Source organism: Onthophagus taurus, chromosome 7 (assembly GCF_036711975.1).
Source record: "Onthophagus taurus isolate NC chromosome 7, IU_Otau_3.0, whole genome shotgun sequence".
Taxonomy (NCBI): Eukaryota; Metazoa; Arthropoda; class Insecta; order Coleoptera; family Scarabaeidae; genus Onthophagus; species Onthophagus taurus.
In genome coordinates, this window is record NC_091972.1 from 14,245,992 (window position 1) to 14,534,349 (window position 288,358).

Here is a 288,358-nt window from a genome sequence, read left to right on the forward strand (position 1 = left end):
TAAAAATCACAAGTTTCACCTTTCTCTTTAAACTTATAATAGTAAAACATAAGATGCGATTTAAAGTATATTTTATTTTGTATAAACTAAGTAATAAATTAATAAATAAACTAAACTAACAAATAAAACAATAACTATTCGATCAGTATTACTATATCAGTACAATAACTTATTCTAAGGTAAACTATAACTAAATAAACTAAATTATGTAAATAAACTAATATCATGGAACATGGAATAATACGGTTACATCACTTTGCTCATTTATAAACGCACATTTATTATTATATATGCACATTTGTGCATTTATTTCAGTAGCTTTTTCAACTTGTACGGTTTTTTTTCGTAAGTCATTAAATAATACAATAATCCAATTGGCATTATTGGGCACAAATGCCGGGTAGTGTCCTACATCATTCAAAGATTTCAAAGATTCAAAGACAAATTGCGTGCGTAATCACTCAATTTTGTTTTATTGTTCTCTCCATTCGTTGTTTCTATAAACAGACCACATTTTTTGCAATTGTTGCTTAGAGTTTGCATGTAGTTTTCTATTACTTGCTTTAGCTGTGCTGGCTATGCAATATTGTTACGATGTCAATGTCAATTGGTAAACTTATGTTTTTATGGAAAGTAACGTTTAAACAATTATTGCAGTTTTTAGTCCTACAATAACTAAATTCTTCTTTAAATAGTTGTGTGCAAAGAAACGCAATATTTGAAATAGCATTCACTATTATCACGCCAGCAATATTCTGGCTTCCAAAATAATTTATTCCTGTTAATAGTTCAGCTCTTTTTTTATATGTTGCTTTACTAGAACCGGTTTTTAAAAATAATTTTAGGAAACTAAAGCAATCTGTGCAAACATTCTCAACATGATTTCTAAATGAATTGTGTGTACGGGCAAATGCTAAACTATGAAATATACTGTCGAATCCGCAAGTATTTTGAACAATATATTTTTTATTGAAATAGATATTAATGAAACTTACTTATGAACTTATGAAAGAATTACTAACTGAAACTTCCAAAAATTTTAATTTTTAAAAAGTAAAGTGTTCTTTATAGAGTAGTTCTAGTGAAAATATTAGCTGTTCCAGATTGCGTTAGCTATAATAAGTATATATTTGTAATATGGAATTGATAATAGAAAAACTATGGTCACAGCAATCAACTAGACATTTCGGCGGCCAAACCTATTTTTAGTTATAACTTCGTAATGCTGTATCCCATAATTTTGATTTTCTAGAACAATAACTAGAACAACTAGAACAACCCAGAACAACAAAGAAAATTTGATTTTTCCAAAAATGGGAGGCTAGCCAAAAAACCCGTTTTTTCAATGTAGAACAACTCTAGAACAATCTAGAACAACAATAAAAAATTTAAAAATAAAAAAATGGGGGGCTAACTTCCCGCACTCTCACCATTGAGGTCTTATATATAATCTAGAATGCGTATGTGGTGGTGATAGAAAGTCAGACATGTTGGATGCACCGACCTGAACTTAGCTATAGTTTCAAGTCTCTATTGTACCTTCAATTATAACCTCACAAATCTCATAAACATATTGTTATTTTTATTAACATTTTATTTTTGTTGAAGGTTTTCGAATTCTTTTTGTTTCAAATATGTTTTTTATAATTTGGTAGGTTGGAAGATTATTTACAACAATCCCTAAAATATTTCTGGTTACTTGACTTGAAATTAACAATGAAGTTCAAGTAAAGTTTATTATTAAGGAATGTTCAGTTCTTTTAAAATAAACTAACAATTATTTATAAGCAAAAGGTTAACGTGATCAATCAGAATTGTTTTAAATATTTTCTTCTTAGTTTATGTTAATTATAAGGGTTATTGTTAAAAATTATTAAGTTCTTTTAAAAAATTATATAATTAATAATTATTTATTAATAAAAAGTTAATGTGTTTTGTTTTGGTTATTATGTTCTGTCTTTCCAGTTTATAATAATGTAAATTCTTGCATAACGTCATCGTAAAGAGAAAAAAAATCTCTATGATATGAGCCTAACGAAAGGTTACGTGCCATTTAAAAAACTTCAAGTGCTGTCTTATTATGGCAAATAAAGTATTAAACAACTTTTGTATAAAATGTTTTTTTATAATGTTGATACTTACCAAGATATATACTATATTCTATACATAATGGGCACCTGTATAACCAACCTTGATATAAACATAAATATATTTATAAACATATATGTAAACCAAATCTGATTGATCGTAAAACCCTTTATTCGTGATAAATTTACCAACATTACTCGAAATCTATTTTGTCGTTTCGATTGATTGAATTAACTGGCGAAATAACCTTGCTTTTACATTATTAATAATATGTTTTCAGGAAAATATCATTTCTATGGTAAACACGTTTAAAATCGATTGGTTCCAGTATTCGACCACATTAAAGGAAAAAAAGAGAGTAAACAAATTTACTCTTTTAAAATTTATCTCAACATTTAGTTGGTACTGTCTGCAACACAAATTTCAAGGAGCTACTTAAATACAACCCCTATTTACAATGCCATAATAAGTAAAGTAGAAGAGTTTGAGATAAGTAAAGCTTGATTTTTTCATAGTGTTCCAAGCACTGATTTTTATACAGATTTTGCTTAAACTACTTAAAAATTACATTAAAAGATATTCCATGATATAACATAAATCATAAATAGCTGTAAGAATGCTGCAATATAGCCTAATTCAAGCTATCTACATTCTTTTTCAAAAAAATATCCAAAGCAAAAAAGAGTAATATTCAAAAACATTTTTAACCACTACTTCAGGCACACGCCCGTGTGTAATACGACCGACTAATAATGCAGATTTCTACGTGCTCGTGTGTGAGACGAGCGCCCTTATATGTTGTTATATCTATCCGACCAGACGCATTTGCCTAATGCAGGCGGATGTTTTTCATCTCGAGGAAGTACCTATTTACTATGATAACATATTTTCGTCATTTGTATACAGTATTGTGAATACCGTATACAATGGGAGCATGTAATTATCACGTACATAAATTTTGTGATTATATTTCTTGCGAAAGTTAGTTCAAATATCGAAATTTATCCGAAAGTGAATCCTAATAAAATTATTTATGCCTACTTCTATTGAAAATATTTAAAACGACGTTTATACATAGAGATAAAGAACCGAATAGATCTCATGACCTAGGTTGGGGATGATAAATATGGAAGGCAGTTAGTATACAAAGTAATATTTCAGTTCAGAAAGTGGCAAGGAAACTAACACAATTAGTGTTACTTTTAGAGATATCGCGAAGAGGAAGAAATAAGGCTGAGACTAAAAAAAAACATAATAAGTAACGTGCAGACTGTAAAATATGTGAGTGTATGACAGATAAAGACATGCAGATGGCAAGATGTTCATAAATAAGCTACTCAAATGACTAACAACTTAATGAGCGCCCAATCAATGAGAGATGAAAAATGATAGCAATGAAGGTCATATCGATTATACAAAGCCACAATCTGGGAAAAAGTGCTAATGTACTAACTTACTTCAGGGATCCAGGGATCAAATTTGGTTCTTTATTCCCTTTAATTTGATACCAAACACGAAACATTTCGGATAAAATTAAAGAAAAGTGAGATTAAAATCATTCAAAATGGTCGCCATTTTTAATTTTGATTTATCTTTGTAACTTCCTCATTTTTTAAGAGAAGCATATCGAGTTTGTAATAACACTATCGAGATAAGGTGTCTAGAGCAAATACAGATTTTGCAATCCTAATTGTGTTAGGAAGCTGTACAGTTTCTCCGTGACAGCTATTTGTTTTTTATTTTTCTCAGATGACCAGGAGGAGAACGCATAGCCAGCAGACTAAAAGCAAAATGAGTAGATCCTCGGGACGAGGAGCTGCACGAGGGTATCCGGGACGCTTAGAGACGAAGCATTGAGGAGGCCAATGCTCGATTTGAGTTGTAGCGCCATTGAAGAAGAAGATGAGGTTGGTGTTATCTGAGCTGAAATCATCCGAAACTTACACCACCCAGATTTCTATTTTTGAGAGTTGCGGATTGTACGTTTACACAATGAAGCAGTATATACCCTATACTTTACAGTACTATAAAAAACTTTTTTCCATTTGTTGGATCTTTCCGCCTGGAATACCTTTTTTATATCAAAAGAGTATATCAAAAGAGTGTTGAGTCTCGATTCAATCCATCGTATAGCATTCTTCGTACTTCAGCGACACTTTCCTCCTTCTCAACGCCACTTATTTCATATCTAATAATCTAATACCTGGATATTTCAGCTGTTTCTCTTCTATTTCCTGTACTACAGCTTTCAGCTTACTTCTGACGCTCTTACTTCATACTTTGTCTCTTCTGGGTTTTCCTACCATTTTACGCAGAACGCAGATACTTCATCTCTGTTCCTATTTTTGATTTGTGTCTGTCCAATATTGTCCAATATTTAGAGTATGTGAGTGTATAGAGAGTTTTGTAAATATGTCATTTTGCTAAAGTGCTTACTTCTTCCTTACCTATCAGGATATTTCATATCTGGTATTTCCATCACTATCTTTACAATATCGTCTACTACATTATAGACCTAGTATAGTCTCGCGTGCAGATCGTAGTTAGGTTATGTTATCCCAACCTCATCGGTTTTGTTTGATTTTTGACTTATTGTAAGCTACAAACAGTATCTAACTACTGCTAAGCTTGCTGCCGTATTCGAAGATAACGTTTTTTTTTTGGTGATTTTGATTGGTCTCGAATGATTAAAAAATTGAAACGATTTGGGTGGAAATAATCGAGGAGTTGATGAAGTCATTGCAGGATCGTTAGAGTTATTTACACCACAAGAAGAAAATGAGGACGATTAAGTGTGCGCTTCGTCTGAACTTACTCTAATGTATTGCAAAGAGGTGGAGAAATATCAAGAAATAGGATATTTTGAAAAGTTGTTAGACAAAGATAAGAAATTTATATTTTGCTTCATAAAATGATCTTTTCATTATCAACATTATCTAAGAAAGTTATTTAACAAATAGAAAAATCCAGCTTAAAATTAACGCTACCGTCTCACTCTCCTACAAGTCATCTACATGATCCTTAATCTATCCATTCCATATTTTTGTTCTAGACAACTCCAATCTTCTCCTATATTCCGGGCTTTCAACATTTATAACCCTATTCCTACAATTTCACCACAACGATGGTCCGTATCGGTTTTTACAGTCTGTAACTAAATGTGATTCCACACTGTACTTAGTGTTTCCTACGCATGTAGTGTATGGAATACTATATTTCTGTCACAAATCAACAAACACTTATTGCAGCTCAACACTAGAACAATATCGATCACCTTGAATGAAAAACTTTTTATAAACAAACGGCCTGTTGTTTTTAGGAGTCTCCACCTTCAACTTTAAATCAGTCATCACACTACAGTATGTTAATTAATTATCCTACCCGACGTCATCATTGCAGCTATGCAACCAATATCATAGTACTGGTGTTGCAATACGCAATTTGCGTATTTGGTTGCATACTTGCAATGATGACGATAATTAATTAACACAGTGTACTTTTCTGTATGAGTTCCAACCTCGGCTGTGTATCCGTCTCGATTCTCACTCCATGATATATAACCAAAGCAATAAATAGCTCCTCAACCTCGTTAAACCTCTCAAATATATTACGCCTTGTATACAATAACTTCCCCCGATTACCATCATACTTTCTCGTCATACGAATGCCAACTTTTTTCTTTTTTCCCTTTCATCCTTCCAACATCCTTCTTTTACTTTCAGATTCATGTACTTCGAGGTGAGTACACTAAAGGCTGAATCAATATCAACAGCCAAAATCCACCACGCTATCCGGGTCCAGGAAACGCAATGAAAAACCACATTCGTTTCATCCTCATGCTGAGTGTAGGTGAACTAAGTGTGTAAATTAAGTGGGTCAGATTATTTAGCAAAGCATTCTGCATCACTACATCTCGCTATCAAATACATATATTGGGAATTTATGAAGATAGATCTCGACATAGTTCAGATTAGTTCTTAAGTCTGTTAAATCACAAAAGCGAAAAAAATAGGAAAAAAGCAGTATATTTTCCACGAATGTTATTTTAGTAGTTAGTGACATAGCAACACGAAAAACTCAGTGTGGACTGTTTCAGACTTTTTTAGTAAAGGAAATCTCGAGGAGAAAAGTTTTCATTTTAAAAAGTTTGATGGGTGATATTAAAAAGTTTTGTAGCTAATTTAGGTAAATGGAGTCGTTTCTTAAAAAGCTGTTTTATACAAAATAAGCTGTAAAAAAATTCTCATCTCCTCATTATTATCCCATTTTTGCCTAAATTTAAACTTACTCTCCAAACTCCGCTAAGTGGATTTTAAAATTGTCGTTTCTGATTTTCAAATAGCTAATATAAAGGCCTTTGCGCAATCTGAAACGTGAACAACGATTTAAAACAATTATTCCGTCGAGTACAATGTGCGAAATGGTTTCGATGTTTTGTTTGTTGCATATACTCTCTGGTCTCGTTTGAATTCCATTGCGAATAAACATTGTTAAGTCAATTTATATTCATGAATAATTCAGATTTGTTGTGTAATTTACCATTAGGGAGGTGTTTGATTTGCTTAAAATATTAACAAATGCTTTAAATTTAATTAAACTAATCTAACTGGAACTGCAAAAACAGGTTAAAAAGACCAAATTTATTTGTCGAGATAAAAAACTATCAATTTTTCATGAAATTTGATAGTTTATGCACGATCTGTGCAAATCGATTACATTTGCATTTTTGGTAGCAAAAAAAGGAATAACAATCAATTTTTCTGTCGGGATTTAAAATTTTATTATTCCTACGATCAATAAAACAATAAAATTTAAAGATAGTTTATAAAATTTATGAATTGTATAATATATAAGGAATTAAGAGTTATTTAACACTTTTTCAAATACAATAAATTCGCGCCTTTTAGCTGACACCTATTGACAATTAGTTAAATTAAAATTAAAGCAGAATTTGTTTTATAATAATAATTCGAATAAATTAATTTTAACAATAATAATTATTATTATATATATCTCAATAAAATGTTTTATATGTTATAGATATACATAAAAAACTCTTTTTTTTATCATTTTTAAAGAAACCTTTTTTACCTACTTTTAAAACATAACCTCAATAAACAACGACGTCTCAAAACACACCTTTCAAAAAAAAAATGGAAATATTTTGTAAAAATTTACCAAAAATCGTACGTATTTCTCAAATTTTTCGATTTATACTAAAAATTTCTTTCAAAAACCTAGGAACTTCACGCTCATTTAAATGGTTCATTAAGTTCAGCAACATTAAAAAAGTTGGGTTGTCTCACCGATTCTATTTCTGAGTACCAAAAGCTTAACACCCTTCTAGAAACAACGCCGGAAACCTTAAATGATTGTTTCCCGGTTTTTAAAATTGCTCATAACGCAACAAATACAAAGGAAAATGTTTATACAGCCACTCAAAGTGTTATTAAAGATTTTCATGATGACAATGTGGTTTATTTAGAATTAAGGACGACTCCAAGAAATGGTGATGATTTTGATAAAGAAACTTATATTGAAACCGTTATAAAAGCGATTTGTGATTATAAGAATTGTAGTGGTAAAACTGAATCGATGATCATAAAATTGATTTTGTGTATCGATAGAAGACATGATATTAGAACTTCTTCAGAAATGATTGATTTGATTATAAAAATGAAAGGAAAATATCCTCATGTTATTAAAGGTGTTGACCTATGTGGAAATCCAAACGAAGGGAAATTTTTTAGAGGAATTTTTGAAAAGGCTCGTGAAAATGGCTTAAAAATAACTTTACACTGTGCCGAAGTAGCTAATAGTGACGAGGTTATGGAAATGTTCGAATTTAAACCAGATAGAATCGGTCATGGAACTTGTATTCATGGTGATTTTGGTGGGAATGAAATGTTATGGTGGAAATTTCAAGATTTAAGGATTCCTGTGGAATGTTGTCTTACTTCAAATGTAATTTGTGGTACATCAAACGGTTTTGAAGGTCACCATATAAAAGAATTAATCAAAAATAAAATACCTTTTTGTATTTGTACCGATGATAAAGGAGTTTTTAATACTGATTTATCCTGCGAATACTTTTTATTGAGCAAACATTTCGGATTGGATAAGATGGATTTGTGGAAAATTTGTTTTGAGAGTGTCGATTTAATTTTTGACAGTGATGAGGTTAAAAGGGAATTGAAAAAGGTTATGATGAATTGGATGGAAAAAAATTTTGATTAAATGATAATTTAGAAATTTTTTGTGTAATCATAAAAATGATCTTTTTTTATAATAAAATAATTCTTAAAAGAAATACTTTTAAAATTAAAATGTTATCTTACATTAAATAAATTATATGTATTAGGCAGACCAACCAACCATACACTGTGACCTCAAAGATGTATTGTACACTGATCAATAACATTATCAAATTTCACTGTGCAGTCCAATGCTCTTGACAAACATTAATACCTTGCTTGGTGAAAGGTCATTCAGATCTTTTGGGGAGATAAACTGCGACCCAAAAATCGAGAATCTGATACTAAACTGATGATTCTTTTTTTGATCGAAAGGTTGATTCTTCGGTAATAATCCTGCGATAGAAATTTTCATTTAGATTTTAATTTAAGCATATACGGGCTGCAAGAATGTGAAAAACTTTGTTTTCTCGAAATTTGTAATACCCTTTGGGGTGCAGCTGCTACAGCAGATGATGTTAACTGGAATCAAACGGTAGCCCAATCTTTTCTGAACATTTTGTTTTTCGTCTCTGTTACTAACGAAGATGCAGTGTTTTAAAGCGAACGCCTATGAAAACAAGACAAACAAGCATACAAAATCTAGGTAGCGTATGTCATTTGTTTCGAATAGTAAATTGACAGTTAAAGATTTTCGGTAGTCTTTTAACATAATAGCAAGCCGGTTGTCAGTAACTGATGTTGAGCGTATTGTTGCTTTAATTGGGTATGGCAAAAGTCAGCGATACGTTGGATATACCCCGAACAGTTCAGGATGCCTGGACCAATATGTGGAAACAGGAAATTTCACTAGGCGGCATGGTTTCGGTAGAAGACGAGTGACAACACCAGTTGATGACCGATTTGTTGTTCTAAACACTCTGAGGAATCGTAGAACGACAGCTGTAGAAACGCGGCATCGTCTTCAAATGGTGCGTGGGGTTGACGTAAGTGAAAGAACCATTCATCGAAGACTTGATGAAAGTGATCTGACTGCAAAAAGACCTCGGCTGCTCCAGAGACATCGGCGAGCACGTCTTCAATTTGGACGCGTACATATGAATTGGGGATTGAAACAATACTCTTCACTGACGAGTCCCGATTTTGTCTCCGGCCACCTGATGGTCGAGAACGAGTGTGGAGACGTCGTAATGAAAGGTTTGCGACCTGCACAATTTCGGAAAGAGTACCTTTCCATTTTACAATGCATGACAACAATGCGCCACCGCAGGTAGCACGTGTGATTAGCGAATATCTTGATGACGTAGGGTATTGAACGGATAGAGTGGCTAGCGTGCAGCCCGGACCTTAACCCTATCGAATATTTTTGGGACCAACTTATGAGACGCATTCGTCGTCGTCCTGTCCTACAGGACAACCTTCAAGAGTTACGAATTGCGCTTGAAGAAGAGTTTGCAGCAATTCCTCAGAAATCAATTACGAACCTAATCAGTTCGATGCCGCGTCGACTACATGAGGTTATTTTGGCACACATGTTATTAATTTTCGTGTTATTATTAATTGTTACATTAAATTAAATTTGTTTTCTTGTTTATTTGTCAACAGATGTTTACAATAATGAAGGACGTACGCAATTCTGTAATTCTAACAAAATGTAAGTGCTTCTGCAAAACTGTTTCGGGTGCCCAGTTTTTGTTTTCAAGGTCAGTGATTTAAGGCGCACTTTTAACAAAGATTAAAAATCTGTATAGGCTTCATTGTAAATTCCCGGCCACACCATCACAGAACCACCATCGAAACATTCGCGTTTCATAATTGTATAGTCCACAAATCTTTCATTTCAACGTCTTCATATTCGCTCATCGACCATCGGGTAATAGACAAAACCACTCCTCATCCGTAAAAAGAACTTTCCTAGCTCGATCTCCCAATTCACATGTAAGCGCGCAGATTGAAGATGCACTCGTCGATATCTTGGAAGCAGCCTGGGTCCTTTGTCAGCCTTCTTGCAGCCAGACCACATCTAGCAAGTATTCAGCGAATGGTTCTCTCACTGACATCAACATGCACCATTTGAAGACGACGCCGAGCTTCTACAGTTGTCGTTCTACGATTGCTTAGAACAATAAAACGGTCATTTGAAAGTTTTGAAATATTGTTTGAACGAGGAATAGAAGAATAAAATAAATAATCCAGTTAGAGCAGTCGGGATGGGACGCGAAAATTAATACTCTCCAGTAGTGGAGGAGAAACAATTACGTTATTAATAATTTTGTAATATGCTATCGCATCACGTTGACGGAGTGATAAAATATTGAAGCTACGACATACAGACTCGTAATCAACATAATCCATGTTAGTCCTGTAGCTGAGGAGTTTCAAATTTTTTTTTTGAATTCCTTCTATTCTACTTATGGATATAAAGTTGATAATGGGGATTAAGGATCTTCTTGTCATTTAAATCCTATTGAAATGAAAAATGTTTTTGTATTAACCATGGTGAGAATGAATCTGGCGTTCGTCATGTGTTGTATGGAGTTCTGCAGGGCGGAATTGTTTCTCTTTTACTTTTCAGTTTGTTTATTAATAAACTACAAAATTCACTCCCGTGTAACTATTACTTCCATGCTGACAAACAGATCTACATTTGGTATGCCTGCGATGCGTATTTCTATAACCGAATCGACAATTTAACAGTAATCTTAAAAGTTGTCACTTTGGACTTTGATAGGACTCTTTCCGTAGACGTGATCAAGGTGCCCAAGTTTTGAATTGAAATGATGAAAATTGAAAACAAGCTGGAATAAGTGCATCCGATTAGAATCACATTACATTACATCGGGTAGACGGACCAACCAACCTTGCACCGCGACCTCAAAGATCTATCTATACGAACACTAACACCTTGCTCGGTGAAAAGTCATTTAGGAAGCTAAATTCCTAAACGATTGAGAATCTGATACGATAACAGCAGGGGAGTGGCATAAAAAATGCACAACCGTCTCCTCATCCTCCGCACATAGTCGGCATTCAACATGGTCGGCTATGCCCAACAAGTTGAGGTGTGTCTATAATCGACAGTGCCCAGCAAAGACACCCATTAAAACTTTAATGGTGCTACGAGCAAGTCCTTTAGCGCTGCCCTCTCGTGCTAGCTCATCTGCCGGTTCATTGCCAGCAACCCCAGATCAGAGAAAGTCTCTAATCACAACTCAGTTGAACTCAGCCTGAACCGTTTTCACGGCCTGCGCCGTCTGGAGAGCGACTTGACTGTCTGAGAAAAATCGTACTGTCATGTTCTTCACAAGAAGGATGTTAGCACCCATATCAATAGCAAATACTTTCGCCTGAAATACGAAGTAAGCTTGCTTAAATCCAAAGTGTCTGGCAGTATACTCCTGCCCCGACCTCTTTCGGCGTTTTTGATGCATCTGTTAACATGCAAGTATCTGCCTGAACCAGAGAATTTTCGTTTTCGATTCAGGGTTTACAATCTGATATCGAACAAATTTACGGCTAGGTGATAACCTTCCAGCGTTTTTTATTTGTGAACGTAGCTCAATTTTTGCTGCCCCACTTTACGTGATCATGAACTTGTGCCTAAAGATGGGCGAGTTTCCTAAAATCTGCATTGCTAATTATCGTCCCATCTCCATAATATCTAACTTCGCTAAAGTATTTGAGCAAGTCATCTACAGTGCTATTTATCCGCAAGTGCAATCGTTTATATCGCCGCATCAGCATGGATTTATTAAGCGCCGTTCAACAGTTACTAATCTTGCCGTGATTACGGAAGTAATATGTGAATCCTTGGATAGGGGTGGTCAAGTGGATGTAGTGTACGCTGACTTTTCTAAGGCGTTTGATGCGATCCATCACAATTTTCTCCTCTTGAAGCTCAGTATGTTTGGCTTTCCCCTGGGCTTATGTATTTTATAATGGCTTTGCTTCAGTGGAATTTATTGCACAATCTGGTGTCACACAGGGCTCTAACTTGGATCCACTACTATATGTAATATTTATTAACGACTTATTAAACATATTTAAGTCTGGTGTATTGCCTTATGCTGATGATCTTAAGATATTTTCGATCGTAATTACTACTCCTATCCCTTCATCATACTGTATAGGTGGAATCTCCCTACTTTTGATAACAGACTATCATTTATACCGCACATAGAGGATGTCGCTTTTTGTGCTGAAAGGATGTTTGGCTTTGTAACTGGTTACTCTCTTGCATCAACTTTAGTGTACCCAGCCACAATATCCAGTATAGCTGTGTCTTCTATTTGAAGAATAGTAGAACCAACGTGCAGGCTAGCGCTCCACTACAGAGAATGTGCAGGCTTGTAAACCTGAGAGACTTAAGTTTGTATTTCTGTATAGTATAATATTGTCCTATAGTTGGTGCTTTGTTGGGTAATAAAGATATATATTATTATTAATCACTGGTAGTGATGAAGATTACTCCTAGATATTTGACTTCCTTTGAAAAAGGAATTTCTTCACCTAGGATAGTTAGGCGGATTAGTCCACCCAACTTTGGTTTCCTGGTGAAGGGACCAATTGTCTTTTGGGGGTTTATCAAGAAATTCCCTCCCTTACACCTTGCGCAAATAGTGTCTAGGGTAAAATGACAAGAACAAATTTCACATCATTTATTTAGTATTTTGCTATGGTTAGATATTAGAGTAGGTGCTCTAAATGTTCTCCTTTAGCAGCATCCTTAATACACCTTGAAACTCACTCAAGAATTCTGGAGCTATCCTGGAATACATAAACAATCATTTCTTATTTTGTTAACATCAACTTATGCTTATATGGCTTATTATTATATTACTGGGAATTATGATGATACTTTTACTGCGAGAAAAGTTTTGATCTGTTTGTAAACAAACTTATTCATTGTTTGAGTAATTCCTGTAAACATCAAAATGCAACGTTTCACGACAATTTCACTTCTAAAGATGGAGATTCATTTCTTGTATAATAAGTATTACTTTTAAAATTATTTATAATTAAAACAGGTTTAAATTTGATTCATTACTAAATCAAGAAAATACAATTTTTAAGGTTAGTTTTAAGTTACTTTAAAAAAACAATAAGGATTACCAACTTAATTAATATTTAACAATTTATTACCAAAAATCACAAACATATCCCACTAATCATTTTATTTATTTATAAATTAAACAAATTTAAAACATCAAAATCATCTTAAATTAAGTATTTAAGGCCCTTTTATTCTTCAAAATAACAATAAAAACAACTTCACAGCAGTTAAAATTTAGGTTGGTAATAATTTTAGTTCCAATCTGTTGCACGTCCTGAGACTGCAGTAAAGTGTCGCAGTTTTAACAGTTTGGGTGTTTTGTGCGAGGAGGAAAAAAATTCCGGTTGTTATAAATCAAAAAAGAAGTAATCGCTCATAGTCCCTTTTACATTAAATCATAATTGATAAAAAAAACTACGATAACATTAAAAAAGTGAGATTAAAGTGAAAATGAACAAGACGTGTGCTAGGTGTGAAAAAATGGTTTATCCAACGGAGGAATTAAAGTGCCTCGACAAGGTAAGAGTGCAAAACCAAAAAGGAAAAACGTTTTTTTATTTCGCCACAAACGTATTCTAACCTCAATTTATCAATATCCAAATTAATCCGCTTTGATCCTTAATTCTTTTAAACGAATTCATCAACAACATGTGTTTATCACGTTTCGGTGTTGGAAGAGTTTTTTTTTATTTTGAAAAAGGTTAAACGAGATTAAAAAAAGGCGTGTTAAAACGAACCCAACCCTTTCTGTGCGATCACATGTTTAAAAAAAATAAATAAAATAAAATGCTTTACTGAGACGTTTAATTTACGACGAAGAAATTCAATTTTATGAGTCACAATTGGGTTATTTTTCTTAATTTGTCTTCTCCTCCTGTTAAGTCATCACTATTTTTGTTGGTTGAGGACGATGAATTTCAATTGAATTGAAGAATTAAAGTTACGTGAAAGAATTTGTAACCAAATTTATGTTTTGTGAGATATTAAAAGGTACAATGTATCTCCATGACATTAATTTTTTTAGGTTAATTTTTTTAAACCTTATTAGGTATTTTTTAAATTGAAGGTGAAATTGAAATAAAAATGAGTCAAGGATATTTCAAATCTAAACCATAACGAATTGTTAATGTAAAATAGTTTTATTTATATAATTTTTGCTTGTTTTTAAAAATTCCCTCTAAGTTATTGAGGTTAGATTATGTTTATTCAAGTAAGTTTATTAAGTTCTATTAAAAGAATTTAATTATAAATAAACATTAGGATTAGTTTAGTTTTTTTTTTTATTTTTTAAATTCAATTGTGATTCAAACGAGAACATTTCAAGGTTTTTCATTCGCATTTTATTCTCCTACTAACAAATTACGTCAGCAAATCGCAATCTTGCTCGCTTTACAAAAGTTTCAAATTAAACAATATTTTTATTTGGTACACTATAATCGAGTTATAAATTCTTAGTAATGTTTAACCGCTTTTTTTCTTAATTATTCACCTTATTTAAATCATTATTTTCCAGAATAGTTAGTTAGTCATACCAATTAAATAAAAACAAACGGAATTTTATTCTAAAGAATTTATTTTTACAAGAATTTAAGAATATAAAAAGAATTTGAATCCGGAAATGATTTAAAATTTTTAAATTATCTTACTAGCGCCATCTTTCGTTGGCTAGGTGTTTCAAATCACAATATTTAAACGAATTTATTCGATATCTTCAAGATTCTTCAAGATACATTCATATCTGAAAATATTTTGAATTGTTCTAAATGTGTTGATGTACACAAAGTTATATTATCTTTTTGGACTTGTCGTAGTCTTTGTGGAAAAAATTGTAGTCTTACCCCTGAAAGACTGTATTAGCTCTACTGTGGTTGTGACTGTGGTTGTGACTGTGGTTAGACTATGACTAAGATAGGAAAGCCCGACAGACTTCAGTTATTAGTAAACTTTCACGAATTCAACGAGTAGCTGGATTGTCAATCTGTGGTGCGATAAGCAGAACGCCAACTCTAGCAATGGATATTCTGCTTGGTCTATCTCCTTTACATTTGTATATAGAGAAGATGGCTAGATCTACCATTTACAGGGTTAAGCAAGATGCTCATAACGATATGTCCTACCAATAGGCTTTGGAAGACACTATAAGCACTGATATTGTGCTATCAATGCACAATAGCTGCTATCCAGGCAGTCCTGTCCAAATTCTGTGGTGCAGGCAGATATTTGAATGTTCACAGATGGATCAAAAACGCCGTAAGAGCTCGGGGCAGGAGTAAGACACTTCGGATTAAGCAAACTTACAGCCTGGGTACGTACTGTACTGTATTCCAGGCGGAAGTATGTTGCTATTGACATGAGTGTTAAAATCTTTCTTGAGAGAGGTGTGAAAAACATGACAGTATGATTTTTCTCAGACAATCAAGTCGCTTTCCAGGTCAGGGTTCGCCCGATTTAAATCACTTGATTTAAAACACAATTTTAATCGATTTAAATCAAGTCATATTAATCAATAATTTAAATCAAAAGAAAAATTAAGATATATTCTTTATATAAAAACTGGTAAACCAGGCAACTAAAAACTAAGGCAAACAAAAACAATATACATATAAATAAAAACAAGAAGAAAACAATACTCAGGAATTATAAAGTTTATATATAAATACTAATTTTCTTGCTTTTTCCATTCTTCATTTGTTGCACACGTTGGAGTGGACGAGCCCAAATGTTGTGAAGACCCCTCTCTATTGAAACTGAAGAACAAACAATACATAAAAATTGTTTTAAAGTTGGAAGAAATTTCTCAATGTCAGGAAGGTTCTTTTGTGAAATCCACCACTGCAAAGCAGTAGCAATTTATATAATCTTCCTTGTAGAAAATGGTTCCAATTTCGCCTCTAGCTTAACTATTAGTGGTAATAATCCAGTATTAGCGTACGTATCCCTAATTTCTCTTCCATCGTCAATTCATATTTTGTTTTAGTTACATCTAAAATAAATACAATTAAATGGCAAGGCGTAAGTGGCGTTTGCAAGTTTTTCTGATAAACTTTTATTTATAATTCCAATTTTTCGTCAAATGAACTTCCTACTTCGACACTTCTGCAGCATCATATAGAAAAGATATTTAAATAATCTTCTACAGATTGTTTGGGATCAATATTAGATATTTTTTAGTATGTATATAGTATATTATTTTATATATTTAGGTATATATTATAGGTTTTCCATTGACTTACATGTATTTGCAGACAATCCACCATACTGTTCCACCTCACACTACTTAGATCTAGCAAGGTGATTGTTTCTAAAATATTTCACAATTTGGATCACATGCTCTTTGACTTTAGTTACTTCAAGGTCTTTGCAAAGCAAATTTAGAAAGTGAGCTCATCATCTATAAGTTATAACAGAACCACTAAAGCTTAAGCTTCTGATCTATATCTTCTCATACTTCTCATATTCGCAGCAGATCCGTCACAAATGACGTTACAGAAAGGCTTCCAAAACACTTTATTTTTTCTTCCTCATAAATGACCCTGAATGATGCGTTCGTATTTACGTAAAAAGATGAAAACCAAGGTTAAAGAATAAAAGATACGGTGCAAATATCAATGGTTTTTTGAATAAAATAAAGTAATCGTGGTTTTTTCCTATCCTGCTGTGGGGTTGCTGGCAATGAAGCGGCAGATGAGCTAGCACGAGAGGGCAGCGCTAAAGCGTTTGTGGGCTAGAGACAGCAGTATGTCGCAAAGTTTTTCTGGTATTTCCGATGTCACAGTGTGCAAATTTTTTAGACGTTACCAGAAGTTTGGCGGGCATGTAGATTGAAACAGATCGCTTTCGGCGTTTAGTATTCCAGGACGGCAACAAAATGTTAAAGATTAATACCTTATGCACATTTCTATAAAGAAGATCACGATCATGAACCTCTCAAGGATGAATAAGCTCGCATTGACTCTGGACAAAGGATTCTGCATCTGTTACTTTTGACAAAAACAGGTGCGGACAGCTTTTGGCGACAGAAACTCGACTCGTCGTACTTCGGAAATAGTTCAAGGTGCAAAATCAGCAGCAAGTAAACACTGGGTATATAATCCCTTGTTGTACCGAAAGTGCGAATATGTCGTTTTATGGTAGATCTGAGACCTCTTGCAGGTCCTACAGTGGCAAAATACTTCCCCATAATATCATTTTTTTATCAAAATGCCTCTGGGCTTCACTATCTTTATCACGTTACGTAAACCTGGGTACTGGTACGTTTGTGGACATGAGCAATGTACTCTTTCTTTTGAAGTCTAAAATCTTTATTTTACAGCTCAACATCTTAAATATTTCGTGTCGTCTTCGCACATTTATCTAACGTTGTGGTTCACCACTCAGCTTATTCCTTTTTGTGCAGCAAACAACTGGAATTATTCTGATCATCGGCGACATTTCTAGTGCATGCTATAAATATGGTGACTCAATAGAGTGTTGAGTCCACAAAGTAAACAAGCCATATAAGGGCCACAATTTATGAATTTCAAATGCATGTTATTGGCTGCACTCATCATCACATTTTTCCAAGCTTAAAAACGTTTGCAGAATGAACCTGAACGGTTTAAAGGATAACAGAATTTCTGAAAATGTAATTTATTTCTATTTACGGACTGGAATGTGTATTACTGTTCGTATGCAACGTAGCGACTTTGTATTTTCCTCAAACATAAAGTATATGGGATATAATAGAGATATTTCTACAGCCTAAATATTTAATCAATAGGCAAATCATCACAATTTAATATTTAGTTTAAATTTTTTGTTTGAAACATTAGTATTATTACTAACTAATATTATGTAATATTATTATTAATTAACGTTATTATTTGCGTATTATTTATTATCTAAAATTGTCAAGTGTCAATTTAATCTTATGGAAATAAACTTTATTACTATTGATTAATTTTCTATAAAAGTTATGATTGCAATATTGATTTAAAATTTTAAACAGATGTTGTTTATAACGGTGCGAAATATCAAGACTTTGTACGGTTGCTTTTCATATCTCTGCAAATGATACCGTATTAAAGACGCGGAGATGGAGAGAATTTATTCCATTTATCTAACGGAGATTCGATTTGGAACTGTTTTTTTTTTTTTTTAATTTATTAATCGCTATTACCCAGTAATAAAACGTTTTAAATCGAATATTGACGATGATAAACGTTTTATTTACCAACCTTTATTTTTAAAACGATTTATGTGCTATTTATTACATTTGATTTAAGATTTTTTTGTTGTTTTTGCAGGTTTGGCATAAGATCTGTTTTAAATGCAAAGAATGTGGAATGAGTCTCAATATGAGGAATTATAAAGGATTTAATAAGGAACCGTATTGCGAAGCGTAAGTATTTAATTTAAAATATTTAATTTGTAGCCCACTTCAAAAAAAATTGATAAGATTGTATTTTTAACTACTTTTAACGAGCATTGTTTAAAATTAGAATTTAAAATAAAATAAGCGATAAAAAGTAGACAATTTTGTAATGAATTAATTCAATTATGAATTACAAAAGTTTTTATTGTAGTACATTTTTTTTTGTTGGTATTATTTCCGCGTGTGTTTTATCCACTTAACACCTATTAAAATTCCATGCATACACAATTAATATCACTCAACTTCCTGTTTTAGTTCTTATTTGGTGAACAGTGAAAGTTAAAAAAAGAAAGGAAAACGTTGGATTGGGAATGAAAAATCTTTTCAAACAAGTCCTAACACGACAAATTTATGACACATTATCTCTTTTAAAATCGTCGTTTAGCTTAATAATTTTTTTTATAACGACAATTTTGTAAACAACGCAAGTTGTTGCGTTTCTTTTAATTATTAGAACGTATTTAAACCTAAGACAAACAATAATTAAGGCAGGTGAGACAAAATTACATGTTGTGTAAAGAATATAGGAGTACCACGATCAGAACAAAAACTAATTGGTATATTTGCAAACAGTGGTTACGACGAAAGGTTAGAAAGGTCAACATGCAAAATAAATTCTCGATGATGAAACAGTGTTAAATTGAGCCATCAAAAAATGAATGCAAAGTAGTGAAACTGTTTATCTAACTGTACCTGTACCAAATAAACAACGAGTACTTGTTTTCAATGCCAGTGTATGTGTTGTGAATAAGATGAGGATATGGATGACGAATAAGGTGATGGTCCATTAATTTCAATAACTACAACCGATATATTCGATAATTCTGCAATTATACTTCTGCATTAATGCAAATGTTTTATAAAAAATGTAGTTACTGATAATGTTGCTAGTGTGCCTAGAATAATACTGGAAAAATGAATTGTGTTATTACATTTTTCTAAATATTTAAATATGGAAAGAGTTATGAATAGTGTTTTTTACATATGCTAGAATGTACACTTTTAGCAAGAGTTATCCACTACTAATTGAAATCTGTTAAAATAGTTCATTAGAATCAATTAAACTATCTTTAAACAGTAAAATATGCAAAGAATATGGAAACAACATCAAAAAGATTAATAAATTAGTTTCTAATATAACTATTAAGTGTAATGCTTGGACATGTTAACATCAATAAAACCTACTTAATAATTCCAAAAATTCTAAACTAAACTAAAAAGCTGACTTCAAAAATGAATTATAACTATGTAATTCCAACCCTACTATAATTGTTTGAATCGTTTATTCGTTGGATGGATAGTTGACAAAATTAATGGATAAAAACATTTCTTAAGCTTTTAAGGTTAAAAATCTTTTTCCTAAGAAAAGAACCTGAAGTACGAGAGTAGACTGTTTATAATAGCTATGTCTTACTTAATTTGAACACACAGTGTGTTGATCTCAACTAGCCATAAAATCAATGTAGTATCAAATAGCATTGCTTTTAGGGTGATGAAATAATGAATTTAGCAAGCGTATGTTAGCTCAGGGAATACGCGATTTGGCAACTAGTCTAGAAATTATAGATAGTTTCTAGATTATAGATAATGGCAGGAAAATCAAAACGGTTTTGGCCCTTGAAACTTACTGGAGTAATCAGTATGACTCTAACGCTGGAAAATCTGATTGGATTAGAGGAGTAACATTATGTGACCAGTTTAGGAGTGCTGTAACATGAGAAGAACTATATTTCCAGAATGTTATTAAGAGTTATAAAGTGATGACGAAGGTACTGAAGAGACCATGTTGATGGAAAATAGATGGATGAAGTGGGCAAAGGAAGAAACGTCCACATCGAAGACATTTCTTGGCAGACCACCTAGACAAGAGATGGTATAAAAGTTAGGCATCCCAAGAGGCCTAATAATTTATAATAGACAATAATAGACAACACAAGATTTTGTCTTAATAAAAGAAGAAGAGGAGGTTTTTCCTACTGAGTTAAGACAGCAAAAGTGCTGACAAGAATAGACGAAATTACAAAACTTTGCAATAAGAAGTCTAAAACAAAATTCACATGGTACTTTATTCAGGGACAGAGTATCTTAATCCTAAAGATCCCTATTAATATTATTAATATTTTGATGAATTTTTCTGAAATTCCAATATTTTCCATCAATAATTTTTACAGATTTTTACTTAATTATATTTATATATTTAATCAGTTTTCCTAGAATGTTCGTGTATTAATTCCTAACAAAATAAATATTGATATAGACGAATATCGCTCGACACCATTTTTTTTTCAATTATTCCAGAAACAAATATTGATATTAATGTTCTTATTTTTCAACATATTTTAATCTTTTATTTGCTTATATAATATATTAATTAAATACAAATATTGTATTTTTTAGACATATACCAAAAGCAAAAGCAACTCCGATGGCCGAAACTCCCGAATTAAAACGAATAGCTGAAAATACAAAACTTCAATCAAACGTAAAATATCACGCGGATTTCGAAAAGAGTAAAGGAAAATTTACTCAAGTAGCCGACGATCCGGAAACGTTACGCATCAAACAGAATACAAAGATAATAAGTAACGTTTCGTATCATGGGGAATTGCAAAGAAAAGCGGAAATGGAACAAAGGAGGACGATTAACGAGAATGGAACGATAACTTATGCTACGGGGACTCTTAAGGAAGACCAGAAAAACGCAAATTTACTTCAACAGAGTATAATTCAGCAGCAACAGCAACAATATAACGCGATTCCTACTCAACAACCGCAACCACAACAACAACAACAACCACAAATGATCCAAACGCCGCAGACTCCCGTTCAACAGAACTCTCAGGGAATTGGGAAAATTAGTGATTATGACCCGCAAATTGGTGGAGGAACGCCTTATTCAGGTAAATATTATTTTTAATAAAAATGAAAATTGAAATTAGGTTATCTATGCAAAGGCGATATTTCAAGCGTCGATATCTTGTTATTATTAAAGATTGGAAAGAAAGGTATGATTTGAGATTACAAATCAATGTTATTGAAAAATTTTTAAAATTGAAAAAAAATTGTCTCTATGATTAATTGGTTTTCTGGGTGGTCTCTCTACTTTAAGAGCATTGCAAGAAAAAGTAATATTAAAAACTTTAATGAATGGCGGACTTCGAAGATAACAGACAAAATATTTTTAAGTTATACTATTAGTATTATCTATTTAATACGAAGAATCCAATAGGATCCAAGTCGGGTTATTCCCCAAGTTGCTCTATTTCATGTTCATAGATAAACTCATATATGATGTAGAAATCAAGGACGGTAGTTCTGGTTTTAGTTGTTATTCAATATTAGATTGTTGTATATTTTATAACTAGAACTATCTACAACTATTATCTGTTCATCGAACAGATGCAGTGATCCTGAGCGAAGCCCCGCCTATTTCCCCCCACTATTACACAATAGCCAGTTTCACACACAAAAAAATACGTATAAAGAAAGAAAATAAACGTAAACGACAAGGAAAAGAATAAGAAAGAGAGCTGTTCTTGGTTGACCTTTGTAAACCGGACTTACCAATAGAAAAATTCTATTTAAATTTTGCTCGTATTTGTGGGAGGAGCTGTAATTTCAAATTGCTGCATCTGTTTGATGAACAAACTATAGAATTAACACTAGACCTAAAACTTTTAGTACTAGGTCTAGTGTTAGTTTTATTTGTTATTCAGCACTAGATTCTTGTACACTTTTATTGAACTAAAAGCAGAACTAACACTAGATCTAGAACTAGAAACATTCGGATTTAGCCGTCTTAAGAGACGCGTGGCTAAACCCGCATGTTGTTAGTTCTAGGTCTAGTGTTAGTTCTAGTGCTAGTGTCAGCTCTAGTTTTTTGTTGCTATTCAACATTAATTTGTTATATATTTTTATTGAACTAAAACTAGAACTAGAAAGTTAAGGGTTAATATTTTTCTAATTTTAATTAAATTCTTATCTTTTAGCAAGAAACTCTCAAACTGTTATCTATACGAGTGACCATGGTGCGGTAAATAATCCGCCTCAACGTCACATCGGTTCTGTTCACGATATGGATCCGGTGAATCATAATTATGGTTCGTTGGGGCGCGTTTACCGCGCGATGTATGATTATGAAGCGGTCGACGACGACGAGGTAAGTTTCCTCGATGGCGATCTAATCATAAACGTGAGTAACATTGACGGAGGTTGGATGACGGGTGAGGTACAACGCACTGGACAAGTGGGCATGTTGCCGGCCAATTATGTTCAACTTGCTAATATTTAATCCATTTAGAATACAGAGAAGAATACGGTTTATTATTATTGTTTTAAAATAACACAACAAAAGATGTTCTTATTTTTTGTCTTCTATCTATTTATTCTTTATTGAATTTTTTTGATCAATTTTTTGAGGTTATAAACATATCGAAGTTCATTCCAAGTGCATTTATATACAATAAATATAAATAGAAATATTTAATTTTCAATAGGATATCATTCCCATTTTTACAATTTACAAGAAATCCACTTTTAAGCAGTTTTATAACGTTTTTACACAAATTAATGTTCAATAATATAAAATCTCTCAGAGTTCCATGAACATTTTTTATACAATTTAAATTTAATGTGTAAACTTTATATAGTAATTTTTTACTGATTGGAAATAGAATCTGAGAGGCGAATTAATATCATTTATTATTGAACATAAAATATATTTGATAAGAGTGCTTGCCAAAATGTTTAAAAATAATGTAATAATAAAGTGCCTTGTTGTGGGTTTAGAGATAATTGATTGCAAAAAAAAAATAGAAATAGTCGTAGAAATAATGAATTAAAAAAATTAAAGATAAAAGGGTGCTATGCGATCAATTAATAAGAATTAACGTCAATTAATGAATTAACTATTTAAAAAAAATGCGTTAACTTCACTTGATTTTTACTTAAATTTATGTAAAAACATGTTAAATTGAGTGTTATATTTTTTTGGTCTTATTTTTTTGGTATTTATTTTTCGATATTGTTTAAAACTTAGTTGATATACATTTTGTACATTTGTGTAATATTAATATTATAATTATTAATAATCTCCTTTTACATCACCTTTTTTTTTTTCTTATTCTAATCAAAAGAAAAAAATATGTTTCTTTATCTCTTTCTTAGTTTTATGTAATAAAACTTTAAGTTTTTATTTTTTATTATTATCTTTCTGCTTTAGTACATTTTGTACATTCATAGTTATATACATATGTTAAATAAAACGTATTAAAACATGATTTTATTTCTTTCTTTTTTTAATATTTTAGATATTTAAGGTATTAACCTTTTCAGGACCATGCTGGATTTGGTAGCCATATATAATATGTTTAGAATATTGGAATATGTTTAGAAAATAGACTTTTTATAACAACATTTATGAAAATAATGTCGGTTTAATAATATAATTTATCATCTAGAAGTAATGATACATTGAACTCTTAGGAAGATTTTTTGTAAAAGCAGAACACAAGAAGATCAAGAACATTTGAAAGCTGCAAATGTCTATGGTAGGGAGATGGGCTATCATGTCTGCTTTTTAACATTGCCTTGGAAAAGGTAGTACGAGATGCAAGACTCCAAACATCTTGAACAAGATTACAACAAGTCAACGCAGATCTTGGATTCCATAAATTTATTAAAGTGCAAATGTTGAGATGGAATGGCCATGTAACCAGAATGGACAGAAAAGGTACCACAAGATTTATTTTTGATCGCCGCCGAACTGGGTAGAAGATCGATTGGGAGGTCAAAGAGACAATTTGTGGACGGTGTGAAGGAGGACCTAAGAAGGCTGGAGATCAGGGCTTAGGGACGACAGGAATGGGATGGTCAAATTTGGAAGAAACTGTTAAGGCAGGCCAAGGTTCACAACAAGCTGTGGCGCCAAGCATGATGATGTAGATAAGTCTTGTGTTGGCTCATTTCTCGTATAATGTCAAATGTAGTGTTTGTGATAAAGTGCTCAAAGATTTCCAAGAGATCTTGGGGAGAAATTGATCTTACAACCTGGATTTGCGCCGACAAAATGGACGCCACTTGGCGAAAATAATCGAGTTTGTAAGGCAAACAACTTTAAAAACTGTGTATATACAAAACCATAAAAACGCAATCTTATGGTTTTGGTCCCTACACATGCCTTTGATATTATAAGTATTAACCAAATACGAAAATCGCGTATTGCAATACCAATACTGTGATATTGGTTGCATACTTGCAATGATGACGGCGGGTACGATAATTAATTAACACACTGTATGATAAAAACATTTTATTATACAGTAGTTTTGGACAAAAGAAGGCCGCGTATACAATTGCAAAATATTTAAATCCTTGGCCATCTAATTTTGAACTCAACCGAGCATCTTCTCTTACACTTATTTCATTATTACGAAGATTATCGTCAATAGGAAAAAAATCCTTGCAAATATTAAATTGTTTTCTGTTATAGAGCTGGTGAACATAGTAACCCAGCGAGTCAATCCAGTCCATTGCTGAACTAGATCATATCATTTACATTATTCCAGTCATTCAAAAGCTGTTGAATCGGTAACACTATAATAATAATGATTTCAAGAAAGGACTTCTAAAATTGCTTCAAACCCTTCAATTTCTACTGTTAGAATAAGTAACTGATGCAGTGGAAGAAGAAGTAAGGAAGGTGGTGAGAAACTGGATAAGCGAAAGAAATACAAATTTTCGACAGCTGAAGTCAAGAAAGATTCCTCTGAATACAGGTTGGCAATGAGAATGACGGCAGAAAATCTTAAGGAGTTGTTATCATTAATTTCAAGTAATATTCAACGTAGCGACACGTTATTCAGAGATGTTATACAGTCGTCACTGGACTGGATTGCTTGAATGAGGGCATTCCAGTGCTGGTTTACATTATTCCAGTGGAATTCCAGCTCTGGTTTCAATCACGACTGGAATTATGCGAACCGGGCATAAGTACGTTTTCTCTTACAGTAGATACTTTGCTTTTTAAAATAACAACATTTTGTCAGCTTGTTTCTAGTAATCTTTTTTGAGAGTTTTCTTCTGAACTATTTTGAACTTGATTGCCTTCACCGATTTTTCCTGTTGTAATTAATTTTCAAATTCATATTTATGTTTTTTCATTTCCTCATTATCTTAATTCTCTGCTTCATTACATAGCATCTATTGGTAAATGTGTTTTCAAGCCAACTACATCTTTACAGCAAAACATACCTTCATAAGGACTGCAAATCTACTCCAAAATGATGACCCCAATTTTTCATGATAGGGAAAAGTAGGAATCAAAATGCAAAACGCTAATAATTGCCGGTTTATGTGATAAATTCGGTTATTATTAATATAAACCGATTAATAAGTTGAACCATACTGTTAGGATTAAAAACATTTAATTTTTATATTCTATAATATATAAATTAAATAAATTTGAGTGAAATTTTATTTCATTTAATTTTAATAAATTAATTACAATTTGTATAATTTTGTAAAATTTTTGAAAATTCATTAAAATCTATTTGTCGTTCTTTCTGTTCGATTTCTAATCGATTTTGAAGTACCTTAACATTTTCTTCCGCCAATTCTAATTTATCCTTATAATTTTCTTCTTTCTCCTTACCCCTATGTCCGCTTCCGCCGCTATAAACCGAATTTTTATCATGTTTATCCAATTCTAAGCATGCAATTCTCGATTCTAATCGAGCATTTTTTTGCCGTTCACTTTTTAATTGTAATTGTAAATTATTTAAAATTTTTCTTTCGGTTTCTAATCGTTCATTGGCTATTTTAGTTAATTCTAATAAACGTATTCGTTCAGCTTCCATTCTTCCTAAAGTTTTTTCGTCGAATTTCGACGATTTTGGTCTATTAATTGAATTAATTTCATTTCTTGCATTACTAATTAAATCTATTTGTGATACATTATTTTTTTGGTTATTTAAATAATTAATATGCTCATTCTTTTCATTTAACTCATTAGTCAAATTATCTCCTCGTAATTTTTCTTTCTCAATGTTCGATTTTAATTCTTTAATTTCTTTTTGTAAACGAGAAATAGTTTGGTCTTTACGTTTAAAATCATCATTTTGTAAATTTCTAATTGTTGATAATTGAGCTGTTAAACTCGTTATTAAATTACGATCGTTTTCTTGTTGTTCGTTTATAACGGAAATTTTCCCTTTTAAAACAGAATTTTCAGTTTCAAAAACTTTTAATCGAGCTTTACTAGCATCTAATTTTCTTTTTAAATCTTGAAGATCGTTTTTGAGTTGATTGTTTTCTTTTGAAACTGCTTCAATACGTTTATCTGGTTTAATGTAGGGTTGTTCCGGTTTTGGCGATTTTTCTGAAAGTGATTTAACTTTTTCTCTTAATTCGGCGTTTTTTTGTTGTAAATCGCAAACCATTTGCGATCTTCCGCGCCAATTAGCACCGGAATTAACCAAACTTTGTAAATTTTCGAAAGTTTCTCCTATTTCTGATTGTAAAAATTTATTTGCTAATTTTAAATCATTTTTTAATTGGGCATTAACGTTTTTTGTTTCAAATAATTTCGCGTTTGTTGCCGATAACTTCTCTTGAAGCTGTTTTACATCATCGATTTTATCTTTGTCGTTTATTTTTTCTTGAGATTTCTTTTCTTTATCGCTTATTGCTTCTTGTATTTTCGGAGTTTCGTCTAAAATTTTTAATCGACTTTCTAATTTTGAACATCTTGTTTTTGAAACCTCTAATTCGGAGCATTTTTCTCTTAATTTTTTGCTTAACTCAACAATTTTTGCGCTTGCTATATTAGAAACCGTACTAAAACTCCCTCCAACAGATGCATCTTGAAATTTTTTTACTTCTTTAGTTAAACTGTCAGTTTTTGAAAGACTTTCTTTTAGTTGATTTTCACATTCTGATAAATTTCTTTTTAACATACCATTTTCATGTGTTAAGCACTAATAAATAATTAATTTTTATACACAATTTATTTTTAGGTAACTTACATGAATCTGATCCCGTAAATAAGTGTTTAATTCCTCTGGAAATAGGATATCTTTTGGTATATCAGGTACAAAAGTATTTGATAAACCTAATTCGGCGATATCTTTATCGGGGTTTTGGTTAGATTGAGGTTCCAACATTTTTTTAAATTAAAAAATAATTAATTTAAAGCGTCAATGTCTTATTTATTATTAATTTCTAATTTCAGGTTATTCATACTTTGCGAATTTATTTTATTATATAAAATAATTTAAGTCTTATTAATTAAAAATTTAATACAGTTAAATCATGTTTATCTCCAATTTGTTAACTTATATCCAAAAATCGATAAATTTGAAACGTAAACAAACCCCCATTGTTGCCAACCATTTTCATGAAAGGACTCAAAAGTTACTAGAAAAAAACACCTATCCTGAAGAGTTCTTGTTTGGTGCTCTATAAACCCGCATTTTGAATGTTAGCTGTTCAAATTTCAAGGTAAAAACGATAAGGACGTCTTCGTCGAAGTCGCGTATCATATATAAAAAGGCTTTTAAGGGTGTTTAACCATCAAAAATGGTCGATTTAAGCGGCGGACAAGACGGGCCTCTGGAACATCGATTTTCCAACTTGGTTTTTGTTGTTTCTGGAATTATATTTATTTCATTAGCAGGTAAGACAAATTTTTTAAACATCTTTTTATTAATTTCTTATGATTTCTGTTTTTTTTTAATGTCTACAATTTTTATATTTAAAACTAGTTGAGGTTAGTAAATTATTTAAAAAATTAACTCAACCTTCAGAATATTTTAGTAATTTTTACTACTTAATGGTAAAAATAAGATATTTTTATGTTGCTCTTAAGAATGTTGATTAAAATGCTATTTTAAAATATTTCTTTAAGTCTTAAAGTTTTGAGGATGTTAAAGAATTATCATAAAAGAATTCGAATTTCCCGCATTAAATTAATATATCATATTGACTAGAGTGGTTAATTATTCTTTCAACAACCGAAACCCAGACTGTTTTCTTCAATTCTATTTTTCAAAATGATTATTGAAACTGCATGAAAGATTTGAAGCATTGCTTTTCCATTATAATAAGGATCGTCCAAATGTCCTCGAATTAGATGAGCACCACAGACAAGAAACAATTACTATCCCTGTTGATTGGGAAGTTTTCATTATAGAAAGGACTTGGAAATAAGCAAAAGAAGACGCCCTAAAACTGAAATCAGCTCTGTCTTTAGCTAAGTGTTATGAAACTGTGGGAATAGTTGAACGTCGACTTGGTGGGCATTATGATAAAGTCTGTGCATGGTAGAAAATGGTTTTTTATGATATCGGGATCTTCCAGTAAGTATTTTCCGATGCATGGTGTACCCGATAAAGTCTTTACAGGGAATATGATATTCTTACATGCTATGAGTAGATGTGACGCTACTTCAGCACTCTATAGGAAGTAAGCAAGAGCAAGGAAAAATAAAATTTATAAAGACTTTTTCTGAAAACGCAAATTTTGCTGATGTGAGGGTCCATGGACTGATATGCTTCTCACAAAATCCATCCCTACACCGCTACAGCTATGAGCAGTTGCATAACAACATTAATTCAGGGTCTATAAAACACGGGGTTCATTATTCCAACATGTCTCCCAACTGCACGAGGACCTGTAAGAATGTGTTTGGTGAAATAAAGGAACAGCTTGACCTCGAAGCTGCATTGACTGAAAGAGAAGGTTTGTATGAATACCTAAACTTTTTTCTCAAGACGCGAATGAAAGTTAATAATCTTTGAAGTTTACTGATTTTGGTGTAGATGTATTTATTACTCACTCACAAATGATTAATTCCGGACTATACACGTATTAAAACTGCACTATTTACATTGAGTTGATGTTCCTAATCATTTTTAGCACAGGAACATAAATGAAATCGAACACTCAATTAGATAGAGTATATGGAATACATCTACAATGTGAGTCAGAAAAGAATTGGAAATCTCAGAATGGAGATGACTAGAGAGGCTATCTCCAAAGAATTGCGATAATTGCTGCAGGAGTTAATTTTTATTTTAAGTTTTATGGATAAACAGAACAATAACAATGTTGACTTACATTCCATTTATTTAATATAATTAAATAAAGGTATTGGCATCATTCCTACTTCGTATCAAATCAGAATAGCCTTAATAGCCTACCTGCGGGCACTGAATTTTAGCCATGACAGTTAAATCTATAAATGAACAAGGGTTATTCTGATTCGTATCTTAAGATTCTGTTGCCAAAAGGTGGCGACATAATCTATCCCAACAATTATTGAAGGTCTATTTGCTCATTACCTGGCTAAGTTGTAAATTGAATGGGTCAAGAAGTCATTATAGTCTTAGGGATTGACTTAATATTGGTTTGGGTGAGGCATAGTATTCAGGTACCACTACTAAGATCGTTGTTGGCGAGTACTTAGGTATTCGTTCGTATCCATTACTAAGGGTGTTAAGCAGAAAGACTCTTGTTGAGTACAGTGCTGTTTAATTTAATAAAAAATTGTTGGAAAAGAAATTCCTCACATGTATCAATGTCGGCGTTGTTGGGCCGAGTAACTGGATTGATAATCTCTGGTGCGATAAGCACAACGCTAACTCTAGCAATGATTATTCTGCTTGGCCTATCTCCTTTGCATTTACATATAGAGAAAGTGACTAGAACTATTATTTACAGGTTTAAGCAATATGCTCAAAACTGCTCCAACATGTCCTACAAATGGGCTGCGAAAGACACTATAAACATTGATATTTATTTATTTATTTATTACATATTCAGGATGCATACAAGGAGAACATCTCCAACAAAACATCCTCATAATAACGAAAATTAATATAAATATTGTGACAAACTAAAATACAAAAAAGCGTAAAGAAACGTCAAAGAGAGATACATGGTTGAAGGTCTGGTTATAGGAATTAAGAATTCGAACTAATGACGAGTTTTGATAAAGGTTGGTGTTAAATACGTTAAAACTGCACCTTGAACCTCAGCTCAAGCAGAAGCTCGGGGGTATCCAGCCTGCCATTAACAAGCTTGAAAAGGAAGATCAAGTCAGAAACAACTCGAAGTTGCTGCAGAGGCAATAAGTTGCAGACTACGCAACGTCTATCGTAATCGCAGTAAGGAAGATGAAATTTATGCGGCAAATAACGTACAAAGCGTTGTTGATACACCGCATTCATGGGGTTCCATATTACGTTGACAAATGCTAAATAAAGGGTTTTTATACAGAAAAAATCGTGAACTTCTTACTGACTCTGATAACAAACCCCAAGTTACGTAGAGATTTCTTTACCATATATTCAACATCATGATGAAATCGCAGTTTTGGAATCCACTATGATGCCAAAATCTTTTACTTTATCCGTGAACCGGATAGCAGTACCGTTAAAGTTGAGAGGATAACGTTTTCAAGTAAATGTAATTTTTTGGCATTTATCATAATTTAGGTAAAGTTTGTTGAGTACCCATGCAGGCAGTCAAGGTCCTCCTGTGGTCTAGGGCAGTCCAGATTAGACCCGATTCTTGTAAATATTTTATTATCGTCGGCATTGATTAAAAACTTAGAAAATTTAAAACAAGAAGAAATATCGTTTATGTACATTACAAATAGTAAGGGTCCAAGATGACTGCCCTGAGGCACAGCGGATGTGATAGGTTTGTAACCAGATACAAAGCTACCAATCCTGACCGCCTGACTTCTGTTAGATAAAGATAACATAATCCAGTGAACAAGATCATGTGGAATATCAAAGAAGAAAAGTTTTTGTACAAGAATAGTATGAATCTGAGGTTCAGGCAGATATTTCAGTGTTCATAGATGGATCAAAAACGCCAGAACGGGCCGGGGCAGGAGTATACTGCCAGACACTTCGAATTAAGCAAGCTTACTGCCTGGGTACGTACTATACTGTATTCCAGGCGGAAGTATTTGCTATTGACAGGGTGCTAAAATCCTTCTTGAAAGAACCATGGCAGTACGATTTTTCTCAGACAGTTAAGCCGCTTTCTAGGCCCCGCAGACAGTGAAAACGGTGTCGGCTCGGGTTAAAAAGAACTTTAAACACACTGAGTTGTGATAACAGAGTTTCTCTGATCTAGGTTCCAGATCACTTTGGGGTTGCTGGCAATGAGAGGGCAGCGCTAAAGTGTGTGTGGGGCCAGAGCCAACAGCTGGTATATCATTTGTGATGGCCAAACATAGGATTGGACTGTAGGGGTTGAAGAGAGACTTCGCCTACTGTGGACTAGTTCTCCTGGAATGAGACACGCTAAGTTGTTTATTAACATCTTGTTAAATCCGGGAATATTTTAGGACTTGCGACGATGTTGAATACCGACTATGTGCGGATGACGAGGAAACAGTTGAGCATATTTTGTGCCACTGCCTTGCTGTTAATCGTATAAGATTCTCGATTTATGTATTGTAATATGTATGGGTCGGTTAGATTACTTCTGCACCTGAACAGCTGAACTCTGATTAACGAGAATAATTCAGGCCTTGATTGACCTTATTATCCTGATTGACAAACTTATCTTTACCGTTAACGGAGCTAATGGTCCATTAGCGTTTGTTAACATTTTCAATCTCTTGCAGTAGTTTGTTCGGCATGTAGAATTAATAACAATATGCGTTTTGAATAGACCAATAATCTTGAGAGTGGCTGAAATTAGCGATTTTTTGATGTTTTGGTTCGGCAAAGACTATGTTGTAGTTTCTACTTGACACTAACACATTGTTCACTACTTAAGGGAAAAGTATTCCATCAAATAACATCGAGATGTGGAAGTGCCGTAGTAAGTTTGCTCGTTATGGCACTCGTAATCAGTAGTATTTTGCAGTTATGACCGCTCTCCTCGTGATATGAACAGCAAACTCAACTTATTTTTGTTTAAGAACGTCAAAATAGTTCTCTACTTGAATATTAAGTTTGAAAGTTCTGGTCTTCTATCGACCGCAAGGAAAAAGTGGCGCATTTCTCGATATCATCCATGAAGGATTACTGTTATGGCACTTCTTATTGAAGTTTGCGGTACCTGGCGTCAGCAAGAATGATCAAGTAACGACAAAAATTTTGATTGCTCGGTGTAAAGATAGACAAATTGTTTAAGTAAGAAAATCTTCCTTTTGATTTATCAGGATTTTATGCTTGATTTTATACTTAGTACTCGAAACCGGTGCCATCATTATTACTGATATTAATCGTCAGGGCAAAAGCTGATTCTGAATAAATATTATTTTTCTTATTATTGTAGCATGATAAAGTGACATAAAGGTTAGCTTTTTTAATTAATCTCGTGTTTATTCTAAAGGTAAAGTTAGCAAATAACATTTTAGTTTTGAGTTAGACGGTCATCGATCTTAATTTGGCAACTTACGACAAACTTTAACTTTTTATCGAATTCTTATCGAGATGTCAATTTCTTATAAACTTTTAGTAACTTTTAAATCCAATTTGTCGAAAATATTGTGTTACCGTTACACAGTTACAACATTTATTGAAGTATATTTTCTTATTTCAAATGTAATAAAGATCAAAACATATATTTTTCTTCGTAATTGCTTCAACAATTTATTATTTAACTTAATCGCATAAAATAATTTATGTTGACACAAATAAAACTCCTTATTAAGCAACAATATTACGTAACTAAATACTTGATAAAAAATGTTTGTTGATTTACTCCTAAAATAACATCTTTTATCTAGTTATTTTCTATTATCTACGTTCATTTTGTCTCTGTAAATAGAAAACATTGAGAAAATTTCGCTTTTAAAGTAAAGCGATTTTCTTATCACTGAACTAAACAGAATATGTAACATACTTGAAACTGGAGTGAGTGCCAAGTTGTTATCAAGTTCCACGTTGTCCACTTTATTAGAAAACGTTTTATTGAAAACGTATCAGTTTTGTAAAAGAGTTGAGTGAAGTAGAGTGTAAAGTTTTTCGAAAATATAATAAATAAAACATGGATGGTGAAGGTGAGAGCATATTGGATGCGGTTAATTCGCAAGAGGATGGACCCATACCTAAAATGCCAAAAGATTTCAAAATGCCCACACAAGAAGAACTTATAAAATTAATTTCCGAATTCGATATGAGTGACGAAGAAAAAAACGACTTAAAAAAGAATATTTTAAGCGGACAATTCCTGAAGGGTTTGGGACTTGATCAAAAATCTCAACAACAATATTTAGACTCGTCGAAGATTATTATTTTTTTGTCGTGCATAACGATAATGATTTTGGTTTTCGGTAAGAATAACAAAAAATATCCAATAAATAAATAAATTTTTACGTCTGGTTAAGATTAAAAAGATAAATAAAATGCATTTTTATAACTCAATATAAAAATAATCATTTTATGGGATAATTTATTAATAAAAAGGATATATTTCAGTTCAATTTGTCTCAAAATAACAAAACCCTCGGTGTAGGTCATTTCAAAGTTTTTTAATATTTCAAAATGTCTGAAATAATTGAAAGTGATTTGCTTGAAGAAACGCTTTCAAATGAAGGCGTTTTGGATAAAAACGATCCTGAATACGAAGCTAAAATTGAATTAATAAGAGAGCGTATATTGGAAACTCAAAAACTTTCGACAGGGATGGGTTTACAAGATATTCTTTATGTTTTATATTTTGTTTTTATATTTATAATCGGTAAAATCACACATACATAATTTAAACTCAATAATTAAAAATTAAAAAATGGGTAAGTTTTGAAATATTAATCATTTTTTTTTTATTTCTAGTATTTTTCGGATATAAACTGTACAGATCGCAAACGGAAAAAGAACGAAAGCGCGAAGAAAAGAAGAAACAAAAACAACAAAAGAAGAAACATAAATAACTTAATATTTTAATAAATTCAAATTCTTATAAATTTATTTATTAAGATTTTCTTTAACCATCCTTCGTCATCATTATCCGTTTTTTTAATGTTTTATGGAGTGAAATAAACGAATAAATGTATGTAACAGAAATAATCAGGTTGTTTTTAATAAATTGTTATTTGTTTTAAGTACTAAATATTTTAAATAAATGGTGCGTGGTGTACTTTTGTTATCAAATATTGATTACTTTATTTTAATCCTGAATAATTTGAACTAAAAATAACCCAAGGAGCGATTAACTAATCTTTAAATTGATATTTAATCTTTAAAAAAGTAACAAATTACTTTTTTTAGGTAGCGACATCTATTAAGTATTGTTAGAAACTGAAAGTTTTGATTATCGATAAAAGGTGGTACTAATATCAGTAATATAGCACAAATACTTCCGAATTTTCTTTTATGTGTGGGGTGATAGTACATTCTTATTCAATCTGGTAATGGAGAATATTATGGAAGAAAAAATTTGTTTGATCTGCTATGCCGACAATGCTGCGATAACTTAGAAGACGATCTACCAAAACAACTTTACAAATGAGCAAAGAACTGAATACGCTGGTCTCTCTTGATAAAACCAAATACATGGTGATAGCCAATTGGCCGTTGAAAACATTCCCATCGAGCAGGTCATGTAATTTGTCTACTTGTGCGTACAAATTTCCAGCTACAATGATCCTGTTAAAGACCTAAGATCACAAACTAATAAGGCAGTGGTAATATCAGGTGCCTTAAGAGACATTGTTTGGTATAACAAATAAATGAGAATCGCCAGCAAAGTTAGGATATATAAGACAATAACAATAATGGATAGAATCAAGAACGACGATATCAGGGAAAAGTGCGACATACAGACACGTAGACAGAATGCCAAATAACAGATTGTCCAAGGATGTCTTGATATACAACCCCCCAGACACCAGATCACCAAAAAGATATCCAGGATATAACAAGGAGACAAAACCAGACAAATAAAGCTAGAATCTTTTTTAACAAAAACATCAAAATAAGAAAAGAAATCCACAAATTCCACAACAATTCTATTTAAATGAAAAAATTGTCACAATTATTAACATGAATTTTGGTAGTTTCAAATTTCTGGTTACAATTTCTTGTTGTTGTTAGAAGACGAGGTTAGTGGTAAAATAAGGATGTTTTACTTCCTTTATTGGCGATACTAGCGGTGCTGATGTTGATGGTATCTGATTTTTATTCTTGCAATTTCCAAGAATCTTCTTAGCGGTTTCTATTTTGGTGTGGACGGAATGTTCAATATAACTTTTAGCCATCATCGATGAACGCGAAGCCCCCATGGAGCTTGGCATCTGAAATATTGCCTCCATAGTTTGCTTCTTGATTTTGTTTTGATTGTGTATGCAAGATGAAGCAGAAGGACAAAAAGTGAATGTTCAAAAAACAAAGGAGATGATGATCGATTCTGTAGTTAAAGCTAAGTTGAAAGTGCATGGAGGAGACTTGGAGTTGAAACATTCGTGTACTTCGGTAGTATTGTTGGGGAAGATGGAAAATAAGAACATCTCAAAAAGAACCAAACTTCGGTTGTTTAACAGCAACGCAGTCAGCCCTCCTGTATGTGTGTGAAACATGGATGTGTGGAAACATGGAAACATTAATCGTTGCCTGCGGCGTATTATAAATGTGGGATAGTTGGAGATGATATCCAATGAAGACTTGCCCAAATGAATCCAAATGACGTTGGATTGGGTACACGCTAAGAAAGCCTCATGGAACAGTTGAAATGTCAGCGCTTGACTGGAATCCTTGGGAAGATTACGGAGACGAGGACGTCCAAGAAAGACGTGAAAGAACTGTTGAGGAAGAAGAAAATACCTTCTTCACAATTTAATATTCATAGTTTTCTACAGAATGGATTCTTTTTGTTAGACTGGTGTTTTATTTTATAAATCTACATATTTTACTACAAATCATATTCCACATATTATGTTAACTAGTGGTGGAATGGATATTCGGCAACTATCCGGCCATTTTCTTTAAATCCGGAAGGATACCGCTTTATGTTTCATCGATAACTTTCAAAATTCGCTATAAAATTCATTTCTTGAAGGATCCTTGTGGAAATATCACCAATTATTAATTAAAGTATCCTCTTTTTAACGCAACAAGCCGTTTTGAAAAATTGCTTTTAATTTTTGAGATATACATTTTTGAAATGATCGACAATTTTTTCGAATTTTGCAATTTTCGCCGATTGAGTTTTAAAAATCTGTATAAAATCCATTTCTTGGAATATGAGTTTGAAAATTTCCCAAAGTGATAATAAAAGTGTCCTCTTTCCAATGAACCAACACGTTTTGAAAAATAACTTAGTTTTTAAGAAAATAATATTTGAAGTTTTGATAAAATTTTCGATGTTGCAATTTTCATCGATAATTTTCAAAATTCGCTATAAAATTAATTTAATGAAGGATCCTTGTGGAAATATCACTAATTATTAATTAAAGTATCGTCTTTTTAATCCAAAAAGCCGTTTTGAAAAACCACTTTCAGTTCTTGAGGTATACATTTTTGAAATGACCGACAATTTTTTCGAATTTTGCAATTTTTACCGATTAAGTTTTAAAAATCTGTATAAAATTCATTTCTTGGAACATCAGTTTGAAAATTTCCCAAAGTGTTAATAAGAGTGCCCTCTTTCCAATGAACCAAGACGTTTTGAAAAATAACTTTTAGTTTTTAAGAAAACAATATTTGAAGTTTTGATAAAATGTACGATGTTTCAAGTTTCATTGATAACTTTCAAAATTTGCCATAAAATTCATTTCTTGAAGGATCCTTGTGGACCAATTATTAATTAAAGTATCCTCTTTTTAATGCAAACAGCCGTTTTGAAAAATCACTTTCAGTTCTTGAGAAAGAAATTTTTGAAATGATCGACAATTTTTACGAATTTTGCAATTTTCGCCGATTAAATTTTAAAAATTCGTATAAAACCAATTTCTTGGAATATGAGTATCAAAGTTTCCCAAAATGTTCATAAAAGTGTCCTCTTTCCAATGAACCAACACGTTTTGAAAAATAACTTTTAATTTTTGAGAAAACAATATTTGAAGTTTTGATAAAATTTTCGATGTTGAATACACTATTGTGCAAAGTGTGAAAATATTTCCACTCATCTTTCATCAACTTCAACGTTTCAATTTTTTACTCTGTGTTATGGTACGTTCTTATCGTAGCCGAATGATTATGTGGCGCTCTGTTCTGCTGTAAGACAATATCCATTTGAAAGTGCCCTAGATTATTATTTGTCGAATAATTTGACCAGACCAACTACAAAAGTTATACATGATATTATTTACACAGTCTTTGCATAGAGTATAATAACATTAGAAGTTAATATCTATCACCCTTTTGGAAAAATTACTTTACTAAAGAATTTCGTCTGTGAATAGTTCTGTAATCTTGATGGGAATGAACACCACCGCCACCAATGTAATATTAGAGGAATAAAGGGGCACCCACCACCAACGTTATGCGGACGGGAAAAGATAGAAGTACGGTAGCGTGTACTTGCAGAAAAAGAGAAAAAAAATTATAGAAGATTTTTAAGATGCTGCCACCAGGCAAGTTACGTACTTGGCCGAACGGTTTAAGAAGTTAATGAGTAAAAGGAGGGAGGATCGTAGCCCTTGTGTTGAAATTGAAATAATACGAAACAAGAATTTATATAAAAAAAATATTAATATATTAAATTAAGGAAATTAAAATATATAAAAAAAAATAGAAAAATAAATTAACCAACAAAAATTAAGTTAAAATATTAAAGAAGAAAAACGAAAACTAATTGAACAAATTTTAGATAACGGAACGTTAACTATGGATACAAATACTAGCGATGATTATGAGTTTCAAGAATAATAGTAATTAATTATGCTTACTTATTCTACGCCACGACGACGCTCTTCCACCAGGTTTCGGACGCTTCAGGAACTGGCTTCAAGGCACAATTTCGATCTGAGGATTCGATTTCTCTAGCAAATTACCCAGCACAAACCACCAGCGTATTTAGAAGCCTTTCCGAATTTAGTATTGAGAATTTAAATTAAAAATAAAATGAAATGGAGCGAACTCAAGGGGAAGACTGTAGCTTCTATCTACCTTGATAGTTGGTACTCGACTCCCCGAGTCAAACTCGGTGGCGCATCAACGCCTCACCCGATAACGCTGACTTAAGCAAAATAATTATACAAAACGCAATTTAATATACAGGGCGGTTTGTTACAGTTCTTTTGCCCAAATTAAAGATGTCCTCGCTGCCAAGTCAAAATGGCATAAATGACACTTACTTGATTCTTTAGGAAACAAAAAACTTTTATCACGTCGTAACAGTGGCCATTTTGGCTTGGCAGCATCGATGTTTGTTGATTTGCATTCACTTTTTCATGGAATTTTTGTTTTAGACATATTGAGTTCCTCATTGCAGTTCTCAATAATTTATTTTGGAATGTACATATCTATTTCATGACTGGATTTTCCAGTGTTTTCCCAAATTTTGCATGCTTACATCATCAGTGGACGAATTAGTGAGGTGTATTAGTATATTCAGGTTTAAGCACGGATTTCCTATTTCTGCCATTTATTCCATAGTCTTGACCTAGTTTCAGGTTGACATTAAAATTTCCAGGTCACTCTTGCGTCTAAGTGTACTCCGAGATTCTTTATCGCTTCAAATTAATTTTTCCATAGATAGTCATGAGATAGAGAGATAGAGATATGATTCAAAACTCGTCAATTTATATTTTTTATTAGCCCAAATAGGAACTTGTAGATCTTCTTACTAATTAAGCCGAGGTTCAGTGATTAATGTCATATCTACTTGAAATTGGTTATCAAATCGCAGCGCTTCGGCTGCAAGCAACCTCTGCTCAGTTATCAAAAAGCAGTATGATTGCTGATAACTGAGCAGCGGCGAAAAATAATACTTATTGCGACTCGAAATCCTACTTTTTCATCATTACTATGTGAAGATTTCTGGTGGCCAAAGCATTGCAATGTGTTATCCATTTTTGTATCTATGTGGCATGAATTGACCAATTCAGTCCACCATTTCAATCGGACGTACAGTTTCACACAATACGTTGAACCCAATTTCATATTGCTCTAAGTCATTAAGGTTGCCCGCCGATGATAATGATTAATACCCTTTGTTATGAACAATTTTTCCACATTGTTTACTTCAGATCTTGATAAGTAAACTAACATACTTATACAATTTCTTTTATGTTTATTTAATACGGTTGGATAAGTATTGGAAAATAGATTTTCTAGATGATATTGGACCTAGATAACATAGATGAAAGAGGTTACTATTCATCTCTTTCCTGTTTATTAAAAGATTTCAAAAGGAAGATTTTATTTAAAAGATTTCAGATTTGAATAATTTCTTTATTTATATTTTTGTACACATATGAAGTAACATTTCGAAGATTGTCAGATATATTCCCTTTTTAAAATAATTGTTTTTCTTAAAAATATTTACATCTTTACGACATCATCATGTTATATTTTTGTATAATTTTCATTTAAATATTTCTTTTATTATTATTAATTTATCATTATTAACACATTTATGGACAGTCAGATTATAGAAGAATACATCTTTTACACTTAGTTCTTTTTTTATTATTATTCTTTACACTTATCGACTAATAAATAATTAAAAATAATTTAGTTATTTTAATATATATAGATAGGTTAAAAATTGCAGAAGCACGTCCAGCATGCAACAATCTTTATAAAAATCTTCATTATTTTCCCATTTATTTATTTTTTTTTTTTTTATTTTTTGGTTTTTTCTTTTTTGAAGTCTTTGGTCCTTTTACATAAAAGACATTCACACACATTTAAAAATATTTCATATAACAATTCTCATTATTTACGGATTAACCATAGTTTTTTACCGCTATATCCACAATAAGCGTTTTTTCTGTTGATTTTCGATAATTTTTTAAATCGCTCACGTCCACACTGTGACCTAAATATAAAATAATTATTTTAACTTTGGTTGAAACCAATTTTTTTTTAATCTTACGTGATCTTTTACATCATTCGTTTAACGTATGAGTTCCTGTTTTAGTCCCGATTAAAGCTAATTGCAACTTTTTTATATCATTTAACGTCGAAAAACCTTGCTCGTCAAATTCTTTCCATTTTATATAATTTTGACGCATATATGTTACTAATTCGGGATAATCAATGTAAGCTGGAATTAATAGAAAAAAAAATGATTTAATATAATTAACTTAATATTATATTACCATTCCAAGCTTCCATCATATCGTTAATGATATAATCAACAAATCCAATTTGCGCTTTTGGTATAGAGCAAGTGTATCGATCGAACATTGGCATTAAAATTGGAAGTCCTTTAGATTTTTCTTCGTCCGTTTGCTGAAAATATTCCTCCGTTATTCTTCTCGCCCACTCTACACATAAACTAAATGGCCTCGTTGGATTTGAAACGTCTGCGCATTTAATCATCATTCTCCGTATTAGAACCATGTGCGTTTCAGGATCTTGAGTAATATCATCTTTTGGCTCCTATAAAAAAATTAATTTAATCAAGTTTCTAGCTTTTCATAAATTATTACTTCTTCGTCCGGACCCCCACCAGATTTAGTGGAAAATCCACTAACAAATTTCGTTAAATGTTCAAAATGCTTCGTCATTTCAGTCGCTAGAATCATATCAATTATATTTTGCCTCGCTGTTTTATAAGTCTCCTTATCCAAATTTTTGAAAATATTCACTCTATCATCAGCTAAACATTTTTTTTAAATTAAAATTATTTCTTTTTTACCAAAACACCTCATTACTCACAAAAAGCTAATTGGAATGTAATAGCAGCATGATGATTCTCCAAAACAGTAACATCGTTATATAAAATAGCCCAAGGATGATGACTATTACAAAGAAAATTGCTCGAACGTCCCGGATGATCAACATCGTGACAAGCTGCAGCTATTAAAGCGGTAGCTTCATCAATTGGGTCCATAATTTGTTTTAAACGATCTCTTTCCATATACGCAGCAACGGCCTAAAAAGGGTGTCAAAAAATCTTTTTAAACTCTTTTTTAATAATAAACATTTATTTGTTATTACCTGCATTACATCGGCAGCATGAGTTGAATTATGATAACTATTTTCACTGCGATATTTCGATTCGATTAAAATCAAAAAATTGTGCAAGATTTTTTCGTCCACATTTAAAGTTGCGGCGACATCGAAATGATTAAAAAGCGTTATTCCTAAATTAGCCAAAGGATGTTTATTTGTTAATTCTTCTAAACGCATGATATCGAAATCCCAAGCTAATGCAAAATCCAATAATTCTCTTATTTGTGCCGGCACTTTAATTTTACTCAATGTTTTCGCAGATGACCTGTATATCGATGAATCATTACTACTTCTTCTTGAAGCGTAAGATAAAGGATTAGGATTCTTAAAACAAAAGATTTGTATTAATTTGTTTAAAAAAATATTTTTTAATGAAACTTACAGATAATAAAGCGCCTATTAAATCCGCAGTAACTGGTTCATCTGCTGATTTAACATATTGATCGACTTTCATTTGCGGCGAATATAACTCGGTACATCTTAATAAATCCACAACTTTATCTAAAGCTGTGGTTAATTGATTATTTTGACCTGCCATGTCTTGTGCTTGAGTTATTAATGTTATTATCTACAAGAAGTAAAGTGATTAAAAGTTTTAATTAAATTATAAGCAAAAATACATTGCATACATGAAATAATAATCATTATAATTTAAAACTAAAATTTTAAAAATTTTCAATAGAAGGTTAAAAAACAGAAGAGCAAAAAGTAGAGACAGAACTCCACTGGAATCCTAATAATAGATAGAATAAGTTCTGGGAAGCGAAAACAAAAACAATTAAGACTGGCCAAAACCTAAGAAAGACGAAATGTTGCAATGGAATGGCAAAGGATAAAATGAAACAGAAAAACAGCTTGGAATAGATTTAGGAAAACAAGAACAGTCGCAGATCAGGAACTATATCGATGAAGGAGGCTGAAAGCAAGGGAAGCCGTGAAAGGAGCAAAACTGGACACTTAGGAAGAGTAGGTTTTCAGGTTTTCACGGCCAATGTTATTAGAAATGAAACTAAAACTAGAAACTTATGCCGAGCGTCTATTAAAATATTGTTCGACGTTTCGGATGTTGTGTTGCAATCTTCGTCAGAAACAAGTCTAAAAGTAACAAAATCTATGGATTATTAATTATTAACTAATTAATGAACTAATGATAATGGCAAAATACATCAAGAGATATGCAAAAGGATAGCAAAAGCAAGTGGAGTTTATTGCCACATAAATAATAGTTCAATATGAAACCAAAAGGAAGAAGACGACGAAGTAGACAAAGAATTCAAAAGACTCCAGTGGGAAGAAGTAATACAGAAAGTGACGTGGAAAATGAGGAAAAGTGTCGCTGAAGTACAAAGAATGACTGACACTTTTGTAGCTCAATCTGCATAAAACAGATTCTTGGAGCAAAGGGACTACTTATAGCAGAGATCGAAGATGATTTCCAAAATGCAGATTTCCACAGAAAAAGAAAAACATTAGTGACGTTCATTGAGCCTAGAAATTCAATGTTAAGCAATAGCAACCTATTCAAGAAGGTGTAAAACCAGGTGACAAATGCATTAAAGATCGCAAGATGCCTAGGCAAACATTTTGGACAAACAAGTACATGCAAGCAGAGAGTAAAGTTAATATATACAATGTAATAGTTCGTCCAGTGCTAACTTAAGGCACAGAGACCAGAACAGAAACGTAGAGAATAAAGCAGAAAGTAAGAAGGGTAGAGATAAAGGACAAATTAATCCTAGGAATTCTTTACAAGACTGACAAACAAACACGGCCGGCATTAAGAGAAAGATACAGCATAAAGGATATTTTCGGATATGATAGAATAGCAGAAGACCGAATAGCTAATACATGCAAACGCAATCGACCCGCGAGGAAAAGGATATCAAGGCCACAAGGATATCATCATCCGTTGTACAACAGCAGAAATCGTAAACTAAGAAAATGAAGGAGAACATACAGTGTGTTAAGTAAGTATCGTACCCGACGTCATCATTGCAAGTATGCAACCAATATCACAGAATTGGCATTGCAATATGCAATGCAAGTATGCAATCTATATCGCAGTATTGGCATTGCAATATGCGATTTGCTCATTTGGATGCATACTTGCAATGATGACGTCTGGTACGATAATTAATTAACACAGTGTATAAGTTTGTATGAGGAAACTTAGATAGTTGAGTGAAAATGTTTTGTTCCACAGATTTCGAGATTCAGTCGGTTGGTTTTGAAAACTTGTGCTAAATACAAAAATCCCACAAAGTCCTGTATTGCATAAGATCTGGAATGCAATAATGCTTCATGGAAGCCAAAAAAATGAAATAGATGAGTTGAGTCGTATTAGATTCTTTTTAATTAATTTAAGGAAAATTGTAAGCAGTTTCGAATAAGTTATAGTTGATGAAAAACTTGATACAGTAGAACGTCAAAAATCTAAACTAATTAGGAATAGATAGCTTGATTTATAAAATTATTAGAATTTTCGAATGTATTAAAAATACAAAAATGTTTGCCTCTAATTTCAAAAGTAAAATTATTGCTTTTAAAACCATCATTGTTGCAAGTTTATAAATGTTTTCCACTCAAAGAGTATGATTTTCTGTTTTATCCAAAATGATATAGTCAAAAAAAAATTGCAATTTCTACTAAATTTTGATCCTTATCGAACGGTACTCTATCGAACTACTCGTATATAATTGTTGTGAAGGATAAATTATACCTATATCTAATTCCCCTGTAATTTATCACTATCAATCTATCTAACTAATAGCTCTATCAGAAGTGAATTTATGGGCGCCGGTAACCTAAGAAGCAGAGGGGGGCAATAATGAAATATAGAAATAGAAAATTAATAATTAAATGTTTAAAACATTTTTATTAGTATCACTTATAAGAAAAAGCAAAAACTAATTTCCTTGTATTCTATGCGAAAATATCTAATTACTAAATTGATCATTGTAACATCTGTTCTCTCTCCCCAATGTGCTGAAATTTTTTTAAACGCAACAGGTCGTTGGCGGAAAATTAATGATTATCTTAGCTACTGCTGGAAATAATTTAGATTCACCACAAAGATAAAATTGTTCGGTGCATTCTAGTTAAGTCATCAAATATGCTGGATTCGGAGATCTTAAAAATTTCGGATGCAGCAAACTCAAAGTATAGAATCTAAATATGGTACGAAAATAATCTTAATAAAGTATTCTTCTGGAAAGTTGGTGTCTGTATTTGGATTTTTTGACTTGTGGCATTTGGAATCGCATATTTATGGAAAGCTACGCAATTTTCAAAAATATATATGTATATATTTGCTCAACATGTCGCAGTTAATCAAACAACATAATCGGTGTGCTTAATGAAGCAATATTTTATATTCTCTTACATTGCTGTATTAATGGCGGGACTACGGCTGGTAGTTTTCCAGAATAATCAGCACAGAAGTAAAAAAAAAACGATTTGGATAATAACTGTTGTAATGAACTAAGATACTCTGCCAGAGATTGTGAACCTACATCATTTAATGAGAGAATTTTACAAATTTAGCACTTTAAGATCACGGCTTCTACAAACGTTATTGAAATAAAAGGAAAGAGTTACTTTCTATTCCCCTCCATCTGTCTCGCAGTAAAAAAGTCGATCTTGATTTTATTTTTAGAGCGATTTAAGCGAATCATAAATTAATAAAAAACAGAAATAAGCCATGCAAGGAGGGTTTCCTCCACTCGGAAAAGATGGTGCTGATGTGTATTCCAGACTGGACGTCGCGCCTTTATTTCTTTACGTAGGTAAAATAAAGGCGCGACGTTCTGCTTGGAACACACACCAGCCAGATTGGGCAAAACCCTCCTCTCCCCGCAAGGCTTATTTCGCTTTCTTTTTAATTTATAATTGGCTAATTACAACAAACTTTACCACAATTTTGTTCATCAAGCGGATATCGATCTCTAAAGTGAGGGGCCTTGATTTTAGGCACGGATAGTACATGAGAAAAAAAGCTTTTCTATAACACTGATGGTTTCTTTAAGAGAAGAATCGAAAATATAGATTATACGTCTCTTAAAGAAATTTCATATATCCATTGCATTAATAACACTAAAACATTGTTTTAACCATAGGAAACAATACGGTCAAATAATTTTTTTTATCTGCCCTAATTTTGTTGTCAGATTTATTAATTTATGGTAAACAATACGTCGTCGTTAAGGAATTGTGGGTTGGCGAGATCTAGTTTGATTCCACAGTAAGTATACGGACATACTCTAGAGAGTTGCAATAGGTCGAAGTGTTTCGAGAGAATTCAAATTGTGTTGTTTTTCAGATTCAAATCATCTCGTAAATTCAGTATTATTCAGTATTGGCCCGCAAGCAATAACATTTCTTTTCATAATTTGTTGCTTCACAAAAATATATATAAAAAAAATGTATTCTGTAAAATACTTTCTTTAACAAGATATATAAATTTTCTTAGATATTGCATAAACCATTTGATTTAGTACAATATCGGTAATAAATATACTAACTACAGATACTCTTACAGATAAAAATAACTTATAAAATAATGATTCAAGTGATTGATGCGTGGTATTTTTAGCGACAAATATGCATCTAATTGATGTTATATCATAGCAGGAAATATGGTTTTGTTTAAATATTGAATAAAGATACGAAATCGATCTATTACCTTTGTTATCGGTGCTTCTAAAGGTAACGCACTAAGTTTAGCCATAGAAACCCTCCGATTTTGGTAATCGCTATTTAAACTTCGAACATCCAAAGAAGCTTTTCTTAAACTATGTATGCTGCCACGACTCTGTCTTTGTTCTAAATGATGACCACTATGATCGAAAACCAAAACAAAATGCGTTGGAAGTCTAAAGAAAAAATTAAAAATAATGTATTAAATTAAAATTACTTTTGGATTGTATTAATTACCTTCCAGCACAAACAATTGGTGTAGCCTGACAATAAAAAGTTAATACACTTTCTGTCGCTTTTCTTTTCAACATTAACTGCCCGGTCCATGCTCGCATTTTTAATAATTTATTCGTCATCGACACTATTTGCGAGGGATCGGCTGATAAATATTCTTGTAACGTTTTACCTAAAATCTCTTCATATCTGTATCCTAAATTGTATTCACCAGACGAATTTATATACTAAAAAGAAATTCATTGATAGGTTTAATTCCATTTTGAATAGAAATGGGATATCACTAACTTGCATTCGACAGGATTCATCGGTGACCAGCACCAAATCTTTGCATTTATCTAAAGCGACGTAAAGAGCTTTCGTGGTGGCTTGTAACGCTAAATTTCTCACATCCGATTGCGTTATTTGTAGAAGTTCATTATACCAAACAGTAGAGTTCGTGTTTTCTGTAATACACTAACAAAATCATATTAGAAAAAACATACAAACAATGTTTTTGAATTAATTAAAAGTATTTGGATTGATCAAATTAAAAACTTACCCTATTAAATCCTGATTCTAAAAGTGAAGAAACCGTAATTTCATCTTTTTCAAACACCCTGTGGAAAAAAAAATACTTAATATTAAAAAGATACAACAATTTAATTTAATATTTTCAACTCACCCTTTTTTAACAACAGCTATTAACGCCACATTTGGACTATTCCGACTGTTTCTTATTGACCTGCAAAAAAAGAAAACAAATTTAAAAAATTCTAATCAAAAACATTAGTAGGAGTAAAACTAATTTATTTATAATAATTTTTATGATTACCAAACACGCAGAGTTAATTTGGAAAATTAAAACTAGATTAAATTTGTTTTAAAGTATTATTTACTTCATCATCATGTCTCAATTAATTTTTGAGATACATTTTTTTAAAATTCGTTCTTGTTATGGAAATATCAAACATACAGAGATGGATTCAAAAAATCATAATGACCAGATTAAGGAAAATAAAGAACTTATATTTGGGAGATCAGTACTAGATTAAATTTGCTTTAAAATGCTGTTTATTACATCATGATATGTCGATTAGTTCTTGAGATATGATTTTCTCAAATTTGTATTCAGGAAACCTAATCTTTATGATTATCCAAGAGTTGAATACAAAAAATCATCGTGGTCAGATTAAGAGAAGTGAAAAAAATATATTTAGAATATCAAATCCAGATTAAATTTGCTCTAAAGTACTCTTTATTTCATTACGATATCTCAATTAAGATTTGAGATACGATTTTTTAAATATCCGTTTATGTCATGTAACTATCAAATTTGCAGAGACGCATTCAAAAAATCATAAGCACCAGATTAAGGTAAATTTTGAACTTATATTTGGCACATCAATACTAGATTAAATTTGCTTTAAAATGCTGTTTATTACATCACGATATGTTGATTAGTTCTCGAGATACGATTTTCTTAAATTAGTCCTCAGTTAAACAGAATTATTATAATTATAACATGTGCAGATATGGATTCAAAATATCATCAAGGCTAGATCAAGAGGTGTTAAGGAAATTAAGTGACCTTTAACGTCACTTATTTAAAAAAATGTCACAATGACTATAAATATACAGTGCGCTGTAAATTTATGGAACTTATTCGATAAAACGACAACAAAAGTTATTTTGCTGCAAGAGCGAAACACATCAATTTTCTTTATTTATGCATGAGTTATGACGACATTTTTGCAAAACAACAAAATAAACCGTTATTCATTGATAACCATGAAAACGTCAAAATCATCAAAATTAGTGTTGAAAGAATTTATTATAACCACTATTTTCTGTTTTTTTAATTATTTTTTTTTGTTTTGCCTTGTTTAATTTTGCGTTAGTTCGGTATTTATTTGTTGTTTAGTTTTCTGATTGACTGTTATTGTTATTGATTGTTTGTTGTTATTTTTCCGTATTCTGGCTTGTTTAGCTTAGGTCAGTATTTATTTCTTTTTTGCGGATTTAAGTTGTACAATTGTAATACAAAATTTAATTTTTATTGAATGTGAGCATAAAACTTGAACACAACAAAAGGTACTTAATTTGTTTAAACTAGGTACCAAACAAAGGTATCAGCAACCATGAAATCAAATCTGCGAAATTATGCAAATGATTTTAATGAGAAACATAAACTCATATTAGATCCAGGTTAGAATACTGAATCTAACCAGTAGATCCAGTATTCTAACTGATCTATTTTCAGTAATATCCGGTCATAAACTTTGTTTCGTTACCTGTCCTCCTACATACCTTCGTAAATACACCTTCTTTTTATTATTTATGGAAAAAGTACCTGAAAATCCAGAAAATGGATTTTGAACGGTTTTACGGAGGCGAAATGAGATAAGTGGTAGTAACGAAGACATAATGAAAAGTGACCATGCTTCAAATATTTCAATGTCTGAAGACGAACTCGAGGACCATGAGGAATCGGTGGAATCCTTTTATGGCTGAAATGGATTTCATGGAAAATGGAACCTCTGTTACCCAAAAACACCAGGATCCCCATATACAACATAGTTATGAATCTTCCCGGTCTTCGAGGTAAAGCAAATAAAATTATATCTCCTACACCAGAAAAGATGTGGAATCTCTATTTTATGAAGACATGCTAAATCAGAAGATATGAAATGGACGAACGTTCAAGTACAAAAGAGTCGTCATAAATATACAGCAGGCAATAAAATAGAATTATTCGATATGGATATGGTGGAGGAAAGGATGGAACAGAAGATGAAACAGGTAGAAATATTTTTGGGGCAGTTATGAGTAACGAAAGATTTTCTGTATTATTAGCCAATTTACGATTTGACATAGATATGATTCCGCCGCTATCAGTTACATTTTTAAAAAATACTTTGAAAAAGTATGGTAAATCTTAAGATTTTCCAATAAAACCTAACATTTACCAACACAGGATGGTAAAAGTCCGAAATGTTCTGTGATCATCGTTCATTTCGAACTTTTACCACCATTAACTCGGTAAATCCTAGGTTTTACCGCAGAGACACGGTAAATGTCGAAAAATAGACACGTATAGACATGTTCGTACTCGTGGGCAGTCTGCAGCCCCCGCTACCCGTACCACCTCCCTTCACCATCCCCACTCGTCTCAATCGACGTTTCTTTTGATTTCCGTTTGTTTTTGATGTCCGAAAGCAATTTATGAATCGAAAACTTTTTAAGAAATAATGACGAACTTGTAGTAAGCCAGAACGATAATAATTTTTATATCGACAAGGACAAATACGCAAAGTATTAAAAAGAAGTAAAAGCTGCAAAGAACGTGAAAAGGAAGGAAGCCGTTCATTTCGACGACTTATTCAACATTCTCGAAGAATCGCATGTTGCTGTTAGATACTATGCAAGGACAAGGATGCTTAAGGAATGTAACCACAAGTATAAAAATGTAACAGTTGAGGCTATTATGACATATTTGAAGCTATGCCAAGCTTGTTAAAAAAAACAGAAGATAGTGAAATGAAATTTTCGTTCTAGAATGTAAAAGTGTCATTTCGCTATCTTGTATCAAAAATAACTATATTGTTTTATTCTCAAAACTAATATTTACAAACTGTTATTGGTAAAACTTAGCATGTACCAAACTCTATTGGTAAAAGCCAGAAAAATTATCTCTTGTATAAAAAAATCCTCACATTTACCAACTCATGTTGGTAAATCTTAAGATTTACCGTACTTCGGGCTTTGTTGCTTTTCGGTAACATACACTAACAAAGACAACGATGGTATCGAACTATTGGCTGAAGAGACATCACTGAGCAAACTTATTCAATCTGTTCTACGTTAGGCAAACCCAATTGTTGAAAAAAATAGAAATATAACTGCAGATAACTGGTTTTCATCAATCTATTTTTTTCATCATCTAACTTATCTTGGTACTTTCAGGAAAAATAAAAGAGAAATCCAAAAGAGTTTCTTCCATGCATTAAAAGAACAGAGCGATTCTCAATACACGAATTTACGAAAACTGATACACTGCTCTAATCTTAGTTTCGTCAAGTTTCATCACACAACAGCAATAGGTGATGACGGTAAAACAGAGGTAATTGAGTATTATAATAATACTAAGAGTGGAGTTGATGCTGATGAGAAATGTGCTATATATAGCACTTCGCGACGACCCAGAGATAGATGATGTCTTGTTTTTATGAAATTCTAGATATCTCTGTGGTAAACGCTTTTGTATAATTCGTGAAAAAATATAGGACAAATCGACAGACTTGATTTTATGAAAGTTTTGACAATGTTCTTTGCATAGCCCTACATAGAGAGAAGTTGTCAAAATGCTAAGGTGAATGAAACAACCTTTTTGAACACGATACTGATCTACTGGAAACCCGAAAATATTGCTATTTGTGCCTAAGTTGAGTGCATATAAAAACAAAGTATTTGTGCAAGCAAATAAATATATATATCAAACTTCTGTTAATGTTTTCCTTATAAATTGACGGACCTCATAACGCTTATGCGAGATAAAGTAGATATCTAAATGTACTTGACGTGTGTTTTTGATTGATTTATATTTAAAGTTAAAGTTTACCTTTTCCGTTGGAATTTCCGAGACTCCACATTAGCCTCAATGAACTAAATATTCACGTCAGTGGTTAAGGGTTAAATACATAACGATTCTCCATAGAATGAGATTTCATTAACTAAATGATGTGCTAAAGAGAAATTTTTGTCTGTATTACATTGCCATTACAGTGTATGCATGTTTAATCGCCTTATCTTGTTGGCAACATTGATGTCAAAGCGCACGGTTTACAATGGTCACATGGCGCAACGTCAGTTAAACCACAAAATGAACTAAATAGCTAAATTTCGAAATCGTAATGAATGGGAAATATAACTTTGAAAGAGTACCAAAATAGAGATAATAAATTAACATTAAGTTCTAATGAAAATTGTTAACAATGCAACAAAAATTTCAATACACACAAATTAATAAATTATGTAACGAAGTCAAATTTGAGATTAAAAAACTTTTTGAATTTGATCAAAAATCAAAAAGTTATAACTTACAATACTGATACAGCTTATTAATGTTTGAATAATTATTTTTTTAATAACCAACTCTTATAATGAATAATAAGGTTTCATTGAATTCGAGGAATATATCTAGTAACTTTGAAAATGGAGATATAATAAATAAAAAAAGGATTAATTTCAACTAACCCGTGTAGAGTTCGTTCTCGTCGCTTTTAACAGAGTTATTTTACACTGTATCCGCTCTCGAAAGCTTTCCATTTGTACCACTGTATTATTTAATCTATGTAAATATTATAAATAATATTATAAATGTAAATAACCAAATGTGTGCTTTATTAATTCGATTCATAACGAAGCAAATCTCGAAATAAAACGCGTATAAAAAACAACGGATTTTATCGCTTGTCGAGTTAAAAAATATAAAACCCTGAAAGTGATTTCACTAATACTTCTTCCCATTATTTTTAACGTGTTTTTATTTTGTAAAAGCACTTAAACCTTACAAATTCAATTCGAGAGGAATTTTCTTTCGCGCTGAGTATTTTTTTAACTTATTTTTATCGTCGTTCCATTTTCATAAAGGAATAATGAAGTTTTCCTTGCGCATTGTGGGCTTCATTGAAATAAAAACAAAGCAACAAATACGACGGGGACTTTGCCGCTTTTTGTGATTCGTTTTTTTTCGGTTCACTCTTTCAGTTTATTTCATAAAAGTGGCGGAGGAGACGGTGAAGTCAAAGTAAAAGGAGTTAAAAAAGTAGGATTCCACGTCGAGACACTTGTTGCTTACTCCTTCTCGGGTTTATCGATTTATCTGGCGGCGAAGCACTTAGCATTACTCCGACGACGACCGTAGACGTCACATCACACAGAAAATGTGTACTATGTACTATATAAACGCGTTTGTGTGACGCTCGAAAGGGGTTGGGTTTATTTTGGGACACTCAGACAGTAAGGCTGGCTACTTTGGGTGTGGCATAAGATCAATGTTATTCTATTATTATCATCTCTACTTTTATTTTGTAAGGAAATATTCATAATTTATAAGATATTTTTTTTTTTTAGGTTTAATATCAGTTTATTTATTAGAAATTAAATTAAAATTCTTTTAATTCCTGCTTAAACAAATGTTATATGAAAATGTATACTTTTTACATTGTAACAGTCCATTTTTAGATTTATGTGTTGTTCAGAATTGTTGTATTTTATAGTTGTATTTTATTTTACTGCAATAATAAATTCAATTTCTAATACAAATTTTAGTACACAAAAGTTTTTATAATTTTAGAAAGAAATAGAAACTTAATACATGCCTAAAATTGTGATAAACTTTTGTGATAGAAATTCTGGATTCAAACAAATAGTTCCCAAAACACCAGAGTTATATCTAAAAACAATTTATCTCGATAATTAAGGCCTTATCCCATCCAATTAGTCTCAGTCCTGCCAGGTGGAAATAACAATGAAGCAAACAGAACAAGATAATCATAAAAATGTTGAAAAAGACAAATCAGGAAATTTGAATACGAAATTGAATGTTATACGGTTAATGATATCCAGCGTTCCATGGATAAAAGAAGAAACAATGGTCCAAGTTAAGATATTGAGTACTCGAACCCGACTGCCAAAAGCAGAAATAATATGGAATGAGGAGGACAGCTATTTGTAAGATACCAGCAGCAAAAGCGGAAGATGTAAAGATCTCACAAGAGTGTTAAGAACTGTCAAATCGTAAAAATCTAACTTGACAATTGCTGATGAAAAAGCTTTACGCAGTCTATAATACCAAATGATAATACCACTATGATGATAGGCAGATAGGAATATGAGAACGAGATAAAGACTCTACTGTATCCAGACATTTACAGGAGAATTAAGAAGAACCACACGGATAAAATACATAGAAACATGAAAGAGCTAATTACAACCACCTGAGTACATGCGGTGGGTCTACGAAGGAAGCTCATATTCGAGCGATTGCCGAGGTACATTCTACAACTTTTACAATTTTGCCTGTGATCGACTTACTTAAGTTGGAAATGAAAGTTTTATGACTAACATGAGGGAACAGCCATCACTAGTGATCGTCAGCTTCTATATGGAGCTGTGAAAAAGTATAAAAAATAAGGGGTCAGTAAAATATTGTGGGAAAAATACTACGTAGAACTAACCAGACCAAACTTTGACTCTTCTAATTCTCAAAATATTGATTGATAGTATCAGAGTTGCTAAATTCAATAGGAATTGTATGGAGACTCATGGTACGTAAGTTTAACAATTGTAATTTTCTTTAAAATAGTGATTTCTTCGATCAGTAACTCTGATTGTTTAATTACAAAGAGCTAAACAATCAAGATTATCTTTATTACACGGTATACTGAGTGATCATACAACTGACATGTAACATGAGGAGTTGGATGTTGCGTCAACGTAATTTGTAGTTGCAGCATGCTTCTCAAAAAGTGTCTAAAGACAAAATGTATTATATACTGAAAAAATACAATTGACATCAACTCTAGTATCTCCATAACTTCATCATCATGAATGGCTCGACAATCGTTTGTGGGACTTGGCCTGTTCTACCATCATTCCGATCTGTTACAAGACATTCATCTCCAATTGACGATGCCAAGGGTTTTGGTGTCGTCCTCCACCTGGTTCAAGTACCTTGTCTTGGGTTTTTTTTTTGATTTAGATAGGCGATAATTTCAGGACGGTCCTTGCATATGTGTCTTGCAAAGCTCACTAGATATGTATAACGAAAGTGCAATACTATCACCAGTCATTATGCAGAGCCTTAGGAGTATAAAGAGAATCTCCGTTAACATCAAAAAATAAAAACCACGGGCGGCTTACCAACAACTCACAACCTATGACATTCTCAAAACTAAGCTAACACTGTACTTGCAATAACCAATACCAAGACATATCAACACCAGACATTTGTAACGCGCGAAAACTAAAATAAAAAACAAAACGTAACTCAAAAATAATAAAATTGAACAAGTTAGTATTCTTGAAGGTAATAAAATGTTACATATAAATTCCACTTAACTTAATGTATTACCAGTATAAATAGATCTAGAATATAACGTGCTTTTGCTAATGTAAAGTACTGAATGATTTTAATGCCAGAATTTTTATTCCATACATCGAGGCAATAATATTTCTTTGCAGTATTTTCCAAATCGTTGAAAACCCTACAGAATAGCGCTATCACAATTTTTCTGTTTTCCTTGGTTGCTGCATCGTTGAATTTCAGCGCTGTTGGAAGACAGAAGGGTTTCTAAGACAATATTCTAGGTCAGTTCTATCCGTTGCAAAAATTGAATCTTTGTTGTTTAATTGAGAGAAATGACCATTAAGAGCTCTTCTTCTAAATTAGAGTCATCATTACCACTAAACTCGCTAAACTTTTAATTGCTTTTGTAGCATTGAACTTGTTTTACGAACCAATTCACTGTGCCAAAGTACACGTTGATATTGCCAACGTAATGAAAATATATCTTCGTGTGTCTAATCGTTTAAACAAGTAACTCAACAATTTAGTATTTCACAACTTAAATTTCCACATCTTGAAATCAAATACGTGTCTATTAATGATGTATATTGCATTAGTTTAAGTAAAAAATTAGACAAAAAAAGAGTTTCTAAGCCATGAAACAGCTGCTTTGAATTGTTTTGATTGCGATATTATTGTTGAGGATGCTCAAAATTAAAGATAAAGTTTCACCATATTTTCGTCTTGATAGATAGAGAGAAAAGGGGTGGAGAATCGATATTAGAACATGAGATGTTTTGATGTATACAATCATTTACCATTAACATCGTATCAAAATTCGATGTCCATGATATGAACGCTGTTTTTGCGGTCACTTTTTGATTGAATGAGAATGAATAGAAATGTATGATTGGAGTTGGAGATTGAACAACGCTCCAATACGAAGTAATTAATCTCTTCAATGCAACATACCGTGGTCAATAACCAATTAGCTAAAGTATATAAATCGAGGTGTGACTAATTCTAAAAATCATGGACATGTATAAAATCACAACGGGCTTTTAGCAGCCTAAAAAACTGTCATTTGACTAAATTCGCTAAACTCCCATTTTGCAATTCACGATAAAGCCTTCGTTAAATATAGATTTTCTCGGACTCTGCAGCTAGGTAAATTTTGTCTTTTGTGGGATTTGATAAGTAAACATTGTCGGTTCAAAATTCAAATTGGGCAAGACGGTCTCATACGTAATATCCGCATACGATAAAGACCTTACTTTTTTTTTAAATACTGTAGTTTTTTCTCTTACTAACAAACTTTTATTCTTGTTTTTCTATTTACTGTATTTGCCTTGGTCTTTAATAAAAACCTTGATCTTTCGTTCATCTAACACCTGGTTCTGCCGATATGTTTATATCAACAGCGCCAAAAAATAAAGTACATCGTCGTACACAGAATACACTTCAAAGTTATCAAATCTCTATCGCAATTCCTCAACACAATTTTTTTATTTGCTAGGGACAAAATACTAAAGCAGGATGAATCACATTGGAGAATTTCTGCTTTCTGTATAGATTCATAACTTTTTTATATGATATGTACAAAAGTCTGAGAGAATGTAGAATTGATAGTTGACGATATATGAAAAGTGATGGTGATGGAAAGAGATCATATGGAATTTATCTAATTTGTAGGCCAACTTTTATATGTGTGTTGATTGTAAAGAACAGGTTAATGCTATAAAAAGCTTTAATAATACTACTTTGCAGCTAGATGCTACAGGTAGTGTGGTAAGAAAGCCTATTTCATCCAGTAAGCCCATCTTGTACTATACAGGTGTAATATAGCACACTGCCTTCAAAGAACAGGCTGCTTCTCATTGTTAAGTGCGTATTATCCAGACATGATCAAACAAGAATAGCATCATGGCAGTTATTTTTTAAACTACCACTTCCTGTCTAATTCTAAATGGTTTATTTTTACAAAAGATTTAGAAAGGCAAGTAGATTATTGGGGCAGATATGGAAAATAATGTTTGATGAATTGGTGAGGAGTGTGATCCAGAAGAGATATTGGTAGTGGGTCCTGAGGTTGAGCAGGGAGACTACGGGATATATAGTGAGAGAAGAGTCGAAACAGGAGAAGATGAGGGCAGAAGCAGGCAGAAGGGCGATAAAGTATGAGGATGGGCTGAAGCAGAGGAACGACTTTATGATTTTGGGAGAGTGTTGTAGGAAGATTAACACCGGTGTGGGGAAGTATGGACAACAAGAAAGAAGGGAATATTACACCAGAATAAGGTGAAAGTGTAAGTGAGAGGGTGAAAGAGATGCCACTGTTATATATGTTCAACTATAAATATATTGTACTCATATCCATAATAATATGTATCAATCAGTTAATACACATTACAAAGCCAAACACACAAACGTTATTTTTAAAAGGAATTCTGAGGCATTTATTAAATGTTTATGATTTTCAACGACTCGAGATTATTGTAAAGGAATTTGCACATTTAGCATTTTCATCCAGTAAAACTGAGAGAACAGCGTCTGCTTTAATGTATTCGAGTGAATCAATAGAAAAAAATCTCCAAGTGGATGAAGATGAACCCAATTTGGTTTAGCGTGAATGAACTTATAAGTGGGAGTACTTTATATACATCGTCCTTTTTATATGCAATTATGTGTGGTTTTTATGGTTAAACGTATTATGTGCGCCGTATATAGCAGAAAATTGATGAAGGTTTTTTTAATTCGGTTCCATAACGACAACACACGGGGTAGAGTTTGAAAATTTTGAGATGAATTGGTCCCATGAATATTGCCAAATGAATAAAAGATCAGGCTTTCTAGTGCAGTGTTTAATATTCTGCTATCTCTAAAAGCAACGAAGATACTGGCAAGTAAAGTAGGTGTAAAAATAAGGGTAAAAAATGGTTGCCGAGAGGTTTATTCGCACTTTATTGGTGATATTTTTATTTATATTTTCATTTTAAACAAATGTATTTTATTGCATAATATGAAAAGGAGATATTTTAGTTCACGAGGCAAACAGTTATGTAGTTATGTCATTATATTGATAATGAACAAGAAAATAGCTCAATTTTAGCTATCGATCATTTTAAACATAAATATGTCAAAATCATTATCAAATTGTTAATAAAATAATTTATATCTATTTATTTCAATTTTAAAAATTGTGTGAAACTTAAAAAACGACGGCTAAAAAAGCGTTTAGTAAAGAATTTCAAACGTTTAAAAATGTTTTTATTATCACAAAACGATAGGAGCGTGTTAACAATTAACTTTATCAAAAAAGTCTTTTTAAATAATACTTTTAAAGACCAAGAAAAGGGATAATTTTCATTTTAATTTTGAAATGATTTAAACTCACCTACATAGAGTGTCGTATTCCAATTTTGGGTTCCTCGTATCAACAAAAATGAGATCGTGCGATTTCGATTGGAATTCTTCTAAGGCCGTATCATAACAATCGCAAAATGTTATTTCGTGGCCGAGTTTTTCGGTTGCCCTCGATAAAGCTTCCATTGAATTATCATATTGACTGCTTACAATTAAAATCTAAACTCAAAATTTTAAAGATTTTAAAAATTTAATAAAAAAGAATGTTAAATTTATTAATAAACTTACCAATAATGGACTTCTATTTGGTGGTATCAAGTGATGTTGTCTGATATCATAATGACTTTTCTAAAAATAATAAAATTAATAAATTAATAAAATTAAATAAAAAAAATTAAAATATCTACATCTTGCTCATTATCGCTTTCATCGCTAGAATCCGGTGGAATAATCCTTATTTCAATCATTTGAAAATAATGAGTCGAGATGTTTTTAAAAATAACAGGAAAAGTTAACTAATTAATCTTTCGTAAAAAATAATGAGATAAAACACGTGTCGACACATGCTTATCGTTGGAATACAACTAACACGCGAACAATACTATCGATGGGAGAGAAAAGAAAAACGTTTCGAACCGATTTATTTTTGCTCAGGTTCGTCGTCATAATAATACGACAACACCTCAAGGTCGTTTTGGGTGAAACTCGATAAGAAATCGTTTTAATTAAAAATATAACACAGTTAAAGGTAAAAATAATTGGAAAATAATAATTACCAATTTGTTAATAACATAATAAATTTTAAAATATATTAAATGAATAAAAATATCAAGTTTTAAGTCAAATTACAGTTTGTTGCATTTATAGTTTTATTACTTTATAGATATGACTATTTAATTTAGTTATATAACATAAGAATTTTATTTGTTTTTATCTACATATCATAAATTATAGTCGTGATAATTTTCGTTCAAGAATTTCAAATCATTTTGAAGAAACAAAATAATAAAATAAAATGACATGTTATATGTAGTACACCCAAATTAAATTTCGTAAAATTACACATATCAAACCAATATAATTTATAAAGGAAATAATATATAAAGTCGAAACTTGACTTTGAGATCTTGCAGAATATGATTCAAATAGGAAGTTACCTCATACATGGATAACATCTTTATGTATGAGTGGCTTACAAAATTGATGTAGAAAAATAACCTAGCTGATACTCTATTAGAAATAAAAATACTGGTACTGAGAGAATGGCCTATACTCAACACCACGACGGAGAATCAAAAGAAACTAACTGCTTTGGATCATAATAACATTTGAGAACGTATCAATAACGATAAATTAATTCGTGAATATCCACGTATTGGTTTTACAACTACATGAATATTTAATTAATGCTATTTGGCCTTTTGAATGATGCGGTCGTGTATATTTAAAAGGTTATCTATATAAATGTAAGTGCAAAATAAGTATGACACATACACAATAATCAGTTAAGTTTCAAACTCTATTATCGGCCAAAAAATAACAAATAAAACATTTTGGAACATTAGCTAGAAAGCGTTATCAAAATGAAAATAAAAAAGATCACACCAATGTAAGGACTTAAAATCAAAATCAGGTGATATTAGAACAATAAAATCATATTAAAGATTAACAGGGTATATAATAGGATGACGTAAAAATGCTATACCTGCTGGAAGCAGAATGGTGACACTTTCCATGCAAATTTCTTTTTGTATGGGATAGCTATGCTATAGATCTACCCATTAGGCTAAACTCGTAAATATTACAGCAACTTTCGTGTTCAAATCGATGATTTGTCTTTCAAAAATGCCAATTCAAACATTCAAGCCCAACACTTTTGCTGATTTCGAACACGTACAATATAGGCTTCTCATTGTACCAATAATAATGGTGGTGATTGTAAATTATTTGTTGGTCGAAATGCTTCATTGCTAATCAAATCATTATGGAAAAAAGATTGTGGTGAATTTTTGCAAAAATTTGAACTAAAAGTTCTTCCAATACGTGATTAGACTTAAGTTTTTTCAATAATTAATATAAATGGGCAACTAATACACCATGAGTACTCATAGCTGCCAGAATCTAGTAAATGTTTCATTCAGTAAAATAATTATTTTTTATCAATTAGATTCATATCACGATAAACTTAGAGTTCGAGTGTGAATCAGTGCTGACTAACGTGTTTTCTATTTCTCCGACATTTAATTTTCGTGTTTATTGTCGTTTTTAATACAAAAACATCTGTAACCACGTTCTCCTTGCTACTCCTCCAAATGAGACATTAGTGCTAAAAAGTGTCATATCGCATTTATTAAAAATCGTTATTTTTTGCTGTCTTCATGACATGTTTTGTATAGAAAAGCTAACTACTGGCCCATGTAAGAACTGGTCGAGTTGATGTAATATTTAATTTTTGAGCATATCGTTGTTCAAGACGTTCAAGAACATTGCAGATCTGCTCATTACAGAACTGTAAGTGTATTTTGAAAACGTCCAGTGTGTGGAGATGGTGAAAATTGCTGGATGATTGTTGCCTTTCATTCTGCTCTACCCTTCTAACGAACTTTTCCTAATGTCATTGAATTGTATCCAAATTTGAAATCGATAGAAGCAGATGTAAGGATATGATGAATTGTTGAAATCCCTTATTTTTTATGGAGAGAAGATTAACGATTTCAGAACATTTTGAATGTTTCGGGATAGTATGCTGTTTATTAAAATGATGTCTGGAGAGAACGTCAGGTTGAACAGTGTCTTCTCCGAACTGCTATTTTGCGTTGAGTACTACTCTAGGATAAATAAAGTAATTTTATTGGGTATTCAGGAGAAAGGAAATGACGACTTAAGTCTATGACTTCTTCTTTTATCTTTTGACATCGTAAAAACTTTTCAAAAAAACATTATTTATATCTGTGGAGTTCTTAGAGTTATTTCTGTAAATCTGCACTGACTTCTTCTGCGATCTACTATCAAATCGAGAAAATTTTTGAATAATAGTAAAAGTTTTGTGAATGACAAAGAGTTGTTTGTTACAACTGAGTCATTTCTGTCGGGATGGATGCTCTACTAATTATGAAATATTGCAAATGGCGAACCTGATATTTGATATATAGCCTATTGGCCAATGTGACGGGTTCTGAAGATTTATGGCTGTTTTACACTACATGGGTGATTGTCCGTTAAATTTGCCAAATACCGCCTTTTTAGTGTGTTTGTTTTGAAACATCGAGATGTGCACGATTAATATTCTAGTACTTCACTATTGATCGTCGAAGATTTCAATATCATATAGTTTGAGTAGTAGATCAGGTATGCTGGATAAAGTCAATTCCAATTACTTTCTTTCTTACACAATTTCACATAGATGAAGTAATTGTAAGATTTTAAATAATACTGATTATTGTTGTAATATTATTAATTAACTGCCATGTTAATTCTGTCCTCTTTTTAGCATCCTGAAAAGGTATTGCATAAAGTTTCCTGTTATTAAAAAATCTTTTATGTTTCGGGTATAACTTGGGAAAATCTTCTTAGTAACTAAATTAGCCCAACTACGTCCAACAAAACAATAACAAAAAACGTTCTTTGATAACCATTTACCCTGAAATAGATGCAGATTTTCGTGTGCTCAATGAAAATTTGTGTTAAATGTGCCATCATTTAACAAAGTAACGCGTTCCAAAGTGTATGTTTAATTAAGTTTTCAACTGCTCGAAATTTCTTGTACTGCGTTTAGAATTTGCTCTTCTAGTTCAACTGTATGTCTTGGTAAACCATTAGCATTTCTTGTAACACGCATAGTTTCGCGAAACTGATGGTGCAATGCGAAGCACATTTCAAATAGTTGTTTGGATTAACTTATACCATAAATATCAATAATGAAAAATTTCTAAATCTCATTCATGTTTAATTCTGATCTAGGAGTTTTAAAGATATTGATTTTTATAATTACAATTTAAAAAATTCTTTTTCTTGGTACCAAAGGTAACAATAAGCCACGTTAAGTGGAATAACCAATTATAGAAGAAAGTTATTCATTTATACATATTTTTAATTTAAATTTTAATTTACACTAAATGTTAAATGCATGATATTAAGAACGTACAAATCATTTAAATTTATTCTAAAAAACTAAATATTTAGGATTTTTATTCCTTTCAAATATTTCTAATACCTTCACAATACTAAATCCTCGCATTCTCACAAAGAGGAGATCTTACATGCTTTATCTAGGAACAAAGCACCCACATCTAACAAACAATATAATAAATTCAACGAAATTCAAAAGGTAGCTCAAAAATGCCAAGAGGACAACAATATACAATAAGCGACCGTCTCGATAAAACCTTGTTTCGCATACAATTGGAAACTGACAACGAGCAGAAAAGCAACGCGATGACATTTATTTTCTAAATCGTATTTTCTCCAACAGACAACCCACTTAACGTCTATGTACATGCGTCAGTTCCCTAATGATTTATATGTATGAAGTTAAGAAGTCGTAAAATAAAAAATTATAAAAATCGTAAATTTTACAATTAACGATTCATTAATACATTTTTTAAATGTTCTAAAGAAACTCCAAATTAGACATATTTGAGTCACACAAAAATTTTAAATTATCTCTATTTAAAGTCTTTCATATTTCAAGTTTTTCATTATCAATTTTTAGTCTTCTACAAGCAATATTAGTCTTCTGCTAGTAGTATCTAGTATTCTGTAAGCAGAAGGTAATCCACTGCAACCAGTAAACAAACATCTACAAGCAGTATCTAGTTTTTGCCTATAAAACTAGCTTTTTGCCTGTAGCACTAATTTTTTGACAACAATATTTCGTCTTCTGCAGGCAGTTAATAGTGTTCCACTAGCAATATTTTGTCTTATATCAGCAGTATCTGATCTCCTGCTAGTACTAGTATATAGCCTTCTGCAAGGAATATTTCGTCTCCTAGCCAGCAGTAGTATAGTTTTCTGCATGTAGTATGTTGTGTGAAGCTTGAAGGACGATGAAATCGCGTCGTAGTTATGTGACACTTTTACCTGAAGCGTTTATAGAGTTTAAAATACAGTAATCATATTATCTAGGCTGCGATGATCGAAATCTTCGCAACCGTTCGATAAAAAAAATTGGTACGTTCCAGACAGTACGTCGCGCCTTTATGTTACCTTCATAAAGAAATAAAGGCGCGACATCCTGCCTCTGGAACACACACCAGGACCATCTTTTCCGATTGGACGGCTTATTTCTGTTTCTTTTAAATTTATAATTCGCTTAAATCGCTCAAAAAAATTGGAGAGACATAACTTTGAACAACAGATTACGGTATCCAATAAACGCAATTATTTGACATATTTTGATCAAAACCGCGTTGAAATCCACCCAGCCGTTTTTGACATAACGGCGTCTTACTAAATCGCGATTTTTCACGAAATCATATGGAATATCGAAAAAATAAAATATGCCCCTCATTAAGAGCACATCAGGCTACCATCTGTTCAAAATTAAATTTTTTTTGCCAGATAGTTTTTGAGAAAAAAATTGTAAAGTGGACAAAGTTTCCGGCACCGTAAAAAATCGGACACTTTTTTTATTTAACTCGCGATAAAAAGAAAACCGCGGATCCGAAAATTTTCAAATTAACATATGTTACGTAGAAATGTTCAGTAATTATAACAAACTTTGCCGCATTTTTTTTTATAGAGCGGTTGCGAAGATATTGATCTCTAAAGTCTTCTGAATGCTAGTCTTTTGCAAAAGGTAGGCAGTAGGTCTTTAGAAGCAGTAGACAATTTTCTGCTAGCAGTATCTAGTTTTTTCATATAATATTATCTTCCTGCTTGCAGTACTAGTCTTCTGACAATAATATCTAGTCAAGCTGTAGGTAGTGTTCTACAAGTAATTAGTAAGTAGTAAGTAATTTTCTATGATATCTACTCTTTTATTGGTAGTAAATCTTTTGAACGAAGTATCTAGTCTTTTGCAAGAATTGTCTGGCCTTTAGCCATCACTACGTAGTGGTCTGAAAGTAATATCTCCTTTTCTGCTACTCTTCTTCATGCAGTAAGTTGCATTTTATAAATAGTATCTACTCTTCCATTAATAGTATTTAATCCTCTGCCAGCAATATCCACTTTTTTCCAGCAGTATAAGATGACAAACATACGTTATATGTTATAAAGAAATTGAATTCCTGCCACAATGCGTTAAGATGATACTTTTGGATAACCTTTAGTCTTGCTGCTTCAACAACGTAGCAGAGTATCTTGTTATCATTAATAAGTTTATGAACTTCACAGTAAATTATTCCAACTTGAACTGCAAATCTGTTTTTTGGGCTGTTGGGCATAATCTTGTGACAAATTATAGCTTCATACCCTCTCTTAATATACTTCGTATATGCAAGAAAATAAAAATACACAAAGGACTTGGAGGTAGAGACGAATTGTGCAAATATCACGGAAAAGTAAACAAACCTATATAATTATAAACCACTGCTATGAACTATTTGAACAAGCTGAAATTGTTAATCAAAACTTTATCGAGTTGGGCAAACATAAAACAGCACTTATTTGCTGTATCTTTGTTCCAAGTAATGGGAGTCAATTTTGCCGCATAAATCTAGTTGATTTGGATGCCTTATAGCTGATTAGATTAATAGAAATTCATTTTACTTTCTATGAGTATCCAAGAAAAACAATTCAAGAATTAAAATGAGTTTTCTTTAAAAAAAAGTAAATATCAATCAATAAATTGTTAAGTATAGGATGAAATAATCACCAATACAACTTCCTAATAACGATAAGATACTTTTAAATCGTTGTTCCATTTTATTCGATATCGCTGACAAAAGATCCACACAGATAAAAATAAAAGTTGTTCAATATAAGATTCCGATCGTTAAGAATCGATTTCATACGAAATTATCCATGACGTTTAATTTGTTTTTAATATTTATCTTAAAGAAATTAAAAAAAATTAATTTTACCTTTAGTTTCATTCTAATCTTACGCAATTTTCTTATTCTCGTAAAGGATCGAACACTACACGTTATTAATTTCTTCGAACAAGATCGATTAATACTCTTCGTTTTGTTACTAACATCATCATTCGTTTGGCTCGAAGAACCCATTGTTAAAGTACTCGTAGTGGATGTGCTTTTATCGAATTGCACAGTTTTACGTTTTTTAATCAATTTGAAACTATCAAACGATACTTTAAACATTTCAATTTCATTAATTTTTTTCTTCTTTATAGAATTTTAAAAAAAAAAACGTCAATTAATTAGAAAGCGTCAAAATAACCTTCTTGAAACTTAAAAAAAAATTTAAACTCATTAAATTGTCAAAAGTCTAAAATCAATTTGTTTAATTAATTTTCAAATACATGTTAATTTTAAAATTTTTTTGCCTGTTATAGTCTTATCGCGATAAGGATTTAAAAAAAATTCAACGTTATCGCAATCTAAATGATTTCCGAACAACATTTTTTTTTATTAATTTTTTATTCCGATGTCGATATTCAACGCTGTCACAACTCACCTCGTAAGATTTTAAAATACTTTGATGACCGCCAGATTCTTTAGTAATAGTCTTTAATTTTTTTTCAAAATTTTTTTCAACACCCATACTATTTTCACCGTTAATTTCATTCGCGGTTAACTGTTTCACACTTAAATCATCCATTTTCATAGTTTTCCTACGATAATAACCGGGGCCGGTTGTAAAAACGCCAGGATCTCTTATCGATCTACAACACAACAAGTCCAAAAACGATGATTTCATTTTATTGAAATTTTATATAAATAAAAACGCGACATCACAATTAATAATTTCACTCAATTTTTTTTTGTTAATTAATCTTTTTCTCAAATTGCTTATTTTAAATTTTATACGTCTATTTGATGTAGACCGTGACGAAAACTGGGAAGAGTGATCGGTTTCTGATATCTCATTCAGATAACGTGGCAATTCGTTCGTTATCTGGCCGTGTACGAGTGGTGTTAGTGTGTGTGTTCTGTTGAACGATGTTGCTCTGGGATTAATTGATTTCGATACTACACGTCTAAAAAGTATGATTAATAGGAGAGAATAAAAAGGAAATGAGCACAACTAAAACTGTTTTAAGATAACCCATACAATAGATGATTTTTTAATGCAGTTTTTTAAATTAAGATAATAGAATAGATTTAAATCGATTCAAAATGATTTCAAATTATATTTGATTGAAAGCTCGAAGTAGTTTCAAATGATGTTTCGAAATCAAAGTAATATACGTATTCATTAGGTTGTAGCACTTATTAGTACGTCAAAAGCGTATTTATGAAATTAATTTGCATGTTTAATGTTGGGGCTATATGGAATCGCATGTTTATTAAAATAAGTCATAAACGTTGCAATATATTTCTATTTAACTCTCAAATTCAATATAACATATAACATAAAGTCAAGTTACTGACAAAATTTTCAAAATAAAGATTTGAATAATTAGCATTTTCAGTTTTAAACACTTTTAAAAAATCAGATTGAAAGATAAATGTTAACTTTGTAGAAAAAGTTTATTAAACAACAAAGTTATAATGTAAGGAAATATAAACAAAAGGTTTTTATCTGTATACAGGGTGTATCTGAATGACTGCAACAAACTTCAAGGGGTGATTCTTTAGTGAATTTTAAGGGTACTTTGATATATGAACTATGGGCGACATCGGCTCCCTTCAGGAGCTACACCCCTCCAAAAATGGCGGAAAATTTTGGTTTATTTTTTTTTCTCAAAAACCATAAACGCTAGGAAAGTGAAATTTGGGGAATATGTTTAACTCATAATAGGGCACGTTTTGACTATATTTGTACTTTCAACCTACCCTTCTAAACTACTAAACGTAACCACCCCTGTTCAATTTATGCCTAGATTTTTTGTATGAAGATGATAAATACATTGGAAAAATTTCATTTAGATAGATAAAACTATTATAAAACTTTTTTGTCTCTCTGATGTTCTTCGAAAAATTAATAATTTCTGAGAAAAAAAATAATTAAGCAAACATTAACTGTTAAGCTGTGGGTTGTTAATCGAAAGTTGGAATGAATTTTTAATGAAAAAGTCATGGTAGGCTTTGCAATCTTTGTCAGAAATATTTTTGACGTTTAAATGTCAGTGGTTTTCGTACTATTATTATTGTTTTATTTGAAATTTTGAAACGTCGAGTGAACGAGCGTAAATGCGATAGAACTTTATTTAAAAATTAATTTGAAAAACAATAATAATAGTAAGAAAAACACTGACATTTTAACGTCAAAAATATTTCTGACAAAGATTACAGAGCCTACTAATATTTTTTCATTAAAAATTCATTCCAACTTTTGATCGACAACCCCAATGTTTAACGTGCAGTATTTGCTTTATTATTTTTTTTCTCAAAAATTAGTCGTTTTTGAAAAAATTTTAGAGAGACAAAAAGTTTTAGGATACTTTCATCTACCTAGGTAAAAATTTTTTAATGTATTTATCATCTGCATAAAGAGAATATTAGCAAAAATGTAAAGGGGATGGTTACGTTTAGTAATTTAGAAGGGTAGGTTGAAAGTACAAATAGGATCAAAACGTGCCCTATTATGAGTTAAACATATTCCCCAAATTTCATTTTCCTAGCGTTTATGGTTTTTGAGAAAAAGAAATTAAACCAAAATTTTCCGCCATTTTTGGAGGGGTGTAGCTCCTTAGGGGAGCCGAAGTCGCCCATGGTTCATATATCAAAGTACCTTTAAAATTCACTAAAGAATCACCCCTTGAAGTTTGTTGCAGTCATTCAGATACACCCTGTATACAGCTATTTGTATTGCAAAAAATGGAAAACTGCGATCAGGAATGGCATCTATGAGATTTCGACAAAATTTTTATAAAAACAGGAAAATTCTTTGGGGAAGGTTTCGCCTTTACATAGTGCAAATAAGTGGTATTTCATTTTCAGGCTTATTTTGTGAACCTTTGCAAAATCAGCTATTTTACAAGGATGCCTTTTTCCTTTCTGACACACAAACATATCTTTGTGTTAGGAATTGTGGTCTTATCAATTTATATTTTACCTTCAACCAGTTTCCTTTCTTACACGAGATGTCCTTTAGCGTGTTTCCTAACAGTGATTTTGGAAGCTATTCTAGATCTAGGAAATCACAAAAATTCATTTCATTAAGCCTACATGTTTTGGCCAAGCAGAAAATTGTTAATCAATCATAAATAATATAAACAAGAACATACTTTTGGATTCTTTCTATCACACTATGTATGCTATCTACTTAAATGTAGCTATGATCGGTTTCGAGAGTTTCGCTCTATATTCATTATGTTGTGTCCTTTAGCTTGTTTTTAACAATGATTTTGGAAGCTGTTCTAGATCAAGGAAATCACAAAAATTCATTTCATTAAGCCTACATGTTTTGGCTAAGCAGAAAATTATTAATCAATCATGAATGATATAACCAAGAACATACTTTTGGGTTCTTTCTATCACACTGTGTATGCTGTCTACTTCCATGTAGCTATGACCGGCTATGAGAAACTTTAGCTCTATATTCATTATGTTGTGTCCTTTAGCTTGTTTTTTTAACGATGATTTTGGAAGCTGTTCTAGATCACGGAAATCGGAAAAGTTCATTTCATTAAGCCTACATGTTTTGGCCAAGCAGAAAATTCTTAATCAATCATGAATGATATAACCAAGAACATACTTTTGGGTTCTTTCTATCACACTGTGTATGCTGTCTACTATGTAGCAATGACCAGTTTCGAGAAACTTTTGCTCTATATTCATTATGTTGTGTCCTTTAGCTTGTTTTTAACGGTGATTTTTAAAGCTGTTCTAGATCAAGGAAATCGGAAAATTTCATTTTATTAGTCCTATATGTTTTGGCCAAACACAAAATTGTTAATCAATCATAAATGCTATAAACAGGAACATTATTTTGGTTTCTTTCTATCTGAGTATGCTGTCTACTTCCATTTTGCAATGATCGGTTTCGAGAAACTTTTATTTTAATTTCAATTCTGACTACTGCAAATGTTAGCTCTATCATTGTACTAGGAAGCTGATTTATATACTTAGTTACAATTTCTACACTGCCTCTTTTACCATTCAATTCTGCCCACGCATAACAGAATTCAGGGCTGGGTGAAGCTAAATCATATATCGTAAGATTGTACATGCAAGTTTTCCTGCTATAATACATAGGATCGACGTCTTTGATTGGGATTTGTAGCACACAAAACAGATTAAACGGTTTTGCTACGTTACAGTCTTATTTTCTTGTTACATGTTCCTGGTATTCAGTTTCTAATTCTACCGTTTTATCTAAACCATTTGACAAATACTTTCTTCTTGAATGCGAGTTCTACTGTTTTCTTGCAAACATTGAGAGTTTTTAGAAAAAACGATTTACACACTGACTTTGATTTCAGTTACAGCAACAACAGAGTAAAGCTTAGGATCAGATCTGGGCTAGAATCAGAAACGTAACCCAACACATTATTCAAGATGAAATTCTTTCTGTGCTAAAAATCATAACTACAATACTTTTTGCAACTTGAATTTCGATTTTTTGTTTAAATTTTTACCGTACACTTACTTCGGCATTTAGAGCAAATTATTTTTTGGCTGCTTCATTTTACGCTTTTCACCTTTTCTTTTTTTTAACTGATTTCGATCTGAACTATTCCATCTAAATCTTTTTTGTATCATCTGTATCAGACACACAGTTTTCACCACTCTCATAACTATCAAATTCGAAATAAATTTAAATTTATTCAGTAATAAAATTGAGTTACGATGGCGGACAATGTAACTTACAATGTAGTTAGATAGCTTCCTTTGGGGTCCTCTCATTTCCGTCATCTGATACCTACTTTTTCAAGTTTTTACTCTACTTTATTCATACTTCGTTCCTTCTACGGTCCTTGAAACGTTTTCTTTTTGGTGTTTCCCTAGTTTTTGACTTGATTATGCGTTTCTTGTTTGCTTCTGGCTTATTATTGAGTAAGCAGCTCTTTCTTGGCTCTTTTAGCTGTTAAGAAAATTTTCTTATGTTTCAGAAGTTTCGTTGGATCCTTCATTGTTATTTAGCTTCCTTGTCTGTGGATCTGTTTTCTCTTTATTCTTTGTTTGCTTCATTCTGGTTTTTCTGACATTTTCCAGATTCTTGTTTATTTCTATTTCTCTTTAATCTAACCGCAAACCAGATTATCAGATCAGTTTGATTTCTTTTTTCTAGCTTCTTTAATATTACTGACATCTCAATTGTTTTTCGATTTCTTGATTCTGACTTGTCTTCTTTTTATATTCCCTCTGTCGACCTTTTTGGCCTTCCAAATACGTTCTAATTTCCTTCATCATTTTAGGTTAATATTTCATGCAATCATCTCGAAGTTCTAAGATTATCTTTAGTTCTAACTGAAATCTTATGAGAGAAATTTTTATACCGCAGGCAATATCGCGCAATCATTTTTTATTGAAATTTGGAGACAAGGGTTTTCCATTACCACCACAGATTATCATTGCAATCTGTGACGACCTGATTTTGCTTTTACTGTTCGAGATAGATAGGAATTTATGATTGTTATATTCTATATATTATGTAGTAAACATATAGAATAGGTTTGTTTAAAACACAATTTATGTTGCATCATTACAACAAAATACAATCTTATTAGATTTCGGTTTAAATTATAGTCTGTATAATATAAATATGTATTTGCCGGTTTTCTTGGATTTAACATCTAAATGTTACAAAGTGAAACTTACATAGTTTGCAGTAGGCCTTATTACTGTTTTTTTAACTCCCAGCTTGTTATTGCTAAATAGGCTTTGTTAAATGTATTTTTCTTCTGCAAATTTCTTCTATTTCTGTACCAGCTAAATTTAGTACCACGCTTAGGTATATGAAGTGATCCGATGTCTCCACATTTTCTTCTTTTCTTTTTTTGAATAAGTGATACGTTAGGCATGTACTGTCAATTTTGAGTATGCTTGTCCTGAGACGTCGCCCCTACGACTCATGATATTAATATGATCCACATAGGCTACCAGTTGTAGGGTCTTATTAGTTAGTAGGTTTTCCTTTCTAATATCTATCTGTCTTACTATGTATTCTAGAATTAGATTGAATTAGGTAGAAGTTAACTTGTCTTCTTGTTTTAAGCCTTTTGAGATATTAAACATAGTTGGTTTAGGTTTCGTTACTGTATCTACAATTGTTGCTTTTGCCATTCTGATTAATGTATATGGTATCGCCAGTTCGATCTGTATTTACTACAGTTTATATCTATCCATTAAGGCATAACTCTGTTTGAAATCTACGAAGACTAGTTTATAGATTTTCGAGGATATATCATTCATTCCTGGGGTCCTGACTTCAGGTTTCTCTTGTATTGCAAGTAGTCTTTGGAAAAATTGTTTCCAGATGCGTTTTATGTTTTGAGAGTCATATTTAGCCCCTTTCGTCTCTTCGGATATTTGTTCTGGGTTGCACCTCTTCCATTTTTGCAATGAGGTCGTTTTCATATTTCCCTTTCTTGCTTCTTGCTCCTTTCATTTGTTTCTCTTGCTCTTCTTGCTATATCTACCTCTTATATTGTGTATTTCTATCTTCTATCACCTTTTTGTATTCTTCATCGAACCAAGTCACTGTCTCCCTCCTCTTTTTTTCCTATTATCTTTTCGTTGTTTCTAGATATTCTGGTGGTTAGATCCGCTACATGCTCCTCTTCTTGATTTAATACCCATCGTGTCTCCATCCAATTATATGTATGTGGCTTTATGGACACTCCAGTGTGGAAAGCACGTAGAGCATATAACCATATTTTTATTAATGGCAAAGTTAATTAGGCATTGTCCGTCTCCATTAGTTCTATTATACAGCAAGTACCCTCATATTGTTTCACAGAGCTGTTCTTGTTTGCCTACTGTGACTCTTTTTGCCGTATTGTTGCTGCACCCTAATTTTTATTTTCATTCCTTTCAAATTTGTAACCACCTTGTGTATGTTTTTACAATAGTTGTTTAACAATTTCTAATTTGATCGCACGATGGAGTTGACGCAGACCAGTTAATCGCAAATCTATTATCTTTCGTATAGAAAGAACCACTAATCTCAATTTACACCTAAATAAATGACCAAACTTTCAATAAAAATCATCAATTTGAATGAGGAAGTCATCTTTATGAGTGAAGGATCCCAACTTCGAGTATTTTTTTTTAAATTTCATTTTCCATCGATAGATGGTACACGCTTTGCAAATAATGTATTAGTGTCATAAAAATGCATCAAATTGAGATAAATTTTGACATTAATAATGTCAGGGCCATAAAAAGAATTGAAGTTGTTTATTATTTGTTTTTATTCGAAAAGAACATAGACGTATTTATCTTTAAAACCTGTTGATTTTTCACGGATGTGCGCTAACGTGTTTGTATAGAAATCGATTCCTTGCAATTCTAGAAGCAAAATATAAACGATGAAAGAAAAAAACTAATCCACTAGTGGTTCACTAGGGGGCTGTATCCGACAAAGGGGGAAAACTTGGAAGTTTTTTCCTCTTCGTATTACTCCACCTTCTCGTTTTTCCTCTCATTTTCTTTTACGTTTTAGTTGGTTTTCCCTAAGGCCACCTTCACGACCCCCTTCTTTCCTTGAGGTGACTCAATAAGTGAGGGGGTTTATAGGAGAACATCTGACACGTTTGAGAGGAGGATAACGGTATCGATTTTAAGTTTAAGACTTTTCCTGTAAGTTAAACGTAAAAAAAAATAAAAGAAAGTTTACCACTTTTTGTTTCATTCCCTTTTCTTCCATTATCTATACCACGTTTAATACCAGGTAAAGAAGCTTTTATTGTCGTGGTAGCCGAAGCTTAATTTCACGAAGCTTTAAAGCTCCTGCGTTATCCGCTTTTATATTATGCAAGCGAAACGATCTTTTTTGCTTATGATCAATAGCTTTATTTCATTAAAATGTTTTTTCTTTTTCGTTTCGTAGGCAACTCAACAAACACTAGGTAAAATAATTCCAACGAAATAGGAGACTTTAATGCCACAGAAACCTTTTAAAATGAAATATATGGAGATGTGAACAGGAAACTCTGAAGGGAAAATCGATGCTTTTGGCTTAGTTAGTAATTCAACGCTGTAAATCTGCTCGTTTCAGTCTAAATTATAGGCAGGAATTAGGTTTGAACGTCGAGATTGATGCGGATTACAGGAAGAAATTGAAGGATTTTCCCAAAATATCGATTTACACTCGGTTTTTGAAATTAACTTTTTCTTTTTGGGCTAAATTTAAAAATATCGTGTTTTATTATTTAAAATTTCCTTAAAAATCGTTCGCTTATAGAGCGATTTTACAAAATAATGTTTGATTTGCAAAGAAAAAGTGATGTAGAAACGGAAAGAAAGATAAAAATCAAACCTTTTTCCACTTGATTTGCTCAAACTACCTCCAGAAAGGGAAATTGTCCGTAAATTTGGGACAAGGGAAGAGAAAAGCTAACCTTTTCTGAACCAACCTGTTGCCCAATTCCTGTTCGGCTATGTTCGTTCCAGTTTCATTTATCACTGTCACTTTATTTATTTAGCAAGGTTCTATCTAAAACGCAGTATATTTCAATTATTGGCTTCACCCGAATATTTTTTTAATTAAATGTATTATTTGTAAAAAAGATGAATACAAAAAAGTTAATTGAAAATAGTTGGATTGGAAAAAAAATTTAAAAAGTGGATATAAATTGATTCCAAAGAGTGACTAAAAAAAAACATCAATTAAAACCGTTTCCTCGTTTCCCTTGAGCGAGTTAAATCGTTCATTAAGGTTCGTTTTGTTAATTAAAATGTTAATTATTAGATACGGTTTCGTTAAGGTTTTTTAAATCGTGCTTGATCTAAAAATAAAAGTCGTTACAACAAAAACAATAGCTTACGATAGTTTCCAATGTTTCATCTTCTGGGGTTAGTGGTAGAGAACTTTTTCTTGTGACTACCGTTCGGCAGGAATCTGAAACAATAAAAGAATAACAAATAGCAAATAAACAACATTATTTTCTTTTCTTATTAACGATCAAAATAAATCTTTCGCGATCGAATTGTTTAAACTAGAAGAAAGTATGAGTAAGGCAAACAAAATAAAAGTGGAATATTCCAAAGTACGTCAGCTTTTGTTAGCACTGAGTCAATGAAACCCACAAATGACCTTCATTTCTTCATGTGTAAAAAGTAAAAACTCCAATTAAAAATTAAATTAAATGTTTATGTATTCGATGTTGACGTAAATTTATTGTATTTACTTTATAACTCCTGAAGATGCAACAAACTAAGCGAAATCGGTAAAAGTAAATTGAATAAAAACGTAAATAAGTACTAAATATTTGTATTATTACGTTACATGATGATAAAAAACTTCACAAGTGATTCTAATTAATCTAAGAAAACTTAAAAAAAAGAAATTACGATTAATTTTAAACATTTTTTTTTCAAAATTTAATATACAAATTATATAAAATTCAATAATGTTTCTAGTTCCAGGTCTAGTGTTAGTTCTAATGCTAGTGTCACTTCTAGTTAGATTGTATATCGAGATTTTACTGTATATAATAAATAAATTTTACCTTTTACTTCGTCCATAATGTTATTGGTTGAAGCAAATTCATCAAAATGGTCCTCACTATCACTTATAACAGTCATTTCTTTTCAACTTTTTCATTTAAACAATTTGAGTTCAACAAAAATCCTTCACTTTTACTAATTTAATTATATTTTTATGTGTATATATTTTAAGTACCTATTTAAAAATAAAACAATAGCCGTTATTATAGTTCACCGAATTTTGCGTACAAATTTTACTATGTATGATAATTATTAACCAGCAGCGGGGAGAGGTGGAGATGATATTAAGTCCCTGTGATCCAACCTCAATCAACGCGTTCTGACTTAATTAAATTTCCACCGCATTATAACGGACACACGAGAAAGGCGAGTGTCTAGGTAACCCGTTATTATTATTATTATTATCACCATCATTATCGTTATATTACCGTTTGGTGTATTGATCGGGTATAAATTAGGGAGCTGTCAGGAACGTTTATAATATTATGAAAATGGGGGACGACGAAACTAATTTTCCGATCGTAAATATTTAATGTTTATCACTTTTATTTATCCATAGAGATTAATGGAGAGATTTGTAACGTTAAATTAAAAGAAAATAATAACAAGTGTTTTCAATCAAAATAATAAAAGAAATAAACTAATAATTATTAAAATCATGAAGTGGTCAACACTCAACTTTCTCGTTTTCCTGGAATTGACACACTGACAAAATAAGCGAAACAGTTGCCATTTATCAACAAATATCAATAAAATTAATTAAAATTATGCGGAAATTTCAAAATCCTTATGCACGCAGTTGCTTCTATTATTGATTTATAATAAAACAGCCAAAACACTAAATTAACGTTTTTGAATAAAAGCTTTTATTATTTAAACTAAACATGCCAGGAAAAAATGGTGTGATTGAAAATTGTTTAGTATAAAGCAACAAAACAGGAATCATAAGCTATTACAACCCAACTGGGATTGTTGCCAACTTAACGGATTTAAAATCTCCAATATTTTACATTTGACTCAATGAATCCCCATCATTTCATGACACATTTGATAACAATTAGGTTTTTATTTCAAAAATTAAAAACTCTTGATAAGAATGATATTAATAAAAATTGTTCATAATGCATCATAAATAATATCTTTCTAACCATTTCGAATTTTTTGTTATAAACTTTAAAATAGCCAAAACCTTAGATTGATGTTTTTGAATAAAAGTTTTTGTTATATCTCCAAAACTAAAAATGCTAAGAAAAAATGGTGTAGTTGAAAATTGTGTGCTATAAACCAACAAAACAGAATCCCTAAACGTTTATAACCCAGTTATGATTGTTACCAACCCAACGGATTTAAAATCCTTATCATTTTTTTGACAAATTTAATAACAACTTGGTTTTTATCTCAAAAATTAAAAACTCTGGATGAGAATGATATTATTAAAAATTGTTCATAATGCATCATAAAGACGTAATCCATAAACGATATCTCTCCAATTATTTAGCATTTTTTGTTATAAACTTTAAAACAGCCAAAACCTTAGATTGACGTTTTTGAATAAAAGTTTTTGTTATATCTCCAAAACTAAAAATGCTAAGAAAAAATGGTGTGGTTGAAAAGTGTGTGTTATAAACCAACAAAACAGAATCCGTAAACGTTTATAATCCAGTTATGATTGTTACCAACCCAACGGATTTAAAATCTTTATCATTTATTTGACAAATTTAATAACAACTTGGTTTTTATCTCAAAAATTAAAAACTGTGGATGAGAATGATATTAATAAAAATTGATCATAATGCATCATAAAGACGTAATCCATAAATGATTTCTTTCCAACTATTTCGCATTTTTAGTTATAAATCTTAAAATAGCCAAAAACTTAGATTGACGTTTTTGAATAAAAGTTTTTGTTATAACTCGAAAACTAAAAATGATAGGAAAAAATGGTGTTGTTGAAAATTGTGTGATATAAACCAACAAAACAGAATCCCTAAACGCTTATAAGCCAGTTATGATTGTTACCAACCCAACGGATTTAAAATCCTCATCATTTTTTTCACAAATTTAATAACAACTTGGTTTTTATCTCAAACATTAAAAACTATAGATGAGAATGATATTAATAAAATTTGTTCATAATGTATCATAAAGACGTAATCCATAAATGATATTGTTCTAACTATTTCGCATTTTTAGTTATAAACCTTAAAATAGCCAAAACGTTAGATTGACGTTTTCGAATAAAAGTTTTTGTTATATCTCCAACACTAAAAATGCTAGGAAAAAATGGTGTCGTTGAAAATTGTGTGATATAAACCAACAAAACAGAATACCTAAACGTTTATAAGCCAGTTATAATTGTTACCAACCCAACGGATTTAAAATCCATATCAGTTTTTTTGACAAATTTAATAACAACTTGGTTTTTATCTCAAAAATTAAAAACAGTGGATGAGAATGACATTAATAAAAATTGATCATAATACATCATAAAGACGTAATCCATAAATGATTTCTTTCCAACCATTTCGCATTTTTAGTTATAAACCTTAAAATAGCCAAAACCTTAGATTGACGTTTTTGAATAAAAGTTTTTGTTATATCTCCAAAACTAAAAATGTTAGGAAAAATGGTGTTGTTGAAAATTGTGTGATATAAACCAACAAAACAGAATCCCTAAACGCTTATAAGCCAGTTATGATTGTTACCAACGCAATGGATTTAAAATCCTCAACATTTTTTTCACAAATTTAATAACAACTTGGTTTTTATTTCAAAAATTAAAAACAGTGGATGAGATTGACATTAATAAAAATTGATCATAATACATCATAAAGACGTAATCCATAAATGATTTCTTTCCAACCATTTCGCATTTTTAGTTATAAACCTTAAAATAGCCAAAACCTTAGATTGACGTTTTTGAATAAAAGTTTTTGTTATATCACCAAAACTAAAAATGTTAGGAAAAATGGTGTTGTTGAAAATTGTGTGATATAAACCAACAAAACAGAATCCCTAAACGCTTATAAGCCAGTTATGATTGTTGCCAACCCAACGGACTTAAAATCCTCACCATTTTTTTCACAAATATAATAACAACTTGGATTTTATCTCAAACATTAAAAACTATAGATGAGAATGATATTAATAAAATTTGTTCATAATGTATCATAAAGACGTAATCCATAAATGATATTGTTCTAACTATTTCGCATTTTTAGTTATAAACCATAAAATAGCCAAAATCTTAGATTGACGTTGTTGAACAAAAGTTTTTGTTATAACTCGAAAACTAAAAATGATAGGAAAAAATGGCGTTGTTGAAAATTGTGTGATATAAACCAACAAAACAGAATCCCTAAACGCTTATAAGCCAGTTATGATTGTTACCAACCCAACGGATTTAAAATCCTTATCATCTTTTTGATAAATTTAATTATTAACAACTTGGGTTTTATCTCAAAAATTAAAAACTCTGGATGAGAATGATATTAATAAAAATTGTTAATAATGCATCATAAAGATGTAATCCATAAACGATATCTCTCCAATTATTTCGCATTTTTAGTTATAAACTTTAAAATAGCCAAAACCTTAAATTGACATTTTTGAATAAAAATTCTTATTATATCTGGATAACCATAAATGCTAGGAAAAAATGAAGTGGTTGAAAATTGTGTGGTATAACCCAACATAACAAAATCCATAAACGCTTATAACCCAGTTATGATTGTTATCAACTAAACGGATTTAAAATCCCCATCATTTTATGACAGACTTAATAATAACTTGATTTTTATCTCAAAAATTAAAAACTCTGGATAAGAATGACATTAATAAAAATTGTTCATAATGCATTATAATGACGTAAGCCATAAATGATATCTTTCCAACTAAACTGGTAAAGAATGAAAATTGTTAAGTGAACCAATATAATATTATCCACAAGTGCGTATAATCCAATTATGATTATTAACAATGTAGCGGTAGTAAACGCAGAAACATTTTAAACGTAACATAATTAACAACATAGTTTTGATTATAAAAGGTAAAATTTATGGAAGAAAATCATATTAATAAAAATAGTTCATAAAACATCACAAAGACATAATCCATAAACAATATCTTTCCAATTATTTGGCATAATTTGTAATGAACCATAAAACCCTTTTATCTTTAATTTGACGTTTTTGGATAACATTTTTTTTTAAATATAACACAGATTGATGATTATTACCACCCACCGGATTCAAAACATCAAAAATTTCATCAAAGTTTGTTACATTTAACAAAAACATGGCATTTATCTCAAAATTTTAAAACTGGAAGAGAATGATATTAACAAAAATTGTTCGCTTCATAATCAATGAAGCGTTTCTGGTTTGTGGCAACCTATCAGCCATATTAACCGCAGACGCAAATTTGAATTGTAATTAGACAGTTCGTTATAAGCTGTAGTAACAAAGTAAGCGACAGATCAGAGAGTCATCCATTGAAAAGTAAATGAGTAGGGTATTGTAAATTTTGTTGGCTAAAAAGAACTTTGTCCTAATGAGCATGCGAATAAGATAGCAATGAAGCATATAATGAACTAAATCAATCCAAGGAGAAAACAACATAATAAAAGGAGCTCGGCAAAGAGACCCAACAGTCAAAATAAAAACCAATACCTCGACATTTACATAGATGGAAGGATACATATCTTGGCACTGATATAAATACTAAAAGGAAACAGGTCGGTCAATGTGCTACAACCTAACATAAGAGCTCTGTTTTATTTCACATCTTGACATTACACTTCTTGTCGGACAATTCATTTCCGACGTATAATCAGATATTTACAAAGTCTAATCATAAATTATACCTCGAGGTTATTACAGAGAGAGTAGGTAGGTATTAAATATTTTAAAAGCAAGATTATCTAATGTGGGGCATTGTAACGTTACGCGTCATCAAAGTGGCACATGAAACATGAAACCATTTGAGTTGGATTTACTACAAAGACCATAATCCCTTTGTACCCGGGCAGTCATATATGGAGTGCGATCGATTGTCCGAGCAAATTGCGAAAAAAAAAGGTAATGCACCTATATTTAAGTGATTTTGAGCGATTATCTGCGAAATGTATGAAGAGAAGATTAAAGGCAGCGAACATTTTTCAACTATTAAACATTAAAATGGAGAATATTGTAGTATACCACTACAATAAATGAAATATGTAGTATATAAAGGAGAAAATGAACGATGAGAGACTCAAGATGAAAAAGTATCCTTTAATATTTGTACCTGCAACATTATACCTGATACTCTCGTTAAAGATATAAACATTATTAACAAAAACATTCAGTCGACCTTGAGATTTCCCGTAGATCTTGATCATTAATCGTCGAACGGGCGAACAAAAGGTCGTTAATATACATTTTTGTAAAACATTTTAATTTGTGGTTGTAGTATAAATATCGTTTGTACAGTTCAAACGTTTAATCTTTATAAGGTAATTTCCATGCCAAGTATGAGTGAAAAATTCAAACTTTAAGAAGTTTAAGTTTGCAATTTAAGAACTTTTGAAGTTTTATTTAAAGTAAATAGATCCTAGGCATATAACCTTTGGTTGTAATTGCTTCGTTACATCTAAATTTGTTTAAAGTATAACTTCATTCAACATACAAATTAGAAGTATGAAGGCGCCTTAAATAAAACATTTCTATTTACAGAAACAACTGAGGCTAAATGGTTGAAAATAATTTGTAAGAAAGGTTTTTAAATAATTGTAAAGGTTACCAAATAAAGGTAGGTTAATTATAAGAAGGGTAATTTGGTAGAATTTTAAAATTATTAGTTTTATAAGATGTATGGTAACACTCGGGAATAGGAGCACGTTGCAAAAAAAATTTTTAAACAAAAGTTGTAGCAAATTTTATTCTTAACGAGAAAATACGAAGATATAAAAATTTGTTGATTTTCGTTGTTTTACTAATATTGCTAATGGTAACACTCGAGAATCGGAGCATGTTACAAAACAACTTTTAGAACAAAAGTTGTAGCAAATTTTATTTTTAACAATATTGTTCTCTTGCAGTTTTGGCCTCAGATGCATAGATATCGACGGAAGTGCGAAAATATGAAAATTTTATAAATTTCGTTGTTCTACCAGTAGTTAATGGTGATAATCTGGAATCGGAGCATGTTACAAAAAATCTTTTAGAACAAAAGTTGTAACAAATTTTGTTTTTAGCAATATTGTTCTCTTGCAGTTTTAGCCTCAAATGCATAGATATCGAGGGAAATTCGAAAATATGAAAATTTGATAAATTTCGTTGTTCTACCAGTAGTTAATGGTAACAATCTGGAATCGGAGCATGTTACAAAATAACTTTTAGAACAAAAATTGTACTAAATTTTATTGTTAATAATATTGCTCTCTTGCATTTTTGCTCTCAAACGCATAGATATCGAGAAAAATACGAAAATATGAAAATTTTATAAATTTCGTTGTTTTGCAAGTTGTTAATGGTAATACTTGGGAAACGGAGCATACTACAAAAAAAGTTTTAGAACAAAAGTTGTAACAAATTTTATTTTTAACAATATTGTTCTCTTGCAGTTTTGGCCTCAGATGCCTAGATATCGAGGGAAATGTGAAAATATGAAAATTTTACAAATTTCGTTGCTGTACCAGTAGATGGTAACAATCTGGAATCGGAGCATGTTACAAAAAAACTTTTAGAACAAAAATTGTACTAAATTTTATTGTTAATAATATAGCTCTCTTGCATTTTTGCTCTCAAACGCATAGATATCGAGAAAAATACGAAAATATGAAAATTTTATAAATTTCGTTGTTTTGCAAGTTGTTAATGGTAATACTTGGGAAACGGAGCATACTACAAAAAAAGTTTTAGAACAAAAGTTGTAACAAATTTTGTTTTTAGCAATATTGTTCTCTTGCACTTTTGGCCTCAGATGCATAGATATCGAGGGAAAATGCGAAAATATGAAAATTTTATAAATTTCGTTGTTCTACCAGTAGTTAATGGTAACAATCTGGAATCGGAGCATGTTACAAAAAAACTTTTAGAACAAAAATTGTACTAAATTTTATTGTTAATAATATTGCTCTCTTGCATTTTTGCTCTCAAACGCATAGATATCCAAAAAAATACGAAAATATGAAAATTTTATAAATTTCGTTGTTCTACCAGTAGTTAATGGTAACAATCTGGAATCGGAGCATGTTACAAAAAAACTTTTAGAACAAAAGTTGTAACAAATTTTGTTTTTAGCAATATTGTTCTCTTGCAGTTTTGGCCTCAGATGCATAGATATCGACGGAAGTGCGAAAATATGAAAATTTTATAAATTTCGTTGTTCTACCAGTAGTTAATGGTAACAATCTGGAATCGGAGCATGTTACAAAAAAACTTTTAGAATAAAAATTGTACTAAATTTTATTGTTAATAATATTGCTCTCTTGCATTTTTGCTCTCAAACGCATAGATATCGAGAAAAATACGAAAATATGAAAATTTGATAAATTTCGTTGTTCTACCAGTAGTTAATGGTAACAATCTGGAATCGGAGCATGTTACAAAATAACTTTTAGAACAAAAATTGTACTAAATTTTATTGTTAATAATATTGCTCTCTTGCATTTTTGCTCTCAAACGCATAGATATCGAGAAAAATACGAAAATATGAAAATTTTATAAATTTCGTTGTTTTGCAAGTTGTTAATGGTAATACTTGGGAAACGGAGCATACTACAAAAAAAGTTTTAGAACAAAAGTTGTAACAAATTTTATTTTTAACAATATTGTTCTCTTGCAGTTTTGGCCTCAGATGCCTAGATATCGAGGGAAATGTGAAAATATGAAAATTTTACAAATTTCGTTGCTGTACCAGTAGATGGTAACAATCTGGAATCGGAGCATGTTACAAAAAAACTTTTAGAACAAAAATTGTACTAAATTTTATTGTTAATAATATAGCTCTCTTGCATTTTTGCTCTCAAACGCATAGATATCGAGAAAAATACGAAAATATGAAAATTTTATAAATTTCGTTGTTTTGCAAGTTGTTAATGGTAATACTTGGGAAACGGAGCATACTACAAAAAAAGTTTTAGAACAAAAGTTGTAACAAATTTTGTTTTTAGCAATATTGTTCTCTTGCACTTTTGGCCTCAGATGCATAGATATCGAGGGAAAATGCGAAAATATGAAAATTTTATAAATTTCGTTGTTCTACCAGTAGTTAATGGTAACAATCTGGAATCGGAGCATGTTACAAAAAAACTTTTAGAACAAAAATTGTACTAAATTTTATTGTTAATAATATTGCTCTCTTGCATTTTTGCTCTCAAACGCATAGATATCCAAAAAAATACGAAAATATGAAAATTTTATAAATTTCGTTGTTCTACCAGTAGTTAATGGTAACAATCTGGAATCGGAGCATGTTACAAAAAAACTTTTAGAACAAAAGTTGTAACAAATTTTGTTTTTAGCAATATTGTTCTCTTGCAGTTTTGGCCTCAGATGCATAGATATCGACGGAAGTGCGAAAATATGAAAATTTTATAAATTTCGTTGTTCTACCAGTAGTTAATGGTAACAATCTGGAATCGGAGCATGTTACAAAAAAACTTTTAGAATAAAAATTGTACTAAATTTTATTGTTAATAATATTGCTCTCTTGCATTTTTGCTCTCAAACGCATAGATATCGAGAAAAATACGAAAATATGAAAATTTGATAAATTTCGTTGTTCTACCAGTAGTTAATGGTAACAATCTGGAATCGGAGCATGTTACAAAAAAACTTTTAGAACAAAAAATGTACTAAATTTTATTGTTAATAATATAGCTCTCTTGCATTTTTGCTCTCAAACGCATAGATATCGAGAAAAATACGAAAATATGAAAATTTTATAAATTTCGTTGTTTTGCAAGATGTTAATGGTAACACTTGGGAAACGGAGCATACTACAAAAAAAATTTTTAGAACAAAAGTTATACCAAATTTAATTTATAGCAATATTGTTCTCTTGCACTTTTGGCTTCAGATGCATAGATATCGAGAAAAATACGAAAATATGAATATTTGAGGAATTTCGTTGTTTTACTAGTTGTTAATGGTAATACTAAGGGATCGGACCATGTTATAAAAGAACTTTTAGAACAAAAGTTGTGTCAATTTTTATTCTTAACAATATTGCTCTCTTATACTTTTGCTCTCAGAGGCATAGACAAACCTCTAGGCCTTGCCATTGCAGAGATACATCCGCTCCGTACCCTTATTGGGACACCGGATATATGCGAATAAGTAAAAAACGGTTGAATAAGAATATAAAAATCATAAAATTCTTTTAAAAATTTGAAAAACTAACCTTATTTTAAGATTATAGTTAAAATAAACTGCTAATCAAGTTTGCATCATAACTCATTTAAAATGATGGGCAGATCGATCAATAATAGAAACAATAATAATCAAACATCAATAATAATAGAAGACTTAGATAATCGCCTTTGAATCATATTTATCGCTTTAAACATCATAACTCATTCCAATTTTTCTTTTATGTCAATTACGTACAAATTACATTTGCATCGTCAAAAATATTTTACTTATTTTTCATATTAAAATTGTAAAATTAATTTAAAAATGTATCATTAAATCTTATTTAATTTATTAAATGCCAAAAATTATGTCAAATAATGTGTTAATTAAATATTAATCTAATAAAAAGCTTAAAAATCACTTTGTAGTATTCTGATAAACAAACAGATAAATATTTCAAGTTTAATTTTAATCCATTTTTTTGTTCAATTTTCGTCACAAACCGTTCTATTTTCAAAAAAGATATAGATTGAAGCCAAAAATATAAAATTAAACCTTTTCAGATAAAAATACTCATGGTTATAAAGAGAAAGATGTGCATTTCGAGACTCAATCATAAATCAAAATTTAAGGCTCAATAAAATTGTCGTTAAAATGTATTTTTAGGGTTGGCAGAAAATTTATTAAAATTATATATGTGTTTGAAACTTTAATAATACACTTCTTTTTAATTTAATATTTTCAACATTCAGCGACAATTAAAATTGAATTATTTAATTTAGTAAATTTACCTGGTGAGATAACAAACTATCAGATAACGCGTAAAAAATCGTTGGTCTGGCAACAATAATACTTTAAATACTTTAAAATCTGATTATTACACCCATTTTATTTACGTTTCAAAGTGTACCGCGTGCTGCCACCGATAAAAATCGTTTTTAACTTTTTATTTTCATCAAATTTAAAGTTAAAGATCTTTACAACCTTTTCGTAACAACAAATTTAATTTTAAAAAATCCAATTATTTTACCCATTAATGATAATCAAAAAAATTTCTACCAAAACAAAATATTAAAAAATCTCAAAACGAAACACTTCAACTATTATTAGATATTCAAACAAATTAGCACTTAAAAAAATACACACTTTATATTACATAAACTATAAAACTTAATTTTTTTATGAATTTTAATCCGATTTAGAAAACTTTTCCAACATTATTTTTTTTTATTTTTCGTTCTTTTTCACTAAAATATTTTCAATAAAATTCACAACACATAGTAAAGTCTTTAGAGATAGTTAGCACTATACTGAGCCCGTTTTTGTATCACGTATATCGGGTAATGTTTGTCAACTACGTCACACCGAATACGCAACGTTTATTAAGTCATTTGGTAAAACGATTAGACACGAAAATATTTTTTGTATAATAAAATCAAAATGCCCGAGATTAACGCGAAAAAAATAATAATCAAACTCGTTATAGATACGTTAAAAAAAAAATGAGAATCTTTTTTTCTCTTTCATTAAACTTTACTTCGAGCCATAAAAAACGTGATTGATCATAAAAAATCGAACCGTGAACGCTTTATATAAACGAAGATAAGCATCGATCTGATAATAAAATAAACCGGTGGCTATAAGCTATTGTGTATATAGAAAAAGCTATGTTAGAGGGTTAGATAAAAAAATATAAAATAATAAAAAAATAATGTTATTATAGGTTATTATCTAATCTGTATAAAATAGGTAGCAGCTTTCAATTTAATATAGCTTTTTTTAATTTGGAAAATTACTAATTGTAAGTAACGTAATTAGTAATTATTAAATAAATTTTCAATAAATAATTAGCAAATTGTAAATATATATAAATGCAATTCAAATCGAATTACTTACATATTATCGTAATAAATTCTTAATTATAAGCACATAAAAATGAAAAAAAAACCGAATTACTAATAAAAAAATATAATTCACAGAAAGAAAAGCAAAATGATGTTCATTCTGACATTATAAAAAATTAAGTTAACTATTTAATTATTATAAATATAATTAAAAGTAGCTTTAATAATTATTAGTGACTCTCTTGGGCCCGTCTCGTATAGCAAAGTTTTTGAAAACAAGATTTTATATTACAAATAGCCACTCTCAGTTCTTTATATTCAGTCGAGACCTATATTTTGTCTTTAAAGCAGCCACCGCTAAAAATCGGGCTTCGCAAAGGTAGGATGTTGAAAATGGCAATAATATACGAAATGCTCTTATTTTCAGTGGAAAAAAAGTCATTCACTCTCGCCCAAAATTCAAAGAGAGATTTATTACTAAATTTACTCTTGATTCTTCTGCAGTTGAGAGACCTTAACCAACTCGTAACTTGCTACCAATTTGGCGTTAGCAAGAAAATAGTTTTTAAAATTCTGTGCCAACATGGCTAAATGACTTGCTATTGTTACAAAAACAACTTTCACATACTGTTCTTCTTCCTTGTATTGTTACGGTTGTATTTTTCCTTAATGTTTCATTTGAGTGTTTAACCTTTACTTTCCTAATTCTTCGTTTTAATTTTATTTTGGGTTAGATATTTTATTTTGTTATCGGGTATTTTGAGTTGCATAAATTTCGCGATGATTTATTTTGTTTACTTTTTGTTTATTTTGTTGAATTTTTGTTTAATTAATTTTTCTTTTTCAGCGACAATTCTCCGAAGATCTCCTTTCATAATTTTCCTTTTTCATTTTCAATTTATTTTCCTCTAAACTTATTTTACTTCTTCGTTTCCCCATAAAAGATGGTGTTAATTCTTTCGTTGTTCTTGCTTGTGCGCAAGTATCAATTTTTTGTGAATTTTTGAGGATATTTATCGTCTGTGTAAGATTTTCTCTTCCTCTTTTCAAGTCAGATCAGTACGTGTACGCACGTAGAGTTAGGATTTTTGGTAAAGCCATTTTGAATTTTTCGCGTGGTGATTGGTTCCTAATCCAAATTTTTGGGATTCATCTACGTGTTGTGCAACTTATTGGTAACGTTTTTGCACGTCCAATTATCGGATTACTCCGGATTAAACCGTATTTTGAAACTTTTCTAAGTTTTCTGACTAAACCTCGAAGATCTGAGGTAAGATATTTTTATTGAATACATTTTATATTTTCCCTTACACATTCATACCTTCATTTATTCAAACATACATCCTTTTACCACCGAATTAATTAAACTATTATCATCATTTTTTTTTTTATCTTATTTTTCCATCCTTTCTACTTTTTTTTTTCTCTTTTCTAATTTCCTCGTGTTCATTTAAGGTTTTAATTGAAGAGCATAAATTTTGGCAACCTTTCTGTAACATTTTCGAGACAGAAGTTTGGTTATTTTGTGAGATTTTCAATCCATTTTCGAAGTTCTACCTTTTCGGAGGGGTTCTTCCTTGAGGATTTTGGTCGAGGTTGCATTGCCACCACCTATTAAGTTTTCCTTTCCCTGAATCGGAGGAGATTGTCGCTGGAGCTGGAAGAATTTGCTTGGATCGTCTACATGTGGTCAAGACAAGGTCAGACCTAAACGTTTTTTTTTTTGTTATATACCGCTTCCCGGTGAGCTTTTGTTCAATTAATTAGTACAATTTAAATTAAATTCATTAAAATCTAAATCATTTAAATTAATTAAATATATTTTATTATATTATAAAATTATCATAGATTGAGAATATTCAGTATTGTTGTCTGTTTAATCAAACAAAATAATTTTTTTATTGTAAAATTTTGGCGTACTTTTTTTTGTTTCACGAATTAGTTTTTTTTTATTTTCTTTCTCGACGCCAGACTGATATCAGGGGTACGGGTCGTACGCGTAATTCAATTCAATTTATTATTTTCTTTTTGCGTAGTTGTTTTGGTCATTTATTACAATTTTTTTTTTTTGGTACGCCAACAATTCGTTTCCTTTTTTGTTGCTTCACGTTCGTTGGACAACAACATTTTTTTTCTTACGTATATCATAATAATATTTTTTTATTTACATTATTATTATTTTTTTTTTACCGAATAAATATTTTTTTTTTTTGCAACTTAAAATATCTCGAACTTTTTTTTTGTGTTTTGTTATTTTTTTTTGTGTTTGTGTCCACTTGTGTCGATAGCATCATTTTATCACCTCACGTCACAGTTCGTGGACAACGCAGGGTTAACTGTGTGGCGCCTTATAAATAACCCTACCCGTCTTCACTGGGCCGGCCGAGGACCTGCGTTAGTTATTAAATTGCTAATCGACTGTATCGTTCCTTTTTTTTTGTGTTCATAAGTCGTCACAATTTTTGGCGCCCAACGTGGGGCCATATCATTTTTTTTTTGGAGGGCCATATCATTCTTTTTTTGGGGGCCATTTGGGCCACTTTTGCAGGCACAATTTTTTTTTTTTTTTGAAAGCGTTCTTTCAGGTGGACGATTGTTCTTTTGGTATTTCGGGGAAAGCACCGGAAATCTATTTGTTGATTTTCCTTTGTAGAGGTTTTGTTATTTTTTCACACAGGAGCCATGGCAAAGCCCTTAGATATTTCCCGTTTGACTCAGTCTATGTTAACGTACGAGCTTGCTGTAAGGGGTGTGAGTGATGTCGCCACGGTGAAAGAGATGCGTGGTGTGCTGAGAAGTATGATTTCCTTGGAGAAAACTGGACGGAAAATGGATTACCCCGCTCACCCGTTTTCTTTTGATGTTGATTTACAGGCTCTTAATGAGGGTTACGATGAAATTAGACCGTTGGTGGCTGACTTCGCTGATCTTAAGTCTTCGCCGTCTTACAGGAGGTTAGCTGCTCAGTTGGTGCATTACATTGGGCGGATTGAGCGATCACGTCCGGCCTTGAACACCGAGAAAACATCTCGAACTCAATTATTGGTTAAATTTCATAAGCTTCGAGCGGATCTGGATTCTCGAGCGAAAGCGGTTTCCGTACGTAGTACGTCAGCAGTTGGTGGGGTCTTGGATCTCTCGCTGATTGAATTGCCAACGAGTTCTGAAGGTTCTGGTTCCGACGACGACGATACTGATTCTCGAAACGTTTCAGGTGGTGCTTCTGGTGTGATGGTTACGCCAGCTAGGAAATCGATACCGGTGGCCAAATGGGGTTTAACTTTTGATGGTTCTTCTTCGGGGTTGTCCCTCAGTGCATTTTTATCTCAGGTGGAGGAGCTTCGAGTGGCTAGGAATGTTAGTGCGGGTGAATTGTTCGCTTCTGCGTATGATTTATTTAGTGGCAGGGCCTTGGTGTGGTATCAGTCTACACGTAAGCGCGTTTCCGACTGGAAAGAATTGGTCGAGCTTTTGCGTGAGGAATTTCAGCCCTTCGATTACGAGGAACGACTTTTCGAGGAAATTAGGCAACGTACACAAGGTGTGAGTGAGTCGATTGGCATGTATTTAGCCGTCATGAATGTGTTTTTCGAGCGGTTGGAACAGGCTGGTCATGCGCTGCGTGAGTCCGTGAAACTGAAGTTAATCCTGAAAAACCTTGCTCCGTATTATCAACATCATTTGGCTATGGTGGAGGTGAAATCATTAGACGAACTTCGCCGTGTTTGTAGACAATTAGAGTATAAGCGTGCGGTTGTGGAAACCTATCATCCCCCTCCGGCGAGATCCAAGGTGATGGAGACTGATTTGGCCTGTATGGAGGTGATTTCTTCACCGGGTTGTTCTTCGGCGACTGTAGTGGTCGACAAGGTCTGCGAGACAATTCAATCGCCTGTTAGAACACGTTCATCCATTATTTGTTTTAACTGTCGTAAGGCGGGTCATATGAAAAATTCTTGTCCAGAACGGTTCCAGAAAAGGTGTTATGGGTGTGGAAAGTTAGATTTTACTATTAGGAGTTGTCCATCGTGTTCGGGAAACGGGAATCGGCGGAAGTGAATGGTCGTCCTTCCTGTGAGTCATCAAAATCGACCGATCTTGATATCCGTATGCAGAGTGTTTTGAGTTTTATTGTCGATAGTGCAAGGGGCGATGAGCGACCTTATCTTGATGTCGTTATTTTAGGTCAGGGGTTTAAGGGATTGTTGGATAGTGGAGCGTCGCGTACTATTTTGGGAAGATCTGGTTGGAGTCGTTTACAGTCTGTGGGAGTAGTGATGCATACTGCAAGGGGTTGCTGTACTGTTGCTAATGGTCAGAAATGTGAGTCGTTGGGAAGTTGTTCTTTACCGATTGTACTCCGTGGTAGAGTGAGGATCTTGAATGTCTTGGTGGTTCCTGGAGTGGAACATGAGTTGGTGTTAGGTGTTGATTTCTGGCGAGCCATGGGTATAGTTCCTGATTTGCGTAGCGGAGAGTGGACGTTTTGTGATTCCATCGAAGCGCAAAGTACTGATTCTTTATCGAGTCTTAGCGACGAGCAGAGACGACAACTCGACGACATGCTTAATGATCATTTTAGAGGCCAAAGGAATGGTTTGGGATGTACCAGCTTGGTTAAACATGTGATTCGTACTTCCGCGGAACCTATAAAACAACGTTACTACCCTGTAAATCCTATTGTTCAGAGACACATTGACGAGGAACTTCAGAATATGTTGGATTTAGGTGTTGTAGAGCCATCAGATAGTCCCTGGAGTAGTCCAATCCTGTTAGTTAAAAAAAAAGATGGTAGTTTTCGTTTTTGTGTTGATTTCCGTAGACTCAACGGCGTCACTGAGCGTGATGCTTACCCTATACCATATGTGTCCGACACCCTAAATAAATTGAGAAACGCGAAATACCTATCCACTCTGGACATTAAGTCTGCTTACTGGCAAATTCCGGTCGACGAGAATTCCAAAAAATTTACAGCTTTTACTGTTCCGAATAGGGGTCTTTTCCAATTTACGAGGATGCCGTTTGGGCTCCATAATGCGCCGGCTACTTGGCAGCGTCTTATTGATCAGGTGATTGGAGCGGATTTGGAGCCGAGAGCTTTTGTGTATCTTGACGATATTGTGGTGGTTACGTCGACGTTCCAGGAACATGTCGAGACGTTGCGGGAGGTTTTGAGACGACTTCGGGTTGCTGGGCTCACGGTGAGTCGTGAGAAATGTCAATGGGTTCGCCCGGAACTGAAGTACTTAGGTTATGTTGTGAGCAGTAGAGGTCTTCAGGTTGATCCGGAAAAGATTAAGTCCATTATAGAGCTTCCTGTTCCTAAAAATGTCAGAGAAGTGCGTCGAATCCTTGGTATGATGTCTTGGTATCGGAAGTTTGTTCCCCAGTTTTCCACCTATACAGCTCCCATCACGGATTTATTGAGGAAAAACCGGAAATTTGTCTGGTCTCCGGAATGTGAGGATTCTTTTCGAGTTCTGAAGGAGAAACTTATTTCTGCTCCTATTTTGTCTTGCCCCGACTTTGATCGGCCGTTCATTCTACAGACTGACGCTTCAGGTTACGGTATTGGCGCGGTTCTGTCGCAGGTTGTCAATGGTGAGGAACATGTTGTGTGTTATTTGAGTCGGTCCCTTTTGCGTACAGAGCGTAATTATTCCACGACTGAACGGGAGTGTCTCGCTGTCCTTTGGGCTATCGAAAAGTTGCGTCCTTATCTCGAAGGTGTTCAGTTTCAGGTTATCACTGATCACGCTTCTCTTGCTTGGCTTCAGAATCTCAGGGATCCGGTAGGTCGTTTAGCGCGTTGGGCAGTAAGATTACAGCAGTATGACTTCCGTATAATTCATCGTAGGGGGAAGGATAACGTAGTTCCCGATGCTCTTTCACGTGCAGTTCCGATTGTTGATTGTGTGCAGGTTGAGCAGATTCAGGACAAATGGTGGAAAAGAGTGTATGAGTCGGTTTTAGGTGAGCCTTTGAAATTTCCTAATTGGAGAGTGTCCGACGGTCAGCTCTATAAGTATGTTGAGTCTAAGTTTCCTGGTTTGGATGGTGGGGATAGTTGGAAGTTAGTTATACCTAAGGAACACAGGTTAGAGAAACTGCGAGCGGTTCATGATGCCCCTACTTCTGGTCATTTGGGGATTTACAAAACCTATTTTCGTTTAGCTCAGAAGTGTTATTGGCCGAAAATGCGCTCGGATGTTGCCTCTTATGTTCGGCGATGTGAGACTTGTCTGGCTGTTAAACCCGAGCAGAAACGGCCGGCAGGGTTGTTTGCGACTCAGCCCGAGGTAGACCGTCCCTGGAGGATGATTTCTTTAGACTTAGTAGGTCCTCTCCCCAGGTCAAATCGTGGACATGCCTTTATTTTGGTCATAGGCGATTATTTTAGTAAATTCACTTTGTGTTTTCCCCTTCGACGTGCTACTGCCCCGGCGATCTGTCGACTTATCGAGGAGAATGTATTTCTTTTATATGGTGCTCCGCAGGTTCTCATATGTGACAACGGTGTTCAGATGCGTAGTAGGGAATTTGGTCAGCTGATGAAGCGTTATGGTGTGCGTATTCGGTTTAATGCTCATTATCATCCTCAGGCTAATCCCATAGAACGGACGAATCGCGTTATTAAAACAATGCTTGCTTCCTATGTATCCGATAATCATCGTGTATGGGATGATCGTCTTGCTCATATAGCTTGTGCTCTTAGGACCGCTCGTCATGAGGTCACTGGTGTAACTCCGTATTTTGTCAACCATGGTCGTGAGATGGTGTTGTGTGGTTCTGATTTTCAGCAGTTGGTAGATATAAATCAGGGTGTGTTGGATGTTAATGCCCGTGCTCATCAATTTCAGGAATTATTTAAGGATGTTCAGGTCAGGATTCGGAGAGCTGCTGAAAGATCGAAAAATAGTTATAATCTTAGACGACGTAATGTTGAATACTGGTTAAACCAACCTGTTTGGCGTAGAAACTTTGTCCTTTCCGATGCCGCTAAGTTTTATAGCGCGAAACTCGCACCTAAGTTTGTAGGACCATTTTATATTCATCGTAGAGTGTCTCCATGGACGTATGAGTTGAGGGATGAACGTGGTGTTGTCAAGGGTGTTTGGCATGCTAAGGATTTGAAACCTTCTCCCAATGTCCCAGAAAATGAGGATTGAATTGTTTTGTTTGATGGTTATGTAGGTTGTGATTGTCCTGTTGAGTAGGAAGGTTACCACTTTTAGGTTGATTCGCGTTGGTTTTGATTCTTTTGGAGTTATTTTGGATTCTTTTTTTTATTAGTATTTCTTTCGGGGATTCTGCGGTCAATCTTTTGTTGAAGTTTTTTTGTATAACTTTATGCCTTACGGGATTAGTTTGGTAGATTCCTTCTTTTCTTTTATTGTATTAGGTGTTAGACTTTTGTATGTTTTTCTGTATGATTTGGCTCACCTGGTTGGGGCCTTATAATACGCCAGAAGACCGGATGTTTCCATTCCCGTTTGTAAGCTATTCTTAGGAATTTTGGGTCATTTAAAGAAGTTTCTTTTGAGATTTCTTTATTTTCGTTTGATTTTCAACTCAGACTTGTAAAGGGTTTTGTGCAGCCCTAAGTATTCCCCTTTTATATCCCTCCGTGTTTGCTTACTATAACTTTTAAAAAATTTTACGCCTTGTCCCCATGCACGTACAGCACGTTAGTAACCTGGTAGTCCCCGTTGAGTTTTTGTTTGGGACGAAAATTATTGTAGCCTTCAGCTTTTTGGTACTTACGAGTACAGTTTGGTTTCCTTATCCATCTTTATCCTCGTTTTCTGATTTGGTAGTTTGTCATTGGTTAATCCACTTGGTGGATTTATGTTTACTATTGTGGGGGTGCCTTATTTTTGTAAGGGGTGGGTTCGGACCATCAACCCTTCTTTGTTTTCCCAATCCTTTTCCACTTTGTATCCTTAATTGTAGTAATAAACCTTTTTTTGTTGTCCTTTTAGAGTCGTTTTTTTTTGTTTTTGGAATATCTTCGCTTCACGAAGAGTTCTGTTTTACGGATTTTGGTTTGCGGTGTGTGGTTTGGAGCGTTGTGTGACCGTGGCTCGATCTCTTGTAAGCCGTATTGTTTTGTATAATTTTCTTTTTCATTTCTACCTTCTCTAGGTATCTCTTCGCCTTTACCGGTCTTGAAGACTGCGGTCAATTGTAAATCCGGGTAGGCCTGTTAATTGTTCTTTTTCTAATCTTCTCTTTTTATACTATCTTATGATTTCCATTTTTTTTTTTTTTTTTTTGTTTATGGACGCAAGAGATTTGAGTAGCCGTTGCGCGTACGTAGCCAAATCCACATTAATCTCCCTAATCTTTTGTTTATTATTTTTTTCTTATTATTTTCATTCTTATCCTTCCGGCCGATTTGCCGAAGACCTGGTGGCTTTGGGCAAGTGGTGGACCAGGTGGATGGTTCCGAAATCTTGTTGTTATATTTGGGGGTTGGGTTGTTTGTTTTGATTTCCTCTCTTTATCCCTAATTTGGAGACAGCTGTTTGTAGTTTGATTGATGAGGAGGAACTAGATAGCTCCTAGGTTGATAAAAGTTTACTGGGTAAACTTTCTTGAAGTAAGGGGGGGAATGTTACGGTTGTATTTTTCCTTAATGTTTCATTTGAGTGTTTAACCTTTACTTTCCTAATTCTTCGTTTTAATTTTATTTTGGGTTAGATATTTTATTTTGTTATCGGGTATTTTGAGTTGCATAAATTTCGCGATGATTTATTTTGTTTACTTTTTGTTTATTTTGTTGAATTTTTGTTTAATTAATTTTTCTTTTTCAGCGACAATTCTCCGAAGATCTCCTTTCATAATTTTCCTTTTTCATTTTCAATTTATTTTCCTCTAAACTTATTTTACTTCTTCGTTTCCCCTAAAAGATGGTGTTAATTCTTTCGTTGTTCTTGCTTGTGCGCAAGTATCAATTTTTTGTGAATTTTTGAGGATATTTATCGTCTGTGTAAGATTTTCTCTTCCTCTTTTCAAGTCAGATCAGTACGTGTACGCACGTAGAGTTAGGATTTTTGGTAAAGCCATTTTGAATTTTTCGCGTGGTGATTGGTTCCTAATCCAAATTTTTGGGATTCATCTACGTGTTGTGCAACTTATTGGTAACGTTTTTGCACGTCCAATTATCGGATTACTCCGGATTAAACCGTATTTTGAAACTTTTCTAAGTTTTCTGACTAAACCTCGAAGATCTGAGGTAAGATATTTTTATTGAATACATTTTATATTTTCCCTTACACATTCATACCTTCATTTATTCAAACATACATCCTTTTACCACCGAATTAATTAAACTATTATCATCATTTTTTTTTTTATCTTATTTTTCCATCCTTTCTACTTTTTTTTTTCTCTTTTCTAATTTCCTCGTGTTCATTTAAGGTTTTAATTGAAGAGCATAAATTTTGGCAACCTTTCTGTAACATTTTCGAGACAGAAGTTTGGTTATTTTGTGAGATTTTCAATCCATTTTCGAAGTTCTACCTTTTCGGAGGGGTTCTTCCTTGAGGATTTTGGTCGAGGTTGCATTGCCACCACCTATTAAGTTTTCCTTTCCCTGAATCGGAGGAGATTGTCGCTGGAGCTGGAAGAATTTGCTTGGATCGTCTACATGTGGTCAAGACAAGGTCAGACCTAAACGTTTTTTTTTTTGTTATATACCGCTTCCCGGTGAGCTTTTGTTCAATTAATTAGTACAATTTAAATTAAATTCATTAAAATCTAAATCATTTAAATTAATTAAATATATTTTATTATATTATAAAATTATCATAGATTGAGAATATTCAGTATTGTTGTCTGTTTAATCAAACAAAATAATTTTTTTATTGTAAAATTTTGGCGTACTTTTTTTTGTTTCACGAATTAGTTTTTTTTTATTTTCTTTCTCGACGCCACACTGATATCAGGGGTACGGGTCGTACGCGTAATTCAATTCAATTTATTATTTTCTTTTTGCGTAGTTGTTTTGGTCATTTATTACAATTTTTTTTTTTTGGTACGCCAACAATTCGTTTCCTTTTTTGTTGCTTCACGTTCGTTGGACAACAACATTTTTTTTCTTACGTATATCATAATAATATTTTTTTATTTACATTATTATTATTTTTTTTTTACCGAATAAATATTTTTTTTTTTTGCAACTTAAAATATCTCGAACTTTTTTTTTGTGTTTTGTTATTTTTTTTTGTGTTTGTGTCCACTTGTGTCGATAGCATCATTTTATCACCTCACGTCACAGTTCGTGGACAACGCAGGGTTAACTGTGTGGCGCCTTATAAATAACCCTACCCGTCTTCACTGGGCCGGCCGAGGACCTGCGTTAGTTATTAAATTGCTAATCGACTGTATCGTTCCTTTTTTTTTGTGTTCATAAGTCGTCACAGTATGTTTTGTTTCACATTTGCAAACATTTCTAGCTTTTTTTTTGTTTCACATTTCCGCTCCACAGCTCCAACTTTCTACAAAAAGCACTAACTTTATCACTGCTATCCAACATATGTGTGCCAGCACCTAGGAGTTGTAGATTCAGGGTATTTAATTTCTCGAATATATCGACCAAGTAACTCAATTTCATCACAAATAATAATAACCAGCTGGTCTCGCAATAAAATAGCAACGTCGAATCTTCTGCACCCATATCTTTGCAAAGTGCATTAAAGATTTTTGATTGTAGGGGTCTTATTTTTATACAATTTACTACAGTTGCAATCGTGGTTAGCACAACGTTGAGACCAGGACTCAACATTGTGCTAAATTGGAAGCCAGAGCCTCTCTGTAGATCATGCAAGGGGTCCAGACACATTGCGGAGGTTTTTGTTTCACAAGTGCTTGTACACTTTGGAATCTTCCAAACATTGTTCGAGCACCGCTCTTCTACTCTATGTGTGCTTTGAGGTCTATAGGTTTGCAGAAAAGTAGTTCTTCTACTGCCGATATACCATCACAAAATCAGATATAGGCAATGAAATTTATTGCTATCTGTTGCCTCATCAAGCTGATTCGAAAATAACTTGTCAAGAAGCTGATGCTGTACATCTTCGGCTATATCACCAATTCAGCGGGCAACAGAATCATTTGAAAGATTTATGGATTGCAATTGTTTGGTAAAATTATCTCCAAACATAGTTTCTACAATCTACATCGTAGCTGGCAGAATAAGGTCTTCACCAATGGTGTAAGCCTTTTTACATCTGGCTATTTATATGATACTTTGTAAGAGACAAGTAAAGCTTTTTTGTTCACAAAGTTTTTTTGATCGTCTTTTTTTATACATCGTATATTATTATTATTGTAGAGGGCGCCATAAAAATTGTTATTGAAAATTGGATCCCGAATACTGAAAGGTTAAAAAACACTGACATAGTGTGTAACACAATTATAAATAATTAAGACATTTAGAAAAAAACTTGCAACAAATTTTATTTTTAATGATATTCCTCTCCTACATTTTTGCTCTCAGATCATAGATATCAAGAAAAATACAAAAATATGAAAGTTTGATGAATTTTGTTGTTTTACAAGTTGTTAATGGCTGGTGAACACTCGGGAATCGGAAATGTTACTAAAAAACTTTTAAAACAAAGGTTGTAGCAAATTTTATTCTGAACAATGTTGTTCTCTTACACTTTTGCTCTGAATTTGATGAATTTTGTTATTTTACCCGTTATTAATGGTAACACTCGAGAATCGGAGTATGTTATAAAAAACTTTTTAAACAAAAGTTATTATAGGTTATTATCTAATCTGTATATAATCTGTATAAAATTTGGAAAATAATAAATAAGGTGATAGTTAATCATTAAATAAATTTGTAACACCACCAATACATAATTAGCAAATTACAAATATATATAAACAATTCCTATCAGACTAGGTTGAAAATATTTTAATATTATCGTAATAAATTCTTGATTATGAGCTGGAATTTAATTCCACCAGGTAAAATTTACAAATAAATATGAAACGAACATAAATCGGTCATGTTGTACATGTTTAATCAACAGTAATAGCAAAGTTACTAATTACATTATGTACACAAACTCAAATACGTATTTACCATTATTGCATAAAAGTCACACATGGCTGTAATATTAAGTACATAATGTGTAATACACAAATTAATTAATTGAACTCATTCGCGATTATAAATAATTAAGGCTTTTACATATCATTTATTTATCTCAATTCAACGTCACCATTCTATTTAAAAATTTGAGTTTAGATTTGGACTGTATCTATGTTTGTGTTTCTAGATGAAACATTGATATATCAAAGCATTTCTCAGGTTTATTGTTCGCTTAAAAGGGGATGCAACGTTTGAGTCCCGAAAATAAAGATAACTTTAAGATTTTGTTGCAATTAATAAGCAGCTCTTTTAGTTTTCAAAACGAATTTTATTTATTAACAGTTATTAAAATTGTAAAAAAAAATTGTCGTTAGGCTTGTAAATCGTGCAGGGTTAAATTGTGTGCAGGATTTCTCCTAAACCGGAAGTCGAATAATCAAATTTCGAGTACGATTACTTTTTTAAACACAAAACCTAGTGAACTATTTTTAGGTTAATAAAACGATGAGTAAACGTGGATTCAAGGCCTTTATCAAAAATACCAAGGTCGATTTTTTTCATTGTATACTGTATTAGTCATTTTGTTGAAATTACGCAAATATCTACAAAGAACTTGTTCGAAATGGAACAACCTTCCTACAGGAACATTATTTTAGATTATTTAAATTATTAATTACCATTTCATGGAATAGTAAAAAAAAATCTGAATAATTTCACTATTTTACTGTATTAAAGTTAATTAACACATAACTTTTCGAAACTAATTCAAGATAGAATTATCAAAACCATTTTTTGGCGTTACTCCTAATACAATGCGACGCGACGTTGATGTATTAATCACCTGGATTCGCTCATTAATCAACATTAAATTTCGTAAAAAAACATCGAGTTCTGCAACGTGTTGTATATGTGATGGTAATGCACTAAATGAGAAAAAGTGGTAAAAGGGTACATCCATTAACAGTGTGTTCGGGGATTTAATAGTTTTGTAACACTAGTAGTCCTATTAAAGCTTTTTAATCGTTAGTAAACAGTAATTAATGGCGTTTTATAGCAATATTGCGATTGAATTTTTTATTACTAATTTATTACATTAGTATTCGTGTTGTTATTTAAAGATAGCCTGGAACTACGGAACTACGAACTTTATACCTAGTTGTTTGGGTTTGCAGAAAATATGTTTCTTTCCATGTGAAGCGTCTATCGAGGTGCATACCTAGGTATTTAATATCTTCTGCTTGTAGTAATTGAAGTTTGGTGATGACAGGAGCCCAAGTGTCTTTACCCAAGATGGCATATTTCGATTGTGTATTATATATCTGAATTATGTTTAAATTATGTTCCAGATTTCTTGAAACAGATATTGCATCATTGTAGTCTCGCATGGTCTCGTCTCGTTTTCGAAACGAGACTCGAGACGATACTTGGACAAGACAAGACGAATTGGCAATTGTAGCCTCCAGGTTCATCATGGTGAGTATTAATAGGATAAAAAAGAATAAGTCCACGATGATTATTTATTATTTTTTTCTAATTTCGGTACAACAATGTTTCGCTTTTTCTAAAAGCGTCTTCAGGTACGACGTCAAAAACTAAGAATGATGAACACGTGAAAAAATGATCATGTGGAAAAATTTCTCTTACAAAAAACTACGACGGACCGATGATTAAAAATATAATTTTGGATTAAAGAAAAAAGTGAAATTTTTGAAAACGGCGTGGGTTTACCATGTCAGGTTAAAAACTCTAACGTCGGGTGATAGGTTAATAAAGTTTTGAAATGCTGAAGGCAGGAGTAAAAGAAATTGTGAAAGCTGAAGGCGTGTTATAAAAAGGGAATTTATCGTTAAAAATCGAAAAATTTGAGTCGTGTGCACATATCGACTGGTTACAACGGACTGTCATCGTGGACAATCATCGTGGACTTATTCTTTTTTATCCTATTAAGACAAGACGAGACTTTCATTGGTCTCGAGTATCGAGTCTCGTGCATGAAGTCTTGCGTCTCGTACGAGAGTCTCGCAGGTAAGTACTTCTGCAAATAATATCTGCAATATTTCTGTAAATACTTTCATATCTACACCCTGGAATTCCAGTAATGATATGTTGAAAGTACCTCTTGAAGGTAGACATGGACTTGGTGCATTGTGTTAAAATGTTGTTAATTTAAAATCATATGCTCTTGAGGACAAAGAATGGATACTGCTAGAAGAAGTGAATAAATTACTATTCAACTTTCAAGTACTTTCCAAGAAACTCGGAGGAGGGAAGTACGTCAAATTACCTATGGTGGTTGTATGTATCAATATACTAATAGATAATATTGAGAGCAAAATATTTGCATGGGACCGAAAGGCAGATCGAAACGCTGTCGAAGAGCATCTTATTGTTAGTTTTCAGGCTGCTCGAGACAAAATATTAAAGCATTTACGTAAAACTAATTAGATTTATGCTGCAGTTTTAATTCTCGATTCGTGGCAAAAGATAGAAGTTTTTGATATGACAAGATAGAGCCAAGAGACTTCTATGAAGAAATTTGAAGATGTATACAAAGCCTATTTCCATCAATCAGAAGGCCAACGTTCGAAAGTAACGACATTGGAGGAACGAGAAGATTCTAGAGCGGAAAAGTCGGATTTTGCAATTGATTTTGATGTTTTGTATGCAGTAAATCCTACGCCTTCCGAAAGAGAATGGATGGAGAAGCTTCAAAAATATTATTCTATGCCTCGGTGTAATAAAGACACAGATATATTACAATGGTGGAAAATTCATACTTCTGAATTTCCTATTTTAAGTTTAATGGCACGAGATCTCTTAAGCATACCGGCTATTTCAGTTCCGGCGGAAAGATTATTCTCACGTACTGCATTAACTATACGAAAACATCGAAATCGCCTTAATTTATTATTATTATTATTATTTGCGACCGACAGGGCTCAGGGCTGTAATTCTCTCTTCTGACTCTTACATTATAGCAAGTATTTAAGTATTCCTTATTGCACTGAAACAATAAGATTATGCATGACGAAATTTCGATACTTTTATGAGACTCTCGTACGAGAAACGAGACGAGACGAGATTGGAGGTTGTGAGACGAGACTTGATACAAGACTTATTAGTTCATCGGTGAGACGAGACTAGACTTTATCAAAATCTCGTCTCGTTGGTCTCGTGCGAACCACGACGTCATTGTGATGTGCCAACACTGCAGTGTCATCAGTCATCAGCATATGTTGTAACAGTGGTACTTGTCGTTGTTGGCAGATCTGACGTACAGTAGATACATTAGAGGGTCAAGAACGGTATTGTGAGGTAATCTTGTGTTTCACAAGAAAGTACCTGCCTGTCAGATATGATTTCAGTCATTAATAAGGTCTTTGGGGAGATTTGGTTTTACCTGATCTGATTTCTCCTGGATTTTTTTCCTGGTTTACAAATTATAATGGTATCAACGATGTTCTTGTTGTCTAACTCCTTAACTCTGAATCTCAACGGTTCCAAGCCAGTGGTTGAACTACTTCAACGTTGTTTACCGTTACAGGGTGGTTTAATTATTTTATTTATTTTATTCGTTTTTATTTGTTACTATAGTTTCTTCATCTTCTAAAAATGAAGAAAATGAAAAATTAAGAATGTTTTTTTGTGATGGAATGTTGACCACTCATGCTGAGGTTGTGATTTCTGCTGGGGTGCTGTGTTGTTGATGAGGTTAGTACTGCGTCATTTGAGGTTGGTTTTGGTATCATTGCTGGAAAGCTGCTGGTAGCATGATCATATTGGGTTGATCCTGGCAGTGAGGAAGAATAATAACGAGAGTTGGCAATTTGCCATCACACTTTTCTTCGTCAGCAGGCTCTCGTATAAGTAACCAATATCGCAGTACATCGTTGAAGATCGATAATAACTTTCTTAAGTAAAACATAAATTTTACGATAAATTTAGAACAGTTTCTTAACTTAAGCATACACCTTGTCTAACATTGGTAATTTGCATCTATGAAAAAATAAATGAATTTCCTTTATGGTTTCCTATATCCTCCTCTTTCTAACTCCAACAGTTTCAGAAGCTTTCTTAACAGCAATTCTTTTCGAAAATCCTTCATTCTCCGATTATAACTCTACTTAACTTTATTTTTGACTTCTATTAATTGCTTTAGCACCTGGGATTTTAATGGAAGCAATAAAATCATTTATTATCCTTTTTAAATAATTAGATTTTCATGTCAAAATCAAATTAAGGTTATTTTATCGTGAATCACGTGTTTGTGATATCGTATAAGAAGGGTTGGTCATTTTCCAATTTTCCACAAGAACGTAATTTTAATGCGAATATTTCCTGTTAGTTTGAAGATGCTTTAATGGTATATTCGCTACTGGAGCTAACTCGATTTTATAATTTGATATGAAATTCAAAGCCTCGGTTGTCTTTTGAGTTACTACGAACTGCTCGGAGTGATCGGTTTTCGATATGGGGTTGAACCCTGATACCTTTACCTGTCCCTAACTACCAATAAATCTGTTAAAAGCTTCTGCTTTCAGGTATCTAATGCTTTTAAATGGCTAAAGTATAGTTAAAGTTAACCGTGGTGTTACAAACTACAAAAACATTTAATCGAAAACACCTATAATCACAATTTTAACAAAATTTCATCCTAATATTCGTCATAAAATTATTTAGGAGATGTTTGGATTTTCAATCTCGAAGCTGTTCGGAAGATGCACGTTCGGATAACGCAATTTGTATTGAATCGGCATGAAATTAACTACACCTTGCACGGTTATCGTTTAGATGTTAAATTCCAAGATAGTATCCAAGTATGTGCAAGTATCCAAATGTATTTGTAGCAAAAATCTAAAATCTCTGAACGACCAAGCAACTAACTTAAACATATGTTTAAAAAAGATTTTTGTGCTGTAGTCTAGAATTTGAAAATGTTTTATCTGTATCTACTGACATCTAAGAGACAGTAAATTCCCATGTTCATTTTCATAATCTTGAATAAGTTTAAATTTTTCAAGGCAATTAATGTTTTCAGAAATAAAACACAATTTCGTCAAAGGGGATTAACATTACTTCTACCTTTGAGTAAGAGAATCTCAAAGACGTTAGAAGCCAGTGCTATCCCCCTTTGACCTCTAGAAATCGCGGAATCTGGTTAACGTAGTTCTCTCTGAAAATAATAATTTGAAAAATTCACGGAAAAGAATTGAAAGAATTTTATTTTAAAACATTGATTAAATTTCCGGGATTAAACTTCCAACAATAGAATAAATTCGCAGAAATCGCGTTGATATCGGATAAACAAATTACAAAATAATAGTCAATATATTCGTACCCAAATTTTAAATTTGCCCACTTATTTTTGAAAACTTTATTATTTTTGTCGTTGTTATAAAATTAAACAAAAAAAAAAATGGTTATTTTGAGTCGATATTTTATTTTGCTACATTTTTTTAATTATTTCTGTATATATTTTAAGAGGTGTGGTGAAAGTAAAATCATCCCAGGTAAAGCTTCCAATTTTGGAATGCAAATCAATAGAGAGAAAGAGGGGGATAAACTTATACGGATCAATATTGTATTGAGATAAAAGGAATATTTGTATTCAAAACAAATAAAACTAAAAAGAAATAGTTATTTACGTTTTTTAGTGTCGACGAAGCTATAATATCCAGATAATTAACCCTACTATTATAGCCCTGACCTTTCTGGCTTCTCGCCTAGAGAGATTTTAGTTACCTACCTGTTGTTTGAAATTCTCTATTGAACACTTTGGGATGCGTGCTTTTACAAGGATTCAATTCAGCTTAATTAAATCAGATATTATCAATATGATTCAGCTATTTTAAACTTTTTTTGCTTTATGCATTTATTATCTAATGAATGAAGGGTACGAATATTAAACTTAATAAGTGGGTTAGATCAAAATTTAGTATGTGCATGTAATCCGTGGTAAGCACTATACCAAAGCAGATATGGCGCTTTGACGAGCGATGTGAAATGTGGTAATTGCTTCTCCTAGCATTAATGCATGAAAGCTTGCTTTAAAATTACATACTAAACAATAACACAATACTTTATGTATTGTATACAATATGAGTAAGGGTCAAGCTGGAAAGCTGGGTCAAGCTGGGAAGAGAGGGAAAAACAAACAAAAGGAGAATCAGAACCGCAGAATAGCGGTGAAACGTTCAGTTTGTATGGAGGAAAAGAAAATACTCTAAAAAACTGATGAAAAGGTCGATCTTTTAAAGAAAACTAAATAAAATAGATAAATCGTTATTCGAGAAAGGATAATACATTTTCTTGGCAATAAAATACATTGATTTTGTTGAATTAATACTTCGATCCAAGAATTCACCAGACATGAAAGTTAATAATGGCCCAATAATAGCAACAAAAGAATTCCAGAACAATGAGTGACCTTTTATAAACAATTCTTTTGTTACAACTTCAGTATAACATTTCAGGCAAGGATACTTCTACATATATTGCGGGTCTAAACCAAGTAGCTCCTAGTCATTCTGTTGTTGCTGTTGATATTACAATCAAGTCGTCGTAATAGATCATTTAGATAAACATTGAATAGAAGGAGACCAAGGTTGGAACCCTGTGGAACACCAGAGCCAGCAGTGAATGTATCAGATTTAAAACCATTGTAGCTTACATAGCAAAGTCTATTGGATAGGTAAGATGAAATTAAATTCACGAAATCATTGGTAAATCCAAGACTGCAGATTTTAGAAAGAAGTATTCCATGATCTAATCTATCAAATGATTTTGTAAAATCTGTGTCAATTATATCAATTTGTTGCCGTTTATCTGATGAACTGCGGTACCTCTGCTAAATTAGTCATAGTTGAACGACCAGTCATAAATCCGTGCTGATGATCAGATATATATGGGCGAACACAGCAGCTCATTCTGGAGTATAGCAATATCTCGAAGACCTTTGAACAATTGTTCAAAATGCTAATAGATCGGTAATTTTCAATACTAAATCTGTCTCTCTTTTTAAAAACCGGTGTTATCCGAGTTTTTTTCCATACTGCAGGAAAATGTTTAGTTTTTAAGCATATATTAAATATAAAGTTTCATACACATTTCTACCTCCTCGACAGAATGGAGTAATGTAGAAAACCTGAATAGAAAATCTTATAGAAAACCTGTGGAAAATAGTTGACAAACTAGTTTACAAAAATGGTGATGAAACCATCAATAATGCAATACACTCCATGTGTTTAAGATGTCTCGATGTTGCTAATGTTATGTTTATCACAAGAAACAGAAGTTCACATGATGAAGGAATGGTACTGTATTAAGTATTTAGTGCTCAATTATCTTATTTGTGACATTTTATTAAATTTCTAAACTGCAGATTGACTTAAGCATAATATATTAGGAACATGATATGTCCTCTGACCTATGTGTGACAGTTACAGCTTGTGTAAAATTGCTACAACTCTTTATCTTTGTTTCCACATTTCAATGTCCGCTGTGTCACGTAAAATCATTTATCACATAAAAAACACAATAAGTTGAAAGAAAATAAAAAAACGACTTATCAATTTTTAGTATAGCTGATGACGCAGCAACAGGTGTGACATCGGTCATAGTAGACATCGGTAGTACTGAGTGTGAAAATTTGATCATGAAAATCATCAGAAACACCGATATTTATACGACTCGCAATACCTTTGAATTGCTGTTTTCTTTCGAGCATAATGTAATTGTCCGGTAAATATTCTTCTGCACTGGTGGAATAAAGCTAACTAATAACGGAGGACATTTTAACATTAAAACACACTGTAATTCAACAATCAAACAAATTATGTCTCTGTTCTTATTCCAACTTCATTTTAGAACACGTTGTATTTTGCAATGACATGCCAAGTTATCGACAGGCAACCACCATTACAACATAATATTGAGCTTGGATCGGTATTCAATCCTCTTTCTTATACAAGACAAATGACAGTATAATATTGAGTAAGAATATGCCACTACCTCACACCATCATATGACTTCTCAATAATTTTCTTGTCTAGTACCTTCTTGGGTCTACTCTGATTTAGCTTTCCTTTCGTTGGGCTTTCCTTGAGTGAAGAAAAGAGATTAGCCCAACCATAAATCCCGAAACTGATCAACGTGTGTTACGAAACGAAAACTGTAGTATTAGAGTTCCAACAAAAAAACTTCTTATTTCAGAATTATACGAGCAAAAAGATATACTCATTATACGAGCAAAAAGATTTCTGCAATACTGTTGTATTTTCGGTTGAAAGTAAATACAACATTTTTGGCTATTATGGCAAAACACAAGTGTGGAGGGAAGAAAACGAAGAAATGGACAACAAAATCTTAAAAGCCGCTGTGAAGAATGGTGATGGGGAAACGTGATGGTATTGGGTTGTATGTTGGGGGTTGCAGTAGGAAATGTAGTATTTATTAAGACAACTATAGACTGTCATGTATATTTGAGCATATTCAAAAACAATTTAAAAGACTTAGTTAGGACATAGTATAACGTTTCTAAACAGTTACACTCATTACTTCAGTACCTTTCCTCCACCCCAGAGTACGAATGATTTTTTGATCGCAAAATCCAAAAATTACGTATTCAAACTAAAACGGATTTAAAAGTTGCAGCGTCACAGCCAATTGATTTAATTCCATATGGAGTGAATGAATAATTTCATTAAATTACATTTTATGAGATAAATTTCAGCACAATTTCTGAGATATCATTTTCTTGTTGTATTATACCACCGTGTATCAAACAGAACCTTTAAAACCATTAATATCAGACATTCTCAAAGAAAAACTGAAATTGGAAACATTTAAAACGTAGAGCTTTTTGCCACATAATGAACGTTAGCGGACTGTGCTATTTCACTATTTTCATTCGAAAAAAAAAACGGGTCATTGAATCCTTGTTGAAAGTTACAGCGTATGTTCCTACACAAAAAAAGCGGTAGTTGATTTGCGCGTTTCAAAAGTGGCGCTTTTGACGTCAACAGCAAAAAATTTCCTAGAATTAAAAAAAAATTGCAGTAAAGGTATATCCTAACCTTTTACTGTACTATTCAGTGCATTCGCAAATACGATATTACAAGTTATCAACTAAATGAGGCAGAATTCTCATCTAATCTCAGTCTAATATTTTATCGTATCATACAATAAGCTTGAATGAGCTTAATATCATGGGTACAGAACGATTTTTTGTTACTTAATCCGGTCAGGCATTTCATCATCTTGAGCGAATGTTTAAATCTAATTTTAATATCATCACTACAAAATTGATTACAACACATTAGCTTTGTCTTATTAAGCCGAGGTGCTGCAATTATTGCCATAAACATCAAAAACTGATTACAACGCCTCGGCTGCGAGTGACCTTGGCCACTCTTAGAACAGAGGATCTATGACTTCGCCCCATTAAGCCGAGGTTCCTTACGACTGATTGCAACAATTAAAAACATATCAACCCGAACTCATTGCAATACCATAGCCGCAATGGACCTTGGCAATCTTAAAGCACAAAATCTATGTCTTCACTCGATTAAACCGAGGTCGCTTGCGGCCGAGGTTCTGTAGTTAATATTATATTTAATCTGAAGCTTGTCATCATATTGTGACGCCTCGGCTTTGTTAGGTAAGCTTGTAGATCTATTGACTAATTAAGCCGAGGTTCAATGATTAATATCATATCTACTTGTAACTGGTTATCATATTATGCTTTATCCAGTGAAATCTTTAGACCAATTAAGCCGAGTTCGCTTGCAGGTGAGGCACTACGATTCCTCGAGTGTAAGCGACTTTAGTTTTATCAAGAAAAGTTGTATATTTTTTGAGTAATTAAACCGAGGTTGCTTACTGCTGAGACTTTGTAATTAATATTATACCAACTTGTAACTGGTCATCATATTGTGGCATCCCAACCGCATGTGCCTCGACTTTATCAAATAACATGTAGTTGTAGATGTTTGACTAATTAAGCCGAGGTCGCTTGCGGCTCAATGATTAATAGCACATCAACCTGAAACTGGTCATCATATTGTGGAGCCACTGCTTTATTAGGTGAAGTTGTAGATCTTTTGACCAATTAAGCTGAGGTCGCTTTTGGGCGAGCCATAATGATTAATATCATATCTACCTGAAACTGGTTATCATATTGTAATGCCTGGGCCTCAAGCGACCTCAGCTTTATCAGGAGAAAAGTTTCAAAAAAACCTTATTTGAAAGCAATAATCAATCTAAATTATATTAACCAATTTTAAACACAACAAATTAAACCGAAAATTGTTTGGAATTCATGAATTCCCTTTAATTTAAATTCATTTCAATTTGAACGGAAACATTTTTTTTGAGTGTTTACTCATAGCCGAACCAAATAAAAATTAAATTTACTTAAATTTTTCAATTTATCGACTGAAAAAGATAATCTATTAATCTATAAACGTTTAATTAAACTGAATTACGTAAAATTTTCGATGATGATTCAATTATTACACTCAATTTATACCAATAACTGTAACTAATAAATTGTATTATCCTTAACGTATGTGTATTTTTGAATTTTGAACAAGAAACTTGAAACCGGGAATTTAATAGAACTGAAATATAAAACCGCACCTTGTTTAAGTAACCAATTTGAGTTAACGAAGAAGTAACACAAAATAGATATTTCATTGCGATAAAGATCGTTAGAAAATTTATTTCCATTATGTTGCCAAGAGTTAAATTAACAGGTTTGCGGTAAGAACTCTACTTGATGAAAGAAATTGGAAAAAAAGAAATGAAAAAAAAAAGTTTACTACGAAACGAACGAGAATTCATAAATAATTCAATTCAATTCAATCATGTGGATAACACCAATACGCTCGATGGATTCCTCTCGGTTCAGAAAAATTGCTTTAGATTAGATGCAATCGAAAACGTAACTGAAACCTTCGATGTGTATTGAGTTTTTTTAAAATAGACGTTGGTTAACTAGTTTATTATTTTTGAAAACACTTGCAATTATTCCAAATAATTTTATTTCTTACAACATATATATTGAGTAGAAATAAGAAATTTATAATGCAATAATAAAGTAAAATACGCATGCACAAATACGCAACTTCAATAAAATCAAAAGTTAATGAGTAATAAAAATAGTAATAAAAAACGTTAATAAAACATTCGAAATTATCACTCATTAAAGTAATGTGTAATAAAAAAAGATTACCAATCACATAACATTGCATATTAAAACGATGTGTAATTTAAATATAGAATAAAAAAACGCACGATTTAAAAAAAAATTAATGCAAATTAATTTAATGATTTAAAAATAATAAAATTAAATAAATAAATGCAAATTAATTCAGTTTTCCCGTGATTTAATTAAGTGTAAAAATTATGCAAAAGTGAGGAGTTTTCTAGTAAACATTCGCTGATCTGGAAAGACAAAAATTATGAAATAAAAGTAGCAAAAAACAAAGAGAAAGATAATAAGTTGAAGTTTCCATTAAAATTTTTATTAAAAAGAAATCCTGGCGTTTTATTAAAAAACACAATCACGTTCACGTCTTAACTTATTTTAGTTTGTAGACAATGAAAGTCATCTCATAAAATATCCCATGATTTTAAAACATTCTAATAAGGCAAAACTAAATTTAAATCTTTAAACGTCATAGAAATGATATAGATATTAATTTATATGTTATTTAGTAACATGTTTTGAATTTACTAAATTGATGACATTCACCTCATTAGAAGAAGCGTTGCATATATAACATTGAGTTATAAACTTACTCATTTATTTCAGCACGTAGAATGATATAGAAATTTAATTTTATATTTTTGCCAAATTTGACATTTAAAAATTTACAATTACAACTCTTCGGCTTGTAGAAAAAGGCAAATTCCATATTATTTGAGAAGTAAGAATCTTACTACTAATCTACTTCAATCTACTATTCAGACAAGAAGGGTACAGACATAGCAGAATCAGAAATATAAATGTACAAGGAAGGAAGAGAGCGAGTGAAGAAAAGATATCAAAAGAAGACGTGCATAAGGCAATAAAAAAATTAAAATATAGAAAAACGGTAAAGAAACCGCGAGAAAAAGAGGTAGTGGAAGAAGAACCTGATAAGACTTGGATTGTGGAATGTTACACCATGGAATAAAAAAGACCAAACAATTATTTTAGAATTAAATTGGCATCAAATAGATATCTGCACCAGATAAGAGACGAACAGAATGTAAGAAATAGCAACTCTATATTGATCTACAGCGGAAGATCGAAGCTTTAAAATAAAGTATACAGCATGGAATATGTGAACGACCAACTACATACCTTGCTTTGAGACTAAGAGCAGCCGATGAACATCCTTTTCATTATATTAGTACATCTACAACAAACGTCAGCAAACCAGAGGAAGAGATTTTATAACCAGGTGCACGACTTGACTGAAAGCATCCGAAACCGTATATACCACTTATGTTGATGGGGAATTTTAATATCAGAATGAGAAATGATGTTATCGACAGAGTGAAACAACGATACCACGAAACAGTCATCAACTAAATAATACCTTGCCCCACAAGAATCAGCACAAATCCACCTTTTCAAATACCAGGGGCCAAAAACCACTATTAAATAACTACCTAACAACAAACGAAGGAATTCCCATAGCCAACATCCGAGTGAGACTAATCCACTGATGATGAGAAGCTGGATGACTTTGGCGTTATCGTTATCACTTGCAGATCTTGGTATAAATTGGCGTTTTTGACGTACCACGGTGCATTGACAACACCTTGAAATACTTTATTTTTAAATCTTTGCATAAAAGAGAGAAAACAATTATATACAGCTATCGACCGTTATAGGGTCTTTCCGCTTACATTAATTATAAAATAACAGTGAATTTATGTTGAGTTCTTCATATAATGTTTTAAGTGATGTAGGGTGTCTTGCTCGGCATTTTTGGAGAATTTTTCTTTCAGTATTTTATGCCTCACTGAGATTGGTTTTATTTCCGTTCTTGAATATAGATCCTCAATATTTATGTTGTGGAGTGGATTGTTCGGGTGTCTAATTTTTGTCAGAATTCGTAAACATTTTCTTTCTGCTTTCCTGATTACTTCCTTTGTTGACTCCGGGGAACATATAGTAGTGAGATGTCCTTAATCGAGGAGTGGTCGGTATATACTTTTATAAATTTGTGTTGCCGATTTTACAGAAATACCCCTGTCTTTGTAGGTCAATGATCTAAAATGTTTTGTTCGTCTTGTTATCTCTGTTTGTATTTTTTTGTAGTGTGCTTTGAATTTCAACTTGCTCTCCCGGGTTATGCCCAGATATTTGACCACGTTTGTAGGTTTTGTAATTGATATGTCTGTCGTGATGTGCTGGGATTGATCGGTGATTCTGGAGTGTGGGATCAATAGTTGGAATTTGTCCGGATTGGGGGTGACTCTTCATTTGTGGAACCATGATGATATGTTGTAGTATAGCGTCTGGAGTGATTCTATTGCTATTTGAAGGTTTTTTCCATCTGATATTAGTGTTGTATCATTTGCATATTGAAGTATGTAGCTATCCGGATCAATATAGTTGCTGTCTGGATGAGTATATATCATAGCAGTAGACGTTGTACAGGGTGAATGGGGATCCTTGAGGTACTCCTTGGAGAGGGGAGAAAGGAAAGCATGTAGCATTATTAATTTTGATGCTCAGTGTCCCGTCGCGGAGATATTCATCTATAATTTTCAGGTAGGGTGTACGTATTCCATCTTGTATAGAAGGCCCTGGTGCCAGACTGTGTCGAAGGCTTTATTTATGTCAAGAAATAAGATCGCGGTATGTTATTTGTGAGAATAATGAGTGGATGAATTGTTCATTGTTTCTGTTTGAAGCCGAATTGGTATATAGGGATTTTGTCTTTGATAAGGTGAAGAATTCTGGAGTTAAGGATACTTTTGTAGATTTTTCCAATTACAGACAGTAGGGTGATAGGGCGATAGTAGCTTCGTGGAAGAGAATGGTTTGCTCCAGGTTTGGGGATTGTTATAATTGTAGCTTTTTTCCATGTTGATGGGAATATAAGCTTTTGAATGCAGAAAATGAAAATTTTACGGATTAAGTTATGTACTTCTAGGTTTAGTTGTCTCAGTAGCTTTTTGGTTATTAGATCCAATCCGGGGCATGAACTTTTGCCTTTTGATAGGTGTTCATCATATTCTTCTTGAGTTATTTCTAGTATTCCGTTATGCGCGTGGGTTTGCATAGTTAGAAATCTTGTGTACCATTCGTTAATATATTCTTGGTGATGATTGTCGTAATCGTGGTTTGGTTTGGGGCGAACGCACTTTGAAAGTGTTGGGCAAGTATATCGCATTTCTGTTGATCTGTACTATATTCTATATTGATGTGCGTTGTAGTCGGAATGTCGCTGGTTTTCTTGTATTTTGTCACTTTTTTGATTTTCTGCCAATATCCGTTTCTATTTCTTTGCATGTTTCTAACCAACGATCCAGTTGGTATTTTCAGTTTATTTTTTAGTATTCTGTTGTTTGCTCGTTTATATTCTCTGTATATTCATCTCTTGTTGTAAATTATTTTGAGTATGTAGTTGGGGAGTGTATATATATTATATGGAGAGTATCTTGTTTTCTCTCTGCATAATTATAGCAATATTTTTTTGTTTAGTGCACCCTCATAAGTCCACACAGCCATCAAAATGTTCATTGTATATAAGCAATTCGCTTTGAATCTATTCCAGGCTCAATAACTGATACATTTTACGATATTTAAGATCTAGTTACTTGAATCTAATTATCCTTGTATTTTTGTATTTTATATATCGTCTTGCCGATTTTTATTATTAATTATTATCTCATACAACACACATGATACTCTTAACTTGTTAGGAAGCTATTTAGAAGTTCTATCTAATACAAGCTTTGTTTATGTTTCAAAAATTAATTTTATCTGTCACGGAAAAATACTATTTGTTTCGTATATTTTCTTTTTTAATCCACTTCCTGTTTAAAACGATCCGGATACTACTAAAAATAAAATTTCTTTAGAATTACATTAAGTTTAGTAGATCAGGCCGACGAATTTAACATCTCAAGATCTAAAGTTTACCTTGAACCCTTAGGAAATACAACAATCTCAAGTCTGCTCCAAGTTCGATAACGCTTTCTCAAAGTTCACAGAGTAAACTTGTTCGTAGAGGCTCTCGTATTAGAACATCCCCTCAAGTTCCAATATGTCAAAGCAAACTTTAATTTAATTTTATTTTTATTTTTGATTTTCTTACGTTCAAATTTTATCGAAAAATAATTCCGCCTGAATAAATTTAATTTCAAAACGCCAAGTTAACAAAAAATCAATAAAAAACGTTTGGCAATTTTAATTTTTTTTTTTTTTGAGCTTTAACGCGATTAGCGAGATGCAGAACAGATTAAAACGAAATGTCGATGATTCATTCACGTCATACAAATTGAAATCGATCCATAAAAAGTGTTTTAAAGAAACAAGATATTTTTATCCTCGATTTTAGCAAAATAAATTATTCTAGCAACACTTTCAATGTCTGCGCCAAACCCCTAACTTAACTACTTATTTAATGGGGGACATCTAAAATGGGCGTTAATGAATCGTAAATTTTATCCTCGCTCAAGTTTCCAGCAACACACCGAAATAGGGTCAAGGTTGTATCGAGAAAACATCTACAAAAGTTACTAAATTAAGTTAACCAATTCAAAAATAATTTATCTACTTCAAAATATCTTTTATGCAAAAATTTAATAACCTTGCCCCGAAAGACGAGGATCTCATATAGGGTTTTAGATATAAATCGAATGGACCTTGGATATCATACAACATCCTCATCTTTTTAGATTTGAAAAGATGATGGATTGAGAGACCTCCCTCGATGCAGTTTGTGTAAGAATACAATCACGAATCGTGATATTGAAAAGAAATATTTATTGAGAATGCGGAAATAGCGATATTACAACGAAGTAAAATAAATAAAAATATAGTAAAATCGCGATATAACGGATTAATACGGAGAAAGGAATGTCCTTTGAGCTAAAAGTCAGTTATATAACAAATTTTTAATTTGTACTTTAAACTGTTTGAATGAATAATTTTAATGAGCACAAATTGGAATAAGTATCCACACCGCTCCGTTTTGTATTAATTCTACTTCAATAAAAAGATACAACAATCTAGCGCTTAATAACAATTGAAACTAGAATTAACACTAGACCTAGAACTAGAATTATTTGGGTTTAGCCACACGTCTCTAAAGACGGCTAAACCCGAATGATTCTAGTTCTAGGTCTAGCACTACATAATAATTAAAACTAGAACTAACACTAGACCTAGAACTAGAAAGTTTCGAATGTTTCTAGTTCTAGGTCTAGTGTTAGTTCTAGTTTTACACTAGCAGTGTTACTATGTAGAATTAATACTATACCTAGAACTAGAATCATTTGGGTTTAGCCACACGTCTCTAAAGACGGCTAAACCCGAATGATTCTAGTTCTAGGTCTAGCACTGCGTAATAATTAAAACTAGAACTAACACTAGACCTAGAACTAGAAAGTTTCGAATGTTTCTAGTTCTAGGTCTAGTGTTAGTTCTAGTTTTACACTAGCAGTGTTACTATGTAGAATTAACACTATACCTAGAACTAGAATCATTTGGGTTTAGCCGCACGTCTCTAAAGACGGCTAAACCCGAATGATGCTAGTTCTAAGTATAGTGTTAGTTCTAGTTTTACACTAAAACTATCACTAAAAGTAACACTATACATAGAACTAGAATCATTTGGGTTTAGCCGCACGTCTCTAAAGACGGCTAAATCCGAATGATGCTAGTTCTAAGTATAGTGTTAGTTCTAGTTTTACACTAAAAGTAACACTATACATAGAACTAGAATCATTTGGGTTTAGCCACACGTCCTTAAAGACGGCTAAACCTGAATCATTCTAGTTCTACGTATAGTGTTAGTTCTAGTTTTACACTTACACTGTCACTAGAACTAACATTAGACCTAGAAGTAGAAACATTTGGGTTTAGCCGTACGTCTGTTAAGACGGCTAAACCCGAATGACTCTAGTTCTAGGTCTAGCACTGCATAACAATTAAAAAGTAGAACTAACACTAGAGAGATTAACACTCCACAGTGTTAATTCTACATAGTAACAGTGCTAGTGTAAAACTAGAACTAACACTAGACCTAGAACTAGAATGTTTCGGGTTTAGCCGTGCGTCTTCAGACTCAGCGTTCATAGTTCTTCAGATATTCAATTGTTTTTTGCAGGATCTTTTTAAAAACGACATTTTTTCCAATTTTGCCTTGAAACTATGTCAGATAATAGTTAAAGTCAGTAGATAGATGATAGTATCCAAAGATATTAGATACGCTATACAGTGTGTTCATAAAGCTTAGTTACTTTTGATGTTTTTCAAATGACTTTTTCTTAAGTTTTTTTTAATCGAACACTCTGTGTATTATGTGCTGGTGGAATTGCCCATCAAGTTCCCTTTAATTAGTGATAAGTATGTCATTTGTCTAACTTTAATAGTTTTCCTTTTTTGGCACTTTTTGTCATTCTGTTATTTGTAAATGAGTAATATTATATTAAAGTACAATAAAAAAAAAACTAATTAATAAATAAATAATCAAAACGCGATAAAAACACAAAAAATACAATTAAATGACAGAACAATAAATCCCTTTTTAAGTTTGTAATTTATTTAAATAAAATGTTTGAAAGTTGAATGAAAATCCGAAATTTGTTAACCATAACCTACACAACTACTACAAACTGAAAATTACGTGTGTATTGAAATGAATTTCATTAAAATGTCAACGACAAGAGCAATTATAATGCGGTTGTTAACCAACGAAACTAATTATTAAACCGGAAGCACATCAATATTTACTAGTTTAGATAACTAGTTAATACAAAGACACTTTGATATTCCAAACTAACAGCCTCGGGGTAGCAATTTAAGTCAATCAATCGACTCCACAAATTAGATGTTATAAAATAATTTATATTAAAATAAATAATAACAAATTTTTACGTTTATAATCAAAATAAATTCTAATAGGTGTAATTTTTAAACTGAAACAAAATTGTTCTGCCTAATTAAAATTATAAAGAAAAGAGAAAAGGAAATAATTTACAACCGTTTTCTTTACGTTTTTTTGATGGAGATAAGGGGATTTAATACGTTTCTATGACGTTCGTCACGTACCAACTTTAATAATCGTTTTTTTTTTCTCTTAGAAAGGAAAAACTTTAAGAATAAACATTTGTTTTTGAGTTATTTCAACTTGAAAACTTGGAAAGTTTACAAAACTTTAACGGTAGACTTTACACAACACAACTTTCTGTGTGCGTTCGGTGTAAAACGGTAAACAGGCGTGGTGTAAAGCTAATTGAATCCTATTTCTGTAAGAGCATTTCCTGAACGCCGATCGATACCAGTCTACCCTGATGTTGTATTGTAACAGTACAGTAACGGCAAAGTTTTTATTGCTTTTTAAATTCAAACGTTATTTTATTACAGCAAAAAAAATGTAGAAAAAAGTTTTAAAATAGTTTTTTTTATCAAAATGGGTTATTTCCGTTTGTTTTATACGTTTTGTTTGAATCAAATCCAAAAAGTATTCAAGGTATATTTGTATTTTTAGTTTTGATTGATGGTTTGGCGTTGGACACTTTAAAATATTTTCGGTAAATATGTTAAAATGACCCATTAAAGTTTTTTTTAAATAAATTTAATGAAATTCTAAAAAAAGGGATTGATTGAATAATAAAAACTGTTTACCCATTTTATTTGTTCTTCGGTTCAAATTGAATTTCAAAAAAAAATGTCTAAAAAACAACGGAATGTCAGCAATATTTCAAAGGGCTCTCACAGCTTCCAAGTCAATTAAGGTTTGTGGTAAAGACGCCGGGATTAATTTTGAAGCGCACCAATAGAAGTCCGGGTCCATTTTAGTCCGTTTCAGGTCCATTCCGGGCTTATTTTGAACCTGTCCTATTCATTCCTGTTTGTTAAATAAAATTAAACCAACAGCAATCTTTTTTTATACTTTTCGTTCTTTTAATTTCATTTATTTTATTGTTTTTATTACCTTTGGAATGTCAACCGATTCGTATTAGATACATCCAGCATGCAAAAAAAAACATTGCAGTAGATATCACATCTTATAACATAGATTACAAGCTATCTACAGGTAGTTTACAAAGAGTTTTATCAATTTAATTTGACTGTTTGACTCACAATCAGTGATTTACTTTGCGCAAGAGCAACAAGAGTTTGAGGTTAGAGTTAAATATACAACATGTTGTGTTGCGCGTTTATGTGAATTCTCGAAACCTATTTTGTTATGTTTTTGGTAAATTTACTTCTAACAGTGAAAAAAAGCCTGTTGCTTAAAAAGTGTTATAAAGCTTATTTTAAGACTGAAGTTAAAGATTAAGACAAATCATGGGTGCATGGAATGTATTGTTTGAAATGTTATAAATATTTGACGGGTTGATATTATAAAAGATATGCCTTTTGGCATACCCATACAGTGGCGTGAACCTAAAACTATAAAATATCAAGATGTGCCATTGGTATCAATACCTATCTCATTCCTCTAAAATTTCAATACTGAAGCGATCTTTGAGTCCATACAATTCATCTTATTAAAAAAGATAGCGGACTTAATTGTACTAGTGGAGAGGTCTTGGTCTCCTTTATCGGGCTTCTCCATTCCTACCTATCCCTAGCCCTCCACTTCCAATACCTTACATCCAACAACAATCTCCTGTCTTGCTCCACAGAATCGCTATTTAATATCTTCTTCCTACACGTGTGGCTCCGCACTGATCAGAGAGTGTACCAACAACCTGAGAGAACTCGCTAGGGGCAATGATGTTACCCTATGGTAGGTTCCAGGTCACAGCAACATTGAGGGCAATGAGAAGGCCGACAAGCTGGCCAAAGAGGCAGCAAACACGCCCTTCATTGGACCCCAACCTGGATGTGGACTACAAAAAAGCCACCTAAAACAAATAATCAACAACTGGGAGGCTTCAAAGATAGCCTTACGCTGGAAAGAACTTCCAGGTCACAGACAAGCGAAGAGTATGATAACTCCGTCGCAAAACAAAACCGAAGAGGTTTTATGCCTCAGCAAAGGGGATCTAAGAACGCTCTCAGGCTACCTGACCGGCCATGTGCCCCTAAAATACCACCTCTTCCACATTGGACAAGCTGAGGATCAAACTTGTCGACTATGCAACGACGAGTCAGAAACTGCTGAACATATACTGTGCAATTGCGTCGCCAGAGGCCGTCTAAGGCACAACGTCTTCGGTAAAACTCCCCTGTTACCTACCGACATAAAGGTTCAAGACCTCAGGACAATACTAAGGTTCATTAAGGACCTACATTTGCCCTAAACCTTTGGAGGGCTAAAGTTACAATAGATCTTATAGGTCGCGGTAACGAGAGGGGCCGCTCTCCTCAGCCCGGCAGCAATAATAATAATAATAATAATATCTTCTTAGAGATACGTTCTGTTCCCATGCGCTGTACATGACCCCTCATTGCAATCTTCTAAGTCTAATATTTATGGAGATGGATGGCTCATCATACAGACTATAAAACTTTTTGTTGTATCTCATTCTCCATATCCCCCATCAAAATCCTTCTTTCAAATGGACTGACCAACAATTCCTCTCATCTATTGAGAGTCCAGCTTTTACATCCTTAGCAGAGTATAGTACTTATTACTGACTGATTTAGTACTGACGACGCCACCCTTAATTAGGGGTCAGAACATCTATGAGGAATCTTGAATTGTCGCACAGTGTTCTCGCTAAATGACTTAAAAACAGTTAAAACGACATTTAGTAATAGCCCTTCTAGCGCACATATTTTCAAATTGCAACGACGTGGTGTTCGTGTCCTGGGCAATGTGGGTTACAGGGATGACTGCAAATTTCTAATCAAAAACCTCAGTATTCTTACGATTCGTTGTAAGTTTATACTTGAGTCTATACTTTATGCGAACGACAACAAGTCAGCATACCAAGTTCAATCTGAGGTGCAGGGATACGAGAGTAGGGGTAGGTACAACTTCATTCCGAAATGCTGCCGTTTGAATATGTCACAACATGTCGATTGCCTTTTGACACCCGATGTTTATCAAATGCAGCTCTGAAAAAACGCCTTAAGCCTTTTTTGATTTGTAATGCATTCTACAGTGTGCAGGACTTTTTAAACACAATAAAGTTATTATTATTATTAGACCCAACTATCACTTTTTGCAACAATATTGATGAATCGGAAGAATGTAGACTATTTATTGCCAGATCAAAACTAAATTTTAAAGTATTTTACACTTCTTTTTCTTTGGAAGTCATAGAAGCTTGGTCTACCCTTTCGGTTCTGCATTTCTGATGATGCGACGATCAACCATCTTTCCATCTTTTCAAAGTTCGATCTAACTGTCTTTTGGACACCTGTCTGCAACCTCTGACATTCCTTGGCAATCTAATCCTATCCATATATGAAACGTACTCGTCCCAAATTTCCTTGCTTCTTCTCCACTCCCACACCGTGTTTCCAGTGATGGCTTTCAAAATCGCCATCTTATTGGTACGCATCATTTCTTAGACACATCTTGGTATCCGATGTATCTGCCCTCACCTTCGCAGTATATATCATTATATTTCTCCAGAAGACTTATATACTACGTGTCCCAAAAGTATTTTTCAATTTGTTTTGTTCATCACGCAGACAAATCCATTTAGCGAAGAGTGAGAAGTATGAGACACGTGCGTGTTGTTTTGACGAGTTTTACAAAAACAATACTTCTGCTACTGTTACGAGACGAAATTTTTCCAATCTTTATCATTTACGTCATATTAGAAAGGCACCTTCTACTCAATTAATCTAAAAATAGGTAACGAAATTCGAGAAGACCGATTCGACACAAAATCTCGGATAGGGCGACCAAAGTCGTCAAGGGTCTTTCGGGTCGCAAAAGGGCAAGTGCCTTAAACCTTACTAAAATTTCATTACATCGGATATTGCGGAAAGATTTATACCCCTACAAGATATAACTAAGGCTGAATTACGCGAAAGTTTTTTATTCGCAAATGAAACGCATTTTCACTTTAATAACTACGTAAACAAGCAGAACTACCATCGCTGGAGTTCAACGAATCCAAAACGAAAGCACGAGAGACTTCACTCGCCATGATTATTGTTTGGGCTGCAATGTTGGCGCAATATATTATCGGTTCGTTTTTTTTTCTTTAACCAGTGAGGTTGTGCAGAAACCGTAAATTCCGAACGATACACGAAGATAACTCGCAACTTTTTAACGCAAGGATAAACGCAGATTTTAATGGTTTTAACTGAAACACTTGGATGTAACAAGATAAACCGACAGCGCACACGTCGAATCTGTCGATACCAGTTATTCGTAAAATTTTTCCTGGAAAATTGATATTCAGACGCGGAGACATAAACGAGCCGTCACGTAACCCCGACTTGACACCAATCTTCTTATGGGGCATCTTAAATTCGTCGGTCTAATAAATTATTCCAAATTAGTCGCTAGATAAATTAAAAGGGTGCCGAGTAATTCGAAGTCTAAAATTTTGCAATAATTTTTAAAACATAAATTCCGAAAGTATGTGTTGTAATGAAACATAAATATTTGTTTGTTAAACCTAACCATTAAAATCACTTGTACATACTCCCAAATAAGTGTAGTCTGTTACTCGCTCTATCATGTGGCTGTTCACTTCTGCGTGTAGCTTTTGGATCAATGAGGTAGACATCAAAGCCGCGGCAATACGCTAGAACCTGAAGTCATTGTGAAGATAGCAGATTACATCAGTTCATTTCCAGAAAAGGGAGCCCCAAATACTCTTCAGTTGTATGTTACGTATTTAGACTAAAGTTTATTAGTTATCAAAATGCTTCCCTAACTTACCCTAATTTGAGAAATATAATAAAATATGAGTTATATTTGAAATATTTTAGTATTTCAATATGTCAAGAGTTGAATACAAAAGCCAAGCTCACCATTCTCAATGAAACACCAAAAAGAGTAACAGTGGTAGAACTATTAGAGTAAAAGAGATGGGTCAAAATTTGTATAGCAAAATTTCAGCATGTGAAACGTCGTAATTGATTATATGCAGAACTTGCCTCTGTCTGTTATGCCAGTGCAAAAAATGTTTTGTCTCAGAAAACTGTGGTTTATGTTTTTAATATTTATGATATAGACCGTGGAAATTTCATCTTCTACACATATATAGAAGGAGAGACACACAAAGGTTCAAACAAAGTTTTCCTCCGCAAGGTATAATTCTCCATGCCTTCAGGGGTTGGGTTGGACAAAAAGGAATTATACAATAATGAGGTTCTTCTTGACAATATTTTTATCAAAAATCAAACGTCGTATTCGCAAGATCGACCACATCTAGAAGAATATGACGACATAAGGTACAACTTGAAACTCAGCAAAAACTGGTGGACTTAGTATTTCAAAAAAAATGCAAACACAGTGATAAGAAAAACTGGAACTTCACTATTAGTAAACAGCACCAGTTAATGTACAGGTGTCCGGAAATGGCGTGTACAACGCAAGACCACAAGTACCTTGACCAAAAATATGATGATTTAACTCAACTTATCTATATACAAAATTGCTTAGTTTAGCCGCTAGATGGCTTTAAAAATATATATGTTTTTTAAATTTTTTTTAAATAAGTCGAAAAATCCTAGATGGATTTTATTAATTTTTTGGTTATGCATTCTTATCAGTAGACTACAGCTATTTGTGGAATAAACTTTAATTTCGAAAATTATAGGGTGTTTAAAAACTTTGTAACAATACATTATGCATCCATATCTTTTTAACTCCCTGTACAAACACTACCATTTTCTGAATAGTTACTTTAATTTAGAAACTATTTTCTCTCTTACAAAATTTTAGTTGGATGAACAGTTTAGCAACAAAAAAATATTCTGTAAATCCCCACAACCGCGATTGAGCGATGCAAAGTAACTAAAAACGTTTTTTTTTAATAGTTGACTAGGTATAATTAATTTTAAGAACAAAACCAGTTTGTCACTTAAACTTGACAGCAGTATTCGTATTTTTCATTTTGCGTTTTATCTTTGATTCATCATGAATTTTCAAAGCCCTCTAGCGACTAAACTAAGCAATTTTGTATATAGATAAATTTAGTTAAATCATCGTATTTTTGGTCAAGGTACTTGTGGTCTTCCGTTGTACATGTCATTTCCGGACACTCTGTATATACAGAGTGTATCTGAATGACGTGCCCAAACTTCAGGGGGTGATTCTTTAGGCAATTTTAAGGGTACTTTGATATATGAACCATGGGGGACTTCGGCTCGCCTAAGGAGCTACACCCCCCCAAAAATGGCGGAAAATTTTGGTTAAATTTGCTTTTCTCAAAAACTATAAACGCTAGGAAAACAAAATTTGGAGAATATGTTTAACTCATAATAGGCCACGTTTTGACCCTATTTGTACTTGCATCCTACCCTTCTAAACTATTAAACGTAACCACCCCCGTTCAATTTATGCCTAGATTTTTTTTATGAAGATGATAAATACATTGGACAAATTTCAGTTTTTTCAAAATTTCAGATTTTTCAAGATTTTTCAAAGTTTCAGGACAAACTTTTTTGTCTCTCTGATTTTCTTCTAAAATTTAATAATTTCTGAGAAAAAAAATAATTCAGCAAACACTAACTGTTAAGTTGTATTGTTGGACTGTACAGGGTGTCCCAAGTTCGATGTCCGCATAGGCTATCTCCGAAACTAAAAGAGATAGAAAAAAAGTAGCTTACATGTCATGATCTCGTTTTTCGAGAAAATGCTAATGCCGAAAACTCCGAACAGCTATCGTCTTTTGTTTTCGCCCTATCGGCAAAAACTGAAAATTTTGCAAAAACGACAATCGCGACTATCTCACTTATTATCATAGATGGAGTATTATAAATAAAACATTATATGGGCAACTTTTTACGAAGAATTCAGTGGCGTAGGTAGAATTTTTTTCCCATCATTTATTTTCGAGATTTTAGACGTAACTTTATTTTTTTAAATGGAAACCATAGTTGGCTATGACTTAAAATAATTTGTTATTTTCTTCTGATAACAAATATATATAGTTTGTGATGTATATTTCTTATGGTTATTGAATAATTAACAAAAATTCATTTTGTTCTGTCTAAAACTAATGTATGTATTTAAAAGTTAATATTGCTATGGTGATAACCATACATACTATGATGGAACATAATGTATCAAATAATTGCCAAAGTTTGTATTTAAAAATTCGATAACAACTCTGGCATTATGTGCTGGTACGATGCACCAGCATGTTAAGTGTCAAAGTATAACAAAACTGAATAAAATTTTACAATGAATTTCGAAAATTATGAAAAATGTAACATGATGGAATGCTACATGTTATCAGATAAGAATGCGACGTTAGCCGCGGAATTTTATTTCACAAGATATCCAGAAAGAAAACAACCGCACCTAAGAACCTTCAGCCGGTTAGCAGAAAATTTAATGGATATTTGGTCCTTCCTCAAACCACATACAAAAACATACCAAAATGACCTGCAAGAGAAATTGCAACAAGACGTCTCACCCAAAAGCCGCTGCTCCCGAATATAAAAGAAAAATAAGTATAAACCATACAAAGCGGGGCTAACTCATTATTTACGTGCCGGAGATGTCAATCTAAGATTAAAATTTTGTAGATGATATTTAGAAAAATTAAATAATCTGCTGTTTGTTCAAAATGTCATCTGGACCGATGAAGTCTCTGAGTGTTCAAAGAAGATTGGGGTTCAATGTATGGTGTGCCCTTTTAGATAATAGAGTTTTGGCATATAGTATCTACCATAAAAACTTAAACTCAGGGAAATACCTCAATATATTAAGGCAGCACATTGAGCCTTTGGTCGACAATTGCCACTAAATATGTCTCAAATGATATATTTTCAATATAACGGAGCACCAGCACATAATGCCAGAGTTGTTAGTGAATTTTTAAATACTACTACAAACTCAAGGACAATAAAATCTAACAGGACTGCTACATACATTGTTGTGACAGCCTACCCGCAAACTACGTCACACCATTTTCCACGCCCAGCTGTTGTTATGGTCTATGCGTTTGCTGTGTGTTTTTAGAGGTTATATCCTAGACGTATTCATATTAGTCTTGAAGTTTTATGTTTTTAGAGGTATTAATGTCTATCATATAACCTCTAAAAACATAGACAGTTATCTACCAGGCGTGGCAAATAGTGTGACATAGAGTGCGGGCAACCAACCCGTAGTCGACTACAAAAATACAATGGATGTAGCAGTCCTGTTAGATTCTACTGTCCTTGCTACAAACTTTGCCAATAATTTGAAACAATGCTTTCTCTCATGGTATGGTTATCACCATAACAACATTAAGTTTTAAATACATACAATAGTTTTAGAAAGAACAAAAAAAATTGATACATTATATTCCATCATAGTATGTATGGTTATCACCATAGCAACGTTAACTTTTAAATACATACATTAGATTTAGATGGAACAAAATGAATTTTTGTTAATTATTCAATAACTATAAGAAATATACCCACAAACTATATATATTTGTTATCAGAAGAAAATAACAAATTATTTTAAGTCATAGCCAACTATGGTTTCCATTTAAAAAAATAAAGTTACGTCTAAAATCTCGAAAATAAAAGATGGAAAAAAAATTCTACCTACGCTACTGAATTCTTCTTAAAAAGTTACCCATATAATGTTTTATTTATAATACTCCATCTATGATAATAAGTGAGATAGTCGCGATTGTCGTTTTTGCAAAATTTTCAGTTTTTGCCGACAGGGCGAAAACAAAAGACGATAGCTGTTCGGAGTTTTCGGCATTAGCATTTTCTCGAAAAACGAGATCATGACATGTAAGCTACTTTTTTTCTATCTCTTTTAGTTTCGGAGATAGCCTATGCGGACATCGAAATTGGGACACCCTGTACAGTGTGTCCAAATTTCGATGGGTTTGCAGGGTATCTCAGTTATTATGAAACATGGAAAGGTGCGGCTTTCGCGAACCTGAGCTACTTTTTTGTGAAACTTACAATGGCGCAAACCAAATTTTCATAGCCCTCTTCGTTTTTGATATACAGGAAGTGTTTGAAATTTACGATTTTCAGACACCTCCTGTATCTCGGCTATCCGGAAACGTAGTAAGAAAGTAAAAACGGGTTCTAATAGATTTTTTCACGTGGAATCCAATGGTGCACGTAGAATTTTTCTAGTCATCACGGTTTTTGAGTTATAACCACAACTCAAATACTGAATACTCAACTTCTAAAATACTCAGCTCTTTATAACTCAAAAACCGTGATGATTAGAAAAATTCTACGTGCACCATTGGATTCTACGTGAAAAAATCTATTAAAACCCGTTTTTACGTTTACGGATAGCCGAGATACAAGAGGTGTCTGAAAATCGTAAATTTTGAAACACTCCCTGTATATCAAAAACAAAGAGGGCTTCATAAATTTGGTTTACGCCATTGTAAGTTTCACAAAAAAGTAGCTCAGATTCGCGAAAGCCGCAACTTTCTATCTTTCATAATAACTGGGATACCCTGCAAACCCATCGAAATTTAGACACCCTGTACAGTTGGAATGAATTTTTAATGAAAAAATTTTAGTAGGCTTTGCAATCTTTGTCAGAAATATTTTTGACGTTTAAATGTCAGTGGTTTTCTTACTATTATTATAGTTTTATTTAAAATTTTGAAACGTCGAGTGAACGAACGTAAATGCGATAGAACTTTATTCAAAAATTAATTTGAAAAACAATAGTAATAGTAAGAAAACCACTGACATTTAAACGTCAAAAATATTTCGGACAAAGATTGTAAAGCCTACTAAGATTTTTTCATTAAAAATTCATTCCAACTTTTGATCGACAACGGGCAGTGTTTGCTTTATTATTTTTTTTCTCAAAAATTAATCGTTTTTGGAAAAATTTTAGAGAGACAAAAAAGTTTTAGGATACTTTCATGTACCTATGTAAAATTTTTCTAATGTATTTATCATCTGCATAAAAAAAATTTTAGCAAAAATGTAAAGGGGGTGGTTACGTTTAATAGTTTAGAAGGGTAGGTTGAAAGTTCAAATAAGGTCAAAACGTGCCTTATTATGAGTTAAACATATTCCCCAAATTTCATTTTCCTAGCGTTTATAGTTTTAGAGAAAAAAAAATTAAACCAAAATTTTCCGCCATTTTTGGAGGGGTGTAGCTCCTTAGGGGAGCCGAAGTCACCCATGGTTCATATATTAAAGTACTCTTAAAATTGCTTAAAGAATCACCCCCTGAAGTTTGGGCATGTCATTCAGATACACCCTGTATATAAAACTGATCTTAAATTATGTGTACAACCGAAAGAGTTCATAGATGTATTAATGATTGGTATCTTCAGATTGAGGAGAAGAATAATATTGTTTTGCCTGTAGAGTAGGTCTACGAAGGCAAAGTTGCCATAAATGATAAGATGTAGAATGCGGCAACGGTGGTTCATTCCATCTTCTACACATATACAGAAGGAGAGACAAACAAAGGTTCAAAGAAAGTTTGCAATTCAATACTGGAGGTATTGGGACATTACCTCCGCAAGGTATAATTGTCCATGTCTTCAGAGATGCTTACGCTGGACAAAAAGAAATCATATTCTAATGAGGTTCTTCTTGACAATATTTTCACCAAAGTTCAAACGTCGTATTCGCAGACTCGACCACATCTATAGCCAGAAGAATATGACCATATAATGTGCAACTCGAAATTACGTGAGTCTTGTTTCCAAGTGAAGTAGCTACAAACTCAGCATAACTGGTGAATTTAGTATTTCCAAAAAAAATGCAAACACAGTGAAAAGAAAAACTGGAACTTCACCATTAGTAAGTTAATACCACCAGTTAATACATATATGTATAAAACTGATCTTAAATTATGTGCCAAATTATGAAGCCAAGGAGTTCATAGATGTATTAATGATTGGTATCTTCAGATTGAGGAAGAAGAATAATATTGCTTTGCCTGTAGAGTAGGTCTACGAAGGCAAAGTTGCCATAAATGATAAGATGTTGCAGAATGTGGCAATGGTCGTTCATTGCATACCAGAAGAATATAAACTATTTTACGACAACTCTTTCATGTTTTATTGATATCTTATTCCAATCAGACATTCAATTATGGATCATTTAAGAATTGAAATTGATGCTTTGAATTTGTAAAAAGAAAGATTTAAAAGCAAAATTTTTCTTACCTTTTTTTCCGTTATTAACGCACTGAAGAGTATTTTTCTTGACGATTCTTTTATCTTGTTGGTGGTTTGTTGAGGAATCTCGATGAATGTGATCCAGCAAAACGCTTGGGGAACAGCCCATACCACTCTAAAGATAATAAATATCTTTAGTACATCTGAAATTAATCAATAAATTTTTTTTAATAAATTAAAATGATTTAAAGGCAAATTTTGGCCAAAATTTATCTGAATTAGTTGAAGTCAGGATCAATTTTTTTCAGTTCGAGCATTAACTTTTAAATATTTTAAAACTTTTCGAGAATCCAGAAAAAAATGTAAACAAACTAAGGTAGGAGCATTATTTTTAAACGTTTTAGTGGGAAATCTCTCCCGCTACGTTCACATTTCCTCTAATTGTAAAAATAAACACTTCACAAATAGTTTCAAACTAACAAAAAATGTAAAGGTGAGTAGATCCTGCAAGGATTTACCTCTTTTTATCAAAATCCATTTGAATATGAAAAAATATAAAAATATGCTCATCGGAATTCTTTACCTCGAACATCATTAAATTAATCCCCCGGGATGTAACAAAAAATAAACAGGTATGTAACATAAAAAAGTTGGGGGAGGGTTGAATATGAGATTAAATCCAGATGATGTACTCAAGGGGTTTAACTTTTGGTAATAAAAAAAAAACATAAATAATAAAATTTTTAATGTAATATGTAAATTAGAAATTGTTTATAATTCACTAAACGATTTTATCAGTAGTCGGAAGATGTCACTTACGACCATTCAAAACTTAGAAGGTAACACCAAGCATATAATGAGCCTTTATAATGCAAGTTTTAACGCCATACAAGGTGACGTGAAAGCAATTCACACGTAGTAGATCGTCCTCTAGTGCAAACACAACGATTAAATTCATCGTACGAGCAACAAAAATAAACTATAAAACAAGACTATTAATAATTTTTACATGCAACAAGTGGATCTTGAAAGACGAATTTTTTAAATAAAAACTTTAATAATAACATTAAAACAACAATTACTAGATATATCCCTTTACCTTTTTTTACAATTTTTGATTTTGTTAATTTTGAAATTCCTCAAGACTTTCGCGCCAAAAATTAATTGTTGTTAAGTTCGCGCGAACACCGCGTGAGCGCGCGAACAGGATAACGTTCAAATTATCCTTGCATTTACGCGTGGAACCGACCAACTAAAACCTAAAACGCCAGGAGACCCGTTCAGAGACCCTGGGACAGATTGAATTTACGCGCGACTGCGCAACAAACCAAAAACAGATTTTAAAAGAATCCTGTATATATCGAGAACTCTAAAAAGCGTTTACAGAAACCTGTAAAATATTATACACATCAACGTAAATGTCAAAATAACAAACAATGCAATAACATTGTAAATAATTGTGGGTCAAAAATTAATTATCTCTGGCCTCGTTTGAAGAAGAAGATGATCTATGAACGTAAACAAATAGTTTATAATCGATTTTTAATAATTGTACGATTCCACGTTGATGTTATTTATTGAAGTTTTTGGTAGTCTTTAGGTTATGTGAAGTATTAATGTAGAAGAAAGAAAAGAATGGATAGAAATTATAAATATATGCAAGTAAGAAACTTAGACTATAATAATACTATAAAAATAGGTAACTCTTAACAGATGTGGCGACTTCTAAGATGTTATAGGTTATGTGGGTATCTACAATAATAATTATTTCACAACCTTCCATCCTAATCGATCATATTTATTTATTTTTTGTAGGCTATTTCTATAGGGGCTCTTACAAATGAACAATTTAGTAAAAAATACCTTTTTTATATGAAAAATTTTGAAAAATCTATAGGCTAAAGGACTTGCCATAGCTGTTAGAGATGCATTAAATAATTTAATAAGGAATAAGTAAGCCTTCATTAAACATACCAAAGAAATTTTCACGTAAATTAAAATTTTAGTTTACTTTTGTTAAGGCAATTGTAATTTTGAGTCAAAGCTGCATAAATTTGCTTCGGCATTCAATCTGATTAACTTAAAAGTAAAGTAATTTTTGATTGAACTGCAGGTAAACATAGAAAAAGCAAAATACTTAAACTTGACACCAAAGGAATGAGGACGAAATAGACATGGCATTGTTATCAAGGATGCAACCTTCGAAAATGTCTGGGTCACATTTTTCCATTAACAACTTGAAATTACAAATTCTTCCAATTTTGTGTAAAGGGTAAAATTTGCTACAACCTTAGTTCTAAAAGTTTTTCTGTATCATGCTTGGAATACCACTTTTTCCATTAACCAATTATGAAACTACGAATTCTTCCAATTTTCAAATATTTCTCTATATTGATGGATCTGAGAGCAAAAGTGTTTGAGATCAATGTGTAAAGGGTAAAATTTGCTACAACTATTGTTCTAAAAGTTTTTCTGTATCATGCTTGGAATACTACTTTTTCCATTAACCAATTGCGAAACTACAGATTCTTCTAATTTTCATATGTTCGAATTTTTCTCAACATTGATGCAGCTGAGAGGAAAACTGTTAGAGAATAATCTATAAAGGGTAAAATTTGCTACAACTTTTATTCTAAAAGTTTTTCTGTATCATACTTGGAATACCGTTTTTTCCATTAATCAATTGTGAAACTACTAATTCTTCCAATTTTCATATTTTGAAATATTTCTCTACATCAGTGGTGTCCATAACGTCGATGGTGTCGAAGTCGTTTTGAGTCGATCGCCAACAAAATCTGGAATCTGAAATATCTATATCTGGGACTCAAAGCAAAAAAAGAAAGGAAGGTTACTTTTCAAATATAAAAAAAGATTTTAAACCGTTCGGTCGATCTTGGCAAGACATTTATATAAAAATTGATCTTCATAAAAAATTAGTGGACACCACTGCACTATATTGATGCATCTAAGAGCAAAAGTGCTAGAGAGCACACATTCTTGCAGACATTGAAAAAAGTGTCTGGGAGCCAAAATGAACACCACAAACCGAAATACAAAGGAGAATACTTGCTGCCAACACACTCTACTACACTAACAAAAAGTTGATCAAGTCTAAAATCATCTCCACAACAACCAAAATCAGAATATACAAAACTCTGATTAGGCGGGATGCCATATATGGATCAGAAACATGGAGCTTGACAGTTAGAGATACAAAGAAACTTCTTGTTTTTGAAAGAAAAATAATCAGACGAATATTCTGACCAATATGTGAGCGAGGGGAATGGCGAATACGAACGCACATAAAGGCCCAACGTCTCAAGTGGATTGGACATGTTATGAGAATGGAAAATCACCAAGTACCAAGAAGAATGTTTGAGTCTAACATGACAGGAAGACGATACCAAGGTCGACCTCAAAATCGCTACAAGTGTGAACTGGAGATGGATCTTCGAAGTATGGAGTTGCGAAATTAGAAAGGCAGAACTGCATATCGATATGGATGGCGCGAAGTCGTGAAGCAGGCTAGAGTTCATCCCGAGCTGTAACGCCGAATAAAGAAGGAAGAATTTTCACTAAACTTGTTGAAATTACAACATATATTTTCGCTTGAAATGCCCTACCTGTCGCCAAATAGACTGTGTGTCAATAGATTATGTGTTCATAGGGTGGGTTTGGAGCAGTGGGGCGAGGATGAAAAAAGCATTAACATGCAGATCTACATTCTTTGCCGATATATTTAAGAATTTTGTATCAAAATAAGATTTTTAGTTACATTAATGAACATTTAAAGAAGTACAAAATGTCCTAACATAATGTAGGGCTGGGTTCGCAGCAGGAGGTGGGTTGAATATGTCGGGTTAAAAAAAAAACGTTAACATTCCGATCCACCTAATTTACTGATTTAGTATTTTTACTAGAAACTTTCGGGTTTTGGCGTCCCTCTTTTAAGAAAATGTTTGACGTTTCGGACGCCATGTTGCAACCTTCTTCAGAAACTGCTTCGGCCGTGAAAACCTGCGTACTTATATTACTGATTTATTTCAAAATTTTATGTAAAAATTACATTTTGAGTTTAATTAACATTTAAACTAGTGCGAATTCGCTAAATGTGGAGTTGGGTTCGGAGCAGGAGGTGGGTTGTGAATTCCGGGATTCAGATCCACACAAGTAAGTAGATGGTAAATAAAGACGTTTCTGTCATTGTGGGTGTTTGTATCAATTGACACACAGTCTATTGACTGCTTCTTACAAGAAAAGCTAATGCCAAAAACTCTAACTGCTATCATTTTTTGTTTTCGCCTTATTTTAAAAAAAGCGAGATTTTGGGAAAACGATAAACGCGAATATCTCGCTTATTACCAAAAATGAAGTATTCTAATTAAAACATTATATGGGCAACTTTCTGCCAATAATACACCAATACAGTGGCATAGCGAGAAAGATTTTGTCATGTTTTATTTTAGATTTACGGTTATTGAATAATTAACGCATAATAATTGCTTTTAATACTTTTTAAACCGATTGTATTTATATTTTAAAAGTTACCTCATGTGTTAAGGGTTATAAAATGTGCAATTTAAAACCGATTTTAATTATACTCTCAATTTTATTAATAAAAATTATTTTCTTAATTAGATTTCACCATCGATTCCGTCAGGATTAGATGTTACATCATCCGGAATATGGATTTCCTGGACGAAAATGTCTGATAAAGAAATAATGCGTGAAACAGCAATGAAAGGCGTTACATTCGATTTGGCATCGCAATTCTTATCGAAACGTAATAATTGGATATTAACCGATTCGATAAGATGGTTGGAAACGCAGATAACCGCCTGGGCTTTGGATTTAATAAATCGTGGCCAAATTCATAAAGCGATGCATATCTATCAAATTAACAACAGAAATGGTTTTGATGAGATACGAAAAGTTTTAATGGAAACCAAAGACGACTCTTTAAGAGGTAAATTAAAAGAAGTTTTGATAAAAAATAAAAAATGGAACGATGAAGATGAAAGATGTTGGATGTTGTTTGGTTGTGTGAAAAATGAAAATGACGAATTCAGTTTTGGAGATGTTTTTAATAAAAGTGAAAATTGGAAAATTGAGAATGGTACGAAAATGTTTTTTAAAACATTTGATATTGGTTTGGAAAGTTTTGTTGACAAGAAAATAGCTTGGAATGTTTTATTAAAAGAAAATTTAAAATTGATTAAGTGTTGGATTAACATCCAGTTTGGGAACGACTTTAATTGCGATAACATTGAAAAATTAAAACCCATTTTCATAAAAATGAAAATAACACAAGAAATGATCGATTCAGTTTTAAATTTTGACGTTTCTGAAATCGTTTTGGACGAACTGTGTAAATTTGGCGTTTTTGAAACGAGTGAAACAAACGATTTGGAAAAATTTATTAAGAGAATCATTAAAAATTTTAATAATTTGAAAAATTTCCTTCAAAACCCCGCGTTTCTTAATAATTTCACGAAATTATTTATTGATTATTCCCTTAAAAATAAGTTAATACCCGTTTTGAATTATTCTTTAACATTAATTAAACCGGAAATAATCGAATTAAACCCTTTTTATGATTACTTAAAATGTATTTTAACCGCGAATGATTTAATAAGATTTCAAACCCCAGAAAATTACTCAAAAAATCTCGTTGAGACATCCCAATTTTTATCTCAAAATGATTTATTGTTTCGTTATTTTGATAACAATCCAATTATTTTATTAGCGATTTTAATATTTCAGAAGATCCCAATTCATGATTTATACTTAGAAAAATCAATAAAAACTATTTGTGGGGTAAATCCTTTAGAAATTTTAGATACTTTTGATATTTTAATCATTGAACATGATAAACTAAAAGGTGCTTTAATTTCGAAACCGCTAAAATATTTAGATTTAATAGAAAAGCATACAAACATTAAAACACAATATTTATATAAACATCGATTTATAAAAAACGAGAATTTTCCTAATTTCGATAACGAAAATTTATTAAAAAGTGGTTATCAAAAAGAAATTGGGGTGATTTTCTTTGTAAAACAACTAAGACCATGTTACGCTTACAAAAAATTTATTCAAAATAAAACCCAAAATTACATATTAACTTGTGACAAAATCGAACGTTTAGCAATAAAAAACATTTTAAACGCGGAACTTGTAATTAGTTGCATCAATTTTATCGAAATTCTAAACGGAAAATCATTTGCTTTAAGAATTTATCTAAACACGGCTGAAATTATAAATAAATCAAAATTAATCGATCAAAAAGAAATTAATCGTTTATTTAACGACGTCGATATGAATAGCGACGAAATTTTTAATATTTTACAATCAGCTTTGTTTAAAACATTAAAAACTAAAAATAACGAAAATTTAACCACAATCTTAACCAGATTTGATATTTTAATCAAATTCGCCAATTTACACACTATACGCCCCCCAAATGTTCTCATTAAATATTTCGCCGAACAAAATCAATGGTTAGAATTCTTAATATTTATTGAAATATACAATTATCCGCTGGAAATCGTTTTAAAATCACTCGAAAACTTCAAAAATCCTTCGATTCAAGAACATTTCGAGCATTGCTTTAAAAATGACGTACAAAAACATGACGAAGGTATCGAAAGAGAACGCAAAGAAAGGAACCCAAAAAAATATTTTTTCTCTACAAAAAGTGGATTAACAACATCAAGCGAGAAATATGCTACTTCCGATTTAAGTTCTTTATCCAGTTATGGAAGTATGACCTCAAATTCCATTGAAAGTGATATTTTGGAAAGTGAAACTTTAAGTTTTAAAACGGAACTTTTAATGGTTTTTATTAAATGCCATAATAGCGTTGATCCTCCAAAAGCGTTTCAATTTGCTTGTAGATATTATAGAAGACCTTTATTAGCTGTTTTTGCGATGTGTTATGAGGTAAGTGACACGTTACATTTAGAGCTTTGTACCAAATCCGTGATGTTTTTGTACTTAGAAACTATTATTTTCTTTTTACAATTGCCATAATTGCGGTAAAGTGTGGGATGAGTGCTAGTGTTATTAATTAAATTGTTAATCATGGGGTGAGTTTCAATCTTATAAGAACATGTCAATAAAATGTTATTTGAAATTAGTCGACGTATTTGTGATGTGAATTTTGGATGTAGGTAAATTCCAAATACACGTCCAACTACCACAATCAAAAGATGCCAAATACATATTTGGACAAAACATATTTTCTCCAAATGCAAGCAGGTAGGCATAAAGCTAAATAAAATGTACTGGATCATTGGCTGTGGTTCCTGGTTACCTTTAAATAACAAAATATTGCTATATAAAGCTATCCTGAAACCAGTGTGGATGTATGGTATTCAGCTATGGGGTACTGCCAGTGCTTTAATATTGCTATCCTCCAGCGTTTTTAAGACAAAGTTCTGCGTTCTGTCTTACTATGTCTCTAATGAGACCATTCAACGTGACATCCATTGCAAACCGTAAAAGTATCGATCCACCAGTTCAGCTTACGATACAGTGAACGAGTGGTTGTATACCCTAATATTTTCGAAGAGCGAAAACTAAAACGTCTTCTGCCGTCCGATCTAGTTCTAGGGGAAAGATAAATTTAGACACTAAATTTGTATAACATCTATAATGGTTAATTTAAAAGAGACTACTTACTGGAGTGTAAATCTACATGACTTGTAAAGTTGTCATACCAAACGCTTATTACCCGCTGGCAGATTGCGGAATCCCTTTGTCTGATATCAATGTTATTGATTACTTCAGCTTCCTCGTTTGTTGTTTTTGTTTCTCTTTATTGTAGTAGATTCTCTTCATCCTGACGTTTATAGCATCTTCTAAATTCTGGTTTGCTTCTAATTGTTTTTTCATCTAATCGAAACCAACCTTGCCTATGAACATGAAGTTTATTTTATTAATTGTTACTTACTTACTATTAATTGTTAGTTACTTCTGGCTTGTTTCTAAATTTGTTCCGGCTTCTCTCTTTCTACTCATAAGATATTTTCCTAATTTCTCCGACATCTTCACTTTTTTGCATTTCTACTTTATTTCGGGCTTTTTGGCTAAATGTCCTAAACGTGGAAACGGTAGCTACCACGAAGTGTTAAGTTTATCTTTGAGTAAATAAAAACACAAAGCGCAACTCTGTAGAGAGTTAATGGAAGTGATAGTTAGAACGTGGATAAGGTTATTGCATTGGAGTTCCATTTCAATGAATTGGAGGATATGGGGAAGAGGAGTGGATGCTAAGAGATTGAAACCTCTTAGCCTACCAATGTAACTGTTCGCATTGTCTGGGTGCAATAGATGGTAAACTTGGTTTACTTTAGGCACCCATAAATAGTGACGGTGGTTATTTTAATCATAAGCAAAACTTCAGTATTGTTTTGTTGGGAATATCTGATGCAAATTATGCTTCGTATTTGCCGATGTTGGTTGTCAAAGTAGAATTTCAGATGGACGAGCATTAAAGCAACCTATGTTATAAAAGAAACTACGAAACAACTTAATTTGCTGTTTGAAGAACCAATAACTGGCAGATATATGAATGTACCATATAATGTCTTCATAAACATTTAATAAAAGCTTATCCAGTAGAACAGCAAAAAGTAACAAAAAAAAACAATCTGTGCGATAATGTAGGGCACACATCGGTAATTAAAGTCTTGTCAGAAAAAAATACTTTTGATATAATGTGCGCTGTTGTTAGAGTTTTACGAAAGCCTATGTTGTTGGCACCAAAAATAGCTACTAAGTTAGTTTTAGCTTATATGTGTTTGTACAATTTCTCGAAATGTTTATAAGTCACATGGAAGTTTTGAAGAAGATAAAGAAGGATTCAACGCAATTTTTCCTACGATTAGAAAAGATAGGCAGAAAGCGCTTATCACATTGTGAGGAAATCGCAAATGAGTTTGCCGACTACTTTTCAGGCTAGGAAAAGGTATATTGATAAATGCACCTTGCTTAGGTGGCTTGGTAAATGGGCAAGATAAATGAGATAAATATCCTTTTGTCACTTGTAACTAACAAAAATAAAACTTACCTTAGTGTTTACTATTTTCTCATTGTCCATGAAAAACATCATGTTTTACCTAATAAGGCATTATCCTCTTTTTGAAGCTCTGGATTGAAGGGATTCTGCATAAACTAAAATCACACTCAAATGCAGAACGTATATCCTTGGCACCAATATTTTTGCCATCTATACTAAGCATTCGTAAGCTTATAAGATCGCTTTCGTACATGAGAAACAAACGTAAAAAAATTCTTTTGATTAATATCAGTAATATGATTGACCATATGAATAGGTAATATTAATAAATCATTTTTTAAACTAGAACTGACACCAACCCAATCCACATTGCATACTCTATAATCCTGACTCTAGGAGTTGGAATAGGACTATAATTCGACATTATAATATCACATGAGAGTATGATCTGAAAAGTTTACTGAAATACTTCCCTGGTTAATATAACTGTCAAAGTTGTTGGTAATTAAATGATCAATCAAAGAGTTCAAAATGGTGGTGAAGTATTGGTCACTCGCTCATCAAATATGGCTTGACCTTGTGTGGCTTGCGCATTTGCCTGATCTATCCCCCTGCTAATTTTTTCTTTGGGGATACCTCAAAGCTCAAGTTTTTAAACATCGCCCATAACATTTGGATAAAGGCAGCCATAAGAGAAGAAATTGCTGCAATCCCGCAAGAAATGATTCACATGACCGTAATGGCCGCCATTTAACTAATGTTATTTTTAAAACATAAATTAATTCTTAATTTTTTTTCAAGATGGCATAAAATGTAGTTTCTAAAATTAAAACAAGTTTTTCTTTGTTTGTGTTATATGGTACCAATTATTTTGCCGCACCCTGTATAATTTTCTCATCCTCCTTCTCATCCTACTTCTCTAATTTCACAAATTTTGTTAATAACAAGATTAACAGTCTTGTTATACGAGTCACGAAGGACGGTAGAATCTAAGATCTGTATATTTTAAGACGAAAAGACCCCGTTTCACTAAAGAGATTGTACAGATTCCTAAATAACTTATGATTAGGTTGCCTTCAATTTCGATATAACTCCAAATATCTTCGGGCTGCAGCTAAAACATTACAATTGGTTTGAGAGAAATTAGAACAATGCTGACAATTAACAAACAATTGTCGAAACATGAGCGAAAAAATAAGCCAAGTTTGCTTATGTTAAAATATAAAAATTTTAGAAGCTGAAATACATAAATTTCAACACCCTTTATCAATTTCTTCAACACCCTGTACCTCGAAAACCACCGGTATTCGGATTTCCCATTCTTTCTGACTCACTCTGTAGTCACTCTATAGATAGAATCAAGAATCTTAGATTCTACCGCCCTTGGGAGTAACATTTAAACCGATTGATTATTGTAATCAAAATTGACGCTTTATAATTATTTTTTAATTTTTTTTAGCCTGATTCCATAATAATAAATTGGTTAACATGGTTGGAAGTTTCTTGTAATGTAGATATAACACATTTTAATTCAGAAACAATTATCGAATCGGATTTTGTGTTAAATTCTTTTCGAACTGTTTTAAGTGAAGGCTATTTTAAAACGTTATGGCAAAGTTATTACATTTTTTTGAATGTAAGTACTCAAAAAAGTTATAATTTAATGCTAATTTTTTTTTAACATACATTTTGTAGGAAAATCCTTTAAGACATTTCTTGGAATTCATCAATGATTGTCTACAGTTTAAGTATCAAGAGGATTCATTTGAAAAAACTTTAAAATTATTCTCAAAAAAATTGATAAAAACGCGACGAAATAGTTTTGTGAGTGAAATCGGATCTGATATTCACTTTATAAATAATAAAGTATGGATACAAACGACTGCGATTTATTTAATCGGATTAACTCTTCAATACGGGTTTAAAAATTTATTCGATAAAATCCTTTTTATGAGATTTTTATCGGAAATTGAAATAACGCAATACTTTTCAATACCGATTCCAAACTTTAAAACGATTTTAAAAATTTTGGAATATTTTTTCGACAACAATTACGATTTAAATTTTGATTTGTCCGTTATAAATAATCCGAAAAGATTTAAGAAAGAACTTGAAGATTTTATTTTTGATTTATTGGAGAAAAAGGAATATCGACTCGCTTTGAATTTAGCGGAATTTTCCGATTTTCCAACGGAAAATTTAATTTTTGAACAAGTTCAAGGTGCTTTTCGTGCAAAAAAGGACTATTATTGGCTTGAAATTGAAGAGATTTTTAAGAAAGGATCATATCCTCCATTTAAAGCTGTTAATTATTTTAAAGAAATTTCTGAGGAAGTTGTTGGCTTTGAAAAGTATGCAATTTTAAAAATTGCGTTAAATTGGTGTGAAAACTTTAATTTAATTGAAAAAACATTAATTGAAAAATTAGCTTGGATAAGCTTTTTTAAAATGGAAAATTGTATTGATCATTTATCACTTCCTGCTGATGAAGAAATAATTTTTTATTACAACGAAAATAAACTTAACGACGAAAATACTTTAAATTGGGTTTTCAATGAAATTGAAATGGATAATTTAATGAAAACAATCGAAACGTTATTAGAGTTAGGAGATTTAAATCGAGCGTTAAAAATCGGTTCGATTTTTGGGTTTTCCACTTCAAACTTGGACATTTTAAAATTATCGTTAATGTTAGCTGAAGGAATCGTTTTAGTTGATCATTTAACATTCGAACAACGATTATTATTAATCAAAAAAGGAAGTGGACATTTAAAACGAACCGGATCAAATCTTTTTGAACACCAAAAAATACTCTTCGTCGACGAAACTTTGAGTACTTTAGAGATTTTGGGGGATAATTTAACGAAAGGAACTCAAATTGCGATTAAAATTTTTAAAACTTATCGAATCGGATTATTTTTAAAGAAAAATTACAAAGAAATCGCTTTTTGCAAGGAACCTTTAACTACTTTAAAAGAAGCTTTATCATCCGAAAATGTTAATTATAAATTAGAAGTTATTAATGATTTTATTAATGTGTTTAAAATAACTAAACAAGAGGTAAGTTTCTTTTTTGTAATTACTTTTTCTCTACTTGGCAGTTTAATGGGTGTTCAAACATAGCGCGGAAAGAGCGTGTTGTTCGCAGAACATTATTCTGCCGCGCGCAAGTTTGAACTTACCTTGAAGAATGTTTGCGCTGCACTTCTACAAGGCATATGGGAGGAACGACGCGCACTTCCTGAAAACATTCGCGAGCGGCAGGCAAAAGAAAACTTCCATACGCCGCGCTTTAATGCCGCGCATTGTTTAGACACACCCTTATACCACAAAATAACCAGAAATAACACTGACGTCGATTCGTTTGATGTTGGCATCATCTTGTTTTATGAACTCGATTTAAAATCCATCTCCGAATGAGAGAGATAACTTCATTTACCACCAATAGCAACAATATCTTGCTTCCTCGCAATAATATGGCGTCAGATTTGACGGGATACCGCCAGTGACACTTCTGGTTATTCTGTCCTCATACTTTCCGGCGTCTGGTCTCCGATCCTCTTCCTTAATGTTCCTTTCCCTCTGCTGAATCACACTCTTAATGCTGTCCAGCCACTTTGTTCTGGGTCTCCCCTTTCCCCTCTACGCTTCTCCTCTTGCCTTTGGGCGCCCCTTATCCATACGGATCACGTGCCCATAATACTATAACTGTCTGTTCTGTATAGTTTTCACTATAGGATCTATCCCTAGTTCTTCTTTTATTGTTGTATTTCTGCCTACTATATCTTCTGTCCATTATTCGCCTTAGGTACATCGTTTCTACAGCCGTTACTTTGCTTTTTTACTTATCCTGCATTGAACTCGGATTCGCCCCATATATCAATGTTTGCACATTTACTGCTTTGTACATCTTTGTTTCTTTACACAGCTCTTTTTTATTTATCAATATTGTATTAATCTGGTATTACTTTTTTGTTTCTTTGGATGTTTCTTATATCACGATCTATTGCCCTATCATTGCTTATCACTACCTTTATATATTCATAGTGATATACTACCTCTAATCTATTCTATCCACATACGATGTTTATGTTTTCTTCCTCGTCGCTGATTTATTTGCTAATCTTCGTTATTTTACTTTCCTTTACGTTTATTTCCATTCCTGCACTTTGTACATTGACATTCTATTTGTTGACTGCGGCCAGCAACTTTCTGATTATGTCTGCCAGTAATACTATGTCATCCGTATACACAAGACTTTGGAGGCTTACTTTTTTCATTCTCCAGTGTACGCGATGTAGGTTGCGTTTTCTTTTAGATTTGTTCTATAACCACAATAAACAGGAGATAGCTAAAGGAGTCTTCCTGTTTGATTTCTTTTTCCATATTTTAACTTTTAGACTCCATCCCTATTCCTATTGTTCTTTTGTACAACTCTCTTGTGACTGTGATCAACTTGTCAGGTATTTGCCGTTTTCCAATAGGTCTTCTTTGGTATACTATCGAACACTGCACTCAGATCTAAGAATATCAGATGTATAGGTTTATAATCTATTCTATGCTGCTGCTTTAATTGCATAGAGAGTGTATCTGAATTGCTTGGTCCAACTTCACCAACATGAACATGTGCCAAAAAATGCTTCTTTCAAAAGTTACGCACTAATTCCAAAATTGTGATAAATCAGCATCAATTTTTACTAAAACTACAAGAACAATCGTTTAAAACTTTCACATCGTTTATTTAGGATTTTGCTATGGTTAGATGTTAGAGCAAGTGCTCAAAATTTTCTCCTTCAGCACCAACATAGGTTTGGCATCGTCGAACCATTGATTGTCGAACTCGCCCAAGAATTCCGGGCTACACGAAAACTATGACTGATTCGGCCACGCAGTTCTTCTAAAGTATGAATCGGTGTTAAGTACACAAGTTGTATCTGCCAATCTAACGATTCGGAAAAGTATTATTTAAGTACTCCCTAACAACAAAGCTGAAATGTGGTGGAGCAGCTTCATGTTTGAAGGTATATCATCAAATAAGGTAGGTCATTTAATCTGTCTGGTAAAAACATTGGTCCTATTGAATAATCGCCAACAATGCTAGCCCAGATGTTACAAGAAAATGTTTGTTGGTGTCTTGAATATTTAATCGCGTGAGGATTTTCTGCAACAAATTAATGGTCATTATAAAAATTCAGAATTGCATCTCTAGTAAGTTTTACTTCATCCGTAAAAAGCATAACGGATTGCAAGTTTGGAATGATACATTGCTGTAGAAACCAGTTACAAAATAGTATTCGTCGCTTCACTACGACCATGCACAATTCTCCATACTGTACTATGCGAAGTATCTTCTAAAGATAATTTTCTGGTACTGGTTTTAGAATTCTCTGCAATTCTATTGAGAATTCTTCTTCAAATGTCAGTATTCTGGTGCTGCTTTAACCCCACAATCTGAAGTATTCCGTTCAAAATATTGTTTCAAGAAGACGTTGATGGATTGCAAAAGTCCCTTAGCTGGACATCTCCTATTCGGAAAATTTTCGGCATAAAGCCATCGAGTTAAATTGTTGTTATTATTTGCTCGTCCATACATGAAATGTATAATCTGCCATTTCTTCGTTAGTATCAATCAATTAAGTTTTCAAAATGTGACACTGTTTTTGTATGACAATTAATTGTTAAGCAAAAACAAAAAGGTAATATCTAATTCGACAACAACGAATTTTTGATTAACTCGGATAAATGGTTTTAAAAGCAAGCCAAGATATTGCCTCGCTAAGCCGAGGTTGCTTGCGGCCGAGGCAGTGCTATAACTTCAATATCTACACCAAACTAGTGAATATATATTGTAATCATGAAGAAATAACAACTTTCTAAGGAAACACAAATTTATAGGAACTTATTTTACAGTTTTGTTCCATACATCACGTTGGCGATGTTTGGCCAAGCAATTCAGACACACTTTGTTTCCCATTTTCGTCCCTTCCCATTTTCATTCTTTGTATTGCTTCCTTTACTTCTACTATGGTTATTGCTTGTTTTTCCTCAATTTTCAGAGGTTCTTGTATTGTATTTCCCCCTCTGGTCCTATTCTTCCTGCCTTAAATTTATCTTCGTAATACTTACTCCAGGTGTCCGGTATTTTGCTTTCCTCTGACACCATATTTTCGTTCTTTATACACCATGCTGTTTTGCCATATTTTCCTCCTAGATGTTTAACTATCGTCTAAAACTCTTTCTTATTGCTTGTATTGTCTTTACACTTTCCCTCTATTTTTTTTGCCGAAATCTTCCCATACTTTATCCTTTGACTTCTCTAAACTACTTCTTTTGCTTTGTTCCTCCTGTTTATGTAGCTATGTCTTTCTGTTTCATCACCTCACTCCGCCATTTTGTTCTTTTAAGCCTAATTCTCATTTTCCCGCATACCTCTGCAGCTGCTTTTAGTATTGTAGTTTTTAGTTTTATCCATCTTTCTTCCATCGTATTCCTCTGGAATTCCTTTTCTGGTGGTTTTAGTTTTCTTACATAGAATTTTGTATCTGCTATGACTAGTTTGTGCTCAGAACCTATTTCCTCTCCTTATATCTAGTATAGTATATTTGGTTTCTGGTTTTGTTATTTTTATTTATTTTTTTAGATTGCTGATTTAATTTGTTCGGAATTAATCGACTCAATAACAACATACTCAAAAAGTGTATTGGACGTTTATTTCCTTTGGGATGTCAACATCCAAATCAATTTTACCCAAATCTTACAATTATTAACAGGAAATTGTACGATTTTGGGTACAAAATTATTTAATATAGCGAATACGATCCATCAAAATGAAAATCAAATTGAAAAATTAATCTCAAACGAAACTCTCACATTAATCACCGAGTTATTAATTAAATCTCACGATTGTTTCACAGCCGATTGTAATATGGAAGGAATTTCAATGGTTTTAAAACAATCACAGGCGCTAATTTCAACATTAATCATCGCAAAAAATTGGAATTTAATCATAAGATTATTAGTCGGCATCAAACGCTATTCCGAAATGAATTACATATTTCCTATTTTAAAAGAAAACGGGCAATTTGAATTATTGTTGCGTAAAGGTAGTCGAAAAGATGTCGGTTTAAAAACAGCTTTATTAGAATATTTAAAACGTTATTGTCCTGAGGATGTTGAACTTTATAAAATCGTTGCGTTACATTTCTTTTTATTTTCCGAAATTGCGGATCTTTGGGAAAATGAAAGTCAAATATTAATTAAACGTTTAATACAAATCGCTAAAATCGATATTATTAATAATAAACCAGATAATACTAACCCAGAAAATCTTATTTACTTTTCTAACTGTGAAGATACAAAAAATATTCTTAAAAAAATCATAAAAAATTATCATCACGCCGCTCAATATCATCTGAACGGTTCGAAAGTGTCCAAATCAATGAAAACGGCACAAAAAGCTAAATTGGCTGCTTTACAACTTTCACTATTTAATAATTTACCACAAAACGAATCCTGTATTTGTTTATTTAAACTAACAAAAACACAAATCAATAAAATTTTATTAGAAAAGTTTAATTTTTACCAAACGCTAATTTTAATTAACGCTTACGATTATAAAATAGATTGGGCTCCGATTTTATTCGAACAATCTGTCGTAAAATCTTCCCCAGATTATTTAAACCAATATTTATCTACTTTTGAACTTTCCAAAACTTTATTACACGAAATTTCTCGTAAATTTTTATCGTACTCAAACCCCAGCGATAAAATGATTGTTAATATGAAAAATATTTTAAACAAATTCAGTTCCGTTCATACAAAATATAGAATCGCCAGCGAATTAGGTTTTAGCGATATCGTTGAAAGGTTACTCGAAAGCAATCAATTGTGTTATTTAAAAGATACTGTGTGGAAATCTGGATATAGAAATACCGAAAGTTAACATTTTAACATTTATTATTAGTTAAAAATAAGAGATATTTGTGATAATATAAGTAAACATTCTGTGATTGTTATTTTACGGGCTTCTGCTAATCATTTTTATTATGAGTTTGTGTAAATGTAGCTATTAAATCATATTTTCAACTCACCTTGTTTAATTTTTTATAAGTAAAATCATTTTCCTTTCATAAATTATTTTAATTTAACTTGGTTTTGACCACTGAGTAACCTGTGAGACTGCCAGTATATCTGTAGAAACAAATTGAAGTTATATCTTTCTCTTTGTCTAATTTGTGCGAAATTCTTATGTAGTAACAGCAGGTGGCGTTAACATTCGCTGCTTAATTAATCGACAAAACCAATTATAAACAAACATTTAAAATTTATTGTTGCAATATTTGGAATTAGATGAAGGCGCTAAAAGGAATTGTGTTTAAGAAATTCTACATATGAGATTTATATTTAAAGATGCGTAAAAAATCCGTCTTGCGGTGAGGATTCTTATGCCTCTACAAATCTGCAAGCCAAATGAGATTAAAGTAAAAAAAACTCAGGGCTTTTAGTATCGCCAGGATATAGGGACAAATTTCGGTGTGAAAAATCCTATTCCAGGTCCAACAAGATCACGTCTCATCGTGCTATGTTAAAGGGATTACGACATCCACAACTTTACAGTATGGGTTTAAATGCTGGGCATCTACCACGAAAAACAAACAGTCTGTCTGTAACTCCATCTGTACCTTTATTGCAATACTACCCTTATAAGGTTACTACAAAAGATTCATTCGTTTTTAAAACGCTAGAATGAAACATCAAAATAACAGGAAACTTTCCAAGTTTTTTGCACACTCACCATTGTTTTATGTGGGCCCGTTAGGTCACACGACATATATCTAGCCAATGATACAATTCGTTTCACACATTTTGTAGCTTTCCCTGAGTTCTTTTAATGCGTTTACATACAGATAACATACAAAAGTATGAATTTTTAAAATAACGTTTTTTGCAGAAAAACAGGCAATAATATTTTTTATGAAAACAAAAATGGCAAGTGTTATACCATTTTGAAAACTTGACTAAACAGGCCATCTTTTAAAATTACTTGCCAAGAGTATTGTACGACTCCTTTTTTTAGAAATCGTGTGTCAAATTTGATAGACATAAATTCTTTCAACCTGAACTCAATCAAATTAATATATTTTTTTGCAAAACTAACGACTTTTGTTGTTTGATTTGTGAGTTCTACCGTAGCATGGTTCACAAGGAATACATTATTAAAAAAATCACTATTAAATTGCGAACATTTCTGACCGTAGTACCTAAAGATATGATGTACGGGACCGATTTTTAACATTTTCAAAAGTATGTCTATTACCACTTAACTAAGAGACATGGATTTTTTTTCTCATTTTTACCAGAACAGGTATGAGTTGGCCTCTCAACCGGCGCCCGCTTGATGTTGAGTTTCGGGACAACCTGTATAGTGTTTTAAAAACGAATTAATCTTTTGCAGTAACCCTGCATAACCCAGCGTAATTTGTTCTTAATTATAACTAGCTTTTTCTGTTTCTTACAGGCAAGGTAGAAATCTCCTTTTAAGAAAACATTAGAAGTGGCATTAGCCAAAACATTAGGATTCGCAACAGAGTTGGAACATTGGAATCAGTTCTTGAATTCCTTCATGACACTTAGGCTGCAGTGGGTTCTTTGTACATTCCCACAATTTACAGTTCATTCAGGGATCAGAAAATGAGCCCAAGGTTTTAATGAACGTTAATATAGAACACAAGGGTATGTTCTTTATGTCTGAAACTTGGGCCAGGGTTCGCCAAAAATGGATTCCCTGTACGCAAACAATATGACTTACCGTCTCGTCTTCCATTTCATACCCTCTACAAACTGATGTGTTCGCCAGCTTTATGTAGAACATGTGCTTACGTAACCTGCAGCATCCGGTCAAGAAGTAGGTGAGGAGTGACTTTTTGATTTTCCCTGAACTGAGTAGACTCATCCCATCTATCTATCGCACAAAGCTCTATGGGAGATGGAATTGATCAGCTTTAATGCTGCATTAAAAGTTGAGAGTTAAAACCTGTCCGCATGATCGTGTCCCTTATTTCCGGTATGTGCTTTCCGATACATTATCATGACGTTGTTATAAACAGTAGCCTCCTCAAGTGTTTGCCGACATGATTTCACCAGCGATGATGTAGTTCGATGCCTACTAAGTAGTGCAGATTAGGACGTTTCTGCCAACTTTTTTGAAGTCGATGCATTATCTGCTGTATTATCTAGTTCTTGTTATGTTTCTTCGGAATAAAATTTTAAATAAAGGTGTCTCAGAACTAGGATGTGACATGGTATTGATTTCGGTCGTATGCGATCCTGATGATATTAGAATGTTTTCCGAAGAAAATGCCAAATATTCCTAAAACTGCCCCTTATTGTGGTAGTCATTGCATTGCCTCGGTTGTAAGCAACCTCGATTTTAGTACGTGTGGTTAGCGAAGCTTGCTTTTTTGTGATTTTGTAACTGATACAATCGTACGCCAGGAATACTACTCTCCAGAACGTGGGGAATTTTCCAGTGATCAGAGTGGCTAAGACAGTTCTATCGGCCAGCTCCATAATCCAACTGCAAGTTGTTCCTTAATGCCAAGACGTGTCTTTTTGTAACTTATAAGTGCTTCCGTCGATAATAGCAGATATTGAATTACTCTATAATTATAAGGACATTTCTATAACATAATCTATTAACTAATCTATCATATAATATAAATATGAAATAAAAAAAATGAATAGAAACCAACATAACAGATTATAATATCCAGTTAGGAAACTCAAACCTCTTCAAATGCATATTGAATGATCGATGCCCAATCAAAAGTGGACTCTCTTACTCCCTTAACAAAGCTATATATGCTTTACTCTCTGTCAGATTCTCTCCACATCATCTCTCATTTCCTTGTAACTTCGTTATATGCTTTCCAAAAATGTACATTCAGTTTATCACTATTCACTATTTCATCCGTACCTTCATATCAAACTCAATTTTGCCGTCTCTCCGTCATTCATTGTTTGCTTAAATTTCCTAAAAACTAATTTATGTCCACATTAGGCTATGAAATTGCTATCGTCTCCGCAGTTGATCCAGTATACTGCCAACGCAATGGCCTGCAACTCTGTCTGCCTAATAATGAATGCCCTGCCATCTGCAACATTATTTTCTTACTGGTGCAGCAAACTGACACAGGAAGCTTGTTGTGTACAAAAGACTACTGACTTCCCATACATCTTCTTTCTCATTCACACTCTCTCAATCTCACTTACTTTATATGAAATTTAAAATCACTATTTTTCCACCATTACCTTTTTTTACTACTTTACGTTACTTTTTATTACTTTTTTTTTATTTCACCACTCACTTCCCCGCAAAACTGCAATTTTTTTTTAACTTCCTTAGAAACATCATATGGTTCTCAAACAACAAAGCAGAATTTATTTCCACACCATAATACTTGATCGCTCTCACCATTCTTATTACTCTGCCCAGACCACATTTGAAATGTTTTGAAATCTCCAACTTTTTTACATTGCAAAACATGTCACTTTCATACTTCTCTTTACATTCCTCCGCCGTTTCCTTACAATCTCTCCAAACACTCTTCATGTCTTCTTTATATCTTTTGATTTTTCCGATCTGATTACACTGTGCTGCAAACTTTAACACTTTTTTGTGTACAGTAGATCAGTTGAGTGTTTTTAGTTAATTTTGGGTTGCTGATTTCAAATATGCCTTCCATTTTTTTGTAACAGGTCACGTTTTTTTTTTAATCAGGTTTCTCGGCAGCTAGACTTAGGATTTTATAGGGATCTACCTTTTAGTGGTAGTTTCATGTTTGTACCACTTCCGGTTACACCGAAAATTGTTACTAACATCACCATTTTTCAATACATTCATTTTTCAATTTCCTACTATACGATTAGCCTTCTTAATGAAAAACGAAAAGCGTATAAAAGTAGTAGAAAGATGATTGAGATGATTAAAGGTTGGGTAGATTTGGTCAAAAATATATCTAAGATTCAAGAAATGATTCTCAACTTTTCCGAACATTTCAAAGGTTTTATAAAGAACTTTTTAACGTACTTATGTTCAAATTAAAGTAATTTACTACACCATCTATCGAAATATATTTGTACTTTGTATTGCTGATAGGTTGGTTGCATCATATGCTCTTTTTTTATATTTTATCTTCATATTATATCATACAGAACATCTTCACATGATTGTCATATTTAGATTAATGTATTTTGAACGAGATCGCTATATCATTTATTGTTTAGGAGCTATTATTTGTTGCAAAAATGTATTTTTGTATACTAAAGGAGATGTATATTAGATTAAACAGATCAAGTAAAATTAGTTGCCTATCTCCAAAGCTAATTGAGGTGTTTGTTCTTTGAAAATTAATTTTTATTTGATTTATTAATAAATATCTATTTTTAAAAGAACCAACTCAACATTTACCTATATTATTTTATTTATAAACTAAATAATATATACATTGTATATTATAATAAGTTTATAAATTATTTAGAATTTAAAATTTTTTTTTCTGTATATTTTAAAATTTATTTTATAAATTACTAAGACCCTAAAGAACGTAGTATGTGGAGTTTATATCGCGTGAAAATCGTTACAGAGTGGAGGTCCCACTAATAACGATTCCCCGAAGCGGAATTAATGCTAATGCACCATTGTGAACCGTCGAACGTTCGCGTTTTCGTTCTCTTCGTTCGTATTTGAAGCTTCGTCGCCAGCTCCACCTCCACAACACTAAACGCTGGCCGCCGCCGCCGCCGCCACCGCGCCGCTTTCACCATTCGAACCGTTTCTATTCCGTTCTGTTCTCTCTAAACGACCAATAATAGGTTTATATTTACGATTTTCTGTTACGGATGCGGTGGAATTACAATAATACGATTGTGTATTGAGGCGACCTGGAGTTTGCCACCCTATTTATAAAGCCTCACTCAAGAAAAGTTTCCTATTTGATTTTAAGTGTGAATAGGTTTTCTTTTTTTAATCATTAATCACTTTGTAAAGTAGTTAGGGTTAGTTAATAAAAAAAATTAAATGAGTTTTGTTTTAGTTTTTTTTTTAAACAAGACTCATAGGGTTGTCTTATAAACCGGTAAAGGGGGCTCCCATTTTCTCATTCCTCCCGTCTTGTTCCATCTATGTATACACGATAATTACATTCTGTTGGAGGCAGAACAAGATTAACGACGTTGCTCGGTGCTGATATTACGCTTTATCCCCCCCGTAAAAGAAAAAGGATGGTTGTTTAAAGGGTTTACCATTGGTGGAATAAGGACGGAATTGGTCGAATTCTGGGGATCCCGAGGGATGAGAATGAGTGACAAGGACGGGGAACGGGAGTTTTTACTCGCTAAATTCCTCAATTTGGCGAGAAGCGGTTTTCAGGACTGATTGATAGTTCCGCTTGTCAACCGGTGAGCCGATATAAGAGAAATTTCCATTAATTTTCACGCCGCCACTTTAAAGAGAGAAGAGAACCAAAACCGACGGCAGCCAGAGAAGAGAAGGAGAAGTTTGTTTTATTGCAGATAACGTCCGTAAACTCGTGCCAGATAATGGTGGTGTTGGAGTGACAGACGGAGACCTAACGATCTCCAACAACCAGGAGGTTTATTAATGATCTTTGGAACGGAATTAAAATTAAACGTAAACGTTCTAAACAACGTTAAATAAACTCTCAAAATTACACAGCAACGGTCTTCACGAAAACGTAACTTAATGAAAATAATAATGATGAGACATGAAAGTCATGTAAAGATGTGGGATTTTCCGTAGATGATTTTAAAAGGGTTTAATGCAAATCCAAATATATTAACAATGTTGACTTATCTAACAATTTGGCGTTTTTAAGAAATTAAAAATATCTCCTTTTTCAGCTTTTTCATGAAACAATTTTAATTATGCGAACTGTTTAATTCAAAGAAATTGTATACTAACTCCTCATTAGTCCTCATTAGAAAAAAGAGGAGAATATTTTAACTTAAGTAACTACTTGCAAATTTATATTCATTTTTCAACGTAGCCCTGAAGATGGATTTATATACATTTAAATCGGTAGGTTGGTTAATTAACAAAATATTGAGTGTTCTCAAGTACAATTTATTTATACAAAATGAAGATGAACCGTTTTATAGACGATTTATATCAGACCACTATTGTGGTGATTTTAAATAATTGCGATTACTGATTCTGCTCTTGGTATGCTGAGGTTCGTCTCCAATATTGCCCCCGAATGCTGCTTATCCAGGTAATCTTTGGCCTTCCTCGCGTTTCTCCTTTCTGTCAGTATTCACTGGGAAGGCAAGTTTTGGAATTCTTTTTTCACCCGTTCTTTGTAAACTGCCGATCTCTTCAAGTTTGGTTATTAAAGAGTGTTGGGGTCAAGTAGGAGACTTGTCTAAGATTGTTAATCACTGAAAAGGCTGATGAGACAACGTTTCCCAATTTTACATAAGAACTATACCGAAGGGAAGTTGTGAAAAAAAAGCAAAAAGTGAAAACTTGGGAAGAATTTGGAAGGAAATTGAGCGAAAATTCTAGGGAAAACCAAAAATTGTTCTAGAACGTGGTCAAGAAGGTGAACCAATGCAAAGCAAATTATAAGCAACCAAAATGGAGACCACAATGGATACATGAAACGACTCTTACGTAGCAAGATTGAAAGAAGGAGAGGAGGAAACTAAGGATACTGAAGAAAGGATTGAGACTAGAGAGAAAGAGAGGGAAATAGCATAAGTGGAGGTCAGCATGAAAGAAGTACGTGAGAACTAAATGGAAAAAAAGCAGCAAGTAAACAAAACATATTGCCAAAACTGCTAATAAATGATTGTCAATCAACTTAATTACAAGATAGTCTGTTTACCACTGGTGGGACTAAAATTTTATACGAAAATCTTAGAAAAATGATTAAGAGCCCAAACACAGAATCATATTTATATACCCTCAGAGCCACAATAGAAAAAACAGTAGACATAAATAAAGAGATATAGGTACCTACTCTCCCTGGATCTAAAAGTAGCTTTCAACCAGGTACCTAGACAACATATATAGATTGCATTAAGCGAATTGGGGCCACAATTAAAACTATGAAGTGTAATCAAAAGTATACACACAATTATAGAAGCATTTAGACTGAATGGAAAGCCATGGGATGAGTTTAGAATAAAAAGGAGAGTTAAACAGAGCCACATTCTAAGCTCACTACTGTTCGTAGCATACATGGATACAATAACAAAACAAGTTCAAATTCAAACAGATTTGGTGAGATTCAAATACCACAACCTTTCTTCAATCTGCTTGTGACACTTAGTATACGCAGACGATATTCTACTAATGTCGAGTACAAAATAGATGTCCTACAAAGAAACATTTAAATATGTAAAACCTGCTTACAAGAGAGAATGACAATAACAGGAACAATCTAGGAACTATAATCAGTAAAGATGGTAACATGATCCAGCAACAGATAGTGCAACAGGATAGCCAAAGTAAGTAAAATCTATTGCTATGCTAAGAACTAAGCACCAGAGCAACATTCACCTAGGAGTCGGAAACTTGAACAATGTTAAATAGATATAAATCAAAGATAGGAGCAGCAGAGATGAAGTATCTGCAAAAAATTGTAGGGAAAACCAAAGTAATAAAAATATCAGAGAAGAACTAAGCTGAAAAACTGTAGTAGAGGAGATACAAGATTAGCAGCTGAAATGGCATGACCACCTGTTTTGAATGCATAAGGAAAGAATAAAAATAACAAAGAAAATGTTGCATATGAAACCAACAGGAAGAAGAAGATAGGAAGAAGCAATAAAGGATGTGGCGTTGAAAAGGCGAAAGTGTCGCCGATGTATGAAGAAGGAAAAGTTGAAAGATGATGGATCAGAGACCTAGCAGCCTGAGGTAGAATGGAAGCATGAGATCTTTGCAACCTTCGACGTTAAATATTTTTTCAAAAAAAGCACGACTTATCCTGAAAGTTTCTAGTTCTAGGTCTAGTGTTAGTTCTAGTGATAGTGTTAGTTCTAGTTTTAGTTTAATTAACATCGGCCGTGAAAGCTTTCGTAATTATAGGTAAGTGTATTAATATGGATGTTTTTTGTAATATTTATAAAAAATGAGGGTAAAGTAGGAAAGAAGAAGAAGGAAATGTGCTTTATCTATAAATTTTGTAATTGCAGAGAATTATTACACTTTGATAAGTTATTACATTAGTATTTTGAGTAAAATAGGAAGACTTGGATGACACAAAATGAATAAGAGACTCAAGAAGATGAAAACGAACATATTCATGAAGATACACTACCTGAAGAATGTCATCTCAATTTTGCTGTTGCAAGCAGAAGGACGTAAACTAAGACTAGGTAAGACTAATTTAGATTAAAATTTGCATTTTGGTAAATTTGCTCCATGACAAATGGATCGATTAACAATTCATGTAGTACATCATTTTGGAAGACATTCTTTAGGATATAACTCTTCAGATATTTTTCAGAATATAAATCAGCCCTTTACTTACCAAGTTAATGTTGACTCATTAGAACCTCTAAAGAGCAAAGAAAATTGTCAGCAATATTTTTATTGCTCTTATTCTCTTCGTAAATATTATCGAAAGCTTTGAACAAAACGGTGGCTTTTTGTCCACTTCAATGAAATTGAAACTGAAAAAGCGGAAAGACTCAAACTTATTCATTCTCTCTATCTCAACCCACTTTAGCGCAATCCACTACAACTACTCCACAAAGTTTATCTTCCACGTAATTTTTCTGTGAATCCCCTCACTATCCTTCTTCTTTCTTTCAAACCAAACGTAATATAACCCCTACACCGGGAAGTTCCTGTTCACAACATCATGACTCTAATCAGCCTGTGGCGCAATATTCCTTATTAATATTTGGCGTTTTGAACAATCTGCCTCCACTCCACTCTTTTTTAACCACTTTTTTTTAACCTTCCAAACCCATGTAACCCCTTATAGCTCTACGGACCAAAACCCACAGCACGAAAAATGTCCAAGTGGCCCTGAGTCATGGTGCGTTTAGCAGCGTGCTTTTGCTATGAATGCCATCTCAACATTTAAACATGATTATGCTCCATTGCAAAGCGATGTTTTGTCTGCTATCAAGCCTATATATGAGGAGCTTACAAAGGATGTGCTTTTAGAACGGTGTGTTGGTGGCTTCACACAATATAATAATGAAAGCCTGAACCAACTAATTTGAAAAATCACTCCAAAAATACTCCCTGCCGGTTCCAAAATAGTTGAAATTGTTGCATTTGTTGCCGCTTCTACTTTCAACGAAGGGATCTCGGCTTTATTAATTTCGAAATAGCCACGAATACGTGCGAATAGAAGATGAAAATCGCATACTCATAGCTGAGAAAAAAGCTGAAGCTAGGACTCGAGAAGCTAGAATTCGTCTTAGGCAGGAACAAAAGGATGCTTTGGACATTACAGCTGCAGCAGGAACATTACTTTATGGAGCTGGAATCGACGATTCGATATAAGTTAAAAAAAAATTTTTTTTCGTTTTATTCCTATTTAAAACTTTAATCGCGTTTTTCTCAAAACTCTATTTTGGAAGTCGGTGGACACGATTTCTCAAAAACCAATGCACCGATCTTATTTAAATTTTGCACACTTCTTTAAAATAGCATTGACTAGTGACTGAACGAAGGGTTTTTGTTTTTTTCGGTTACAACTAATTTTACAAGACTATACGTAGTGTAAATTATACCAAAAATTGCACTTTTTTGCGAACAACTCTGCCAAAAATTAAGTTTTCAATTTTTTTTTAAATCCTTCGTTCAGTCACGAGCTATACGTATCTACTTACAGAAAAAAAATTATTTTTTAATTTCGGATAAACGGTTTTTGAATTATCGTGACCACCGCGCGGACACTTTCTTTTTAAGGGGTCTCCGGAAACCAGGTCCCACAGGCTGAACTTAATTTGTAAAGTTCTTAATGATTTTGAAATCAATGGGCTTTTTGGATGTGGATTTGTTTCTGCTGATGGTCTATACATAATGGTATAGCCATCTGGTTCGAATGGATGAGGAAAGAATGCCAATAAAGATGTTGAAATGAAACCAGAAGGAAGAAGAAAAAGGGGCGTTGAAAAGGGTTATGAGGTAGAATAGGGACAAGAGAAAGAAGAAGAAATATTAAAAGAAGAGAAATTATTAAAGCTAAATTATTGAATAGAATTAATTTGCATTTTCTGTAAAAATCTCCACAAACCTTAAATACACTTTCAGATTGCATAGCAACAATTTTCACGATAACCAACAAAAGAAAATAATGAAAAAATGAAGACAAGACATGTAAAAGATGTAAAGAAGCGGGGAATTTCTGTGGACGACTGTTATCAAATGTTATTAAGTTTCTTCGAAAATGACGGCGTAAAAGGGAAAAATAAAAAATGACCGTATACATGTACAAGTCTCGACGTATCGCGTGATATTTCTCGCTAATTTCGCGAAAACTTTATGCACTCAACGTATACTACATATAATTGAGGCGATTTCAGGACCAATTTCCTGCCGTTTCGATAATACGGGGCAATAAAAGCAATAAGTCTGAAAGCAATAAGAACACACTACGAATAACTCTCAAAATGACACGCTAAAATTATTAATAATTGCAATAAAAATGATCATACTTGTCATATTATTTTTTAAAGTCTTCATTTTGCGTTTCTTAGAAATTATCGAATAGAAAAGTTAACATAATTATCGTTTATTTGTTATTACTCACAATGACTAAACGTTTAGAAATTTTATTTCCGTTCATTTACTTAAATAAATCCCAACAATAGACGTCTCTATATAAACATCCTCATTCTCACGGGTTTTCAAAGAAATTATCTTACACCAATACCATAATAACGAAGCACTCTCACAACTAGAAAGAAATAAAGGAAAAAGCCTAAACAACCAACCTCTTTCATATTATGCGTTTAATGCGTTGTCTTTTTGTATTTTCATAAATATCATTCCTTCCTTGTTTCGCGTTTATTTACCTTACTAATTTAATATAATTAGAAAAATAGGAAAGAATTTTTTTAAGACGAAAATAGACGTGTTAGAAGTATTTGAATCGATTGTTTTTTTTTGTTTTATGTTAAAGGAGATTATTTTAAAACTTAAAACGTTACTCGAGCGTGCTCAAGTTCTATAGTAAGACCGACAATTATCATATATGAATATATTTGCGTCAGTGACAATTAGCCGAGAAAATTTATGGATTTTTAATCATGCCAATTACATACTGGGGGGCACGCACAGTATCACGTGATTCGTGTATTTAACTATAGTTTAAGAAAAAAAGATTTTATAAGAATCGTACCATATCAGTCGAAAAATGATTCGATTAAGTTTCATCAAATAAAAATAAAGTTTAATTTTATTGTCTATTTATTTTTATTTTACGTTAATTAAACGTAAACGAGTGTAAAGTGTAAAGAGAGAATAAAGTGGAAGATATCAAGAGCCATTAGCACCACGGACCAGGTTAATTAATCATAAAAACCCGACCCATGCCAAAGAGAAGAGAGGAGGAAGGCCTCTTGGTCCGCCTCCCCATATATAAATGATGTGTAATTTGGAAAAGATTACACGCTTTATAAAGAATATACATTATTAAATCACCCACTAATCGCTTCTATACAGCGATCTCGCTCACTCTTTAACAACAGGTATCGTTACTAAATCAGAAAACTCATCAAGAAGAAGAGTAGAAGAAGCGTTGCTTGCTTTACCGGTTCTTGGGTTCTTCAAAATAATACAAAAAAAAACATATTCTTATTTGTTTTCTTTCCAAATTTTTTTATTATAACGAATTTTTAATTTACAAAGTTGATGAGAAAAGAAATTGTGGAAAATTTATTTCGTCCGTCTTCATAAATTGAAGCGGAGTTACTTCATTCATATGTCGTTCGGAAAGCAATCCGCTTTAATGCTTTTACGTTAGAACGCGACGTTAAAACATCAAAGTTCGTATTCAGTTTTACGTTCATACGGTATACGGTTACTTAATACGTGCATCTATTGCTCTGAAGATGCGTAAATATCGAGTTTGAAGTGTTATTATCGACGTTAACAACAAGTTTTTAGTACACATCTGGAGAAACAGACAATTTAAATTTAAAAGAATTCCCGCCATTATATAAATATATTATAAAGATAATAGAGGGCGGTATAAACAGAGTTATTAGGTTATAAAAATATTTAATGTCAACTTAACGGTTGTAAATTATATCAATATTTTAATCTTCTATAATAAGGATGTAAGTTGGAAATAAGATTTTAATTTTTTAAAATGGCATTAACTTAGCTAAACAAAAAATCACTAGGAACTTCATAGTTATTTTGGTAGTTTGTGTTGGTAACAATTTAATGCTCAAATTGGTTGTTTTGTTTTGTAGGTTACCCTACAAGATAACCTAACAATCAAAAACATTGAAAATATTTTATCTAAAAGAGATTCTAAATAATTTTTGAAAAGTTAACACTGACATAGTTATCATATATCTACGTTACCTCAAACTGGTGGAGTTGGAAGAGGATGCAAAGTAGTTGTGGTGATGACGACGACTACATCATAGAAAATTTAAATATCAATACCAATGCTGTAGGAATAGATACCGTGTATGATTCTGAAGAAAACCTATTGACTGAAAAACACGATTCATGCAGTGAAATTGAAGAAGACAACGAGGACGAAAAAAGCATCAAATTTTAAAAATTATTATTAATTTTCTAAAAATCAAACAACATAGTATGACACTAATCTACAAGAAAATTAATCATTTATAAAAAGTACCATCCTGCTCCTCAAGAAGAGATTTGGAGATATTTTTTCGACAAAAGTGGAACACAGATACTATTCTGCAAGACAATATTGTGTAAGAACCTCAACTGTTCAAGAAATGAAGACGTTTCTGAAACTGCTATATCCAGTGTTCTACGATCATTACATCTAAATCTTTGGGCTATGGATGACACTGCTATATTAAGAGATTTACATTTTCTGTCTACAATTTGATGATATGGACATAAGAAATGATAGTGTAGAAAGTAATAAACTAAACGTATTTACATTACTCTTTACATTGATAGATGACAATTGTATATCCACTTATGTAATAGGCAAAAATTGTTGAATAATTACAAAATAATAGAAATTTACGTGAGGATCCAACCTGGAGGCCAGTTTCTTGTAAAGAATACAACAAAAGAAATTGTGTAGCATCTTATTGCCCGCATCCACGAAAGAGAAAGAACGCTAGCAATCGACCTCTGGTACACAAGTACTAAATGAGAAACACGTATGTACCACATATTGCCATGCTAAGACAATATGGTGCAAGAACCTCAACTGTTCAAGAAATGAAGACGTTTCTGGAACTGCTTTATGCAGTGTTCTACGATTATTACATCTAAATCTTTGGGCTATGGATGAAACTGCTATATTGAGAGATCTACATTTTCTGTCTACTACAATGATAAATGACAATTGTGTATCCATTCATATGATAGGCGAAAATTGCTGAACAATTACTTACAAAACAATAGAAATTTACGTGAGAATCCACCTTGAAGGCCAGTTTCTCGTAAAGAATTTGCCCCGTAAAGAAGAAATTGTATAGCATCTTATTGCCCCCATCCATGAAAGAGAAAGAACAGTAGCAATCGACCTCTAGTCCACAAGTACATCTTTGGCAGGTTACTATTGGTAGGAACATTGGAGAAATATCACCGTCTTCAAACACGTGGTACATATTGCCATGCCACATACATATTGCCTATGTACCGAATAAGAAGATGGCAGTTTTGATGTTGTCATCGATACACCTGGAGGACGAAAAGCAGAAAGCAAATGAAAATCCAGAAATAATTAAGTATTGTTATAAGACAATGTTGGTAGTCACACTAGAAAATTGTCTTCTATTTTGTCATCTCATGAATATTGTTGCAACCAACGCTCATATCATTTATAACGAATGTTGGGAAAAAACTTTCCAGACACTTGCTGTCAAATTATACAGGTGATTCTCAACCTACACGCATAAACTTGGAGATTTATTCCTAGAGACAAATAATGGCTAATAGGTGAAAAAATTTTAGTAAAAGATATATGCGACAACATCTAGATAACGTGTTTCTCGGAAGATGGATAGATAGTCCAATGGATTCAATTTTATTTTTGGGATCACTTAAAAAGCATAGTGTTAATACTGAGCAAGTATTACGAAATAGGATACATGTTGCTACCGAGATAATCCGCCAACATCCTGGTTTAGGCCGAAGTAGTGGTAGATTGTGGATTTGGGGAGCCCAATTGTGTATAGAAAGTATGGGAAATAACTTGGAACACTTGCTGTGATGTTAGTTTCAAATGTTCTATGTATTCTTGATTTGAAAGTAAATTTCTCACATATCTAGAAAACTAAAAACTTTGCTACAATTTTCTACGCCTATTAGTCATTATTTGTCATAAGAAATAAATCCCAAGTGTGCGTATAGGTTGAAAATCACCCTGTATACATACTGATACTACTAACTTTGTCTTCGTTCCCACGAAATATTCGGTGATAAGGCATTAAGGCCAACTTATTAATTATTACACCTATTGCATAGTGTGTATCTAGAAGATAACTCCAAAATGATTGTTACCATTCTGATTTGTCAAGAGGATAAGTTGTCTAGTAGTTAGAATCATATGTTTAAGAAAATTTAATATTGATTGTTGGTGCTATTGAACAAATGAGGTTGAACCAATTTTATTCGATACTTTATATCGACCCCCAATCCGGTAGGTATGGAGAGTCCCAAATATCTACCACGTAACGCTATCAACGATATAAATAAGATGGTAAAAGACGATTTTTGAGCGATTTATAGGTAAAGTTTTAAAATTCGATGGAAATTTGATACAACATCTAGCAACAATAGGCAATACGAAGAGTGTCAATAACTCATACAAAATGTATGCGAAAATTGTAACAAAAGTTAGTTACAAAAGACCCCATGTGCTCACTAGCGTAAATTTATAAGCAAGCTCACTTATCGATTAATGATTTGCCATGAATCAATTATGGAACCAAATAGAATTTTACTGTCTGCTAGGAAAAGAAGAAATTATGTAGATACTGCATAAAACGAAGAGAGATTAGTTGTGAATAAACCCTCACCCGACCTTCATGTCAAATTGATCCATACGTCAGATTGAACAGAACTTGTGAATTTAGTGCATTTAGTGGTTTGATGATATCTGTTCTCTATCTACCTATTTATTAATACTTATTGAACTTAGTTTCCACATTTACCAGATCGTGGTTCCAGTTTCAAAATCGTCACTGATGAACTGATGACATTGACACCAATAACGATAGCTTTCTAATTATTCCAAGTGAATAATTTTCAGAAGATTTCGGTTATTTTTTAGAAATGAGATTGTCAACCACCCCGTTCAGTCGACTAATGCAGAAGTTTGCATGTAAAATAGTGCCTTACGGAAAAAAATGGTTGCTGACGAGTTTTTACGATTTGTTGGCTTGTTAATATTAGCAGAAGTTTACAAATCCCATAACTAAGGAGCTACGAATTTATGGAATCTTCTACATTCTACGATTCATAGACACTATCTTCAACAAGACTATAGCTAGAAATAGGTCGACTACAATTTCCCAATCTTTAGACATTTAGACAAATTATTACCTTTCTTTGAGTTATGGGTATCCACACTACAAGATTCATACGTACCTCATCAAAACAGAACTGTCGATGAAAAGTTACACACATTTTGTAACTTTAAGTTACACAAAGTATTGGATAAAGATTTGGACCTGAGATAATATGACTTCGTATGCTTATAAATGCCAAACATCGGGAAATTAGGAGATTTCCTTAAACGCAATATAAAGGGGTTGGACAGATCAGGGAGATAGCTGCTATTTTTTTTACATGCTTTGATCTTACCAGAGAATTGGAAAAAGGGAATCTTACATTGCTTAGTACAATTCAAAAAAATGATTTGGAACTTTCTCCAGAATTGGTCATCACGCGGGAGAGGAATGTGCATCCTAATTTTCTGAAGATAAAAAGAAGAAACCACAAATAATTGGCTATAATAGAACTAAATCAGGTGTGCTATGGACCAGCTTCTCCCAACATATACCGTCAAAAAGGAATCAAGAATATGGCAGAAGTGTTTTTTTTAATAACATTATAGATATTGACCTGAAGGCTTATATTATATAGATTCATTTAATTGAAGGCTGGAAACTAAATAAGATTACAAAAGATATGAATTGGTCAAGCTATAAGAAAAGATTTGATTAGTACTGGAAAACGAGAATATCACAAACGCTCTTTCAGGAAAATCGAAGCTTGAAAGGAGGTAGATTGTTAACACTTTTTGTTAACATAACTATTATTCTTTAATACTTACTATAATTCAAAGATTTAGGTGTATTGATATATTAGTTTAGTTTAAATTATTGAGGGGTATATCTATATGATGAGATATTAATATAATAATGACTATATTCGGAGAAAAAATAGAAATGCACTTACATTCGTTATATGAGCGATAAACACATGTCTCGACATACATTTCTAGTTTATACTTCCGATAAGAAAAATACTTAAAAGTTTTTCTATGCATTTTATAATTACCCTTTTATGAAAGTAGCGTTTTCTTTGAAGCTCTATTTTTTAATTTTATGTTTATTTTCAAAATTATGTTTAATATTAAATTAAATTCAAATTAAATCAGTTTTATTTCAAACTTTTCTGTCTCATATAAACTCTTTCTTCGTATTTCTCCATAAATACCAAGTTCCTATGGATCAATATTGACTCAATATTTATAACCACAGAGTCAAAAGGAAAAAAAGCACAATAAGAAAACTGTCGTCGACGTCGACTTATAGTTGTTCGTCATCTCGTTAATTGCATATGCACTCATACTCACGCACAAAACGTTCAATATCCATTCACACACATTCAATAGTACACCTAAAATCGTTCCGTCTCTTTTTATCACGTCTCATTCCACCATATCTCATTTTCCTTTTCTCGCGAAAGGTATAATTCTGTTTTGATGGGGACAGGTCGTGGTTCGGTAAATGTTAGAGCACACATTTTCTTCTATATATCTTTTATGTATTCAAGTATATGTAGTTCTTCTCTCGTCTCATCTCACGTCAAGTTAGTTTAACTTTAGTTGCTTTGAATTTTTTTGCAAAGACGAAGACTAGATCTTTTATCTCTCTTTGTTTACTTTTATTTGTGAGAGTGAGCGAGATAGAAAGAGAAACAAGTAAGATTCTGTTAACGAACTTTACTTTTGTCGCGATATTTTAACTGTATTTTTATTTAACACCGTCTGAAAGGAATAAAAATATGTTCGATTTTTTTTTATTATGTTTTTAATTGAACCCGCATATTTTTAGAATGAAAGTAAAAAAAAAATAATTTAATGGATAATAATCCTTGTTCGGTTTTATTGTTTTGAAAATGAAGTTAAAAAAACGTTACTACCACTATTATTATTTGTTATTGCGGCGTTACAGAAGACAATGGGGACTTTTAATACATTGTATATTTTATATGTATGTAACCGTTGTATATGGTTTTCAATGTGTGAAAGTAGTGGCGGAGTTAAAAAGAAGAGAAACTGCCTTTGTTCCGTTTGTAATAACTACTAACTAATACTCAAAGCACTTATGCTTCATTTCATACTATTGAGAAACTTAAAAAACAAATAAAGAAAAATACTTTAATAAAAAGAAATAAAATGCGAAAATATTAAAAAGCTTAATTAAGTTGTTTCAAACTTGAAATGTTAATACTTCCTTAAATGTTGTATTTAAAACATTATTGGGAAAGATTTTTATCCGAAATGAATGAGCAAAGAGGTCTAACAATAAGTCTGTGTTATAACTTAACCAATGGAAATTATGATTATGAAGAAGATGTGGTTAAAACTGCTATATGGAAAAATGGAGCTGTAACGTGAAGAAATGAAACTGCTCCAATACACATATGTTAAATGCCATCCGAAAAGTAGATACTCAACAATGGCACAGAACTCAGAGTTGACGGCAGTAAAATAACGCATAGCCATAAACCTTTTGCCACAAATAAGCACTCCCATTTTACTTCCATTAAACAGAAGGTGGGTAAAATCTTGCAGCTAGATAATATCCCCAACATTATCTAGTTGCAAGATCAAGAAGTTATTACAACGAGAGGTTCATATACTTGCCGAAGTTGCTGAGGAGTAGAGGATATATTTCACAATTCAACCAACATATTGTTGCATTCGATGACCATTTATACAAGGTCATAATTAATTGAAGGAAGCGATCAGATGAAACTGAAATTGATGTTATTTATACACAGGAAGACCACTTACAAGTTACAAACTATGCCTAAATTTTGCTAAATTTGAACATACTTCAAGAACGAAAACCACCGAAAAATTAACAAGTCACAAAGAAACATACTATGTATTACTAAAACATGCTAAAAAGATGTGGAAATATGAATATATATGTGTTGTTGTAGCCGGTCCGAGATTTTATCCGTTCTTCCTTTTAGCTCCCTTTGGCAGACTCCCGACAGAAGACTACGACAACGCACTGAAGATGCCAGGTGAGGTGAGATCTTGGCGAAACGTCTGCTCCTTTCCAAAGGGAACCATCAGGAAGAACGGATGAAATTTGTACCGATCATAACAACACATACTTCTCCATCTGTGAGGCTCTATGCATTACCATGAATATAATATATATGTCCATACATCCTGAATAATGTCCTTGGAGCTCAACACAACGATGAAGTTTTTCGCAAACCACCTGAGCATGGAATTAAGACTATACAAGAAGTCTGAAAAGAAAGTTTATAGTTAGTACATCGATATAAAAAACAAATACGGTTAGGAATTTATGTAGTAAAAACAATATCGTCTAAATATAAACCCTAGTGTTCGCGGCAATCATTTTTCCTTTGAAATGGTCTAGGGAAGTTGGTTGAAAACTTTAGATTTTGAGATAACCCTACAAGATAATCCATATTAGGACTTGGGGTCCAATTTGTGTCATTTTCTCTGAAGATCAATTTGCCAGAAAATTTCATGAATTTGTGTTATAGACGTATGTGACGTTGCCCCATCCTTGTAGGCAGGAAAGTTTTGCCGTTCAGGCACTAAGAAGTCATCTAATATTTATGACATCTTCCCTGGAAATCAATTTCTCAGGAAAAATTTTATGCATTCGTGTTATAGATGTATGCGACGTTGCTTCGTCCTGCTAGAATGTTATTCAGTTCTAGCCAGGAAAGTTTCGCTGTTTAGGCACTAAGAAGTCATCTAACATCTCCACGAATTTACTGCACCAGCGTATCCTCTTTCGTCTTCAATAAAGTAAAGGCCGATAATTCCTTGCTTTTTGGGTTCGTTTCCTGGGGCTTTAATTCTCGCATCAATTGGATTTTGTAGACGTGCTGTTAGATCCTTGTGCAAAATGCGGAGTAATTCATTATGGCATTCATTAACACAAATAAACTGATTGTCACTCTTCACATTTTCCTCCATTTTTGATGACTTGGTCGTTCGGATTTTTGTTTTCTAGTATTGTACCGGTTCCTTCAAACTTTTTTTTCAAACCAAATGAGAGGAAAGCTTGGAATATCATTTAAGTCAAGATTGCTGTTTTTGTAAATCTCTTGCAGGCATATCGCCCGATTCTAACATACAAGCTGCCGATTACACACCGCACCCATCAGATTTAATAATAAAATAAAAACTTTGTTTTGAGACACCTGTATTTATAAATTCGTACACGTGGCTTACTCAAATAATTTTTATAACATTCATAGTTGGGATAAGAGGAGGAATAAGTACTAGATGTAAAAGATGGGAAGATTGGAGTTTTTCAAAGAATGGATAGCAATGAAACAAAGTAACATCATAAGTCTTAATACTGCAAAATGCTGTAACCTAAGTATCGTTCATAATATTATTATATAGTCTGCGACAAAAGTCTGCAAAAAATATCTGCAGTTTGTTTGTTGTTTTCGGCTCAATGGATATTCAAACCGATTTCCTTCAAAGAATCTTCGGATTTCATAAAATTCTTCTCCAAATCACTCTTCAATATTTTGCTCCGGGAAGTTTGCGTCTGGATTTTTTAGTATCTCCTGCAACTCTGCAATTGAGAACTCGGCCATCACTATAACATAGCAAGAAGCTGTGTCCATCTCAAGGGACACAGCTTACACATTTTCAATCCTTAGTCAAATAGGGCATCTTTTTCAAATCGTTAAAAGGCAAGAACTTTTAACGATTTAACGACATCATCTTCTCAAAAAACTCCTTTTTTGTACACCAGCGTTTTTTTACAATTAGTCTTTATTCCAAATGATAAAGACTAATTGCGTTTTGATCCACATATTGAAAGATTAGATCGTCTCTTGAAGCTAAATTGTCATTCGACCATGAGCAGGTGCATAATGTAAAATAAGAACAGATGCTTGCTTTACAAAAAACAATCTGCAGGTAGAAATACTTCTTTGGTTACTCATGTATGTGTTTTGGTATTTTGGTATTTGTATATGAGTGGGAGATCAACATTTTTAAATGCTCTAGGTGATTTCGTTCTCCCTATAAATAATAGATTGTGTTTATGTTGTTAGGATTAGCATAAGGCATAATGGTAACTTTATCTTTGGACACTTTTCTGCGTGGTGCCTACCGTTCTTTTCTGGAAACGTATTGGTAACACTGTCCAGAACAATGCAATTTCATCGGCATTGTGTCAACATTCTTATAGATCTTCTCATAAAAAACTAAAGCATTTCTATTTAAATCAAGTGTATAAAGCATCTTCCATAACTGAGTATTAACCGACTAACACCGGATATACCGGAGTTGTCAAATTGTTAAGACATATCCCAGTCTCTATATGTAATCACATGAAGTGGGCTCCATTAAATAAAGAAAGTGCTCATCCCATCGTTCTTCATAGTAACTTTGCCAAACACAAGAAAATTTGTTAATTCAAATAATACCAGAATACAATGTCCATCTCGGAAGAGATATTCTGCGAATAACCAGGTCGAGGAACATTCTAGATGAGCAACCAGCCTGACAGCTGAAAGATACTTTTTTTCGAATTGGTCTGAAATCCACAAAAAGTTGTAAGAATTAAACACAAGCAACCTCGTTATGCAACATTTTTGTTGCATTAATTGTTGATTTGCAGCATTTTAAGAACAGAAATACTGCAGTTCAAGAGGTTCCAGAAAATAATTTTGATAATGAAACGTCGACCGAAAGCTCATATACGAAGATTTATAACCCAGTTCTCTCTAAGAGTGCAACATTCAAATGCATAATATCCTGTAAGATAAAAGGGCAATAAATCATACGATGCTGACGATGCAATAAAAAGCATAAATTTAGCGAACCTAAAACTGAAAGAAATTAATTTAGCAAAATCCGTCGTGAAGTTGTTGACACATGATATCGCGAATTAGTATTAAGTATCTTTTTTTATTACCACAACTTAACAATAACTAATTGGATCTTCAGCCAATGGCAATTAAGCCCTAAATTAGTGGGAACAGAACTCCCGGACATCCTGTTCGTCGATACATAAATTAAGCTCCTTATCCTATGTTGTGTATTATGCAACATTAAGAATTCCTGTATTATTATATTTGCAGATAACTTTATCTATCATTTATCATTTAATTTTTTTGTTACACCGGAAAAACCACTCCTTTTAGTATTCATTGTTAAATAAAACCAAAAAAAGATTAAAACCAATATTAATAAAACACAAACCCATCCGTTCTGAGATAATAACGTCAATATTTATAAAAGGTGGGTTAAAAACTAAAAAAAAGATATCTTCAACGTATCTTTAACATTCTTGTTTTGTTTTTTCGATGATTTATTCCTGAATCTTCAGATATGCTTAATGGTTTTGTTGTTTTCTTTTTTTTTTTCATATCCTTTTTTAACTACACTTTTTTTCTATAGTAAACGATTATGTTTGTTGTTATCTAAAATTCGCTTCCGTCCTAAAACGAGTTTGTAAAACCACCAACAACCTGATGATACTAAAATACTACTAACCCAACCCACCGTAAAATGTAAACCGTAATCTAAAGTATTCCAGGTATTTTGTACCTACATAATTATTAGGAAAGAAATAAAATCTATTTATACAGGGTGTATTTGAATAATGTGATTTTTGAATTAAATTTAGTAAATAACTTGTATAAATAAAAATTAATTTTAAACAAGAAATTCTTGATTTAAATTGTTTTTAAAGTTGATTATTTGTAACGGTTGTCAATTTCCGGATTTAAAGCCATCCCAATTTCGGAGAATTTCGGAATAAGAGAAAAAAAATGACCTGCCTTGGGGGTTTTTGTCCTTAAACTACCACGAAAACAATACGGCTCCATCGAAATGGGACGTTCTTAAATGAGATAGATATTATGGTTCCGGATACTTTTTATTTATAGCTTTCGTGTACTCGACAATGGTCAACTTTTATGACTGGGACACATGGTTTTTGTTAGTTTTGGTTAATTTCAAAAAAAAAGCGAAAAGAATTAAAATTAAGAAAATTCGAAGAAATTTAGATTTTAAAAGAAAAATTTCAAACATTTTAACGGAGCATACTTAACAATATTTCCAGTTAAAACGTTATATTCGGCATTTTAACAAGCTTTTCCTACGAATTATTGAAAAGATAATGAAGCTATTTTTTTTTATACACCATTGAATGTGTTGAATCTAATAAATTCTTTTCAGAATATTTATAAGAAATAAAAGAAAAAAAACTTGTTTTATATGTTTGGTGAGAATGTTTCACCCTTTTAAGATCAGGAAACAATTTTTTTTCAAAATAAATTGGACGGTTTAACTTGTTTTTTATTCAAATTTCAATTCCAAATAGCTTTTGTATGTATACAGAGGGTGGCTCAAATTTTGTGTTCCCATTAGCTTACCATATTTATAAAATCTCAAAAGTTTATAGACAAAAAGGCTATCGGTCACCATCCATACTTGCTTGTATATAAAACAATCAGAGATCAGCTCAAGTCTTCATTATTATAATTGAGATCTTGAAGAAAATTGAAAGAAGAAAGCTTTCTCCCTTTCTAGTGCTATAAATAGTAGCATTTGATACTTCCTCATCGCAATTAATTAGAATGGAAACAAGACTGGAGTTAAAGATGTCATCATATTCCTTCCAAGCAAATCTGGAAGCTTTGAAATCATCACCTACAAACTTTGGACGCTTAAGCTTAGTTAGATAGACTAGGCCATCATTGAAAAATCCAACAAAACTTTTTCTACTTTTTCATATAAATGATAAAATGTTAATGTGTTCATTTTCGATTTTGTCACTTATGTATAACTTCAATAATCAAACTCCTGGTTTAGGAAACAATGTAGTTGGTTTAAATTTAAATTAAATCTAAATCAAATTTAGCAGCCTAATTTTCTATTGGACATGATTTGACCTTGTATGTAGGTCTTGGGTTTGATGGATGTGCAGGAATAATTCCAAAACAATCGATTGTGCAACATAGAATTAAATTGAAGTATTCCAAGGCAAAGTAAATAGGCAGAATTGAACTACGAGAAGTTCAAAATTTTTCTCCAAGCAAGGTGTTGGCATAAATTTTCTTGACGTTGAGAGTACACATTCAGTACAAAACTTATTTTGCAAGCTTATATCAAGAATCTAGTGAAAAAGATAATGAAATAAGAGTATTAATTTAATCCAAATACAGATATCAAACGTCAAGAGTCGGCTATCATGCGTTGCTATCACGCATGGACTAGGAAAGTCACAAAAGAAGAACTGGGAGTGAAAAAGAATAAATGAGAAGTGCAGAAAAAAGTGCAGGATTGTCAATTTCCACTTTTGGCAGCAATCATATCATATTACGATTAATTACTCAATGCCAGCAACGTTGGTAGTGATGCACGTGGCCATTGAATGAAATACAGTTTAGAGTGCCATCTTTTGAAAATGTTTGATGGCCGTATGAGAGTCAGATGAGGAACGTAGAATTGTTAAATTTTCTGATACAAAGCATATGCACCAAACTGTGAGGAATATGCCATGGGGGTGCTACAATTTATGAGAGTAGGTTATGTTTTCCCCCCAATTAGTTGGAACACCCAAAAATTTATAGATGAGGTGGTCTGAAAATTTTAATTTTAGTTGGTACATCAAATTTTATAAAATTTATACTAAAATTGTGGAAAACATAATGTCAAACCTATAGAAACCTTTTTTTTTACATGTTAGAGAACATGATCATGAAACCAATCCTTAATATCTTTTTGGCCTGAGGATCGAAACGTTATTTCCACATACTAAATTTGCATGTCAAATAGCCAAATATATTTAGAACCATCTAAATCTTGTCTGGGATATGGTTGTATCGAGTAACTTTTTAGCGCAAACACCCCGTCCAAAACAATTAAATTATTATGCAATAGATATGCGGACCATCAGTAGTTATATTAGACAAAGCAACAATACTACGGTATAGTGTCTCCCTGAAACGGCTTCCCTCAGTTCATGTCCAAAATGAAATAATTGACAATTAACCAGGCTCTAAGATACAAATACTGGAAAATCTGGTCTGATATATCTGGAAAAGAGCAGTTACCCATGGGCATTCAACAGGTGACAAACATTATACCATCAAAGAATTTTTATAATTTCGTTAAGCGTCGCGATTCTAAACGCATTACCTAATTTTCCAGTCAATATGAACAAACTCGTGGATCTTGAGTTTTCTGGATGTTGAACAATGATTAGAAATGAATTCAGAATGAGCATCCCACAGCAAACGTCTTTGATTATGCATCACATTGACAGAATTAGTTATTAATGATTTAATGACTTATCAAGAATTTGTTAAACTTTGGCAAACATATTCAAGACTTTCAAATGTCTATCTTGCCATGAATCCAAATATAAATAAAAAACCTCAAAAACGATGAAAAGAATATTTTATTAGTATTTCAGTGCTACTAGTTTCGTGAAAACATTTCACTTAAGCTTCACATATGCTCCATGTTAAGCATGTACATGTCTAAGATGAATATTCTTCGTCACTAACTAATCTTGTGTCAAGACTTGCAAAGAATTCAATGTTTAACGCAGCTACAAAACGGAAGCACATTAACTATATCGTCATTCTAGTCATGGTCATAATAGCAAAGTACAGTTCGAATATAGAGTTTGTTGTAAATGCTGTACAAGGTGTTGCCACGTAGTCAGTACTTACTTATTTTGCAAATATGTATCAAGAAATTAGTGAAATATCCAATGACATAGGGAATCCTTCTGACACGACATAACTATTATTAAAAATATTTTTTTGGGCCATCTAAGTCTTGTCTGTCTAGGGTGGTATAGAGTAAGTTTTCAGGGCAAAAGCTTTTCGAACTATAAACTTATACAATAAACAGCACTGCAAGAGTCACTGCAAATGCACTTTTGCAACGTGACTCTTTGAAGCAGTTTTTGAATGAAATTGTAATTTGTATCAACGATGTTGATAGCTATTTATGAATATCGCAATTTTGTTTTAACTATTTTTTTTTAGTTTTTACCCATAGTTCTTAAAGGGTTAGAAATGTTCCAAAACATATAAGATTGTTAAGAATAGATTTCCACATCTCTCGGGCTTATTTTGAATGGCATGATGTATTTATATCAAAAAATAAAAAAGATAGAACAAAAAACATTGATCTTGAATATTTTTAGTTGTAGTTATAGTGTTAATTCTACATAGTAACAGTGCTAGTGTAAAACTAGAACTAACACTATATCTAGAACTAGAATTATTCGGGTTTAGTCGTCTGTAGAGACTTGCGGCTAAACCCAAATGATTCTAGTTCTAGGTATAGTGTTAGTTTTATATAGTAACAGTGCTAGTGTAAAACTCGAACTAACACTAGACCTAAAACTAGAAAGATACCTAGATATTTTTAGAAAGAAACTTTCTAGTTCTAGGTCTAGTGTTAGTTCTAATTTTAATTATTATATAGCGGTAGACCAAGAACTAGAATCATTTGTACGCCTAAACCCAAATATTTCTAGGTCTAATGTCAGTTCTAGTGACAGTGCAAGTGTAAAACTAGAACTAACACTAGACCTAGAACTAAAAACTATCTAAGTTCTAGGTTGCTCAGAACGATTGAAAACTGCACCAACATTGTGCAAAATTGCTTTATAAGGTAGCAAAATTTTTCAAAATGTTTCGAAATAGCCATCTCATGTTATTCAAAATCATTGCAAATTGGATTAGCATAATTTTATACTTGTCTAAATGATTAACAACTAGTTTTTAAACAATCCATGTTGCTCAAAATGACTGAAAATGTATAAGGACTAGTTTGTAGCAAGTCTAGGTTGCTCAGAACGATTGAAACCTGCACCAACATTGTCTAAAATTGATTTATAAGGTAGCAAAATTGTTCAAAATGATTGGAAATAACTTCATAACCATCTCATGTTCTTCAAAATCATTGAAAACTGGTTGAGCATAATTTTATACTTGTCTAAATGATTAACAACTAGTTTTTAAACAATCCATGTTGCTCAAAATGACTAAAAATTAGTTGATAATCATTAACAACTTGTCTAAATGAATAGGGACTAGTTTATAGCAAGTCTAAGTGCACCTAGTTTTGCACTAGCACTATTACTAGAACTAATACAAGACCTAGAACTAGAATAATTCGGGTTTAGCCATCTTGAGAAAGTGGTGAGTAGCGGTAGTTAGCATAAGATATTATTATGTTGTATATTTGTATTGAACTAAAACTAGAACTAACACTAGACCTAGAATGTATAATTTAGAATGTATCGTGTTTACGGTAAAATAATATAGAGTTCTAATATCCTTCGTTTAAAAAATTCATTGAATTACATTTCAGAAGCTGAGATATTATCATTTTCTGGGGTATATGTAGACTTTATTGTATCACTGAATGTCAGTGTGCATTACTTTTCAGTTTTCTGGAAGATAAGACTTGAGCATACCTAGTATAATTATAGTCAATATTATCCAAAAAAATTATGTAAATAGGTAATAAAAATTTATTTTGACATACTCATAGCTATTCTTCTAGAGTATCTTGAATATGATATAGACACAATTCTTTGTGGACTGAATTAATTTATGTAAATTTTTTCACCTGACGCAGCTCTTCATAATCCAAAATTATGGCCTCCATTGCCAAACTTTTATCTCTAAACATCTCACACCACACTGGCCAAAAAGATATAATACGGGATGTATCAATGACAAGTCACGTACATATATCAGTGAGCTAATAAGTTACTAATTAAACGTTACTGATGAGTTTTAACACTCTGTACAATGTAAAAATTATAAAATTAATTGCTGGTATCGATTAAAATTATGCAACATATAAATTAACGTTTAATTTGACAGATTAAAAGTTAAAATAAGCAAGAATTGTTTACAAACATATTTTAGACCAGCTATATATAAAACTGTTGTTTTGTGTCACTTGTCAATGTCATTAAATTCACTTCATCATGCGACAAAGTTTAGGTTAAGTTGATGTTAGTTGTAACTGTCATGTTAAATTCACCAATCCAATCCAATTTATGGAAATTTTTCAATAAATTTATCGTTTTGAGTTTTACAAACTTTAATGTTGTAAACGTAATCGAAATACTTTAAAAATTGATATTCTATTAGACAGTTTAATTTACGATTCGATTTTATGTATTAGTATGCAGTACAGAAAAATGTTATAATACTATGTTATTATATCTAATTCTGCGCAAATCGTAAAATAGACTTGCGCAATAAAATATACAGAGTGAAAACCACCCTCGTTTCGATTGGATAAAACCGTAGCCACACAATAAAAACATATGATTACATATCAAGCAGGCAGAGCGGCTTGATCGGAAAGAAACGCCCCTCCACCTCGAGAACAACGCCCTCTACAAGACGCGATTGGTCAATTGGCGCCTAAAATTTTGTTATCGGTGGTGGTGGAAACGACGATCGTCGTTCGGTATCCGCGCGGCAGCCCTCTCGATCAAGACATAGTTCGTTCGTAAACGTTGGTTGCCACGCAGTCACTAAAAACGACGAGACAACACACGGTATTCCCGGTTTTTTTGGTTTGGTTAATCAAATTCCGGGCCACCTATTAATAATTAATTCAAATCATCTCAAATCGCATCATCGTTGTTTCTCGAACGAACTTTTTAATCGCTTGCAAATGGTTGTTTGCGTTGTCGTTTTGTTTTTAGCGGTTAGTTTTTGTTTTTCGTGAGTGTTTTTTGTCTTTCTTGGATTTGAATTGTTTTTTGGGGGTTTGTGCGGACGAAAATCGGGTGTTTTTACTTTGTTGTTGTCGCGGTTTGTTTTTTCTTGTTTCTTTTTTGTTAAGTCGGAAAGAGGCGTGCTTCGCGGCACGGTTATTGCTGGCAAAATTCGTGTCAAAAACAAGTCGCCGGTGAACCTGTCCAATATGGAGATGGATAACGCGGAGAGAGACGGTGATATAGGGGGAAGCGATGATAATCCTGTAAGTTTTATTTTACACCCAACGTTAAAACTTTAACTTTCACTTGATCACTTTGATTCTAATACTTTCATTTTGGTGTTTTACGTTATGTAAAGTTTAAATGCGGTTTTAATATCGATGTGTTGAAATGAAAAACCGGTTTTAATCTTGTTAACACGTGTTTTAAGGATTAATAAAAGAGATTATTCTGATGTGTCAATTTTAAAGTTTAGGTTGGAATGTTAATGTTGCCATTGTGACGTTAATATAATAAAATAACACTTAAAATTTTCGATGTTTATCTTAAATATAAACTACAAAAAAATAATTTTGTGTTATTTTTTTATGAGTGTGGTAACATTTTTAATATAACCTTAAAACGTCAATGTCAATTTTGAATTCATAAATGTTAATTAATTAATATTAACTAATAAAGTAGATTTTTTTTGAAATTTAATGCAAATATAGTTTTTATTGACTTGGGTTAGGTTATTAGGAATTTTTAGAACTCAAATATAAAAATGACGCTATACAGGGTGTTTATGTAAGTTGTGGCATAATTTTAATTGCAACCTAGAGTAAAAATTTTTTGGTCTAAACCCATACCCAACAATTAACATTTTCAAAAAGTGCAATCGTCATCATTCTGACTCTAGTATTTGTGATTAAAATTACACCACAACTTACAGGGTGTTTCTGCCCTGCATAAAAAATCTTACCTTTTAGTTCTACTTAAAGATTCTTCCATTATTTTTATTATTTCCGTCCTTTTTCCGGGTAAATCCTCTAAAAGAAAAGGAGAAAACCATAAGAATATAAAAATTGTTTACTCTTCGATATAAACTACCTGTTATAACCTAACGGTAAAATGGTATTAAACAAAAGATTCCAAGAAAAAGAACCCGAAAGGTATAAAATCCACCTCCAATGAGTGAAAATAAATACTACTTTGGTGGCATAACAAAAACTATTGTTTAGGTTTTTGACAATTATAAGCAGGTATAATTCCACAAGAAAATTCCTTCTAGAAAATGTACTACATTTTAGTTATATGAATTTAAATTGGTATTTATAAAATCAAATCCAATTGTATATTAATTAATATTAATAAATTAATTTGAAATATCTATTTATAAAATGTCAAATTGACATTTCATGACGTCAAAAATGACATTTGAGGTAAAAATATCATCAATAGCTTTAGTGTCTACAATTGACATCTACAAAATGTCAAAAATAATAGAATTAAATTATTCCTTTTGAAGCACTTGGGTTGACCTTGAGTGTAAAAAAATTGCATACAGGATTAAACTGGATAACTTTTTTTTCAATATTTCAATGTATGGTTTTTGTTGTTTCTGTAAAATCATCACAAAACTCAATAATAGCAAAATAAGCTAAACATTTCTGCCCATAAATAAATTTATCCCCATAAAAATTGTCATAATCTCCTCAGATGTATCAAAGTTTTTTTGTTGAGAAGGATATAGATTTGTTTGTTCTGCAAATTTTAGACCGATAAGTTGCTGAAATTTGAGTTCTGCCACATTTCAATCGTTCCAACCTCAAATAGTCTTCACTCAAATCATAATTCTAAATAATCGTTTTAATGTTTTTTTGATCCAACTAATTCTTCCTGGTATTATTTGCTTTTACATAAAGCTTTATTTCAAAGCATTTTTAAAATAGTTTAAGAACAAATTAATGTCAAAAATTGATATTTCATAAATACTTTGCGATTTCAATAAAATTTAGTTTGGGTTGACCTTGAGTGTAAAAAAATTGCATACTGGATAACTTTTTTTCAGTATTTCGATGTATGATTTTTATGGTTTTTGTTGTTTCTTTAAAATCATCACAAAACCCAATAATAGCAAAATGAGCTAAAACATTTCTGCTCATAAATAAATTAATCCCCATAAAAATTGTCATAATCTCCTCAGATGTATCAAAGTTTTTTTGTTGGGAAGGATATAGATTTATTTGTTCTGCACCCAACGAAATTTTAGACCGATAAGTTGCTGAAATTTGAGTTTTGCCACGTTTCAATCGTTCCAACCTCAAATAGTCTTCACTCAAAACATAATTCTAAATAATCGTTTTAATGTTTTCTTGATCCAACTAATTCTTCCTGGTATTATTTGCTTTTACATATAGCTTTGTTTCAAAACATTTTGAAAATAGTTTAAGAACAAATTAATGTCAAAAATTGATATTTCATAAATACTTTGCGATTTCAATGAAATTTAGTTTGGGTTGACCTTGAGTGTAAAAAAATTGCATACTGGATAACTTTTTTTCAGTATTTCGATGAATGATTTTTATGGTTTTTGTTGTTTCTTTAAAATCATCACAAAACTCAATAATAGCAAAACGAGCTAAACATTTCTGCCCATAAATAAATTAATCCCCATAAAAATTGTCATAATCTCCTCAGATGTATCAAAGTTTTTTTGTTGGGAAGGATATAGATTTATTTGTTCTGCACCCAACGAAATTTTAGACCGATAAGTTGCTGAAATTTGAGTTCTGCCACGTTTCAATCGTTCCAACCTCAAATAGTCTTCACTCAAAACATAATTCTAAATAATCGTTTTAATGTTTTTTTGATCCAACTAATTCTTCCTGGTATTATTTGCTTTTACATAAAGCTTTATTTCAAAGCATTTTTAAAATAGTTTAAGAACAAATTAATGTCAAAAATTGATATTTCATAAATACTTTGCGATGAGTGTGGAACTATGTGTATATAAACCTAATTACACTGTATATGTATAGCTATATCTCGTTAGAGTAGGTTTCTTTTTATAAACTATTAAACTGAGCATGTTAACTTCTAATGATAAAATTTCTTTTCATATTTCAATATAGCTCGTTGATAAGTCGCGTAACTACAACAAATTTTGATTACTTTTGGCTAACATACAACATATTCCTAGGTAACATAATGTTTGAAAGGACTCACGACCTTTATGACATGTGTGCCATAAAAAGTTTTAATTCTTGCAGATGCAAAAATTTAATTCTAATTTTAGTTTATACTGAACACTTTTTTTTAGGTAGGTACTAAAGTATACAAGTATCTGTCACACATAGTTGTATTGCTTGGATGAATACTTGAATAAAACCAAGCATCGTATTTATAAAAGTCATTATGTCATACCTGACTTCCTTCCAATTATTATCTGAACTGAATCTACTTCCTTCTTGGTATGATCCACTTCTAATTACTTTTGCTCTACAATTATATTTTAACCCAAAACTAACTCGAAAAGACTGTTTGATAATTTGATGTTACGATTTTGATGCATACAGCCAATTTTGGAAGAATTATGAATATCGAAACCTCCATTAGTTTCAGACCATACAAAACGTGAAACGTCTTTAAATTGTAGAATGTCAGGTTATAAACTTTAAGTTTCGTTTTAAAGTATGCAGGTTTAGCCGCTAATCGAGAACATAATCTGCGCTTGGAGATCAACAATATACAGAATTTGCCATCTAAAGATAATTCAGATGATTCTTTGTCTTAATTTTTTTCTTCACGCGGTTTTTCCTAACAATGTGCTCTTTATTTAATTTCTAAATTTCTATTATTGTGGGTCATACATGAATTGTATAGATCTTTCTTTGCAGCATGATGTTTTGTTTTCTTATTTACAATAATAAAGAAAAATTGAATACAAGTGTCGGTAACTGTTCCAAGGTCAACAGCAGTATGATTGCATTTTCAGCAACTTTTCTAAAAACTCCTTCACAGTTACTTAACTCTCACCTTCTGGACACTGATTTACCTCAGGAACAGTAGATGTACTACGTATTTCTCCTCAATTGATAATGTTGCAAAATGTTTTCTTGCATACTTGCCCTCGTATTTCCAAATTTCCATTCGTGGCCATTTTTCTGTTTGAAGAATCACTTTATCCTTTGCTTTTAATCTTGTTTCGACCCTCACCAGTTACCAATTCAGCTGCTTCTATCATCTTGATCATCTGAATTGCACGTTTCAGGTTCTGATGATATATACTCAAAACCGGAGGGTTCGTAGGATTCTTGTAGTTGTTCTTCAATTATTTCCTTCATAAAATTGTCATTAATCGGTGGTATACCTTATTTTTGCTACATCTTCATTAACAAATGATGTTGATGGAAATTTCTGGAAATGCTTCCGACAATTTTCCCAGAAATTGAAAAATGATCCATGCTCATAAAATGCAGTGTTGCTATTTTCTGAAATTAGACTGGTGGTATAAACTCAAAACGCCATTTTTTGACATACGACCTATTGCGTCTTTATGGCATTAATGTATTATTTTTTGCAACAGAAAGTAGTGGCAAAGAACTAAAGTGTTGTGCATATATTTTTGATTCTATAATCACAAAATGTCCAGTACCTGTTCAAGTATATCAAAGTTCTTTTGTTGTATATATATTTATATATATTTTATATATTTCTGATTTTCTATTTGTAACAACATGATAACAAAAAAAACACACTGTTGTTATGTTATATGTTAATAAAATAGTATTTTATAGTTTGTAAACCGATTTTATATACAAAATCCTTATTAACAGTCACGTATTTAACGTATAAATTAATATAAATCAAGTAGCCTCATTCAGTTTATTAGTCTATTGTTTATGTGTTGAGCAAATTGTAACTTGAGAAAATAAAAATAAAAATAGAAAGAGAGAAAGAAAATTTAAGACTTATTTCTTTTGAAGAAGAAAAAAAAGGAACCGGTCAATTAATATGGATACGTTCCTAATTTACTTTTTTAATTACCAACCTTTTTCCCCGGAGGCTAAAAATATCCCAAAGATATAATTACTACTTTATGTGGGTATATTATTTCTTTTAACAATTTTTTTACACTTTAATATCTTTTTTTTTTTTTCAACTTGACGTTAATAACAAAAATACCTACATAGATAACGAACGCGTTGTTGCAATCAAGGACGATGCGATAACACGAATAACCGAACACTATAGTCTTTTGTTTTCTTAAATATCTACATATAAAAATTGAAATGAAATGAATTTTTTTTTGATAAAAAATTTGAATGTGAAACAAAAGATTTCCGCGAAGGGGCGTAACCGATTTCACCGCACCTTTTTGATATCTTGCATTGTTCCACGACGAGAGACGAGATCAGAACGTTTTCATTGGCTACGGTTCGCGTTTATACCACGCCCACTGAGCATCACGATTGGATTCAATCGAAACTTGCTATGTACGTTTTAATCCAAAGGAGAAAACCAAAGACACGCCCATGCTTATTGTTGATATTGATCAAAATTAAAAATAAAAAATTAACTTTAAACAATATTAAAAAATCATTTATTGTTATTAATTATAAATTATCTTCTTTTTTTTCGTTATTTGAATTGGTTGTTTATAAAAAACATAAAAAGGTCAATATTAACGTCAAATAGATTTGTTGATGTCATTAACGCCAACTATCTAAACAGAATAATAATAAGAAGTAAGGCGGAAACTCGTTAATGTGTTGTTGATGCGATTCGGATATAATGGGTTTTGTGTAATTTTGCCATTAATTTAAGGTTTAAATTGATATTAAAAAGACAATCGTGACGCAAATTTTCTTTTGTATTTTACGAGAATGTGACAATTTTCGATCAATTATATTCGATGCTAAATAATATCTTGCCAACTTTAAACAAAAAACATTATTTTATAACTCTTTTGAGGTTAAGTTTAATTTTAAAAGTATAAATCATAATTTGTTATTTTTTGGGGTTATGTTATAATAACTTGACATTTTTGAAATATCTTTCACGTAAAATGTCATTTTTTGTAAATGTCAAAAGATGACATTTGTTTTATTTTAATAATAAAAAGAAATTATTAAGGTCTGACGACCATAAAAAACCATTAGCGATGACTTGGCAACATTTGGAATTGCCATTCTCTGTTTTTAGTAATCTTCCTCTGATTACCTTCTGAAGTGTGGACAAAAATTCACAAATTCTTCTGATATTTTTATTTTATTTACTTGATCTGTTCTGATAAATCGAAAAGTTCTTGGATCAAATGGTGCATCTTCTTATACAGCTCTTCCACACCAGATTAATTAGCTATAAATACTTAACCTTGCCGATATTGCCTTTATTAGACATACTGCAAGCTGCTTCTACTGCGGTAACAAACTGCTCAAAGTGTTATTAAATGAACGATAATGTCCAAGGTAATCCCATCTTAGAAGTAACCAGCAGAATGGAAAAGATGTAAATAAGGTGTTATGAGGAAGTGCAGAAGTCAAAATGCGGTGTCTATTTAAATTACTGTGATAATGAAAATAAGAAATTTTGAACACAACGTTAATTTGGTGGTACTTTCCAATATTGCAGAAATACAGAACGCTCTAAATAATAATTCGTAATATAGTTAATGTAAAGAGGAAGCAATGCCAAAGACAATATTTTCAAATATCTTTGGCAAAAAAAGTTTTTGACTTTTATGCAAAAACGTTTGACGATTCAATTTTTATCGCATCATATTTTCATATGAACTTGCAAGTTAAATGGAGCATTGGAAAACTACGGCTAGACATTTTGTTTTTTATCTTATAAAGGTTTAAAAGAATTTAAATCTACCACTGTTGAAATCTCTGCCCACTAATTGCATACTGCTCTATTATATACTGAAAAAAACAACGTCTAAACAATAAATGTTAGAAACCAGTTGCATAAAAAATTAATTAGACATTTTTCACTCCTTATTTGTAATTTATCTAATTTGTCAAGGTTATCAGTAGCTACATCATTTCCAGACTATCATTTAAGTTTTAGCTTTCACTTTTATTCTCATTAGCTCGCAGTATAAATTAATATTAAATTAAAAAGAAGTTAATGAAAAATACTTCTGACGACGATGATTTTTTTAGACAAGGAGGTAGCTTGCGTTCGACACTTATGCTGCAGAGATATGAGCAGATACAGCAAAAACAAATCAAATAATAAGATAACGAAATGAAGACACTGGTAACAAAACGAGGGGTTAGTCTACGTGATCATGTCAGGAGCAGTGCAGTAAGAGATGAATGCTAATTTCAGGATGTGGCGAGATGGGCGCGATGCAAGCCACGAGAATAGAGAGATAATGACAATAGGATTTTTCCGGAAAGATTTGTCAAATAGATCATGATAGAAAAATCAGACCACAAAGGAGTTTCTGGAACACCATCTAAAAGATGGTATGAAAGTTGGATTTCAGGATCGTAGGAGGCCTCAATGTAGAAAAATACATGACATCTTCCTATTAGAAGAGAAAGAAGAAGATTCTTGCTGTACTTGCTGATAAACAAGCCTTAAACATTCGTACTCTTCATAAACTGCTATAACTGACCACCACCAGCTTGGATGCAGGCATATAACTTTCTCCTCATTGATTGCCGAATACGTATCAGATCTTTCAAGTCTTCATTTTAACTAGAGTAGCATACACATAATAAATATACAGCCGGAATAAGTCTGGGAATCGAGTCGGCCATAAGTGATTATTACACATACTCTAGACGCACGTCATTCTTCCAAAAATTGTTACTCACTGCATCAGTAAATCTATTTGGTACATATTCACCCAGGCACTAACAATTCCAACCCAAATATTTAGTAAAAATCATCTTCAGTGTCACATGGTACTAGGGAATTCCTCAGCCCACACATGGTTATTACTGAAAATGTTGATTCCATTTCGTGAGAGATTTGTTTCATCTGCACTAATAGTTGCAGCTTTTCAACCCAAGTAGACAAAAGGGCTATATTTGCTTCCCCGATTTCCCAACTTGTTGGAATGTCAGATACATTACAGGAATGTGCAGGAAAATGACGACCAGGAAATCGTTTACTATACATGCCCATTCTGCATAACATATTCCTATTGGGAAAATTTGTGTGGTGCTATTTTTGGAATCTGCACTAATGAAAATTTAAGACTAACCAAAAGGAAGAATAAGAAGAATAAGTCACAAAAGGAAATAATGTCCAGTAAAGTGTAGTGGAATAGCTTTTTTCAAATTTTTGTAACATTCAAAATGTTATTGCCTTGTATATTGGAATCTTTCCAAAAATCATCTAACGATAAAAAAGAACTTAAAATACCAGAATAAAATATTCCATGAATTTTTGCACAATGTTTAGGAAACACATTCTAATAAGATTAAGAAATATTGGGGTTGGGATTACATTTTGGGGTTGCTTCTGTACCTATGGATGGGGTTGAGTCTAGAGTTTCAAGTCTTTCAATGTCATATAAAATACGAGAATATTGAGTATAGACAGTTTAATTCAAGGAAAAAAGTAATGAACACTACAACTCAGCAAATGCTAAAAATGCGTTTTTATGCCAGGTATGCTACATTAGAAAACCTTGAATAGTATGATCTATTACAGTGTCTCACAAAAGTCTTCATACACGATGCAAAATACGAGTTTGAACTGTATCATATATAAAATTGGCAGAAGAAAATAAAAAAAAAGCACTGTTAGATAAAAACGGATCAACAAAAAGTTATCCCATGAAATGAAGTTACACAAAAGAGTTAAGTTGTGCCATAAATCACAATATGCAGAAAATTAAAACACTAATATAAAAAACTCCTTTTGCTTTACTCGAAGTAGCTAGACGTGTAGGCATGGATGGAAATTTTTGGAAAGTTTGTATATCTGAGTTTCGTAGTTTTTCCCAAACTTATGTATAGGATTGTATCAAAATGGAGATTAGGGTAGATGGGTCTAGCTGTTTTAGTATATTACAGAGCAAGATCTAGTTTTTTTCCAAAACCAAGATGACCAAACTTGATGCAGTTATTTTCTTTATTATATTTATTAAAATTGAATGATTTCGTTTAAAACCAATGAAACAAGTAAATTTATAAGAAATCATAAAATTGACTTTATTTTTAGTGTCACAATTTTAATTTGATCCCATTAATTTCAATTAGTAGTCTTCAAATCAGGGATAATTTTCCATTTTGTAGATGTCATTTTATTTTGGGATTCTTTTTGAGATGTCATAAAACGATTAACTTTGATTAACTTTAACCCAGATCGCCAATTAGTACCAATTGACCGTTGTGATTTTCGTCCGAAATTCACACCCGCTTAATTTCGCCTCTTTATAACCCTAAAATTAAGCCCCCAAGGACGAATCCATTTACTTTTATAATCCAAATCTAGAAAAATAAGGGTTATATTATTAGAATTTCGAATCAATTTATATAAGGATGGAAAGAAAAATTTTTTGTTTAAATTTTTGAACATCACCCCCGAATATACTATATAAATTCAATTATACGAAAGACGACAAAACCTGTAGGGGGTTTCTACAGAGCGCGCCTATAAATACTTTGGTGACAATATTAAAATGAAACCGTATATTAATAGGAATGTAATGCCCGGGGTGTTGGACGCCCGCTGTTCACAATGATAAATCAATTCCTCGCTGTATACACACATGCATCTTATAAAGGACCAACTTACGGTTGTGTTTGTGTGTGTGTCCCCGGCGTCCCGTCGCGTCCTTTGTATTATTTATGACAAATTTATAACAGTTTCTGACTCTTCATAACTCCCACACAAAACCGTTCGAATCTAAAAACCAGATAATAACTAGCGTTTAATCAAAACATTAAGTTATTTGCTAAACTACAAGGTTCACCCAATAAATCATAATGACAATTGTAATATATTTTAATGAAAAGATTAATTTAATTAAAACCAATTAAATTGGTTAATTAATAATAATAAATTCATCATAAACGTTATTTCTTTAATAATTATTGGTGATGTATGATAAACATCATAATGTTGTGTATATAGGTAAATAAAAATTTGCCTGAAGATGCAGGGCTAAATCCGAAACTTTCTAGAAACTTACTTTAATTAGTGTTAGCTCTAATTTTGGTTGTTACTCAGTGTTAGATTGTAGTATGTTTTTGTTGAACAAGAACTGGAACTAACGCAAGATCTAGAACTTGTATATTTTTCATTGAACTGAAACTAAAACTAACACTAGTTCTAGGTCTAGTGTTAGTTCTAGTATTAATTGTTATTCAGAACTAAACTGCTAGATGTCTCGCTACTACAATTAAACCAAAAGAAGCCCTATTACAATATTAGTACTTACACATTGTTTCAATTTTCTGCACATTGTGGTTTAAAGTTGTAGAGCATAACTGTATGAATACTTTTATATAAGTTCTTTTCATAAGATAACTTTTCATTAAACTGTTTTTATGTAACAGTACTTTACTTGACTTTGTTTTGAAGATTTTACCTACAATATAGTATAAACTCGTATTTTGCATAGTGTATTAAGACTTTTGCGAGATACTGTAGTAGATCATACTGAATTATAGTGTTCAGTATCTTTTTCTTTGAATATAACTGTCTATACTCAATATTGTCGTGTTTTATATGACACTGAGACTTGAAAACTCTAGACTCAACCCCATCTCTAGCTACAAAAGCAACCCCAAAATGTAATCCCAACCCCAATATTTTTTAATCTTATTAGAACGTGTTTCCTAAACATTGTGCAGAAATTCATGGAATATTTTATTGTGGTATTTTAACTTCTTTTTTATCGTTAGATGATTTTTGGAAAGATATAAGGCATTAATATTTTAAATGTTGCAAAATTTGAATAAAAGGTGTTAGAATTATATTGTTATGTCATTGTTTCAACATTTTCTGTAACAACCATGTGTGGGCTGAGGAACTGCCTAGTATCATATGATACCAAAAACCAGATAATAACTAGCATTTAATCAAAACATTAAGTTATTTGCTAAACTACAAGGTTCACCAAATAAATCATAATGACAATTGTAATATATATAATGTAAAACTAGAATTAACACTAGACCTAGAACTAGAATCATTCGGGTTTAGCCGTCTTTAGAGACGTGCGGCTAAACCCAAATGATTCTAGTTCTAGGTATAGTGTTAATTCTACATGGTAACAGTGCTAGTGTAAAACTAGAACTAACACTAGACCTAGAACTAGAATCATTCGGGTTTAGCCGTCTTTAGAGACGTGCGGCTAAACCCAAATCATTCTAGTTTTAGGTATAGTGTTAATTTTATATAGTAACAGTGCTAGTGTAAAACTAGAACTAACACTAGACCTAGAACTAGAATCATTCGGGTTTAGCCGTCTTTAGAGACGTGCGGCTAAACCCAAATGATTCTAGTTCTAGGTATAGTGTTAATTATATATAGTAACAATGCTAGTGTAAAACTAGAACTAACACTAGACCTAGAACTAGAAACATCCTGAAGACGCACGGCTAAACCCGAAACTTTCTAGTTCTAGGTTTAGTGTTAGTTCTAGTTTCATTTGTTATTCAGAGCTAAATTGTTGTATATTTTTATTGACCTACGCACTTAATTCGCAATTAATTTAATGTCTGATTGACAAAAATAGTCATCTGTAAGACTGCAAACCATTCTGCCTGAAGTGTATCAACTGTCAACGATATTTCAAAGTTGATTAGCCCCTCTGTTTTTATCTAGAAGAACAAAATAGTTGTTTGTAACAAAATTTGTACTTTGGTGCTGCGAAGGTTCATCATTGACAAGTTGACGATAAATAACGATTTGTTTTTTCATCTGCCCTTAATTATGCAAACAGAATAGCGGCAAAATTTATCGCAAGAAGTTAATCTCTTTTAGCCTTTATTCAATTCTGGGTCTGCCAATATCCTGCGAAAGTTAACATCTCAACACAGAGCACTATCTTGAATGAATAAGGAAAAACTTTTAAGGAAAAATGTTTGTAACCTCTTTTCTAATACGGTTTATTATTTTTACTAGATAACCCTTCTCGATAATTTTATGTCATAAAGAACCTAAAGAATCAGACTCCAAATATTTCTTTGTAGATTTTTACTAGTAGAGGTCTTAATGTATACGGATTTATTTGTTATTACAAAGGAATTTATCAAAAGCTTGAATTGGCTTTATCTGGGTTGATACGGCCTACAAAAATATAAAAAATAAATGGCCAACATTGAGGATTACAACTGCGTGACTCTTTTTGTGGACAATCTTTAGCCAAGTCAAACCTAGTACATCAAACACAATAAATGATTTAATGTTTTCTCGTCGGAATTCAAACATCATCCTTAACTTTCCTCGATTGTAACTTTCAAAAGTATACTGTTCAGACTAACAAAGGAGAGAATTTTAGTTTCAAGTTACTATTGGTGAAAAGAAGGACACAGAGGCTTGAACTGTAAAACTAAGAAGATTGATGATAAAAGTTAATCATACTTCATGGAATACATTCTTGTGAAGGATCCAATGTCAATAACTCGATCATATTAAAACATGTATGGATCTCACTATGTATCTTAATGAATAGGTCAGAAAACATGAAGGGGAATATGTCAAAATCTTTGACAGTACCTGTATTTTATGAGCAGCTCTAAAAGAAAGTTTGTTGTCTACTGCGCATGTTCATAAACATGGTTGAGTGTTGGTGAAGTTTAATAAATTGGGTTTTGACTGTAAAATTAATCAGGAATGTTTTGCCAAACTTGAAGGTTTTAGTTATGAAAAAAGTAAAACGATGATCAAAACAGTTTTTTTTGCATTTCAACTAAAAACCATGTAACTGAGAAATCTGAGACACATTTATTTTATTGTATTAATTAAAAATTTTGCTGAGCAAAACTAATAAATAGTGGTAATAATATGTCATAGCAGATTTGTGGTAAGCATTAGTCCTCTAAATATCAAAACAAGAATTTTAATAAGTTTTTTCATTATTTCTATTTTAATATTTGATCTAAAACTAGAACTAACACTAGACCTGGAACTAGAAACATTCGGGATTAGCCGTCTTAATAAACCCGAATGTTTCTAGTTCTAGGTCTAGTGTTAATTCTAATTCCAGTGTTAGTTCTAGTTTTTGTCGTTATTTAGTGCTGGATTGTAGTATTTTTCATTGAACTAAAACTAGAACCAACACTAGAACTAGAAATATTCGGGTTTAGCCACACGTCTCTCAAGACGGCTAACTCCGAATGATTCTAGATCTAGGTCTTGTGTTAGTTGTTGTTAGTTGTAGTGATAGTGCTAGTGTAAAACTAGAACTAACACTAGACCTGGAACTAGAAACATTCGAGTTTAGCCGTCTTAAGAGACGTGTGGCTAAACCCGAATATTTCTAGTTCTAAGTCTAGAATAACAACTAAAATAAGAGTTAACACTAGAATTAGAACTAACGCTAGAACTAGAAAATTTCGGGTTTAGCTGCCTTAACGAACTATTTTCTTAGTTGGTACTTCCGATAATTATTATATAGTGACGGAAAATCATTAATTATTTTTCTTTTTAATTAATAATTATAAATCAGAATGGCAAAAAAAAATACAGTAGTCGTGTAAATGTAAGAATAAGAAAGTCTGTTAGCGTGTATACGTGGGTAATTATTGAACATTAACAGTTTCTCAGACTATATTTTTTCTTTTCTTCGAGTGTCTTTAAGTTTAAACGTTGCGCGTTTTCTTCTTAGCCGTGTGAGAACGGTTTCGAACGGAACGAGGAGAGATGATTGTTAGCAGTAGCGAGGAGAAGTAGCCGTTTTAAATTGCGATTGGAAGTGGAAAATTAAATTAAAAATTTATATCTCTTAGTTTTATTCGCAAAAATCTCTAGTTACTTGAAATCATATAAAGTTTTATTTAGGGATTCTGTTAACGTTATGTTTAATACACTCAATACATCAGTTATGAAAATAAAACGATCTCAAAACCATTCATTAACGCAGTAATTAACCTTTATTTATCAATAATTGCATTCTGTAACCAACCGCCGACGATTTCTCTCGGCTGATTACTTGCGGTGTTTAGCTGGAAAAGACGGCGGTCAACTGGTAATCTGTCGGCAATCGACTTTATATAGTATAGTAGGTAGTTGATGTTGTGGAGGAGAACTTAAACTTCATACAAGTCTAACTTGTTCGGGATAATACCGAGAAATTGATGGGAAAACCAAAAATAAACTTTTATTGATTTTAATTAAAAACATCTTATTTAAGATATTTTCAATTTATTATTATTTATTATCATAAAAAAAACAAATTCAAGTTCACCTCTTTATTTTTTTCTTTTCTACTTAAATTTCAGTTCCACCCGAGATGGCCCCAACACATCTTGGACACTTACCGAAAGAAGACACTTGCAAACGGGGTTTCAATCCACGATACAACAGTAAGATATTGTTAAAAAGATTGCATGCCCTAAAATAAAATTAACATTTTTTCTCTTGTACAAAATTAATTACCCATCTTGTCTATACGTATAAATAATTTCTTAACCGTTTTCAAAGTTATTCGTTTTCGTGCTCGGCTCGGTTCGTAAAGCTCGTCTTCGACTACGGAGGTCTCGATAATCTTAAGAGTATCGACCGTCAGGTCTCGAAATGAGATCGATTAGTCTCTTCATCTTTTTTCTTTTCAAAATAGATCTCTCAGTCCGTAAAGAAAGAAAGAGGAGGAACTCCTCTAAAATAACGATAAAGATCTCGTTTTTTTTTGTTACTATTTGTTAATTTTATTGTTTTGTGGTTTTATCTTCGTCAAAAAATTCGAAATAAAAAGAATTTTTTCGTAGAGAGTTAATAAGAGAGTTTAAAGAAAAAAAGGTAGATAGCACAATAGACAAAAGTTAATTATCACATCTAATTGGTACCCATATAACGGATTTTTTATATCTCAAAACACGTTTAGATACAAAATGTTTATTGTTGGAAGCTTTCTAAACGGCACAAGTGTTTCATCACGTACAATCGTGTTATCCAATTAGGAGCAATTAACTCCCGGAGAGAATTACCTTTTTGTATTAACTTAAAATAAAAATTAATAAAAATTGGCCTAAATTACTACTCTTTAAAAATTTTTTAATTATAATAAATAATTTAAATTTTAAAATTTTCCCGCCACTACTAAAACAGTAATTTTAGGTAATACCAACATTTAAATCACAACAATTAATTATTTAATATAATTTTTTTGAATTATTTTTTTTCAATTTTTATTAATTAACCAATTCAATTAATTTTAATTAGATTAATTAACGTTGTTATTAATAATTTCGATTTTATTTCCAACTTTGAAACACACTTAATACATTTCAATAATTGAGGTTATGTCATTGATGAACTGTCATCGTTTCGGTTACGATTATTTCTCAAAAATATGTAAGTTTTTCTTCTAATAACTTCAAAAATAATTCTTTTTATAAACTAAAAGATTAAAATTGAATTAATTACCTCGATTAAAAAAAAAGTTATTTTTAATTAATACTTTTAGATCTACGTTCTGCTAATTAGTTTCAAATGAAATGTCACTTTGACGTTTAAACGTCAAAAATAACTTAAATTATCCTTTAAAAATCGTAATCTTTCTGATTATTTTTATAATATATTTTTAAATGAACAAATTAGAAATTTAATGATTACAGTATCCTTGTACATAAATGAATTTTTAAAAACCTGTTTACATTAAGTCTTAATTATAATTTATACTTCTGAATACACAGTCGAACTGAGTTTGTATTAGTAGTAGTACTAGAAAAACACGTTTGTAATTATTATAGAAACGATAATTGTAATAATAACAACGTTTTTAAAGAACGAAAACGGAACGAAACCCAGCGGGTAGAGGGAGAAAGGGGGAAGTGAATACTAAGTCTTTTCGGTCGAATTTTAATTAGGAGATTTCTCGGAATAAAACGATTAAGGCCCGAAACGAAAATGGCTTTTATGACGCTTAATTAGGTTGTTTTTCGTTCTCTTTGTATTTTTTTTTCTTTTCCACATCTATATCGCTGTTAATTACAAGATTAGAATAATGGTAATATTAAAATAAAGTATAATATTTATGCAACAATTTAAAATCCTCCCACTAAGATAAACGATTTTCACTTTGAATTAATTAAATTATTAATTACTTTTAGTTAATAAATTTCAAAATTATTGATTTGAGGATCTTTTTTGGTTTTCTTTTACAGGTCCCACTAATAGCAAGTGCCCATGTAGAGACTGTTATGGATAGTGGCCGTTTGGGATCCGAAAATTCAGATGTAAATATTCAAAATTATTTTATTTTCATTTTAATCCATTAATTAATCAAGTAAAGTCAATGAATTCATCTGAAAATCATACAAATTTCAACCCAAAAAAGAGCCTTTAGATCTATTTTGTTTCTTTCTTGTTGAAACAGAAAACGTGTTGTATCTTTCAATCTTGCAGCATCAGATTTTGCAAATACAGACATTTTTATCTTCAATAGCAGACGATTTCATGTTGTTCCTTATATATCTTTGTAAAGATACAAAGTTTCTTATAAGACGATATTTACCCTCAAGGGTAGGATCTTTAATAGCTCAGACCATTTCGTGGTGATATATTAAATGTAGCGCCTCGCCCGCAAACGCCCAAATCGTTCTTTATACAGGGTGTTTTAGGTTTTTGTAGCAGGACTTTAACAGTCGATCTTTTAACTAATTAACTAATTTTTGTGTTAATTAACTAATTAACACAAACTCCATATAAACATAGGTCAACAAAAGCTCTGATTTGGAGATACAGGGTGTTCAAATTAAATTTTTAAGTTCATTTTTATTTAATATTACACGTGCATTTCAACCGATTCTTTTCAAATTTGGTATACGGAGGTTGTTTGGCATGAGAAAGACGATTATGGAGTCTGTTTTACTATAGCCGGTAGAGTAACGTATTCTTTACGGATTAAAATAACTTTTCTGACAGTATACTTTTTGGCGTTTTGAATAAAAAATTTTATTCTGTGTACTTTTGAAGCAAAAAACTCTTACCAAACTCTTATCAAAATGCGCTAAAGTTTATCGTTTTTAAGATAATCCGCTTTTTATAGGTATAATAATGTTTCCCAAATTTGAATATAATCGGTTGAAATACACGTGTAATATTAAATAAAAATCTATTAAAAAATTTAACTGAATGAAGTTGAATATGAATATGATGTTTTTGTGGTAATGTTAAAAGATCTATCGACTGTTAAAGTCCTGCTACAAAAACCTGAAACACCCTGTATATCTTGGTAAAGACACAGTCTCTTATAAAAAAACTTTACCTTCAAATCACTGAGGTCGCTTGCGGGCGAGGCGCTAGAATCTTCAATAACTGACGATTTCGTGTTGATATGTCAAATCTAACGCCTCGCCCGCAAGCGACCTCGGCGATTTGAGGCGAAATTGTTCCTTATATATCTTGGTAAAGATACAAAGTCTCTTATAAGACGATATTTACCCTCAAACCGCCGAGGTTGCTTGCGGGCGAGGCGCTAGAATCTTCAATAGCTGACGTTTTGGTGTTGATCTGTTAAATGTAGCGCCTCGCCCGCAAGCGACCTCGGCGATTTGAAGCGAAATCGTTTCTTATGTATCTTGGTAAAGATACAAAGTCTCATAAAAGAAGATTTTACTCAAATCGACGAGGTTGCTTACGCTCGACGTGCTAGAATCTTCAATAACTGACGATTTCGTGTTGATATGTCAAGTCTAGCGCCTCGCCCGCAAGCGACCTCGGCGATTTGAGGCGAAATTGTTCCTTACATATCTTGGTAAAGATACAAAGTCTCTTATAAGACGATATTTACCCTCAAACCGCCGAGGTTGCTTGCGGGCGAGGCGCTAGAATCTTCAATAGCTGACGTTTTGGTGTTGATCTGTTAAATGTAGCGCCTCGCCCGCAAGCGACCTCGGCGATTAGAGGCGAAATCGTTTCTTATATATCTTGGTAAAGATACAAAGTCTCTTATAAGAAGATTTTACTCAAATCGACGAGGTTGCTTACGCTCGAGGTGCTAGTATCCTTCAAAGTTGACGATTTCGTGTTGATATGTAAAGTCTAGCGCCTCGCCCGCAAGCGACCTCGACGATTTGAGGCGAAATCGTTCCTTATATATCTTTGTAAAGGTACAAAGGCTCTTATAAAACGATATTTATCCTCAAACACCCGAGGTCGTTTGCGGGCGAGGTGCTAGGATCCTTAATAACTGACGATTTCGTGTGGATATGTCAAATCTAGCGCATCGCCCGCAAGCGACCTCGGCGATTTGAGACGAAATCGTTCGTTATATAACTTGATAAAGATATAAAGTCTCTTATAAGACGACATTTACTCTCAACCCGCCGAGGTCGCTTGCGGGCGAGGCGCTAGAATCTTCCACAGCTGATTATTTCGTGTTGATATGTCAAATGTAGCGGCTAGCCCGCAAGCGATGTCGGCGATCTGAGGCAAAATCGTTCCTTATATATATTTGTAAAGATACAAAGTCCCTTATAAGACGACATTTACCTGTAAACCGCCGAGGTCGCTTGCGGGCGAGGCGCTAGAATCTTCAATAGCTGACGATTTCGTGTTGATCTGTTAAATGTAGCGCCTCGCCCGCAAGCGACCTCGGCGATTTGAGACGAAATCGTTCGTTATATAACTTGATAAAGATATTAAGTCTCTTATAAGACGACATTTACTCTCAACCCGCCGAGGTCGCTTGCGGGCGAGGCGCTAGAATCTTCCACAGCTGATTATTTCGTGTTGATATGTCAAATGTAGCGCCTCGCCCGCAAGCGACCTCGGCGATTTGAGGCAAAATCTTGCGTTATATAACTTGGTAAAGATACAAAGTCTCGTATAAGACGACATTTACCCTCAAACCGCCGAGGTCGCTTGCGGGCGAGGCGCTAGAATCTTCAATAGCTGACGATTTCGTGTTGATCTGTTAAATGTAGCGCCTCGCCCGCAAGCGACCTCGGCGATTTGAAGCGAAATCGTTCCTTATATATCTTGGTAAAGATACAAAGTATCTTATAAGAACATTTATCTATCCTGTAATGAAATTGAGACTCATCCTGATTAATATAATTAATATTTTTTGTCACTAAAATATCTTTTGACCTATAATTGCATTAATTAATCAAGTAAAGTTAATAAATTCATCTGAAAATCATAAAACTTCCACCCAAAAAAGAGCCATTAGATCTAGTTAGTTTTTTTTTTGTTGAAACAGAAAACGTATTATGTTAAAGATCTTTTTACGAAGTCAACACACGATATTTCCGAAAAGGAAAAAAAGTAAAACACAAGTTAATCTCTTTGTCACAATATAACCGTCCACCGAAAAGAAGCCGGCGACTTTTAAAACTGTTCCTGACACGCGAATGGAACTCCTACGGAATAACTATCTCGTTCGTTTTTCCTCTTTTTCTTACCCGTTGTATTCTCTTGTGTTGTTCCGGGGAGGGCTACCTGTGCGCACGTTGACAGATAACATAACAACAGGTAACACAATCCGCGCGACACGTTCCAGTTTAACCACAAACGATTTTTTTTAAATGTTTTAAGTCATTTTTGAGTCAATAAAAATTAGGGGTTTTGCGTTAAAATCACGATTAACATAAGTAAATCAAAATTGAATGCATTAGAACCTTGTTTTATGTTTCAATCAAAACGTTCGGTTGCTAATAGCTCAATTTAGGTCGGTTTTAGTCGTTTTATTACCGTTTCTTTTTTGGTTTCGTTTTCGAAAGCGAACGGGTTGGGTTCGTTCTGTTTGCGTACAAAGAGTAGAAAATAAACGAGCCGTCGACGTGAATTCACGTTTTAGGTGAGACGACCGACCGAAAATAAAACGTCGCGGCAGATCTGTTAATTTGAAATTAGCATCGAGCGAGATCAAAAGAAACGACGATGGTCCAAGAATCTAAAATTAATGTCGCGCACGGTCTCTACAACTTTGTTTAAATTAATTTCACCAGGATCATCATCAGCATCTTCAAACTCCGAGAATAGATTTTTAAGACACAATTAACGTTTTCAGCGAATTAATTTTTTTTAATACGTTGTTTGAGGTCTTCTTTGTTTGGTCTTATGTTAGTGTCATTTTATGTGTTCTTTTTGTACGTGTTGGAGGTTGTTGTTGTTTGGTCGAGGAGGGGGAGAAGAGAGTGTATAAGAAGGAGATAGAGATAGTTTTTATTTTGGGATTTATTAATAAGTCTCGTGGTCTTGTCTATCGGACGTGTGGCACACATGTCTACCCCGCAGGAGATTGCATTCTATGCGGCGTCCCGTGAGTTCTTAATTAATAGCCGTGTGGGTTTCGTACGGTTTTAGGCGATTTATCACCACCGACGGTCGTCTATTAAAAGAGTATATAAACGCGTTTCTTCTCTTACAGTTTCGAGGTTAACAAATAAGTCTAAGCGAATCTTATTATTCTATTCCACCTTTTTGTACAAATAAAATAATTGCACAACTAAAAACAAATATTAAAACGTTATGCTTTTGGATTAGATAATGAAAGTATGCAAACAAATTACTTAACACAAGATAATGGAATGAAATCGTATTACAATTTTTACTTTTAAAAATAAATCATTTATAATTATTCCTTGATGATTCTTTAATATCTAATTTATATGTATTCGAGGAATCCTTAATGTATTTTATAAAAGGTCCATGGAGAAATGACCTTAAAAAGTAACCAAAATTATTTTGACAGAATACAGACATTTTTATCCTTAACAGCACATGATTTCGTGTTGATATGCCAAATGCAGCGCCTCGCACGCAAGCAACCTCGGCGATTTGAAGCGAGATCATTCCTTATATATTTTAACCATATGCTTTATATATTTTAGTAAAAATACAAAGTTTCTTATAAAAAGACATTTACCCTCAAATCGCCAAGGTCACTTGAGAGCGAGGCGCTGCAACCATCCACAGCTAAAGATTTCGTGTTGATATGTCAAATCTAGCGCCTCGGCGATTGGAGGCAAAATTGTTCATTATATGTCTTGATAAAGATACAAAGTCTCTTATAAGAAGATATTGGCCCTCCAATCGCCGAGGTTGCTAGTATCGACCATATATGACGATATATACATAACAAGTGCATAAAAATCTTCTCCATATGTGCATCTTGAAGTGATCCAAATCAATCTACAGTTAATTAGATAGTAAATAATGTATCACTTGCAGCCTATAAGTATTTTGCCAGTTCTTCTGAAAATTATGGCAATTATTTAAATTATTTCCAAAAATACAATCAAGATTTTAAATTAATTGTCGTTGTATAACTGGATTGTTACATTTACAGCAAAACGTTGCATTAAATTTTGCCAAGCTTAGACATGCTGGAGATTCCCAGATTTATCTATCCTATAATGAAACTGAGGTTCACCCTGATTAATAGAATTAATATCTTTTGTAACTAGAATATCTCGCAACTGCCATGTTTTGGATCCATATGTAAGGATTGATATTTATATGGTTCTATTGATTCTTATTTTTGTTTTGTTTCTTACTTTCTTTTGATCTACAATTTTGTTATTAATTTGCTTTTGTATTCTTATTTGTATCTCTTTGCCCATCGTTCCATTACATTCGATCCATGAGAGATATTCTGACAGACAGTAAAGAACAAACAACTGAGTACGAATACCTAATTCGAATGCAGAAGAGATAATCCCCAGAAAAATGATGGAGATAAGAATAATGTAGAACGGAAAAGGGCCATGCCAAAGATAAAATGGGAACATGATTTAGAAGAGATAATGCACAACCGATGAAAAAGAAGTAAGGAACAGAACTAGGGTATGATGGCACTTAAGAGAAATGATAAATATGAAGAAGAAGTAACCAGAATGTATTACAATTACAGTTTTACTTTAAGTTTTTCTAAAACAAAGTAATATGACAATCATTTGCAAGATAAAAGGATATACTGCACAACGAGATTTGTAATAGTCTCTGAAACAATGTTATTTCATTTCTGCTCATCAGCAATTATTATGATAATTTAACATGGTGCCATAAAAATCGTTCCTAATATCTTCCAGCTTCGGCTAACTTTTGTATGATGTTTTTTTGTTTCAGCTATTTATTTCTATTGTTATTCTTTAATGGTTTTCTACAACATTTCCCCCTCAAATATTTTTCTGACTGTATAAAAAAGAATGCGAATTCAGAACATAACAGACGATTCGTAGGTTATGGTGTGATAAAGCGATATCCCTTAATGTGCATTTTCTTCTGATACACTGCGTTTATGAGTTTTCGGTTATTTTCGGTTATTCATTTCTTCTTGCATGGTTCGTTTTTTATCATTAAGTACTGGGTGCAGGGATTACTCAAATGATGGTGTCCTTAACTTTGGTTTCCATGGACTATTCTTCAGAACTCTTATGTTCTGATAAACTACTCTACCTTAAATCTGCCAATTACGAAACATTATGAAAGATACACTTGAGCAACATGATGCTTATGAATGGTGGTTCTTAGAAGTTTCTTCATGTTTGTTCTTGAGTACATTTAATGTACTACAAAATCTCCGACCCTTCAAGAATATTTTGCAAAAATTCATGGAATATCTACACCTTTAAGATTTTCCAATAAAATTAAGAATTTCTAAACGGTTCCAGCAATATCTATGGCTGTTTGAAAATTTTCTGGAATTTTTAGAGGATTTCCAAATATATTAAAGGATTTTCTTAAATATTATGGAGTATATAAAAATTTCATAGAATTTCCAGGAAATCTAAAGATTACTATCTAATTTTACTCAGATTTCCAAACCAAATTACTATCTAATTTTCAACGAATTTTCAGAATTTATAGAATCTGGAATTTTTGTAGGCTCTATTAATACATATAATTCAAAAATATGTAGTCTTTAATTAATCACGTTGTCCATGTTGTGTGTCTCTTTAAAGTGAAGGAATTAAAAAAGAGAATTGTCAAAAATTCTAGTCTAAGCCAATATTTCCAAACAAATCTAAACATTTCTAAAGATTTTTCAAGGGATGTCTAAAAGTTTTCAGTAATTAATAACAATACCAGCAGTTGTTAAAATTTGTGAGGAATTCCTAAACATTATAAAAACTTCTACAATTACGGATTTCAATATTAATACGCCATCATGGTCAACAGAGCTGAACTAAAAACATGATGTGAATTAATCTTGCTGGAGAAACTTTAATGTGGTTGTTGAAATTGTAAAATAATGTGGAATGAATGGAGGGCATGGATGAGTGTCTTGAGATTCAAGTTGATTAATCTAATTAATGAACTAATACCTTCATTCCTTCAAACCTTCATGTCTTCCAAGTTTGGATGAGTTTCTTGAGCTTATTTGGCCATTCTCTGACAATAGTGTCTGTTCCTTGCAAGTATTTTAGTCTTGCCGAATTCTATTTTATGGTAGAGTTATACTATCCTGTCTTTATTTTTCAACTTGTCTATCGAGTCAGCTGATTTTAGTTTATGTTTCCAGTTACTTGTTTCCGTGAGATATTCACTCCAGGAAATTTCTATTTTGTAGCGAATTCAAAATATATTTGGCAAGGTAAACACGTTATGGTGCCTGCTTTTGAAAATAATGACATCAAAATTTATGGCACAAGCTTCTTAAAAGGATTATGTTGTATTTATTCATCGATTTCCATTTGCTACCAAGATTATTCCAAAACCTTAGTACATATCGAACTTTATCATATAAACATGCACGTTATAGATATAAACTTTTAGTGACACTTCCAGAAGTTTTGCAAATATTATTAGTAAGATTAAGTCACACTTCTTACTTATGACTTGTATTTAGGTTGGGTTAAGCTGCTTTTCTGGAATTCAAGGTTAAGACACATCTTACGCACTTACATTTAATATGATGATATAAATTCGGGTAGAGTTTGAACCTCAAACAAATAAAAAATTAAATATTCAATCAAAATCATTATGTTTTATTACTAGTTCATCACGCTGGAAATTTTTACGATTTCGTGCACTTCGCAACACCACGTTTTAATCACCAAACAATTACTATAAATATACCTGTACTCAAAACGCTTTAAACATCACATGGCAAATGTCCCTTATTTAATGACATAATAATCAACTCATTAAACATACCTTTTTCGACTATTTTGCACCAAGAATGATTTTTTTTTATTAATTAGTCAAATTCTCGTTATTTTTGTTTGCTTAGTGATTAAACATTTAATCACTAAGAAATTGTATTTAACACTTCGTTGGGAATGAGTTAATAAACAGCTACTTTATAATTATTCGAAATATAATATAAGAAAGAATTTTGCTAATTTGAAAAAGGGAAACATATGGTAACCAATCTGTTGTTTTAATGATTTCAAAACGTCTTGTTTGTACTCGTTTAAATTAATTAAAGCTCGGGATCTGAAAAGCAAATAAATTTGGTAAATTTACGATTTCGATTCAATCAACTGTGCCGACCCGAAGTCTTAGCACGATAAATGGTCGGTTGGGATAATTTTAGTATTCCCCTAAGTATGTGGTGACGACGTGTTGTGATCTATCGCAATCTAACTTTACGTTGATTGATCGCGTTTAATTTTTGACGAATGTTGTTGATTTAGATGGCGTACTTTTTTTTTTAATCTTTAATGGGTGATCGTGAAATAAAATTAGATATTAAACGGTTAACGCAAAACGCAAATTCATAATCGAATCCTATCCATCTAAGGAAAAGATCATCTATTATATTGGAGTCGTAAAATTAAGGGAATAATGACCGTTTTGGCCTCGGTGTACGTTCGATCAATTAATTATACGATCGTGTGCGTTAGTTATTTACAAACTTATTTTATACCAACGATTTAAAACGAAAAATTTCACATCTTTTTGTGGTTTTTTTTCCTGTTCGGTCAATATATCAAATGAAAAAGGAGAGAAACCCGAGATCTTGTCGTCCATCGTGGCATCCCCCGTCCAAATAAAATCTGTTTAATCCAACCCAATATTTGATTATTTAATTTGTGCGCTCCACGCTGGTTCTGTGTATTTGGTTCGTCGGATGCACCATCGCACGCACACACATTGAGAGAATAACGCATCACAACGTCGGGCAATTAAAGGTGTGGTCCACCTCTCTTCGTCCATTTGATCCAACCCGTTCGATTATTAACTTAGGATAAGCACTCTCCTTCTACCTGTTTGAACAAGTAAGCACTAATTTTCGGTACCTACCCCGCATCAGAACCAAACCACCTCTTCTTTCTACTTTTCTTTCAAACTTTTTGACCGCAATAAACAAATATTTAAACGACATCTCACGAAATGTTTCTTTGAAAATTTCTTTTTCTTAGAAAAATTTTTATTTTATTTTTTGATCAACATTGTATATGACATTTTTTTTTGTAAATTTTTTGAGTATATAGAGAATATCAAATATAATATGTATCTAGTTTTAGTTGAATGAAAAATATACAACAACCTAAACACTTAATAACAACTAAAACTAGAACTAATACTAGAATTAGTTAGATTGTTGTATATTTTTATTGAACTAAAAGTGTAATTAATACTAGACCTAGAACTCCAGCCACACGTTTCTTAAGACGGCTAAACCCGAATGTTTCTAGTTCTAGGTCTAGTGTTAGTTCTAGTTTTACACTAGCACTGTTACTATGTAGAATTAACACTATACCTAGAACTAGAATCATTTAGGTTTAGCCGCACGTCTCTAAAGACGGCTAAACCCGAATGATTCTAGTTCTTTGTATAGTATTAGTTCTAATTTTACACTTGCACTGTCACTAAAACTAACATTAGACCTAGAACTAGAAACATTTGGGTTTAGCCGCACGTCTCTAAAGACGGCTAAACCCAAATGATTCTAGTTCTAAGTATAGTGTTAGTTCTAGTTTTACACTAGCAGTGTTACTATGTAGAATTAACACTATACCTAGAACTAGAATCATTTGGGTTTAGCCGCACGTCTCTAAAGACGGCTAAAGCCGAATGATTCTAGTTCTAGGTCCAGTGCTAGTTCTTATGTTATTGTTAGTTGGGGTTTACTAGAGTTTACTTAGGTTGCTAGTGTTAGCCGTGCATCTTCAGACGGTGTTAGAGTGTTATTTCTACTTTTCGTTCAATGAAAATATACAATCTAGTACTGACTAACAATTAAAACTAGAGTTATAACTATTTATAAGACATAGGTAATTAATACATAGGTTTCAAGAATATGTAGTGTCTTTAAGGTGAAAGAATTAAAAAAGAGGATTATTAAAATTTGTCTAATTTTAGGCTTAGATTAGCCTAAAAGTCCTGCAGGATTTCCAAACAAATCTAAACATTTCTAAAGATTTTCACAGGATTTCTAAAAACTTTCAAAGATATTTAGAAATTCGTAAAATATTCCTAAGATATCCTAACACCGAGGAATCTTTGTTAGGACTTACAAACAGGATATTTCTAATAATTTCCAAAAGAAGCAAGAAATTTTTAAATACCCCTGAGACTTCTAGAAGCTTTTCAAAATGTGTAAAAGATTTTCAAGGGATGTTTAAAAGTTTTCAGTAATTACTGACAATATCACCAGTTGTTAAAATTTGTGTTTTGTTGTAGAATGTGTGTTTGAGTTGTCAAATTTGTGTTAAAGTTGTTTTCTTAGAAAAATGTTTATTTTATATTTTGATCAACATTGTATATGACATTTTTTAGAGTATACAGGGTAATTCAAATTCGACCCACATCATTGGGATCTCAGAAATCATAAAAGATACAGAAATGGTTAAATGGGGGCAAAGTTGCGTATCTTAGAGCTCATCATTTTTCAACTAAGTGTTTGGATCTAGCCGTTTTAGTTTTAGAATATAGCCGAAAAACAAAAAAATTACTTTTTCGTTTTTTGCCTATAACTTCTTTATTTTTCGTGAATCTGAAAAAAACATCCTTAAGGCAACTGTTTATGAAAAATGTCATGACTCATGACACAACTAGAAATTTTCTCCGACGTTTCGTTTTCATTAAACTATCATCAGGTTTATTTTTTCATGTATTTCATTTAAAAAAACATTGAATTATTAAAAAAAAAAAGAATAAACCTGATGATAGTTTCACGAAAACCAAACGTCGGAGAAAATTTCTAGTTGTGTCATGACATTTTTCATAAAAAGTTGCTTTAAGAATGTTTTTTCATATTCATGAAAAAACCAAAAATAAAGGAGTTATAGACAAAAAACGAAAAAGTCATTTTTTTTTCGGCCATATTTTAAAAACTAAAACGGCTAGATCCAAAAACTTTGTTGAAAAATGATGAGCTCTAAGATACGCAACTTTGCCCCTATTTAACCATTTCTGTATCTCTTATGGTTTCTGAGATCTCAATGGTGGGGGTCGAATTTGAATTACCCTGTATAGAGAATATCAAAAATAATAGTATACAGTTTTAGTGCAATGAAAAATATGCAACCTAAACACTTAATAATATCTAAAACTAGAACTAACACTAAAATTAGTTAGATTGTTGAATATTTTTATTGAACTAAAAGTAGAACTAATACTAGACCTAGCACTAGAGACATTCGGGTTTAGCCGCACGTCTTTTAAGACGGCTAAACCCGAATGTTTCTAGTTCTCGGTCTAGTGTTAATTCCAATGCTAGTGTTATTTTTAGTTTTAGTTATTATTCAGCATTAGATTGTTCTATATTTTCCATTGAAATAAAAGTAGAACTAACACTAGACCTAGAACTAGAATCATTCAGGTTTAGCCGTCTTGAGAGATGTGCGGCTAAACCCAAATGTTTCTAGTTCTAGGTCTAATGTTAGTTCCAGTGACATTGCAAGTGTAAAACTAGAACTAACACTATACCTAGAACTAGAATCATTCGGGTTTAGCCGTCTTTAGAGACGTGCGGCTAAACCCAAATGATTCTAGTTCTAGGTACAGTGTTAATTCTACATAGTAACAGTGCTAGTGTAAAACTAGAACTAATACTATACTTAGAACTAGAATCATTCGGGTTTAGCCGTCTTTAGAGACGTGCGTTCTAGGTTTAGTGCTAGTTCTTATGCTAGTGTTAGTTGGGTTTTACTAGGATTTACTTAGGTTACTAGTATTAACCGTGTATCTCCGAAACTTTCACTTCTAGGTCTAGTGTTAGTTCTACTTTTCATTCAATAAAAATATACAATCCTGCACTTACTAACAATTAAAACTTAACTAAGTGATTTTTGATACATTTATTGTAATATAGAAGGTGTTATTGAAATGTAGAGGTTAATTTTGCAAGATTCTTCATTTGTCAAAGAGGGGGGTATTACAGATTAGGAACCGTGGGAAATGACCGACGGGGTGCCCTCTATAACGTATCAATACTGGTCAGCGCCGCTTGAGGACGTGTAGCGATCGCGACCGTTCCATGTAGCAAATTCATCTCTTAGAAAGACCCCACTTGCTACAACACAATCGACCCGGACAATCTTAGTCTTTCTTTCTTTCTCTTATTATTTCTTATTCATTCTCATCGAAAATGAATAATTGCGAAATCTATTCGAAACGAGATTACACCGACTTTTTTTAAGTCATATCTTTTTAGTGTTGTTACTCAATCTGTGCGAACGGTTGGTGCACAAGTGGTAGGTGCTGAGGGATTGTTGTGTGTTATTATCGGCGTGGCATAGAGACCACTAGCGTCATTTAAAAACAAACAATAGCCGCGCGAGAAACAAAGAACGTAAATGTACGAATAAAAAAAAGACGCTAGGTATACATGCACATACATGCGAGGGGGGAAAATGGTAAAAGAAGGCTTTTGGTCTCCGGTTTCAATATTTCCATGCAAAGCTCCGTTGGTAGCAGCTACTCAAAGCTATTCGCGAGCGCGACCTTTGTGCGAAAATGTTGCGCCGTTACGTGCCCATGATGTTAAGAATGAAACTCGGGGCGATAAACTTTGGTTATTACCTGTTATTTGAATTCTATCTTTAGAAGTTTTCCTTAAAAAAAATTCTTTCGCTATTTCTACCTACTTAAAATGCAAAAATTCTTAATATTAATTCTTTTTAATTTAAATATAGCTGGAATTAACTCGAATTCATTAAGTTGAGTTTGCGAACGTTTCGACACGAATTACATGTCGTGGATGACGCGTGTATATAAAACCGAAGAAATAATAACCGATACGACACGGGGTTGGGTTGGTGCAGAGAAAGAGAGGGAGAGTCCTTTCAAGGAACAATTAACCCGATCGCAACAATGTAACGCGAATTGTTCCCGGAATAGAAACGTTGTTAATCCGTGGCGATAAACGCCGTGGGGCAAAGACTGTCGGCAGCGGCGGCGACCGGACGGAGACCCCACTAACGGCGCGGGGGGACGCTTTAGTAATGGGGTATATATCAAATGCGTTTGACATTCAACGCTTTTTCGAGACCCCGTAAGTGTTGTTACCGAACACTTACTCACTTTTAATGTGTATGGCATTATAATTTTATTTTAGACACTTTTTTTATATAATTAAACGAAAATGTTGTTAATTTGCGTTAAGTTAGTTTCAAAGGCGGTTGTGATATTTATCTTATTTTATGTCTATACACTATAAAATAGTTTTTAATGCATAAATTTATTTGCCAGTCCTATTGCAAAAAAAGTGTGACAAAATAACTCACGTTTGCAAAATATTGTGATGAAGTTACATCCTCATTACCTGCAAATTACTACAACTTGAAAAACAAAAAGTGTAACTATTTCCAGATTTACTATTTGATACATTTTCATTCTATTTACAATACTTGGCATATTTGTTCCCATTAGGAACGTAAAACTTGTTTATAAAAGCAACTATTTGCCATTACTACCATTGTACTTTGAATGTATGTAACTTTATACGTGCGTAGAAGCACATCCATGACTTTTGTTTTCCAGTATTTTCTTTGTATTCTTTAGTATCTTATCCCAGAATGATGTACTAACTGTTGAAGAAAACGGAAGATTCTTATTTTTCACAAAAATGCTTTCATCATTTCATTCTATCATTCAACTTCAGATATTAATCCATTTCCCAAATAGTCACTTACAACGCAAAAATTTATGCAGGGTGGTAACCATGCTTGGAATGAGATCGCGGTTTCTGTTCAAAAGTTACAGAGTTCTCGTCTAATAAAAGAAATTACGCTACATTCACCATTTTGCCCTAGTTAATTAAATATTTCCACAATCCTTTCCAAAAAGGTCATCACATCTTTGATAACAAGTATCACTAACTTCTGCTTCTCCTTTTTGTTATAGTAAACAAATCAGATTTGATAATATAGCGTCAAACTATACAAATTTTGCTTATCATGTGTAATTGTATCAATCCGGATCATTAAAACATGTCTTAGAAGCTTTGCCAACACCTTAATACCAAGACTGAAAATTTGGAGAACTGCAAACACTTGACTCACAAAATTAATGTTGTTTTTCATAGTACATACTAAATAATCAGCTGTATTTACTATCTCAATTTTGTCATTTGGGTTGGTGCATAATTATTGCAACTTTTATTTAAAATATTGAAATTATTGAGCCAAACCAATGACATTTTACAAATAGATCTTTAAATGTTATTCCGTTGCAAATTCACCAGCTACGTCAATGATACTGTTTCCAACATGTTTGCTTAAAATTCAATCTTAGAGGATCTAGGATTCATGAACAACATTCTGAAATACATTTTCATTTATGACAAGCTTAAAGTAAATAATATTGAAAGGGGCACAGTAAAACATTGCATGATAGCTTCAGCAAAAAGATTTAATATCACTTTCGAATGAAACGATGGCTTAGAGCATATATATTTTTAACAACCAATATAAAGAATTTACACTTTTTTCTGAATTATGTACATTTTCAAATGTCGCTGGACTACTATCATAATGTCATCATTAGCAAATTTATACCAAGGTACTAGAAATATAATATGAGGTTGTTGGAACAACCCTGCTTCTGACTGGTTCCAATCTCAAAATTCCATTAACAAATGATGCCAGCAAATCTATTGACATGTGAGTACATAATTTAACATGACCGACTATAAAACGAGTTTCCTATCAATTAGAAACTGTTCTATGAACAAAGTTATTACTAAAACAATTCTAGTTAGTCAGTGTATGATCCATATGCATACTCTTGCTGCAAAGAAATTATGTCGAGCTCAAAGACAGTACAATCTAAGACAGTAGAGATCTTAGAGCTTATCCAAATTTTCTGAACTTTGATCGCAAGCTAATCTTTCGGTGATCGTTGTTCGTTCAGAATAACAACTGATAACAAAATTAGTTACCAGCATTAGGTTACGTACTTTCTGTGTACATCTGATAAAATAAGCATCAAACAAGACCGAAGAAGGATCTTATACCCAACTCTTGACCCTAGCTTCTACGGCGATATTGACATGATGCTGACAATGTTGGGATGAACCCATGTTTCATTGGCAGTAAGGAGATTCTTCAGGAACTAAGCTGCTGCGAACTGTCTTTGTTGCCGGAGAGTTCAGAGAGTCATAATTTGCGTGCTTTTTCATACTTATTCAACTCAGTTTCTTGGCACGATGAACGATAGTAGAGTGGCCCACGTTGAACTTCCTTTTTCATCTGGGATATTTCTATGGCCCGATTTGAATTTCTTGGAGTACATCCCTACTTAACTTTTGCTGATCGTTTCTTTGCCAGAAAATCATTAAAATTTCGAAATGACAGTGCAGGATGTCAACCTTTTTCGAAATTGTAGAGTAGTAGTTTTAAATCTTCTGCAGATCAAAGACAATAGATCAGGAATGTTCAAGATAATTCGAGATTGGTAAATAGAGAAAAGTGAACGGATGTTAAGCAAATAAATAGCTGGAAAGCTGAAAGTCTTAAAAAATTTTAGGAGGTAACAAATACTAACAGGTGACATGTAATTATATACAATACAGCCTTATTGAAAATGAATTACTTAAAAGTCATCAGATACTAATCAAAGCTTATTTTAATTATCTAAATATTATAATTTTTGCAACTTTATCGTCTATTTGCACTAATTATGCAATTATTGGGAAACTTTACCTTTTACAGGAATGAATACGTCCAACAAAGTGCCACATTCCTGAATGTTTATGTTAACTTCCTTGGTTACGCCATTAATGATCTATCAGTCCAGTAATTGGCTTCTTAGTATTGTAGGTTTTGATTATGTGTTTTTACATATGTTGCTACTATTCAACACTCATCGTTTACATATTACCACACCAATTTCGCAAAAGATGTGTAACCAGAAGACCTAAAAATTTGCTGAAAACTTTGGCTAATCCAAATTCGCAACTAGAATATTATGGCTAAAACTCTGAATTCGTAGATGATTACAATTTGGAAGAAATAATTTCAGAAACGAATCAAATTTGGAATGAAATGATTTTGTACATCTAAACAACCTCTAAAACCTCTAAAACACCTCTAAAAATTTGTTGTACAATTATAAAATTCATTATTACTGATATTATTACTTAACTGAAACTATTGAAGTGAAAGTGAGGTATGTGTGCCTTTCTATAATACTTAAAATTAAAGTCCGGAAGATATAGTATTAATATTTGCATAACAAGAGATGTCAAAATAGGCAATTCATGCATTTATAACTGAATGTTGGTAGAAGATGAAACAACATGTGGGGGTAAGAAAGGGACTTTGAGTAATTAAAGATCTTACCCAACCATCTTAAGCCAGCTGATAACGAATATGATAACTTCGTTACCAACCTCGATTTTGCTAAGTACTTGCTGGAATTTAAATTGACACTATTAGGAACAAGAAGCAAAAGAAATCCGCTGATCAATATAAGAATGATGATATTTTAAGGAAAGACATCTTTATGTTCTAATTGCATGGATTAAAATTTTCTCTTACACCAAGTATTACAATTATTTATTTCTACAAAGATTATTTTCTCATAAATTCAAAAAATACTATCACCCTCTCCATTTTTAACTTATAATTTTATTGATATAATTGACACGTGTCTAAAAAAAAATACTTTTTACAAAGTTATTTCAAATTTGCATACAATTCATTGCACAACACCGTTTTATCCATGTACGTGTGGAGAAATGCGAAACCTTTTAGGTGCTTTCAATCGCAAACCCAGTACTTTTTTTTTTCTTTCATGTGTGTTGTGGGTACGTTTCAAGTAATACCCCATAAATTATTAACTACGTCGAACTACTACACATTTTGTTGCATAACACAACACCTTGAGAAACATAATAAATACAAATTAGCTTAACTTTAATATTATAATAACGTTTGAGATTTATTAAGATTTATTTCTAGACGCATGCCATCTTATCTTTGAATCATTTTATTTATTGGTTAAACTTAAACAAAGAAGAATAAAAGAAAACATGAAGAGTGTAAAGGAGAAGATTTAAAAAGAGAAAAAAATAAAAAGTGATGGATATTGTTATGTGTGTGGGTTTTTATCTGATGACGTCACTTCCGACCTACCCTAACCGTTTCTAGCACGTGATCAGCCTTTAAAAATATCTATAGTGCGTGCCTACCGGGAATTTACGAGGGTGAGATAACGCACCACTATTCTAAATATACAGTAGGTAGAAGAAAAAGAGAAATAGAAGAGTACAAAAAAGAGAGGAAAAAAAGAAATGGTTAAGGAAATTAAAATTTGTTGGATTTGTTGACGATCTGTATCCAATTTCGAAGACCCGTTTCGATGGCTTCATTCATGTTAATATTATTCCATTATAAACATAATGCAATTTTAAAATTGGATTAAAATCTATCTCTTTCCATACCCCACCTTGAAGAAGAAGAAGGGGAGAAATTGATTTGACTTCCTTCTACTACTCGTATAAGATTTCTTATGTGTATAATCGGGTGTTTATTGAATTTTTAAACCGTACAAATGCTACAACAACTTATTTTATATAACTAAATTCCAAGTAAAAAATCATCCCTCAAAGAATATCTAAAATTTCCTAGAAAAATTTCTTTTGGTTTTTAACAAAAAAACAATTTCAAGAATTAAGGTCGTTTCCCAAAAAAATTGACCAAAAGCATGTTTCTTTTCATTGATCACGTCCGGATTGAGGGTGAATGGTCAAAATACAACCACCCCGAAGAAATAGAAAGAAAAAAAAAGGTTTATTTTAAGAGGACCTGTCGGCGTCTCTTACTACTACTACAATAACGTTGTCGCCGATTTGAAAAGTATTATAGCCCGGAAAACACGCTTCGGAGGCTCTTTATGTAGTGGGAGGGCGAAAAATCGGGCGCCAAACCACCCCTTATATTCTTCTTAAGAGCGTCCTTCTCTTTGTCTCTTCTTCACTTATCCAAACCCATAAAAGAAACCCCCCGACCAGTCGGCACCAATTTTGACATCTGATTTATTATTTAAATCCCAATAGTATAAGATTTCACGGTAAAAGTAGACGAAAATGTAAGACTTCTTATACTAAACAACCCCTTATTTTTAAATTAGGATAAAATTACAAATTTAAATAATAATAAGATTTAAAATAAAAAACAACCTGTACATTATTTGTTTTTAATTTCAAAATATATTTTCGCTATTATCGACTTGGACATATTTAAGTTTTAAAAGTTGCGTGCAATAAATTGGCGTTCGAGAACGTTTCACTCGATTCCCTCTTTGCCCCTTGGTGTTCTTTCTCTTCTGGTCTTTTGCAAAATTAACCTCCGATAAATATCCGAAGCGTACACGGTCGAAGCGTTGCTTCTTGGTTGCATGCAACTTGTAGCAGCAGCGGCAGCAGGAACGAAATAGCTGTGTTAATTGCCGACACACTGCTGCACAGTTTTATTCCATCTGCCAGAGTTGCACGGTTCGTTTTTAGGTTAAAAAGAAAAAGAAAACGAGCTGAAAAAAAAAGTTGTAATAAGGGCGCGAAAGTGGAACTGAAATCACGAGATCGTTCTTTTTTTTTTGTCGAAGGATTTTAATTTAAATAAGTTGAAATAAAAAATAATGGATTTTTTTTCACGAAACCGTGACTGAAATTGGGGCTTTTGCTTTTCGATTTTTTCGGTTGCGTCGAGGGATGTAATAATAAAATTTTTGCCTTTAGGCGAGGATACGCAATTATTATAATTTCTTTTCGGGTTTACATTTAAAATAAAAAAAAATCAGTTTTGTTTGATATTAATGAGTACAGATTTTTTTGTGAAGAATTTTTTACAGGTTTAGTTAAATTTTCCTTCTAGAAAGTTTCCTTAATCATTATCTTATCCACAATTTCAAATCGATTTAACTTTAAAATTAATCGTTATTAATTAATCGACCATAATATTTAGTTAAGTTAATAATAAAAACAAGTTTGCTGATCCCTAATCTAAATAATGACCATAATCCCAGTATTTAAATCACATTTAACCAAAATAGTTAGATTAGATTCTACAAACAATGGTAATCAACGCTTAATCTGGCGTTAATCGAGGGTTAACTGATTAATTTTCGAACAGCATCACTTTAATTAAGTTTATTCATGAATTATATATATTAATTAGTGGTCCAGGTTAATTTTAACCAGACATTACTCGATGGAAGGACTCTAATTTTTGAACAGAATTGGTAACCAAATAATGACGTTTATTAATGTTTTCTAATTATTAACAAATCAGCTGATGATGATTTTAATAATCCGAAATCGGTACCGAAAATAATAATTATTAGAATCATTTCAAATTAGGAATCAATTTATTTTAAACATCTACTTTGCGTAAATAATTGGTGTGATTATGCACAATTATTAAAATTAGAGTCGAAGAACTTAAAGATTGAAATTATAAGAACAAAACATTTTTGTTTCCTAACTTATAACCTTTGGCGAAGACCACGGAGTACATTATAAAAGTTTCTATGGCTCCTTGGCCTTAGCCCAAATACCAAAGAAAATGTCTTACATTTAGATTTATAACGAAAATACGACACTCTGAAACCTGTTCATATCATCAGAAATGAAAAATTATATGATTGTGAGATACAATGTATTTTAATCAATTTTGTGCAATGGTATTGAAAATATATGCTGTGAGCTGTTTCAAAAAACGTTTGCATCGCGTTTCTGGCAGCATCCTATATGACCAAATATCACGGGTCTTCTTTGAACATCACTATAAAAGGTAGTACAACCCTAATCTTGTTCAGAACACCTAACAAGCAAAGCCTGATAATTTTGCTTCATCATGGTGAACTTGAAATATAAATCAAGTATTCCCTGTCAAAAAGCAAGAATCATAGTTTAAGAAAAATCTTGTATATTAGGATGTTGTTAGATAAAAACTCTTTTAAAACGGTTATAGTTTAGTATTGTGCGAATAGTATGATGCAGCGTCTCGGCCTCAAGCGACTTCGGCTTAATTACTCTAGGTCATGAATTTCCTGCAAGAAAACGTAACGTACTTCAGAGAATATCCTTTTATATTACAAGGTTGAAAGATAAAAATAATCAAATCGTTTAAAACTGTCTGGTTTTGGTGTCGATAACATGATGTAGCGCCTCGGTCATAAGCGACATCGGGTTAAACAGGTTGAATGAATACATTTCCCTAAAACGGGCAGTAAATCTTCTGAACTCTAATGAAGAATTATTTATATTACAATGCTGTCACATAAAAAATCAAACATTCTGGAAAACTGTACGGTTTTAGGATCGAAAAGTTCTAAATATACCTCCTCAACCGCAAGCAACCTCAGTTTAATTATTATAAATCATCTATTATCTGTTCTAAACACATCTTTTAAAGTTGTTCAGTTTTGGTATCGATTCCATGATAGACTGCCTAGTCTACAAGCGATCTTGACTTAATCAACCTTCATTCTGCGCCTACTTTCCTAAAATCAGAAGTAAACATACAAAACTAAACGAGGAATAATTTTTATTAGAATATTACCCCGTAAAAAGCCATACTTCTGGAAATGTGTACGGTTAGTTCAAGATGTAGCGCCTCGGCCGCAAGCGACTTCGGCTTAATAAAGCTAAATCATTTATTTTTTGTGCTAAACAAATCTTTTAACGTTATTCAGCTTTGGTATCGATTCCATGATGGACTGCCTCGGTCTCAAGCGGCCTCAGCTTAATCATCCTCAATTCTACATCTACTTTCCTAAAACATGAAGTAAACGTACAACGCTTTAATAAAGAATGATTTTTATTAGAATGCTGTCACATAAAAACCCATACATTCTGGAGAACTACGGTTTTAGTGCCGATAAGTTCTAGATGTAGCGCCTCGGCCGCAAGCAACTTCGGCTTAATAAATCTAAATCATTTATTTTTTGTTCTAAACAAATCTTTTAACATTATTCAGCTTTCGTATCGATTCCATGATGGACTGCCTCGGTCGCAAGCGGCCTTGGTTTAATCATCTTCAATTCTGCATCTACTTTCCAAAAACTTGAAGTAAACACTACAACACTTTAATAAAGAATGATTTTTATTAGAATGCTTTCACATAAAAAATCATACATTCTGGAGAACTACGGTTTTAGTGCCGATAAGTTCTAGATGTAGCGCCTCGGCCGCAAGCGACCTCGACTTAACTACTCTAAATCATCTATTTCATGTTCTAAACACATCTTTTAAAGTTGTTCACTTTCGATATCAATTCTACGAAGATTCGCCTCGGCCGCAAGCGACTTCGGCTTAATTAGGCTAAATTGTGCATTTACTCTGCAAGAAACGTGAAGTAAACATAGAAAACTTTAACTCTGTCACGTATAAAGCCATATTTCTGGAAATCTGTACGGTTAGTTTAAGATGTAGCGTCGCGATCGCAACCGACCTCGGCTTAATAATTCTAAATCATTTATTTTCTGTTCTAAACACATCTTTTAACGTTATTCAGCCTCGGCTTAATCATCCTCAATTCTGCATCTACTTTCCAAAAACTTGAAGTAAACATACAAAACTTTAATGAAGAATAATTCTGGAAATCTACGATTTTAGTATCGATAAGTTCTAGATGTAGCCCCTCGGGCGAAAGTGACCTCGGCTTAATTACTCCAAATAAAAAAAAAAGTTGTTCAATTCTACATCTGCTTTTCTAAAGCTTGTAATACGCCTAGAGAACTTTAATGAAATCTTTTTTATTATAATATTGTCACAAAAACGATTTTTTTAAATATTCTTAATTAAATTGTGATTATTTATACTCAAACTTTGGTTCTAATTGCAAAATAATTTTTTTCGTGATCTTTAAAAAAATTAGTAGTTTAAAATTTTGTTGTGGTAGGTTAAGAAGAATCTTGTTTTGTTTTTAAACACATGGCTTCTTCTGGATTTCCTTCAAGGCCCTTTTCTGGTTCAGTAGGACCCCCTCCTTGATATAAACACTTCCATGTAAACACCCTACGAAAGAAAAAGAAAATAGGGATCAAGGTCAAAAAGATCTAAACAAAGTCTCTTAACAAATGTAAACAAATTTGATGAAACCACACAAAATTTGTAAATTTTTTTTGGTCTTAATTCTTTTTGTGTTAACGATTTTTTTTTGATTTTGTTTCAGGCACAAGGTAGCGATGAAGATGATAGTAACGAACATGAACATGGCGACGTTTTGGCTAAACTTAAAATGCAAGTTCGTGATATTAAAGTTGCTGTAAGTAAATAAATTTTTTGTAATCGTTTTTATGATGAAATAAACACTTAAATTGTTTTAAAAAAATAAATAAAAATGGAAATTATTTATCTTACAAGAAAGAAATAACAAGAAACTTGTAAAAAACACTTATATCAACACATAACATTTTTTTAAACTTCAATAAAACGAATATATTTAGAAAAAAACTTAAAAAAAAAAACTTTAAAATTTTTACACAGAAGATTTTTATTTTCAATTTAATTTTCTTCTATGTTTTTATGTTGTATTTCTTTATTTCTAGGAGGATTTTGAAGGGAACCGACAACAATATCCTTTACCGTGTAGCAGAGAAACGTTTAATTTTCAAATGGCACCTCATTTATCGATGATGCCGCAACCGCAATACTTGGTCCCACAAGCGGCACATCAAAACAATCCTGGCCCCAGTTCCAGCAGTCCCCATTCTTCAGAAGGGAGCAGTTCCTCGAATAACAACAGTTGGTCTTTTGAGGAACAATTCAAACAGGTCAGGATTTTACTCATTCTTTTGCTTGTTTTTATGCTTTCATTATTATTAAACATTTTTATTTTCATCTTTTTTCCGTTTGGTAAATTTGGTAAAAATGCTTGATCTACAACAATTATTATTTTTTGCTTGATTCCTATTAACCCACTGATATTTTATTTAATTTCTCTTTTTTTAATTAATCATCAGCATGCGTATTAAAAATACACAAAAGTATAACTTAAAACAGAATAATTAATGCTTTTTTTCTGTTTTAATAGCTTTTCTTTGTTTTAGCTTTAAATGTTTTTTTTTCATTTGAACATGAATCTTTTTTTCATTTTGGACAGGTTTTTGGATTTATTATAAAAAGTGATTATTTTTCAATTGATTTTTTTAATTACATTTGTCTTCTTCGGAGAGTTATTAAACAAAAAAAATGAAAACGGAAACCATAAAAGTTGGTGTTTTATAACAAGAAATAATCATCACCTTTCGTATCAAAAAATCTCGTAAAGAAATGATTTTTATGGCCCACAAAAGTCTCTTTCTCGCTCTCGAAAATAAAGAAACGAAGAAATGTTTTCAAAAAAACTGCAACATAGTTGCAATTTATTCAAATGTGGTGGCACCTTTTTAAAGAATAATAATAAATTAATTGAGGAGGCAATTTTCGGATCGTAAAACTGTAACGTTTATATCGAAATCGACGCCGTAAGCTCGGAACAAAAAGGGGATTGAGTTTTTTTTCGGTCGTTTTTCGGGTATTTTACTTTGTCGGTCGCCAAAACGACAAATCAACGAATTTATAAGTATTTTGACAAGTCTCGACCTGCGATAAATTTTTACCCGTAGACTAAACCCCTTTTTAAGAGTCTTTAACTTTTTTAAATCCTTTTCTTTTCTTTAAACTTAAAATAAAACACCCTTTATTTTAATTTTAAACCTTTCGTTTTTAAAATTTTTATTAAAAAAATTTACGATCTCTAAAATTATATTAAAAATAATAAGAACCTTAATTTAGTTTTGTGCGCATGCTCTTAAGATTTTTATAGCGCATAATTTCTTTTTAGAGACCAAAACTATGTTCGTAAACCGAAAACCCTTTATAACAACGAAGTCTGTAAACTTTCCGTCTTTCTTCAACTAAAACATGAAGGATACTCTCTTTTTCACGTTTTTAAGGGGGGACGTTTTTGTCTGGATGTGTGTATCCTATTTTTTTTTTTTAATTTTTATTATTATTTTTTTAATTCGTTTTCCGAACGAGAACTCTCGGGCGATTGTGATTTTTTCTCGGTAGAGTATTATAATTCGGGCTTCGGTCCGACTGTGTGATGCGGTTCGACTTTTACGAGTTTTCAGTTCGGTGATTTACGATTATTAAGAATTAAAACTTTGGAAGGAAGGGGTTTATTATTGTTATTTGGAAGCGTTATTTTCTTTTTTTTCCTTTTGAAGTCGATGTGTGTTGGGCGAACTCCTTTATTTTGACTTCTTTTAATTTTCAAGGATTTTAATTTCAACTTAAGTTGATTTTATTTTTAATTTACTTAAGTGCATAAGGCATAAAGAAGTGCATAAAGTTTTGAGATATCTTAAATAGGTATTAATATTCGCCTGCAGGTTTATTTAGACACATTGAAAAGGATTGGGGTAGAGTTACAAGATGAAACTTTGATTCAGATAGAAACCATAGATACCTATAGATAAATAATATTAATCAAAAGAAAATTGATGAATGCAAAGCTCAAGATTGTTCCAAACGGCAAGATATGGTTCAAAACCAGTAAAAACGCTCTCTGTTGAGATCTATTGCTACTAACATAATTTAAAAATGATTTAATTTTCAATGTTACCATCTAGGAATGCTACTACAATGTTATTGGAGTGTTAACCAAGCTGAGGGGATGTAAACATCGCGTAAACATTCTTTGGTATGTTCAAAGTTGCGCGCGGCAAAATTATGTTCTGCATGTTGCTCACAATGTTTGAACACACCCTAAAGGCGTTGTTACAATGAATACTACTAAACTTTGTAATCTTCCTTCTTCTTGTGGTTTCCCACCAAAAATTACGCAATCTATTAGGGATAATAATTGCCTTGCTATCGTCTTTATTAACCTGGTGGGGTTTCAGATCGGTGGTTGTTACAAATAATATTCCAGACCATCTTGAGTTACTAATTTCTATTACTAATTCATATTTGGCGGTTTACAATCTTGAGTTTTCCAAATCGATTACTATGAGATGAGAGGGGTGCTAAGTTTTTTGCTTAAATTTTTCTCGTGAGATCTACTTATTGATAATGACGTGACCTTTAATGAAAGTGGTGATTAAACCAGAACGTAGAGTAGAATTTGTGATGGATGTATTATATCATTTGGTTTGTGTTTTCTGCAATCGTTATAAAACAAATAAGCTTATTGTTTCATAGTTAGATCGCTATGGCGAAACTTAAGGTTGATATGATCTTTATTGGCACATCTACCAATAAACTACAGTGCCTTTTGGACAGTTATCTTCCGAATATTTGAAACTGCAGAGGTTTTACGCAGAAATTAAGATTTAGTGGGACTGACATCATTATGTTCAAGGTTGCGTCAGTGGCGATTAAAGCTATTGCATGAATTATAGATGTTTCATAAGTTTTCTTCCAACCTCATTCAAAGTATTTGAAAAATTTATGTAAATTCAGATTGCCGATCACGTCGAGCTTCATGGTATGCTTTTTGAAAATAGGATTTTATTGTTGCGTTGTAAGTACCTGTATAATCCTTATAAAAGACATGAATTATTGTTACTTTTGATAGTGTCTTATGATCCTATGATAATCTGTTTTGGAAATATCTCTCAGCTCATCGTCTTACAATTCCGACAGTGTAATTCTCCTTTGGTCATATATGTTGAATATGGTACAATAGGTGATTATTAGTTACAAGAGTCCTATTTTGAGACTATTCCTATTTGGTCTTCTTCTTAATGATTTTTCAGACTAGGTACTTTACCAGTGACGAAAGTTTTGTAATATTTGAATGATCCTTACTTACAGATAAAGAGCTAGGATTGCAATACCTCAATGTCCTCTCTAATTAACTTGATAGCTCCAACGAATGGTGTCAGATGATATATTTGCATAGTTTTGTTGTAAAGTGACTTATTTTAGTCACTTACTTTAGTCAAAATACTGTAAAGTTTTATCTTTCAACAAATTATCAAGGAAAATTAGATCATCATAAAAAAATAATATATATGTTGTGTACATGATAATATATGATGTCTGTTAGCTGTTATAAATAATAACAAATTTGCAGCAAGGAAGAAAAGCAGAACAAAAGTTGTACTCTGTAGTTTTGGAGGGTAACAGGAGTCAAAAATAGATACAATGATAAAATAAAAGTTGATGCTTCCTTAAAATACCTAAAAATGTACTTAAAACCATTTCCTTTAGAGTTATCTATGGACAAAGAAAAGGAAATTATTATTGCTGCCGGTCTAATGGATAGATCTATTGTAATTTAAGCCCTCCAAAGGTTTAGGGCAAATCTACGTCTTTGATGAACCTTGGTATTGCTCCAAGGTCTTGTTCCTTTAGGTCAATAGGTGTCAGGCAAGTCATTCCGAAAATTTTGTGTTTTAGGCGGCGCATTCACACAGAATATGTTCAGTGATCTCTGACTTTTCATTGCAAAATCGACAAGCTTAATCCTCAGCTTGTCCAATGTTAAGTAGATGTCATTTTAGGGACGTATGACCGGTCATGAAACCTGAGAGCGACTTTAGGTTCCTGTGTAGTTTTCTTTTGCGATGAAGTTATCATACTCTTCGTCTATCTATGTCCCGGAATTCCTTTCTAGTGCAAAGCTACTTTTGAATCCTCCCACGTGCTAATTACCTGTTTTAAATGGTCTTTTCGTAGTCCACAGCCAAGAAAAAGTAATAGCTGACTTCTTAGGTAAACCATTCTAGTTAAAATTTTCTATTTTCACTACAAATTTGAATTATGGAAGATACTTGATCTAAATTTGGCAAATTCCTACAAAAATAATCAAAAAGCAAAAGAAATGAATTAAAACAATGATCATGGAAAGATAAAATTGAATGTATGAGAAATTTTGGCTTCAGCAGTTTAATTAGAACAAATTGTACGATTTTTTTGTTTGCTTCTGAAATAAGCTTTCTGCTACCTTAGAAATAAGGAAGTATTTGCATTGTATGACTGGATTTTCCAATACAAAATGGTGCATTTGTATTCTTCTTCTTCTCCTGATCCTTATGCCTGATAGCGTCGGATAAATCTTTTCCTATTCCTCCATCCAGTTCTTCTACTCCCTCCGGTTCCTGGCTAATTCCTTTATATCTACTAGAGTCTTCCCTCTCTTCTTTCTCTCCTTTTCTTACCCTTATTTTTTGCTTCAAATACTTATTTTACTATTGTGTTATGTTCCATTCTAATTTTTTGCTGATTATCTCCTCTTCATCGTCTTCAACACTATTTTCCGTCTTGGGGTGCCCATGATTCACTGGCATATGTTAATATTGGGACTGCCACCGAGTTGTACACTTTCAATTTATATAAACAAATATATATAAGCAAACCTTATCCTTCAGGTCATCTCTGCTCGTATCACGATTAGGTAAATATCTTGATTTCATTACCCTTTTCAAAGTAAAGGGTAAAGAAGGGTATTGAAATAACACAATTTTCTTCGGAATATCAATGCGTTTTCATCATCGCTTGATCAGATTAAAATTGATTTTAGCCTCTTACAGTGACAATAACTGTTTTTGAAGCATGTCGTCCTGTGAAGATTAAGCTGTTCTTGAATTACAAGATATTGCTATCGAAAATATGGTTTTACATCATCGGGGTGCTTTATTTTGTCCTCCACGAAGTAATTACCCAGATTTTATATCACTTTATGTTCCTTGTCCAGCAATATTTGTGCTTATTACAAGCGTAATTGCTAAACTTTGTCTCATTTCATTTTGAAATTTAAAATGTGATATCAGAACCAAAATATGACACGATTACTTACTAACTAGCTAAGTGAAGCCTGATTTCCAGAATTCTGGACGCAATAGGATACGGAAGTAATAATAGCCTGTTATTGACTTTTGAGCATTATGTTTTGTTGTTATATTTTAAATCCTTTATCATTTGCATGATTTTGTTACTTTACTGGTATCGTTTGTTACGAAAATGCAACAAGTCTAATAAGAAACTTATCTGGAAAGCAGAACATAGTTTAAATTAAAAATATAGAATTGACATTTGCATTTTGGAAATAAGCTATAATTTATATTTACATCTCATAATAATTTAATCACAACCAATTATTTTAAATAACGTTATGGTTCATTTATTATGAGATACCTTCTCCTTTTTAGATTATAATTTCAATTCAATTAATATATTGTGCGTTTTAATATCTTTAAATTTATCTTGTATTTATTTTTATATTAAATTCTGAAAAAAAAAATCTGAAATCTTCATAATAAAAGAAGAGTTGCGTTACAAAATCACTTTCTACAGTGTCTTGAGAATGAGTAATAGGATTGAAAGTCGAATATAATCTGGCACCTCTACTACCTTACCTCTACCCTTCTTTTCTTTCTTTATTTCCGTCTGTGTCTCGAACTTGGTGGGCGTCATTATATTTTAATATCAAGACCCAACAACCGCCCGCCACCTTCGCGCAACAAATAAATCAGTTAAATTCTCTCGGTGTCGCGTTATGATGCATAAAGAGTAGCTCGAGAAGAAGACGAAGAGAACGGCGTTTTTGGTATACGGAATACGTTTTATACTTCTCTCTTTCTCTATCTCATTTCGTTTTATATGGTAGTTTATACCAAACACCACATCTGCGAGGAGACGCTTTCCTTACAGATTTATGAAACGTTTTCACATTAAGACGGTATTTATCGTCTTACAGGGGCGTATTTATAAATACTATTTTGTATTTTACGTATTATAATGTATTATTTTTTTTTATTTCTTCATTTTTGAACACTTTTTCTCTGTTTGTTAGTTTCTCTTATTTTCGATCAAGTGTTGTTGTTGATTGTTATTTGGTAACTTTTCTTTTTTATTATAATTCACATTAAATTATTTAAATGGAAAGAAAATAAAACCGGTTGGTTAATGAGGAATAATGAGATGAGAATAAAACTGTTTATTGTTTATGTTTTGTTTGGAGTTATTTTGTTTTTTTTTATGAATTTGTTGTTTATGGAAAATCTTTGTGTGTGGGATTTAGGTGAACGGTTTTTTGCCAAAACAGCAGCAACAACAACGTTTGGACGACAGAATTAATTCGATTCTTGACAACTTGGACGGTTCCGAAATGGCCGACGTTGAATATTCAAGTCCGATACCTAAAACCCCGAAAAGAAAACGTAAGAAAACCGAGATCAATGAGTTCAAAGAAATGAAACAGGTAAATTTAATAAAAAGCAAAGATTTTTTTGTTAACTATAGAGGAAAAGTAGAAAAGTCTTTTTAAAGAAAATAGAGGGTGGGCGGAAGAAAACGTTAGGGTATCAATCAGAAACGTCAAGAGAAGAGATTATTTAAGGGGAGACGGAATCTGCGCCGTCTTATACTTGTACTAAACGTTTTCTCGCGCCGAGAACCCATATTAGCTCGAAACCGGCCGGTTTTAATGTGTTTTAATTACCTATAGGTGTGTTCTTTGACGCGAAAATACCCTCGCAAAGGGAAAATTACCATGCATTGTTTCAAACGATTATTCCTTAGCTTGTAATTATTCTTCAAAAAAGTCTAAAAATACTCAGTTTAGATTTAAAATCTAAACAAAACCATGAAAAGATTTGTTTACTAAGTGCAAACCTAAATTATATATTAAATTTATAGGGTTATTTTAAAACGTATTTGTAAATATTACGATAAATTAGGAAAACGAACTGAATTTAGGGACTAAATTTAGAAAAGGTAATAATTTTTATTTTTGGGGTGATTTAGTGAAAAGCGTAAAGAGAGGAGGAATAATAAATCGATGTTAGAGGAGTTCGCTACTAATAAAGACGAACGAAAGTGGATGCACATCATCCAACACTACCACCACCACCCTACCTACTACACTTTTTCCATCTAAAATTAACCTCTAACCCCCCGAATACATGGAAGATTATGAGATCAAGCCAGCTGGCGGGCACATTTGCTAAAACGAAAACCGCCGCAGTAATAGGGAGAGAATTAGTAACGCGCGGGCGCAATCAATCCCCAAAAACCCACACTTCATTCCCCCAAAAAAAATCTAAACCCGAAAAAACGGTTTGTTTGTAAGAAAAGTCGTAAAAACTTAAAAATCTTAATATCCCGTATAGATCAAAAGAAGTAAAACTTTTATAGATCCGCTTATCAAAGCTAAAAATGAACGCAACTTTTCGTTTTCTTTTTTTTTTTTTGACTTTTTTTATTTTTCGGAAGATATAAAGAGATAGAAGAGGAAGGCGTAAAATCTTCAATCGTGGCTCGTTTTCGCACTCGGTCATCAATCACCGCGGCCCCGATGGAGAGAAATCAAATAAACACGAGCGTAAAACGGCGGCAAACAACCGCCACCCCCTCTGCTTGATCAACTTTGATCTCGTCACTAAACGCGCACAGTCTCTCTTCGTATACGAAAACGAGGTCCGAAGCGGACCGGAAAACCAAAACAATAGGTCTCGTTACACAAAGAGACAACGGTTGTAAATCAATTTTCAGATTACCCCGGAAATTATTACAAGTGGACATTTTACTTTTACACAAAAAAAAACGTTATAGCCAAAAGTATATACAATAATCTAAAACTAACACTAGCATTACAAGTAACACTATACCTAGAACTAAGATATATACCTAGAATTAGAAACATTCGGATTTAACCGTCTTAAACCCGAATGTCTCTAGTTCTAGGTTTAGTATTACTTCTAGTTTTACACTGGCATTGTTACTATGTAGAATTAACACTATACTTAGAGCTAGAATCATTTGGGTTTAGCAGTCTTTAAAGACGTGCGGCTAAACCCGAATGATTCTAGTTATAGATCTTGTGTTAGTTCTAGTGATAGTGCTGGTATAAAACTAGAACAAACACTAAACCGAGAACTAGAAACATTTGGGTTTAGCCGCACGTCTTTAAAGACTGCTAAACCAGAATGATTCTAGTTCTAGGTTTAATACTACTTCTTATGCTAGTGTTAGTTGGGGTTTAGAGCTAGTGCTAGAAATATTCGGGTTTGGCCGTGCGTCTCTTAAGACGGCTAAACCCAAATGTTTCTAGTTCTAGGTTTAGTGATAGTTCAACTTTTGATTCAATAAAAATACACAATCTAGCGTAAAACAACAGTTAAAACTAGAACTAACACTAGACCTAGAACTAGAATCATTCTGGTTTAGCCGTCTTGAGAGACGTGCGGCTAAACCCGAATGTTTCTAGTTCTAGGTCTAGTGTTAGTTCTAGTTTTATTTCAATCAAAAATATATAACAATCTAGCACTGAATAACAACTAAAACTAGAACTATCGTCCTTGATACAATCTACAGCGTATAGACAACTCGAGGAATACCCAAGTGATCTAGTAGAATTTTTCAATACAATGGAAGATATGCTTGTAAAATTATCATCGTTATCATTGAAGTACAAATTACTACTGATGGGAGATTTAAATATAAATTTGCATTACAGCAACAACAAGAATAACGAAACGGAATAGCACACTTATAGATAACGTTTATGTTAACTTATAACAGTGAAGTATTAGTATCAGCTCTTTCTGACCATAATGCTCAAAAAATAACTTTTCCTGCAACTGACCTTCGTGATAACCGAGAAACTAAAATTATAAATATACGCGTTTTTAGTAAAAAGATCTTACAAGAAATTCACGCTGAAATAAAAATGAATGATTGGACTACGATAATGAGCCAAGAAAATACTGAAGAGTCATATAACGAGTTATTAGGAGTTATAAATAGCTCAATTACTAAAAAGACCAACCATAAAGTAATTAGAAATAAGTAGTGATGGAACGGATAGTGATTTTACGAAAAGCCAGATATTCGGCATCCTCTTTGGCTGGATATCCGGTTATCCGGGTTATCTATCCGGCCATTATGGTTATAATTTCTGGTGCATTTCTGAAATGATACTCTATATTGCCACATTATTGTGATACTTGAATAAAAATGAAATTAATAAGAAAGCTGATAAGATGTGTCAACTTATTTAGATCCAAGATACAAACTTTTTTGATGCTGATTTAACTAACGAAGCAACTCTAAAAAAAGGATACTTTAATTAAGAATTGGTGATATTTCCACAAGGATCCTTCAAGAAATTAATTTTATAGCGAATTTTGAAAATTATCGATGAAAATTGCAACATCGAAAATTTTTTCAAAACTTCAAATATTGTTTTCTCAAAAACTAAAAGTTATTTTTCAAAACGTGTTGGTTAATTGGAAAGAGGGCACTTTTATTAACATTTTGGGAAATTTTCATACTCATATTCCAAGAAATCGATTTTATACGAATTTTTAAATCTTAATCCGCGAAAATTGCAAAATTCGAAAAAATTGTCGATCATTTCAAAAATTTATTTCTCAAGAACTGAAAGTGATTTTTCAAAACGGCTTTTTGCATTAAAAAGAGGATACTATAATTAATAATTGGTGATATTTCCACAAGGATCCTTCAAGAAATTAATTTTATAGCGAATTTTTAAAATTATCGATGAAAATTGCAACATCGAAAATTTTATCAAAACTTCAAATATTGTTTTCTCAAAAACTAAAAGTTATTTTTCAAAACGTGTTGATTAATTGGAAAGAGGACACTTTAATTAACACTTTGAGAAATTTTCAAACTAATATTCCAAGAAATGGATTTTATACGAATTTTTAAAACTTAATCGGCGAAAATGGTGAAAATGACCAAAGCCGGATATTAGATAACTATCTGGTATCCGTCCGGATTTTAAAAAAGGTCGGATAGGCTGGATACCGGATAGTTGCCGGATATCCGTTCCCCTACTAGAAATAAGTCTAGTTTAGAGAATAAAAGATGGTTAACCAAAGCGCCAATTATACGAAGATAAAGTTGACAGAAACTATTATAATATGTACTGTCAAAACGTACCTAATGAAATTGAGATTTCAAAAAGAAATATAGTTTCTAGAGTGATTGACACAGCCAACAATAAAATAAAAGCCACCTGGAGCATCAAAAATACACTCAGGGGAGGTAAAACATTGACTGTTTTTCTCTGATTTCTAATATAATCATAACAAAGAAATTTTAAATAAAATAAATGTCCACTTTACTAATATAGCGGCTAAAAATAATATACAAACAAATATACAGAACACTGTTAATTCGAATATAGCTATGAAAAAATCATTTGGACTCTACTTAACAGATCCCATCGAAGTAAAATCTATTATGTCTTTGAATAACACACATACGATGGGTTATGATGAAATTCCAATCTCAGTTCTAAAAAGTGCGTTGATGAAATTGCAGAACCCTTGAGCAGCGTCATAAACTGCTCATTCAATTCAGCAATATTTCCGATGAATCTGAAAAAAACTGTAATAAGACCGATTTATAAGAAAGGAAATTGATCAATTTTAGCTAATTTTTACTAATTTTCAATCTAATTCAATTTTTCCTAATATTGCATAAAAGTTTTTGAGAAGCTTGTCCTAAAAAGACTAAAGATTACAATACTAAGAACCAAATACTTAACTTATTATAATAAAAGGCAAATCTGTAACCAGAGCAATTTTCCAGTTATTAGAACGAATTCAAACTGGAATTAATAACAACGGTCTTACCAGTTGTATAATGATGGACCTAACTAATGCATTGGACAGTGTCCACCATGACATCTTATTAAAAAAGTTGAAAGCTATAGGAATACGAGGACTTCCGCTGGAGTGGTTCAGATCTTACTTGTCAGAAAGAGAACAGCGGGTGTCTCGTATGATCAAACTGGTGCTAAAGTTACTTCAGACTAGACAAAAGTTCTGCGAGGCGTCCCACAAGGATCAATATTTTATGATCTTCCAGAAATGATACAGGATCTACTAATCCTTTTTGCTGATGACTCCACTGTAGTATTAACTACAAAAACTGAGGAACAAATGTCAGAATTGGTTCAGCTCAAACTAGGTAAACTGCAAACTTGGTTTTCAAATAACAACTTACAAAAAACAAACGTTATAACAATAAGAAATCCTACAAAAAAAACTAATTAAATCTAATATTCACTGGTACAAAACTTACCTGCAAGGAAGAGGTTGTGTTTCTGGGGGTTAAGATTAATCATCAGCTTTCATGGAAGCAGCATGTCAACGAAGCTATCTATTATCTTACCATGAAGATAAATAAATCGTGTCTATCGGTTTCAAAAAATACCTTAAAAGATGTTTATTGAGCGAAAAATTGTGAAATCTTTGCAAAACATGCAAGAGTATATACAAAACCATTATTATGAACATGGAATAGAGCACCCTGAGGAATAATCTGAGTTGGATTCTATTTATGAGCACTAATATACTTTTATAACATTTATATTTAGATATACTGATAATATTAATAATATGACTTTAAATTACAAAAAAATTCTTTGAATTTCCAAATCTAATTGACGCGTTAAATTAAAACCTCACCACAAATTTCTTATTTTTTTCGTCCATCCAATTTCAATACGATATTCGTCAATCCGTTGGCATGTAACATCCGGTCGGATATCAGACACGTGCTCGCCAGCAGTTGTCTTCGCATTTAAAGTCTCGCTAGTCATTTTCGTTGCCTCTCGAAAACCTAACCCAACCCAACCTTCTCCTCCTTCGCCGCGTCTCCTCTTTCTTCTTCATCCCGTTGCGATGGTGCTATTTCATTTGCAGATAGTAATAGTACATTTCACGTTTTCTCCACACCCGAAACCTTCTTTAGCACATGCCAATTTCGAATTTGACGACCATGCCGCAGAGGTTCGTCCGTTTCCGCTTTTACAACTCGTCCAAGACGCGTCCGCTCTCATCGTTAAACCGGTAAATCGTTCTCGTTTTTTTACGACATAGAGAAAAGAAAATTAAATATAATTAAATTGTACTATTTCAGATTGATGTTATTAAAATCGAAACATAATTCTTTATTTTTTTTTTTCGTATGGAATATGGATAATCTGGTTTCGGATTACTTAAATGTATTTGTGGTCGAGTTGAGAAGTTTCGATTTTGGTGGAAATTGTGGAAAGAGGGAGGATAAACGAGTAAATCAATCGTGAGGTAGTACTCAAGTGATGGGCTAGCTTTGAAAGGGAGTTCATTATCCCGTTGATTGAATCGTTACTCGTCCTCCCTTTCTCCCGGTGAGATTAATACATGTGTTCCGGGTTTATCTCTATTTATTTTCTTTTTTTTTTCTTGTCTAAGCGGCAGGAAATCCGTATGAGTAAAAGTAATAGGTGGTGATGATGAAATCGATTTTTAAGGGATGAGGGATTTTTCTTAAATCTTTTCTTAATTTTATCAATACACACTTACAAGTGTGTTATGTTATGTTATGTTACAACATTTCATTTTTGATTGTGGGTGGATACAAAAAGATTTTTTTGTGAAAAAACTGCAAAGGTGAAGCGTGGAAAGAATGGTAACCGTCGAGCAAATCGCCTGTCTGGTTGATAAATGGCCTCCAGGTCTTCAACTACAAGACACAGGTCCGTACAAGTACACTTTTCCTTTTTTTCAAAACTGAAGACGGGGGAGATGTTGGCGTGGCGCGCGCGCGCGTTGTAAATACTTTATAATTACATGGCGGTCGCTTCTTTGATATACTCATCCTCAAATAACAACAACAAGAAAATCCAGATAGAAAATATAGCGTGTGTGTCTTAACACTTCCTGGGTTTTTCTTTTCTTAAAAATATTTTAATCAAAAACGTTTCATTATATATTTTGAAGCTGAGACGTCCTCTCCATGGTATCATTGCTTCTTCAAGTGATAATTGCTGTTTCGGTACATACATAGATTGAATTTTTGGAGCAAGGTAATCCAATAGAGGTCTAATTTTACAAAATCTGTCTCTACTAGGTGCATTTTGTACATTATCACTGAGATGGAAAACTGTAAGGATTCGCTCAAACTTTATCCTGCTCATAGTTTTAAGGGAATATTCAACCAAAAAGTCCGTTGACCAGAATCTCTCCAATAAGCTTTTTTAGTTTGTCCTAGTGATGCAACCGATATCCGGCAACTATCCGCTATCCGGCCATTTTTTAAAACCAAATATGTTACCAAATATCCGACTTAGGCCGAATATTAAAAACCTATTACTTAGTACTCCACCATTCACAGGAATTAGTATCTCTTCTAGGTGTTGGACACTGCAGATAATAATCAAGTTCAACGCCAATAGGACTTTTTTCATTGAATACAACTTTATTTATCATTAGCTCTTGTTTCAGCATCGTCTAGTTTTCTTCTCTTCGCTTGTAATTCATTTCATTACTAACAACTATCGCTGTTATCACTATCGATTATTAATTAAAGTATCCTCTTTTTAATGTAAAAAGCCGTTTTGAAAAATCACTTTCAGTTCTTGAGCAACTATTTTTGAAACGATCCACAATTTTATCGAATTTTGCAATTTTCGCCGATTAAGTTTTAAAAATTCGTATAAAATCGATTTCTTGGATTATCAGTATGAAAATTTCCCAAAGTGTTAATAAGAGTGTCCTCTTTCCAATGAACCGACACGTTTTGAAAAATAACTTTTAGTTTTTGAGAAAACAATATTTAAAGTTTTGATAAAATTTTCGATGTTGCAATTTTCATCGATAATTTTCAAAATTCACTATAAAATACATTTCTTGAAGGATTCTTGTGGAAATATCACCAATTATTAATTAAAGTATACTCTTCTTAATGCAACAAGCCGTTATGAAAAATCGCTTTTAGTTTATGAGAAATAAATTTTTGAAATGATCGACAATTTTTTCGAATTTTGCAGTTTTCGACGATTAAGTTTTAAAAATTCGTATAAAATCCATTTCTTGGAATATGAAAATGAAAATTTCCCAAAGTGTTAATACAAGTGTCTTCTTTCCAATGAACCAACCCGTTTTGAAAAACAACTTTTACTTTTTGAGAAAACAATATTTGAAGTTTTGATAAAATTTTCGAGTTGCAATTTTCATCGATAACTTTCAAAATTCGCTATAAAATTCATTTCTTGAAGGATCCTTGTGGAAATATCACCAATTATTAATTAAAGTATCCCCCTTTTAATGCAAAAAGCCGTTTTGAAAAATCGTTTTTAGTTTGTGAGAAATAAATTTTTGAAATGATCGACAATTTTTTCGAATCTTCCAATTTTCGCCGATTAAGTTTTAAAAATTTGTATAAAATCCATTTCTTGGAATATTAGAATGAAAATTTCCCAAAGTGTTAATAAAAGTGTCTTCTTTCCAATGAACCAACCCGTTTTGAAAAACAACTTTTAGTTTTTGAGAAAACAATATTTGAAGTTTTGATAAAATTTTCAATGTTGCAATTTTCATCGATAATTTTCAAAATTCGCTATAAAATTCATTTCTTGAAGGATCTTTATTGAAATATCACCAATTATTAACTAAAGTATCCTCTTTTTAATGCAACAAACCGTTTTGAAAAATCGCTTTTAGTTTGTGAGAAATAAATTTTTGAAATGATCGACAATTTTTTCGAATCTTCCAATTTTCGCCGATTAAGTTTTAAAAATTTGTATAAAATCCATTTCTTGGAATATTAGAATGAAAATTTCCCAAAGTGTTAATAAAAGTGTCTTCTTTCCAATGAACCAACCCGTTTTGAAAAACAACTTTTAGTTTTTGAGAAAACAATATTTGAAGTTTTGATAAAATTTTCAATGTTGCAATTTTCATCGATAATTTTCAAAATTCGCTATAAAATTCATTTCTTGAAGGATCTTTATTGAAATATCACCAATTATTAACTAAAGTATCCTCTTTTTAATGCAACAAACCGTTTTGAAAAATCGCTTTTAGTTTGTGAGAAATAAATTTTTGAAATGATCGACAATTTTTTCGAATTTTGCAATTTTCGCCGATTAAGTTTTAAAAATTCGTATAAAATCCATTTCTTGGAATATGAGTATGAAAATTTCCCAAAGTGTTAATATGAGTGTCCTCTTTCCAATGAACCAACACGTGTTGAAAAATAACATTTAGTTTTTGAGAAAACAATATTTGAAGTTTTGATAAAATTTTAGATGTTGCAATTTTCAAAATTCGCTATAAAATTCATTTCTTGACGGATCCTTGTAGAAATATCGCCAATTATTAATTAAAGTATCTTCTTTTTAGAGTTGATTCATTAGTTAAATCAGCATCAAAATTAATTCAAAAAAGTTCATTTTGTATCTTCGATCCAAACAAGTTGACATATCTTATCAGCTTTCTTATTAATTTCATTTTTATTCAAATATCGCAATAATGTGGCTATATAGGGTATCACTTCAGAAATGCAGCTTAATGTCCGGATAGATATACCGAATAACCAGATATCAGGCCGAAGGGGACATCAATAAGAATAACCCAAGAAATTTCTTCATATCACTTGTTGTAATTTGCGTCCATGATAAAGTTTTAGCAGAATTCTTATGCAATTTTTTATGCAACTTCAACAAACTTTATAGGAAGACGTTAGTGTTACCAATCTACGACACAAATCACTAGATATGGGGTAAAACTACCACCAACTGACTCTTATTTCGGCGATAGCAATCCTACCGACAAAAACAGTTTATACAACAGCGAATAACTTTATCTTGCGGATAAGTTTATCAGCCGGATAGTTATCAGGTAGATTTATAAAAAACGTTTCATTATTGGCTTACAAAACGAAAAGAAATGGTATAAAATTGAAAATAATTTATCGTTATTTTCTTGTTGTTCGTCTTGTTTCATTACAATTTCGATATCCAGCTAGTTCAATTAAACGTAGCCGTTGGGTATCCCCATCAATACAATCCCACGTGTGCGTAGAGAGTGTATTCTCTCTCTTGGCTTATTAAACCATCGACCCATTAGATTAATCACCGTGACCACCGTCGGTATTAATCAGTTCCCGTTAAAAACTCTTTCCTCAATTCCAACCGATGCCGGCTGGTTGGTGGTGGTGGTGACGGTGGAGGAGAGTTTTACTTCTCCTTCTTGGCGAGTGGAGCCCCTCCGGGGCGCTTTTATTGCCTCCAAGAGAGTCAGCACGCTCCTCCAAGTCGCGGGTTTCTTTACAAGAACTGGTCCTTTAACAAGGTTCTCGTCCGTCGTTCCCAATCAATTTCGCCGAGCTTCATTCTCCTCCTTTTCTTCATCTTCTCCTTTATCTTTATCTTCCAGTTTGTCGCCCTCTTTCTCACTTTATCGTTTTCTTTATTCGTCGTCGTCCTTTTAATACTACCTCGGTGGATTTGCGCCCGGGCAACTTTATTAGAATCAATTAAGGCGCCGCGCGTCGCTGTGCAGCTCTCGGTGGCCACGTGGGCAACAACGTGCCTCGGTCGGTAAATTGAACCATTAGGTACGGCACTCGGACATCGTAAAAAAGGCGACCCGTTAAGTGTCGCGAGGAAAAATTACCTTTTAACTTTCTTACCTCCCACCATTCTACGAACGAACAATCAATCCATTACACATTAAAACATCAACTCTTTCTCACCGACACACCAAAGAATCACTAATAATAATAAGTATGCAACCAATATCACGATTTCCGTATTGCAATACGCAAATCGTGATATTGGTTGCATACTTGCAATGATGACGTCGATATTAATTAAACACACTGTAGTGGGAGAGATAAAGATAAAGAATTATAAGATTTTAATGACATAGTTTTTAATAATATGATGGGGAATTTAAAGTATTATGGTCGTTGTATAAGAAAAGTCTCATTAAAACAAAAGAGAAGTAATTAATAGGGATATTTGTTATGTGTCGGACATCGGAGGTTGAAGGAACGTTGGGTAGGAGGAGCTCGGACATCAATCAAACGCCTGTTAGCGGACGGGCGAGGAGTCGTCAGGCGAATGTGGATTCGTTTTAAAACCCTTCATCAAGAGACGGGTTTATTGATGTTTCAAATCGATTTTTCAAAACGAGATCTAAAAAAAAACCAACAACGAAAACAGTCGTCGTTCCAATTTTCGTTTTGACGTTTGGATGTGTTTAATTAACACCGCCAGAAGAGGGAATCGAATTGATTTTGGAATTTATTAAAAAAATATCAAGATCTTGATTCGATTCGATTAAGAAATGGGTAGAATAATCTCTCTCGGATCGATAAAGTATAAAATGTGTGGATGGGAATCAATAAATTACCACCACCACCACAAGACCTCAAGATTGAAGATGAGAATATATCTCCAATAAGCAATAAATTCGATTTTTTTCCTCCATCCACACACACACCCTGCATGCTTTCGCTAATTAATCAAATCCGGACCGCTGCGGTATATGGTACTTCGTAAGTCAACCTTCCGGGCACAAGTCGATATATCATCTCATCCCGGACCATACACACCTTTAATCATACCATCACACACACCCTTTAATTAAAAAAATCACCATCACCTGCGATTCTTTCACATTTTAACATTCTTTCAAGATTTTAACCCCACAACTTGGACAATTTTATTATTCCGTTCTTAATATTATGCACCAAAAAAATTAAGTAAAAAAATAATAAAAATAACTTCTCTCAAAGAGTAATTACGACCGGACATAATTTGCAAGCGATAAAACGAATCGCGCTAAATTAAAACCCGACGAAAGGGTCCCATAAGAGAGGAAAAAATTAATTAACGCGTGCGATAGAAATCGCGTGATGGAACCGCCCGGGGGGGTGTTTATGGGGCAGCCCCCCCAACAGGCCTCCGATAAACACCCATTCCACACACACACACCTTTAACGCAGCAGACTCTCTTTAAAAAGAACTCCACTCTTCATTTTCGTCTCCTTTCCTTCTCTTTCCTTGCGCATACAACGGCAAACACCATTACCATGTTAAATGGGTTTTATGTGCGTATTATTAAAACGAAAGAGACAACGAAGAAGAAAAGTAAGGATAAAGAGAAAAGAGTAAGTAAGATGAAAAGTGGGGGGAACGTTCTCGTTTTAGAAAAAGAGGTAAATAGGTAAAAAGAGGTGCGGTAAAGAAGAATATTGTAAGGAAAGAGATAAGAAGGGAACGAAATAAAAGAAAAACTGTAAATATTATAATGAGGAGGTGTATTAGGTCCCCCCGGAGGCGAGCAGTGGCGTAGCACTTGGGCGGGCCAGTAAATAAGGGTGGAAACGGACGGGTATTAAACGGGTTTATCTGCGTCCGATCGAAAAGTCGAAGGTGGAAAGATATCATTATTTCCAGAGGAGGTGGTTTTGCATACAATAGGACGATAGGTTTTCATTTGGCAGTCAATTTTGTGTAACACAGATTAATACTCAACGATAACAATATCGATAAAAAAATAAAAAATAACATTTCTATCTATACAAATGTAAAATAAGAAGTTAAAAGTTTTATCTCAACTTAATATAAAATCATTTCTTTAATTTTTTTTGTAACAAAAAAATGAATCAAGAAATACACTTAATTTTTAGTCGACACTACACATTAACGTATCAAGATCTTCATTTTCATTCAAAAAGTATTAGTTTCACAATTATATTGCCTCGACCTCAAGCGACCTCGAAATTGAGATATATCTGTCCGTTTAGAGATTGTACTGCCTCGGCCGCAAGCAACCTCGGCTTTTTATATATTAATGTTATAGCCTGAGATATAAACATCATATTTGGCAATGATAGCAAACATTAACGTATCATGACAAGCTTAGTTTCTTTTATTTAAACAGTATCTGTTTCAAAATTATAATGCCTCGCCCACAAGCGACCTCGGCATTGAGATATATCCGTTCATTTTAAGATTGTACTGCCTCGGCCCCAAGCAACCTCGGCTTTTTATATATTAATGTTATTGCCCGAGATATATATATCATATATGGCAATGATACCAAATATTAGCGTATCATGACAAGCTTAGTTTCTTCTATTTAAACAATACTGGCTTCAAAATTATAATGCCTCGCCCGCAAGCAACCTCGGCTTTTTATATATTAATGTTATAGCCTGAGATATAAACATCATATTTGGCAATGATACCAAATATTAACGTATCATGAGAAGCTTAGTTTCTTCTATTTAAACAGTATCGGCTTCAAAACTATAATGCCTCGCCCAGAGGCAACCTCGGCTTTTTATTTATTAATGTTATAGTCGAGATTACACATCATATTTGGCAATGATACCAAATATTAACGTATCATGAGAAGCTTAGTTTCTTCTATTTAAACAGTATCGGCTTCAAAACTATAATGCCTCGCCCAGAGGCAACCTCGGCTTTTTATTTATTAATGTTATAGTCGAGATTACACATCATATTTGGCAATGATACCAAACATTAACCTATCATGACAAGCTTAATTTCTTTTATTTAAACAGTATCTGTTTCAAAATTATAATGCCTCGACCGAAAGCAACTTCGGCTTTATATACAGTGTGTCCCAGGATAGATGTTACAAGAGGTATAATGACTTAAAAATTTTTGAATTTTATTTTAAAGCTGTGGAATTAAGCCCTCCTTTGTGTGGAGAGAATTGATAGTGATATTCGCTTGATAGTGAAGCGAAAACTATTTTGAGTTCAGGTAAAGTAAGCTTTTTGTTCATGATACGGCAAAAATATCATTAAGAAAAGTTGTTCAGAATGAGAAATTATGGTACTATGCAAAATTTCAGAAAGATCTACCTACATTGATTAAACCACCATAGTTTAGATTAGATCAGAGTGAAGAAAAGAAAACTATGAAAAATGTCATGAAAAAAAAATGACTTAAGTAATCGCAAATATTGACAAATAAATTGTATTTTTCCTCAGTTTTAGTTCAGATTTCAATTACTATACAATATTTATTGTTTATTAAAATGTGATGGTTCAACCAAAGTAGATAAATCCTTCTGAAATTTTGTATAAGACCGTAATTTCTCATTTTGAACAACTTTTCTTAATAAAACTTTTCCGTATCATGATCAAAAAGATTACTTTACCTAAGCTAAAAATAGTTTTCGATTCATTGTCATGGCCGCCTTTGTTTTCAAAATATGAAAATATTCTTAAAATTCTCTTCACACTAAGCAGGGCTTAATTCCTTTGCTTTAAAATAAATTTCTAAAATTTTTAAGTCATTATACCTCTTGTAACATCTATCCTGGGACACACTGTATATTAATGTTATTACCCGATCTACAGATCATATTTGGCAATTATACCAAACATTAACGTATCATGACAAGTTTAGTTTCTATTTAAACGGTATCGGTTCCAAAATTATAATGCCACCCCCAAAAACGACCTCGGCATTCAAATATATCCATCCGTTTGGAGATTGTACTACCTCGGCCCCAATTAACCTCGGCTTTTTATGTATTAATGTTATAGTCGAGATATACACATCACATTTGGCAATGATACCAAACATTAACGTATCATGAGAAGCTTAGTTTCTTCTATTTAAACAGTATCGGCTTCAAAACTATAATGCCTCGCCCGCAAGCAACCTCGGCATTGAGATATATCTGTCCATTTTGAGACTGTACTGCCTCGGCCGGAGCAACCTCGGCTTTATATATATTACTGTTATTGCCCGAGATATACACATCATATTTGGCAATGATACCAAACATTAACGTATCATGACAAGTTTAGTTTCTTCTATTTAAACAGTATTGGCTTCAAAATTATAATACCTCGCCCGCAAGCGACCTCACCATTGAGATATATCCGAGATTGTACTGCCTCGGCCGGAGCAACTTCGGCTTTATATATATTAATGTTATTGCCCGAGATATACACATCATATTTGACAATGATACCAAACATTAACGTATTGTATCATGACAAGTTTAGTTTCTTCTATTTAAACAGTATTGGCTTCAAAATTATAATGCCTCGCCCGCAAGCGACCTCGGCATTGAGATATATCTGTCCATTTTGAGATTGTACTGCCTCGGTCGGAAGCAACCTCGGTTTTTTATATATTAATGTTATTGCCCGAGATATACACATCATATTTGACAATGACACCAAACATTAACGTATCATGACAAGTCTATTTAAACGGCATCGGTTTCAAAATTATAATGCCATGCCCTTTGCTACAAGATTGTAATGCCTTTCATCTGCAATTTGCACCTGCCCCGCTTGAGTTGAGTTTGCCTCAGATTTTGCTCTTAACCAGATGCTTCGACTTCGCGTTCTGGAGCCTCGTCAGTTTCAAGCACCATATTGATTGCCGTTTGGACATGTTTGTGTAATCCTTGAAAGAATCGTAATTTTACAAGAGGTATAACTAACTCGAGACCTAATTTTTGAAGAAACAGATTCCTCCTGAATGACTTTCCTATTTCGTAGTCATCGTATTTATCAACATAGAGCACAAAAGCATTTATTACTGCAATATCAATAGAATTGAAAAATAAAACCAACGGCCATCGTTTTGTATTATGATGGCAGGAATATTCCTTGACCATTTTATCTAAGGTATCAAGTGCGCATTTGTGGTCATTGTATTCAAGGATAATTTGAGGTTCATTCCGGACATATTCAATTCAGAATGTTTGTAAGGGTTTCACTACAATGTTATGGACGAATTTTTGAGGGAACAAATTCCTTGGGCATCTCTGCGATTTTTTTTATGGTTCCTGTTAGAGTTTTGTTTTGGTCCAGAAACTCGTGTAATAGCTGCAGCGATGTACAGAAATTATTAGTTACGCGATATCCATTGCCCAATGCATCAACTAAATCTAAAACGACTCTTTTACCTACAAAAAATGCAAATAATTACATAGTCTTAGCTACTTGTAAGTATACACGGTGTTCAAAAAAAATCACAGTCAGCCTATGTACACTTCCAGCAATATGAATTTGTTGAATCGCACACCATGCTTATCAGGTTTTGATTTTATACTCTGAACGAACACCTTTCTCTAAAAGCTACAAGCTACTCATCGATACAAACTCCAGCATCCAAAAGAGCAGGACTTCTTACAGTTTGAAGCAAAAATGTCATGAATATGACGAATAGCTGCCAATTTAACAACTTCACGCCGCCTGTCTGGTCGGGTTGCTAAATGGTCAAATCGTATGAATCTTAGTAAAGATTTCATTCTGCTATGAGACATTGTGGCACAAAAATTGGTCTTTGAAACGATGGATATTTAGTACTCCATAATTCCAATATTGCGAAGCGTTTTTTTACGAAGGATATTTCTAGAAGATCGTCTGCTCAATCTAGGTTAGCGCTTGTGTTATCATTATTATCAGCTGAATCATTTGAATTTGAACTTTATAACATTTTTATTATTTAATGTTATGGCCGAGATATACAAATCATATTTGGCAATAATAATTTAAAAAAAAATGATCGTTGAATATGAAAATTGAATCGACAAATCAGGCTCGAAAAAATATATAGAGAACCATAATTCATGTGGACTTTTTTTTGCTGGTTTCTTCTCCCAGCAGAGTATAACACCCACATTACCTCGAAAATAATAAATGGAGTCGAAACCGGGGCGGAATAATAAAAAAAAAATCGGATTAATCAACAGCGATGACCGAAAACAATTAAATTTCCCTTCTTCTTCTACTCGTCTCTCATCTCTACCTTATACCCTTTTAGTTGAAGAAGAATCCTTTTGGGATCATCGATCACCGCCGGGTCGTGATGTGTTTTAAATTGAAACCGCCAAAAACGTCTTTATATTCATCCAAACTATCGAGAGGAAGAAGAACGTGAGTCAAAATCAAAACTTGGAGATTACGAGGTTAAGGTGTGTTTTTTAAGAGATTAACCCTGAAATTTTTTCGAAATCTCTTATTTCGAGGGGAAATGAAAACACGTTAACAGGGGGAAAAATATTTTTTTAAAGATTTAATCCGTGCTTAACAGTTTCTAAAAATGGGTTATTATTATTATTTTTTGTTATATCATAATGTCCTATAGAATATAATAATACATGGATAGATAGTTAGCATAGAGTGTGCGCGTTGTTGCGTAGATAATACCACCTAATTATGTTGCCGGTAGCGCGGCTTTTTCCGTATGCTATTGTGGCGTTTTGAAAGAGCGTTAAAGCGTGTAAACATCGCCCATTGTAGACACAATGGGCACAAACGGGCCCGCGAGGGGCCTGTCTCTCTACCGAACACAATAATATAACAATAAAAGAAGAAGAAGGGGTCGAGCCCTCTTCTCTCGTCCGGGGCCACCGGGGCTTCCTCTTCTTCTCATCCGATCGCGCGCGCGTCACTCGCTCTGTTATCTCGCGATGTCATCGGGGATCAATGAAAAATTAATATTAAAGGCGAAACTGGTCGCCGTCGTCGTCATCGACGCCGCGTCTTCTTCTTTTTCTTCTTCAGTTCGGTTGGTCGCTATTTATAACAAAACCGGATGAATTATTTATGAAGGAGCAGCCGTGCCGCGATGGTTGTGCTCCCTCTCTTTCTTTCACCGTGTTAAATATCTGTTGTAGTAAGTACACGAAGTGTTGGGGGGTGTTGTTGGGATAAATTAAAAACGGAACCGATTCTCAACTCGACAACTTGGTGTCCGGACAGCGTTAAGTGTTAATTGACGAGAATCAATTATGAGAGAAGTATCTTTTTTAAAGAATAAAAAGAGTTGGGGGAATCATTATCTTATTTATTCATCGGTGTACTAAGTAGGGTTGAGTTGATGATGTGATTTATGTACTATTCCTTACTAATCATAAAGTAATTTACATCTACAGTTATCAATTAACTTCATAGACTCTTTAACAATTAATATTGAACTTTACATGATTCAAACCAACTTAATATAACCTGCAAATTTAATAAAGCTGATTTAATTTTGATAACAACGATACATATTACCAATTGATAGAATAACCTTAATTTGTCAAAGTTAATCTGAGACGCCCGAAAGAAGTAATTTTTGATAACAACCCTAACTTCACACATATTGTGAATTAACAGAATTACCTTAATCCTTCAAAGCTTTTAAAAATGAAAGATATTACAGATTTATTCTGAACCTAATTCTCAAATTTAGCGAAAGATACCCAAAAGAAGTAATTTTTGATAACAACGCTAACTTCACAAATATCGCCAATTGACAGAATAACCTTAATCCTTCAACGTTTTTATGAATAATACAAATATTATAGGTTTAATCTTAAAGTTATTCTCAAATATAGCAAGAGATACCCAAAACAAGTAATTTTTGATAACATTGCTAACTTCACAGATATCACCAATTGATAGAATAACCTCAATCTTGCAACGAAAATTTCACACATGCTGTGAATTGCTAGAACTACTTTAATCCTTCAAAGCTTTTAAAAATGAAAGATATTACAGATTTATTCTGAACCTAATTCTCAAATTTAGCGAAAAATACCCAAAAGAAGTAATTTTTGATAACAACGCTAACTTCACAAATATCGCCAATTGACAGAATAACCTTAATCCTTCAACGTTTTTATGAATAATACAAATATTATAGGTTTAATCTTAAAGTTATTCTCAAATATAGCAAGAGATACCCAAAAGAAGTAATTTTTGATAACATTGCTAACTTCACAGATATCACCAATTGATAGAATAACCTCAATCTTGCAACGAAAATTTCACACATGTTGTGAATTGCTAGAACTACTTTAATCTTTCAAAGCTTTTAAAAATGAAAGATATTACAGATTTATTCTGACCCTAATTCTCAAATTTAGCGAGATACCCAACAGAAGTAATTTTTGATAGCAACGCTAACTTCACACATATTGTGAATTGACAGAATTACCTTAATCCTTCAAAGCTTTTAAAAATGAAAGATATTACAGATTTATTCTGAACCTAATTCTCAAATTTAGCGAAAGATACCCAAAAGAAGTAATTTTTGATAACAACGCTAACTTCACAAATATCGCCAATTGACAGAATAACCTTAATTCTTCAACGTTTTTTGAAAAATACAAATATTATAGGTTTATTTTGACAGTTATTCTCATATACAGGGTGTTCAGAAATTGGCGGATAATCTACATTCTTCGTTCGATTCTAAAGCGAAAATCTTAATTGTAAAATGTTGTCCCATGCTTCATACGTCTTCATGAGGTTCATTATGATCAGATAATTTGTCCATAAATAATCATTAATATTCAATATCTGTTGATAAATAAGCTGTAATTTAGGATAAAAAGAATTTTGAAAACTAGTTGTTTTGTTAAAGTTATTTTGTTTAGCTTTAAAGTTCGTTTTTAATATTTTTTCATAATCATATCTTCATGAAAAACATATTTGGCAACATGGTAGAACAACATTTTAACATTAAGATTTTCGAATGTCGCTACGTGTAGATTATCCGCCAATTTCTGAACATCCTGTATAGCAGGAGATACCCAAAAGAAGAAATTTTTGATAACAACCCCAACTTCACAGATATCGCTAATTGACACAATAACATCAATCTTCCAACGCTTTTTAAAAAATACAGTTATTGGAGCTTTATGCTGAAAGTAATTCTTAAATGTAACAAGAGTCGTCCGAGAGAAGTAATTTTTGATAACAACGGTAACTTAGACATATTGTGAATTGACAAACATTGAAATTGAACTTAATTCTCAAATTTAGCAAGAGATACCCAAAAGAAGTAATTTTTGATAACATTGCTAACTTCACAGATATCGCCAATTGACAGAATGACCTCAATCTTGCAACACAAACTTCACACATATTGTGAATTGCCAGTATTACCTTAATCCTTCAAAGCTTTTAAGAATAAAATATATTACAGATTTATTTTGAACCTAATTGTCAAATTTTGCAAAAGATGCCCAAAAGAAGTAGTTTTAGATAATAACGCTAACCTCACAGATATCTCCAATTGACAGAATAACCTTAATTCTTCAACGTTTTTTGAAAAATACAAATATTATAAGTTTATTCTGACAGTTATTCTCAAATATAGCAAGAGATACCCAAAAGAAGTAATTTTTGATAACAACCCCAAGTTCACAGATATCGCTAATTGATAGAATAACCTCAATCTTCCAACGCTTTTTAAAAAATACAGTTATTGTAGGTTTGTGCTGAAAGTAATTCTTAAATATAACAAAAGTTGCCCTAGAGAAGTAATTTTTGATAACAACGCTAACTTCAGACATATTGTGAATTGACAGAATAACGTTAATATTTACAAGATTTTAAAAACAAACGATATTACAAGTTTATTCTGAACCTAATTCTCAAATTTAGCAATAGATACCCAAAAGAAGTAATTTTTGATAACAACGCTAACTTCACAGACATCACCAATTGACAGAATAACCTTATTTCTTCAAGGTTTTTTTGAAAAATACAAATATTATAGGTTTATTCTAAAAGTTATTCTCAAATATAGCAAGAGATACCCAAGAGAAGTAATTGTTGATAACTACGCTAACTTCACAGATGTCGCCAATTGGCAGAATAACTTTAATCCTTCAAAGCTTTTTAAAGAATACAGTTATTGTAGGTTTCTGCTGAAAGTAATTCTTAAATATAACAGAAGTCAGTAAATGGACAAAATAACGTTAATACATAAAAGATTTTAAAAACAAACGATATTACAAGTTTATTCTGAACCTAATTCTCAAATTTTGCAATAGATACCCAAAAGAAGTAATTTTTGATAACAACGCTAACTTCACAGATATCACCAATTGACAGAATAACCTTAATTCTTCAACGTTTTTTTTGAAAAATACAAATATTATAGGTTTATTCTGAAAGTTATTCTCATGTTTAGCAAGAGATACCCAAAAGAAGTAATTTTTGATATCAACCTCAACTTCACAGATATCGCTAATTGACAGAATAATCTTAACCCCTTAACGCACAAGCCCGAGTGTGACTCGAGCAACCAAATATGGCGAAATTGTGCAAGCTCGAGTCTCACTAAGTTTACAGTTATATTTATTGTATATTTTTATAACTTTTGCGCAAAAAATGTATGTAAGGTTGCAAAATTTGTTAAGGATTACTTATCAACAATAAAAACATATGATTTTTTTTACTAACTTTTAACAAAAGAAATGTATGCTAAGAGGTTGTAGTCACTGTAGTTTTGTGCTGAAAGCAATTTTTAAACATAACATGAATCGTCCGAAAGAAGTAATTTTTGATAACAACGCTAACTTCACACATATTATGAATTGATAGAAAGAAAATCCTTAATGTTTCAAAGTTTCTAAAAGCAAAAGATATTACAAATTTATTCTGGAGCTAATTCTCAAATTTAGCAAAAGATACCCAAAAGAAGTAATTTTTGATAACAATGCTAACTTCACAAATATCGCCAATTGATAAAATAACCTTAATCTTTCAAGTTTTAGGTTTATTCTGAAAGTTATTCTCAAATATAGCAAGAGATACCCAATAGAAGTAATTTTTGATAACACCGCCAACTTCACAGATATCGCCAATTGACAGAATAGTTTAAAAATGAACAATCAATATTTTGCAATATATTTATAATTCGATTTTTTCATATTTTGTCAACGGAAAAACGTGTCTAAAGAATGGAGAAGACCATTTCAGTGCTTGTGTTAACAACCACTTAACACCTCGGTATGGGAACGCATCGTGTTGTAAAAATGGGGGGGCAAAAATAAAAACCTTAAGCCTTAACACGATTTTGTTAAGTGATATCGTACACTTTGTATTGCTACTAGATTCTTCTTATTGTGTCTCCTTCTATGCGTGTGTTATGAAAAGGAGCAAAAAGTGCACTTCTTAGTAGTTACGGGTTTTTCTTTTTTTTAATATCGCACCATTTACACCCACCTAAAACCTATTTAGAAAGCAGAAAAGGATGACAAATATGATTCGTATAAAATGTATGTGTAATATCGAGGGTGGATGAGATATGTAAAGAGAAGTTGGGAAGATGAGAGGAAAAGTGGAGGAAGGTGGTAATCGGTTGTAATACGGTGTTAAAACACTGGCCATTGTTGGACGGTCTGGGGTTGTGCGAGGTTAAACACGGTCATTAATAACGCTGCTTAACTAATCTGTCCGACGAGGCCATCTATCTTTACAAGTTACTCCGGTTTGGACCCGGAGGCGGCCAGAAAACGCTCTCTGTCCAGTCGGGTTTGGACTCCGCGTGCCCCATTCGATTACTACAATAACAAATTTATGAATTAACGTTTTTTCTCTTTAACCCAACGACGCTACTCTTTCCCTTTCCATCTCGTTTTCTTATTCCTTCTCTTTCTCTGTTTCTTCCGAAACGTCTTCGCGGTCGTTAACAACCATCCACTTACGATCGAAATAAAGAAGAATTTTTTCATCCTTTTTATTTTCTCTGGCCAAATCTTCACATTATTTTTTTTAATTTATCGAAAATTTGTAATGAAGATGAACAAAAAGATGTGTTTGGAAAGGTAAATAAATAATCGTGTTGTTAGAGAAGAACGAGGCAGCACCGCAAAGGTTATTTCCGTCGAAACAATCGACTACGACGACGAGAGGGCTATAAAATTGTAGTGAGCTCGGTATTCGTTCGTGCAAATAAATATAGAAAGCCACGCTCGGCCACAAATCACCGTCTCGTCAAAAAGAGGAGGCGAACCCCTCCGCAATTTCGAAATAATAATCATAATACAACAATGGCCGACAATTTATAATATTTTACTAAATCAAATTTCATTCAGTCAAAAAAAAATTGAATCGAAAATATTACTTTTCATTAAATAAAAGCTCTTAAGAAAAATTGAAATGAGTTGTATTGTATGGTAACTATAAATGATAAATTAAAATTCTTACTTTATTGTATTTTGAGGAATGTTAATAATAATAATAATCGTTGACGATTTATTATTATAATGAAGTTTTTAATAAGAGCTCATAAATAAATAATGATGGTTATTAAAAAATATGACAAATTGCGATTTTAACCTCAACTATTTTTTATTGATATTTTAATCTTTAACCTAAATTATATATTTTTTTCATGGCCAAGTTAAATATTAATACATTCATTACATGTTTTTCATTCTACTTCTACTAAAAACATTTGAGAATACATTAAATAAAGAATTCAGCTTGCATAGATTTATTTTACTAAGTAAATAAAAAACTTAGAACGAGAAACAATGATTGAGTCGTCAGGTGAAGAAAGAATTTCTTAATGAATAAGCTCCTGAAGATAATTGATACCTCGAAACCGGTAGAGTTCAATAAAGGATTATCTTTGTAAAGTGCAAAAAGATTTGTTCCAATTAATTCATGGGATAATGCATATACAAGATGATCTATAAAGAGCTTCACTTCATTCATTTCGTAGTATATACCAAGAAATGTATTACGGCACCACCCATTCCATCAATTCTCGTACTATTTCAAGAAACATCTCATTTGCGCCTTAACTATTTTGAAAATATATTGGCGAAATATATATCTTTTTATCTTTTATTGTTTCCTTTTTAATAATTAAGCATCGAGATTAGGTCAGCAATTAAAAGCAACTAAAATTAAATTCATGCAAACATTCTTGGGCTTGCGTTTTGAGCGGCACACCTTGATTTTTTGAAATAGTTTTGTGATTATCTAAGTTTTGTAATGATTTAAAACAACCATCCATTATCCATCATTAAGTCCACCTAAACGAAATAATTAAGCTAAATTGAGTCATTCTCACCATAATTTTGAAATATGTTGTTTTTTTTTTTAATATTAGTAAATAAATTGAGATAGTCGTTCTTTTAAGCTTGGTTGAGCTGACAGTAAGCTCTCAAAATCATCTTGTCAACGCAATGCAGATTCTGTTAAAGATCAGTAAGTTGTGGTCTTTGCTTATCCATTTAATTTTTATTAAAAGAATTTTTGAAATGTTTTCCATAATTAATTTTATTTCATATATTTCTTTGTTGTGACAATCACAAATGTATATTTCTATGATTTATTTCATTTGTGTACGATAATTACATTCACATTGCTACTGTTCTTTCGCTTTCCTGTTTGCGGCTGCTATTGATGCAATAAACGCTCACGCAATAAAGACTGCGACGGAACAAATATGTGTTATTGCAATAACATTTAATGTTTACCCGTTTTTCTGACAATTCTCAAGACTTTGTAAGTTTTGCAATTTTATTGCCAATTTTAAGAAGCCATGATCGTTTAGTGATAATTAAAAGGAACATTAATTTAATGATTTTTTCTTCCTAGTCTTTCCACAACTTCAGTCTCTTTACCTTAAAAACTTGATGTCGTGTCCTTATAATTGTTATTACACATGTATTGGTTTTACTAAAAGTTGATTATGCAATTTGAGTACTAGATCTAAATCTACAAGCCGGTTTTAATGATAGGATTTATTTTTTTAAATATTTAATAAAACTTATATGTTATATTTACCCAACCCAACCTAACTCAACCTAAGCAAACCCAAGCCAACCCAAGTGTAAAATTTCATTTTAAAACGATAAATCAGAAACGAAAAGATGTTGAATGAAGTTGTTTGCCTTTTTCGAGTTCCGTTTCAAAAGCTAGAGTCTACCTCATCATTCAAAAATCTTTGGCATCTTCTTGCGATGTTTGCCATTTTTTGGTGATAAAAACGTTTGAAATGAACCTAGAAATCATTTAAAGCTTTCTTTAATCATTTTGTAAAGTTTCTGTTTACCTTTAATTATCGACAAAGAATATTCGGCAAATATTCTCTCTTTGCTTCTTGGATATGATAATTTGGGAAACAAATTAAGTATTGAAAAGTTACAGGATATCATTTTGATGACTTTTTTGACAAAACTGTTTGATACCAAAAAGAAGAGACATATGTTACCTTTTTTTTGAAGAACAATTTCGATTTTTGTATACAATAACGTGTATTTGACTGTCAAAATATTTCTACTCCCATAACAGTGATAAAAGTATCTCTTTTGATAAATTCAGAACATGAAATAATTCACTCAGTTTATTTTGCAAAGAAAATATGATTTTCTTTTATGATAAAATTTGCTATATTGTCAGAGTAGGGCTGGGATTTCTTTTTCTCCCTCTGTATCGGTCAGCATGGTCAAAAATGTATAATACAACTTGTCCAATTTGTGCACACAACTTTAGGCCAGCTTCAGCTTTGCGAGATAATCTTGCTTTCTCCCATCCTAAAGATCGCTTAGTAAAAAATTAATATTAAAAAGAAAAGCGTATTTTCTGCTATGCCCAAAAGAATCACTTTAATCCAGAATCACTATTATCGTTCCTTATACATTTTAGGTGTTCTCTCTATCTACCTCGCCCCATTTTATCATTAGCCGTTTAAATCCTAGGCAGCGCGATCGCACTCTTCTGACTTTGCGTTGATAAATTCCAGTACATTTCGAACCCTGTAGAGAACTGATAGTGCTATTACCGACTTAAAGAATGTTGAGTAAGGTTGTATATTGCGCAACAACCATTCTAGGTACTTTGGAACAGATCAATATTTTTTGTTACGATTTGTAATCTCCAGGTAAGGAATGTTTGGTAATGTTATATTTTGCAAGAACTCTTTGTAAAATTTTCTATTAATGTCTTCATCCCATCTGCATCTAGTAAAGAATCGTATAGCCCGATGGCATGTATTAACTGCCTTGTGACTTATTCAGTGGCGTTCATTATGGGCAAGAACGTTTTCGCCATTTTTCAGTTTCTAGGAGCTCCTGTATAGTTATAATGAGGGATACCATATAACTATACCGGAGTATAGCTTCTTTTATCTCTAACCTAACATGATCTTTTACATTAAAATTCCTTACCTAACTTCGTTTAATCTGACTCTACAATTATTTACTTCATCTAACTTACGTTGAGTTTTATTACTATATTGTCTTGTATTGGTGTTGTCCTTGGATAAATTTCATAGTTCTTCTAACAGTTCCTTTATTTGGATGGGCGTCTCATTATCAAGGCAACCACTTTTGTCTTTTCATCGAGAGAAAGCAAGATTTTCAATACCCTTTAGTACCCAACTGATTAATAAGATTTCGGCCAAGTAATGCAAGTTTTCCGCCTCTCGTTCCATTCTTTCATAAAGTTTTGTTGAGCTTCCACTATATAACATCATAATTTCATTACCAACAGATCTAAAGGTATAAGGGCAGCATCTCTATACTAAAGCTTGATCATTTATGTTATCCTGATAGAATTCACATCACCAACTTCCTATTTAGAGCTTTCAGGAGTTTCGCATTGGATTGGTACCTCATCATCTTGCTTTAGACTGGTACTAGAATTGCAGAGATAACTGTCTACTAGAGATAACATCTTGCCATATTGAGATTAAACCCCATTAGCGTGATTACCATTCTATGTGCATCTTATTGAAATTTTATCTATTAAAACACCAAATGATATTTGGGCATGAGTTGACACTTCTGTTTCTTTTACACCCAAAATTAATTCTTAATTTCAATATCTTAGATATTACTTGTAGTATTCACAGCATGGGTTGCCTTTTCTTCAATTTCAGTTTTAGTCTTGCCGCTTAAGATCAAGGGAAGGTGTAATATTGGATATAACACTATTAGCCTATCTGCCACTTTATATGCTCTCTATATAAATCATCCTGAAATATAATCTATAAAAATGCCTGGATACCTGGACATGGGTTGACGTAATAGATGTCTTTTCTAATATTTTAACGTCCACACCTTCCTTGCAATTATTATCATTTCAGTTTTATTGCTCTCACTTTAATTCCAATATTGTCCAGATGTCTTATGGTGGTTGTTGAATTGCGGTTTTGGTTTTTCTTTTAAGACCAAGACAAGGTCAACTGCATAGATCACAGCCCTATGCCATATCTATTGCGCAGATACTTTCAAAGCTTTCTCCGCTGAGTGCAATGATTTCTCTATGTAATCCCTATGAAGATATACTACAACGGTTTACCCAATAAGGATAACTGGAGAACTAACCTTCAAAAAGCTCTCTCCGATGGTCCAATAATTACTTAACTAATCTCTATGCAGTGGTTTACATTCCAATGCTGATATTTTCACTCCTGTAATCGTGATTTAAGTGTGGTTTTTTATTCCGAGAAATTCAAATCACGAATCAAATTACTTAGCTGACGTTGGGAAATTAAATGGTTTCCTTCTAAAGAAACTAGATTGGACACTGATGTACTAATTTTTTTGGCAAATCTTTAACAAGATTTTTTAGATTTTCTCAAAGCAATGAAAGAAGCATAACAAAAACATCGTTTTCATCTTCTCGGAAAAATAAATCATAACATCCAACAAACGAGACACTTAAACATATACAATCAGCAATAATCGCTAGTATCTAGTATGATACAGAATTTAGTGTTTTTTGTGTATATATAATACATTAGGTGTGAAAGAGATTGCTCTGATTTTGGTCGTTTCTAAAATCATCCTCTCAACACACTAAAGATAAATTTCCCAACTTTATAAATAATAAAATGTGTTGTTATGATTCGACGTAAACATTGTGATGTAACACAAACAATATAATCACTGTTAATTGATGATTTTACCCTAAATTTTCTCATTTATTTTTTTATTTTAAAAAGGTGAAAAAAAAGACATTGTTTTAAAACAACTTTATCTATTCATAGTTTCCAAGAAGTAGTTAAAACGAATTTTATTATAATCACCCATACAGGAAACGAACTCATTAACCGTATTTTTCGCATTAGTAGATCGAAAAATGGAAGAACAAAAGGTACCTAGTAATAATAGTAACGCGTAATAAAAACGTGTATTTCTTATCGGATCACACGAACCGTAGAGAACAATACGGGTGGAAATAAAACGTTTTCATTGCCGCCCGCCGGGGAAAATAAAAACGTGCACGCGCTCGCGGTTTTAAATTGTATTTTTATAATCAACCGGGTGACTCGAAAACAGAAAAATTAGTATGGATGTACGATAAAAAGTTCATTTTACCTTTGCGATATAAAAGGTAACGACTCGAGTTGATAACAACATTAAAATTATACAACTATAGTAGACCGTTTCCGCCCGCATAAGTGATATTTTTTTTTTTATTCTTATCGTTTGTTCGTCAAAGCGAGACGTTTAAATGAAAATGAATTATATCGGAAAATATAAATTTACAACACAAACATAAATATATCTTGTATATCCTTGAACGCGTGGTGGTTACAGCATGTATAATTATGTTAATAAAAAAAATTATCGAAAAAATTTATGCATTATTCAGCAGAACGGAAAGTTGGCGATCACGCGAAAATTCGTGTTTTAAGATGTTTCTTTTTTTAAGGGCTTATAAAATTAAGCGAAGTCATAAATGTGTGTTGGGCTAAATTACGCGGTTACATACATACATGTATTATAATGTAGTTATAATCATGATATAATTTTCTTATCAACTTTACCTTTTATCTTTGACACGCTGTCACGATTACGTTTGTGGGTTGGGTGTAAAACTTTCTTTTTTCCTTTTTTTTACATTTTTTCTTTCCTTCTTCTGCGAACGCCATTTTCATGTTTTAGATATTTCCAAACGATAAAACATTATTTGTTTTATGATTTTCTATACTCTATTTTTTTAATTTGAACGAGTGTTTCTAAATTGAAGTGCCAAAAAGAAAGGTTGCCATTTGTCAGTTTTAAACAAAAATTACACTAGGAAAATTCGAGATAGTTCTAGTTTTAGTTCAATAAAGATATACAAAATAGTAATATCTTATGCTAACTAGCGCTACCTACCACTGCCACTAGAACTAACACTAGACCGAGAACTAGAAACATTCGAGTTTAGCCGCACGTCTCTCAAGACGGCTAAACCCGAATGATTCTAGTTCTAGGTCTTGTGTTAGTTCTAGTGATAATGCTAGTATAAAACTAGAACTAACACTAAACCGAGAACTATTCAAACGCGGACCCCAAGGCGTACAGACCAATTAGCCTAACTTCATTTCTCCTCAAAGGGATGGAAAAGGTAATCGATCAATACCTAAGGAATGGAGTGCTTCTCACAAATCCACTCCACCCTAGCCAACATGCTTACCAGAAAGCAAAATCAACAATTACCGCTCTCCATGCTTTGACTAGCACCTTAGAGGAGGCAATTGCAACCAAAGAGATAGCCCTTTGTGCTTTCATAGGCTTTAAACGTAAAAGACATACATCCGTCGACAATCAAGCGGTGTATAGCCATGTTGAAAAGTCGGCAGATCACAGCCAGTCTGGGAGGCGAGTCGCTGACTATAAAGGCGCTAAGAGGATGTCCCCAAGGGGGAGTGCTATCACCTCTATTATGGTGCCTGGTAGTTAATGACTTGATGAACACCCTATCTAAAAACGGATTTAAGATACAAAGGTATGCTGATGACCTGGTAATCACAATCCGAAGTAAATATGATTCAATCATAACTCAGCTAATGCAGAAAGCCCTACTACTCACCAGTACTTGGTGCAGAAGCAATGGGCTCAGCATCAATCCCAATAAAATCGAAATAGTCCCTTTCACTCGGAGAAGGAAGCTGCAAATAAAAGCACCCTCCATTGAAAGTAGAACTATTAACCTCAAAACAGAAACTAAATACCTAGGGGTAATACTTGACAGTAAACTAAACTGGAACTCACACTTAGATAAGGTGAGGAAAAAGGCCATCATGGCAAACCAGATCTGCCGCAGGCTCCTAGGAAGGAACTGGGGTCTCAAACCACGAATGGCTCATTGGGCCTACGTAGCAATAATCAGACCCATGGTCGCCTACGCCTCATTGGTTTGGTGGCCAAAAACAAAACATAAGACAGCTCAACAACAGCTGGCACAAATCCAGCGGTTAGCATGTCTTAACATAACGGGTGCAATGAGATCCTGTCAGACGGCTGCTTTGGAAGCCCTACTCGGTCTCACACCGCTCCACATATATATACAAAAGGAGGCAGCCTTAAGTGCCTTATCACTGAAAACAGTTTCTTCACTTAAGTTGATGCAGGGTAATCTCAGAGGACACCTCGAGATCCTCAAAGACCCATGTCTAAATCACTTGATTGAAATTAAAACGGACCTTATACCGACGGAATACAATTTCAACCAACCGTATAAGGTCATATTTAGTAGCAGGGATGATTGGGCGAAAGGAGGGCCTCAACTAAAAAGAGGAGCCCTAGCCTGGTACACCGATGCTTCAAAGACAGTAAGATCTGGAGTAGGCATGGGCATCAGTGGACCAAATAGCCACATCAAATTGCCCCTCAGCTCGGACTTAACAATTTTCCAAGCATCTTGCTTAAACAAGTTCTTGCTATAAACTTCTGCACCGCTTTGAACCTACAGAAGGGACAAAAAGGTGCATCCATAAACATTTTCACAGACAGTCGGGCCGCCTTACAGGCAATTCAGGCCTACACGTGTGACTCCGCACTGATCAGAGAGTGTACCAACAACCTGAGAGAACTCGCTAGGGGCAATGATGTTACCCTATGGTGGGTTCCAGGTCACAGCAACATTGAGGGCAATGAGAAGGCCGACAAGCTGACCAAAGAGGCAGCAAACACGCCCTTCATTGGACCCCAACCTGGATGTGGACTACAAAAAAGCCACCTAAAACAAATAATCAACAACTGGGAGGCTTCAAAGATAGCCTTACGCTGGAAAGAACTTCCAGGTCACAGACAAGCGAAGAGTATGATAACTCCGTCGCAAAACAAAACCAAAGAGGTTTTATGCCTCAGCAAAGGGGATCTAAGAACGCTCTCAGGCTACCTAACCGGCCATGTGCCCCTAAAATACCACCTCTTCCACATTGGACAAGCTGAGGATCAAACTTGTCGACTATGCAACGACGAGTCAGAAACTGCTGAACACATACTGTGCAATTGCGTCGCCAGAGGACGTCTAAGGCACAACGTCTTCGGTAAAACTCCCTTGTTACCTACCGACATAAAGGTTCAAGACCTCAGGACACTACTAAGGTTCATTAAGGAGCTACATTTGCCCTAAACCTTTGGAGGGCTAAAGTTACAATAGATCTTATAGGTCGCGGTAACGAGAGGGGCCGCCCTCCTCAGCCCGGCAGCAATAATAATAATAAAAAACCGAGAACTAGAAACATTTGGGTTTAGCCGCACGTCTCTCAAGACGGCTAAACCCGAATGATTCTAGTTCTAGATCTTGTGTTAGTTCTAGTGATAGTGTTAGTATAAAACTAGAACAAACACTAAACCGAAAACTAGAAACATTCGGATTTAGCCGCACGTCTCTCAAGACGGCTAAACCCGAATGATTCTAGTTCTAGGTATTATGTTAGTTCTAGTGATAGTGTTAGTATAAAACTACAACTAACACTAAACCGAGAACTAGAAAGATATAAACATGACTTCGAGAAAATATAATTTTCTTTAATTATTACTCTTTTTACATATCTCTTTATAAAAATAAATCTAATTTAGTAAAGATGTTGTAATACTCGTTTATGATTGTTGTAAATTTGATTTATAGTCATTAATTGCAACAATGTTCGGTTTCTCTTATTCTTCTTCTCTATTTCTCTTTGTCTCTCTTTATGTACGGGTTTCTCGCATGATTTACACGCATCTAGATACGCGTTTGCGATGCATAAGAAATTTATAGACGGGTCGAGGTTTTATGACCCCTTCGCATTGTGCAACTTTGACGAATCGACCGCTAAATTGTCGCTTTAATAACGACCCGTTATATTACATACTATGTCTCTCTTTCTTTCAAATGATCTTTTCTATTTCTGGCAACAATCCCTTTTAAACATTTTTTATTTATAACTTATTTTTCTGTTTCAGTTGTACGAGTTAAGTGATGACCCGAAAAGGAAAGAATTTTTGGATGAATTATTCGCATTCATGCACAAACGAGGTAAGTTTCTTTTTTATTTTCGTGTATTTTCTAAAATTTATTTAATTTATTAATGATATATCAATTTCTGTTTACGTTTCTAAGAAAAACGATCTTCTTAATTTGTCGGATCTTTTTTCTGTGACCAAAGTCACGAAAGATGGAAATGAAAAGCTCGCCGCTTTTGGCATCTCCCTCGCAATAATTTTTCGTTTTTGCTGAGACCACGTCGGGTCTATCATTAGTATTATTACTATTATCATGAGGTTTGTGTTGTTGGTTGGCGGTGTTGGGTTCGTTTTACGCCTTAGGAACACTGTTTTAGAACGATTCTAGAATCTTTTAAAAATTTTTTTTTAGAATTTTACCTTGAAATTGTTTCAAAAAATATTTTATTTCTTTTTTTTTTGTCTTGGCAAAACATTTTTGGACAATAGAATGTAATCGTAATAAAAATCAGCTAATAAAGTTCTTAGGCATGGCTTTTTACTCAAATCTATGTAAGATTGAAGCTAGCTTGTTACTATAATGAGAACAAAACCTTTAAGTGACTGAACATAACCAATAGGATACGTTTACACGGACTTCTTTATACACAAATTAATTAGTACCAAGACATGTTACATGCATGATTAGGCACCGTATATCATAATATATTAGAATTTGAATCACTTCCTATTATACATAATATCAATTATCTCTCTATAGAAGACCTTATTTAAACACTATTTAGCAGTTGTATGATCGTATTCAATCAGTATTTACGCAAATTTTTTAAGCAACATACAACTAATAATGTTAACTAAACATTAAACGTGAAAACAATAAATGTAATTGAATAACTCTTACAAATAAGACACTAAACTGGTCGTAAAATCACTGATATCAACCGATTGAGGACTCTGAGGCTCAGATATCAATTAATGAGTTTGAAAACAAAACAGTAACAGAAAATATCCATAAAGAATAAGAGGTAAATGATAAAATTGAAAGTATAAGGTGAAAAGGCTGAAATATTATCATTGGGAAAAGATTCGATATTAAATCCTAAGATAGTAAAGAATTAGGAAGAATAAAGAATATTTGCAAGATATAGAGGCAAAAAAAAGTGGAAGGATCAACAATTATTATTTAAATGCTTCATGATATGCAGATTACAGAGGTGCCTTTTTAGATAATTACTCTTTAATAACATGAATACTGACATGGATTACCACCATACGATGAACTGTCAAATCTTTTATAACTGAGTGAACCAAAATCCAATTCCAGCATGCAAAATTTACCTGGCAAAAATGTGGTGATAATAGACCACATTACTTCAAAGAAATTCACTTCTCAAAGAATAATACTTCTTTTAAAGATCTTTCTCCATTCGTCATAAACCTCGATGATTCTGATTCAGAAGGTGAATTCAGCGATGAAGACGATGCATAATAAATGTTTTATATACTATTACTGTTACTAACTGTAAGAGTACAAAAAACTTTATTTTTACATATAGAAGAAAAAGTGCAAGTATGCAACATAATATATGCATTGTATAATATACAGGATGTTTCTGTAAGTCGTGGCATAATTTTAATCCCAAATACTAGAGTAAAAATGATTCGTGTAAAAATATGGACCTTCAAAGTTAATACATTTTTAAACATTTTCTGAAATATTTTCAATATGGTTTGTCTTAGAAAGATTAAATTTGGTAAACAGTGCAATGTTATCATAAGAAATCGATTAAGAGAGAACACTATGCAGAGTGTTCACAAAGGTTATTTCCTTAAAACATTTTTAAAATAACCCAACCCAACTGATTCTGAAAGCCTATTTCATTTTAAAATTATTTTCAACCTTAGAAATTTTTGATTAGACGCATCGTTTTGGAGTTATTCGCAAGAAGATGCAACCTCGATTTTGAAATGTTGAAAACAAATTGTAGATAATTGTTGATAATAAATTGTTGGTAGCATTGATCCTGTAGTTGCATATTTTCAAAGATGATCTTAAACGATTTCTTATGATGACGTTGCACTGATTGCCAAATTTAGTTTTTCTAAGACAAACCATATTGAAAATACTTAAGTAAATGTAACTTTCATTGTAAAAACTTTCAAGGCATTTTGGCAGAAAAAAGCAGACAATTTGAACAAATTCTAACACGAATCATCATTGTTTTTAATCTATATTTGTGATTAAAATTATGCCACAACTTACACAAACACCCTGTATAGATATAACGATGATCCCAATTTGCAGAAATTGTAGTAAAATTTGTTTAATTACGAATTCTTCTCTAGAGGTAGTTGTTTAGACTAAGAATTTGCTGGAAAAATCTACAGAGGCTCAACAAATCAGTATGGATATGGTTCAACCATGTCAAGATCATCATTATCTAGCTACGAAATCATGAACTTATACTTAGGGAAACAAAAATGTTTAGAAACTCACAATTTTTTAATAATTATTGGTCTCAAAAAGCGTAGTCTTAATCATAATAATTTTCAAATCGTATCTGTCTGGTTTGGATCTTTAATATTTTGGCTACAGAAACCAAATAGTTGTTTGTCAATGGTGCAAATTTGAGGGGGTTCCATGTGTTTTTAGTAAGAGGATCCTAAGATTAGTTTGACTGCTAACTGTTCTAGCTCATTTAGCGTTACCCAGAGTGCACGTGCAGCATTTTGCCACGGACTAGCTTACTAGCCACGCTAAACTATGGTGCTTCGCCAAATCTGCAAAGAGAGAAAACCCTTCCAAACAAGTTCATTGACAACTAAATGCTGCCGATTCATGAGAACCATATATAATTTGATATGAATCGCATTAGATCCTTACACTCTACATTAAATCTTGCTGAGAAACTGGCTAAAAATAACTATAACATCAACTCTGAGTGAGAAAAAGATTGCAACGTCAAAGCACTACCAGGAATAAATCAACAAATCCTCTCCAACCAAAAACCAGAAAGATTTGGACTTCCCCGTCGCTTATGGAGACACCTCAACAGAGTACCTACGAAACGTGAAGTCTGTGGTGTCCAAAGCTATCTATCTCTAACCCTATTAGATCTTATCCTCGTTGTGATGTATTGTGTGTCTAATAACTAATCTAATAATTCTAGTAATTGGTCTGGTCTTGTTCAGTCTTATTATGGCGTAAATACACATTATTAGGGAGAAATCGATTAAATCTTTTAATCAAAGCTTTTTTATAATCTCTGTAGGCATTGTTTAAACACGATGATCATACGTGTTCATATTTTATAAACTTCATCAATTTCTTCGTTTGTTCTAAACATTACTTTGTAATCATAGCATCATCAATCAGCAGGTTCCAACAACTATCAGGCGTTTTTATATCTTTAAGTACTTCTTTTAAACCAAGTAAATGCTGCTAAAAATTTATTTCGGATACCTATGGATTGATATGATTGACCAAATATAAGAGTGTTCTTATTTTTTCTTGAATCAAGTTTTTATTTCTTAGACGCTTTGTGCTGCTTCTGTTTTTTTTGTTAGGCAAGGTCTATAATGTTTATTAAAACTAACAGAAAACATTACCATTGCACATCTGTCCCTACCAGCTCAATTTATTGAAGGAAATATCCGTAAAAAATCCAACCTAACTCAACTCAGTATACTATTTATTAAATTGAAGCGTGTTGTATTAAAACATATGAAATAATCTTATGAGTGAATCATTTTAACTTACTCTGATTGATTTATTTAAGAAATTCTGAAAAAAATTAATCACAAGCCACAATTGCTATATAATAACCTCACCAAGCTATACAATTATCCTTATTAACTAGGTTAAAGATAATAACAGTTACTCCAAACATTTCTTCGCTTTGATTATGAGAAGGATGAGTTAAAAAGATCTAAAATTAGAGCAAAATTCAATTCTTGAAATACAAATTTTTAGTGTAGTAGTAATTTTGAATATTATTATTTTATGTATGAAGTGTTATTAACAAATTTATACAAAACATTTTTAGTATTTTTGAAAAATTTTTAAATAGAAATTTTTTAGCTGTTATCGGGAATTGCTCATCAGTTTTTAATGGTTTTCTTCTAATGCATGCATACATTTACATTACCATTATGACTAATCAACTAAGTAATCTAAATAACCTTGAAGTGTTAACTTATAAATATCAACTTCATTTCGTTTAAGTTTAAAAAAAAATTACAATCACGATACGAATTTTTGATGATGATGAATTAAACGGTAGCCGGGGAATATATTGAAAAGAAAAAACGAAACTTGACGGGTTTTATAATACTTTAATAGCTTAATAGCGGTTCGTATTTGATACCGTTTATTATTGTATCAAAATTGGGGCAATTTTCATTTTAAAGTTCTCTACCTGGGTAGGGATACAAAATACAAACCCCGGCTACCGTTTCATTTTTTATTAAATACTAAGATTTTTTTCGAAAGATGATTTATGTATTTTGCTGAATTTATTCATAAATTTAAAATAATTTTAAAATTGAAATTAAAACGTACCTACATATTTATGAAAATTAATTTTAATGATTAAACGATAATTTTAATTCGTCCAGGTCCCCAGACGTTATATTTATAGCAATCTCCAACCCATTCTAATTATATTAGAGAAGCATAATGCGACCCACTATATTTCTCTCAACTCTCATACAAAACCTAAACGTATAAATACAGAGACCGAGAGAGTTTAAATTTATTTTAAAAACTCCTAATGATCCTCTTCATAACTTGGCAACACAATTCATTATTTTAAATCGCAACTTTCTCTCTTCTCGATGTTGATTAAAATTAATTGTATTAAAAAGATTAATTAAATTGTTTTTCAAAATTTTTTTTCTTGGGCAATAATAATAATAGATAATAGAGGCGTTGATGAGTGACGGGAACGTCGCGACGCCTCTCTTCTTCACGTGGACGACATCGCCGTCGTCCTTTTAATGTTGCCAACACAAATACACAGGAAGTGTCGTCCGCTAATTATAAATGTGGCGTCATCAATCATTTTACATTTGTGCGTATACAAGTTTCGACATAATGGAATTTTTTTAAAAGAAAAATATAAATTAGTTGTTGTAAATTCATAAAAAATTTAAATTAGATAACGTTATAAGGAAGCCTTTTAAGGAACTCTTTAAGAAGTCAAATTCTTTTTAATTTTTTCAACTATGTGTTAATCAAACCGGTGACATGAATTCTCCACCACACAAAATTTCAAAGTTTCTAATTTTTTTATGAGGCGACGAAAACGTTCTTTGATTTGATTACATTTCAAGATTGAATCAAAACTTTGATGCGGATAAAATTTGTTCGGAAAGAAAGAGTTTTGTTTTTTAATGACCCTCGTAAAATGAATTTTTAAACTCCCGAAATATCGCGAAATAATAAAACACCGAACACTACAAATCGTTAAAAATAGTCGTATAAATCGGGATATTTCTTTAGCAAAAACCGTTGCCAGAACGATTACTCGCTCTACATCGAATTCGATGTCGCGATATTAATTGTAATGTCTCAAAAAAAAATAAAACACCTAAAGAAACTCATTTTTATCTCATTCTTATTTTCGGTATGAATTCAGCTTTTAGTTTTTTTTTATTAAAGTAATTAAAAGTTTATATTTGAAAGACAAAGTCTTCACCACATCAATCGGTCGGGTTACATTAACTCGCTCGCTTTGATTATATGAAAAAGGTTAGCGTCGCGACGCCGGTGCCTGAAAAGACCGGGGAACGCTCCCTGAAACGAAAAGAGAGAGGGGGAGGGAACCGAACGAGCCGTATAAACAAATTTAACTTTATATTGCCCATTAAGACTTCGTGATTTACGACGGAGTAAGTGTGAAATTTTCAGACTTGTGTAATTATATCACAATTAGGACGAGAAGTCTTTAAAATTCAAAAAAAAAATTAATCGATTCACAAAATTGATCTATTATTGGAAACAATAAAAGAGAAAAATTGGTGTTTTAGTTCGATTAGCCGGAACTGGCAAGACTCACGTAGCGGAAAATATAAATTCGTAATTACTCAGACTGTAAAAGACACCCTTTTATTTTCTTTAAGGTTAAACGCGTTTCCGTTTTAAAGTTCTTAGAATTCAAATATAGATTCATTAAAAGAAAGAGAAAAAGAAACTCCCTGTGTATAATCGCATAGTAATGAACGTATGGATGTTTATTTAAGAATGTAACCTTAAAGTTTTTTAAAAAAATATATAAAAAATTGATATAATTCTAAAACCAATTCTTATTTAGTCACATTTTATACTTTATAATTTTAAAATTATACAGGGTGTGTCAAATTTCTGGAATATAGCCAATAAAAAATTCTTTATTAGTTGTAGCGAATTTATTGGCGATACTTGTTTACATTGTTCTTTGTTTTGTTGCTATGGCAACCAACATTGTTATTTTAAATGGGATGCATATGTTTTTTTACACATTTTAATAGATCCCTCTACGCGATGAACATATCAAATCATATGATTGTATAAGAAAAAAATCGAATTCAATCAGCAAATTACAATCAAAGTAGGCGCCGAAATAACGCCGTTGACAGCTTTAAATGTTAAAAAATTGACAATTTAAACAAATATGGCACAATTAATCGAACGACAAAGAATCCAAATATTAATAATGTATGGGTACGATGCAGGTGATAGAAAACGCACTCAAAGTGAGGTTTAAACCGGAAGTGAGGTTACCGGAAGTGTTAAAAACCTTCCAAAAAGTTGATGGAGCCACCAATGACCATACATTATTAATTATTCATAATTGTTGAAACTGTAATTTTTTTAACATTTAAAGCTGTCAACGGCGTTATTTCGGCGCCTATTTTGATTGTAATTAGCTGATTTAAGACTTTCAAAAAACGCATTTTTTCTCGATTCTTTTCTTATACAACCATATGATTTACCATAACAACGAAACAAAAAATAATAGAAACAAGCAAATACCGCCAAAAAATGCTCCATGATTAATAAAAAAACTTGTATTTAAAACATTTTTCTTTAAAACCACAAATGGCGAAGTTATTGGCTATATTCCAGACATTTGACACACCCTGTATATTGTATTCAAATTTCATTAAATTATTAAATTAAAAGAACCTCGTGTTGTCTTGTTTAAGACCTCGGTGTGGTGAGGGTAAATATCTTCTTATAAGAGAGTTCAATACTTTGCATCTTTACACCAAAATATATACCTAAAGAGTAACTTTGCTTCAAATCGTCAAGGTCGTTTACGGGCGAGGCGCTACGAAATCAGTTTTTGAAGATTCTAGCGCGAGGATAAATGTTTTTTTATAAGTGTAGAATACCTTTACAAAGATACATGATTTTGTCCAAAATCGCCGAGGTCGCTTGCCGGCGAGGCGCTAAGAAATCAGTTTTTGAAGATTCTTGCGCCTCGCGCGCATGCGACCTTGACGGTTCTGTCTAAAATCGCCGAGGTCGCTTGCGGGCGAGGCGCTAGGTTTATATATCAATACAAAATCGTCAGTTTCTGAAGATTCTAGCACCTCGCCCGCAAGCGACCTCGGCAGAGGAGACTAAATGTCTTTATATAATATTGAATACCTTAAACCTTTACCAAGATGCTAGCGCCTCGCCCGCAAGGGACCTCGGCGGAGTGAGGTTTAATGTCTTTTTATGAGAGTGTTAAATACGTTGCATTTTTACCAAGATACATGATTTTGTCTAAAATCGCCGAGGTCTCTTACGGGCAAGGCGCTAGATTTGATATACAGTGTGTTAATTAATTATCGTACCCGAAGTCATCATTGCAAGTATGCAACCAAATACGCAAATGGCGTATTGCAATACCAATACTGTGATATTGGTTGCATACTTGCAATGATGACGTTGGGTACGATAATTAATTGACACAGTGTATCAATACGAAATCGTCAGTTTAAGGAAGATGCTAGCGCCTCGCCCGCAAGCGACCTCGGCGGAGGGAGGGTAAATGTCTTTTTATAAGTGTAGAATACCTTACACCTTTACAAAGATATATGATTTTCTGCAAAATCGCCGAGATCGCTTGCGGGCGAGGCGATACGTTGATATATCAACACAAAATCGTCAGCTTTTGAAGATTCTAGCGCCTCGCCCGCAAGCGACCTCGGCGGAATGAGGGTACATGTCTTTTTACAAGTGTTGAATACGTTGCCCCTTTACCAAAATGTATGATTTTGTCTGAAATCGGCGAGGTCGCTTGCGGGCGAGGCACTAGATTGATATAGTCAACCGAAATAGTCAGGTTTTAAAGATTCTAGCGCCTCGCCCGCAAACGACCTCGGCGGAGTGAGGGTAAATGTCTTTTTATGAGTGTAGAATACCTTGTACCTTTATAAAGATAAATGATTTTGTCCAAAATCGCCGAGGTCGCTTGCGGGCGAGGCGCTAGCTTTGATATATCAACACGAAATGGTCAGTTTTTGAAGATGCTAGCGCCTCGCCCGCAAGCGACCTCGGCAGAGTGAGGTTAAATGTCTTGCGGGCGAGGCGCTAGATTTGATATATCAGAATCGCCATCTTTGGAGAATTCTAGCTTGCGTTATCATCAAATATCTCAAAATTTCATACATTCAACATACAAATTATTATGTACCATTTCAAAATAGATAGTTTCAGCTTCAATTTGATATATAAATTATTGCTTAAATTTCATAAATACAGTTGGGACCACTTTTTAAATTTTATCAATTTTTATATAAATATAAACTGAAGCGAGCATCGTTATCTCCAGATTTCTAAAAATTTTATACATCTAACATACAATTTATTATATATTATCACAAAATAGGTAGTCTCAGCTTTAATTTGATATATAATACAGTCGAAATGATTTTTTAAACAACCTTTTTTTATTTAATTCATCAAATCACAAAATTTTAAGAACGTACCCAAGGTATTTTTTTGAAGAAGTCATTTTGGAACGTAGCCATAACAAACATCGATTCTTTTCAATCATATAACATACAAGATTTGATCACATAAAAAAAAATTTTAAATATTGAAAAAAGATATTGAAAAAATGTTTAAGGTCGTAAAAGTTATTTCGAAGAACGAAACAACACGACATCACAAAGCCGAAAGGAAATCGTGTCGAAAAAAGACGCAAAAGATTTTTTTTTGGTGGGGAGAAACGAAAAAGGCTCTCTTCTCGGTTTAATAAACCGAAATAAAGCCCCGGTTTAATAACGCCCTATAAATATTTTTTTGAGAGCACGTTTTCGATCGGGACGACAAAAAACTCTTTAATTTTTTTTTGTTGTTTTTATTCCTTTTATTTATTTCCCGAAGTTTTATTTTTGTACCCGGGGGAGGCGTGCCGTTTCATAGGACACGGTCGTTCTTTTAAAAATCTTTTGTAACACAGAGAACGTAATAAACGTACATAAATAATATCAACACATATACGTACACATAAAAAATGTTTTTTTGAAACATTTTGTTTTTTTCAATTAGATTAGTCATTTTTGAATTATTTATTTAAATTTATTTCTGAAATTTCAATCTTAATCTCGACCATTTTAATTAAAATTTGTCCTACGCTCTCGCCAATCTGCACGCCCCAATAAATCTACGCCAGCTCGTTGATAGTGATTTATAGCGTTTGTAATCACACCATGTCTCAGGAATAATGATGGTGTAGCAATTTAATGAGTTAATCGATTGAAAATCTTAAGGAAATTTTAAGATCAAAAAAAAATTAAGAAAAAATAATATTTTTTTGAAGTATTGTTAAATACCCAAAGAAAATTTGAGTGTTAAAAATTAAGGCGTGTCGACGACTTGGTAGTCTCTTTCTCGTTTTCTCTTTCTATACGCTAACGAGAATCAACTCTCGGGGTCCCGATCCAATTCAGAGACAATTATGTGGACCGCGGGGATCCTTTAATGGTTAAATTGCCTTCTCGCACCTTACTCTTGATTTTTATTAAGTATCCAGATAGAAAAGAAAGCAAAAATCTTAAAGACAAATTAATAAGTTATTATGTTTATTAAGTGCTTTAGCTCAATAGGTAATAATATTGCTTAATCAACATTTTTTGATGTTAATTTCACCCATTATGCTTAGGGATCAAAAAAGATTAAATTTGGACTTGTATCTATAGATACTAGTCAGAATAATTTATTCAATGCAAAGAGTTATTCTTTTCTTGTTACAATGAGGTTGTCAATCAAAGAGTTGATTTCTAACCTGAACTATGTACATCGTTTCGTTATAACGTAACTCTTCCAAGATCAGTTTTGTTCCAATTCTATTCTTCAAGAACTATCTTCTTCAGCTTAGAAAGGGTTTACGTCTGCTTTCAGATTCTTTTGAATTTGCATCATTTCTGGCTAAGTAATTTTAGAAAAAATGGTCACTTCATGACAATAAGTGGTGATAAGTTGTGGCATAAGTGATGATCATAAGCACTAAATCTTTTACAAATATCTTCTGATCTCCTCCTTTTCTAAGTATTGAGTTAATCTTCTTCAAGTCTTCATATCTCCTGAACTTAGTTTCCTTTTTGGTAATCAAAGGGACCTATGTAACAGAGTCAATATTTGGGAAGTTAATACAGTAATATTTGTACGTTCTATAACTACTCTTCTTTTTTATCATCATTTTTGCATTCTCATAGTCAGGAACGGCTGTTCCGTATAAATGTTTAGTTCTTGGATAATTAAGTAAATAACGAATAATCAGAATATTTATGAATTCACAAACTACATCTTTGAATAGTTAAATTTTACAAATTAAATTCTGCTAACAATTCCTCTTAATAAGCACATTTGTGTTAACTTATTCGACAACATTGCTCCGTACTGGTATTACACTATCGAGGCTCATCAACAAAGACAAGGGTAGATTAATTTGTCAGAAGAGATTGCATGCATCTTCGTAAACTATACTTCAGACACTCAGGTATGTTGACTCTCATTCTGAAGTCCACAGTTCAGTGTCTCGACTGCGAAGCTGAACTCCAGCTTTCGTACCACATCTTCAAGGACCGTCTAAGAGATCTGGTCCCATGAGGTTTTCCTTCTCTGACGATTTTTGGCAGTCTATATTCTGGCATATTCTCCACATGGTCTCCATTATCACCGTGTGCCACAGGCCCATCTCATTATGTCCTGCATTCCACATTTTTCTCATAACTTCGCGTCATATACTGTCTAACAAGTAGTCCATCATTAAACTAAAACTAGAAGTAACACTTGCACTATTTCGGATGCCATGTTATCAGAAACAAGTTCGAAGTTTATTTAGAGTAACCAACAATCGTGCGAAGAGTTGGGTTGGGTTGGGTTGGATTCGGTTGGGTTGGGTTGGGTTGGGTTGGGTTGGGTTGGGTTGAGTTCGAAGTTCATTTAGAGTAACCAGCAATAATTGTACAAAGAGTTTCCATCTCTATGATTCCGAGAAGCCTTATGGTTAGAGTATTTTCCTCCTTTGTTTCAAGAACTTATGACATTACTGGTCTTACAATCGTTTTATACATCTTTACCTTTCTCGTAGGCACCTCCATACCACCGCTTCTGTTGTGGTATGTATTCTGACTTCTTCTTTCAGATCTCTATTGCTAGTGATGTTCAACCCACAAGTTTACACTTTCTTCGTTCCTTGAGTATCGTTAGGAACTGCGTTTTCTGTACAGACATTATTTTATCTATCTTACCTCGAGCCTCCAAGGGAGTCTGCACAAGGGGCCCACTGGGGCCTAAGTGCACATAAAAATTACGCACCCCTCTACATACATACATACATATTAAACCATATTATACTTTTCTGTCTTCTTTGTTTTCCCGAAATTAAATAGCATTCTTTAAAGATTATCTTCGTTTTCAAAGTTTAAGACTGCATCGTCTGCGTAGCATATGATCTTCATATTCTTCTCGCCTGATCTATACCCCCTTCCACCACGCATCGTTTCTTCAAATATTTCATCCATCCTCATCCGTTGTTATAAAAAAACCTATAAAAGCCTTAACGCCAGTACTCATCTCACTTACAAGTGTCACAATATTTGGTTGTATGAGTCGTTTCTCCAAGAAGCTATGAATCTGAAACATGGATACTCAATAATCTTCATCAAGAGTTTAAACAAGTTTGAAAGAAAGATCTTACGAAGGATATATATGGGCCAAAATATAATGCAAACCTGGGAGGATGAAGACAATTAATGAAGTACGAGATAAGAGAAGTGCAAAAAGGACCAGAACTATCAACGCGTATTAAAGCCTAGAAACTGAGGTGGCTGGGACATGCGTGCAGGGTAGTTACTCAGACGCCAGGGGGGCAAGAGGAAGGGCAAGGGTAGCATGGTCACAACGTAACCATGCTAGTCTCACCCTCTCAAAAGCCTGTTTCAGAGAGCCCTATGACCATGTCATTTATTTGTCAGATAACGAATATTGCATGTATATTTGACCTGTTTTTTCTGAATCTCTGTTGTTTTTCCCAGATCCTCATTACTGTTATTCTGGTCATCAATTTTTGGATAGAATTCAAGAAGCTAATTCCCCATTGTTGCTTGAGGTTGTTTTTTTTGGCCCTTCTTGAAAAGTGATATCAGTCTGCTGCATTTCCATTGAAATGGTATTCTTTTACTTTTAACGATTATATTAAACAGGGTGTGTATTGCATCTACCACTGCGTTTCCGCCATATTTAATCAGCTCGTTTGTTATATCATTCATACCTGGTGATTTTTTGTTTTTCAACTTTTCCTCGTTCAGCATTAGCCTCAACATCTACTTCAGAAGGTTCTGTGTTTTCCTCATTTTGTGCTTAGGGCTTTTATGAAGTCGTCGAGCTACTCAGTCTACCAAACGGTCCTCATAGGCAGAATTATGAAGTTACTGGATTTTCAAGTATTAAGTTATAGGGCACCTCTTACAATGGATTGAGGTATCAGGTACTCAAGTACCATCTACCCTGAAAATTGCTACTAGATAAGTAGTTTTGAATTCCTCACCAGACTTTATTATATTGATGTACAAATTCTTTATGATTGATTGCTAAGCAATTGAGTTTTCTCCAACATGGAATTTGGAGCTGTCTGAAAATTCATGGTCTAATTCTTTATATTGATCAAAAATTGTTTAAAAAATGATCTTGTGTAATAATTTTTTGCATTTCTAAAAATATAAACGAACTAGAAATATGTTTTTAGAAAAAACCGACGTGCGAGATCTAAAATTAAATAAATCATTAGAGTCCGTCTCTACAGATAGATATTCATTAACGATCTCGCGTATCAATCACCTTTAGGACGACGACTACGATGAGGACGTCGTGGTTGTGCGGTTGGTTTCGTTCTGGCACACGGTCGACTTCCTCCAAAATAAACAGATGACCCGTATCACGTCGCTGTCACGTCTATAAACAATGTTATGATATTTCTGTTCGCGCCGGCGTTCGCTTCTTTCGATTTGACATAAACGTTATATCATTAAGACGTCTTTTTCTCTTTCTACCCTGCAGTCTCCAAGTAGTACGTCGCCTGGGGCGTTTTTATTTTTTCTTTTTAATTTTTATCGTCGTCGTCGTCATTTCTGACCTTCTTCTTCACGTCATCATCATCCTTCATCATCGAATCAGCTTCCTTTCACCTTTCTCGATCTTCGTCATTTTACTTTTTTTTACTTCTCGTTGTCTCTCGTCCGTGATTTGAATTAATCACGACTTTAACTTCAGATCTCGTTCCTCTTCAAAAGAACGATGATGTATAGCTAGAGATTTTAGATGAGATTGGAAGCTTTGTTTCTGGTTCATTTTTTTTGCTTTTCAAATCTGTCACGATCGTTATTAATTTTGATATTATTGATTTGTTTTATTTCGTGAGAAGAAGGAAAAATGTTTTATTTATTAAAAATGTGGTGTGGGTGTTAAAGGTTTTTGGTTTGCAAAGTTGGTACAACAAACAACACTCCACAACATATGGCCGGTGGTGCTGCTGCCCGCTTAAAGTTCTTATTCTTAGCCGTGCCGATAACGTCTCGTTCCCTTTTGAATTCCACCGGTGTATTTCTAGTAAAATAACCCATAATTTGCGCCATAAAATTGCCGGTGCACGTTCGGCCAATGCCGTGACGCCGTTCAAATTGTTCGCGAATGGATCTATCATTATACATATATGAGAGGGAGTCGTGACCGATCGCGCAATTTTATAAAACTATAAATGGAGGACTATTTTCTACAACCAAGTACGTCAAAAAGTTTTCGTCTAAAAAAATCCTTTTTGATTAAACCCTGTATACACTGACGTCAATTAGAGAATGTATTCAATGTAGTCATGCATTTATTTAAAGAATGTATCCAAATTTTAAGAACGTGGTTTAGTTATTATAACAATTTATGAATGTACTCGTAACAAAATTACTTTGTCAATGAGTACAAAGACATTATGAAGATGTTATGTATTCATTAAATTGAAAAAATGCGCAATGACGTCAATGAAACGAAATTTTTGTTTTTTAAGTTGTTCAATTTTAAATTGGTAAAGCAATAAAGTCCACCCATTAATAAATCGAACCGAAGGTGACAATTCAATTTTTGCGATAACATTAATTTGAATTTTCGCGCCTCTCTTTCATTATTCATGTCTTGTTCTTTCTCTCTTTCTCATTTAGCGTTGGTCACATTCGATTAGCATAAACGAAAGAAACAACTGACAACAACCGTCGCGCAATTCTTTTTTTTTGTTTCTTCTGTTCTTTTTTGTATTCAGTGTTTTTTCGATTCGAAAAGTTGTGTGGCCCGAAGGGTACCCCGGCTGATTGGGAAAAGGAAATAAAAAAAAGAACCGGAAAAGGGAGGGAGAGGCGAAAGGGAGAACTCGGTCCGAAATTCGAAATGCAATTATGAAAATTTGACTTAATGTCCGCGAGATTTACGAGCCGGGTTAAGTGTATTAATTTACGAGCGGGTGCCCCCTCTAGCGGTACGAGATACGAACGACAACCACAACGACTGTTGTTATTCTTCGACAATAAGAACCAACCCCAATTGTTTCTGGCATATTGAATTATTTAGCTTTTAAATTTTAATTTGAAATAGGTGAAAATGCCGATGGTTTGTAGTTATTTTTGTTGAAAGATGTAGCCACGTGACCGTAATCAGTCATTAGCTGTCACTCACACACACAACATAGAAAAGGAAAGATGGATTTTCTATTTATAATTTTATAATGAAAGCAAAAAGAAGGCGTCGGGTTTGAGACGAAAACGTGGTTTTATTATTACGTTTCGGGATCGCGGATTTAGGAAACTTAACACTTTCCTTTCGGGAGAATGATTTATTTATGGCCTGCGTCGTCCGTCGTGACGTCTCAAGCTCGATTTGACTCTTCTCTTCCAACTTATTCCACAACTCGCGCACGAAAGGAAAGATTGACGGAAGGATTTTACTGGGTTTTGTTGTTGTCCCCGAGGTGGGCCAACAACGTGATGGAAGCACCTAAATTTGAAACATCAAAACCCACTGTAAATGTCAACATGTCCAACTTAGAAATTTCATTGAGTTTCGTAATTTTGTTTTTTTTTGTCCAAGTATTTTCAATATTTAGTTTCAAAATGTCTACCAAAAATATTTTGCGGCACTTTGTACATACCTATACAGCGTGTTTTAAATAATTGTCTCTGTTAGGAAGATATAAACAATGATGTATATTATTATGTATGTTATGCTGCAAAACTCCCTCCCTAATTTGAAAGATGAATAAAAGACAGATGGTACAAATTAACGAAACTGTATTAACATGAATGGAATCTGCAGAATGGGAAGTTACACCAAGAACTTGTTTTACAAGTTCCTCTTTTTGAACAACATATCGCTCAAGTGTTTTCCTTCTTTATCAATACATTCTCGAATGCAAGTTCGCCATTACTCTAATCAACATTTCTTGAGGAATACGAGCAATCTCTTCTTGAATCGTTTGTCGTAGGGCTGGCAGAGTTCTCGGACGATGTTTGTAAACTTCAGCGTTAAGAAACCCCCATACAAAAAAATCACGGGGAGTAAGGTCTGGAGATCGTACTGGCCAGTGGATGTCTCCGTGCAAAGATATCAAGCATTTTGGGAACAGCTGCCTCAGTTCTTGAAGAAATCTCCTGCTTGTGTGCCGCGTCTTACTGAAGCCACACATCCTGTTGAATCTGTATCGCATTAAATCGTGGTGCCATAAAAGTTTGAAGCATTTGAACTGTCACTCCTCCTTCAAAAAAGTACAAAGTTAAAACATAATACCGTAACTTCTGTAGATTCGATTCGTGTTAATACAGTTTCGTTAATTTCTACTATCTGTTTTTTATTCAACCTTCAAATTAGGAAAGGAGTTTTGCCGAACCTTGTATAAATGTTAGTTTAGTTGCTAAGTTAGTCCCAAGTTACTCTATTCCATGTTCATAGATAAACTCGGGGTATTCCCCGAGTTGTCTATACGATCTATAAATCAAAACTGGTAGTTCTAGTTTTAATTGTTATTCAGCGCTAGATTGTTGTATGTTTTTATTGAATTCAAAGTAGAAGCACGTCTCTTAATAATAATAATAATATTTATTGTGCATCCAAAATACATATTTTTTACACTCGTCATATAGAAAAACACTTACAAAGAAAAGAACAAAGCACACAATACATAGTAAAATCGCATGTAGGTCATCATTCTATGAACTGATGTTGTCAAAACCCAAACCTACACCTTTCTGTGAGTTAAAAAGTCTGGAAAATTTAGGTCTATATCTCTGTGGGCAGTATATTTATCTACATTATTGTGCAAGTACAGCAGACACTCTAATATAAATAGCGAGAGAAATATTAGTATTTTCTGATCTATAAAGAATTCACGGCACTCGTCTCGATACTTCAGACCACATATGACACATATAACAACCTGTGGCATTGTGAATATCTCTTAATAAATGCAGGCGATTCCTCATGTCCTTGAGATCTGCAGGAAACCAGCTTGTGCATTTCTTATTTACGCTGCAGCCGAAAAATCCTAGACCAACCCGAGCAGTTTCCCAAGGCCAACTAAGAATATGACAATAGCGATTGACACGGTGCAAAGTAAGCAGTTCTCAACACCGGTCCCGACACATTGCCACCTAAAATGTACAAAAATGTTCCTGCTCAGCTTTTCGCAAAATATACTCCCATTTCAATGTGGGGTCCAAGAGAACACCCAAAAAATTTATGAATTGCTCATCCATCAGATCTGGCTGAATGCCTCTTAGTGTAAAGCCAGCTTCAGCTGTTTTGTTGGAATTCAGATTTAGGCACGCAAACCACTCCTGAGCCTCAGAGCGCGACGGCCGATTTACTACAACAGCATTAATGAGAATTTTATGTCTGCTGATTAAAGTAGTGTGGTCAGCGTAGAATATGATTGAAGATTTAGATATTGAAGCAAGTCATTTAAGTAAATGAGGAAAAGGGTCAGTGGCTTCAACACTGACCCTTGTGGAACTCCAATAGAAATGCATTCTGATGTAGAATAGCGATGATTACAACAGACTATTTGTCTTCTGCCACTATATCTACTCAGCTTCTTTATTAATAAATTATGGTTCACACAATCAAACGCTTTACTGAGGTTGCAAAACGTAGTTATCATATACTCACCTCTCACATAACAGTTTATTGCCTGTTCTTCTACAGGCTTCTACAATTCTATTCTTTATGAATTTTCAAAAATTTTTGAGAATACAGACAGGAGTGAGGTTGGTCGATAATTTTCTATTGCAAGAGGATTGCCTTACTTAAAGACAGGAGTTGCCAATGCTAACTTTAAAGCATTTGGAAAAGTATTTTCTCTCATGCATTGGTTGATTAATTTTGTTAAAGGTGATGATACTTAAATCTTTTATCAGCTAATATTATAGCATTTAATCCGTATACATCTCTACTTAGAAGAAGTATTTTTTAAAGAGCAGATTATACCACGAACCTCAATTCGGCTCCAGGCAGAATTTCCTAGATGGTACGGTGATATTAGATAGTAGCTGATTAAAGTTAGTTGTCAAGTTACCCCACTGAATTTTATTAACAAGATCTAGGGCACCATTTATAAAATAATCATTTACTTCATTTGGGACAAAGATTGCTTTAGTATTACTTTTCTTGCTTATTCGATGACTGTTCACTATCTTCCACATATACATACTTACATGAATATTTTTTTTGTTTTAAAATCTCATCATTATATCTAAATTTAGCATCCTCTCTACAATTTTTTGTCAGAAAGTTAAGTTCACGCTTTAGTTTCTCACAACCTATGGCATTGTGAATATCTCTTAAGAAATGCAGGCGATTAATTTCTCATGCCCTTGAGAGCAGAAAACTAGCTTAATTATTTTTTCAAGAAATGCGCTATGAAATGCATGAAGAATAAGGTCATGAAATTTATCAAACTTTTGATTGGCAGTCAAATCATCATGCGATATGAAATCCCAATTTATATACATATAGAGAGTTAGAAAACATCTTTCCATGACCCAACCCAAATGTTTCTAGTTCTATGTTTATACAACAATCTAGCGCTGAATAACAATTAAAACTCTCCTCACCTCTTGATTGTTCTAGACTGCAATCTGACTTAAACAATCTACATGCTTTTTGCTTAAATAATCACCTATCATTAAACTTATTAAAGTGTAATATTATTTCCTTCTCTAGGAGAGTGAACACAATCCACTATAATTATAGCTTCGCTGGTGCGAGGTGAGAGGTGTTATTTGATTATAAATTATTATTTGATAAACATCCCAAAGCCTGGCGTATTTTAGGATTTATTATAAGATCCACGGTAGCTTTTTCTAACATTGATGCAATTATAAATCTCTATTTTGACTATGTCTACAGCACACTTAACTTTTGCAACGTCGTTTAGAATCCTCAGTATCTCTCGTATAAATCTAGAATTGAGCGTATTCAATCTAAATTCCTCAAATTACGAATCAACTTGCACTTCTTTTCGTATGTTAACCCTCAACCAGCGTCGCTTTTGTGGGGATATGTTATATTTTTACAAACTTTTGAACAACAAGTGTGATTCTCCAATGCTTGTTGGTTCTATATGTGTTCATGTTCCTCCGAGATTACTTCGCTTGACTTTCTATTTATGACACCTACTCCTAGAACCAATGCATGTCAAAACTCTCCTTTATTGAAAATAGCAAGATCAACAAATCGTGTTAACATAGATCTGTTTCAGCATTCTTTCTATGCATTTAAAAAACTGCTCTTTGTTGCAGTTGGTGTATTACCTCGAGCGTTCATTTGATATATGATATATTTATATCATCTAGACTTAGTTTTAGTTTTTTCCTTTTGATTCACTTTTATACCATTTATATTAATCCATTAATATTAACTGTAATTTTATTTGCATACAATTGGTTGTTTATGGTACAGTGTTTTTGGGTTCGACCTGTTTCTGTACCCACATGAGATAAATAAATAAAAACTAGAACTAACACTAGACCTAGAACTAAGTCTAGTGTTAGTTCTATTGCTAGTGTAAGCTCTAGTTTTAGTTATTATTCAAAATTTCTTATTTAATGGACTTTTAGCATTAATGGACACTTCCTTCCCCGTATTAATGTGTTGTAACGAGCTTTTTCTGTGATATGATAAAATTTGTAATAATTATAAATTTTTGTTATTTCAAGACAATTTTATTCATCATCAAAAATAAATTTTAGACCATAAACGGTCTTAAAACCGTACGCGCCGCCCCTCCTTATTAGATTCCCGGAATATGGCGCGGCTCTTTTGATCGCCCCAAGCTCGTAAAACGAAATAAATCGCTCCAGCTGTGATTTAATTACGTACTTTCGTCCCGAACGCGTTCCTTCCTCTTGGCACCCCCCTCACACATCTTCTCCTCACCTCGTTTCCCTTCTTCCTTTCCCTTTACATCAAAAACCCAACTCCCCTTTGCCTCTCCTTCCGATTTCCAACTACCACTCATATATCCCACCACCCTTCAACGAACCCAGAAATAGAAATTCATTAGTTCTACTTTGTCTTCTGAATAAATTTTATATTTAGATTTTAGTCTAGATGTGTTATGTTTCAATGTCTCTCTGTCCATCTGCTGTCTGCAAACACACGTACACATACACCGACGCGTATATTCACAACCACATCCACCGGTTTATATCCACAACCAACCAACATCTGTTTGTGTTCATCAAAACTTCCCAAAATTAAGACATCAAAAACGATTTATACAATTCACAAATTTATACGAGCGTTTTTGTTTTTTTTTTTTTGTTATTTGGTGGTTTTTAAATTACGCCATCTTTAAAAAAATAACTTGAATGTGTATACTATACACAAAATAAAATGTGTACATGTTAAAGGTTTCTACTACTACAAAGAGAAATAGAGACTTTTCTGAGAACGAAAGACAGTAATTTTTAATGGGTCCAGATCAAAGTCGAGTGCAACAAAATGGGCACAGTGTCCGTTTGTCGGTTCTTTGATCGGGCAGAGAGCGTGCGCTCCTCGCGAACGCCCCCTATACAAGACGAAATCATCGTCATCGTAAAAGCCGCGACGAGAGCGATAGAGAAAGCACGAGGGGATGGCTCCAAGATGAACGCGCCGCACCTCGGACGCCGTTGAAACCATAAGTTACCGGCTTGCGTTGACATTTACGCCGCCATATTCAGTCTTCGTCCAGTCTCAACGACGATTTCTTACGACCTCTAACCGCAACACATTAACGACTTTAATGTTGCAAGTTGGAAAATAGTCTTAAAAGATTATTATTTACTTGATTTCCTTTTAACTTAATATTCTAATTTTGATCTGATATTCTTTTTGTAACCATTTCGTGTTCCAGTTTTTTTTTTTAGGTTAATTCTTGTAAAAGTACTAAAAATCGTTTCGATAAGGATGCAATAAGCGTAACATGACGATGTATTTAAAGTATATTTTTTTAGCATTTTTTCGCGTGCACAGTTTTCTTTTGGCGTTAGAGCGCGCGCGCGGGGGGCATAAACATGCAAACACCGGTCGTAAAGTAACTGCACGGAACCTGCCGATTGATTAGATGGAAACTCGTAAAGATGTATAGTGTTATTTATGCCTTCGGTAAGCCGCAAAGGGTGTTGACGACTTATCATTCCGCCATTACAACGTTTTATTAGCCTTTGTATGAAACTCTCCGCAACCAACAACCAGCAAACTCATCTTGCATCAAAATCAATAGGAATACTAAAAAGTATTAAAAAATTTTTTTGCAGGTTCTCCAATCAATAGACTTCCCATTATGGCCAAACAAGTACTCGACTTATACGAACTTTACAACTTGGTGATAGCCAGAGGTGGACTCGTAGATGTCATCAACAAAAAGCTGTGGCAAGAAATCATTAAAGGTCTTCATCTACCATCATCAATCACATCAGCTGCGTTTACATTAAGAACACAGTAAGTTATTTACCTTTGTTTCATATTAATTGATAGCTACTTCAAATAATCATATATGTCTTTGTTTCGATTTGACGCAATTCCATTGGTTGTTGCCTTAGTAACGTCATAATAATAGGCGTGGCTTTCAAAAAATTTAATTCCCATTGGTTCAAAGCCAACCTTATTAATTATTTATATGAAGAAGCTATTAAGGTGTATAATAACAGGGATTTGTATTGAAACTATTGAAGGGGAGTGTAATTGTATAATAAAGAAAAGAGTGCTTTTATAATAGGCAGAATAATTATAAAACGGGAGGTGAGTTATTATTAAATGGGGGAACAATATCCAGTCACGTTTTAACGATCTAATCTCTTCATTTGCACGTCGACTAATGAACGTAAAGGATGAAAAAGCAAAAAGGGGGGAAAATGAAAGAGTGAGTGAGGAATGATGGAGGAGTGGTGATATGAAAAGAGAAGGGAAAAAAGTTGGTTTGGTCGTCTCGGTGCGTTTCGTTCAGTTGCTAAGGTTGGTAAACGGGGTCTCTCTCTTAACCAAATAGACCGGCCAATAATAACGCAACGAAATGAAATATCATTTTATCGCCGGTTTTAACGACCGGACCCGACGGCCGAGGGTCTGTTATTATAATTATTAATCTGTTTTTCTCCTTTTCCAATTTCCCGGTGATGGTAATTAAATCCGAACGTGCGCACACACACAAAAATATTATATTCGAACAAGAACAGAAAGAAAAAAATTAACTCGAAAAAACTCTAAATGGTATTAACTCTCAAAAATACAATTAATTTTTTGTTTTGGGGGCACCCCATAATATATATAACTAAATTTTTTTAATCTACACAACGAATTTCGCAAATTTACAAAATTCCACTTATTTCGAACGTAAATGTAATAGTGGTTGTCTATATTTTTCATTATTGTAAATGTAGAAAAGAAATGTTTTTGATAACTTTCAAGGTCGCTTATCACCGAGGAGCTAAATAAAGAAGTTAGAACAAAAAGAAGCTAAAAAGTTTTTTTCATTAACAACATGCTTCGTGACCTTGGTACAGATGTAATTATTGTATTCCCATCCTAGGTAAAATTTATTTTAAGCCAAGGTCACTTCCGGCCGATCCGCTGCAATCGAGATCGTCAGATATAAAATGCAAAAGAAATATACAAAAAAACACTCTGATTATATACTAAGACAAAGTTTATGAGACTTTATGTTTGATGAGAGAGAATCCGAGACCAATCGAGATATCGATGAAAGATTACAAATTTCTTTGGCACAATCGCAATCTAGCTCAGATAGCTAGGAATTCTTACTGACGTTGGCTATTTTTGATTTTTTGATACAATTCAACAATTTTAAAAGTAAATCTTTATTTCGCACATCAAACTGGTTACGGAAGCAAACACAGAATTTAATAGGAAATTTGCAGAGGTTTTAATTACCATATGGTGCCAGATATTCAAACTCGACTCATTAACCATATGAGAACAAATATTATAAAATAATTTGAATCTATAATAATGCTCTATAATAAAGCAAAAAATAATAAGTCACCTGTACGATTGATTGTGTTGTATCGCACTTTATTAGGAGCAAAAATATAAGATGTACTCTACAAATTAATTTGAACTGATTAAAATTGATTTCTTTGCTTGCCGAATACTTATCAGTGTTGGTAGTTCGACTCATTATCAAGTACTAAATTTTGACGCAAATATAAGTTATGGACTGTGAATCAATGAAAAACATCGTTTGACTACAACACCATCTTGGAGCTTCATAAATAAAACACAAGTAAGAATTTTGTATTTTCTGAATCCGATATGTATTCGTAGCTGACAAAAATGTGCTGCAAAAGACATCACAACGGTACAAATTATACAAGGCCAATGCGTTGTATAAAGTCTACACTATATTTACAATGAGAATGTATTTATAAAGGTGTACAGAAATTTTGATCGTCTCATAGCCTTTTGGAGAGTTGTATTGACATCTTGGGACATGTTGGATACTTAATGGTTGATTGATCTAGATATCATAGGCTATTTGGAAGTAAAATTTTTACTTTGGCTGTTTGTTTTGTAATCAAAAAATAACTACGTAACATTTAATGACTGATTGTAAGAAAAGGCAATGACCTCTCTTATCTGGATTACAATAGAAGTCGATTCAAACTTAAGACCATTAGCAATTATGATCACATAGATTGCTAGAATTAACTATAGAGGTTAACTTAAATAAAATGAAGCACAGAAATACAAAGATAGAAAAATGTAAAGTTAAAAAGGCAAAAAAAGGCTAAATATAAGAAATCTGAAGAAAAAAGGACGTAATATACCAGCAATAGCACTACTGCTTAATTAAAAATGTTGTCAAATTTTGTTTACACACAAACAAACGCAACCTTACCTGTATATTTATACTAAATTTCAAATTTTTCTGAAAAACAAACAAATATTAAAAAAGATTAAAGAATTTGATGTAAGAAATTTTATGGACAACAGCTGATATTAGGAAAATATCTTTTTTGCCTTCTATATCTTGCTTGTGATTAGTCTAAAAAGGTTGGTCGAGAGAGGTATTAAAGTTAGTTTAAATCTAGTGATTTGAGTCTATTCTGTCATAACAGTGTATGGTAACTTTCTTCTTCTTCAAACAAAATACTTATTTCAAATTTGCTCATTATGTGTGTCCACAACCTGCTAGGTATTGTGACATATGGCATTACCTTGTTTGGAACTACACCATCACTAATGCAAAGTCCATCCAATTCAGACCAAAATGGTCTTCCAACATGATCATTTTGATGGAAAAAAAATTTGGTCCAATCACATTTCCGACATGAAATCCACAACACACGACCACTTTTCATCTCTGAAAATGATTTTTGATGAAATTCAGAAATCTCCTCAAACTTTAGCAGGGCCCAACTTGAAAAGTTTTTTGTTTGATGAATAAGAGACTTCACTTCTTGAGTTAATTTGATCTTACAATTTGCAAGCTGAGATCTTTATGCAAAATTCGCCATAGTTCATGAACTTTACCATGATAAAAATTTTATGGTTTATTTGCGTTGATCATGAAAAACATTTAAGGGTTGGGTTGAGTTAGGTCAGACTGGGTTGGGTTGATCTTCCAACATAGCACTACAACATAGCGAACTTCATTGACATAACAAATTTTATTCATTTTCATCGATCAAAAAGTGGGTCCAATAACACCTCTGGGATGAAATCCACACCAAACGGTCATTATTCGTCGTTGTAATGGAATTTATTGAAGCACACCCACATGTGCTTCAATAAATGTTGCATGTTGCAGTCTAATCATGCATATTTGCTTATTGACAAAGCCATGCAATCAAAAATGAGCTTCGTCGCTGAAAATGAAATTGAGAAATCTGTTCAAACTTAAGTAGAGCCCAACCGGAAAAGTTTTAAATGGCTTCACTTCTTGAGTTAATTTGATCTTGCAAGTTGCAAGCTAAGATCTTTATGCTAAATTTGCCACATAACTTCACAATGACAAAAATGTTAAGGTTCACTGTTTATTAGTTCCTAGAGATCTAGAGATTTAAAGCATTTTTTAATGTTTTATTCAATTTTCGTCAATTTTCAATTTCAACCTCAATCTCTAATTCCTTTTATTATTATTATTTCTTTTAGTAAATTCTTTTTCGAAAACCATATCACTTTATAGCACACGATTTAAATTTTTATTGACGTCCACATCGTAAATCACTCGGTTGTCCCTCTTCTTCTCGTCTATCTCGTCTTAGTTTCTTCGCGTTCTCCTTTGAAGAGATTTTTACGTCCTCAACTCCTTGACCATCAAAGCGATGGTCCTTTTTCAATCCTTTCAAGACGGATTACCTTTTTTTTCAAGGGGGGGGCTTTTCCTTTTCGGTCCAAACGAATCGATCTCGTGGTTAAAAAGAAGAAACTTTTTTGACCAGGTGTTAGTTACGATTTCCTAAAAAAACGATTAAATATTTTTATTTTTCTTGAATTTATTTTGATTTATTCTTATTTTTTTTTTAGATATATGAAATATTTATACGCATTCGAGTGTGAAAAACGACAATTTAGTACGGCGGATGAACTTCAAACGGCTATTGATGGAAATAGGCGTGAAGGAAGACGCGGAAGTTATGTAAATTACAATCGTCCGAGTAATCGTTCACCAAATCATCAACAACAAATGAGTCCGATCTCGATGAATATCCATCAACAGCAACAATTAGCGGCAGCTAGAATGAGTTTAGGTTTGCATAATGGTCCACATCATATCGCGCATCAATCGCCACCGTTGGTGCCCCAATTAAACGGAAATCCTTTACATCCCATGAACAATTCCGTTACAATGGAATTTCAACATCGCATGTTAGAATACATTAGGAATGTTGCCGCGGCATCATCGACCACGAACACTCCAAATACACATGGAAATAACGTTGTAGTTCCGACTACCACGGCTTTAACGAATGGAGCGCCGTTAAATCCCATTGCGGGACCATCAGGAATTGATTTATCAAAATGGTGGAGTTATTACAATAATAACAATAATAATCAAAGTGCCGGGAATAATAATCAACAACAAACTCAGCCGCCACCACCGTCTCAAGGAGTTGTTCCTGCTGTTTTAGCCGAACCGCAAAGGGAGGCTTTAAATTTATCAGCAACACCTGAACCCGATGAAAATAATCATCAAAGTACTGGTGGTAATGGTAGTGGACCAAGTATTATTGAACCGATTCCAGGAACAAGTGGAGGTGGTAAAGAAGAAGATGGTGATGATGGTCATGATCCGGATGAAGATTTTCAACCTAGGAAATTTATTAAAATGGAAAATGGAGCTCCCGTACCTGTTTTACCTATTAGTACGAGTATTTCAATTCAAAGTCGAGGTAAGTAATTATAACAAATTAAATAAACTAACTTAAAATTCTCTTTTTAATTGAAATTTGAAGCTATTCCATTTGGCACTAAATTACAATTTTGAACATTTTTGACAACTAAAAATTACTTGAGTACTTTAAAATGGTAACAAATAATAGTTATTTCACATTATTTGTGCCTTGGGTCATTTGGAACCGTACACCAAAAATTTTTATACACGTCAATCCGAGTTTCTAGTCGAACGGTTTCAAGTGATAAATGATGGACGCTTTCAAACCGGTGCCAAAATGCACTGTGTGTCTAGAAGGCTAAGAAGAAGGAGAAGTCTCGCTGCCGCCCGTTTATTTTTGGGGTGTCAGGTGCCATCTCTGTGTGTGCATCTAATTACCGAAAAATATGCAAATTATTTCAAAATTTGCAAAACAACAAAATATAAATTTCAACAGTTTAAAACATTTATCTTAACTACTCTTAAAACAACGTTCAAATTAAGTAATTTATTTATTTTAATTGTATAATAGTTTATTTCAGAAATACCTGAACATACTACAATGTGACGTTAAAGGGCATTACGCTCCAATCACCACTTCATGAAACTCTTTATCGAACATCTTTCTAGTACCCATCTTTTCAAAAATATGTCTAAATCGGCAATAAATATGTTTTCATTTCTTGGGAAGTGGCTTGATATGATCATAAACTGTAGAGTAATACTCTCTGGCTTGACACTTATCATGCTTTAGATTTTCATTTTTTCAAACATATATGTTAAGTGTTGCAAATTTCGTTCATGTTTGAAAATCAAAAAAAATCTGATGGTTTCATCTGCATTACAACAAGCTTTTGTAGACGTGCTAATGGACAAAAAATTCGGTCAAACGTTATCAAAAAACTGCGTCTACTTCTTGGAGATTACCATGTCCAGGTTCTATGTATATTCCTATTCTTGGGAATATGGTAATCAGACCAAATTATCAGCTGTAGTTAAATCTGGAAAATCTGGTACAATTTGGTCCAAAATTTTCACCAAATGCGATTTCCTTCTCTTCCGGATATCATATCATGCCAAACAGCGGAATACGTTTTCTTATTTTAAAGGTAACTCTTAAAGTAACTCGTACTGACAGGAAAGGTCTGATTGGACTGATTGAAGCTATTATTTTGAACCAAGTCATGCTCTGTTATCATTCGCAGGAAACTTAATACAATATAATTTCACATAGTAAGGCTGTGTTGGTACAAAGTAACTCTTATAATTCTAGCTTTTTTAGCGTAATATTGCCTTCTCTAGCAGGTCTGGATATGATGCAATATAATACAATATAAAAGTGGGCATGGTTCAAAATAATTCTTATGTGACGAATTATCTGCTAGACCCAAAAAGTAGGAGCAAAGGATATGAATGTGAAATTAAGTCTTGTTGTAATAATATTCTGTTTCAATACAAGTTTTGTTCTGGACCTGGCCAGACACATTTCCAGTATGATACGAAGTAGCTACTATAACAGTTAAATAGGACCATACAAATCAAGATATTGATTCTTGCTTATTTTGTGCTATTAATGTTCCTTTGTTTCTTAGATTACAAGTTCAATTCCTCGTGTAGTCAAGAACTAATACCTGTTTTTAGTGCCTTCGTATCTTGATCATATCAATATCAACCTTTTTACATTTGCTGTTTTAGGTTCGTTTGTCTTCGTGAAGTGTTATTACATATCCTCTCCTTCTAAAGGTTACCATCCTTTTCAATATTCAAGATTCATGTGACTTTTTCAAAATGTCTACGTAATGTCTGGTTGAGTTGTTCTGTGTATATTTTTTACTTGCTTCGGTAAGGTATCTCAGATTTTGTGGTATGCACAAAATACATACAAAAAGGAAATAATGCTAGTACAAAAAATATGAAAACATGAAGTTCAGAACTTTGATAATGTTCAGCTCGGAATATAGCTGGAAGGTATATTTTTAGGAAATGTATCTGTATCTTGTTAGGGACGTGTATCTTGTGTTGTAATCTTACGTATTTTGCCTTTCGTCTAAGCATAGTCCTTAAAGTCGTATAATCAAGTTGCTCCTTGCGATGATCCTCCTTTTTACATTTGCACCTGGCTCCCAATCGTTGTCTAATTCATAAAAATCACCCCTCAACTTTTCTATAGTTGAAAGGATATGCTTTAGATCTGCCATTTTGGTAACTTTCGCAATTTCTTTTCTGCTTTCTTCTCTCTCCCGGTATTCTCAACCTAATTCTTTGTATAATTCTTGATTCCAAACTTCGAGATCATGGAGTTCACAAAATTCTGTCCTCTTCACTTATAACATCTTCTAACCTCACATCACGAGCAAGCCTGGGAAAGGCTTCAATAATATTCTATCGATGTAGAAGTTTTCAAACACCATTTAAGCATTTTCTTGAAACTTCATTTCAAACCGAATTGATGCTTTTAAATCTTTAATACCTAAATATATCGTGTAGTCCAAACTTTCTCGTTTAATTTCCAACGAAATGTTTTAACTTAAACCTTTTAAAGCACGATGATACATGAAAATCGGTTTAAGGTTCAAAATTTCTGGCAAGTTTGCTCCTAACCATATGCTAAGTGTTAATCTATATTTCGCAACATTATGGAGCAACGCTATTCTCGAGAAGTTAAAAATTCGTACTGGTAACTTTTTCCAATAAATCTTGCTCTATATAACTAAGACATTTCTTAAGAAAAATAACCACCCTTCACGATTGCTGCTGCATCACATAATCTCTATCAGTTATAGCAACTTGCATGAAGGGAAAGTATTTTTAGATTTGCATCATCCACTCAAACGTCAACAATCTCTACTGTAACTGACAAGTTTTATACTTCCTGTCATTTTTCTTTTGGTCTACAAAGTATTCGACCACAAATCGTGATAAAACCGAACGTTGGCTTCAATTAATCCTTATTAATTAGGAGTTAGACAGCCACCGTATCTAATGCAATATTGAACTTGAGGGAGAATATTGTTATAGTAAAGATGCTTACAATTATTCTTTTTGTGCCCTTCATACATCTGAAAGGTTGCAGGATAATTCTCATTGCAGTTCTTGAAAGTAACTGACTCGCAATTAGTGTAAGCCACTTTAATTTTTTTATCTCATCAATGCATCTCTCCCGAAGGAAAAAATCTTTGTATTTGTGACTCATTGTTCTTATTTAGGATTTTCATTAATTTTAGGGTCTTGCAATTGTCTACAAGCAAGTCCCAAAATATTCCCGGGTTTGGCAGTAGCGATGTTGATAAACAACTTAGCGTGTCGCATTACAGGAGAACTGGTCCACAGTAGGCGAAGTCTCTCTTTCAAGTCCAATTCTATGTTTGGCCATCGCAAATGATATACCAACTGCTGGCTCTGGCCTCACAAACGCTTTAGCGCTGCCCTCTCGTGTTAGCTCATCTGCCGCTTCATTGCTAGCAACCCCAGAGTGATCTGGGATCCAGATCAAAGAAACTCTGTTATCACAACTCAGTGTGTTCAAAGTTTTTTTACAGATTAACCAGAGCTGACACCGTTTTCAGGGCCTGCAGCGCCTGGAGAGCGACTTGACTGATGTTCTGCACCCTTCTCTCAAGAAGGATTTTAGCACCCATGTGAATAGCAAATATTTCCGCCTGGAATACAGTACAGTACATACCCAGGCTGTAAGCTTGCTTAATCCGAAGTATCTGGCAGTATACTCCTGCCCCGACCTGTTTCGGCGTTTTTGATCCAACTGTGAACATGCAAATATCTGCCTGACCACAGAATTTTCGTTTTCGATCCAGAATTGCCGTTCAGGTAGTACAATCTGGTATCAAGCATTAATCAGTAATAATCTAACTCTATAATGTGGCATGTCCAGCTTCACGATATTTTATGTATTTCTTGATGCAGATTTCAACACATCCTCCATCCTTGAAAAGGTTGAAAACGTCTTGTAAATTTCCAATTCGTTCTTTTATAGTTTTATTCAATATAATCACATCATCCATGTCACAAGTTACAAAAGCTGTAAATTTTCTTTAATACTTCTTTGGTGTTACCCAACAAAATACAAACACTTGAAGAAAAACTATAATATGCACTAATAAGAAAAATTATAAATTAAAAAAAACCATATTTAAAATATTTGAAATTAAAATATATTTTATTTAACATTTGAAGTTATTTTTGGTTGTCTCCACTGATGACACTGCCAATGTCGATGATTGATATCCTTAAGTTAATTTCCTTCAAATATCTAGTCCTCGCGCTTGCACGTGTTCATTTTAAAAATATATTTTGTTTGTTGTTGCAGGAGATGGTCGTAATGGTGATAATTCCTTAGTGGTAACAATGCAAATAGCCGGAGTCGCTTACGAGGGAGTTTTATTCGCACAGAGGCCTTCGGGCGAGAATTCATCGACGGTTTCGTAAATTAAATGTAAAAGAAAATATAATGTTATTAATTTATATTTTCGATTTATAAGATGTAACATGTAAAATAAATACTTAAGCAAAAAATATTAATTAAGCAATAATGTTATTTTATATTTAAAAAAAAAATTGTACTTTGTAAGTCTTTATACAATGTTTTTTAGTGGATAATAATTACATAAGACGTTTTTATGTATGTGCGTGTAAATGAAATAAGAGATTGTGGAATTGTATATTTTTTTGCTGTAGATATTTTTATCAAGTTAAAATAGCAATTTGGAAAACGAAGAAAAATAAAAACGTTTAGGTATTGTTTGTAAAATGAGGATGCAATATCAAAAAAAATTAATTAATGAAATTAAAAGTACACCAATACCAAACTTGAATTAGTCATACGTTTTTTCTAATTTATATCAAAAATGTAAAAGAAAAAATTCTTTTTAAAAATAATGAATTAAAAGTAAATCATGTGTATTGTATATTATTGTATAGATGAAGTTAAAAGTAACTCTAGAAATCAGTATTTGACATTAGAAATTATTATTAAGCTAACTTTACTACATAACTAATTACATATTAGGATTAAAGTGACGAAAAGAAAATTAATAAACTGTAATTAGCCTCTCTTAATGTTTAAAAAAATAAGAAAAAACACATCGAAGACTGTTTAATATTTAGATTTTCATTACTTTAAAGATTTTTTGTAATAATAATTTAATCATGTTTTTTAAGTAATCATTTAAGTTAAATTAAAGTTAAAAAGATCATCTTTGTTTATATATTATGCATATTGTAATTTGTATTATTTTATTTATATACCGAGATAAAAAAAAATGTTTGTTCTTGCTGATGTATATTCGCCTGGTAATCTTTAATATGTGTCTTAGATTAGAATTTATTTCAAATTTCACTGTTCATCACAATAATTATTAACTTTCTAATTAAACATGTAATTCTTTCTTTTTAATTTTGGACCAAAAATCATTTTATTCTTCGAATTTAGTCTCTCAGGGATTTAAAACGCCAATTCCTGATTTCTTTGTGTTCCCTCCACTTTTATTTATCATATATTTTCTCTTTTTTTGTCTTAAGTAATTGGTTTTAAAACATTTTTTTAACTAAGTAAAAAACGAAATACTTTAAATTTGTATGTATGTGTTTTATAATCATCCACATCATCTCATCTTATATGTTAATAGAGAAAAATTAAAGAAATCGATATAGAAAAATAAATAAAGGTGTTTTTTTTAAATTTATTTATTAACCCAAGTAAAATCCCAATTGATTGTAAAAATTCTCACCTCAAAGTACTCTCATGAATTTGTTGAATGATGGTTTGAAGAGCTCTCTGTAAATCCTAAAAAGACTAAGATTGATCTGTTCATCAAACACAGGACACTGGAAACCCCATTTCTGCAACAGTCTATTATCCTTTGCTCCAGAGGTGGAAATATCTTGGACAAAGGACTGACTTGGAAATCACACATTACTTGCAAAACCAAAAAAGCAATGAATGTACTCGCCCAGTGCAGAAGGGCAATGGGGACTACATGAGGATTAAATCCGAATGTGGATTTACACTTCTGTGATAAGACCCATGGTAGGGGGCTATGGTTTTGTACTCAGCACTAAAAGATGCATATAAGGCTGGGCGCTGCATCAATTGCAATTACTGGCCTGCCTGTTATGGAGACTATGCTGAACGTGCTGCCTCTACATATATTTATCAGGGAGGGGGACTTGATAACATTGCTTCGATTGCGATCAGTGGATAATAAGCAGGTTGTACAAATGGGAATAGTCAGGAGCGAACTCTGGAGTGAGGCTATTCGTAAACAACACCTCCTTGAAGATCGCACATACTACATCACACCTACTTTCTTAAACAAGCCACACTTTGGCATTGAGATGATACCCCAGAAGTACGCTGGCTGTCTAAGGGAAACTGTTTGCAGCGTTTTATAGAGATTTTTAATACCGTCGTGGAGATTTTGTTTGATGTTGACAATGAAATGGCGATACAATTATTCCAAGTTAAAAATACATTTTCTATTTGGCTGATATTTATTCATTATTCAACGCCACACATAATAAACTGCAAGGAAGAGACGTTAACCTTATTGAAGCCAGAACGGTGATCTTTGGGTTTCGTTCTAAGATTGACTTGTTTATATCCACATTAAACCGGAAAGAATTTCGATACTTTGACAATCTGAAGCTATTATCCACCATTGAGAAAGATTGCATTTTAGCGGAAGATATAACATTATATACAAGTCATTTACAAAATTTCAAAGTTGATTTTAATGTTCGATTTATGGATATTGAAAATTTGAATGTGCAAGTATGGCTTATGGACCCACTGCAGTGCGACATATCTCAACTTGATATTGATGATACGATTCAAGAAGAGTTGCTTACATAGAAGGAGGATATGGAAGCACAAATATTATTCAAAATGCATTGTTATGCTAAGTTTTGGAATTTAAAGGTCATCCGAGAAAAGTATCGACGCTTACAGGTCCTGACAGAGCAACTATTATTGACTTTCCCCTCTTCTTATCCCGTGGAAGCAGGATTTAGCCATATCAATAATTTGTTGCGTAAAACAAGAAATAAAAGAAAAATAATGTTAAGTAATTTTAAACCTAATATATCGAATATTGTATCAAGAATCAAGCACAATCATCATATTAATTACGCAGGGTAGAAATTTTGTGCAATGTTCTTTCTAAAAATTTTATTTATAAATACTTAATAAGTTATTTAAGTACAAATTTGTATTGTTAATGACTATAAATGTGTTTTTGAAAAAAAAAATGCAATGGGATCGATTAAGTGAACCATACTAGTAGAGGGGGTTGATACAAAAGGTTGGGTACTCCTCGTACTCCTGCTCTAGAGCAACTTTAGCACAGATAAAACGCTGACCATCGACATCTACACTGATGGATCAAAGAAGGAGGTTCCGGAGCGGGAATCTTCTCGCACTATCTCCTATCCATTTCACTAGGCTCGTACTGCACGATACGAAAGCAGTACGAAAACATATTTACAAATGTATCATAGTATCCTCTAAAATTGTACTTCAAGGTTGAGGAGAACTTTATATTTTAGGTTTTTTTGCGTATAACCAACGCATCTAAAGTTGTCTGCCTTTTTCTTTTATTTTTTTGTGTTCTAAAGTTTCTTCTTAATGGAATTTTCAAAGTTGCTACAAAAAAATAGTAGATGAAAAAATAGTGATGGAACGGATAGTGGTTTTGCGAAAAACCAGATATTCAGCAGCCCCTTCGGCCGGATATTCGGTTATCCGGCATATCTATCCGGCCATTATGGTTATAACTTCTGGTGCATTTCTGAACTGATATTGCCACATTATTGCAATATTTGAATAAAAATGAAATTAATAAGAAAGCAGATAAGACATGTCAAATTATTTGGATACAAGATACAAAATAAACCTTTTTGATGCTGATTTAACTAACGAAGCAACTTTAAAAAAAGGATACTTTAATTAATAATTGGCGATATTTCCACAAGGAAATTACAACATCGAAAATTTTATCAAAACTTCAAATATTGTTTTCTCAAAAACTAAAACTGATTGTTCAAAACGTGTTTTTTTATTGGAAAGAGGACACTTATTAACACTTTGGAAAATGTTCATACTCATATTCCAAGAAATCAATTTTATACGAATGTTTATTCATTTACTCCTTCCACCATTTCTTTATCCAAGTGATTATTAACAATTGCTTCTCTTAGGAAATCCCAAGCTTGAATTATTGATAACAAAGTATTAGAAGAAATATCTTCGATTCTACATTTGATTCCTCTTCATCCGTATTTAATTCGTCAACATTTTCATTCATTTTCTCTAAAGCTTTTAAATCTTGTGTAGAAAGGTCATCATAGGATTTTAGTAACTCATTTACGTCATCAACTTCTACATTTAACCCAAGAGATGCACCGATCATCACAATTTCTTCAGCTTCATCAACCGCCGCATTATTTTCAAAAATAATTTTAGGCATCATGTTTTTCCATGCCTATTTTAGTACCCTTATGGATAGATCATCACATGATTTTACAACTAATTTAACTCATTCCAAGATATTAAATTTTGTTTTTCAAAATTTTTTAAGGGTCATAGAATCATCAGCATTCATCGTATAAAAAAGCTTTGAAAACATATCCTTTGTATACAATTTTTTAAAATTGGTAAATACTTGATGATCCATCGGTTGTAGAATTGAGGTTGTGTTTGGAGTTATGACCAGGGGCGTTATTCAATAATAATATAATCTTATAGGACCAAAGGTGTTGTTTGTCCATTGGCTGAAAAGGTAACGCGTAACTCAAACTAACGTATTAAATTGCCAGTAAACTCCCAAGCTCTCTTTATTGACTTTTTCTGTTTTAAGTGCTCTAGGATTGGCAGAGTGATAAAGAAACATAGGTTTTAATTTCATATCTCCAGAAGGATTACCCTATCTTCCATAGGTTTATGACCTGGAAGGCGCGACGTTTCCTGTGTTCGGTAACTTTTTCCAGAATAATGCGGTTTCAACGCAATTAAAAATTGGTTGGGGGAGGAAACCGTTTTCTTCCACAAATTTAGCGAATTCAATTTTAAAACGTTCTGCCCGCACTTGTAGCTTCTCCATATCTAACGATACTGTGTATTATAGCTTTAAAGTCAATTAAATGCATATTTTCTATATTTTCCATTCCACTTTTTAAGTCATTAAAAATTGTCAGTGCTTTTTCACAAATAAATCTGCCCCAGATATGGACTGTCCTCTCATCTCTTTGTCTTTAATATAAATCAGTAGTAAATTTTCCATTTTGCAAATCAAATCACTGCCTTTTACGATAATTGCAGAGTTTTCCGCTTTTGTTTTCATATCTCTTTATGCTTTATAATAGTTGAAATAGTAGACGAAGAATGCTCATATTCAATTACTAAGTCCATATGTTTAACTCCTTCAGAATGTCCGCAAAAACTATTATTTTTAAACTACACAATACTATTTTGTAAGTCGAGTTGTAACCTTCGATTTTAAACGTCTCGTAAGTTAGAGCTCTCGTAAGTCGGTGGTCTATTGTATAGCCGTTTGTACCTCTAACTTTTAATGCAGTATCAAAGCTGATCAACTCCATCTCCCATCCAGCTTTTTGCGATAGACTACTGCAGTAGGTGTCTTTGCAAAATTGAAAAGTCTGCTCTACCCTGACTGGAAGACCTCTTCCAGTCTAGGACCCACTTCCTGGACACTGCAGGTTTATTATTATTGCTGCCGGGCTGAGAGTAGTGGCCCCTCCCGTTACCGCGATCTAAAAGATCTATTGAAACTTAAGCCCTCCAAAATTTAAGGGCAAATGTAGATCATTGATGAACCTTAGTATTGCTCTAAAGTCTTGTCTCTTTATGGCAGCAGGTTACATTGGGTTACATAAGCATATGTTCTACATGAAGTTGGCGAACACACACCTTTGTAAAGGGTGTGAAATGGAAGACGAGCCGGTAAATCATATTGTTTGTGCCTGTTCCAACCTCGTGTACTTAAGGGAATCAAGGGGTGTTTAAGAGAACATACCCGTTCATTAAAACCTTGGACTATTGGGGATTAAATGCTGTGAAGGAATTCGTCCCCACATGAAACAGGAATAGGAAGGCTTTCACGGTCGGTGTGAATTAAACTAAAATTAGAACTAAAACTAGAACTAACACCAGAAACTTTCGGGTTTTGCCGTGTGTCTTTTAAGAAAAGGTTTGACGTTTCGGATGCCATGTTGCAACTTTGGATGCCTTCTTCAGAAACTGATTCAAGGTGGTCACTACATGGCATCCGAAACGTCAAACCTTTTCTTAAAAGACGCACGGCAAAACCCGAAAGTTTCTAGTGTTAATTCTAGTTTTAGTTCTAATTTTAGTTTAATACTTTCATATAATTGTAAAAATTTAAAATTAATACATTTATATATCCATCTTTTTTCAACTCAATAATTTCGATAATTTCATCTCACTTTACATGTTGGGATCAGAATTTCAACTCTATATCGAATAGATGTTTAAGCAAGTCCTTGTTGACATAATAACTGTCACTGTCAAAATGTATTAAAATGTCAACTAAACATTAAAGAAGTGTTATTTTTAAAAAAAAGTTTGTTAATAAAACCCCCCAAGTGGGTATTTTTTTAATTAAAACGTGTTCGCGTGTGTTAATGAGCCTTGAACACGACGTTTTTCGCGACGTTTAAAAAGGCCATGGCCGGCGAGGGTTCCTGCGGTAGCGCAAATAAGCGTAAATACAAGATCTCCAGGCAGGAATCTTCAAGAGCTGGTAAAGATTCGGATCATATTGAAGGTGATCGGATTTATGGCAGCAATACTCATCAAAGGGGTGGTATTAGGGTATATAAAATCGTTGTTTTAGGTGATGGGGGAGTTGGTAAATCAGGTATTTAACAAAATATAACTATATTCATTACAATTTTAACCCATATTTTGTAGCTGTTACTCTCCAATTTGTTAGTCATAGCTTTTTAGACTATCATGATCCTACAATAGAAGATTCTTATCAACAACAAGCTGTCATTGATGGTGAACCAGCCCTTTTAGATATTTTAGACACAGCTGGACAAGTAAATAGCAATCTAACCTCAAAATTAAATCATTAAAATAAACTTTTAGGTGGAATTTACAGCAATGAGAGACCAATACATGCGTTGTGGGGAAGGTTTCTTAATTTGTTACAGTGTGACGGATCGACACAGCTTTCAAGAAGCCTTGGAATACAAAAAATTGATTCAAAAAGTTCGGGCAAGTGAAGACACCCCTTTGGTGCTAGTTGGAAACAAATTTGATCTTCAAATGCAAAGAAAAGTAACCACAGAAGAAGGGAAATCATTAGCAAGACAATTTGGGTGTCCATTTTATGAAACATCGGCAGCTTTAAGAACGTATGTTGATGATGCGTTCCATACGTTGGTGAGAGAGATAAGGGTGAGAGAACGGCAAAAAGGTGGGATTAATGGTAACGAAAGAAAACCACATAAACACAGCAAATGGTGGAGATTACGAAGTATTTTTGCGTTGGTTTTTAAAAGAAAAAGACAACAAGCTAATTATGGTAATTAAAAGATTATTTATTTTGAGTATTATTGATTGAGAATTTATTTCTGGAGAAAGTGTTTAAAATATCTGTAATAAAATAAAAAATAACTGCCCTTTTAAGATGATAAAAAATAAAAAAATCATCTATTTGTGCCAAAAAAAAAAAAAGAAACTTCGTTTTTACCATTAATTTTGTTTAGTTAAAAAATTAAAAAGGTACTAG

The 288,358-nt window shown here is 32.7% G+C and overlaps 8 protein-coding genes and 2 long non-coding RNA genes across 20 annotated transcripts; 6 read left to right on the plus strand and 4 right to left on the minus strand.

Moving 5' to 3' along the window:
* The first annotated feature begins 7,184 nt into the window (after window positions 1-7,184).
* LOC111419632 (adenosine deaminase-like protein) lies at window positions 7,185-8,398 on the plus strand. Its single transcript, XM_023052465.2, has 2 exons — window positions 7,185-7,274; window positions 7,330-8,398. The coding sequence occupies exons 1-2, from the start codon at window positions 7,242-7,244 to the stop codon at window positions 8,323-8,325; spliced, it is 1,029 nt and encodes a 342-aa protein (XP_022908233.2). The 5' UTR covers window positions 7,185-7,241; the 3' UTR covers window positions 8,326-8,398.
* Window positions 8,399-12,925: 4,527 nt separating this feature from the next.
* Window positions 12,926-13,301, minus strand: LOC139430816 (uncharacterized). The gene is made up of 2 exons (XR_011641183.1): window positions 13,123-13,301; window positions 12,926-13,049 (listed from the first exon to the last, which is right to left on the minus strand). It is a non-coding gene; the product is annotated as an uncharacterized lncRNA (long non-coding RNA).
* A 304-nt stretch (window positions 13,302-13,605) lies between these two features.
* LOC111419640 (LIM and SH3 domain protein Lasp) lies at window positions 13,606-24,027 on the plus strand. Its single transcript, XM_023052476.2, has 4 exons — window positions 13,606-13,854; window positions 18,621-18,715; window positions 21,146-21,648; window positions 22,738-24,027. Exons 1-4 carry the CDS (start codon window positions 13,786-13,788, stop codon window positions 23,037-23,039), a joined length of 969 nt encoding a protein of 322 aa, XP_022908244.1. The 5' UTR covers window positions 13,606-13,785; the 3' UTR covers window positions 23,040-24,027.
* A 2,177-nt stretch (window positions 24,028-26,204) lies between these two features.
* LOC111419630 (coiled-coil domain-containing protein 13) lies at window positions 26,205-27,966 on the minus strand. Its single transcript, XM_071197765.1, has 2 exons — window positions 27,772-27,966; window positions 26,205-27,723 (listed from the first exon to the last, which is right to left on the minus strand). Exons 1-2 carry the CDS (start codon window positions 27,907-27,909, stop codon window positions 26,245-26,247), a joined length of 1,617 nt encoding a protein of 538 aa, XP_071053866.1. The 5' UTR covers window positions 27,910-27,966; the 3' UTR covers window positions 26,205-26,244.
* A 5,620-nt stretch (window positions 27,967-33,586) lies between these two features.
* LOC111419650 (uncharacterized) lies at window positions 33,587-34,866 on the plus strand. Its single transcript, XM_023052493.2, has 2 exons — window positions 33,587-34,049; window positions 34,549-34,866. Exons 1-2 carry the CDS (start codon window positions 33,764-33,766, stop codon window positions 34,644-34,646), a joined length of 384 nt encoding a protein of 127 aa, XP_022908261.1. The 5' UTR covers window positions 33,587-33,763; the 3' UTR covers window positions 34,647-34,866.
* Window positions 34,867-40,093: 5,227 nt separating this feature from the next.
* On the minus strand, window positions 40,094-128,802 carry LOC111419646 (phosphodiesterase 8). 6 transcript variants are annotated; one of them, XM_071197457.1, is made up of 17 exons: window positions 128,647-128,802; window positions 127,596-127,750; window positions 74,181-74,254; window positions 58,469-58,528; window positions 58,212-58,399; window positions 47,432-47,491; window positions 47,309-47,366; window positions 47,056-47,223; window positions 46,771-46,994; window positions 46,520-46,709; window positions 42,221-42,406; window positions 41,824-42,162; window positions 41,542-41,758; window positions 41,313-41,482; window positions 40,980-41,262; window positions 40,754-40,924; window positions 40,094-40,696 (listed from the first exon to the last, which is right to left on the minus strand). In XM_071197457.1, exons 2-16 carry the CDS (start codon window positions 127,714-127,716, stop codon window positions 40,767-40,769), a joined length of 2,496 nt encoding a protein of 831 aa, XP_071053558.1. In that variant the 5' UTR covers window positions 127,717-127,750; window positions 128,647-128,802; the 3' UTR covers window positions 40,094-40,696; window positions 40,754-40,766. The 6 variants fall into 6 exon arrangements, with proteins under 6 accessions (XP_071053558.1, XP_022908250.2, XP_022908249.2 ...); XM_023052482.2 differs by lacking the exons at window positions 127,596-127,750; window positions 128,647-128,802 and adding an exon at window positions 74,865-75,305; XM_023052481.2 differs by lacking the exons at window positions 74,181-74,254; window positions 127,596-127,750; window positions 128,647-128,802 and adding an exon at window positions 65,759-66,147.
* Window positions 128,803-128,959: 157 nt separating this feature from the next.
* LOC111429596 (spatacsin) lies at window positions 128,960-144,658 on the plus strand. Its single transcript, XM_023065555.2, has 5 exons — window positions 128,960-129,209; window positions 132,186-134,489; window positions 138,029-138,205; window positions 138,265-139,629; window positions 143,210-144,658. The coding sequence occupies exons 1-5, from the start codon at window positions 129,183-129,185 to the stop codon at window positions 144,509-144,511; spliced, it is 5,175 nt and encodes a 1,724-aa protein (XP_022921323.2). The 5' UTR covers window positions 128,960-129,182; the 3' UTR covers window positions 144,512-144,658.
* Window positions 133,622-138,036, minus strand: LOC139430351 (uncharacterized). The gene is made up of 3 exons (XR_011640833.1): window positions 135,523-138,036; window positions 135,231-135,463; window positions 133,622-135,157 (listed from the first exon to the last, which is right to left on the minus strand). It is a non-coding gene; the product is annotated as an uncharacterized lncRNA (long non-coding RNA).
* Window positions 144,659-172,752: 28,094 nt separating the features above from the next.
* LOC111413077 (retained) lies at window positions 172,753-282,162 on the plus strand. Of its 6 annotated transcripts, XM_023043912.2 has the most exons (10): window positions 172,754-173,249; window positions 187,389-187,472; window positions 189,273-189,344; window positions 211,632-211,724; window positions 212,008-212,232; window positions 218,475-218,654; window positions 250,180-250,252; window positions 271,492-271,675; window positions 275,723-276,588; window positions 280,894-282,162. In XM_023043912.2, the coding sequence occupies exons 1-10, from the start codon at window positions 173,193-173,195 to the stop codon at window positions 281,010-281,012; spliced, it is 1,953 nt and encodes a 650-aa protein (XP_022899680.1). In that variant the 5' UTR covers window positions 172,754-173,192; the 3' UTR covers window positions 281,013-282,162. The 6 variants fall into 6 exon arrangements, with proteins under 6 accessions (XP_022899682.1, XP_022899683.1, XP_022899680.1 ...); XM_023043914.2 differs by lacking the exon at window positions 187,389-187,472 and having other exon boundaries at window positions 172,753-173,249; XM_023043913.2 differs by lacking the exon at window positions 189,273-189,344.
* Window positions 282,163-287,122: 4,960 nt separating this feature from the next.
* Window positions 287,123-288,251, plus strand: LOC111413073 (Ras-related protein interacting with calmodulin). The gene is made up of 3 exons (XM_023043904.2): window positions 287,123-287,479; window positions 287,533-287,663; window positions 287,713-288,251. The coding sequence occupies exons 1-3, from the start codon at window positions 287,287-287,289 to the stop codon at window positions 288,157-288,159; spliced, it is 771 nt and encodes a 256-aa protein (XP_022899672.1). The 5' UTR covers window positions 287,123-287,286; the 3' UTR covers window positions 288,160-288,251.
* Window positions 288,252-288,358: the final 107 nt, after the last annotated feature.

Bases quoted from the DNA above. Each gene is read 5' to 3' on its own strand.
- LOC111419632 (XM_023052465.2), top strand. From the start codon at position 7,242: ATGGAAATATTTTGTAAAAATTTACCAAAAATC. The intron at 7,275-7,329 runs GTACGTATTTCT...TCAAAAACCTAG, and splicing joins GTAAAAATTTACCAAAAATC to GAACTTCACGCTCATTTAAA.
- LOC111419640 (XM_023052476.2), top strand. From the start codon at position 13,786: ATGAACAAGACGTGTGCTAGGTGTGAAAAAATGGTTTATCCAACGGAG. The intron at 13,855-18,620 runs GTAAGAGTGCAA...TTGTTTTTGCAG, and splicing joins AATTAAAGTGCCTCGACAAG to GTTTGGCATAAGATCTGTTT. The intron at 21,649-22,737 runs GTAAATATTATT...CTTATCTTTTAG, and splicing joins TGGAGGAACGCCTTATTCAG to CAAGAAACTCTCAAACTGTT.
- LOC111419630 (XM_071197765.1), bottom strand. From the start codon at position 27,909: ATGTTGGAACCTCAATCTAACCAAAACCCCGATAAAGATATCGCCGAA. The intron at 27,724-27,771 runs GTAAGTTACCTA...ATTATTTATTAG, and splicing joins ATTTACGGGATCAGATTCAT to TGCTTAACACATGAAAATGG.
- LOC111419650 (XM_023052493.2), top strand. From the start codon at position 33,764: ATGGATGGTGAAGGTGAGAGCATATTGGATGCGGTTAATTCGCAAGAG. The intron at 34,050-34,548 runs GTAAGAATAACA...TTTTATTTCTAG, and splicing joins GATAATGATTTTGGTTTTCG to TATTTTTCGGATATAAACTG.
- LOC111419646 (XM_023052481.2), bottom strand. From the start codon at position 66,001: ATGAAATCATCGTTTTTGGACTTGTTGTGTTGTAGATCGATAAGAGAT. The intron at 41,759-41,823 runs GTAATAACAAAT...CACCCTTTTTAG, and splicing joins ATGCTGCCGATGTAATGCAG to GCCGTTGCTGCGTATATGGA. The intron at 41,483-41,541 runs GTGAGTAATGAG...AAAAATGTTTAG, and splicing joins TACATTCCAATTAGCTTTTT to CTGATGATAGAGTGAATATT.
- LOC111429596 (XM_023065555.2), top strand. From the start codon at position 129,183: ATGGATAGAAATTATAAATATATGCAA. The intron at 134,490-138,028 runs GTAAGTGACACG...AATTTTTTTTAG, and splicing joins TTTTTGCGATGTGTTATGAG to CCTGATTCCATAATAATAAA. The intron at 138,206-138,264 runs GTAAGTACTCAA...TACATTTTGTAG, and splicing joins GTTATTACATTTTTTTGAAT to GAAAATCCTTTAAGACATTT.
- LOC111413077 (XM_023043912.2), top strand. From the start codon at position 173,193: ATGGAGATGGATAACGCGGAGAGAGACGGTGATATAGGGGGAAGCGAT. The intron at 173,250-187,388 runs GTAAGTTTTATT...CTTAAATTTCAG, and splicing joins GGGGAAGCGATGATAATCCT to TTCCACCCGAGATGGCCCCA. The intron at 218,655-250,179 runs GTAAATTTAATA...TTTCTGTTTCAG, and splicing joins AGTTCAAAGAAATGAAACAG to TTGTACGAGTTAAGTGATGA.
- LOC111413073 (XM_023043904.2), top strand. From the start codon at position 287,287: ATGGCCGGCGAGGGTTCCTGCGGTAGCGCAAATAAGCGTAAATACAAG. The intron at 287,480-287,532 runs GTATTTAACAAA...CATATTTTGTAG, and splicing joins TGGGGGAGTTGGTAAATCAG to CTGTTACTCTCCAATTTGTT. The intron at 287,664-287,712 runs GTAAATAGCAAT...ATAAACTTTTAG, and splicing joins TTTTAGACACAGCTGGACAA to GTGGAATTTACAGCAATGAG.